The 288,358-nt window shown below is 44.9% G+C and overlaps 3 protein-coding genes and 1 pseudogene across 4 annotated transcripts; 3 read left to right on the top strand and 1 right to left on the bottom strand.

Annotated features, from left to right (window-relative positions):
• Nucleotides 1-87,216: 87,216 nt before the first annotated feature.
• On the top strand, nt 87,217-123,221 carry ALDH1A3 (aldehyde dehydrogenase 1 family member A3). Its single transcript, XM_082648270.1, has 13 exons — nt 87,217-87,376; nt 92,922-93,026; nt 95,166-95,306; nt 99,984-100,113; nt 100,437-100,498; nt 102,599-102,727; nt 104,343-104,456; nt 106,894-106,996; nt 108,580-108,764; nt 113,407-113,571; nt 114,965-115,122; nt 115,898-115,972; nt 121,282-123,221. Exons 1-13 carry the CDS (start codon nt 87,278-87,280, stop codon nt 121,352-121,354), a joined length of 1,539 nt encoding a protein of 512 aa, XP_082504396.1. The 5' UTR covers nt 87,217-87,277; the 3' UTR covers nt 121,355-123,221.
• Nucleotides 123,222-131,543: 8,322 nt separating this feature from the next.
• Nucleotides 131,544-249,705, top strand: LRRK1 (leucine rich repeat kinase 1). The gene is made up of 33 exons (XM_082649578.1): nt 131,544-131,712; nt 173,966-174,129; nt 176,649-176,820; nt 181,226-181,405; nt 181,825-181,973; nt 200,332-200,558; nt 201,632-201,759; nt 201,851-202,014; nt 202,850-202,987; nt 204,152-204,264; nt 205,301-205,377; nt 210,774-210,903; nt 211,545-211,657; nt 212,087-212,301; nt 214,295-214,459; nt 214,966-215,138; nt 216,241-216,361; nt 216,619-216,778; nt 217,166-217,442; nt 220,575-220,746; nt 223,098-223,261; nt 224,280-224,419; nt 226,244-226,493; nt 228,938-229,104; nt 231,789-231,986; nt 232,961-233,238; nt 234,838-235,032; nt 235,813-235,964; nt 240,448-240,565; nt 241,813-241,929; nt 245,031-245,881; nt 246,268-246,369; nt 248,244-249,705. The coding sequence occupies exons 1-33, from the start codon at nt 131,613-131,615 to the stop codon at nt 248,419-248,421; spliced, it is 6,048 nt and encodes a 2,015-aa protein (XP_082505704.1). The 5' UTR covers nt 131,544-131,612; the 3' UTR covers nt 248,422-249,705.
• On the bottom strand, nt 144,786-158,066 carry LOC309818506 (large ribosomal subunit protein eL39-like; annotated as a pseudogene). Its single transcript has 2 exons — nt 157,977-158,066; nt 144,786-144,996 (listed from the first exon to the last, which is right to left on the bottom strand). The product of its transcript is annotated as a large ribosomal subunit protein eL39-like (transcript).
• An 11,218-nt stretch (nt 249,706-260,923) lies between the features above and the next one.
• Nucleotides 260,924-264,565, top strand: LOC309819315 (polyadenylate-binding protein 2-like; the record flags this gene model as incomplete). Its single annotated transcript, XM_082649421.1, has 2 exons — nt 260,924-261,039; nt 262,801-264,565. 2 exons carry the CDS (start codon nt 260,924-260,926, stop codon nt 263,387-263,389), a joined length of 705 nt encoding a protein of 234 aa, XP_082505547.1. The 3' UTR covers nt 263,390-264,565.
• Between the last annotated feature and the right edge of the window lie 23,793 nt (nt 264,566-288,358).

Raw genomic sequence — 288,358 nt, 5'->3', positions numbered from 1 at the left:
TGTTTGAACAGTGTGTTGAGCATTTGGGAGAGTGGGTCAGTAGGGAGAGAGGCCCAGGGCAGGGTTCAGAGGCCCAGGGGCCAGGGAGGGTCCTGGTACCCTCAGGAAATCTTGCCTTTTCCTCACATATGTCCCCCCTTGTCCCCCCCCCGGGGCTTTCTTCTCCCTGTCCCCTCAGAAGGGAGGAGTCTTCCAAACCCTGGTGGGAGGAGGAATCCCCCAGCAGATCCTGCCTCCCAGAGGCCCCTCTCTGGAAGTGAAAGGCATGGGACCCGCACCCTCCCTCCTCCTCTGCAGCCACCCATGTCCTATGAGAGCTGCCTGCCAGTGGTGGCCTGCTCGCCACTGCAGCCCCTCCCAGGGGCTCAGGGCTCTGTTTTTGTCTTTGTTGAAACCCACAATGTACAAATCAATAACAAGTGTCTACAAAACAACTAAAGAAGTAAAAATGAGCAGCCCTGTGCCAGTGACAGAAGTTCAACTCTACTGAGCACTCTTTCTCCGCCCCCCTGCTCACCAGCCCCTCCAAAGGCCCGCAGGGCAGGCTGTGGACCAACGTGGGTGGTCGGCTTGCCCAGAGGCCCCTCCAGTCCGGTTCCTGTGGGCAGCCTGGGATCGCTGCTCTCCATCTCCCTAATGAACTCTGACGCTCCTGGAAAGCATTTGTTTGCATAAAACATAGCTAGGGGAGGAGTGGGTGAGTGGAGAAGGAGGGGCACAAGGCCTCTAGGGAAGGTGGGGACAGTGCCCTTCAGGCAGATTTGCCCCTTCTGTGATGGTGCCATTTGGGGAGACTGGGCTGGGCTGGGCTGCAAGGCAGGCTGGGATCTTCACTGTGGGTGGCCACAGGCCAGAGACAGCTGATCTTACTGCAGGACATGTCTTTAGGGGAGGGGGCATCGGTCCTGTGTCCAGAGAGGCTAGATGCCCTTGGCCTTGCTCTGGCCACTTCAATGGTACTCAAGGGTTTGGGGGGCTCCCAAAGGCGGAAGTGAGGGTGAGGAAGTATCAGCAGTCAGGCTGGGACAGCTCCTGGCTCCAAGTGGTCAGTATCCTAATCGTAGGGTGAGACTGTAGGAAATGGGGCAGTTCTTGGGGTCTTGGGGAGAAGAGGATGACCAGGGCCTGACAGAACATAGCCAAGAACATGTGCATTCAGCACAGGAGATCTGGGTCCAGATGCAGATACCTTGGTCCTACCCTTGCTCTCTGGCCATCTGTCCCATCCCTGCACCCTAGCCTCTCATCATCAAGCAGGCACATCACCCCCAGCCTGCCCTGTCCCCTTTCCCAGTACATCTGTTTCCCCACATCTGGACTCATTTCCTCCTCCTGGACTTGACTCTGAGAATCACCTCTTAGCTTTGCATATTCACTGCCCTCATAGCCCACAAGGCAGCCAGTCCCAGGGGCTACTCAGGTGTGGTGTCAAACACCCAGTAGCCCATATCAGCTCTGGACGCTGTCTGGTAGCAAGGATCATTCAGGTGATGCCCACAGCTCCGCTCAGGCCTACAGGTGAGACTAGATGAGAGCCCAGTGGTGTGGACTGGACTGGCACCGCAGCCCGGAGCTGGCAGCTCACTGGAGCTCAAGATCCGTCCCACCCCAGGCACCTCTCTACCAGACAGTGCTAGGGGACCCCAGGGGGCCTCTGTCCTGCTCTGGATTAAGTCCAGAATTGGCAGTGTTGGTTGAGCAGGGTGTTGGATAGAGCCTGTGGGAACTAGCCCCAGTGACCATTTGGTTACCTATTGCTTCATAGCAAAACACCTCCACTCATACATCAGGCAGCTGATGCTGGCTGTCAACTGGGCCTCAGCTGGGACATCTCCATGTAGCCCCTCAATATACATGGGCTTCCTCACAGTATGGCAGCCAGCTTCCAAGGACAAAGTGTCCCAAAAGGGAGCCTGGTGGAAGCTATCTTGCCTTTTATGACCATGCTTCCCAAGTCATGCTGCATCATTTCTGCCTACTTCTACTCATCAGAAGAGGGTAATTCAGCATGGTCCAGATTCAGGGAGAGGGGAAGCAGACTCTGCCTCTTGATAAGGAGGAGTGTCAAAGAACTTATGGACAGGTTTCAAAACCTCCTGGGTGACTCCTGCTGAGCTGGGCCTGGGAAAAAAAGGCATCGAAACTGAGGGTAATTTCTGGATTTTATCCCCCCTCATTGCCTAGAGGAAACCCTCCAGGATCTTCTAGGTCTCCTACTGATGATGCCCTTATAATAAGCTTGCAGCTCAAAGATGTCTGCTCATGGGCTCAGACACTAGGGACTCTTTAATGGGTGTGACTGGCCTTCTCAGTGAGTACCTGCTCATCTAGGCTGGGGAGTCACACCCTCAGTACACAGCACAGAGTTCACGTGTCGTGGAGAGGGCAGTCCTGCTGATCCCAGGGCCCATGCCCTCTGAGGGATGGTGTGCCAGTGAGAAGGGTCATGAGGCCCTCCTCTGGATTCTTGCCTTTGTGGGGGAGGGAAAAACTTTCCTCTACCCTCTTAGGTTCTTAACCTGGAGACCTGCAAATTAAACTTACAAAAGACATGTTAGCAAGAGAAAAGAACAGATGGAATTACATATGTATGCACAGGACTTCACGAAGAAATGTGACTCAAAGAGACTCAGAATTTGGAGCTTGTAATACCAATTTAACAAGAAGCTGATAAAAGAAAAGACAAAGGAAAAGAGCCTGGGGCTTCTACAGATGGTGAATTGTGGGAAGATAAATATATGGGAGAAAGTAACAGAAGATAAGGGGTATCTCAGTAAGATTTGTTTATGCAGATTTAAGTCAGAGCAGCCTCTAGTAATGAGTGGTCTCTTCCTGGTATGGGAGAAGGGAGGGGAACACCTTCACACAGGGAAATTTATACCCTGCCTTTAGACAGATAGGGGCAGCGGAGAGAGCTTTTTCTGTGTCTGCTGTTTCTCCATTGCCTTCAGCTCAAAATAATCCTTATGTCCAAGGGGCCCGTTTTGGGGTGGCATATTCTGATCCCTTCACCATCCTGCCACAGTGCCTTTGAATCTCCCCACCACACTGGCTTTGCTGCAGCAGGGGATGCATGATATGCATGATGGAGTAAGACAGTGTAGGTGAGATTCCCAGCTCTGCCCCTGACCAGTGGTATAATCTCTGGCAAGTCTGGCCAGCTTCCTGAGCCTGTTTCCTCCTCTGTAAAGCAGAGGGAGTCTCCAAGGAGGCAGTCTGAAGCCTTCCATGAGATAGGATGAGAACAGGGATTTCCGAGCCATGCAACACATCACCCTGAACACTCTAATGGATACAATCTCACTGAATCCTTAGAGTTCTTTCACTGTGTGGATGAGAACATGAAAGCTCGGTCCAGTGCTTGGCCCAGGTCACAGAGCCCATGGTGGTGGCTGGGGTTCCTGGTCCCACGCAGCCACTGTCACTGGCAGTGCTCACTAAGGCGATAAAGCCTGACATCCCTTTTTGGTGCCCAAAGGTCCTAGAAAGGTGTGGATGGACGGGAGGTTTGCAAAGGGCTCTTGGCCCTTGGGGAATGTGGGGCTGGGGTGGGGGGAATGTTGTTCTCAAGACCAACCATCTGGAGTGTTGGAGAGGAGTGGAGCGAAGGGGGCTCTGCTACTGCCCAAGAGAAAAGAAGCAGCAAGACCACTCAGTGTGCTCCTATGTAGAGTGGGACCAGCAGCGCCCAGCTCCAACGATAAATGAGACACGTGTGTGCCTAGGCAAGCAGCAGGAAGCCCTCACCAAACCTTGGTTGCTCCTGATTTTTCCTCTCTCACTTTGCGCCCTTTTGGCGTCCAATGATCCCCACCATCGTACTCACCAGAGGAGGTTCCCACATACCTAAGGAGGGTGTCCTCATGGGACTCTCCCCTGGCAGATCCCCACCTACTTCTGGAAACTCGCTCTCCTGCTTTTCCTTCTGAGAGCCTCCAGTCAGTCTCTGCCAATCCCACAGCAGGTCCCAGGGCTGGGGAACGGAGGGCAAGAGGGGGCCCTGAGGCAGGTGGGCAGGATGGGAGTGGGAAGTTGTGGCAGCCTTCTCTTGGCCGCCTGGAGCATCCCTGCAGCAGCTCTGAGACCCCAAGCTGGAGCTACACACTGCACATCTTGCATCTTTGCTCCCAGTAGTCAGGCAGTCCCGACAGACTGGGAGAGCATGCACGTCAATGTCGGTGAGCTAGCTGAACAGCGCCCTTGTGTGGATTACAGAAGGTGTCCCTCTGGGCAGTGGCAGCCCACAGGCATGGCTTGGCAAGTGGGCTGTGGGCTGAATTTCAAGTCAAATATGCCTCCCAGCTGGGCAACTTTGGCACAACACAACTGCACAGCTGAACAGAATGGCCCTGAAGTAATTGACACCTCTTTGTCACATGAGGAAACCATTCCCAGCAAGGGAAACTCCAGTTCATTCCAAGGCCTGATTTTCCATCTAGAGGAGGAACTCCTTGAGGGAGGCAATGGCCTTGCGATTCCCCTCCGGTCCCCTCTCTGCCTCACAGAGAGTGGATCTGTGGTCCCTGTACCTGTCTCTGCTCTGACACTGTGGACAGCCCTGAGTCAGGATCTCTCAGCAGATGCACAGGACCTGGGTGAACACGGGGACAGACACAGTCCTATGGAGGCAGTGTGGGCTCCTGGTTGCCACAGGGCAGTTCTATAGCAAGGAGTGAATGACCCCACACAGCTCAGTGCACCCCCACTCTCCACAGAGATGGGCAGTTCCAGGAGTGGGGGGGGGGATGAGCTCTCACTGCCAACAGGCTCCAACTGGAGGACACAGGGATATCATGGAGTCTGCTGTGTGGCCTTGAAATCACAGCACGTTTATCCCCTGCCCATCCTTGGTTAGAAGCTTTGCCACAGTGTGTGTGTTGTAGCCCCTCCACACCCCTCTGAGGGATGAGAGCTCATGCACGTTTCACAGAAGAGGAAACTGAGAGGCAAGAAAGTAGAAGAGAAATCCTTGCTCCAGATCTCCAAAAGGGTCACATCACACCGGGATCTTTGGCCTCCATGTCCCCTGTTCCTTTCTCCACCCCTCCTCCCTGCATCTAGCCACCATGGATGTGGAAGGAGCGTGGAATTCTGAGTGGCCACTGTGCCTTCCAACAGAGGCACCCATCCTTCCATGCATTCTTCAAGGGCAGCCTCTGTAGCCAGGCTGACTGGAGACCTGAGAGGGCCCCTTAATATCTCTGCATGTCCATTTCCTCATCTGCAAAGTGCAGGTGGCCATTATTGCACCCAAACACTTTGAGAACTAGAGAGGAGACCCTGGCCAGCACACACACAGGCTTCAGAAGCACCAGTTATGAGGGGCATGAGTTGCAGCATCCATCCTCAAGCAGGCAAATTCACAGCAAGGACTCCCTGTAATATTTCTTTTATGAGGCTCCCTTCTTCAACTGGCTCTCCCCCTTAATGTGGGGGAGACGTCCCAGGCATCCAGTGACTTCCTCTGCCTCATAGTCAAATATGTTTCCTCTCACAGAAACTACTAAGACCTTCATCGATCACCACCTTGTAAAATTAACCAGTGGATGAATGGATAAACAAAATGTGGTATACTCATACAATGAATGTTATTCAGCCTTCAAAAGGAAGGAAATTCTTACACGTGCTACAACATGTAGGAATCTTGAGGGCACGATGCTAAGTAAAATAAGCCAGTCACAAAAAGATAAGTCCTGTATGATTCCACTTATATGAGTACCTAGGGTAGTTAAATTCATAGAAATAGAAAGTAGAATGGTGGTTTCCAGGGGCTGAGGGGAGGAGGGAATGGGAAGTTACTGTTTAATGGATACAGAAGAGTTCAGTTTTGCAAGATGGAAAGAGTTCTGTGGATGGATGGTGGTGATAGTTACACAACGATGTAAATGTACTTACAACTACTGAACTATACACTTAAAAATGGTTAAGATGGTTACATAATAATTTTATGTTACATGTATTTAACCACAAAAAAATTTTAATGATTTCTATTAAAAAAAAGAAACAACTGTCCCCCAATCCTAAATTTGATAAGATATAAATTTGGAGATTCAAGAAGCTCAGCCAACTCCCAGAAAAACAAATACAAAGAAATCCAAGCCAGGGTACAACAGGGTCAAATTTTTGAAAACCGGTTTGTTAAATAAAGAATCTTAAAAGAGGCCAGAAAAAAAGAAAAGATGTTTTATATACAAGGGAACAAATATTTGAATTACCACTGACTTCCCATCAGAAACTATGGAAAACACAAGGTATTTATAAGTTTTTGAAAAGAAAAATGGTTAACTTAGAAGTTTATGTCCAGTTAAAATATCTTTCAAGAATAAAGACAGCATAAAGATGTCTTAAAAGATAAGACAAAAGAAAATTAAGAGAATGTATTGCCTGCAATAATGCAATATAAGAAGTGCTTAAGGAAGTTCTTCAGGCTGAAGGCAAGCAATACTGGAAAATACTGGAAAATTGAATATTTAGGAGGGAATAAACATCAGAAATGGTAAATATAAACACTTTTTTTCCTCTTAATTTCTTTAAAATGGAACTGTCTAAAGCAAAAATTATAACAACATCTTGTGGCATAATGTACGAAGAAGTAATACATATGACAACCACAGCATGAAAGCAAGGGAAGTGGTGAGTGGACCTATACAGCTTCAAGGTTTCTACATTTTATATAAATAGTACAATATTAATGGAAAGTAACTGTGAAGAGTTAAGCATGTATAGAGTAATCCCTAAGACAAGTATATAAAAATGCAGAGATGTAGCAGAAAGGCAATAGATAAATTTTTTTTTAAAGTATTTAAATACTTAACTCATAATTTTTTTAAAAAGAGAGGATGAACAGAGGGAAAAGAAAAAGAGAGAGAGAGAACAAACCCCAAACAATTAAGTGGTAGATCCAAATCCCACCTCAACAATAAATGTAAAGAAAATAAACACATGATGGATAAAAGAGCAAAACCCAACTATATGCTATTTATGAGACACAATTTATATAGAAAGACACAGATAAGTTGAGAGTAAATGGATGAAAACAGATGTACCAGGCAACCAGCAAGCACAGTAAGACTGGCATGGTTATGTTAATATTGGTTACAATAGAACACAAGACAAATAGTAATTATCAAAGATAAAGAAGGGCACATCACAACAATAAAAGGGTGAATACATTAGAAATAATAATCATAGATATATTTATGCCTAATAACAAAGCCTCAAAATACAGGAAGCAAAAATTGATAGAAATAAAGAGAAAATTAGATAATTCCACAAACAAAATAGAAAAGTTTATCTCCTAGGAGTAGTTAGAAAAACTAGACTAAAAAAATCAGTAAAGACATAAATGATATGAATAACCTATCAGCCACTTTGATCTAATTGGTATTTTTAGAACAAAATACCTAAAACTGCAATATACCTAAATTTCTTATTAAGTTCACATAGTTCACTCATTAAGATAGACCATAGGCTGGGTCATAAAACAAAGCTGAATAAATTTACAAGGATTTAAATCATGTAGAATATGTTCTCCGATTACTATGAAACTAAATTAAAAATCAATATGAATAAGATACCTAGGAAAACCCTAAATATTTGGCAACAAATAACACACTTCCAAATAACCCATGGGTCAAAGAGTAAATCGCAATGAAAATTTCAAAATACTTCAAACTGAAGGATTTTTTTTTAAACTACACATCAAAATTTGAGATTCAGCTAAAACATAATTTAGAGAAAAATTACAGCTTTAGAGGCTTATATTAGAAAAGAAAAAAAGATCTTAATGATCTGAGATTTCACCTTAAAAAGCTAGAAAAATAAGATCAAAGTAAGTAAAGGAAATACTAAAGAGCAAAATTGAATGAAATAGAAAATGACAGAGAAAAAATTTTAAAGCCAAAAAGTGCTTCATTGAGAACATCAACAAAATGATAAATGCTAGCAAAACTTATGGGAGAAAGAGAGAACACAAATTACCAATATATGAATACCAGGAGTGAAAGAGGAAACATCACTACAAATCCTGCAAATATTCAAAGAATAATAAGGAAATGTTATGAACAGCATTATACCAAAATATTCAACCACTTAGATGAAGTAGAGAAATTCTTTGAAAAATATGACTAACCAAAACTAACACAAATTCTGAATAGCCCTATGTTAAAGAAATTGAATTCTACTCATAAAGAAAACTCTAGGCCCAAATGGTTTCACTGATGAATTCTGTCAAACATTTAAGGATAAATAATACCAACGTTATGTAAACTTTTTGAGAAAATGGAGGATGAGGAAACACTTCCCAATCCACACTCACACGTAACCTTAATAAAAAGACATTACAAAAAGAGAAAGAAGAAAATTACAAGCCAATGTTCTTTATTAACATAGATGCCAAAATATTATCCACCAATATATAACAAGGATATTACATCGTGACCAAGTAGAGTTTATCGCAGTAATGCAGGGTTTGTTTAACATTAGAAAATCAATCAACTTAATTCAGCATATTAACAGACCCATGCTCCCCCCAAAAAGAAAAAATTCTGTCATATTAATAGATGCAGAATAAATACTTAACAAAATTTAAAACCTATTCACATTAAAACTCAGTTCTTAAGGAATCTTAAGTACTGTATCTTAAGTAAGTACCTTAAATATCTTAAAAAAGATACCTTATTTGCTACTTCCTTAATCTGATAAAGAGCATCTGTGAAAAACCTTCAGCTATCATCATAATAGTAAAAGACTGAATGCTTTTTCCCTAACCTCAGGAAAAGTCAGGGAGGCCCCCCTTCCATTTGATTCAACATTGTATTGGAGAGTCTAGATATTCCAGTAGGGCAAGAACAATAAATAAAAAATATCAATATCATACAAGTGACACACTGCTTACATAGAAAAATCCTAAAATGACCTAGAAATCAACTACTACAAATAATAAGTATATTAGCAAATTCACAGACAATAAGGTTAATATACAAAAATCAGTTGCAGCAAACAATTGGAAACTGATTTTTTAAATATGATTTTATTTATAATACCTTAGAAAACATAAAATACTTGGGGACAAATTTAAAAAAGACATGAAAGACCTCCATACTGAAAAATATAAAACATTGCCGAAAGGAATTAAAGAATATCGAACTAACAAAATGGAGATGTATTTCAGTGTCACAGATTAGAGGATTCAACATTGCTAAGACATCAGTTTTCTCCAAGTTGATCTACAGATTCAATGTAATCCCTATTAAAATTCCAGAAAGCTTTTTAAAAGAAATTGACAAGTCTCTTCTAAAATGTATATGGAAATATCATATAACTAAAATAGCCAAAGAAATCTTGAGGAAAGGAGAACAAAGTTGTAGGACATATCTTACCTAATTATGACACTTCTTTTAAAGCTATAGTAATCAAGACTATGTGGTACTTGCCCAACTACCCACAGATAGATTCAAGGAACAGAGTAGAGTTCAAAGTAGGCACACATTCATCTAATCATTTGATTTTGGACCAATGCACCAAACTAATGCAACAGGAAAAGAAAATCTTTTCAAAAATGGTGCTGGAATAACTGGATATCTATCTAGGGGAAAGAAAATGAACGTTGATCCTTGTCTTAATTTTAAATGGACCATAAATTTTTTACAGGCAAAATATGATAGAATATCTTCATGGCTTGTGGGTAGGAAAAGGTTTCTTAGACAAAACAGAAGGCAATAACAACAAAAGAAGAAACCGGTAAATTAGACTTATTTAAAATTACAATCTTCTTCTCGTGAAAAGATACCATGAGGAAAATGAACAGGCAGACCACAGAGTGAGAGAAAATATTTACAAAATATATACCTGACAAAAACTAGGACACTTAAGGTACTCGTACAACTTAAGAATGGAAAAGAAAAGTTAATTTAAAAATAGGCAAGTGTGAACAAAAGGAAAGCTAGATTAGAAATAACGTCATACAAAATAAAATTTAAAAAACAAAGTAAAAGTATTAAAAGACACACAGAGTTACATTTAATAGTAACAAATGAACAATATACCTACAGGGAAAAATAAACAAATCCATAATTATGGTAGATGTTGGCACATCTCTCAAAAACTGATATACCATCTAGACCAAAAATTACAAAAGAATATAGAATGAATAATATAATTACAAACTTGACATAACTTTGCATCCAATAAACAAACAAACAAAAAATACATAGAAGAGTTATAAAAATTGATTACACATTTGGTCACAAAGAAAGTCTCAACACATTCTAAATATTCAACATCATGCAGACTGCATTCCCTCTTCATGATGCAATAAAATTAGAAATCAACAACAAAACATTAGCTAAAAACATCCCATGTTTGAAAACTAAGACTCATAATTTTAAGTAATTCATGAATTAATAAGGAATCATAATAGAATTATAATTTTTCAACAAAATGAAAATAAAACTATTATGTATCAAAAAATATGGGATACAGCCAAGATGATACTTAGAGGAAATGTTCCAGTTTGAATATATTTAGTAGAAAACAAGAAAGACTGAAAAGATGAGTTTAGAATAAATAAAGGGGCAGAAATTAGTGAAATAAGTAAAAATCAGGGTGGGAGAATCATAGATAATAAATAAAACCAAAGGTGTTTGAGAAGACTAATAAGATTTTAAAAAATCCTTTAACTGGACTAACTGAAAAAGAAGGTAAAACCTAGATGGATGGGATAGGGAGGGTGGGAGGGAGATGGGAGATACAAGAGGGAGGGGATATGGGGATATATATATATACACGTATAGCTGATTCACTTTGCTATACAGCAGAAACTAACACACCATTGTAAAGCAATTACACTCCAACAAAGATGTTAAAAATAAATAAATAAATTTTTAAAAAGGCAAAATATCTTTCATTTAAAAGAGAAATAACTACAGATACAGAAATTTTTTTAATCAAGAAAGATGTTATGAACGTGTTAAATCTTTTGAAAAAATAAAGAAAATATAGACTATAAATTGCCAAACCTGACACAAGTAATGGCTTCCCTGGTGGCGCAGTGGTTGAGAGTCCGCCTGCTGATGCAGGGGACACGGGTTCGTGCCCCAGTCTGGGAGGATCCCACATGCCGCGGAGCGGCTAGGCCTGTGAGCCATGGCCGCTGAGCCTGTGCATCCAGAGCCTGTACTCCACAACGGGAGAGGCCAAAGCAGTGAGAGGCCCGTGTACTGCTAAAAAAAAAAAAAAAAGAAAATTTGAATAAATCAATAACAATTAAGAAAATCAAGTGGCAATCCAGAACTTCTTACTAATTTTTTAGGGTATGTTTAAATCAAGTTGTCAAAGAACAGATAATCTCTATTTTTACAAGTTATTTCACATAATAGGAAATAAGTAAATCTGTTTGTTTGTTTATTTATTTATTTATTTATTGTTCCTAACATTTATTTATTTATTTCCAACATCTTTATTGGAGTATAATTGCTTTACAATGTTGTGTTAGTTTCTGCTGTATAACAAAGTGAATCAGCTATATGCATATATATATATATCTCCATATCCCCTCCCTCTTGCATCTCCCACCCACCCTCCCTACCCCACTCCTCTAGGTGTTCACAAAGCATGGAGCTGATCTCCCTGTGCTATGCAGCTGCTTCCCACTAGCTATCTATTTTACACTTGGTAGTGTATATAAGTCAATGTTACTCTCTTGCTTCGTCCCAGCTTACCCTTCCCCCTCCGCGTGTCCTCAAGTCCATTCTCTATGTCTGCATCTTTGCTCCTGTCCTGCCCCTAGGTTCATGAGAATCTTTTTTTTTTTTTTTAAATTCCACACATATGTGTTAGCATACTGTATTTGTTTTTCTCTTTCTGACTTACTTCACTCTGTATGACAGACTCTAGGTCCATCCACATCACTACAAATAACTCAGTTTCATTTCTTTTCATGGCTGAGTAATATTCCTTTGTATATATGTGCCACATCTTTTTTTAATTATTTAATCTGTATTATATTTAATCCAATATATGGAAAATATTATAATTGCACCATAAATTTGTAAGATTTTTACATTTTTTTAAGACTTTTTTTTGATGTGGAACTTTTTTTTTTTAACATCTTTATTGGAGTATAATTGCTTTACAATGGTGTGCTAGTTTCTGCTTTATAACAAAGTGAGTCAGTTATACATATACACATGTTCTGATATCTCTTCCCTTCTGCATCTCCCTCCCTCCCACCCTCCATATCCCACCCCTCTAGGTGGTCACAAACCACCCAGCTGATCTCCCTGTGCTATGCGGCTGCTTCCCACTAGCTGTCCACTTTACGCTTGGTAGTGTATATATGTCCATGCTACTCTCTCACTTTGTCACAGCTTACCCTTCCCCCTCCCCATATTCTCAAGTCCATGCTCTAGTAGGTCTGTGTCATTATTCCCATCTTACCCCTAGGTTCTTCATGACCTTTTTTTTTTTCTTAGATTCCATATATATGTGTTAGCATACGGTATTTGTTTTTCTCTTTCTGACTTATTTTGCTCTGTATGACAGACTCTAGATCCATCCACCTCACCACAAATAACTCAATTTCGTTTCCTTTTATGGCTGAGTAATATTGCATTGTAGATATGTGCCACATCTTCTTTATCCATTCATCTGTCAATGGACACTTAGGTTGCTTCCAAGTCTTGGCTATTGTAAATAGTGCTGCAATGAACATTGTGGTACATGACTCTTTTTGAATTATGGTTTCATCAGGGTATATGTCCAGTAGTGGGATTGCTAAGTCATATGGTAGTTCTATTTTTAGGTTTTTAAGGAATTTCCATACTGTTCTCCATAGTGGCTGTATCAATTTGCATTCCCACCAACAGTGTAAGAGGGTTCCCTTTTCTCCACACCCTCTCCAGCATTTATTGTTTGTAGATTTTTTGATGATGGCCATCCTGACCAGTGTGAGGTGATACCTCATTGTAAGTTTGATTTGCATTTCTCTAATAATTAGTGAGGTTGAGCATCCTTCCATGTGTTTGTTGGCACTCTGTATATCTTCTTTGGAGAAATGTCTATTTAGGTCTTCTCTCCATTTTTGGATTGGGTTGTTTGTTTTTTTAATATTGAGCTGCATGAGCTGCTTGTATATTTTGGAGATTAATCCTTGTCAGTTGCTTCATTTGCAAATATTTCCTCCCTTTCTGAGGGTTGTCTTTTCATCTTGTTTATGGTTTCCTTTGTTGTGCAAAATCTTTTAAGTTTCATTAGGTCCCATTTGTTTATTTTATTTTTATTTCCATTTCTCTAGGAGATGGATCAAAAAGGATCTTGCTGTGATTTATGTCATAGAGTGTTTTGCCTATGTTTTCCTCTAAGAGGTTTTATACTGCCTGGCATTACATTTAGGTCTTTAATCCATTTTGAGTTTATTTTTGTTTATGGTGTTAGAAAGTGTTCTAATTTCATTCTTCTACATGTAGCTGTCCAGTTTTCCCAGAACCACTTATTGAAGAGGCTGTCTTTTCTCCATTGTATACTCTTTCTTCCTTTATCAAAGAGAAGGTGACCATATATGCGTGGGTTTATCTCTGGGTTTTCTATCCTGCCCCATTGATCTATATTTCTATTATTGTGCCAGTACCATATTGTCTTGATTACTGTAGCTTTGTAGTATAGTCTGAAGTCAGGGAGCCTGATTCCTCCCGCTCCATTTTTCTTTCTCTAGATTGCTTTTACTATTCAGGGCCTATTGTGTTTCCATACAAACTGTGAAAATTTTTGTTCTAGTTCTGTGGAAAATTGCCATTGGTAATTTGATAGGGATTGCATTGAATCAGTAGATTGCTTTGGGTAGTCTAGTCATTTTCATGTTGATTCTTCCAATCCAAGAACATGGTATGCCTCTCCATCTGTTTGTATCAAATTTAATTTCTTTCATCAGTGTCTTATAGTTTTCTGCATACAGGTCTTTTGTCTCTCCAGGCAGGTTTATTCCTAGGTATTTTATTCTTTTTGTTGCAATGGTAAATGGAAGCGTTTCCTTAATTCCTCTTTCAGATTTTTCATCATTAGTGTATAGTAATGCAAGAGATTTCTGTGCATTAATTTTGTATCCTTCTAATCTATCAAATTCATTGATTAACTCTAGTAGTTTTCTGGTAGCATTTTTAGAATTCTCTATGTATAGTATCATGACATCTGCAAACAGTGACAGTTTTACTTCTTCTTTTCTGATTTGGATTCCTTTTATTTCTTTTTCTTCTCTGACTGCTGTGGCTAAAACTTCCAAAACTATGTTGAATAATAGTGGTGAGAATGAGCAACCTTGTCTTGTTCTTGATCTTTGAGGAAATGGTTTCCGTTTTTCACCATTGAGAACGATGTTGGCTGTCAGTTTGTCATATATGGCCTTTATTATGTTGAGGTAGGTTCCCTCTATGCCTACTTTTGGAGAGTTTTTATCATAAATGGGTGTTGAATTTTTTCAAAAGCTTTTTCTGCATTTATTGAGATGATCGTATGGTTTTTCTCTTTCAATTTGTTAATATGGTGTATCACACTGATTGATTTGTGTATATTGAAGGATCCTTGCATTCCTCAGATAAACCCCACTTGATCATGGTGTATGATCCTTTTAATGTGCTGTTGGATTCTGTTTGCTAGTATTTTGTTGAGGAGTTTTGCATCTATGTTCATCAGTGATATTGGCCTGTAGTTTCTTTTTTTATGACACCTTTGTGTAGTTTTGGTATCAGGGTAATGCTGGCCTCATAGAATGTGTTTGGGAGTATTCCTCCCTCTGCTATATTTTGGAAGAGTTTGAGAAGGATAGGTGTTAGTCTTCTCTAAATGTTTCATAGAATTTTCCTGTGAAGCCATCTGGTCCTGGGCTTTTATTTGTTGGAAGATTTTTTAATCACAGTTTCAATTTCAGTGCTTGTGATTTGTCTGTTTATATTTTCTAATTCTTCCTGCTTCAGTCTTGGAAGTTTGAGCTTTTCTAAGAATTTGTCAATTTCTTCCACGTTGTCCATTTTATTGGCATGTAGTTGCTTGTAGTAATCTCTCATGATCCTTTGTACTTCTACAGGGTCAGTTGTTACTTCTCTTTTTTCATTTCTAATTCTGTTGATTTGAGTCTTCTCTTTTTTTTTCTTGTTGAGTCTGGCTAATGGTTTATCAATTTTGTTTATCTTCTCAAAGGACCAGCTTTTGGTTGTATTGGTCTTTGCTATTGTTTCCTTCATTTCTTTTTCATTTATTTCTGATCTGATCTTTATGATTTCTTTCCTCCTGCTAACTTGGGGAAGTTTTGTTCTTCTTTCTCTAATTGCTTTAGGTGTAAGGTTATGTTGTTTATTTGAAATGTTCTTGTTTCTTGAGGTAGGATTGTATTGTTTTAAACTTCCCTCTTAGAACTGCTTTTGCTACATCCCATAGGTTTTGGGTCATCGTGTTTTCATTGTCATTTGTTTCTAGTAATTTTTTGATTTCCTCTTTGATTTCTTCGGTGATCTCTTGGTTATTGAGTAGTGTATTGTTTAGCTTCCATGTGTTTGTATTTTTTACAGAGTTTTTTCCTGTAATTGATATCTAATCTCATAGCGTTGTGGTTGGAAAAGATACTTGATATGATTTCAGTTTTCTTAAATTTACCAAGGCTTGATTTGTGATCCAAGATATGGTCTATCTTGGAGAATGTTCCATGAGTACTTGAGAAGAAATTGTATTCTGTTGTTTTTGGATGGAATGTCCTTTAAATATCAGTTAAGTCCATTTTGTTTAGTGTATCATTTAAAGCTTGTGTTTCCTTATTTATTTTTATTTTGGATGATCTGTCCATTGGTGAAAGTTTGGTGTTAAAGTTCCTTACTATTATGTGTTACTGTCAATTTCTCCTTTTATGGCTGTTAGCATTTGCCTTATGTATTGAGGTGTTCCTATCTTGGGTGCATATCTATTTACCATTGTTCTATCTTCTTCTTGGATTGATTCTTGATCATTATGTAGTGTCCTTCATTGTCTCTTGTAATAGTCTATTTTAAGGTCTATTTTGTCTGATATGAGAATTGCTACTTCAAATTTCTTTGATTTCCATTTGCATGGAATATCTTTTTCCATCCCCTCACTATTAGTCTGTATGTGTTCCTAGGTCTGAAGTGGGTCTCTTGTAGACAGCATATATACACATCTTGTTTTTGTGTCCATTCAGCCAGTCTATGTCTTTTGGTTGGAGCATTTAATCCATTTACATTTAAGGAAATTATCAATATGCATGTTCCCATTACCATTTTCTTCATTGTTTTGGGTTTGTTTTTGTAGGTCTTTTCCTTCTCTTTGTGTTTCCTACCTAGAGAAGTTCCTTTAGCATTTGTTCTAAAGCTAGTTTGGTGGTGCTGAATTCTCTTAACTTTTGCTTGTCTGTAAAGGTTTTAATTTCTCCATCGAATCTGAATGAGATCCTTGCCTGGTAGAATATTCTTAGTTGTAGGTTTTTCCTTTCATCACTTTAATATGTCCTGTCACTCCCTTCTGGCTTGCAGAGTTTCTGCTGAAAGATCAGCTGTTAACTTTATGGGGATTCCCTTGTATATTATTTGTTGCTTTTCCCTTGCTGCTTTTAATATTTTTCCTTTGTATTTAATTTTTGATAGTTTGATTAATATGTGCCTCGGCATGTTTCTCTTTGGGTTTATCCTGTATGGGACTCTCTGCACTTCCTGGACTTGGTTGACAATTTCCTTTCCCATGTTAGGGAAGTTTTTGACTATAATCTCTTCAAATATTTTCTAGACCCTTTCTTTTTTTCTTCTTCTTCTGGGACCCCTATAATTTGAATGTTGGTGCATGTAATGTCCCAGAGGTCTCTGAGACTGTCCTCAATTATTTTCATTCTTTTTTCTTTATTCTGCTCCCTGACAATTATTTCTACCATTTTATCTTCCAGCTCACTATCCATTCTTCTGCCTCAGTTATTCTGCCATTGATTCCTTCTATAGTATTTTTAATTTCAGTGATTGTGTTGTTCATCATGTTTGTTTGCTCTTTAGTTCTTCTGGCACCTTGTTAAAAGTTTCTCGTATTTTGTCCATTCTGTTTCTGAGATTTTTGATCATCTTTACTCTGAATTTTTTTTCAGGTTGGTTGCCTATTTCGTCTTCAGTTATTTGGTCTTGTATATTTTTACCTTGCTCCTTCATCTGTAACATATGTTTTGTCATTTCCTTTTTTTATTTATTTTTTTAATCAGTGGGGCTGTATTCCTGTCTTATTGGTTGTTTGGCCTGTGATGTCCAGCACTGGAGTTTGCAGGCAGTTAGATAGAGCTGGGTCTTGGTGCTGAGATGAGGACCTCTGGGAGGCCTCACTTCAATTAATATTCCCTGGGGTCTGAGGTTCTCTGTTAGTCCAGCAGTTTGGACTTGGAACTCCCACCACAAGAGCTTGCCTGCAACCTCCAGCCTGGGAGCCAAGATCCCACAAGCTGTGTGGTGTGGAAAAAAAGAAAGAAGGAAAGTAGCAGTACAATATCAAAGAATAGAAAACAATAACATTTGAAAGATAAAACATATATTAGGAAAGATAAAAATATAATTGAAAAACTGCAACAAGGTAAAATAAAACCACAAAAAAAGGAGGAGGGGGAACAAGCCAAAAGGAGAAAACAATAACAAAGTATAAAGAATAAAATAAAATTAGAAAAATAAAAGATTTATTAGGAAAAATTAAAATATAAATGAATCAACAACAATGAAACAAAAAGGTAAAACAGAACCCCAATGTAAAAGAAGAAAAAAAGTCTTGGCCATGGGGGTGGAGTTTAGGCAGGGGCAGGGTTTAGGGTGGGGCTGGACCTAGGTGGGTGTGGGGGTGATGTTTGAGCATGGGGCAGGGCCTCTGCTTAGGACCTGTGGAAGGGGAGGGGCAGCACGTGGAAAGGAGGGCCTCTGAAGTGTGGAATTCTGGAGTTTGGAGGTAGGGCTCTGAGTGAGGGTGTGTGGGTGGGGTTTAGGCCCAGCACATTGGAGGGGGTCTCCGAGTGTAGAGATAGGGCCCTGGGTGGGGTGTAGGTGTGGGGCTTGGGCTGTGCACAGCAGGAGGGAGGCTCTGAGGGAAGAGGATTAGGTTCAGGAGCCCAAAAGCCCCCCCAGTGCCTAAGTTGACAGGGAAAGCCACATTCCCTTCCATTCCTCTGCACCCCACCCCCACCATCTCCCCCAGAATCTCTTCCATCACCGCTGGATCCCTAACTGTGGGTGGGTCCCTCTGGGTGTAGGAAATCCTCTCCTCCCCCAGCCACCCCTCAGGGGTACCGGTCCCATAGGTCCAGCCTTTACTTTTGCTCCCCTCTCCCTCCCTCCCACTCCCTGAGGACCCGCACGGCTGGAGGGGGCCTCGGTGGGCAGAGGATCAGGCCCAGGATCTCAGCAGGCTCCCTGCTACCCAAGGGGGCAGAGGAAACCTGGCCACACTCCCTTTTGATCATCTGTCCTCCCAGTGGTCCCCCATTTTCCCCCTTCGGGCATTGGATCCCTTCCCCTCCCCTAGCCGCCCCTCAGGAGTGCCAGTCCCATCCCACCTCCACTTCTCCTCTCCCTTCACTCCCCCCATGCCCCATGTCCTACCTGGTCACCGGGGGTCCCACCCATCCCCTTAGGTAGGTGTCCATGGTTCCACACCGGTGCCTGGTAGATGCCCTAGTTGTTCATTTATTTTTGAGGCAAATATAATCTGGAGTAAAATAAGAACTGGAGAGCCTCTAGAAGAAAAGAAAATTACAGGCTAATCTCACTGAGGAATATAATTGTGAAAATCCCACAGAAAATATTAACAATTCTAATCCAGAAGTGCATTAAAATAATAATTTGTCATGACCAAGTCAGGCTTTTATACCAGGAATGCAAAGATTGTTCTGCCATGAGAATAAAAGTAGATATAATTCATCTTATTAGTATGTTTAACATACTAATGAAAAATCATAAGGATCTCTCAAAAGATACAGAAAAAACATTCAATAAAATTTAAAATCATTCACAAAAAAGCCCATAGTGCCTAAACATTAAAAGAAATGTCTTGAAAATGACAACTGGTAGTTATCAAAACCTACTGCAGACATATATCCAATAGTGAAACAGCATATTTAATAGAAAAAAGTATATATTATCACCACTACTATTTAGTATAGTACTGGAGTTACTAAATGATGCAATAAGCTGAGAATAAGAACTAGAAAAGTAGACAAAATTATAGATAATATAATCATCTACATAAAGAAAGAAAAAATCAATGGATAAAATAATAAAATTAGTAAAGCAGTGAAGAGAGGTATAGGATACAAAGTAAAATTATAAAAATCAATAATATTGCTTTAAATGTGCAATAAGTAACTAGAAAGTAACATTTCAAATTTCACAATTGCAAGACATAGGCATATAACATCCAGAAATAAACCTAACAAAAATGTGTCAAATTTACGGAGATAGTTACAAAACTATGAAAGATATAAAAGAGAAAAACAGTCACTGTTCATACATAGAAAGGCTCAATATTGTAGAGAGTTAGTCAGTTTCCCTCCAAATAAACATATACATTAAGTGCAATTCCAATGACAACTTTTGGGTCTTTTGATTCATCTTGAAAACAGATTCTAAAATTTGTCAGCTCTCTTTGGTTGTTCTTTATATTTTCTAAAAACTTCTTGTAACTTCTCACTCTGTACATCCATTCTTTTCCCAAGTTCTTGGATCATCTTTAGATCATCACTCTGAACTCTTTCTTGGGTAGATTGCCTATCTCCATGTCATTTAGTTGTTCTGGGGTTTTATCTTGTTCCTTCATCTGGAATATATTCTTCTGCTGTCTCATTTTGTCTAAATTTCTATTTGTATTTTTATGTATGTGGAAGGTTAGTTATGTTTCTCGACCTTGGAGAAGTGGCCCTTTGTGGGGGATGTCCTATGTGTCCCAGCAGTACACTCTCCTCTCATCACCCAAGGGCCAGGAACCAGCTGGTCCCAGGGTAGGTTCTGATTTGTGTTTTCGGACTCTGTTCTGCAGGCTGCTGGATCATAGTTTTCTTGCTTCTGGTGTCTGCTCCCTGGTGGATGAGGCTGGTCTAGAGGCTTGTACATGCTTCCTGGTGAGAGGGGCCAGTGCCTGCCCACGGGTGAGTGAAGCTGGGTCTTGCCCCTTTGGTGGACAGGGCTGCATTTAAGGACATGTCTGGAAGTCGCTGTGGGCTCAGGAAGTCTTTAGGCAGCTTGTCTGTTGATAGGTGGGGCTCAGTTCCCCACTCCCATTGTTTTTTTGGTCTGAAGTGTCCTAGCAGTGGAACCTACTGGCTCTTGGATGGGACCAGGTCTTGGTACCAAAATGGCGACCTCCGGGAGAGCTCACGCCAACGAATATTTCTTTGTATGTCCACCACCAGTGTCCTTGTCTCCACAGTGAGCCACAGCCACCCCCTGCCTCCCCAGGAGACCCTCCAAGACCAGCAGGTATGTCTGGTCCATGCTCTTATGAAGTCACTGCTTTTGCCCTGGGTCCCAGTACACACAAGACCTTGTGTGTGCCCTCCAAGAGTGAAGTCTCTGTTTCCCCCAGTCCTGTGGAGCTCCTGTGATCAAGCCCCCCTGGCCTTCAAAGCCAAATGTTCTGGGGGCCACCCCTCCCAATGCCAGACCCCCAGGCTGGAGAGCCTGACATGGGGCTCAGAACTCTCACTCCTGTGGGATATAATTATCCTCCAGTGTGTGGGCCACCAACCCAGGACAGGGGGTATGGGATTGATTGATTATATCACAAGTGCACCCCTCCTACCATCTTGCTGGGCCTCTTCTTTATGTCTTTGGGTGTAGAATATCTTCTTTTGTAGGTCCCAATCTTTTTATCGACAGTTGTTCAGCAGTTAATTGTGACTTTGGTGTCCTTGTGGGAGAAGGTGAGCTCAAGGTCCTTCTGCTCTGCTACCTTGTCCCTCCTCCCAGATTCTATAAAATTCATATAAATTCATATAAAACAATAAAGGAATTTGAATAGCAAGATCAATTTTGAACACTGTCATCAAAGAAAACCTCACCCTACCAGACATTAAGCTATCTTACAAAGTCAGTGTGGTATTTGTGCAGACACTGGCAAGTAGAGCAATGGATTACAATGGAGCACACAGAAAGAGGTTGGGCATTTATCAGAAGGCAGTGCTTGGTAGTGGCAGCATCAATATGCTTGGGGAATAGGCACTCAGACACAGAAAGACAAATTCCAGATGAATGCTGTGAAGGAAAGGAAAGAGGGACAGTAACAGGAAGGAAATGTAGGAACAAGGCAGTTTTGTTTTGAGGGGTGTGTGTGTGTGTGTGTGTGTGTGTGTGTGTGTGTGTGTGTGTGGTGTGTTTTAATGACCTGAGTGCAAAAAAGCCAGTCAGAAGGACCCAGGTGACTGGCAGGGTGTAAGCTTAGCAGAGGGAAAGGGTGACATCTGGGCTAACTTTCTGGAGCACTTGGGAGGGGATGGGAGGAGGGCAAGTTTTCATCAGGTCCAGGAAGAGGAGGCAGTTTCTGTCTCTTTATTCACCACTGTTCCATGCACATTCCCTGGTGTACAGTACCTATCTACACTTTAGCATACAGATAGGTAGATTCCATGGGAGCCTTCATGTCTGTGAAGGTCAAACTCAGGGAACTTACCAGCTGCTGCCACTCAAGGACAAGGACCATGGATGAATCATCAGCTCCAAAATAAGGGAGGAAGGCTGCAAGCAGAAATCACCATTAAATGTCTACCCAGTTAACAACATGTCTGCATGTGCAAAGCAACTCCACTCTGACATGGTAAAGTATAAATGCATTCAGTGAGGGATGAGGTACATTACTGGGTTTGATTTAACGTTGGGTGGGACCCTTTAAAATATGATTCTGCTGAAGGAGAAAGGTCTCAAACTAGTCCCATCTGTCTCTCCACTGGTCATTCATTTTGTGAACTAGAATGAAACAAATACACAGATTAAAAGGGACTGAGAAGATACCTGGCCCTCATGCCTAAAGGGAGAATCAAGCTAGACCAAAGAGGTGGGGGACAGGTGAGGGCTTTGGGGAGACAAGGGGAGATATGTGACCCAGGGAAGCCAGGGAGAATAGAGCTAGGGAGTGAGTGAAAGCTAAACAAAAAGTCCTGGAATAAGCCCTGGGGTCAAAAGTCAGGCTGACCATTTCAGTTATTCTATCTGAAGGGTAAGCAGAGAGAAGGGAGATTGGCAAGCAGGACAGGAACATGGTAGGAGGCAGGGAGGAGGTTCTAGGCCTCAGGGTGGGCAGAGGGCATGGGCCCAGGACTTCTTTCCCAGGAAGGACTGGGTGGGTCCAGGAGAGAGGCACAGTCTAAGAGGGGCATGCAGTGCCAAGGGAATGGAGAATTGGAGACAAAAATTATTCTGCAGACAAAAATCTGGGGTATCTGGAGCAAAATAAAAAGGAACCAGTGGCTATTTGGGGTCCAGAAACAACAGTTATAAAACTCAAGCATCTGTAAGGACTCAGAGTTAATTTGGCAATGTCAACTGTGGCCCCGTGGAGGTGGGAGTGGGGGTGGGGTTTGAGTGTTGCTGGAATCCTCAGATGATGCCCCCAAACCAGTACTCCTAGGCCTGTGGAAGACATAATTACTGTCCATGAGGTTGAGTGTTTTATGCTCTGTTCATTCATTTTGGCTATTGTATCTGGGCTCTATGACAACTGAAAAGTTCCAGAATAGTCCCACCATACAAAAGATCCCCCTGGTCTTCGGAGCCGGATTGTTTCAGACCTATAGGAGAGGTGTTGGTGCCCCAGAATGAGGTTCACTTTCTTTGACAAGAAACCCAGCCACCATGGATTGTTTTTATCATTATCTCTGTAATTATCACCATTGGCAGATGTGAGAATTTCCTCCAAGCAAGTGGCTTTGTACCTGTGAGGAACAGGGCCCAGAGTGTGTGTGTGTCCCTCCATCCCCTTGCATGGTGTTGGGTGTCGGTTCTTGCATACGTGTCCACCGCCTGCCTGGGACAAGCAAGGCCCTGAAGCCTGGGGTCTAATGACACAGCATGAGCCTCCTCTGCTCTCATGTATCTAGGACTCTCAGGCACCCACCCCTGGGAGCACAGGCGATGTAAGCGCCGTCGGGCCATTCAGCCAAAACCTGGAAGCAGCGATTCTGACAGGGGTCCAGTTTCCCTTGTCACTGTGGGCAGAGATTAGCCACCCATCTCCTGCAGGACACACAATCCAGCAGGCTCATTCTCCGCTGAACAACAGACAACTGTCCCGACCTGGCGGGCTACTCGGCTGCCTGCCCAGGCCAATGCCAGACATGGAGCAGGAATCCCAGGAGCCCTTTCCAGCATCGCTGTCTCATGGGCCCAATTAGGGAGGTGGCCTGGGCCTCCAGGGATGTCCTTGCGTGACTGGCCCTGCTGCCCAGGCCTCTTTCCTACCACACATCAAAGGCGACCAGGTTAGAACCTACTTCCCCTTAGTCATAGGCACAAGTTAAACAGTCTCAGATGTCCTCTGATGTCCCCTCTGCCTGTGTTTATTTTTGTGTTTATCCCTACAAACAGGTCACAGCATTTCCTGTAATGCTGAAAAAGGCAGAGCAGGCAACAGCCTGGATTTAACAACAACCAAATAGAAAGCAAAACAAATGAAAAAACTCTCATCTTTGAAGCCAATACCCAGTATCTAGATAGTACCAGCAAACACTAAGACATTCCCTGGTCAGTTAGCTTTGAACTGAGGGGAAAGGTGTCCTTATAGCCAGCACAGCAGGGCCTGTGCAGTGAGCCATGCCTGCTTGCACCTTTGCAGCACTGTCATTTAATCATGGTGAAGGCTAGTGGCCACTTGTGTGAGGTTGGCAGCAATAGATCAGATGCATTTCAGCAGCCCAGAAGGTTCTCTGATCTTTGCTTGTCTCTGGAAACAGAGGACAGGCACAGAGGACAGGATGGGGAAATGGAATTTTGGCTCTGAGGTTAGAGTGTGCCATTCCCAGCAGGGCCAGGCTGTGCTCAGGCTGTAGTTGCCATGGAGGTGGGTGTGGCTCAGGCACCAGTGTGCAGCCCAGCAGCAAGTCCTGGGGATGGTCGGCTGGGGGTGCCTGTTGAGCATGGCCCTCCTTCCACAACAGGTTAGGAAGCTCCCTGCCACGCCCAGCAAGCCCTGAAGCAGGACAGCACTGAGCATCTCAGGGCCCCAACTGCTCTCTTTTCCTACCACGCAAAAGACCTATTGATTTCATTTTGCAGTTTCCATCCTTGGGTTTAATGAAGCTCTTTAGGGCCCATTCTCCCAAGCTATTTCTTGAGCAGAGCTTAAGAATATGTCCTGAGACCTTCACCAGCTAATTACATGTGCACAAGGATCTGTGAGCTTGAAGCTTCCAGTGGCCCTAATGGTGGGTCCAGAGAACTTGTTTGTCCACCCTGGGTCACCCGTGGCTGAAGGCACCCAGAGGTCATTAAGAGCCTCCAGGGCTGAGAGGCCTACTTCTGCTACATTGGGTGTTTATTAAGGATGTCAATTCAAGCTCCAGCTCTTTGGAGGCAGTGGGTGCTTTATGAATAAAGACATTATACTTACTTATAGGGACAGTAAACCAACCTGGGAAATATAGCTCAAGTTTCCACCCCCAGGCTCTGGATGAACTTGGGATATCAGGCCAGAAGACATTATTTCCTGTCAACAATTTAAACTCAAATCTATCCAACCAGAAACACTGTGAATAAACACACAGGGACCTGTAAAACACGGAACTGTGGGCGAAAGTGAGTTTATCCCTCCCAAGGCCAGGTATCAGATGTTCACTTCCCAGTCTGTGGGGGACCTGGTAAACAGCCACTAGGGAGCTTCCTGCCCTTTTAATTGGAGTGATTCTTGAAGCAGATGTCCAATGTGAGGGAGATGTGGATGGCAGCTCTGTGTCCTCTGGCCCTTGAGGGTGAAATAATGGAGAAAGCCCAATAGACCAGAACAGGAGAGAATCACTCCATGGCCAAACCACTGGGCCTCAAATCTCCTACACAGAGTAGCACCTTCCTTAGTTTACAACCCTTTGTTATAATATGAAGAACTTAAAAATGTTATTAAATGTGTTGTTTTCAAGCCAGAGTCCAACAATGCTTAGAAAGGCTCTTCTGAAGAAAGCCTTTCTCAATCTCTTTTCTAAACGTCACTTTTCAGAGCCTGAAACACAGGCCAAAAGCTCTTTTCTCTCCCCCACATTCCCACCTGTCCCCACCATGGCTAACATAGATTACACTTGATCACTTTGGGAAACTCTGGAAAATGCACATCCCAAAACTTGTATTAAAACTTGTTACCTGCAGCAAGGCTGCAGGTAAAAGAGCTTTTACAGTTTAGTTTGAGATTTGCTAGTGTTTAGTCTTTCCATGGAGCTGGAAAAGGGTAGAAACAATTAATATAACAGCAGGAATCAATGCAATATAAGAAAAAAAATAGAGAAAACCAATGAATGTAAATATCGTTCTTTGAAAAAGTCAGTAAAATTGATTAACCTTTAGCCTGATTGACCAAGAAAAAAGATGGAATAAACAAATTACCAATGTGTAGCCGGGAGGTGGGGGGTGGGGTGCTTTTGAAGATATCAGAAGGATAATAAAGGGGTGCTATGAACAACTATATGCACATATAATTTTTATAAATTTATTTATTTATTTACTTTTGGCTGTGTTGGGTCTTCATTTCTATGCAAGGGCTTTCTCTAGTTGTGGCAAGCGGGGGCCACTCTTCATCGCGGTACACGGGCCTCTCACTGTCGCAGCCTCTCTTGCTGTGGAGCACAGGCTCCAGATGCGCAGGCTCAGTAGTTGTGGCTCATGGGCCCAGTTGCTCTGTGGCATGTGAGATCTTCCCAGACCAGGGCTCAAACCCATATCCCCTGCATTGGCAGGCAGATTCTCAACCACTGTGCCACCAGGGAAGCCCATGCACATATAATTTAACAATTTAGATGAAATGGACCAATTTCTAAAAAGCCACAAACTACCAAAATTAAATCAAGAGGAAATAGATTACCTAAATAGTCCTATATACCTATACCAAAGAAATTAAATTTCTAGGTTAAAAATCTTCCAAAAAGGTAAACTCCAGGCACAGACGGTTTCACTGGTGAATTTGGCCAAACATTTAAAGGAGAAATAATGACAATTCCTCATAAACTCTTCCATAAAATAAAAAAAAGAAGGGCCCTTCATAATTCATTTTAGGAGGCCAATATAACTCTTATTGTAAAATCAGACCAAGATAAGTATAAAAAAAAGAAAACCACAAACAAATATCCCCATGAATATAGATCCAAAAATTTTCAATAAAATGTTAGCAGTTGAAGACAGGAATATTAAAAAGAATCATACATTGTGATCAAGTGGAGTTTATCCTGAGATAAAGGTGGCTCAACACTTAAAAAGTAGTTAATGTAATTCACCACAATAACAGACTATAAAAGTCAGGATTTTTCAGAAGAGCAGAACCAATGGGATACACACACATACACATTCATAACAAAATAAGGATGAAATATTCATGACAATTACAGTCCTCATTTCTGTAACTGATCATGTGGTTATAACTGGTATTCAAGCTACCTTCCTCTACCACCCAATCCATATTCCCTTTGCCTTCAGCCAGTCACAACCTCAGTTGGTCGTCATTTTTTATCTGGTGGTGTAACCCAACCCTTAATTCTAGAAGGGTTTGGACCATTAGTAGTGAATTGGTATATAATCACAGGTCTAGCCATGTCTAGTTCCAAGCAAAATGAGCAACCAGGTGCACTGTTTGAAGTTCTGCCGACTGGGAGGATTTCCAGAAGGAAGCTGGAGAGCTGTGGCTGTCCACTTCTGAGTGATGCCTTCATATCATGCAGAACTATGTGTAAACCAGGCCCAAGTTTTCTTTTCCGCTGTTAATTGATTGTAGGGAACCCCCCATGAGGCCATAGGCACAGACTGGGAGGGAGAAGGTAATATAGCAAGAGTAAGGAACACAGGCATTTGGGCCACTTCTTCATGTAATAAACTTGTGCCTTCAGGGCCTGCTCTGGCCCAATCACATATATACCACTTCCATTTGATGATGGACTGCTGCTGTGCATGCTCAACATTATGGCTTGGTGTGTCACATAAAACCCAGTTCATGGTGGACAGCTCAGGTAACATGGTAACTTTATGGCCCGTGGTTAAGCATTCAGTCTCCACTAAGGCCCAGTAACAGACCAAGAGCTGTTTCAGAGTAGTTATCTGCAGACGGTGGAAGGGCTTTGCTCCAAACTTGAGCCTCATTGTAGCAAAGACGGTGTGTGTGTGTTGGCAGGAGTGAAGGGTGTGTGGGTAGGAGGGTCCTGAGGAGAATCAGAATTGTCTTGCATGGCAACTGCCTGGGGTCGGGGGACTCTTACAGTTTCCTCTGCCAATGTAGGGTTAATCCCCTCAGATGGGGTGAAAAGGTAGCTTTTACTGGGAGTGGAGAGGTTGTTTCCTACTGGAAAAGAAGACTCATCAGAATTTAGGGGGTCAATGTCCCCAGGTTCATTTGGGTCTCCCCACACATCCCCATTCCAACTTTCAAGAAAACATTCCTTCCCAATGGGATTACTTTAACAGTAGATGCCTTGCAAATTTGGAAACTCAATTTGCATTGTAAGTCAGTCACTCACTGGATGAGATTTGGTTTTCAGCCATCTCAGCCCTGGGGCTACTGGAAATAAGGGTCTCTTTCAGGGCAGACATAGAAGCTTTTAGGTCATTTATTCAGTACTTGAGCTGGGAATTTGATTCCTGAGCTCACTCTTTTTTTTCACCACTTTACCCAGCAATGCTAGAAGCAACCAGCCAGCAATCTCATTATACTCATTAGTTTGACAAAAATGTTTGAAAGTATCATATATATGGCCACTCAGATTCTTGCTTCTTATAAGTGTTTGATTAGGAATATCCAATGGTGATATTTTACATATCTCTATTGGCCAGATCATGCCATAGACTATCAGTGCTCTTTTTACTACCAAAAATAAAGTGCTTAGTGTCCAGATTAAAAAGCCAAATCCAGAAAACTTGGAACCAATTCAGAAAATTTATTCTTAAGATTTTCTTCCTCTAGAATCACCCTCATTACCAAAATCTGTATTAGGCAGAGTTCTGTGGAGAAACAGAACCCATAGGAGATATAATATACACATTACACTTGACTCTAGAACAGCCCAAGTTTGAAGTGCATGGGTCCGCTTATATGCGAATTTTTTTAATAAGTACATACTGCAGTACTACACGATCCATGGTGATTGAATCCATGGATGTCGAACCGCGAATATGAAGGGTTGACTGTAAAATTACATGCAAATTTTTGACTGAGAGGGAGTTGGCATCCCTAACCCCGCATTGTTCAAGGGTCAGCTGTATATTATTATATATTATATAGAATATAATGTATATTCTATATAATATATATTATATAGAATGTATATAATTATGTAGTTACTAATAGAATTAATACATATTATATTCCTTAGAATCAATAGCCAATTCCTTAGAATAATTTTCTTTACATATCTGGCTAACTATAGTTATAAGTAATATGTAAAGAGATTCATTCAGAAAGACTGGCTTCCCTGGTCAATATATTTTGTGTGTATATATATTTGTATATATATGTGTATATATATACAAATGTATGATTATAAACATAATAACTATAGAGATTTTATATAATAGAAGTGAACTTCTATATATAAATATAAAATATAAATACGTATATAAAGAGATTTATTCTAAGGAATTGGCTCACATGGTTGTAGGGTCTGGGAAGTCCAAAATCTGCAATGTGGGCCTGCAAGTTTGTGGCCCAGGAGAGCTCGTGGTACAGATGAAGCCCAAAGGCAGCCTGATGCAGAATTCTCTCTTGCTCAGGGAGGCCAGTCTTTTTGTTCTACTCATTCCTTTAACTGATTGGAGAGGGCCACCCACATTATAGATGGCAATCTGCTTTACCCAAAGTTCACTGATTTAAATGTTAATCCCATCCCCAAACACCCTCAAGATGACAACATAAAATAGCCATCATAAAGAATTAACAAGGGGCTTCCCTGGTGGCGCAGTGGTTGAGAGTCCGTCTGCCAATGCAGGAGACGCGGGTTCGTGCCCCGGTCTGGGAAGATCCCACATGCCGCGGAGCGGCTGGGCCCGTGAGCCATGGCCGCTGAGCCTGCGCGTCCGGAGCCTGTGCTCTGCAACGGGAGAGGCCACAACAGTGAGAGGCCCGCGTACCGCAAAAAAAAAAAAAAAATAGAATTAACAAGAAAAATCACACGATTATATGTGATTATATCAATACCCATAGAAAAAAGATCAAAGCATAATTTTAAAAACTAATCTAGGGGGCTTCCCTGGTGGCATAGTGGTTAAGAATCTGCCTGCCAATGCAGGGGACACAGGTTCGAGCCCTGATCCGGGAAGATCCCACATGCTGCGGAGCAACTAAGCCCACGCACAACAACTACTGAGCCTGCTCTAGAGCCCACGAGCTACAACTACTAGCCCACGTGCTACTAAAGAAGGCTGTGGGCCTAGAGCCTGTGCTCCTCAACAAGAGAAGCCACCGCAAGGAGAAGTCGGTGCGCCGCAACGAAGAGTAGCCCCCCACTTGCCACAACTAGGCCACAACTAGAGAAAGCCTGCGCGCAACAACAAAGACCCAACGCAGCCAAAAATAAATAAATAAATTTATTTTAAAAATTTAGGTAAACTAAGATAGAAATGTACTTCTTCAATCTGATAAAGAGCATATGTAAAACAACTACAGCTAACATAATTCTTAATAGTAAAAGATTGAATGCTTTCCCTCTAAGACGGGAGCTAGACAAAGATGTCTACTTTTACTACTCCTATTCAATATCATACTGGAACTCTTGCAAATATAATAAGACAAGAAAAAAATAAAAGATATTCAGATTTGAAAGGAAAAAAGACTATCTTTATTCAGAGATGACATTATTATTTTATGTAGAAAATTCCAAACACCTAAGCTTTAAAAAAATCTCTTAGAACTGATAATTGAGTTTATCAAGGTTATAGCACACAAGAGTAATATACAAAATCAATTACATTTCTGTATAATAATAGTGGACAATTGGAAACTGATTTTTTAAAAATAGTAACATTTACAAGAGCATCAATGAAATTCTTACATGTAAATATAACAAATTGTGTGTAGGATCTGTATGCTGAAAAATACAAAAGATCTAAAGAAGACCTTAGAAAAAAAAAAAAAAGAAGACCTAAACAAATAGAATGACATACTCTGTTCACAGATGATAGGAAGACTTACTTAAAATGTCAATCTCCCTAAATTGATTTATAGATTTAGTCTTAACAAGATTCTTTGTACATATAGACAAGTTGAATCTAAAGTGTATATGCTAAAGTTAAGGAACTAGAATAGCCAAAACAATTTTGAAAAAAAAGAACAAAGTTCGAGGACTTATGTTACCTGAGTTTAAAATAGATGATAAAACTCCATTAATCAATACAATGTAATATTGGCGAAAGAATAGAGACACCCATCAATGAAACACAAAGAAAATCCAGAAAGAGGCCAAACAAATATGGTCAACTGAATTTTGACAAATTTGCAAAGGCAGCTCAGTCAAGAAATAACAGATTTTTCAAAAAATGATTCTGGAACAACTGAACACCATGTGCAAAAAAAAAAAGAACCTCAATCTACATACACCTCACACCATATTAAAAAGTTAACTCAAATAGGATCATAGACTTAAATGTAAAACATGAAACTATAAAACTCTTAGGAGAAAAATCTTTATGACCTTAGATTAGCCAAAAAGTTCTTAGACATGACACCAAAAATAAATGTTTTCCATTAAAAAAATTGATAAATTGAACCTAATCGAAATGAAAAACGCTTGCTCTGCAAAGGATATTGTTAAAAGAATAAAAGAGCAAGCCGTAGACTGGGAGAACATATTTGCAAATCACATATCAAAGGACTTGTACCCAGAATCTATAAAGAACTCTCAATGATAAGAATAATAATAAAATGAGCAAAGCACTTCACCAAAGGAGACAGATGGATAACAAATAAACACATGAACAGATGCTCAATATCATTAACTATTAGGGAAATGCCACAACACACTTATTAGAATGGCAAAAAAATAAACAAATGAAAGACCAAAAACATGAACAACACCCAGTGTTGACAAGGGTAGAAAACAGCTTTCAAACATATATTGTTGGTGGGAATGCAGGATGGTACAACTACTCTGGAAAATAGATCGGCAGCTTGTTATAACAAACTGTGTTTACACGTAACAACTTGGATGAATCTTGCAGCCATTATGGTTAGTGAAAGAAGTCACTCTCAAAAAGTACCTACCGTGTGATTCCATTTATGTGACATTCTGGAAAAAGCAAAACTGCAGTGATGGTGAACAGATCAGTGGTTGCCACCAGCTAAGGGCAGAATAAGGATTTGACTACAAAGGGGCAACACAAGGGATTTCTTTGGGGTGTTGAAATTGTTCTGTATTCTGTCTGTGATGGTGGTTATAAGAATCTCTGCATATGTAAAGACTCAGAAAACTGTTCACAAAGAAAAGTTAATTTTATTGTATATAAATTAAAGCATTAATATATATTGATATATATATGTTTTAATTTATATATATAACATATAAATGTATGTATATAATAGATATATCTGAAAGTCATTATGTAATATGAAACTGTTACTGATGAGCTAGAAATTTTTTAAATGAGGAAAAAAGAAAAAAAATCATTTTAGAATGCTTAATTATACATAATTTATTGATGAATAGTCTGTCCATTTTACAAAATTGTCGTGGGAATTGGATTCCTAAAATTACAGTTGTCACATTTCTTGGGTATAATTAGATATGGAATAGCATTCTACATTGTTTAAAAAGAGGGAGTGGGGGAGAAATGTCAAAACTTTTCTGTCTGGCTGAAATGATAGGTCAAACAGCACAGAAATTTCTTTGGTTTTGGAAACTGGCATTTGGGCCCAGATTGTCCAATTATCTGGGCCATCAGCCTCAAGTCTGAGCTGTCCACAGTGATGCTTTCTAGGCCCAAGGCCAAGGCCTCTAGGCCAGGAAAACCCTCACTGACGTCAGGAGCCCGAAACTGGAGAGGAAGAGAGGGAGGGATCCTCCCAGGATCCATGGCTGCCTTGAAGGAGATATTTGACTCTTACTGTACAGGATAAGAAGTTTACCTTCTCAAATTAGTTCACAATGATACAGCGTGTGGAAATTCAGTAAAAATTTCCAGTGCATACTTTAAAAGGAGCCCAGGATTGTGGAGCTGGAAGGCTTCTGTCTTGTCCTCTTTCCAACAGTGTATCCCCTCCCCAACAGAGCCCACAATGAAATCCCTCCCAAACTGTGGAACCCTGAGGTGAAAGGTCCCCTTGAAACCAGCACAGTAGAGGCAAATCAAGTTGTGATTAGAGACGGTGCTCAACTTGGGACTTCAGTTTTTTAAAGAGGCTCCCATCTCCTTTATGAGTAGATCAAATCTTATTTTCATAAAGCCTTCACCAACTAGTGGAGGATGACTTGCCAGTGTTTGGCTTTGTCACAACTTATTGGGTGATTTATACCTTCAACTCTGTGCCAGCTTCTTGCAGCAACCCACATGGACTGATATGAAGGGTTCTGGAAACCACCTACTCTCCCAAATATCTCCTCCATTGGCCTCCAAAGGTACCCCAAATGCCTACAATATTTACCCTTTGAACCAAGTTATTAAAATGCAAATGTTAACCAGGATGGAGTAATCCATTAAGTCATCACCACCCAAGTGGTTGGCTATTCCATCGAGGAGGAGAGCCCTGGGGAGATGGGACTGCTTTGGGGGAAGAAAGCATTTAGAATCTAGGACTTTGGGGGGGTCCTATATTTGAGGGGGCTATGTCAATGTACTGGAGGCCTGAGAGAAAGGGAGCACCAAGGGACACATCTACACCTCACCATGTTTATCATTCCTTTCACAAAGATCTCCCAAAGCACCTGTCAGGTGCCTGACTATGCCTTTCCTTGAGTTGCTCACACAGAGTGAGTTAAGAAAACTGGTATGTTTTCCACCTCCTGGCAGCTGACACATCAGCACAGACTATACTGTGCCAGATTGAAATATTAGAAACAGACATCAATTAATAAACTGGAGGTTTATGTTTTTACATTAATGAAAAGCAAATGGGTCAGTGTGTTTGGTGGAGGAATGTGTGAGGAAGGAATTGTGGTAGGAAATCAACACCCTTTATCTAAATACTGGGGGAATTTCTTAGTGGAAACATATCTCAGAAATGTTTTAAGAGCTGGGAAGCAGAGTGCTTTAGTGAGCTGGCAGGGAGCGGGTATTCTAACACAGACATGGCTTTGGGAAAAGGGTGAAACAGGAACAGAATGTGAAAAGATAAAGGGCTTGAATATTTAAGTGCCAGGTGGATACAGGCAGGATGAGGGGGTGGATGACAAAACCCGAAGAGGATGCAGGCTGTGTGGAACAGGCTTCTGTCTTATCCCATTTGATGTCCCCTTGATCTGGGGACATCTCAGATCTCCAGCTCCTCAAAACGGATGGCCTCTTGGCAGATACAGCTCTCCTTGGCCTGGGATTCTAGGCATCCTGGACTAAGAACTGGCAACTCTGCTGGTTCATGCCCAGAAACACTCAAAACTCATTTACACCTAGTCAACCCATCAACAGCATCTCTCCCCTGACCCCTGAACCAATCCTGTGGCAACGTGGCCTGGCCTCCCTTGTTCCCTCAGGAACCTAACTTCTCTGTCTTTTCTAGCTTATCTTTGGGGTTCATTTAAAAAAAAATTATTATGGAAATTTTCAAATACACTCAAAAGTAGAGAGACTAGATGAATGCACCCACATGTACCAATCAACAGCTTCAATAAGTATAAGTTACAGATAAGCTTGTTACTTCTACACGCTGACTCTCCTCCCCACTTCCCCGACATACTAGATTATTTCAAAGCAAATCCCAGGCATCATACAATTTTGTCTGTAAATAATGAAGTATGCGTATCCAAAAAGTTAAAGACTCATTTTGAAGAACTAATAATAAGTTCAATATCAGGACCACACCTATTTTTTAACAAAAAGCCTAAGTGCCATCAAATATATGGGATATCTCCTCAATGTGAGCATGGAGTAAGGGATGCAAGAGCTATGGGTTAGGGCTCAGGTTCTGAGTTCTAGGATAGGGTTTTCCTAGAAATCTGATAACCTTGCCAGAATCCATTGTTCTAACTTTCAAGTCCCCTTGCTTTGCCTTCCAGGTCTGCTTTACTTGGTCCTACTCTTGTTGTCCTCCATCTCTGCTTTAAGTCTAAAATAGAAAAAAGAAAAATCTACCTGTGCTTGATGAGTGCCCGTGGTCTCTATTTATTAGCTGTCTGGTCTTAGGTCAAGACTTAAAGCAACAGTTTCCTCATCAATGAAATGAGTTTAAAGCATGATATTGTAAGGCAGTGGCGATCATTGAGGACAATATTTGTCAAACACCTGCTTCACAGTGGGAGCTCAGAACTGTCCCTCTGAATTTGATTCTGAACTTGATGACATCCTGATTTGTTGACTTAGCATCAGACATCAGCTCATCCTGTGCCCACCCAGGCAATGCCCATTTCCTTACCTATGGTTTACTTTCAACCTACCTATATTATTATAACTGAAGTAAGTTTCTTATAGATAGCATATTGATCGGGTCATGATCATTAATCTATTCTGCCAATCTCTGGTGAATTTAGATCATTTACATTTAATATAATTATTGATGTATTAGGGCACTTAGGTCCATTTTATTGTCTTCTGTTTCTCATTCCACTGTTTCCCTTTTCTTTCTTTCTTTCTTGTGAGTTACTTAGACATTTTCTAGAATGCTATTTTTATTTATCTGAAGTATTTTAAGTACATTTCTTTGTGTAGTTTACTTTGTGGTAGCTTTAGGTATTAAAATATGCATACAAAGCTTACCACAGTCTACTGGTATCACTATTTTACCACTTTGAGTGAAATGTAGAAATCTTACCATTTGAGTCCCTTCAGCATCCTTCCCACACTTTATAATATAATTGCCTTAAATATGTCCTCTATGTACCAGTGAGCACCACACTGAATGATGTTATAATTTTTGTTTCATCCACCAAACTTAAATTTTAAAACTCAAGAGGAGAAGTAGAGTCTATTTTATTTAACTCCATTTTACCCATTTCATTATTTCTGGTGTTTGAAGTTTCCTTCTATTATCATCTTTTTTCTGTTTGAAGAAATTTATTTAGTCATTCTTCTAGGATAGGTCTGTTAGTGACAAATTCTCCTGATTTTCCTTTATCTTAGAATGTCTTTATTATCTCTTCATTCCTGAAGGATATTTTTGCTTGAAATAGAATTCTGGGTTGACAATTCTTTTCTTTCGGCACTTGAAAAATATGCCACTTCTTTCTAGACTTGGTGATATTTGATAAGAAATCAACAGTCATTCAAATAGTTGTTCCCCTGTATGTAATGTGTCATTTCTCTCTATGTTTTTCCTATGTCCTTAGTTTTCAAAAGTTTGATTATGATGTGTCTGAGCATGAATTTCTTGGAATAATCCTGTTTGGGATTTATTCAGCCTCGTGAATATAGGTTTATGCCTCTTTCCAAATTTGGAGAAATTTCAGGCATTATTTCTTCAAATATTTTTCCAGCCCCATTCTTTTTCTTGGGATTCTGATGACATGAATGTTAAATATTTTGTTATTGCCCCACAGGTCCTTGATGCTCTGTTTATTTTTTTTCAGCCTATTTTCTGTCTTTTGTTCAGACTGGGTAATTTCTACTCATCTGACTTCAAGTTTACAGATTCTTTCCTCTATTATCTCTTCTTTGTTATCAAGAGCATTTAGAATTTTTAAATTTTGGTTATTATATTTTTCAGTTCCACAGTTTCCACTTAGTTCTTTTTATATTTTCTATTTTTTAATTTGTTTCAAATGTGCTCCTAATTGCTTATTAGAACATTTTCATGATGGCTGCTCTAAAATTCTTGTCAGAAAATTCCAACAACTGAATCATCTCAGTTGATTATTTTTCATGTTGTGATGTTCCTGGTTCTTGGTATAATGAATGATTTTTAAAAAATTATATCCTGGACATTTGGGAATTATGTATGAGACTCTGAGTCTTATTAAAATCTTCCATTTTAGCAGGGAGTCATCTGTGTAGACTTAGCATGCAGGTCCAATCTGCTTCTTTTATGTGTTACCTCCAGGCTAATCTGAAACCCTGGGTGGTATTCTCTACTGTAGTTCTCAAACTTTTTGTCATGTTAATTCTGGTTAGTTTCATGTGTGGGTCACTTGGAGTCACTTCGTATACAGGTTAAAGAGTCCCTTTCTCTAGTCCTCTTCACTCTGTAATCCTCCCAAATCTCTAGTTGAGAAAGGAGGAGTCCAATCTGCCACTTCTGTGTGGTGAATGGAAGTCCAGCCTCCCCACTCAGCTTCCCAGACACCACTCTGGCATGGGAATCAGAGTGTTCCCTGCTACTGCTAGACAGGGGGTGGAAGTCCAGGCTCACTTTTCAGCCTACACTGGCAATTGGTGGCTGCAGGGAGCTGCATTTGTGAGGTATTGTCAAAATGATTTCTGCTAAGCAGCCCTTTTCTTGGTCCTTTGGCTAGAGACAGCAGACTTTTCTTGGATATTTAAAAAATCTGGACCTATTGGTGTTTCTGGGTTGTGAGCTTCTCCAGTGCCCAATCCAGGGTATATGAAAGACAGAAAGAAAATCCGGGATCTCACTGCTGTGTTATTCCTCAAGTGCTGAGATCCCTAGCCAGTCCTCTTCTTTCTACTATTCAGAGGCTTCTTATGTTTGTTTGTGTTTTATAGCAAAGATTTTCAGTTGTTCTTATGGGAGGGTTAGGGAGAAATAAGCCTCCCCCATCTTGCCTGGCTGGCTTACCACCTGCAGAGGATTCTCTGGGACCAGGTGAGGATAGCACCACTTGAGCAAGAGGGAGCTGCTTTCTGACTTGGGATGGCTCCTCTTGAAAGTTCAAGGTGCTTGGGAGTCTTGGAGCCATCATGGAACACATTCTGGATTCCACAGTCATGGCTGAAAATGACTCTGCGGCCAGAGGCATCCTGGCTTGTCTGCGTGCATGGTGCCCACCCCTCACTGTGCTGGGGAATCAACCGCAGTATCTTCACCACAGGACTTCTGTCCCCTGAACACAATAGCTGTGCCACAGAACAGTCCCAATATCCTGCCTTCAATACCGGGAGACTGCAAAAGCCAGCAATTAGGGAAAGGAAATCAGTCCCAGAGCTGCCATGTCAACCCTGTGAGCACTTGCTGACTTTATATATATATATATATATTTATTTTATTTATTTATTTTTGGCTTTGTTGGGTCTTCTTTGTTGCACGCAGGCTTTCTCTAGTTGTGGTGAGTGGGGGCTCCTCTTCATTGCAGTGCATGGGCTTCTTATTGCGGTGGCTTCTCTTGCTGTGGAGCACGGGCTCTAGGCATGCAGGCTTCAGTAGTTGTAGCACATAGGCTCAGTAGTTGCAGCTCATGGGCTCCAGAGCACAGGCTCAGCAGCTATGGCACACGGGCCCAGGGGCTCCGAGGCATGTGGGATCTTCCCGGACCAGGGCTCGAATCCACGTCCCCTACATTGGCAGGCAGACTCCCAACCATTATGCCACCAGGAAAGCCCCGCTTGCTGACTTGAACTTCCCAGATTGTTATAAATTGAGGTGCCTGCAGTATTTCTTTATCTCTACTTTTGTCCCAGAGCATAAAAATCACAACTACATAGAGAAGTATTTGTTTTAAAAAGAAAAGATCATATGAGACTCCAGTAATTATATTTTCTCACAGAGGAAACTATTGCTATATAGCAATACTATCATTATAGGTAATCTTTTATCACCTCACCTTTTTTTTTTTAGTTGCTGGATTTATTTATTTTTTAATTTTATTTTATTTATTTTTTTATACAGCAGGTTCTTATTAGTTATCCATTTTATACATATTAGTGTATGTATGTCCATCCCAATCTCCCAATTCATCCCACCACCACTATCCCCCCAGCTCCCAACTTTCCCCCCTTGGTGTCCATACATTTGTTCTCTACATCTGGGTCTCTATTTCTGCCTTGCAAACCAGTTCATCTATAACATTTTTCTAGATTCCACATATATGCATTAATATACGATATTTGTTTTTCTCTTTCTGACTTACTTCACTCTGTATGACAGTCTCTAGATCCATCCACGTCTCTACAAATGACCCAATTTCATTCCTTTTTATGGCTGAGTAATATTCCATTGTATATATGTACGACATCTTCTTTATCCATTCGTCTGTCGATGGGCATTTAGGTTGCTTCCATGTCCTGGCTATTGTAAATGGTGCTGCAATGAACATTGGGGTGCATGTGTCTTTTTGAATTATGGTTTTCTCTGGGTATATGCCCAGTAGTGGGATTCTGGGTCATATGATAATTTTATTTTTAGTTTTTTAAAGAACCTCCATACTGTTCTCCATAGTGGCTGTATCAATTTACATTCCCACCAACAGTGCAAGAGGGTTCCCTTTTCTCCACACCCTCTCCAGCATTTGTTGTTTGTAGATTTTCTTATGATGCCCATTCTACTAGTTGCTGGATTTAGAAGTTATATCCCCAAATGGCCCATGTCAAATATCAAAAAAGCTGCAGAATTTAAATCTTATAATTCATAGATCTTGATGTACTTATCTCCAGGCTGACCTATTGGGATACTGCAAGTTTCCACTGAGGAAATGTCTGCAGTGTCCCAGCAACACCCTGCCTCGATGATGTCACTCCAGGAGTGAGCTTTCTGGGTTCATTTCCTCAGCAGCACACCTCTTTTGTCTCTGGCCCTTATGGAAATTCCTTTGCTTTTACTCTGCCCATTCTCCAAGAATTCCCCAAAGTAACTATTCCCTGAGTATCAGGGGCTCTTCAAGGAGTCTCTGCTTGTGGCTTGGATTATATGGGAATGCATAGGATCTCATATCTTCTATACCCTCTTTTTAGAAAAAGTTAGGTCATTACAAGTAGATGGCAGTAGAAAATATGTCCTTTTTAGTGCAGAATAAAATCAAGATCGGAATTCTTTTTTAAATTACCATTAAAGTCCAGGACAATCTCTAACCATCTCCCCAGGCTCTACTTCATCCCTGGAACTTTCCTCTTGTATTTGAAAGTAAAGAGGAGGGGGCTTTCAAAGGAAAAGCTCCACATTTTGGTGGAAATATTCCTATTGCTTCTTGATTCTATTCGTTAACTTGTCCTCACACTTTATCCTATTTAGATAAAGATGAAATTCAAAAGAGGTGAAGAAAATGGATTAATAGCAAATCAAGTCAAATCACTGATGGTTGAGAATCCACCACCCTCATCCCTCATTTTGGGGGCATCCATAGTTCCCAAACATTTATTTGTGGGCGAAACCTCTCATAAGCAACCTTGATTTCTCTTTATAATTAATGTAAAACTACAGAGTCTCCATCAACAGAGAAGTGAATTCCAGCTCCAGATTGGTAATAGGGGTAATTTGCCTTTGTAATGACATAGAGCATGTAATCAGATGACCATGGGTAAACCTGGGCAGCCAGACCCTGGGAATTGTCCTGACTTCTGACTGTGGTCTTTTTGGGGATTGTCTCCTGGGGCCACTGAGACAAGACAAGGAGCCTCCAGACTGCCCATGAGCCAGGTCAGGGAGGGACCCCCTCTTGTGTCTTGTCCAGGACAATGGCAGAGGGAGTGAGTACAAGAGGTGGCTGGCAGGGCAATACCCTCACCAGGCAGGCACGTGTTAGGGGAATTCCTGGACACTCGTGTGTGGACACCAGAGCAGTAGGACCTTGGGACGAGCTGGGGACCAGTGCTCGATGATGCCGAGTGTGAGGAGCTGAGGGAGCTGTGACAGTCTGTTCAGCTAGCTATGGGCATCCATGTGCTGACTCTAAGGTGACCACTTGATAAGAGGCCCCTCGCAGAGCTGTGCGAGCTCATGATTCCAAAGAGTGAGTGAGGAGCTTTGACAGCCATGTGTCAACAGTGTAACAAAAATCAGAGATTCACATCATGTCTCAAAGCCACTCTAGACTCCTCAGAACAGTAAATTTGTTACCTGAGCTATGGAGAACATGACCTGCCCCTGGAGCCCAGGAGAGGAGGAGAAGGCTTTTCTCCCAGGGGAGGAAGCGTGGGCACACATGGAAGGAAACAGGTCCCAGTGGTTCTTGGGACCCTTCCTGGGAATGCACAGAGCACCTCCCCACCTGTGGAGCCCTTGCTGGGAAAGGTCAGCTCAGCCTTTGGGAACAAGGACCAGCAACGTCCTGCCCAATTCGGGAGAGGAGCAGGAGTCCCAACACCTCCCCCCGTACCCTGACCACAGGCACTCTTGAGGACAGGTGCCCAGCTGTCCACCCCAATGCTGGACGAGGTTACTTCCCAGGCATTTGAAAGAGGCCATGGTCACAGCAGCTGTCTCAGCATATGCATGACACCTGTGCCACTGTTCCCCTCACCTGTCCTGTTCCTGTGCTAGCCTGGCCTGTGCTCATCTGTCCTCACCTTCCAGCCCCATCTGGTGTTGACCACCCTGGGGATCCTCATCTCCCTCTGGCATGGCCATCTCTCTCTGGCATCCCCATCTCCCACCTGGGCAGCCCACACCCTCTGGGTCCCCTGATTGGTTTCAAGAGTGGCGGTAAAAACAGGTTATGGCCTTAAGTGTTTGGAATGCCACCAGAGGAGAATGGGAAGGGGAGTGGGAATTGTGGGACCTTCTCCTTGGAGAAGCAACCATCCTCAACAAGAGCCCAGAATCCTCAAGTCCCAGACTGATTCAGACACAGCTCCATCCACAAAGATCTTGGCTGAAGCCCAGGATGCCTTAGAAAAGGACATGGAGCAGTTATGATGAATGCAGAGCCATGAGAGTCCCAAAGGACTGGAAAAGTACAATCCAGGTGTTACCAACCTGGGGCAGATGAAGAAACCCGAAACACCCTTGGAAATGCAGATCAGGAGGGAGTTAGGCCACTAGTTGGGCTGCCCCAGTGGCACTCACAGGGAGTGCCAGATGGTCGGTTCAATGGGAGGAGAATAGTGAAGAGTAAGGGATAAGGGGACAGGGAACTGCCAATTTTCAGGACTCTATAGGCAGCTCCACTAGCCTCACCAGGCACAGAGGCAAATGCCCTCAAGAAATTCATCCTTCCCTACCTGGCTTCTTTCCCAGGGAGCACAGGAAATGGGTACAAATTTCCCAGGCAATTTTAACACTTCTGGGATATTCCCTACGAATGATGTTCAGTGATGCTGACATTTTAAATGCTCATTGATCCACGATCATTAGGATTTAACTCAATAATGAACAGATCATAGACCCAGACTGGATTTTCTGAAATGTAGAGGATTTTTTTTCCACAATTTTTGGAAATCCATAAGAATTCCTTTATCTTGTTTCAAAACATACTGGTTTGAGTGGATCTTTTCATTACAGATATCAAATCAAGCAGTTGGCTTCTGATGATCTTTTCTCCACCATCAACCTGCTCTTTCTTTCTTTTCTCCTGCTTCCCCCTACCCTCATTTTTGCAGATTTCCCTGGGTAAAGTCATCCAAAGATTATTCACAAAGCATCATTCTAGAACTTTATAGTAAGAAGTCTTTAAACTGTCATTAACTCACTTGCCTTCATTCTAAAGGAAGAAATTAGACCACAAATCAAGAATACAGGGCAAATAAATAATACCTTGTCTCAGCTAAACCACATTTTAGAAACCAGCACACAAGTCACGTGCAACGTCAGACATTAGCAATGTCTTTAAAGATGTTATCACACCAATGACAAATTATGGTGAGTGAAGCATGGTGTAGCATCTGAGACAGGGACAGGAAAGAACATGAACCAGCCGTGGATGACTGCTATTTGATGATGGAATTTGCAGGGTAAAAATATCAAAGCTCAAGACTTGAAAAGCATAATATTCCACGTGAAAGACTTTAAGTAGCAGAAGAATGTTCATGACTATAAAAAAAAAAGGGTAGAAATAGTACACTGCAGTAGATTGCCAATGTTTGTTAAAAATTGATCAGAAATACAAGAAAGAGTGAGTGATGATTTCTAACTAATTATGAAAATGAAGCATATCTCAACTAAATGGTTAACACCCGAGACAAGTGACATTTCATTCAATGTGTGCCCAGATGATCTAACAGAAAAATTCCACTTCCTTTTTATTCAGGAAGCTATGGGAGGACATGTTGCACAAAAATGAGAGGGTAAAGCAAAAAAGAGGACGATGTGGTTCCAGGAAATGAGATGCAATGAAGAGGAAGGTAAAGGAAATTGGTGGAATAACGATGAAGGGAACTCTGAGGCCAAGCACTGTGCAGCAGGCCTGGAGTACGGTCTGTGAATATTGGGGTGGGATGGGGACTCTGGGTGGTGGGCTTCATTGTGCAGTGGTCCTAGGGAGCTGGCTGGCATCAGCATATGGGAGCCCACTGTTAAATATTCAGGAAATTTGCAAGCCATTATTTAAAATTAATTTATATAAACTAATATTTAACTAAATTATATTTTTAAACAAAGGTAATAAATATTCAAAATCCATCTCTTTCTGATTATTTTACTACTTTTTCCTAATATTTATGTTCCTGAGGTTACTTACGGTTTTTGTATCTGGATGGTAGAAGTATACCATATGTGCCATTGCACATCTCTCCCCAACTCTTTGTTCAGTGGTGTCACACTGGTAGCTTGAAATTGGCCAGGGCGGGAGTATTTATACTATGGAAATTGGCAAAAGTTACAAATCAGGCCTTGATTTATTATTTTGATGGTCTGTACTTAAGAAAATAATGAAGAAATGGTTAAGAATGTAGATTAAACTTTAAAATATGTCCTGTTTGAAGCCATTATATTGTGAATAGCAGGAAAAAAACAAGGAAGTATTTATTCTTCTAGCATTTGAAAATGAGTATTTGATATAGCAAAGAGTTCGCTCAAATCATTTAGGAACAAGACAAATGAAGTTCCAAAAAAATTCTTTTTTGTTTCATTTTTGTCTTAGTGATACTTAGTAACATAAATGGAAATAGCAACTAACAGTTATTTAAGAACTACACTCATTCGTTATGGATACAAGAGTTTGGCAAAAAGCAGGGGAAAAGTTCTATGAAAATAGAACGGCTATGTGGAAGTTACAACAAAGAGTATTGCATACTTTATGGCTAACTGTATATTGTTCGCTACATGTTTTTATGTCAGCTTAGATGCACTTTGGCCCAGGACAAGCAAGCTACCTTACAGAGCCACCGTGAGAAGGAACCTAGGGCAGTACCAGGTCAGTCTGCTGGCCCACCTTCTTTGCATTAGTGTCACATGTTCACATGCACATAGCCTGCTAGTGTGTACATGGACCCTTAGCATGCACATAGCCTGTGCCTGTTTATAGAATTTTCACAGCAGGGCAGGCATCATTCTTATTACCCTCCCCTTCCATTTACAGACATGGGAACCAAGACTCCCAGAGGTTCATGGGCTATACAAAGTCACACAGTGCGAGATTGCCTCAGCTTGCAGCCCTGCTCTTGTTCCCTGCAAAGCTGCACACCTCCCTGCGTTGGGGGGCTGGAAGCTCCAGAGGTGGCTGGGAGTGCGGGTGAGCCCACCCCGTCCACCCAAAAGGCTCTCTGTTCACCTAATGACATCATCTTCTGCTTTGTATGATTGTGGTAATCCCATCTACCTCATTCTTTCCCTGAGAAAAGAAATTAAAGCAGGGCCCTCTTGGTCCCCAACCCACTTAGTTGTCCTGCCTTCACAGTCTTTGTTTGAGAAACATTCCCCATGTCTTAAGACCCTTCAAGCATGTATCTGTCTTTCGGTGGTTATTTCTGGAATTCGGGCTTTGAAATTCCACTCCATTTACAAAACCTGTTTTATATGTGTCATGTATCTCAGTCACTCAGTCTTCTTCCACCCAGAGAAGAAGCTTCCAGCCAGTCTGCAACATAGGTCCCACAACCTTCACGGCAGATCCAGGAGACTTGCAGAACACCCAGGAGAGCATGGGGTTACACCAGCAAGGTCAGTGAACAAACAGCAGGGGGTAAATGTAGGTGAACGGGCACACAGACAACTGCCACCCTCAGGATTGGATGGTCCAGGCAGCCCCCAGCAAGCCTCATCTGGTTGTACTCCACAGAGTTGGGGCAGAGCCACAAATCAACCCCAACCTTCCCTGAATCACATTAAGGCTCTGAAACCGACATCTGATGCTGGCCAGATAAAGCCCTCTTCCTGCACTGTGTGCAGGAAGAATTATAGATTTTGTGCAGAATGCTTTTAACTTTTATGTATGTCAGGGCAATGCTTGTCTTAACTAAGCCCTAAGTTGTGTGATGACTAGTGCCAGGGCACCCTGGGTGGTCCTGATCAGGAGCACCGTCCAGTGAACCAGGATGGTCTTTTTCCATACTACACAGCTATCAAGAATCAGATTTTAACACTTTCTATATATCCAGAGAGTTGACTACTGGGGATGGCCACGGTCTGCTCAGCCTCCTGGCACACACCTGAGTCCACCTCAGTGCTATTTGCAGACCCGTCTGAACAGGGAAAGCCAGGTCTTTTAGTAGGAGACAAAATCCCACGCAGCGATTTGTGAAACTGAAGAAGATACTAAAAAAGCAAGAGGAAAAGTCATTTTAAGAGCAATCACCAGTGATAACATAAAGTTGTTCTGGGGTTTGGTATTTATTCCAGTTTATCTGAAAAGGCAGGTAGGTGAGGTGTGGTGGAAAGCTGGAATCAGAGAGACCAAGTTTGAAATGAATGAGTTACATGACCTTGGACCAACCATACTTAGAATAGGGCTTGGCACATAGTTAGCGCTCAATGAATGTTAGCCAATTGTTCATTTTCTTTTATTGTTAATATTTGAATTTACATACAGTAAAGTTGACTTTTATTTGGTGTACAGTTCTATGAGTTTTCCCACATGTAGATTTGTATATCCACCACAACAGTTAGGGTCCAGAGAGCTCCCTCACCCCAAACAATTCCCTCATGCTGCCCCTTTATAGTCAAACTCTTCCCCCAACCCAACCCCCAGAAACCACTGATCTGTTTTCCATCTCAATAGCCTTGCCTTTTCCAGGATGCCATATAAAGCAGTGGTCCCCAACCTTTTTGGCACCAGGGAACGGTTTCGTGGAAGACAATTTTTCCACAGACCAGGGCGGGGCAGGGGGGATGGTTTTGGGATGATTCAAGCGCATTACATTTATTGTGCACTTTATTTCTATTATTATTACATTGTAATATACAATGAAATAATTATACAACTCACCATAATGCAGAATCAGTGGGAGCCCTGCGCTTGTTTTCATTTGCCACTCACTGATAGGGTTTTGATATGAGTCAGCAAGCAATTGATTTATTATGGTCTCTGTGCAGTCAAACCTCTCTGCTAATGATAATCTGTATTTGCAGCCACTCCCCAGCACTAGCATCACCGCCTCAGCTCCACTCAGATCATCAGGCGTTAGATTCTCATAAGGAGCGCACAACCTAGATCCCTCGCGTGCACAGTTCACAGCAGAGTTTGTGCTCCTATAAGAATCTAATGTCGTCGCTGATCTGACAGGGTGAGGAGCTCAGGTGGTAATGCAAGTGATGGGGAGTGGCTGTAAATACAGATGGAGCTTCGCTCACTCACTTGCTGCTCACCTCCTGTAACCATGTCGTCCCTCACCGCAAACAACTCCCTCATGCTGCCCCCTGATACAAAGGACTCATACAGTAGGTAACATTTTGAGACTGATTTCTTTCTCTCAGCATAATGCCATTGAAACTCATCCATGTCACTGTGTGTATCAATAGTTCACTCCTTCTTAAGGCTGAGTGTACCATTCTTACAGCTTATTCCATGGTGTACATTTCTGTAGTTTGCTTATCGATTCATCCATCCAGACAATGGGGTTATTTAACTTTGGGGCAATTATGAATATTGTGTCTATATGTGTTCATGAACAGGTTTCTGAACATTTTTTTGAACGTATTTCTATTTCTCTAGAACAAATATCTAGGACTGAGATTATTGGATCATATGGTAAGTATGTGATTGCATTTATAAGATACTGACACATTGTTTTCCAAAGTAGCCACAACGGCACCATTTTGCATTCTCATCAGCAACATATGAGAGTGACTGTTGCTCTGCACCCTCACCAGCAGTTGGTGCTGTCAGGTTTTTTTTAAATTTGAGCCATTCTCCTAGGTGTGGAGTGATATTTTATGATGGTTCTAATTTGCATTTCTCTAATGACGTTGAGCATCTTTTATGTGCCTAGTTTTTATCCTTACATCTTTGGTGAAATGTTCAGATATTTTGCCTATTTTAAAAATCATGTTGTTTATTTTTCTACAGTTGGTTTGGAGAATTTTTTTTATGTATTCTGGATCTTTTATATATTCTGGATCTAAACCCTTTATCTAATAAATGATTTGCAAATATTTTCTCCCAGTCTGTGGCTTGTCTTTTCATTTTAATAGAGCCTTTTGCAGAGCAAGAGATTTTAATTTTGATGAACTCCAGTTTATGAAGTTTTTCTTTTATTGATCAGTCATGCAGTTGATGTCATATATGAGAATTTTTGCCTGACCCAAGGTCATGAAGATGTTCTCCTGTTTCCCCCTATGAGTTTTATAGTTCTACATGGTCTATTTTGAGTTAATTTTTTATAAGGTAATAGGCTTAGTTCAAGAATTGTTCTTAGTTTTTTAGGTTTTTGTTTTGTTTTGTTTGTTGCTTGTGGATGTCCAATTGTTCTGTTGGCCAATATTAACATGAACTTTGTACCCCCTCTTTATATCAATTTTTCTATAAATCAAAGATCATTTTACTTACCTAAAATAAGAAGATATATGTGAAAGGACATGGCCCACTGCCTGGAATGTTGTTCATGGAAAAATAAATAAATATTAGTTTAAAACACACACAGAAAAAAAATGCAAAACAAATCCAAAGATTAATATCTGTCATCTGAAATTAAATTCTGGAATCACAAGGTAAAGTTTGCAGCACTAACTCAAAACCACCAAAAAGTAGTGATCACTGGCTCCAAGGTGGCCCTTTGGAGACCCTCCTGGAGAAGAGTGCCCCCACATTTCAATAGAAATGAGGTCATCCCCTCGTCCACTCCAGTTAGTGGTCAGATGGACCCGCTGTTAAAATGCATTGACCTCAACTGAGGTTGAAAACTGTCCTCATAAGGTGTGGAGTGTAGCTTGTGTGTGAGTGTGTGTGAGTGTGTATGAAACCCACTCCTTCTGTACAGATCCCCAGACTCTGCCTGTGCAGATCCCCTGTGGGAGTCGTATTCATGTGAATGATTTGCCCCAATGACTTTAAGACAATAGAACCCATGCAACAAAGGAGCACATTTCTTTTCTTTTTTTAATTTTTTTTAATTCATTTATCTATTTTTTGGCTGCATTGGGTCTTCATTGCTGCACACGGCTTTCTCTAATTGCGGCGAGCAGGGGTTATTCTTCGTTGTGGTGCACAGGCCTCTCATTGCGGTGTCTTCTCTTGTTGTGGAGCATGGGCTCTAGGAGTGTGGGTTTCAGTAGTTGTGGCTCGTGGGCTTAGTTGCTCCGTGGGATGTGGGATCTTCCTGGACCAGGGATTAAACCTGTGTCCCCTGCGTTGGCAGGTGGATTCTTAACCACTGCGCCACCAGCCAAGTCCACATTTATTTTCTGACATGGTTAATGTCTTGATTTAATGATCCTCTTATATCACACACAGCACCCTAAATTATAGGGCAGCCCAGGCAATTATACTTCAGGATTTCACCTGAGAGCAGCAGCACGGTTGTCACACAGCTGCCACTGGGGCTCATGTGAGAGTGGCTGATGGAAGCTTTCATCCCCTCCTGTGAGCAGCGAGCCTTGCCTCTCATTAAAGTAATCGTTTGCACTTCCTTGTTGCTCCAGGTCACTGTCTCCTGAGATTTTTCAACCACAGGAAATATTATGCTGAACATATAACTTCTTGTGTGAAAGTTTACAAATGTCTTTCTTGTTTTTATTACTAAAGAAGCAGAGCCCATGTTTCTTAATTACGTATTAAAGAAAAAAATCCCATCTCCTTGGCATGCTCTGAAATATTTCTGTTATAAAAGATCATTTTCCATAATGACACTTTAAGATCAAAGTAGTTATGGCAAGGATTTCACAAATGGGAGTCCCTGAACTTGCTCCTAAACACTGCCAGGCTCAGAGTGAGGCCGATTAGGTAGGTTTAGTGCCTAACGAAAATTTGATTGGATGAGTTTGAGATGTTTACCTCCCTGGCATTAATTGTAAAGTTAATATAAGGTAAAAAAGTTTACCATATTTACCGTTTTTCAAGGGCCTACATCCAAGAAAACTGGTGGCAACCTCTGGTTGAATCTTTCTAAGGAGCATTTTTTAGCTTTGATCTATTTATTCAGTAAATAAAAAATGACCTTCAAGTAAACTAAACAGTTGAAAACATAAATTGTCTGTGAAATGAGATTTTACTTTTAAAAATAGGGCTTCCCTGGTGGCGCAGTGGTTGAGAGTCCGCCTGCCGATGCAGGGGACACGGGTTCGTGCCCCGGTCCGGGAAGATCCCACATGCCGCGGAGCTGCTGGGCCCGTGAGCCATGGCCGCTGAGCCTGCGCGTCCGGAGCCTGTGCTCTGCAACGGGAGAGGCCACAACAGTGAGAGACCCACATACTGCAAAATAATAATAATAATAATAATAATGTCACACTCTAAAGCTTAGATTCCACTTCATAAATATGGGAAACAAAATAATGTAGTTTCAATGAGACAAAATAAAGAATAACAGGTCATAAAAATTAGCATTCATAACAAGAAAAAATAGCCTAAAATCCTCTAATTATATCAGTTTGATTTGCTAAAAGCAGATCAGGTTGGAAGGAGGGCCTTCATGAGAGAGAAGAATTGCAGGTAGATAATAAGAGGACTGTATTTTCTGCTCCAGACATTGTTTCACTCCATTCTGAATCCTCAGACTCTCTGCCTGACTCTGAGAAAGGATATATTGCCACTTTGGGGGGAAGAGACTCTTAAAAAGCTATAGGAAGGCCTTAGTAATCATGGCTATGTCTTCCTTATGGCACTCCCACAATCACTGGTTATATGATCTGGGCTTTTATCTCATTTCCAATTTAGGTGAATTAGTTGCTGAGAGCCCTCAGTTTCCTCATGTGTAAAATGGGAATAAAAATGCCTATATTATAGAGTTGTTGTGAGGACTAAAGCCTTTAGTCCTCATGTAAAGCCACATGTAAATCCTTTAGCAAAGAATGCCTTGACATAGGGTGAAGATTCAACAAAATTTAGCTAGTATCATTGTCATGGTTATTATTTGATGGATGATACCTTGAGATCATTCGAATTGGGAAATGCTGTATTGTTTCCTGAGCTGATGGTTGACCTAATCAGTGACAATACCAATACGTCCTCATTCTCTTTCTCTCTCTCTCATACACACACACACCACCCACACACCCCACATACAACTGATTTTAATTATAAGCTATTAAGCATTAGAATGCCTGGTTGCTTTCTGGCTCTAAATTATAAAATAATAATTACTATTACTACATGGCACTGAAGTCAAGTACTGGTGGAATTTATAAGGGACATGAGCAAGCTGCCCTGAAATCCATATACAGCTGTTTTTGTTCTAAATAAAAGAAGCTGTGGAAAGAGAAACAAAAAGACATAAAAGGCAAAGTACAAGGGAGAAATAGCAGGTAATGTACTCTATCCCCTACTTTGAGCTGACCAACGCAGGGGACCCAGGCCACTCCCACCAGCTGGCGGCAGAAGGAAGGCCTGGTTCACAGGGACAACTTAGAACCTTAATGGAAAACACCCCTCAGCCCCATTGGAACTGTAGCCTGCTGTAGCTGATAGCATGTAATACAAAACACATTTGTCATTTTTCTTTATACCTAAATAAATAAATACCCAGGAGGAAGGGGAAGCTCACTACATATTTGGATTTGGTGACGTGTCTTGAGCAAGAATGCACACCCAAGGGCTGGCACAGAAGATGTGGACAGTAATCAGCCAAATGAAACAACCAGAAAAGACCCACCACATTGGGACAGGGTGGAAAATGGTAAATGGTGCAGGCAATGGAACCAAATGAATCCCTTGAGAATTATATCATTTTCATCAGATTGAGTCATTGTGGGAAGATTTGGGGGAGCAAGTCAAAATTCATTACTTACGGAAGCACTCAGGGCTAAAGTCACAGATTTATAGGTTGTGTGCGAATACTAATAAAACCCACGTTGTGTTTTACATGCCACGATTCTGAATGATTTGAAGTAATGCCTTCTCTTGGAGACACACCTCAGATTGTGAAACTGTTGGAGATGCTCTTGACCTCTGCAGTGGCACGTGGGAAAGATAAGGGATGGAGTGTGACCACTCTGAAGGCCAAGGAGTAGAGTGGGGAGTATTGCCCATCTGGTCGAGATAAAGTTATCTGTTCTGAGGTTGTTGGCTAGATTTTCAATTTTCCTAGCTGAGAAATAGAGCTGAAAGTGATGTTAATGATATAAGTAATGTTGTGCTGCATTGTACCAAAGATATTATGTCTGCCAGGGACTCCAAGAACATCCTAGCTTAGCAGTGGAGACTGGAGTCACTTGGCTCCCTAAGATATGAAATACACAGACTTTGGAGCATATTTATGTCTTTTATATCTTATATGTCTCTAACATTGCAATTTTTTTTCTAACTCCTCATTGAACCTAAACTTCTAAACCTATACAACTTCTCGAAATGACATGATCCAATTGTGTATTTTCTTTCATTTAACTGAAATCTCAATCCTGGTAAATTGTGAAAGTAAAGTTAAATTAGTTAAAAAACAAAACGGGAATTGAAATCCTGAAAGTGTGGGGAGACATGGCAGAAATGAAGAGTTTTGTTCTATCTGCTTTTGATTTATCATGAACATTCAAGGCCAAACAATATTCATAGAGAAAAAGTTAACAGTGTTACTCATCTATAAGGACAGATAAATATTTTTCACAAATAAATGTAATCAGTCTTACAAGTGCTTTTTTTAAAAGCAACAAATTTCTGGTCCAAAATGAAATAGAAAACAGGACTGCAGAATATTAGAAAAAAAAATAATGAATATATGTTACAAAAACTATATGATATAGCTAAAGCAATACTCTGAGGAAATTTCATAGCCTTAAGTACTTAAATTAATAGTATTTGCACTCAGAAATTAGGGAGACAGTAATAAAATACATTTGAGGATATTACAGTGAGAGAAATAGTAAAAATAAAAGATGAAAAAGTATAACACAGTAGAACTTCCAGAAAAGTCCAAGAGCTCTTCCCTCCCCTGCCCCAGTAAAATAAACAATTAACCAAATGAAGGAAAAAAACACAAAAAGAAAGAAAAATATGGAAATGAGAAAATTCTTAGTGACAAAGGAAAAATTTTAAATAATGATTACCCTGCTCAGTTCTACAAAAATAAAGTGGAAATCTATATGATTTTCTTAAAAAATATAAATTGGTAAAACTAGAAATCAAAAGAGATAGAAATAGAAACAAAAAATGATTTGCATGGTAGAAATGTTTAAAGTTATCAAAAAGGTGCTTTCCCGAAAACACCCAGTCCAGTTGGTATCATAGATAAATTCTACCAAATATCCAAAGTACAAATACCTTCGGTGCTCTTTAAACTGTACTAGATTGTAAAAAAGAATGAAGGTTTCCAAATTACTTATTATTTCAGAATTTTTATTTTGATTTTAGATTAATTTTTAGATTTACGGAAGAGTTGCAAAGATAGTTCAGAGTTCCCACACATCCTTCTCCTAGCTTCACCTAATGTTAATGTCTTATATAACCTGAATACATTTGTCAAAACTAATAAATTAACACTGGCATAAAACTATTAACTAAACTACAGACTTTGTTTGGATTTCACCAGTTTTTTCACTAATGGCCTTTTTCTATTCCAGTATCCAAACCAAGATACTGTGTTGTAATTAGCAAATTATTTTTATGAGGCAAAAAAATTATATAGTGATCACAAAATTTGACAAGGCCTCCTAAAGGAAAGATATTAGATTTTGTTAGTGAGATTAATCTCACTAAGAAAAGCTCCAAAAGGTCTGAATAATCCAGCTGTGCTTTAGAAGAAAAATGCAACACAGCCAACTGGAGCTCATTACAAGATGTGAGACTGTTCCAACTTAGATAATCTATTAATATAGCACAGAATAGGTCAAAGAAGAAAAAGTAAATTAATTTATCCATAGTTTCAGAAAAGGCATTTATTAATTTCAACATAATTCATAATTTAACATTTTTATAAGATAGAAACAGGCACTCACCTTGATTTTACACACACACATGCACAACAACATTTTGCTTAATGAGAAAACATTAAAAGTTTTTCCATTGATGACAGGAAAGAGACAAGGGTGCTCACAATTCCTATGATTATGTAAAATTGTACTAGAATTACTAGCCAATGTAATTAGATAAGAGAAACAAAATGCATAAAAATTGGGAAGAAAGTAAATTTTTCATTATTTGCAGATGACAGAATAGTATGCCTCAAGCACACACACACACACACACACACACACACACACACACACAAGAATCAACTGAAAAACTATTAAGAGAATTTTATAAGATGGCTGGTGACAAAATTATACAAAAATCAGTAGCTTTTTTATGTGCAAGCAACAACTCATTAGAAAATATAACGTAAGTAAAGAGTTATAATAAACAGAGAGAGAGAATATCTGGGACAGATATTCCGTCCCAGATATTCTGTCCCAATAAGAATGTACAGGTCCTATATTAAGAATCTTTAAATGATACCAATGGACATAAGACTTTAAAATGGGATAAACTGCCTTATTATTGGGTAGAAAAAATGTTGTAAAGATGGTAATTTCCCTAAATTAATGTGATTGCAATAAAAATACTAAAAGGATCTCCTTTTTTAAAAATTACACAAGGTAGTGCTAAATTCACACAGAAAAAAAAATAGACATTTGATCAGTTCCAGAAAAACTGTTAAAACTCAAGAGCAATGAGAGGATCGGCCCACCACATGTTAAAATATTACAAAGCTGTAGTTTGGTTTTTGTGTACAAATAGATCAAAAGATCAAGGGGACTGTGTAATGAGTACAGAAACAGGCCAAATGCATATGGGAATTTGGTATATGATCAAAATTACATTTCAAATCAGAAGGTTAAAAAGGTCAATGATTCAAAAATGGAGTTTGGGCATCAGGGTAGCAATCTGCAAAGGATGATATGGAGATTTTTACCTCATTTTATTTAACCAAAATCTTCTTGATGGATGAAAAATTTAAACACATACAAAAGATAAAACTACCAAAATATTAGAATAAAACTCAGGAACATTTTAAAGAAATACCCTTGGATGAATAGATAAAGAAAATGTGGTATATACATATAATGGAATACTATGTTGCTAATGAACATGTTTAAAATTTCAGTTATGCAAGATGAATAAGTTCTAGAGACCCACTCTACAACATTGTGCCTGTAGAAAACAATATGATATTGTGCACCTAAAAATCTGTTAAGAGCGTAGATCTCATGTTAAGTGTTCTTACCACAATATAAAAAAAAAACTAAAAAAATATATAGTGTAACATAAAAATAAAAAATAAAGCAATTGTTATATATAATAAATAAACAAATATCCTTGAGTGTTTTTGAAAGCCCTTTCTACACAAGACATAATATCCTGACATAATAAGAGTTATGAATCTGACCACACAATTCTGTTTAGGAAAAATTATCATAAACAGAATCAAAAAAAATGACAACCTAGAGGGAAATATTTGTCACAGATAAGATAGAAAAAGGGCTGATTTCCATAATATGCCATGATCTGTTGAGATTCAATAAGAAATTGAACCTTTTTCCATGTAAAAAGGAATATCCAATAAATGACTGCCTAACCTTAATCATAATTAAATAAACTTCATTTGATCTAAAAGTATAAAACTTTTACCTTTCAAATTGGCAATTATAAAAGAGTTTAGTTGTGCACGCTGTGGTGAAGTAGGACTGTCCTTCACCAGCTGTGATAGGTGTAACTTCTTGGGAGGTAAACTTCACACTATCTGCACTTTGACTCAGTTGATGTAGGATTTTATCCATCATTACACTCATAGAGGTGTGCAAGCACAGGCACACACAGAAGAAGATTCTTGGCTACAATGTTTGATCCAAACAACCTAAATGGTCATCAACTAGGAGACTGGTTAAGTAAATTATGGTACATCCTGACAATGGAATATTACAGTTGTATAAATGAATGAGGAAATACAACTCTATCTTTATAAAGGAAAGAAAAAGTAAAACTAAATGAGATATTATTTAGAGATTATTACGTATGGAGTAAAATGATTTTTATAAATTAAGAAACTATGCAAGATTTAGATAGGATCTGGTTCTAAGCTGTGTTTGTGGGTTCAAGGGTCTAGGTTTTATTACTGTGCTTAATACCGCATATTCCTCATATATTCTATTGTATCTGTCAAGTATTATGTAATAATACCTGTTTTTAAGGAAAGAGGTGGCTCCAGGCAACAACATAGGCAGTAGTCACACACAGGTTCTGGGGTCAGAATGCTGGGTTGGCCCTTCAGACTGGTGGCCTTGGGCAAGTCATGCCTTCGTTTCCACATATGTAAAATCGGCTTAAGTAATTGTACCCACCTCATAAGATTGTTGAGAGGATTAAAAGTATATGTACAAGCACCGAGCTGGTATCCTGCCATTAGTGCAGTGGAGGAATAACCTGCAAAATACACGGAGAAGTGAAAAGAGCAGGAGGCAGATGTGAGTGAGTGGGCACTCCCTTTGGTATAGAAGGTTGGGGAGGACCACGCTTTGTGAATTCCTAGAATATTTACACTCACATCTGGAGAGAACTCAAATGGGAATTTAGGATGTAGGTAGACTTGCCTTTCATTGTATAGTTTGACATTTTTTCCCCCCATGTGTATGAACTCCCTTTTTAATTAAACAAATAAATCTAGTATTAAGCCAGTAATAAGCTGAAAGCTTTCCTGCCCTGGCGAGGAGGAATTCCACATGCCCACAGCCTTTCTCTCTGCCCACTGATGCTTAAGCTATCAATAATTGGAGAGCTTGATGTCATGCCAGTTCCTGGTGGTGTTGACAGGCTCCAGCTCAAAAGTCCCTTTATTAGATCTTGTCCCTCAATAAAGCTTGCAAATTACTCTGATCTTAGTAGACAAAGCCATTGCTCATTCTCTGAATCTCTGAGCATCCTACACAATAACGTAAGAATTGGCGAAAATTACCCAAGATAAAGTGTCCTTTAGAACATCAAAGTCCCTGATTTCCAGGCTATAGGCTGCAGGTATGCGACAGGCCTGACAGGCCAGATGGACGGCAGAGATAAAGCAAAAAGTGAAATTCTCCGGTCAGAGAGCCTGCGTTGGATTTGGTGCTAGGTTTTCTGTGTAGAGGATTAATGTTATCCTTAGAGGCGTGAGCACACATTGCTTTTACCTTCAAAACCAGGTAATGAGCAGCAGATAACAATCAGAGAAGGAAGCCTTTAAACCCTCTGTGAGCTGCAAAGCTTTTCTCCTGCTGGGTTTGTTTAATTCTGGACCAGGTCATCTCAAACTGTGTGCACATATTTCCCATGTTTTGGCTCAATTCCTTGTTTCTAACTTTATTTATGATTTGGGCATATTTCCCTCAGTACCATCCTCATTGTGCTTTCAGGAGCAATGGCAGCCTTGCCTGTGGCATGGAAGATGGTGTCTGGCAAACTTACCACTTTACTCAGTCAACATAAACACTGTACATAAATACAGCCAAGATGGAAGCTTGTATGCATTCCCCAAACTACGTACACACCCGATCTGAAACCAGCAACACGAGTTAGAAGTTTAGATATTCCCTCCGAGGAGAACATTGGTATCTTACAACTCACAGAGAAGTTGCTTAGCTCCAGTTGTCTTCCTGGAAAGGAAATATTTCACCATATAACAAAAAGAAATATGAAACTTTTTGTATTTAACAGCTGGACTATTGGCTTTACTCTGACTATTCCAGCATCAAGAGTTCTGTTCATAAAAATAAGCTCAAGTCACTGAATTGGAACGTGATCTCGTTTATGTAGATTATGAGAAACTAACAAGAAAGAGGTTGGTAATATGGAAATAGTAACAGAAGGTTCTGGTATAAAGTCAGAAGTAAAAAAAATTTTTTAGTTGAATTCAAAGTAATCTTGATGTAAGTATAATTTGTAAACATCATTGACCCACAATAGCCCTGGGACAATATTTTCAAGGAAAGCAGAAAATAACTCAAATAATTCCAGTGCTATGATCTCTGGCTGAGGAAATTTAGTAATTTATAGAATTTATTGTTTAGATAAATGCTTCTTGAACCTGGAAACAACATGCACGTGGCTTGATCTGTGGGGAAATGCTGTGAAATAGAGTGGACATCAAGCTGAGGTCTGTCTCTTGCAGAACACAGCTGTGTTGGAAAAGCATAAGGCATGGCGAATAAAATAGATCCCCAAAGAACGGAATCCAAACTTGCATGTTCAGTTGGGAGCTGCCTCTTTGAGAGGCTGGACACCCACTTCCATGATGGAGTTTTAGAACATTCTTGGAAATGCTATTTAATAAGCCTCCCTCAAAAAAGTGGTCTCATTACTTTTCTTAGGATAGCAAAATGATTTTAAAATAAAAAATGGCATTACCTACAGTGATTATTTTTTCACCAGATCTGAATGATTTTAGAACTGTTTTCACCCTTAAAAACAAAGATTTTTCATCCCAGAGGAAAATCAAAATCCTGCACCACCTGCCCTGAGCTCTTTGGTCATGCTGTAGACAGGGCTGGATCTCTGGAGCAGAGCGTTGTCCACGGAAGAGCCCACTTCTCCCAGGACGATGCTGGCTACTTGTGGAAGAGCAGTGTTTTTGAAGCATGGCCTTGTGGCCTCAGTTGATAACTGTGTAGTATGTGGTTCGCACTCTGAACGGCGTGCTCCTCTGGTGTCACGTCTGTGGAATTTGACTTACTGAAGGGCCAAACAGCCTTCGAATCGACAAGACCCAAACCACACTTAGCCATTGTCCCCAGATCATTTAGGACTACTTTCCCAAGGTCATAGGGAGTCACTTCAGAGGATTCCATCTACTGACCAAGACTTGCCCTTGAAGGAGCTCAGGTCACAGGTGCCAGACTCCAGCAGCTCAGAGGCCTTCTGGCATCATCAGAATAGGAGAGAGAGAGAGGTATGAAGGACCAAAAGACAGCTGATCATGACCTTGTGCATCACAACCCTCTCAAGGAGCAGAAGCCTGGACACACCAAAGCCCTCGATGATGTATTTCAGAAAGACAGCAGGACATCAGGAATTATAAGACTGCTCTGGCTTTTGGTTCATAGTTAGGTTCAGTTCAAGACCCTAATCAGAATAACTTCTTATTTACCTAAGGTATCTTAATCCAATGCATAAACAACAAAATGACATATTTTCAACTGAGAAGTCACTCACTTTCCTGAAGTAACCTTACCCAGAAATAGCTTCTTTCTTTCTATCCCCCCAAGAATTGACAGTTCGGAATGCTTTACAATGTCTTCTGATGTGGTTAAAGCATGTGTACATTTGGGATTTTAAACTTATTTTGAAAATATGAAGAGAATGGGTGTCCTTGTGCACGTGGGCAGTGTCGGGGGGAGGGCATTGGGCAGGGCAGGAACCCATCAAGCGACTGGTCCTGCTTTGTGAGTGGTTATCATTATGATACTTTATAACTAAACAATGTTTCATACCATCTGTTGTGCATATTAATATATTTTTCAAATGAGAATAAAGGGGAAAATAAACATCTTCAATTGCTCTAAAACAAAAACTGTGGTGTGTGTAAATACATAATATATACAGTGGAAAATTATTCAGCCATAAAAAAGAAAGAAATCCTGCTATTTGCAACAACATGGATAGACCTTGAGGGAATTATGCTAAATGAAGCAAGTCAGAGAGAGAAAGACAAAGACTTATGATCTCACTGATGTGTGGAATCTAAAAACAAACAAACAAAAAACCTGTACTCATAGATACAGAGAAAAGATTGGTGGTTGCCAGAGGCAGAGGGTGGGGTGGGCAAAATGGATGAAGGTGGTCAAAAGGTACAAACTTCCAGTAATAAAATAAATAAGACCTGGGGATATAATGTACAGCACAGTGACTATAGTTAAAAATACTGTATTGCATGTTTGAAAATGGATAAGAGAGTCAATCTTAAAAGCTCTCATCATAAGAAAAACAGTTTGTAACTGTGTGTGATAAATGTTACAAAAATACAATTTTTTAAAATTTTAAATAAAAGAAAAGCTGTTATTTATTGAGTCCACACTCACCAGGTACATGATTACCAACCCCATCCCTGCACTGCACAGGCAGGTGCTATTCTCCCATTGCACAGATGTGGAAACTGAGGCTTGGGCCAAACAGGCCATCCAGCTGAGAAAAGTCCAAGCTGGGACTGAGACTCAGTCCTGTCTGATCCAAAGCTGGCATGCTTGTTACCCCTTGTGCCCCCTTTGGGTGGACCAAGTATTGGAAAAACAGGCTCACTCATGAACAGTCAGTGACATGGCCCTGACTTTCTTTGTTTTTGTTTTTATGTTCCTTGTTGCTGGATATTTTAAAAAGTAAATAACTCCTAATGCATGCCTTAAACTAAACTGAATTATGAACCAAACCTGGGATATTAGTCAGACAGCATGTAATATTTTATAATTCTGATACATATCACTAAGTTACTTTCTCAAAATTACAGGATCAATTCCCAGTGCCACCAGTAGCAACCGCACAAGCAATACCAGTTTTATTACAACCTTGGGAACCTAAGTGAGCCCCTTCCAGATAACACTCACTGATTTTCATGATCATTAAAATATTTAAAATGTTATACTGGGACAAAGTGAGAGAGTAGCATTGACCTATATATACTACCAAATGTAAAATAGATAGCTAGTGGGAAACTGCTCCATAGCACAGGGAGATCAGCTCAGTGCTTTGTGATGACCTAGAGGGGTGGGATAGGGAGGGTGGGAGGGAGGCTCAAGAGGGAAGGGAAATGAAGATATATGTATACATATAGCTGAATCACTTTGTTGTACAGCAGAAAGTTCACAACATTGTAAAGCAATTATACTCCAATAAAGATGTAAGAAAAAATGTTATATATTTTCTGAAATGATTACAGTGGAAAACAATAAAACATCAAAAGAAATATAAAACAGAATTCAGATATTATTCTGTTTATAGAATTTTAGAGCTCAAAAAGACCTTAGGAGGAGAGGAAAGCAGGAGACACTTCACCCTCATCCTTTATTTAGTACGTGAAAAATCTGAGACTCATTTGCCTGAAGTTACAAATCAGGTCAGTAACAAAACAGATGGACAAACCAACTGAGGCCTGCTGGGCTTTTGATGAGAAGTCCAGAGCAAACAAGAGACTCCACCTCCTTCTCCTCAGGCAAAAGCCCCAGAACGAGTAGGCCACTGCCTTTGAAAGGGAAGTCCGAACATTTCCCAGTGATTTCTGATGACTTGGATCAGTGTTAAAGGGCATTTCAAAAGCTACCGCAGAGAGTCTCTCAGTCCCACGGGGCAATGTATTCCAGACCTCTACCCACTTGGATCTCACCGTTTCTCCTTCCTCCTCCACCCTCTTACTTTTTGTTTTTAATAGGACCTTGGAACTAGCTCATTAGGTCAGATCTAAGTCATTTAAAGAACGACTTTCAAGTTGTACCTTTTAAGGAAAATGACTCTTGGTCTCGAGCCTCTATCTGTCATTACACGCTCATGCATCTCAGGGAAATTAGCAACTTGATTCTTCCCCCGGCTGTCATTTAAAATAAAAACATTCTTATTTGCCATTCAAGAAAAAGTACAGTAAACCTAGCACAGGTGGATAGGGGTAATGAAACACAATTAATTGTATTCAGCAGGCTTTCAGTATCATATTTACCTGCATGTTTCTCGGTGGTGTAACTTGGGTATGATAAGTATTGGCAACTGGCAACAGTGCTGCCCATGCAACATGCATGTGGCTGTGCAGTCTGTATGTGATGAAGGGAGCAAGGTGTCCCACAAAATGACCTCAGCATCCCCAGAGCTACCCACACTGTCCCTTTGCTAGATATACAGAACCAGCATGTGGTATCCGTTCAACACAGAGCCTTCAATGAACCCCGCTGTGTATGTATTGAGGTCTCTTCACAGAGGTGGTTGGAAAGGCACCTATATCTTCTGATAATTGATCTCCTCTGGCTAATACATGTTTTTCCAAACCCCATATTCACCCATGCTTACTGTGTGCCAGGCACTGTCCTAAGCACTTTGCTGATATTAAAATGTAGTGAGTCCTCTCAACAAAGCTACAGGAAGATTCTGCCACTCTTCCCAGATGAGGAAGCCAAGGCACAAAGAGGGAGGATGGTTGTTGCAGATGAAAAGAGACTAGGAAGACACAGTGTGTCTTCTTAGATGATATTACAGTATCACAGGTGCTAGAATTATGATATCTCAGTATTGTTCATTCTCTCAGGGGTGACTGCTGTGTTGTGTCATGCAGGGGAAAGTCCTTAGTCTCTAGGAAACGCATGCTGAGGTCTTCAGGAGTAAAGGATCATGATGCCTGCAACTTAATTTCAAATGGTTTACAAGGGCATGCAGGATACAGAGATAAACCAGATATGGCAAATGCTCACAGTCACAGGATCTAGGTGGGGAGTGCACAGTTATTCATTGTATTGCTCTTTCACCTTTTCTGTGTGTTAAAATTTTTCATAATTTAAGTTGGAAAAAAAATGGATCTGATTATACTTATTTTGGAGTGTGCTGACTAAAAAGAGACCCATAACCAAAACTTAGAACATAACACTTTAGGGGCAGAAGGAAACTGAGACAGCCTATCATTTTAAAGATGAAGGAAGTAAACATATTTAATAGTTATTAAAATATAGTATTATAAATATTCCCATTAAGTGTTTATTTATACTTTTAATGGTTTTCACAATTTTAATAAAGTTGGAAAAAATTAAAATGTAAAGTATCTAAATATTTTACTAATTATTTTTAAATGTTTATTAATTTTAATAAGTTAATAATATTGATAGATAATTACACAGTACAAATATAAATGATTGGCGTATTCAGCCCACATTACAAATCAAAGTAGAGAAAGAAATGTCTGGGACTTTACCAAAAGTATAAGTGGGACAGACCAACTTGAGTTTAGTTTGAAACAACTCTAGGAGAGGAAAGGCAAAAGATATTAAAACCTAGGAAAAAGGGGTGGAGAGAGGGTGGCATGTGATGATTTTACTGAGTACTTCTACTTTATTTATACCATTCAGACAACACCTGCTACAATATGTATCTGGGAAGCCGGGTCCAACACGAATGGGCCAAAGCACATCTCAGCTGTCATCAGCCAGGTGTCCAGACGACAACTTTGTGACCTGACAAATGTGCTTTGGCTGGACCAGTGCTGTATGTATAGGCGTCCAGCATGGAGAGCGTTCACCTGGGGGACCAGGGTGGAGGTGGGAGACTGGGAACATGGAACTGAAAGTTGTCAATAACTCAAAGTGCCCACATTTGTGGTTTCCATCCTCTTCCCAAACCCTTATGTATGCCACCCTTAACCCCAATGTCCTCTCCCAGCCCCCAAATTGCTGACTGCGGGTCACCAGGAAGGCCCACTGCTCATCAGTCCTGGTCCCCCAACAAATGGACTCAAGAGAATGAGAAACAAAGACATAATCATTAGAACTGTGATTTTACCACAATACCCATCACCCAGATATTTTAAACGTCTCCAGATGTTGTCCCAGTTCTGCATCTGAGAAATTAGCCATGGGCACCTCTTGGAATTGGGAGCAAGAGTGAATCAGGGCTTGTAGAGCTGCTCCAGAAAGATTCTCAATCCTTCAGCATTTTGCTGCCTGGCCCTGGACTCTTTAAGAGGCTTAAGTAAATGCATCAGCAGATCTGAGCACCAATAAACACCTTAATAACTTTCACATTACATGTACGTGTTTCTTAATGCTCTTGATTTTAGATAAAATATGTTCCAGTAAATTCTAATATTTTAAGCCCTTCATATATGTAAGTCTACATTATGAATTAATGTAGTAGTACTTTAAATAAAAATTCCTGGAAAGGCATGAATTAATACAATATGTTTAGGAAAACCTGAGGTATTATTTCAACTCATCTTGGGTACTTTATAAAATTATGTTCCACAGGTACCAAATACTATAGCACCCTCGACAAATTTGTAGCAAGTGACTTTTGACACTCTTAAATGTTGACTTAGTTCTGTTACATAATGCTATTTGTTCGGGCTTTAGAGCTACACATTAGCAATTACTAGAAAGACTAAATCACAAGGAATAATATAACACACTTTGGGGTGTTATACTTAGAGAAATGCTAGCAAAACTTCCATGACGACCCTGACCTCAGAGGTGGCTGGGAAACTGGCAGCCTATCATGTGAGGTTCTGCTCAGAGGACTGAACACTGACCCCACTGAATGCTGCATTAATGAGCTGGGATCTTCCCCCCAGCTCCCTGCTTTGAGTTTTCCCAGTTACTACATGAATCAAATTACGGGCACCTCTGCTGGGTTTCCTGTGAAATAACAGATCTTACTGTAACCAAATATTACCATCTCGGAAAAACTTTATGCAACTAGCGAGGACACTTCATTCTCAGGCAACAGAGAAAAGCTTCTTTGTTTTGAGATTGAACACCTGGAACACGTTATCCAGGGGGGCCTCCCTGGGCCCACAGTGGAGAGGGGGCTCCCAGGACCCAGTCACACCCCTGCCTGTGGAGGGCCGGCCCGCCCAAAGCTCCGTGTGGCCCAGTTTCATCCGGCTTTGCGGTTAGCTGTAGCCACATGGCAGAGGGAACCCTGCATCTACATGGAAGGGCCACAATGGTGAGGACCACAGACCTGCGAGGCAGCATTCCATGGGACAGAGGAGAAAGGGCTAAGGGTTGAGGGATGGGAGGCTGGGAACCAAATCTCCTGCCCCCAGACCGCTCTCACCCTCCTGAAGCATTTAACAGATAAGAATGCTGGCTGTGTGTCTGAGAGAGCAGGCAGACACTTGGCATGGCATCAATCAGGGTGTGCAGCTGTGGAGGGCTTCCCCTGGTAACCAATGAAACCCAGTGTTTCCACATTTGCTTCAAAACATTGACTTTCTGTAAGAAAACCTGTGTTGCTTTTTTTATCTTCACACCATGGCAGATCCAGCCGTCACAGGAAGGAATCTAACTTGGGACATTTTGGAGGCGTAAGTTAAGGCTGGCATGTAGGGGTCAGGATGTGGCACCACGGCCTCACCCCTCCTTGTTGAGAGAACAGAAGGCTCCTCAGTGTGGAGAGCCAGGGGCCATCCTAAGGCAAATCCCGTCCAAACACCAGTGTAACTTTTTGAAGATAATATTCCATCTTTGTTCACATCTTTTAGCCTTATCGTAATGAAATATAAGGTCTTTGCTGGAGGGGACACTCATCTTTGGGCCCCTCACTTACAATGCCCAGATGGAGTATATAGTAGTCACCCCATGTTACTGGAACTAGTCTTCCCAAACCCTCCTGTGTACAGTAGTGCCCTGAGATGCAGATTCTGAGTCAGTAATGGAGTCAGGCCTGACGCAGCACTTTCCTAACAAGCTCCCAGGAGATGCTGCGGCTGCTGGTTCAGGCCACACTAAGTTAAAAAGGGATGTCCTAATGACAGTTACTTGCCTACAGAGCAGGCGATTTCCCACATTCAGTGAAATTCCTATCTTTGACTCTGAGTATCTAAGATAGTTGTATGAACATAGCTTTTTTTCACCCCAGCGAAAAACAACAATAATGTCTGTGTTCTTATTCTTGTGTCATTAGCTCAATTATTTACATGTGAATATGAAGAATAAATCTAAGCAACTCATCAGCACTTTAGATGAGGAACTGAGGAAACAAACTTGAGGAATGCACACTTTTTTACAGAAAGGTGGGAACTGCATGACCACTGAGCTACTGCAAATAGCAATGATCATTTTAAATAAATTTTTTTTTATTAAATAAATTTTAATAAAAACCATTAACTTTTGCTAAAGACTCAGAAATAGGGGTGCTTGTCTTTCTGCTGTGTTTTGAGAGGGACAGAAAACCAGGTAAAGCCACTCTTAAGACTCTATCCTTTGCACAAAAGTGATTGGGAGTCTACACCTCATTGACCCTTTAAAAGTGTGTTCCTTTACTTCTTAACTGTTGATAGAGGGTTCTATTGGTTTGCAGATTATTTCCTCAAAATGGTGGGAGTACTATTAATTATTTCCAGCCCAGTGTTCTGTTTCCAGAGACCTGGTGTGCTTCTACTCATCTAAGCTGAGCTCTCTAGCAAGATGCAAGTCAGCTGCTTCATCTCATTTTAAAGCAAGTTTAATTTACTTGATTAAAAGTATGCCTATGTTCAACGCGTCTCCAAAGGGTCAGGGAGAGACATTCATGAAGACTTTCCCTTTGAAATAAAATATACAGATTTTGTTTCCCAGCGTTTTCACGTCGATCTTCCTTGCTTTCTTAGTTTTCATGTAGTATCCAGTATCACAGAGGTTGGCAGCAGACCGACAGGGAAATACTTCTGATGGGGGCCCATTCTCTGGGCTTGTAGGCGTAACATATATTTTACAAGAACAATGAGAAATCAGTGGGATTCACTTTTCACTGTTCCCCATGGAAGAAATTCTCTCTGCAGCAGAAGTGGGGGTGGTGGGTCAATGGTTGTGATATAAAGCCCTCAGCAGAAAGACAAGCACCCCTATTTCTGGGAATTTTCTGTCACTACAATCTCTTTCACAATGTTCCTTTGCCTAGATTGTTCACACAAACCATAAAAATTCGTGAAGAAAAAGGAGCCCTACTGACCAGAATTCTTTACACAATTTTTTTTTAAATGGAGTGTTTTCTATTTATTTGTATGTTTATATCTTTTGGAGGAAAATATGTGACGTATATTATTTTTACCATGATGTGCAGAAATTCCTTAAGCAAATATGTGATTAGGCATTTTAAAATATAAGATGTATTTATATATAGCTTACACCCACACATTTATTTTTATTTAGCCAAAAGATTGAAACTGCACTTTCTTGCTCCTTTCTTTGGTTTCCTGTTAAAATATATAATTATGCAGATTTTTAATGTACCTAATAGCCCTGAGGAGACTAAGTAGTGATCTTTTTGAAACTAAAAATATTGGTAGGAAGTGGTTCTCTTCTTTTTTTCCCCAAATTCAATAGCTCAGCTATTCGTTTCCTGTTTCCAACAGCCAAGGTAATTAGACCATAATGAGAACTTTTTGCTTGGAGGATGACATCTGAAAGTTGAAACTATTTGCTGCACAAACCTTGACACAGAGGGAGGGGGCAGGGCTCATCTCGTCAGAGGGAGAAAGTTCTGCTACTAGAATGTCACTCCCCTCAGATTATTTCTTCCTGAAAAGACTCTAAAATCCAGGAGGTAAAGTGACACTATACTGTTTTTTATGGAATGATCAATTCTTCATTGTAGAGGAAACATTTCTAAAAGTTCCAGAAAGAGTCAGAACATGCAGGAAACCTGGTTACCACTTGAACTATCTTTCTTTCTAGGCAGAGCACACATACAATGACATGCACACGTCTGAAAGGTATACCTTGATGAATTTTTCACCTGGGTATATATCTGTGTAACCACCACTGAGATAAAAAATTACATTTCCCACGCCTGAAGGCTCTTAACCTCTTCCTGTCATCACCCCACCCAAGAGAGCCCCCATCCTGATTTCTATCCTCCAGAATGGTTTTGCCTGTCCCTGGATTTCACGTAAATGGAGCCATGCAGTATACATCTTTCTGTCTGACCTCTTTCTCTCAAGGTTATGTGTCTGATCTGTCCACATTGCCCTGGCTAGTTGGGCTCTGGTATCTTCACTACAGTGTAATTTTCCTTTGTGTGCATATACCACCCTTTGTCTGTTCTACCTTTTATGGATGTTTGTGTATGTCCCAGTTCTTAGGAAGAAAGCTGTTGTGAACATTCTCCTCTACATCTGTGGGTGATGTGAACACTTTGGTTCATGTCTTTGGGTGAACGTAAGCACTTGTTTTCCTTGGGTAAGAGTGGAATTCCGGGGGCATCCAGTATGTGCAGCTTTGGTAGATTCTGCCACACCACTTTCCAATGAGGTTATATCAACCAGCCCTGCCACCAGGAGCCCATTGAACACTTTTTGAACATCAATAATGGGTGCAATCTCACCATTGAACACAAAGTCTCAACTGCTCCCAAAAGGAGTCACTGTGTTTGGGCAACAGGAGAGGGAGGAAAAAATAATTCCAAAACTGAAAACTACTCCCAGGGAAGCAACTGTACCCAGGTTCACAGGCTCTGTCCAGGGTCTGACAGTGTACCATTTCCCACCCACTCTGGTCAGGGAGGGCAGGCCAGCAGCGCTGCCTGGGCAGCTCACATCCTTAGGGCTTTTGGCCGTGTGTGTGGCCGGGGCTCTCCCGGGACAAACAAGGCTTTCTGGGGTCAGGCTGCCTCTAGCACTGTCCAGCCCAGTTCATGGCCTTGAAGACTGACACTTGTGTGACTTGCCTACTTAATCCAGTGAGTCACCTGAGCCTTTCTCATTTAGGCCAAATTCCATATGCTCTCTTTTTCCAAAAATCTTTCTAATTATTGACCAAAAAGTAAATAGTGGGACTTCTTAAGGAAGTCTGCCACCCTCACAGCCAGCAGTCCCCCAACTCACAGTGGCCCTGCTGCCCTTTTTGGGTCCTGCCTGCCCTAGGGACAACATCACATCCTCTCCACTTTACTCAGACCCTCGTGGGGCCCAGAAAGAGGCCTTTGGGCTCTGGGCTGTAACTAAGCCAGAATCCCAAGGGAGATAGGAACCCAAAACGTCACTCCCAAGCAATTTTAGAAATAAAGGAGACAGAGATTGATACAAGACAATTGTCCTTACTGGCAACTTTTCTGAACAGCCACCATGATGTCTTTTTTAAAACTTAATATACCTGCTGCTCTCTCTCCAAATTGAGAATTCTCCACCAACATCTGTGTGGGTTGCCAAAGAGTGAATCTGGTAGCCCTCTGACTGTCAGTGGCCAGACCCTCTGGGTTAAGGCACCTTGGCCACCTCACGTCCCGCTTCCATCACTCCATTTGACTAATTCCTCCTAGGTTTCCCCTAGAGCTTCTGCTCCTTCCTCTAGACTCTAGTTTGGTTGGTTGAAATCTCTGCTGGGAGTTTCACATGGGCCAGGATGTTCATCAGGCCCTTGGCCTTGGAAGTTTCATTTGTAACTCAAAGGGTTGGGTGCATAGTGGTTCATAGTTTTGTGGTAGCATAAGGTTGGACCCCAGGCCCTGGAAACTTATGTGCTTAGTATATGCTTAGTTAGTGAGGGAGCCCAGCTGTCTGTTCACCTCTGCACAAAGGGGCATCTTTGGCTGCTTAGGCTGAGATCCCTGACTCCAACAGTCCACCCACCTGTGGCAGAGTTGAGCTGGGTTAAGCATGAGAAAAAGTTAGGGAGACTTCATGGGCTTAAGTATTTCCCTTCTTTTGTTCTTTTTCCCTTTCAGCAGGAGACTGTTTTGAAAGGTATGCCCTGCTCTCCTCTCACCCTCCTCCTGTTGACCAACAGGGACTGATGGAGAGTCCCAGCTACAAGTGAAGAGGGTTGCACTGAGGCCAAATGGACTCTCAGCCCTGCAGATTGGTCCCAGAATCTGACAGTTAGCTGGGGAGCTCATGCAGGTGAAGGGATATTAAGCCATGACCCCAGATTCTTGGATACTCCTCCCTTTAAGAGGCAATGCTTAATTCCCCTCCACTTAAGTGTGGGCCAGACTTAATGTCTCCATTTTCACAAATAGAAGAAAGCAGAAGTGATGGTGTGTGACCCCAAGACTACGTCCTAAAAGGCATTGTAGTTTCTTGCTTGTTTCTTTTTTTTTTCTTTCTCTCTCTCTCCTCTCTCTCCTTCTCTCTTCCTCTCTCTCTTTCTCTCTTGGATCACTAGCTTTGGGGAAAACCAGCTGCCATGTCATGAATATTCTTGGGAAGCCCAGTAGAAAGACCCACACGGTAAGGAACCAAGGCCTCCTGCCAACAGCTATGTGAGGTGCCAAGTTGGTAGCAAACTGTCCAGCCCAGTCAAGCTTTCAGATGATGCAGGCCCAGTCAACATTTTGACTGCATCCTCAAGAGAGACCCTGATCCAGCATCATCCAGTTAAGCTGTTCCCAGACTCCTGAATAAGAAAATAAATACTTATTGTTTTAAGCCACTAAGTTTGGGGGTGATTTGTTACACAGCAATAGATAACTAAAACAGAAGGGCTTTAGTACTAATAACCAAATATTTCTGGTTCTACCTTCTAATAGCAGGAGGACATATCTTTCCTCTGTGGAAGTTTTAGATATGGATATATAACTTTCTTTGGCTTGTGAAATGTGAGCAAGACTGATGGGGGTCACCTCACTGAGGGCACTTCAAGAGCCAACACACTGTCACCATCTTTCTCCCTCTACCAAACCAATCATCAGTGTTTCCAATAAGGGAACAATGCTTCATCAGCTTAGGGCCCAGAGTGGGGGTGATGTGTCACAGAGCTCCTAGCCAACTGACCATGGATATGTAACAGAAGAAGAAATAGGTCTTTGTGAGTTTTAAGTTATTTATTGGGTGTTTGTTACTGCATCATGACTAGAACTATACTAACTAAAATAAGCAAGGCTATACAGGAACAGGAATCCTCCATCCCCCCACCTCCATCTCTTACCTCTCTTTGGGCAGGAGAAAGCCAACATCTCCATCAAGGTCAGCAGAATTTCACCCTTAACATGGGATCCCACCATCCACACAGGGAACAGCACTTCCTCATGGTTCAGGAGTGGGTTGGGAGGTTGGGTACTGTTGCCGTGGCTCTTGTTGTTTAGAAGCCAGTGGATAGGAAAAGCTTGCATGTGAGTTAGAGGAGTTTAAGGTGTTAAGGGCCCATGTGATCCAGTTCTGAAAGTCACAAAGTCAACGCTGATTGATCCTTTGCTTTCTTTTCCAGAACCATAAAGAATTTGGGGAAAATTACTGTCTGGCCACCCAGAAAACAAAGGCCAGTTAGGGTTTGTTTTATTTTCTCTTCTTAGCAGACCAACCCCCAGTTCCCCAAGGAGCCAGTGTGGTTTGGAGCTTCCTCTGTGCCTGCCTGTTCAGCTCTTCTCCACAGACCCCCTGCCCGGCCCCTCCCAACCCCCTCAACTGCCCTTCTCTCCTTCCCCAAAGCCCCTGCTCCTTCCCCCAGTCCTCAGGCTCCAGCCTCCTCGTTAGGAAGTGTTAGAAAGTTGCTGGAGTGAGAAATGAGCCTGTGAAAGCTCGTCCTAATTAAACTTCGACAAGGAGAGTGACAAGAGGCGACGGGGAGGAAACGGGTGCCACCGGGGTCTCAGCCCAGGCCCAAACTGGGGAGGCCTTTGTCCTGCAGAACAAAAGCTGCTGTTTGCATGTGTTAAACCCCATCAAACCTCATCAGACCCAGGTGCAAAAACCCATATCCCGAATGCCATCCAGGCTTATGCCACCTTCTCCAGCACTGCCGGGGCCCCAGTCATCATTCCTAATCAGGACAGGGCCCCACATCAAAGCTGCACCCCCTCCACAGACAGCTTCTTCTCCAAGATTCATTGTTGTTACAACTTCCTACACTCAGCCCTGGCCTGACAAATTAGGGCACAGAGCCCCACCGTGGCATGGCTGGTCCCTGCTGGCGTTGTTAATGAGGTAGAAAGGGCGGGTTTGTCCTAGCCTGGGACTAACATAATCACATAAAGCTGTTGCTTTGGAACAGACTGAGCTGCCCCCGAGTCAATTTCCCTGAAAGCGAAGCAGAGCAGAGCTTCCTGGGAGAAAACACAATGCTGCCTATTGTCTCTGTCGCTTCCTCTCCACCCTCCCAGCACTGAAGCATCTCCTCTACTCGGAGCCACAGCCCTGTGCACAAGCTGTTTGTGGACGTCCCGCCGCGGTTTCCAAAACCCCGTGAGAAGCAGTTTCTGGCCACAGTCATTGTTTCCAGACTGGCCAAGCCAGCTGGGGAGGAGAAGCCAGGCCCAGGGAGACTGTCTTCCCGGCCCTGGGAAGAGGCCAGACTTGCAACACAGCACCCTAGCATCTTAGGGAGAACTAGATGCACCTCCATATCTGGGCAGCACCAGGGTGGGGCAAGGACCAGGAAGAGGCTCCCAAGAGGCCGGGTCCCTGGCTGAGGACAGAGTGTGGATCATCTAGCAAGTCCTCAGAACAATGCTGGGCCCCTGACGACGAGCTTCCTGCCAGGACCGGGCAGCCATCTGGCCTCTGCCAACCTAAGCACCTCCTCCTAACCATTGCCCAGTCCTAAGGGTGAGGGCCATTCCCCAGAAGTGGTTGAGGTTGGGAGGAAGTTCCCGTCACCCTCACCAGCTGTCCTCAAATTCATCTCTGCCACCAGTCATGTGGTCTGAAGAACCTAGTTGGGGAGAAGAGGGGAGTGGGCTGGGAAGCCCACTCGGAGGGACCAGTGAGACAGGGGAGGAACCTGGGCAGGAGGCTGGATGGCACGATGGAGCCACGTCTTCCCAGCTATGTATTCTTGCTGCATTCACTAGGTCACCAAAGAACCCTGGAAGGCCACAAATATTCTAGGTTGGTTAAGATGTGAGCCCTCTCTTACTAGTTGGGGAGAGCAACACGTGAATGACCAAATACACACAACCCAAGGCGGGGTTTACTGAGGGTTGTTTCAAAGGTTCAAGAGGTGTCCTGAATGAGGAGGAAATAGAAAGGTTTGGTCAGGAGAGAGGAAGCCTTCCTGAGAGGGGCTGTCCTCACTCAGCCTCGATGGGTGAGTGGAATCTTGCAGAGGGAATGAAGCAGAGGTGAGGTGACAGCTTTGCAAAAGCATTGCTTATGAAAGGGGAAAAAGCATGTGTTCTCTTCCCAGCCCTGGGTTAGCCTGTCTCTCCAACCTAGTCCTTGGCATCCATGGAAAACTGATACTTTTCTAATCTGCAGCTGGCCTACCATGTCTTCCCACCTCCCCCTTTGCAGTGTGGTATGTGTGGTGGGTACTCGAGGATACTCACTGATCCTGATGATGAAGCCATAGCACCGGGCCCCTGGAAACCCAAAGGGCCCACTTATGCAGATCACTCTTGGACGCTGGCAAGAGTGAAATCACTTGATAGGTATTTTGTCGTGTGTTTCTTTTTAACTATATAAAAAAAGGGTGGCTGTGCAAAACCCAACCCAAGAATATCTTGGCTCAGGCTCAACTAGATGAAACTTTAAAAAATGATTTAATGTTATGTTAGACTGTTGCATATTAAAGCAATGCAATGCCTTCTAAGAGATGAGAATCAGATCCTGGTAGTGATGACTCTGGTGAGTTTAAAGAGTTATATAGCTCACTTCTCAAAGGAGCAACAATAAACATTTCACCCAATGTGTACAGTGGCCTGGACCTCTCATGATAGTATGAAATACCCTTTTATTCCCAGATTATGATGCTACCACCTTCTATTTCCCTTTCTGAGCCTCACATTTCCAAACAGCAACAACCCGAGGGACAGGAAGCTCCTGGGAGAAGGGAGTATTCAGGCCCGCGTCAGCTGTAGAGCAGGGCTATGTGATCACAAAATCAAATCGCTTTCCAGTAAATGCCAGTTTCCAATGGCTCTCTGGCCAGGGTTGCCAGGGGTCTGTGTTGGGTATGGTGCATCTTGAGCTGTACAGCTGTGGAGACCTCTCTGTACAGAGGCATTCATGGAAAATGATTGGGCAGTCAGCCCACAGCAGATGTGATGGGAAATCAAGCCCAAGGAGCCAGGATGCAGCCTGGGAGGGGACACAAGGAACTGGGAAGCCTCACAAGGTAACCACAGGCGGAAACCCAAAAAATGAAGATATTTTCACCAGTTCCAGAAAATGGGGCTAACTTAAAATGCAGCTCCTTTCCTTGAAGTGGGCTTGGCAGGTCCAGTTGTTGAAAGGCAAAAAAAAAAAAAAAAAAAAAAAACCAACATGTTTTCCATTTGTCTGGCTTGCATATCTAGCTGAGTTCTCTCCAGACCCCCTCACATGCTGAATTGATGTGTAGGATCAGAACAAAAGGAATTTAGAGTAGGCCTTGCTATAGGGCCCAGAGCGCAGGAAGTTGTAATTGTAAAATATTGCTTCATGCATTTATGATACAAAATCAGCAAACAGATAGTGCGGTGCCAAGTCCTCTCGGAAGTTACCGAAAGTCTTACAGCTGTAGCTTCTCTGGCCACTGCTTTAGAGGGTCACATGTGCCCCTTGCCCTCAGAGGCCACCTGAGGGTGAAGAAGAGGGAGGCAAAGGTCCATCTCCCCTAACTTTGAGAGTTCCTCTTTGTCCATCACGTTCCAGGGCCTCAGCTCTTCACTGTCCCTCAGCCTGCCAGTGTGTTCTGTAGAGTGGAAACTCACTCATACCCAAGTGTGAAAGTGGACTCCAGCTTTTTTGGATGGAGGGGAAGGCTCATATTTTTACAGGTCTTAAGCTAAAGTAAGCTCCTGCTAGGCAGATGAGGGAACTATATTTAGGGACAAAAGGTCCATATTGGACTCCTGTGAGTTCCTGAAGGCTCCTTGAGATTTCTTACCTCTGAACTTTATGCAAAGGTTGCTTCTGCAAAGCTTTCTCCCTAATGAACTCATCCTTTCTTTCTGTTTAAAAATGTCACTTCCCCAGGATGGAACTTCTGTGATTAGGAAGTGGTCCCTGTGGCAGAAGCTGCTAGTTGCCAACCAGTACCTATAACTTTTTCTTCTTGACTAACAGACCCTTATATTGTTGGGGGCAACAATGGGCCCAGCAAAAAAATTACATTTCCCAGGTTTCAGACATCTGTGGCCAAGGAGATGTAAACATCTTTTGGAGAGGGGTGGTGCGTCAGATAAAGTTCTTCAAAAGAGGGATAGTTAAACCTGAAGATAGGCTTTCTGCTTTGCCTTTTCCCCTTGGAATGTAGTCATGATGGTTGGAGCTCCAGCAGGCCTCTTGGGACCAACTTGAGGATGGAATGTACAAGCTAAGATGGCTGAGCTGAAGGAAAGACAGAAGACGTCAGGCTTTCTGGTGATTGAGTGTGGAGCTACCTCACCAGCTCTTGACTTCCCATCTCTGCATTTCTTTTATGTGAAAATAAACCTTTATTTTCTTTAAGTCCCCATGGTTTCCAGTCTCTGTCACCAGCAGCTAAACTAAACTTAACTATGTCCTCCTCTTTCTGCACTTCCTCATACTGCTATTCACACTTGCAATGTCTCATTCTGAGTCTGACTTCTCCCTGGTCTGTAAGAGCTATGAGATCACCAGTGTATCTGTTTTTTTCACCTCTGGAGCCTCATCGCCTGGCTTGGAGTCTGGCACATAGTAGCAGCCCTATAAATATTTGTTAAATGAGAGGCCCCTGAAATATGGCTCTGCCTGTGGATAGGCACACTGGGAGCCCCTTTCTATAGAGTTAATCAAACTTCCAGAATATCAGGATTCAAGGCCCATGAGAGGTGAGTGTTTAGACTAATTAGGTCTCAGAAGAGGGAATACCACCTATTTATATTTATTTATAACAATAAAATGGCTATTTTTGAGCACCTGTTATATGCTAGGCACTATATTGGGACTTAACAAAAAATCTTTCCAATCCTCACAGTGGATACTGTGTAGATAGCTAGCATTTCTTACTTTAGTATATGCCCCGGGTCTTGTGATCTATTGCTACATAATAAACTGCCCCAAAACTCAGTGACTTAAAATAATAGGCATTTTATAATTTCTCATGATTCTAAGTACTGTCTGGACCTCAGCTAGAAGGTCCTTCTGCTGGTCTAGTTTGGTGTCTCTCATGTAGCTACAGTCAGAAGTTGGCTGGGTCTGGTCATCCAAGATGGCAGCTAGGGCTGATTGTTCAAGATGGTGACAGGTTTGGACATCCAAAATGGCTTCACCCACTTGTCTGGAGCTTTAGCAGGGATAGATGGAAGGCAGTCGGGACATTAGGATGACTGGTTTTGTCTCTTTCGTCTCAGGGCCTCTCTGTCTCTCTGTAGTCTCTCTACATGGTCTCTCTGAAGGATATCTGGACTTTTCACATGGCAGCTCAGGCCCCCAAAAGGGCAGAAGCAGAAGTTGCAAGATCTTACTTAAGACTGTAGTTAAACCAGAGGCAGGAAGAGCCCAGAGTTAGCATGGGAGGGACCACTCATGGACGTGAACCCCAGGAGGACCATTCATGGGAGCCATATTTGGGGATTAGCTGCCCCTGCCACACCCCATGAGTAGGTGTGACAATCTGTATGTTATAGGTGAGGTGGCTTAGGTTGAAAGGGGTGAGGGGGCTTGCCCAGGCCCCACACCATTGAGGGTGGGAATGGAACCCAAGGCAACCTGCCTCCACAGCCTGCCCTCTTCTTCACTTGGTCTCTCATACAAAGGGGGTGTTCCTGAAGGCACATGTGAGGCCAAAGCACACACTGTCAAGCGTTGCATGCATGGGGTTGAGGACAGCTCTCTCCTCCATGTTTTAGATCTGTCATTTACAGCAGTGAGGAGGCTCTGGGAAAAATTTGCCAAGATGAAAGGTGACTTGATGGAAGGCTCACACACAGAGGGACAGGGTCACCCACACCACCCCACACCCATAGCCATTGGCTCCCTCTGTCTACTCCATCCCATTCTATTAAGATTTCTGCCTGTGCGTCATTATCGCAGGTGAAAACATATTCTCACACGCACATTACCTGCCTCACCCGCCTCACCAGCCTCACCCTCTCCCTCCTCAGCCAGGAATTTCCCAGTGGGATCTCTGCAGGTGCAACAGGAACCAGGGGCAGCAACTCACATGCTCGAGGGGTGAGGTGCTCAGAAGGGGGGAGATGGAAGCACGACTCCAAGGCTGGAAGGAGCCCCAGAAGCAAGGTCCCCACAGAGCTTGAGGGTTTCCTGCATCGATTTTGCACAAATGTGTTTTTGGACACTCAGTTCCCAGGGAAGAGTAGGCCAGGCCCCCTGGCCTCAGAGCTCAGCCTTCAGGGTAGGGTAGGAGAAAGAATGTAATCAGAGTTATGGCTTAATGAAATGAACCGTGATGACCGTAAACAGACGTTTGGGATTCGGTTTGTTATTTTGTACAAGGCATTACCTTTTGACGGTGTCTGGTGTTAGGGTCAAGCTTCAAACATTTTCACGTCACCAACAAAAAGACAGTGATGCCATTGTTACACTGTACTTTTCCACCTTAAAATGGGATTGGCTTTGTGGGTTGGGAAAGTTACCAAAAATAAGTTCTTTCAATCACAGAGGTTAACACAAAGGAAGTTGCTCCATCATTTGAAAGATGAGAGACTGTAGGTAAGTAAGTGCTGTTACAGACAAAGGTATGCCAGGTCACCTTTACTCAAGCTTTTGTTATGTTTAATGCCCATAAGAGACAATAAACCCAGTACAACTGGAGGAGAAAAAGTAAGTTTGTCTATTAGTCCCTATATACTGGGTAGAGCTGAAATAGCAGTATGTGATTGCTCATAGCTACATGCTATGTTTTTTTGTTGGTTTTTTTGTTGGGTTTTTTTTGGTTGCGTTGGGTCTTCATTGCTGCTCACGGGCTTTCTCTAGTTGCGTCGAGTAGGGGCTACTCTTCATTGTGGTGCACAGGCTTCTCATTGCAGTGGCTTCTCTTGCTGCAGAGCATGGGCTCTAGGTGCGTGGGCTTCAGTAGTTGTGGTGCACGGGCTTAGTTGCTTCACAGCATGTGGGATCTTCCCGGACCAGGGCTCGAACCCGTGTCCCCTGCATTGGCAGGTGGATTCTTAACCACTGCACCACCAGGGAAGTCCTACATGCTATATTTTAAGAAAAGCAGTAACTAAAGAATGTTTTCCCTCTTGAGAACCAACACCCTAAACAGTATGCCCAACGTGGGTGTGCCAAGCATTCTGACAACGCAGCTTCCTAAGTGCCAGTTCAGGGTGGAGGAGACAGATTGGGGGTGAGGTGCCTCTCTCTCTCCTTTGGAAGGAGGTTCTGCTCTAAGTTGGTGACCTTTATTTTGTGTCCCAACACATAGGCCAGATACCACCAATAATGCCCAAATCAGGCCTTTTTTCAGCACTTCCAGACTCTGCAGCCATTCGAGGACTCCCTGAGGAGTTGCCTATCTTTAAAGCACACACTAGAATGCCTTACGAGGGAGATGCTGGGGGCCAGGCAGAAGTGGAGGGTCCAAAGGATGACAGTGCCAGGCAATACATTGGGCCACAGCTCACCAGCCCCTTGGCCCCAGTGTAATGCACACAAGCCTCACGCAGACTTGAAAGTTGGGACTCTCTGGTATCTTTGGTAGAATTGAGCTGATGCTGCCTGCTCTTATCTTACCTAAGTGGGGTGACAATAAAAAGGCCCAAGTATGTGATCTTTGATTTCTTTCTTTACAAAAGCTTTCCCTATACTCAGGAGTACCATCTCTTGCCTCTCCAGAATGGCATAATATCTTGAATTGATAAGTAATTATGCTGCCTGGACATATTTTCCCAACTAAATTACAAACTCCTTGAGAGCAAAAGCCATATCCTATTTTTCTGTAGTCATGAAGCCCAGCTCATATAATGCTTTAACAAAGTGTCAAACCTTTTGGCTTAGCAGAAGTCCATTTTGCTCAGGATTGCCTTACTACTTTTTTTTTCTTTCTGGTACGCGGGCCTCTCACTGTTGTGGCCTCTCCCGTTGCAGAGCACAGGCTCCGGACGCGCAGGCTCAGCGGCCATGGCTCACGGGCCCAGCCGCTCCGCGGCATGCGGGATCCTCCCAGACCGGGGCACAAATCCGTGTCCCCTGCATCGGCAGGCGGACTCTCAACCACTGAGCCACCAGGGAAGCCCTGCCTTACTACTTTTTAAAAGATACAAATCAAGAGGGTGCTTGGGCATTTATGCCTGGGGATCATGGATTTCCACATGGTGCAGAAGAAAACATCCTGGACTGGGAATCAGCTAGCTCTATGACTATGGACAAAGGCTACCCCTCCAAGTCCAGAGTTGATTTGCCTGTGAAATAAAGAAATAGGTTTTGGAGATCTGTATGGCCTCTCCCAGGTCTACTACATCAGCTAACCATTGATAATGTTATTTCATCAATTAATGTCCCAGGAATGGATGGGAAGACAAGCAGAATTTGTTTGTATTACTCCAACCCAAAGCCTCATTTTAATTTGTTCTAGAAAGAGAACTAGTCCTGATACATTCACTGCAGACCTACTAATAAACTACCCAACTCACAGTTGATGAATATGCCAAATATATAAATGGCCATTTGCATTTTGAATATTTTGGGGCCCCTTGCGACATCTGGTACCAAACTGTCCTGGGTCCACAACACTACTTGGTGGCTGGTGTGGGGATCTCTACAGTTGTGCACTTAGGTTCTGGAAGCAGGGTTCCAGACAATAAACCAACAATTTGAAAAGTATGAGAAGTGCTATAAAGACAGTAGAATTGGGTGCTGTGAGAGAAGGATGGGGACACTGTTTTAGACGGGTTATTTGGGGAGGCCTTTCTTATGAGCCAGCATTTGAAATAAGACTCTCATGACAGAAGAGGTCCAGAAAGACGCAAGTGCAATCACGAAGGCCCTGAGGTGGAGACATGATGACCATGTTTTCAGAACTGAAAGATACCCTGCACAGCCAGCGCCTGGCAAGTACACAGCATGGTGTGGACGTGGCGTAGAGCAGGAGGGCGGTCACAAGCAGCCTTGCAGGGTGGGAGGAGTTGCTTCATTGTGGGAGGGCTTAGAGTCAGAGAGGAGAGGGCATGGTCCTGCTATGCTGTGTTCCTTCTGTGTCTTGTGCAGTCAGTTCTACTTTAGACAGTGTTTCTTCCTAGTTCAGCCTTTGCTTGGGTATCTCCAAGCAAAGTCTGGACTAGGAAAAGTTCTCTTCCCTTAATCAACCTTCCTTTCCATCCCATTGGGAGCAAAAAGACCCTGACCTTCGTCAGTGAATGCCCTGTGGCATTGGAGAACCCCTCCTTGAGGAGATGAAGGGTGACCACATGCCTAGCCTGACCAGGCACCCTCACCTGGAGAGGCCCATTTCCAGAACAGCCCAGTATCACCAGGTCATCTACACAGCTGTGTGCTACTGAACTGTCCCATTTCACAGAGTAGGAAGCTGAATTTTAGAGGCCTGCCCCAGGTCACACAGCCAGCAACTGCTGGAGCCAGGATGCCCGAGAATATTTACTTCACCTAAGTCCATAATAAAATATGGAAGCAATGCATCGACTCAACATTCAGTGATTTTTTTTTGGCACCTCCCCTATGTTGGCCACTTGGCTTGGCAATAGTGGAGAGACTAGACAGTGTCCCTTTCTTCACAGAGCTCAGTTTAATAAAGAAGACCAATACTGAATCAGTGACTACACAAATAGATGCTTAATTATAATTCTCTATACACAAAATCATATGTTTATTATAATGTAGCTACCCCCTTAGTTGGAATATGTACAATGCCTAGAGCTGATGCTCTTACGAAGAAGCTGGAGGCCCACTGCCATCTCCATGCTCTGGCCTCCCACTACCTGCTTCGACCATCCACTGCCACACTTGCTCCTTGGATGTCACCACTTCAGCCATTCTGGGCAAACACCTTGTTGTAACCTGCTGTCCCCGGGAAGGGAGTCTCATGTCCCAGTGTGGGCCTCTGGGTGTAGTAATATCCATCCAAGCGCCTCCAATGGGCACAAGGCCTAACCACCAAAGTGCCCTAAAAGTCCCCCTACCTTCCCCAAGTCTGTATTTCTTCCTGTTAAAACCTGCCATCCTCAAGCCCCTGAATTCAAGATGGATATAAAGAGCAATTTGTATTCCATGTAATGAAAATATAATCTCTTCATAGTATTGTCCTGGTATTTCTGGGCTTTGATCTTGTAAAACTGTATTGATTTAAATTCTTCAAAGCCATTCCCTTGGGGGCAGCTGTAGGAGCCTCTGAAGAATTTTCTTGGAATTTCCTTGGGCTCATAGTGAAACGTAAAGTCATCTTCAATCTGAAAAGTAACAACTAGAAAGAGAAGAAGGACTTATTTCAGCCATCCTGACAAGGTGGGCTTCAGGTTGGGGATGCAGGGGGCACTTTTCACAAGATGGTGCCTGGTGTCCCTCTCCTGCCATGATGTGCATGTGAAACTCCTGGGGCTCCAGTTAACATGCAGATTCTTTCTCTGTAGGTCTAGGGCAGGGCCTGAGAGTCTGCATTTCTAAAAAGCTCCCAGAAGATGGTGATGCTGCCAACCTAGAAGGGTACTTTCTAAGATACTTGTCAGTAGCTTGTTAGTGGTGCAGAATCCTGAACCCCACCTCAGACTGATGAATGGAGTCTGAATTTTAACAACATCCCAGGGGATTCCTGTGCACCATACAATGTGACAAGGCTGGTTTCTAGGGCTTCCCTGCATGCTGTGCCCATAGCAGACATAGCTAATCTATCACCACTCTGATGATGAGTTGAGATGCTTCTTTGCACAGTGCCACAAGTGCCCTACTCATGCCTGACAGTCAGCCTGGGAAAGAAACCTTATGGCTGATCTGGACTAGTAAGATTAAGAAGAGTCAGCCCTCATAAGTGGCTAATGAAACAGGAGAGAGAAACAAGTCAGAGCAAAGTCTGGCTTGCAGAAGCCCCCAAACCAAAAAGATTTCTAAAAGGAGCCCAGGAAGTGTCTGCAAAGATGAGATGAAGCATAAATATATGTGAAGGGGAATGTTTCACGGGGAGTAGGTCTAGAGTCAGCCAGAGAAGGGTCTCTGAGGTCTGGACCTGCTGAAAGCCACTTGTGGCATTGATCAGGGAGAAAACCAGGAAGAAGGTTCTAGAAGGGTTGAAAAGCTGCCCACCCCCCTGGGAGTTGCTTGGCCAGGGTTGAAGGAAGGGGCTGGGGTCTGTCTCCCCAGCAGGAGAGTCTCAGGGGGCATAAATGGGGCATCCCCTACACAGCAGGCAGAGACCAGCCGTGTCACATCATGATCTCATTTAGGTCTCTCGACCTGTGATGGAGGTCCCACCATCCCCTTCTGACAGGTGAGGAAACAGTCCCAGAAGTTTTGAATAAAGAGGTTAGAAAATGCTTTAGTGGGAATCTGACCCAGTCTGTATGCTTACAAGGCCCATCTCCTAGGCTCATACATGTTTATCCTTTAGCATTAAAAAATCTATTTCCTGCAGTCTCTTGGCAAATTTCCATTAGAGAGTCCTTGGCTGTCTTGACTGTGTGAGGGACAGGGAGGGAGGAGGATTGGGTGGGTACCCAGATGGGAGTGATGGTTGGGAGCTGAGGGCAGGCAGGACAGGGCTCTGTCAGATGAATGATGAGTTGGGCAGCAGTGATGTCTTCGTGTCTGTTTCACTGCAAGTGTGCTTGGTGTGTCACACCTGCTCTCTCGTTTAACCCCACGACCCCCTATCTGGGAAGGAACCATGACTCCCATTTTCAGAAGAGGCAGTAGAGGCCTGAAAAGCTCAGATGCCGGGTCTGAGTACTCCCTGGGCAAAGGATCACACCCACATGTGTCTGGTCTCAAAAGGCAGGAACACTTATAGGCTCAATAAGAAGTGAGTGGGCTTTTGTGGGCTAGCCTGTACACTAATCTCCAGTTCTAGCATTGTGTCTATGATACAATTGAAGTTTGAGGCACTCTAATGTCAACACCATTTCTTTGTAAGTTGGGAAAGTCCTATTTCTCACAGTGGAAAAAACTTCACTGGCAACTTCCTACTTAGCTTGGTCCCATCTAGTGGCCAACTGGAAGAGTGCAATGGAATCATTGGACATTGCTAGCAGGTGCAAAGACTGGCACTTCCTGGGATAAAAGATGGGCTGAAATTCATAATAATTGAAGTGTCCATGGAATTTATAAGATGCACATTTAAAACATGTGAAATCTATAATTCAAGTTTTGTTCTTAATGTTTAAGCTTATTAACTATTGCTGGTAGAAAATACACCTTATCCAATCCATCGTCTTTTAACTGATAAACTGTATTTGATGATAATATGATATGACATATAATTAATATAAATAATAGAATTAATAGAATATAAATAAAATATATAATATAATACAAGCCCAGTGCTTGCAGATATGCTTAATAATGAAAAACATAAATTTGAAAATGCTACAGGTCACTAATTAATCTAATCCCCTGAGGGTGGGATGGATGTGTTTGGATCACCATACTGCCATATCAAAAAACAAAAAACCAGATAAAAGTATACATAAATAGCCTTCCCATCTGTCATACCTAAACATATGCTAAGACATGATGTACTTTCTAGAGACTTTCTAATCACAGGGGAACCTCAAGAGCTCTGCCTGAGCAACTCTTACACCACAAACACAAGTGCAGGAGAATCCCCAGGTCATCTCATGAGAACACAGATTTTAACAACCTCTCCCACCCTTTCTCTACTGCAGGATTCAAGTAATGGCAAAAATCCAAAGGAAGATTCTTTGGTAATTGATGCTTCTTTATAGGGATTCCTGGCTGAAAGGCAGGAGGAAAATCTTGTCACTGTGAGGTTAGGATGGATGAGACCAGGAGTGATTCGCCAAACTAACACACTCAAATTAGTTTTCAGACATTTTGGGTTTGGCAAACTGTATCTTGCTAAGCCCCCTTTCCCGACATTTTTATACCCCTGTGGATTTCAAGGAAAATTTAATATGTATGTTTCGGATTCAATTCGGCTTAACTCAGCACAATTGTTTAGTGAGAGCCACTTTGTGTCCAAGAATCTTCCAGAACCCTTTTATAAGCCCCTTAAACAACTTTCCTTCTAACCAGGAAGTGTGTTTTGTCAGAAGTAAATTGAACTCAAACGCCCAAATAATTCAAATTTGGTTCAGAACTCAGAATCCCTGAATTTTTAAGAGGGTTGGAAAGTTTACAAACAAATCTTCATGTCACTGAGGAAGTCCGGTGGCGGTACTAAGATGTGTAGAGTATTACAAGTGAGATGCAGTGATTACATGTGGTGACATTTTATGTGCTTTAAAGCCAAAAGTCTGACTTCTTGCTGCCTGGATCAAGTGCTGGCCTGGTCAAGCAGCTTCCAGGTCTGGGTGGTCCAGGACCCGTGCAGTCCCATCAGCTTTCTGAGTGCTGGTACCTTCCTCAGCAGGCTGGAGAGTGAAGCCACAACAGCTAACACCCACGGGCACCATAGAAAGGTGGGCTACCTGCCCAGCCCCATGAGGGCCTTTGCAACAAAAGGTCTCTCTTCCATAGATAGGACCTCACCATCCAATTTAGGCAGTTAAATCTGTAGATGAATCAATGAGCTAGCTTCATTTATTCTATCCCAGGGTTAGTTTTGTCTTTTCAAAAAATTTTACTGTAAACCTGAGCACAGAATGTTCAGAGCATTTGATTAAAGCCAAAAAAGTACAGATGGTGATAAGACTTTTTTTAAACGTGCTGCTCTTTCTATACAAACATGACATAATTATTCCAGTTGAGTTTAGAAGTTTGTTTTTCTAGTCATGGTGTTGGGGCATGGTTTAAATAGCCAGCTGTGTCACTTAGTAATGAGGTTCAGCCACATGTAGCAGAAAGCCCAAATAGCAAGCTTAAATAAGACAGGGATTTACACTTTGCTCACATGTAAGAAATCCAAGAAAGGAAATCCAGGGCATAAAGCCTAGTTCCAGGGTCATCAAGGACTTGGGCTCTTCCTGTGTGCCTGCTTCAACCTCCCTATCATACAACTTCCATTCTCAGCATTGCTTTATGGTCACAAGACGGCTGATGGAGGCCCAGCCCTTATGTCTATGTTCCAGGCAGCAGGAAGAAAGAAGAGCCTCTCAGCTGACTCAGTCCCATGTAACGAGCTTCTTTAGAAGCCCAAACCAAAGACTTTGGCTTATATCTAATTAACAACTACTGTCTACCAGAGAGGCTGGAAAATATGTTTTATCAAAGCACATTGCTGCCTTCAATAATATAAAGTTCTACCAGCAAGAAAAAAGTGAAGAACTGGGTGGTCAACCAGTTGTCTCTACCTTACCTGCCATGCTCTCTCCTGCCCTTTTCATAACTCTTAATCACAGCAGTTATTGGTAGAAGGTGGACCAGGAGAAAATCCTGGGAGCCATGAACTGTCAGGCTGAGTGTGTGAGACCTAATCAAGGCCTGATCCACAAAGATTCTGAGGTGTCTTCTTTGCTTTTAGGTACTTAGTTCTCTGCCTCTGCCTGGACTAAAACTGATTTACCCCAGATCAATATTGTGTGTGGAAGATCTTCCCTCAAGGCCAGAAAGGACTAGAGGGGCTGGAGGGGTTGGGTGTCAGCTGGCTCATCTTCCTCAGGCCTGGGCGTTCCTGCCTCTGGTGTCATCACTGATGAAATCTTGCAGGAAAGCAGATGTGTTTACATGTTCCCTGAGGAGAGAATAATGTAGTAGTATGGGGGTCTTAAGTTACAGGGAGACTGAAAGGCAAGTAGTCCCCTACTCAAGTCAAATTTGGGCAACATTGAACAATACACACGAAACGTGGCATCCACTCCATTGACACCAATTGGGAGGTGCTCGCAGTAAAGTCTTTCCTCACCCCGTCAGCCCAGTTTTTAGCCAAGCAAACTGAGGTGAGGTCACTTGCACTGAAGGGCCACACGTTTCCCTTCTTTAGAGAACCGCCTTCACCCAAGGAGCCTGGCTTTCCATGAAAGGCTCCCACACGCCCAGGTCCTGGAGGCTGACGTTGACTCCTGGGTGCTGGGTAAGGTGAGTGGCCTGTGGGAGGCAGCTCTGCAGCTGGCCACCTGCTCTGGAGCAGGCCTCTGGGAACCCCTAGTAAGGCTTAGGTACCAGACTGGAAATGAGGTAAAACAAAAAGGAGTTCCATTATTATCATTCTCCTTATCATTATGAATTACATTTGCTACAGACCTCAATATCTCCTACAAGGTTTATGCATTTAAAAATGAATTAGGTTGAGATTTTGGAGGGGGTGGAATATCTAACTTAAATTTTATCTCAGTCTTTTATCTCATCTTTATTCATGATTATTTTTATTAAATGTTCATCAAACTAGTAAGCCCTCAGCATGAGATGTCCTGGACTTACATAATTTGAGATGCCAAGAAGCCAAGCAGCAGACAGCAGTAGCACCACCACAGAGTTGAATACAAAATACAAATGCTATTTTTACAATGAAATTAGCTGAGTGACTACTGCTTGACCAGGGAAGTTGGTGGAAGCCAGAGAGAAGCCAGGGAGACTTGCTAACTTCCCAGAAGAAAGCCTACTAAGAGGAATCAATCTCAAGGAAGAATACGAAAATGTATACAGCACTTTACAGCTTATAAATCACCATTTTCTTACTTTAGCTTCCCTAAACACTATAAAGTGAGATTATTTTATGGAAAAAGAAACCAAAGCTCAGAGTGAAGTGTACAACCGAAGGGCACACAGCTGGAATCCAGGTCAGGGATGTGGTCAGAAGGGTTGGGCCTCTAAAGCCTTAGATGTTCAGACAATCCCCCTGCCGCCCAGACATCCAATGGCTGATAATGGGAGAAAACAGTCCTTCCTCCTTTCCTGGCACCTATAGTCACCACCTCTGAGGCTGGTACCTAAGGGTTTGATTTTTATACAAGGCACACCTGGAGGGATGCTGCTATCATTTTGCACCTATACGTTTGCTGTGCTCTCTACTGCCCCAGTGACATGGGGCCACAATAGACAGGTGCTGCCCTTGGTGAAAGAAGGGTGCAGAGGAAGGTAAGAGAAATCCCTCCTCCACACCCTGCACCATCCACCCACACAGTCTGGCCTTGGTTCCTCCACTGCAGGTGATGTCTGGTACAAGTATCTGCATGCCTCTGTTTACTTACCCGTAAAATGGGGAGAAGAGCATCTTGCTTTCATCCCTCCTACTGAGTGGCAAGACGGGAGCAGAGGTAGCCTGCTGGTCTGAACAAATCTCGAGCCAGGCCCATCCTCCTAACCTGCTCTCTGGGAGCCGCTTCCTATGGCTGAGTACCCCACTCTGATCCCAGGTTCCCAAGATCATGTGGGTGGATGTCAACAGGAGGAGCCACAGGTGAGGTTGTTGGCCCCCAAGGCCAACTGCTGCTGGTCAGGAGGGTCTGCCTCCAGACCCTGCAGGCCCTGCTGGGCCCATGCACCCAGACGCTGGGGCTCAACATCCAGGTAGAGGCCCTGGCATGAGACATCTGCCCACATGTTTCCAAGAGGCCTGAGTGGGGGCCACAGGGCCAGCCAGGCAAAACAGGGAGCCCAGGGACTTGCAGGAGCAGCTAAGGAAAGAGACAGCATTGTTCTGGGACTCATCAGTGTCAGTAAACCTGGCATCAAGAACAGACTCACTGATGTCGGTCAGCCCCGGGGGACCCATTATCCCCTTTCCCTGCTTCACCTGTGCATTCTAAGCCACAACAGCATAGGACCCTTACATTCCCAGAAGGCAGGTGGTCTGATGACAGGTTTGCAAAAGTTTAAAAGCTTATTCCACTATCCAGGACACTCAGCAGCATTGCAGTGAGGAAGGAGAGAGAGGGTAGAGATGGACACTGAGAGCCCCAAAACAAACAGAAGGAGCCTCAGGACAGTAAGGAGTGTCCGCATTGCTTGGCACTTGAGATTACTCACAGAAGGAAATGGACTGAGGGGTTGAGGGTTCTGGGGATTAAACCACTGCTTTTGTCCTCCAGTTGATGCCCCACATCATCGTTCCAGAAACCTGAGGGATAACATACATGAGAAGCCGCTTCCATGTCTCAGATAGGACCTGGAGCAAGTCCCTGGCTTTGGTGGAACGTTTGAGAGGAGCTGGACGTGCTTCCTTGGCAAGTTGAGCAACCTACGCGATAAGCGCTTCAACACTTAAAGCTGCAAAGATCTCACGTGCTTTCTCTTTTGTTTATTATTTTTTTAAAAAATAAGGTATAATGTATGCCTTAAAAAAAAAATCAGAACAATTGCATCCCAGGGCCTCGGGCTGGAGCCCCGCTGTGAGCCTGTGAAGGTCAGGGGCCTGGCCGCGCTGGGACGCCACAGCACGGGGAAGGAAGGGCCAAAGGCTTTTCCTTAGCCTTCTGCCCCTCGGCGTGTGACGCCCAGGGCCGGGGGAGATTCCGCGCCCGCTTGCCCGCAGTCCCGGCACGGGCCGAATGGGGCGCGGCGGACGTCGGTCCTGCAAGCCCGGCCCCGGCGTCTGGACTCTAGGCCGAGGCACGTGGGCAGCGACGCGGGGCCTCCCCGCGGGGTCCCCGACCCCAGACGCGGCGCAAGGCCCTCAGCGGGCGGGCGGGAGGGCGCGCCTTCCCGGAGCGCGGGGCGCGGACCGAAGTTGGGCGAGTGCACGGAGCGTCAGCGGGCCGGGGGCGGCAGGTGCCGCGGGCGGACTTGCCAGCCAGCGCAGCAGCCCCGCGCCCCCGATTCCTGCCCCGGCCCGCTGCCCGAGTCCTGGGACTTCCGGGGCCCGGCGGCGTTTCGGGAGCTCCTCCAAGGGCAGCCTCCCGGGCGGGGAGCGCGCGGCGCGGTGGCCGGGCGGGGGGTGGCCGGGCTCCCGCAGGGGCGGCGGGCGGGGTGGGGTGAGGCGGGCCGGCCCCCTCCCCTCCCGCCAGCCCTCCCTTCCTCTAGTCCTGCAGCCAATTAGACAGCCCCCTCGGGCGGGAGGCGTGGGGCGCTCCATAAAGCGGCGCGGAGCTGTCACCCCGCGAGTAGGCTGCGCACCGCCCAGGCCGGAGCAGGCGCCGAAGACTCGGGCGCTTCGGACCCGGGAGCGTGGAGGAGCCATGGCCACCACCAACGGGGCCGTGGAGAACGGGCAGCCGGACAGGAAGTCTCCCACCCTGCCGCGCCCCGTGCGCAACCTGGAGGTCAAGTTCACCAAGGTGAGACGGGCTCGCGTCCCACCCGACGGCCGCCTGGCTCCGCGCTGGGCTGCCCGGCCACGGTGGCGGGGACCAGGGGTCAGCAGGCCAGGAGCCCCGCTGCTCCGCTCCGAGAGTGCGGGGAGCTGGGGCGGCGCGCCCTCAGCTGAATTCGCCCGGCGCTCCTGTGACTCGAGCCTCTCCGCTCAGCCGAGCCCTCCCGAAGCAGCGTTCAGCACTGGGCATGCCGGGCGGGAGTCCACCGCGCACCCCCAAAAGGGACTCCAAGATTCGCACCCCCAGACGGGCTCTCGGGCGCGAAAACCGGGCGAGGGAGGCTCTGCAGCGGCCGCGCGGTGCCAGGCTGAAGCCCGGTGCGGCCCCGACGTGTCCCTGCAGGGCCCGCTTTGAAGGCGAGCGGTGGTGCGCCGTGACTTGGGCGCGGTGGTCTTCCCGCAGACCCTGCGGCGTAGTTTCCGGGGCTGAAGGGGTCGAGCTTCGAGAAGGTCAGAGGGTCCCTGCAAACACCAAGAGCCGACCTGAGAGGTCAGGCTGCCTCGGGAAGTGTCCGGAAACGTCAGCGGGAGCAAGCGGAGAGAAGTTGGGCACCTCCTGTGCTTAGCTCTTACCAGCAGAACGAGGGCTAGTAGGAAGGTGCTCACTGATGAGACTGTCCCGGAGCCCAGAGACCTTGGTCTTGGCAGATCATGGTCTCAGATCTGGGCCTGGGAAACCGCGGGTGGCAGGGCCCCATTGCGCCGCGGAGTCCCGAGGCTCGCTGTCCTTTTTGCACTGTGGGCTAGGAGGCTGGAGCACCGGCAAAGCGGTGAGAACACCTGCCTAGGGCAGAAAGGAAGATGGCGAGGCCTGGAGCCCGGGCTGAGCAGGGCTGGGAGCTCTGTTGCCAGCAGGGAGCGTGTCCCCTCCGGTGGGAAGACACCCCGAGGCTGTTTGGAGGCCGTTGGGCTGGCTCTGGGGGCACTTCAGGGGTGCAGGCCAAGAGCCACAGTTGGCTTCATTTTGCCCAAGTTTGTCTCCTTTTATTTTTGCATCTTATCCATTGCCCCCAACTCCAGCTGACATAGCACTTAGAAAATTCCTCCATCAATTTTACTTTCACAAGTAGCAATTATGTCTCTCAAATAGTTTTAATCAAGCAGAGAAAGTTGTGGGCCACTATGTGTGGCCTTCAGATTTTGATCTCTTGGCGCTTATTGTCGACTGGACCTCTGATCACATGACATTAAAATTAACTGTTTCCAGAGGGCTCTGTAACCAACAGAGACACTTCGATGGAGATTATTTTTAATGTAATTTCCTAAGTAGTATCAGCTTCAAAGTGCAAATTCCAACTCATATTCTGGGAACAGTGAAAATAGTACCTAAATTTTTTTAGCCCCTATCACTCGTGGTGGTCACCTGTTGGTGGTAGTAGCGTTTTGTTTTATTTTTGTTTTATTGGATTTTAAAAAACAGTATAGAAACCAGAAAATACATATATTATTTTCCTATTCCTTTTTACATTTTTTTAGTGCTATCAGAGCAATGGAGCCACATATGGAAAGTTACCTCTCTGTCTGCAGTTCTTTCTGCCCCTTCACAAGTGTAAATGCAGCCTTTAAGTAGAGAGGTGGATTTTAGCACATTCACAGAGTGACCGGTGTTTGTTGTCCTGCTGGCTGCCCCCTCTTCTTAGTGGAACAGAACGGGTTGTGACTAAGGCTGAGGGAAGGGCATGAGATGGAGGGGGCTGGAGAGCCAGGATCCTTAGTGGCTCCTAGGCAATGATGACTGCGGCAGCCTGACAGTAGGCTGCTGTACCTTCCTTTCATCTGGAGGGCAAGGCCTCTGTCTCTCTGTCCTTGCTCCAGGCCCATCTCCACAGAGGCCTCCTCCTAGCAGTTGTGGGGTTGGGGCAGCCTGTGTGGTTGTGACTGAGGGTGGGGAGCCCAGGCAAGCAATGCTTAGGGAGCCCCTGGCTGCAGAGGCAGCCCACAGGGCTGAGGAAAGAAGCGGGAGAAACAGAACTACAGTATCGAGACCCCCCGAGGCCCCCGAGGCCCCCTGGCTGTGGAGTGTGTGAGCAGTAACAGTCTGTTATTTTTCAAACCTGACTCATGGTGCTTCTTGTTAATGGAGGACAAGCTGGAAATGGTGGGTCTGAGCCCCAGCCTTGGGGGACCATTTCCCAGGGTAAGTCCAGACTCCAGAAGGACGAAATTCCTTTGTTCTCATGTTTTAACACTGGGCTCTGCTCTGTGATTTTGGTGAGGGGCCGTCCCCCCCAAAACCCCCACATAGGTCTCAGAGGGTAGCAGCCCCTTTCACTTCATAGGGCCCCTTCTTTTCCTTCCAGTAGCAGAAATTCTTTTTTAAGATTTTCTGGCTCATTAAAACACTGGTTTTTATGATCTCTTTAATGAAAAATAAAATTCACTCAGATTTCCTTTTCTGAAAATATGCTCCTTTTGAGTATAGCTGAGGTCCAATGGAAGCTTCTGTAAGTGGCGTCAGCAGAACTCACTTGTGTGACCACCACCTTCGCCTCTTCTGGGGCATCCGTATCTTGACAATAGCTGTGGTTTTCCAGCTCAGTCTGGATGGTATACCATTCCATTCCTTCAAAATGTGAGTCCCATCCACTCAATGTAACATAATTTTATTCCTCTATAAGTTTTGTTTCATACCAATTCACAAGTCAAGGGGAACAGTTTTTTTCTAGACCCATTTTCCTGTTTTGGGGTTCAAAACAATACAGCCAGCATAATTGGTAGGCCACACTTACCCCTTCCTCATTTGTGTTTTTGTTTTCTTTTATTGGAGAGAAAAAGCAACAGTAGAAACCACTTACAAAATTACTTACTAATGTAGTATAAAGAAAAAATTTTTGCTAAATTAGAAACATTGTGATGGGAAAATATGAGTAGAGTTGAGCCGTCTGAATTTTTTTTAAGTTGCTGGTTAGAAAGGACTATGGATCAATGTCATGAACGACCAAGTAATTTTTTTTTTTTTTTTGGAGGAGCATGCTTGGAGATGAAGTATAACAGACATCTGATCATTGCAATCTGTTTTTATCCCCTTATTTATATTCTCTTCTACCACCTTCTCATTTTCCCTCCTCCTTGGAATTGATACCAGGAAGGTCCTAGAATCAGCAGTTTTCACTGACAGTCTCTATTATCTAACCCACGAAATTTCATCTTCCGACAAATGGGCCTCTCTTCCTGGCTGCACTTTCCTCCCCACGCTAACTTAACTCCTCTTCTCTACTTATTAATTTCTCACTGTTACCGAGTGATTGCTTGCTGGATGGCAAAAGTGAACTCTTGGATTTGGTTTCAGCTGGAAGAATAAACCTGTAATTGTAGCCTGGCCTTTTCCGCGCGCTTCCCTGGGGGCCTGGCCTCACGTTGAAGGCGCTGAGCTTCCAGAAGTCAGATGGGCACATCCCACGGTCGAGGGTCACTCTCAGCTCTGGACCCCACACAGGGAGGCAGGGGCCCTCTGCCCACCTGCCCAGCCAGAGCTGGCCTTCTGTGCATTGTCCCCACTGCAGTCAAATTTCCCTGCTTTCCAGGGAGAGTTATCAAAACAGTGCACCAGTGGCTTCCCAGAGCAGGCTTCCTTCCCTGTGAGCTTAGGATTTTTTACAGGACAGCCCAGGACAGAGAACATAGTCAGGTTGCACACTGGATGAGTTGGCTCCCCTCTAATCCATCCTCACTGGGGAGTCAAGTATTCCGAATGAATGAAATTCACAGTCATTGAAATTAATCCTTGTAGTGATGCAATTCTCCCTTTAAATGACTCAAAGATATGCATATAGATATAGAGATAGAATAAATGCGTATAGAGATGTGCATATAAACATATGCATATAGATATAGAGATGGAATCTGATGAGCTAATTCTGTACTTAGAAATTATTGATGGCATTTTACTTGATGGAAATGCTTCTAAAGCATATCAGTCATGTTTGTGACTGGGGTCTCTCTGATGCCACGATGGGCTCTGATGACAAAGGTGTCCCAAGCTGGTACAGCAGGAGATTGCCTGTCCTCTCACTGGGTAGCCAGGACCTCCATTCTGTCAGAACATGTTTTATGTATTATCTGTTACCTCTGTTCCTAGTTCTTTCCCAAAAGCCGGCTCTTTTAATGCTTTTTTAAGGCAGTTAGAACTTAGGGTAAACTAAGAGTAAATAGTACACACATTTCAGTGCATGGACTTGTGAATTCTTTTTAGTTTGCTCATGATGTCTTTTTCTTTTTAATGTCTCTATTCTCGGCTGTGTTCTAGATAACTGAGTCTCTGAACTAAGTGATTTTTGTGAGTTAATTCTTTGGTTCTGGATATAAGCCGTTATTTGCTACATATGTTAATATAACCAGAACATTTCCTAACACAGATATTTATCTTTGTATTCCAATACTGGCTTTTATTAAGCCCAACATGAAAATAGACATTTTAAAGGGAATGGGGGAGGGGGGCTGATGTGCATTAATGAGGGCTAAAGGGTTATAGTAAGATCCTTGTATAATGCAGTTCCTTGGTGATCTGGCTGGGGCTTGCAGCAGGAAAGAGGGAGAAGGTAGTGCTCACTGCTGACATACTCTTCAGGGACAGGTGGATTTCTTGGCACCATATATATATACACATATATATATATGTGTGTGTGTGTGTGTATATATATATATATATATACACACACACACACACATATATATATATGCATGTTTAATCTTCCCCTGAACTTGCTGAGTGTGTAAAATTCAACTTATACCCTTTATGTAACTAACCCTGCTATTTCCCTGTGAATCCATCTTATTGTTTAAAAAAAGAGAGAGAGAGCTTCCCTGGTGGCACAGTGGTTGAGAGTCCGCCTAACGATGCAGGGGACACGGATTCGTGCCCCGGTTCGGGAAGATCCCACATGCCGCGGAGCAGCTGGGCCCCGTGAGCCATGGCCGCTCAGCCGGCACATCCGGAGCCTGTGCTCCGCAACGGGAGAGGCCACAACAGTGAGAGGCCCGCGTTCCGGAAAAAAAAAAGAGAGAGAGAATATTTTACATTTTTTTTTTTTTTTTTTTTTTTTTTGCGGTACGCGGGCCTCACCGTTTTGGCCTCTCCCGCTGCGGAGCACAGGCTCCGGACGCGCAGGCCCAGCGGCCATGGCTCACAGGCTCAGCCACTCCGCAGCACGTGGGATCTTCCCGGACCGGGGCACGAACCCGTGTCTCCCGCATCGGCAGGCGGACTCTCAACCACTGCGCCACCAGGGAAGCCGAGAGAATATTTTAGAAAAAAATTCTAAATTAGTTTTATTGTGACAAAATGTAGTTCTCTGAAAATGTATTAAAAGTCAGGAGACTTGGATTCTAATTCTGAGTGTGCTCCCGGTTGGGCATGTGGCTCCATCCCCCTTCCAGGTCCTACCTATAAAAAAGGCAGACAGGTAGGTTGGAGGGACAGAAGGAAAAGACGTTACCTAAGGTCCTCAGTATGTTGGAATTATATGATTTTGATTTAAGCCTAATGCATTACAACTTCCTTTCCTGGTTAGATATTCATCAACAATGAATGGAACGAATCCAAGAGTGGAAAAAAGTTTGCCACATATAACCCTTCAACTCTAGAGAAAATATGTGAAGTGGAAGAAGGAGATAAGGTGGGTGCCCCCCCTCCAGTAATTCAATTACAGATCACTAGAGGAAAAGGAAACGCTTCAGCTGAGTTATAAGGCAGAACTGGCCCACACTGAGATTGGACCTAAGCGAGCTGCTTCTCAGACACTTGGCCCAGAATGGGATCAATTAGGGACGATGTGCTGCAGAGTCACTCTCCTTTGATAGATGTTTCTCCATCTACGAGGATGACCTCAGCTATCCTTTTCACGTGGCTTAAGGAAAGGTTTTTATCAACTGTTTGATACTGGTGGCATTAAATAATCTTTCCAGAAAGCATTTCCGGCTGTTGTGTTTCACCAAATGCAGCATTCTGGCAGGAGACACTTTAAAAAAAAAAAAGACTTGAAGGAAGAACGACTTGCTAAGTCATGCAGAAGTAATAATGTCATGCAACTGCCAGATTTCTTTTCTACCAGAAACTTAAATTATCTTGTAAAGCTATAGTCTATAACCGTATTTGATAGTGCAGGGTATATTTTATAAGCTATATTATATGTATACATTATATATGATATATATTATTATATATAAAGCTAAGGGACTTCTGGAGGTGTCCTTGATACATTTCAAACCATAAAGTATCTTTTGAATATGTATCATTGGGGGAAAGGTTGAAGGTACTGCTTTTGTAAGGAGCGAAGGGAAACGTAACCCTCTCCTCAACCACTAGAGTACTCATCTGATGTTCTTAAGTGTGTAGGTAATGTTGAATGTGAACAGGATGAATGACACATGTGTAAAATAGGCTTGAATTTGATCCTACTAGTGATGGTTTTGTGATAGGTATGCAATGCAGAGTGTTTCCACCTATACATACCCTCCCATGTGCAGCGCCCCATGCTAAGCTCTGTTTACAAAGATACTAGCACTGAGGAGCTCGTGTGAAGATGTGAAGGTGTAGGGGTGGAGCATGATGCAGAGCAGGACTCCCAGGTGCAGTATACAGGTATCAGGGAGGAGAGTAAGATCCCTGCCCCTGGCTCTGGCTCGTCCCATGGTCCCAGTGACTGCTCCAAGCACCAGAAGACAGAGGCTGCCCTGTTCCTGCATCTGGAGAGGTCCTGGCCTCCACTCCAGAGCCTGGGACAAGGAATTCAAAGACCTAATATCTCCCTTGCCAAAGCTTCTGCTCACCTCCAAGCCCACTTTGGAGACACAGAATCTTGGTGGAGTATCCCTCTTGACTGGTGCCAGGTGTCCACTGCTGGCTGCACCTCCCTAAGGAAGAGAGGCTCAGAGGGACCTGGGGGGTGAGCCCCTGCCCATCAGCAACCAGAGCCTCAAACCCCATTTTCCTGAACATAAGAATGGGTGTCAGGGAATTCCCTGGCTGTCCAGTGGTTAGGACTAGGCGCTTCCACTGCAGGGAACCTGGGTCTGATTCCTGGTTGGGGAACTAAGATCCTGCATGCCTCGTGGCATGGCCAAAAAAATAATAATAAATAAAAATTTAAAAAGAATGGGTGTCATTACTCTAAACAGCTCTCATTCTTTCCCAGTAAAGAAGAAGTTTTGATTGTAATTCTTCTATCAGTGCATAGATGATCCAGTTCTTTTTCTATAAAATCATCACAGTTCTGCCCTCAGAGGGTAGGTGAAGTGAGGCTAAAGGGAGAAAAAGTCCCTGATCCTCCCCATCTAGGGACTTTTTCAGTGTGGTCAGTTCTGAGATCCAGAGGAGGACTCGTACCCCCGTTCTTGCTATTGGACTGCAGTCCTCAGCTGGAGTAAAATGCCAAGACAGACATTTCCCACCTAATTGGTGAGCTGTGGGAGTGTGTTTGTATCCACACTGAGATAGCAAGTAGATGATCTTTTCCTACTTTGGTCACCAAGAAAAATAATTAAGGTCAGTGGTTTTATGACTATTTTAAATGCTTTGCATAATCAGAAGGAAAGTTAATCTTTGGCCATTGTAGAAAACTTGAAAGACTTAAGATATAAAGAAGAAAAAAAACACTTGAAAGCCCCCAGCCATTAAAGTGATTGGAAACCTAGCTTTTGCTCTGAGCTGCCTGCCGCCCCTCCTTCCTCTGCAGCGGGCGGAGACTCTGCTGTTCTCTGACAGCTGAGCCCTCAGCAAAAGGTGACACACTCTCTCTATTGTTTCGGCCGTGCAGCTCGACGTAGACAAGGCCGTGGAGGCTGCACAAGCCGCCTTCCAGAGAGGCTCGCCGTGGCGCCGGCTGGATGCCCTAAGCCGCGGCCGGCTGCTGCACCAACTGGCGGATCTCATGGAGAGGGACCGCGCCGTCCTGGCCGTGAGTACATGCACACAGGGGAGGCGTGGGGCCAGCCAGCCTCCCCGAGGGCCCACCCCCCTCAGAGTGTGGGAGAAAGGACCTAGGGTGTTGTTTTGTGTGGCGGTGTTTTGGTCCTTTGAGGTGTGGCTTTCCGGCCATAGGCAGGCATCTATGCTATTGGACGCATACTTTTTGTTTTGAAGTCGGACTTTTGTCCCTTGCAGCTCATCTTCTTGGCCTGGAGGAAGTTCAGCTCCATTAGTGGTTCCCAGACTTGAGATGTTCACAGACAGCTAGGCTGGGCTGGGCTGTATCCTGGACCCACCTGCACAGTTATGAACTTAACTTGTTTTCTTACGTGAACTCCCTTTTAAAGTGAAATTTAACCTCATCCTAAGTGACAGTATCCATGAAATTACAGGTTTAATGTGGTGGTGTATTTTTTCTAATACTTATTAAAATAAATGCTACCACTTGACATAGAAAAAGTGTCCCCATATAGCTTAAAAATCACCCCTATTTCACCCCTGAAATGGGCAGTGGTGAGTGTGTGTGGAGTGATGGTGAGGGCAGGATAACCTAGCTATAGGAAACCTCAGAGTATGAAAGACCTAGGTTCAAACCCCAGCTCTGCCACTTACTAGCTGTGTGACTTTGGACAAGTTGCTTAACCTCCCTGAGCATATGTTTCTTCATGGACAATATCACAAATAATGATATCTGAGTCTTGTGAGAACGATCCATTTAAAATCCTTAGCAGTCCCTGTCATGCAGTAAGCACTAAATAGATGATAGCTATTATTAGTAATGCTATCTCAGGCTTCCCTGGTGGCGCAGTGGTTGAAAGTCCGCCTGCTGATGCAGGGGACACGGGTTCGTACACCGGTTGGGGAAGATCCCACATGCCGCGAAGCGGCTAGGCCCGTGAGCCATGGCCGCTGAGCCTGTGCATCCGGAGTGTGTGCTCTGCAACGGGAGAGGCCACAACAGTGAGAGGCCCACGTACCGCAAAAAAAAAAAAAAATATATATATATATATATATAATGCTATCTGAAGACCCAGGTTCTAACCTCAGCTACTTGTTCTCCTGGCCAGCAAATTTCTAGCACCTTAGTTCCCCAGCTGCAAAACGGGGATCTTTATTCATCCCACTGCATGAGGTTGGCCTGCTCTCATGAGATGGGCTATGAAGACATTTAGGAGTTGTAAGTACAGAATTGAACGAGATCCTCAGACCTTCTTTTGGTCTTGCGGTGGGTGCTTGATTAGAGGAAATCTTGGGGCCTCCTTGTGCCTTGAGGTCCTTTGCAGCCTGCACACACAGCCCTCATATGGCTCAGACTCCTGTGTAAAACTTGCCCCAGACCTGGAGGCCCAGCTGGTAGGAAAGGAAATCTCCTTTTTGGTCTCTGATTTGGAAAAATGGTTTTTTCCTTTCTTGATCTGATGCTGGGAATGAGTAGTCAAGTGGACACCTGCATGGAGGTCAGTCAGTGCCAGCTAGGACTCTGAAATTGCTCTTGACCCTGAGTGTGTGTCTTGGGGTGGAGGGTGGAGAAACTACATTTCGGGTGCTCCTCTGGGGTGCGTTGCCCTGAGGGTGCATCCACACAGAGAGAACTGCACCTTCCTTCCGCCCTCCCCAGCTGGCCAGCCTGAACCCGGATGAGAAGAGCTCCCTCCCAGGGTCAGCGTCTCTCTCCGTAGAGCCTCTGGTTTCTTCCTGCAATGAAAGCCAGTCTCAACTCTCAAGCTGCCAAACTGGCTTCTTCAAAAACATTTCTGTTTTCACCCAGCATGAGCTCATCGGTCTGCAATGTCCGTGAGGACTAATAGCAGGCGGGAGAGGATGTGCCTGGGCACCCTCCCCACCCTGTCCTCAAGTGTCAGTATCATCTTGGGGAGCAGTGGCTTCAAGGCCACCTTTACCTTCAGCCCTCCTGGCTGTCCTGGCAAGACTGGTGTTAAAGCACATAGAGCAAGTCCCCTCTGCCATCTGACCTCGCTGCCCACAAGAAATAAGACCCAGTTCTTCGCCACATTGTGAAAGGGACAAGAGAATGACTGGCAAATACAGTTTTTAAAACCCAGACCACATCACGGGAAAGCACGCCCTTGATGGGGTTTTCCTGCATTCTCCCGCACAAAGTGCCGCTTTCCATCATGTTCTCTTGCCAGTTTGGTGGCTTTGACAGAGCTGGGCATTTACTTTGTGTTCAGTGTTTGGAGACCATGTGGCAGATCCAGCAGCCTCAGCTCTCTCCCCTCACTAAAGCACCTGCACCCAGACTCTGGCACTTCGGGCGCTCATCTTGGGAGCCTCGAAATAGGGGCTGTCCCTGTTTGCTGTCTTCTCAAGCAGAGCCCCACTTCTGAGCCCCTCATTTAAGCCTTGGCACTGGGGCATCTGAGGCATGTCCCACAGCACTTTTCCTTCATTCTTTACTATCTGAGGGTTACCATGTGTTAATTTTTCAAAAGGCATATTTTTCTCCTAAAATGTTAAAAGAAATAAACTTAGAAGCAGCTGTGGTTCCCACATGGTCCAGACACAATAATTGTGTAGAAGTCCCAATGAGTAGCTAACACTTGATCTCTCAGATTCAGGCCTGTGTACTCACCTGCGAATCTTTTTTGATTTTTATTTTTTTAAAGAACTTCCTTTCTAAACCTGTTGTGACCCAGTTTTGCTTGGACAAATTCCATAACACCAACCTGGCAAATTCCTGTTGTCATTCCAGTAAACAAACGTGACTAAGTTAATAATAAAAAACAGTCAATGCTTGTTGAATGCTCATCAGGTACCAGGCTTATTGTGGGCACTTGACCTGTAGTATTTATTATCCTATTTGGAGAATGCTGAGGCCCAGAGAGTTTAGGTAATCTGTCCTAGTTTATCCAGCCAGAGAGGGTAAGCCAGGGCTGGATGTGGGCAGTAGCTCCAGGCCTCGCACGTCCCCACAAAGCTCTGTCCCAGTCTCCTGCCTTTCTCTCCCATCCCAGAAAAGGGCCAAGAGTAAACTCCCCGTTCCACTGACAGACATGTGGATGCTGTATGGAACAGCTGGGCCCTGGAGAATTTTGGCATTATTTGCAATTGTTGGGTTTCCCCTGGGAAAATGCAAGTTCCAGCTTAGCATGTAAATCACTAGGAGCCAAAGGTACAGTGTACTGGCTGTCACACTGTCCTGACTTGGTCCCTGAGCAGCATCTGCCAAGGGTGAGACACACCGGAGACCCAGACCAGCCCTGTCATCTCTAGCAACACACAGCCCTGTCTCCTTGCTGTCCCCAGCTGAGGATTGTGGAGCACCTGTCTGGCCCTAAAAGGGAAAATGACAACAATAGTCAGAGCTGTTAATTATCATCATTTGAGCAGTGGACAGTGCTGTTAGTGCTTTATGTATAGGACAGTGCTGTTAGTGCTTTATGAGGTAGGTGCCATTACTGTTATTGTTGTTGTTTTGCAGATGAGGAAACTGAGGTAGGGAGAGATTCAGGGACTTGCCAAGGCCACTCAGCTAGGAAAGTGGTTGCCTCCTGTTCAGAGAATTCTTGGTTCATTCCTGAAGCAAAGATAGAGTAGCCCCAGCCATTCATGCGGCCATCCTACATCCTTTCCAGATGCAAATGTACAGGGGCAGCAGCCTAAAAAGCAGTCACTGCCCTTACTGAAAGTCAGATGCCCCAGATTCAGTGCCAGCCATGCCGCCTACCCTCTGGATAACACAGATGAGTTTCTGGGCTCTGTTAGCCCCTGTGTCTGCACCTTGAAGTGGGAGCAGAGCCATCCATCTCGGAAATGAGGCATATGCGAGTGCACACGGAGAGGCCTCTCTTCCTTTGTAAATCATTCTCTCAGCCCAGTGACTCTAAAATGAGAATCCTGCCCTGGGCTATGTGTCAGGGTGGCCACTTCCTGCAGCCATGGATGACGGGAGGTTTCAGTGCTGGGCTCAACTGGGGCCGCTTGTCTGAGGGACAAAGGGGTTCTCTTCAGCCCAGCTGGAAACAGAAAAGAATCCCTGCCATTGAGTGGCTGTGCGCTCGCCTGAGGAGTCGCCCCTCACCACCAAAGGCCAGTCTGCTCCCTTCCCACCACGCAGCGCATCCGGCTGGCAGCCCAGTGCGGGAGGAGCTTGGAGTGCATCTTTGTGCTGGTGGCACGACCCCTCTGGGCTCCGTCACTCTTTCCACAGCTGTGCTGGTCAGCAGGGCCAAGAAGAAGGAACCTGCGTCCCCCTTTCTCTTTTGTTAGAGGAGCCGGCCCCTCCCCAGCCACCCCCCCAAGTCCTTGAACCTTCTGAGAGCTCCCCGGAGCGCACAAACCCATGTGTCCAGGTCCCACTGCTGGGGCAACAACACTCCAGACAGATGACAGAAGACCAACACTGAGGCGTATTCCTTCCCAGCGAGGCTCCAAACCAGCCTTGTACCCTCTGTCCTTCGTGGGGACCCGTGCCTGTGCTCTGGCCAACCCTCCAGGCTGAGGTGTTTTGAAAGAAAAGCAGTCCTTGACAGCCTGGGACAGGTCTTATCTTAAATGAGGTATCTTGCTTTCTGATGAGTCCCATGGCTGTGAGGTACTGAGAGCAATGTTCTAGGATTCTGCTCTCTCTCCCTGCCCTGTCTTTAACAACCTGACGGTTAAAAGGAAAACTGTGTCTTAAAAATATTTTGTCTTATTATTGCAGACCCTGGAAACGATGGACACAGGGAAGCCGTTCCTTCACGCCTTTTTCATCGACCTGGAGGGCTGTATCAAAACCCTTCGATACTTTGCAGGGTGGGCAGACAAAATACAGGGCAGGACCATCCCCACAGGTGAGCCAACTCAGGACTCTCAGCCTCGTCCGGGGTCTCTTAGGGGTTCTGTCTTCTCACTCCTCTAGCTAGCCTCTTCAGAGCACCCCCGGGTCTTTTCCCCAGAGCATCCTTCCCACACCCAAAAAGGAAATGGCACTGTGTCAATCCTTCCTCTAAGGAATTTTACTTTTGAAATTGAGTTAAAAATCGCTGCATTATGGAAGAGATAGGACTTAGAGCTGACACTTGGTGGGCTTCTGGGTTTCTTTCTTGTCTTTTTACTCCTTAAGATCCTTAACCTAGTTTCATGCGAGCACGTTCTCTGTTAATCTCTTTTCCAGATGACAATGTTGTGTGTTTCACCAGGCACGAGCCCATAGGTGTGTGTGGGGCCATCACTCCTGTAAGTATGGCAACTTCTCTAGATAGATCTGTATAGATCCCACCCCATTCCCCTGTGGCCTTTGGAACCAATTTCTAGTGGGTTTTGATTCGATTGCACTGGTATTAATTGAGCATTTGCTCTGTGGCATGGAGCTTGGTGCTTGAGGGTCATCAAGATGGATCAGACCCCATGCCTGCTCTCAAGGGGCTGATTCCAGGAGTGCAACAGGAGACACATGGATTCAAACCAAAGGGGTCAGGGATGGCCAGCTCCCCTCGGGCAGTGGTCTCTCAGCTGGGCCTTGAGGATAAGAAAGAGTTGTTCAACAGGAAAAAGGGGTTTCTGAGCAGTAGGAATGGCCTGAGTGAGGGTGTGGAAGTGTCTGGACTACTTGGAGGGCAGTAAAGATAGCTGGTGAGGTCAGAGCTTAGGTGGGGACAAAGTGAGGAAGAGGAAGAGCAGCCAGCAGGTGGTGCTGGCTCAGCATCCAGTATGCCTTGCTTCCCAGGGCCCAGGACTTTATTCACTGGGCCATGGAGAGTCTGGCAGGTGCTGGGGATGCTATGATGCTGCCATCTATTGGAGGAAACACCAGGCCACTGCACCAGCGGGGGAGGCGGGCGGCAGTGTGAAGAGGGTTGGAGAAGGGCTCTGCAGGGGCCAAGCAGACGTGTCCTTCAGCCACCAGTCTTGAGAGCCGGGAAATAGTCAGGCCAAATGTGCTCTTGCCCATCAAGTTGGGAGGGATCACCTAAAGATGGGTGTAGAGTGAGAAAAGAAGAGGGCCTGGGGCCAATCCCACAGACCACCAGGGAATCCCATGGAGAAGCCTGAGCAGCCAGAGTCAGGGGCCTCCCAGGGATGTAATACATTTCCAGAAAGAGACTGTAGTCAGTGGGGTCATCTCCTATGTAGGAATTCAAAAAGACAGAAACACAGCTGTTAGATGTGCTTCCCAAGAGAGGCATCGAGGGAGTTGGGGCTAATGGAAAGGGAGCTGGGCACGTGGGGATGGCCCTTCCAGAAGCTGCAGTGAGAGAGAAGGGAGCTGCTAGAAGAGGCAGAGGCCAGGAGAAGATGCAGATTTGCTTGTAGGTGAGGAGAACTGATGGCATTTATGTGCTAAGGAGTGGGGATCCAGAAGAAGAGGGAACCCCGATCACTATTGGGGGAACCCTAAGACAACACCTGCTGTCATTAGCCAACCACACAGGCCCCTGGGAAATGGGATGTTATATTTGTTGTCTAGTTGTAGGAATTCCAGACAGAGCTGGGGGGAGAAATCCAGCTAGCCATTGGTCAGCCCTGCAGGGGGGACGTCATTGGAGTATAAGGAGCCAAACGGACTGTTTGGGGGGTCGGAGGTGAGGCACGGCTAGAATCAAGCTAACTGCGCTCTTGGAGATGCTCGGTTTCATCTCGTCTCATCAAAGATGTTACTTAGGCAAGCTGTGTAGTGGAGGAAACAAGCCTGGGCATGAATCCTGGCCTTCGTCTGAGGCACAGTTCCTCCGTGCCTCAGTTCCCTCTTCTGTCAACAGGAGCGGTAATATGACTGCCCAACGCAGGTGTGTGGGGATCAAATGAGTTCAGATTTTGGAACCGCACCTGGCACACAGTGGACACTCAGTGGGCGAGAGTGCTTGTCAGGCCTGATGTCACAGCAATTTCGATATCCCTGCCTCTGGGGTGAAAGGATGACAAGAAAGCATTTCCCAAGGTGTATTTCACCAAACACCCATTCGGTGGGGGTTAGTATGTGTTCTGTAAAGAGAGAAAGAGATCCTGTGGCGTTTGCGTTTAGGAGAGGCGGGGCTAATTTCTGTGGGACTTTTCGGAGATGTTAACATGCTGATGGCATTGTAAACCTCCAAGAGGAGAAGGTAGTACACCTATAGCAGAATCCTCTTTGCAGTGACCACCTATTAGCATCTCCCAGAATGCAGTTTAGGAGGCGCCAGGCAGGAATGCAGTTCTGATCATCGCATACTCCTACGTTACCTCCTATATCCCAAATCTAAACCATGCAAAGCAAGTGCTCCATGGAGGCATCGCAGGGCCTCCAGGACAGTGTAGTAGTGGATCTGGGCCCCCCAACCACTCTGTGTTCTGCTGCAGTGGAACTTCCCTCTGCTGATGCTGGTGTGGAAGCTGGCACCTGCTCTCTGCTGTGGGAACACCGTGGTCGTGAAGCCAGCGGAGCAGACTCCCCTCACGGCCCTCTATCTCGGCTCTTTGATCAAAGAGGTAAGATATCCAAAGAGAAAATATTCTGTGTCCTCAATTACATTGCCACTCCCAGGAACCAGGCCACCGTCACAAGATGAGTCTGCCCCATGGAGCTGTGCTGTGCTTGCCAGCGCCGGCCAGCTCCTGGCCGAGTGGGAAGGGAATGCCTCCTGGGTTTCACTTGGCAGCCGCTCATTCCCTCTCCTGCTTGCGGTCACTGAGATAGAAGAGACTCCATTCCTCCCACTGATCCTAATGAGAATGATTTACTCTTATTATGAGCTCAAACCCATGGTTTATGACCAAATATTTTGTCTAGAGAATTTACAGGAGGGTTACTTGGGAGGCAGGTTCTTTGGGCCCTGCACATGTGGTGTACAAAATGGTCCATTCTTCTTGTGGGTGGGTGATCTCGCCAGCTCCCCCTGGAGGGGCTACTGCTGAGCCCTGAGCCTCCTCACCAATGCTCTGCTCTCGGGTGACCGTCCTCTTCGTGGCAGCCACCGCGTAGGGAAATGGACAGCCCAAAGGGACACCTCCTTCCAGACACACCTGGCAATGTGTTTCAGTCATTTTGTCCCCAACTCGTATGTTGCAAAGAGTTTTAAAAAGAAACTCGAAGAAAAGAGGGATAGGAAGTAAGATCCATTCATTCCACTTCTCAGCTGGGCTAATACGACAGGAAAGCAAGACCTTTATTACTTAGATGTAAGGCTGCAGAGCCAATAATTGACCAATTTCCCACTTTCCTTTGACCCGTGATGTAGGACCTTATGACATCGTAGTAATCAGACTTACAGATTCTAAAGTCACAACTGTTTCAAAAAGTGTTTAGGAAAACTAAAGACTCAAGCACGATGTTGTAAAATCTTGCCTTACTAAAATAATGTGTTTTAATGAAGACACTGGCATCCCCCAGGGGTTCAGCATGCCCCAGTGGTTCAGCATCCCCCACCTGTTCATTTGTGGTGCTCTTGGTTAATAAAGAGGACCCAGCATATGAGGAGCACCAAGCATGAATGTGAAAGAAAAGTCGCTCCCTACCTTCAGGATGTGCTGGCTCTCGGCGTGACCCAGGTTCAACAGCAGGGATTCTGAGGGAGTGAGACCATATTGCCATTTGGAACATTAATGGGGCAGATTTTAAAAATGAAAGCTGAAGCCCAGGAAGGGTATTTTGCAGGTACCTCCGAGTTGGGGACTGTGACCAAGGTGTCCCTTCTCCCCCCAACACACAGACAAACACACACACACACAGACATACAGAGACAGACCCATATAGACACAAACATAGACACACACAGAGACAGACCCATGCAGACACACACACAGAGACAGACCCATGCAGACACACACACACACACACACACACACACACACACACACACACACACAGAATGGTGCTCTGCTATGAAATGGCCACTGCCGTTTTGCTCAGAAGCCCTTTGGGGTAGGCAGGGCCGCCCAGAAGGAGGGTGTGTGCCTTGCCTTGGCCCTACCCGCACACTGGCTGACTGGGTCTGGTCTTGGGGTGGCGATAGGAACCGGGCCCAAGCTTCCAGGTGAGGGTGCTGCTCTGCTCAGGGACCTCACCCAACCTCCTCTTCTGAACACCATCTCAATTTCCTCCCAGGTGGGATTCCCTCCGGGCGTGGTGAACATCGTGCCAGGATTTGGGCCCACGGTGGGAGCAGCAATTTCTTCTCACCCTCAGATCAACAAGATAGCCTTCACTGGGTCCACAGAGGTAACCCTCCTCGCCGACTATGGGGGACAGTGGCTGTCGCTGAGAATTCTCTGTTTAGAGGCTAAACTATGATGACCCCATTTTAGTACATATTTGTACTAAAAAAAATAGTACTTTTTTTTAACAATCAGTTAAAAAAAAAGTTACTGGTCCAGTTTCCAAACTAAATAAATATCTAATTCATTTACTCAGAAGCCTCAGAAGAAAATATTCATAGATAAGATAAAATAAAAATTGAAATATCCATAGGATAAACAGCATAATCAAGGTTAAAAAATAAGCCTAAGGTGATTGGCAATATTGTAGTATTGATCGTACATTTGAAAGTGTAAACTTTTGTTTCAGAAATTCCATTTTGAAGCAACTACTATTCTCATGAGCATTCAAGGACATACTTTCAAGTATATTGTATCCATCCTATATGACATTTTACAGCCATTACAATAAGGAAAGCTGTCCATGATCTATTGCTGAAGCACAAAAAAAAAGTAAATTGTAGGGCTTCCCTGGTGGTGCAGTGGTTGAGAGTCCACCTGCCGATGCAGGGGACACAGGTTCGTGCCCTGGTCCGGGAAGATCCCACATGCCGCAGAGTGGCTGGGCCCGTGAGCCATGGCCGCTGAGCCTGCGTGTCCGGAGCCTGTGCTCCACAACGGGAGAGGCCACAACAGTGAGAGACCCGCGTACCAGAAAAAAAAAGTAAACTGTAAGAAAGTATATACTATATATATGTATATACCATTAGTAAAAGGGTGTGTGTAGAGAAATAGAAATTACCTGGAAGGACTCCCCCCAAAAATTCTTACTGTGGCCTCCTCTGGGGCAGGTCCTGGGGCATTAACAGAGTGAGGGAAGATAAAAACTTTCCCCTTTAATTTACACACATCTATATGTGGGAATTATTTCTAATGAGAAAGTACTTCTTCTGTACTTAAAAAAATAAATGGATAAAATTTCCCCAGCAGTAAGTGCTCCCATCTCCCTCCTAGTTTAGTCCAGCCAGAGGCCCAAGACCCAATCCTATGGCTGCTGGACAATAGCTGGAAGACAGGGGACTGAGGGGGACGGAGGGGCAGAGAGGGTCCTGCCCCTCAGCGGCTCCTATGTCTTCCCAGTCTTCTCACCCAACAGCAGAAGCATCACTGCCCCTGCCCCTGCCCCTGCCCAGCTTCTCTCTCTAGGCGACTGCAGGGCTACCCATGGGTCCAGCCGGGTGGGGCTGTCACCAGGCAGCCAGCACAAGAAGGTGGCTTCTGTGACCCCAGGGATTGCTCAACTGACAGGCATCTCCCTAAGAGGGGTGCTTCCCACCGAGGCCCCCAGCTGTGCCTCAGCCTCACAAGAGATCGCAGGCCTACAGCAGGCTGGTTTGCTTCAGGTACTCTCCCTGGAGACAGTCCTTATCACCTGGATCAGGCCATCCACACCTCCTTCAGGCCATCACCCAGGAGCTGGCCGAGTTTTAAAATGCACTCTCGGGGACTTCCCTGGCAGTCCAGTGGTTAAGACTTCACCTTCCACTGCAGGGGGGGCGGGTTTGATCCCTGGTCAGGGGGCTAAGATCCCACGTGCCTCGCAGCCAAAAAACCAAAACATAAAACAGAAGCAATATTGTAACAAATTCAATAAAGACTTTAAAAATGGTCCACATCAAAAAAAAAAAAAAAATTAAAAAAAAATGCACTCGCTCCTTAGTTTTGAGGAAATAGCCTCAGCCCTGAAAGAGCCTAGCTCTGCCTCCTGCTGGCTATCCAGCTCTAGGCCCCTGTGTGCACACTGGTCTCTAAGAGTCTCCCAACTCAGAAGTTGGTGGCACCCGGCCCAAGACAAGTCACTGCTGTGTGCTGGGCCAAGCCCACCTCTAGCAGTGCAGGGGATGGTAGGTACATGCGGGAGGTTGGACATCACAGTTTGTTGAGTGGTCCTCCCGTTACTTCATAGGAAAGCAATTCTCTCCCTACCCGCTGGGGGCCCTCAGTCTTAGGGTGTGTTTCCCATCCTAAAGGTTAACTCCCCTATTTCCCTAATTCTCAGAGGTGCCCTCAGATTATACCAAAGGACCACACAGACCAACCTTCCCTTGGTCCCTTGAGCTGGACCAGCCTGATGCCGGGAGGGACAGGCACCAGGACAGGTGACAGCCAGCTCCACCATTAGCCAGCTGTGTGGCCGTGGGCAAGTCACTGAGCCTTCGAAGGCTCTCCGTCCACCCCAGTACGTGGAGCAACTCAGATCCGGGATTCCAGCCATGTCTGATCCGAGAGGGAATGCTGGGAGAGGCCAGGGGAGTGAGGGGGCAGCATCAAGGCCCAGGGTGCCTGGGTAGGGAGGCCGCAGCCCAGGCCATGCCACACTCATGCCTCCAGGCTTGTCCAGAATGTGTGGGCCACATCCAGCTGTGTCCAAGGCTTAATGTGGTCTGGTTTTTATCCTGAAGGTTGGAAAGCTGGTTAAAGAAGCCGCCTCCCATAGCAACCTGAAGAGGGTGACACTGGAGCTTGGTGGGAAAAACCCCTGCATCGTGTGTGCTGATGCCGACCGTGAGTCTCTCCCCTTCCGGGCATTGCTGGGGCTTTATGGGACCCGTAAATCTCTCCCCACTTCCTTGCCCAAATCAGAACCAATTGAGAAAGACAAGCACACACACAATGGGGATGTTTCTCCACCTCGGGTTATCCCTCCATAAATAATAGGCAGATGGAGATCCAAACGCCAGCTTTACTGCTGGTAGAAAGCTGCGTTGGAGGAGGACATGTTTCCTGTGGTAGCCAGAGAGGCCGCCTGTTTCTGCCCTTCATGAGTTTGCCTTCCCTGTCCTTGCAGAGCTGGGGCCATGACAAGCGGGCTGGGGTTCTTCTCCAGAGCCCCCTGTGTCGGGGGAGAGGGGGAAGGCCAAGAGGAGGAGGAGAAGGGCATGTGCTCCCCCCACAAGCATTCATCATTCTACCCTCCAAGTCGGTACTTCCTATGATGCTTTCAGGCTCTCGAAGACTTGAGATATTTCTTCCTTCTTTGTCTCAGATCTGACAAAACAGAGGCCAGTGGCAGGTGACCCTTAAAGATATCCTGCTGGCCTAGGTGCTGTCTCTCCCTTCACTACCTCTTCCCTGGGAAAGCCACCCTGCCCAGCAGCTTGGGGGCAGTTTGTGTCTCATGACATAATATTAAAATAGACACTCTTCTTGGTTGTCATGTCCAGAAGAGGGAAGGAAGGGCCACATCAGACATTCATCGACCTGCTGACATGGTCCGCTGCCAGATTTTTGGTGTGACTTCCCAAGTACACTAAAACACCTTTGCCTTAAAGAACAGCCTCCCCCACCTGCCCACTGGTGCCAGGAATTCCTTTCATGGAGTACAAAGCCTTCCACTCCACACTCAGATAAGTTTGGAATTGCAAATATCCCTGAGAAAAATGATCCTAGCACAATTTCTCGCCAAGGTGTAAATAACTGGTTTCAGTTCTACTCCTTGAAGCTGGCTTTCAATGGGAGAGGACTGGGTGAGGAAACAAGCCCCAAGGAAAGAAAGGGAGGCTGGGTGTGAAGGTGGACTGCTCATTTTTGCCTGGTTTGGTGCTCCCTGATGGAAGCCTCATCAGTGTTGCTAGTGGTCTCTGGAGCCACACGGAACAGTACTGGGTATTGCCCCACTGTGACCCACATTTGGAGTTCCAAAGAGCCGGACTCCTGTTTTGCATTCTTGTGCCTCCATATCTGGGTGCCCCTTCTGCTCACCCCCTCAGCTCACCCTCTTTCCCTCCCAATGAGGAAAACTACAGCTGAAACACAGGACTCCTGTCTGAGGGTTGGTTTGATAAGGGTCATGTGAGCAAGTGAGGTCATGGGCAAGTGAGGTGAGGATGTGACAAGTCTCTGTGCTCATTAGTGCAGTAAAGACACTAAGTCCTGCAGTCAGGGGACCTATTTAACCCCAAACTCCATGGATCGAAAAATCCCCTTTCCCATGCTCTCTGTTTGGGAAGTGCTGAGCAAAATTAATTTCTGAAACGTAGCCATCCCGGGGCCTGTTTTCTCATGTGGGCAATTAGAGTTGCAGCTGTCGCCAGTCCGGCCTTAACAACTTAATCGCTTCCTCTTCCCTCGCCGCCCCCTCTCTCCAGTGGACTTGGCAGTGGAGTGCGCCCATCAGGGAGTGTTCTTCAACCAAGGCCAGTGCTGCACAGCCGCCTCCAGGGTATTTGTGGAGGAGCAGGTCTATGATGAGTTTGTCAGGCGGAGCGTGGAGTTCGCCAAGAAACGGCCCATTGGAGACCCCTTCGACATCAGGACCGAACAGGGGCCCCAGGTAACCTACTGACGTATCAGATCTTGAGGTGCACGTCTGGGGGCTGAACCAGGCAGGCCTCTGGCCCTGGCCCTGTACAGCTCTGGTCCTCTGTGACTCCAGGGGACTCCCTTACTCACTTGCCCAGCCACTTGAGGCTTTTGTTCAGACGCTGATCAACAGTTCACTCCCATCAGGTCTTGGTAGTGTTATGAAATGGGGGTGTACACACAGAGCTCTGCTCTTTGCAGCAGATAATGCTGAGCTCTAGGCCTTGGTGGAAGGGAGGCATTCCCGGTTCATAAGTCCATGTGACTGCACCCTCCAGCCAAAGGACCAACCCTTCTCTGAGCCACCAGGGTCCCCAGGAGAGAGCCTCAGGCAGAGGCTGTCTTGCCTGGCTGGGCTCCCTGCAGAAGCGAGTTGTAACCCTGGCTAAAATGCAGCAGAGTACAGGTGGAGGCAGCAGCTGGAGCCAGAGGCCTCAGCCTGGAGGCCCTTGAGCTCATGTGCATTATAGGACAAAGTGACCATCAGAAACCAAAGAATCCCACTGGAAAGGGCTCGGAGGATGGGGATACATCTCCAGGCAGTAGGAACACATCTCTGGAGACCTGGTTTTTGAAGCTAACGACAGGATGAAAATGATCATAACCACGAGGTTTAATAACCTCTTTAAGAGGGCAGGTCCTGTATCACTTTCTTACTAAGTATGCAGTGCGGCAGATGGATAAATATTTAAAAGAGGGCAGCCTGACCATCCCATGCATTATTAAAATGGAGTTCAACAGCAGCCTACTTTGCTTGTAGCCAAAGTCCTGCTCCAGCCAGGAAATTTCAAATCACATGTCAAGACTCACCCAATTTGTGTCTGTTCCGGGAGCTGGCTACTTACCCACTGCGTTGGCACCACGTGTTTCCACGGGAAGCCATGGATCTGAGGGCAAGTTTGGCTCTGTGATTTTGTGAAAGCCACAAGCTCCTTCCAAACCTCAGTTTCCTCATCTGGAAAATAGTGTAATTGATGAATATTATGAACATTTCAAGGCACTTAATACGTTTTTATTTTTTAAGGGGGGGCATTAAATGGCAGGCCCCCTGATCTAAGTGGCAGCAAATGTCTGTGCATGACTTCAAGCCACATCAGTTAGGTCTTGCTTAACCATCTTGGCTGGGGATAGGGGAGGGCCATGTGGAAAAGGTGTGTTTCTGGCTATAGTGCCCACCCCTGCCTTGCCCCATCCCACATGCTCTGTGGCTCTGGAGCCACGTGACCCTGGTGGAGAGAAACATCTCCACTTGTGGCCAGCACTCCGCATCCTGTCAGACCTCAACCCCAAACCCAGCAGCCAGTGACACAAAGTTGTCCATCGGCCTTGGTTGGATTTCAGGTATGAATACAGACATGGCCACAAGTCATTATCAAATCTGCTGTGATTGTAAAGCTAACCCAGAATCCGTGGGAAATATGTGAGCTGATCCCATTCTAAGGAATCCCTTTTACCCCATCATTATTCATAAGTCTCTTTCCAAGGCTTCAGGCTTGACTTTTGAAGCCAGATATAGAAATCTCTTCCAAAACAGCACAGTGGTGTTGATTTCATCAGTGCTTTTGATGCTGCTGCTGAAAGTCCTTTTGAAAACTCACTTAAGCCATCTAACCTCAGCATATTATTTTAGGATGTTGTTGGGGTTTTTTTTTCTGCCAAAGTGCTTTTTCATCTACGTTAATAAGGCTTTACTCCAAGAGGATTTACAGCTGTCTAAATAGTTCTGTCTGTCTCATGCCTGTAAAACAGCTAGCTGACCAGATAGGTGTCCACTGCAGGCAGCCAGAACACTCCAGAATTATTCAGGTTTGTTTGGCAACTGAGCAAAGATATGCACAGACTCACGCAGGCCACCTGGTGGGGGGCGGGGTCCTGCATCCTCTCTGTCCTCTCCTCTCCGGCAGAGCCACTCACAGCCTTGGCCGTCTGCAGGACCCTGTTTCTCCGTCTTTGGTGCTGTGCCCTGGTGCAGCCTTCACTTCCCAGCAGGTCCTTCTCTCGCACTGTGAGGCACTAGCTGACATTCATGGAGGATTATTAGATTTAAACAACACATTCACACGGACTTGCCAGGAAGAGTTGAGTCTGGACGGTAGAGTTTCCATGGGGCCCTCCGCTGGCTTCAGGACAGACAGTCTTGGAGGCAGAACATGGTCAGTGGCCGCTGAGGGTCTGTAGTTTGATGAAGCCCCACAAGCCTCTTGGTCTCCAAGGAGGAGGAGAGAGCAATCCTGGCACTTTTAACCCAAGACTTGGTTAAGACTTCCCAGAGAGAAGTTGAGGGAACCTTGAGATATTATGAGATATACTGCAGTTTGAGTTACTTTTTAGGTGGCAGTACTTAACACACGGTCAAAACCCAAAAGACATATAAAGGTCAGTAGTGAAAAAGTTTCCTTCATAGGCATGGTTTTTACCCTTCCGTCCATGGGTATCCTGTGTTCTTAGTTCTTAGAAGAAAATTCTCCAGAATTTCTGTATATACAAGCAAAACTGAGTATGTATACAAGAATGTAATATGAATTCTGGTTTCCCTTGTTTTTACTCAAAATATCTATACACAGTACTGTTTTGCACCTTGATTTTTGTCCCCTAACAAGAAACATGAAGAGCTTTCCATATCATACCAAACCATGGGAACCTGCCTTGTTCTTTTTTATATGTACATACACTTCCACTGTATGAATCCAACAGAATTCAAGTAACACGTACTGATGAGTATGTGGGTGTGTGCGGTCACGCATGGTGCCACAGAGTATGTCATTCCACACATACACAAGGAAATCCACAGGAGGGATTGCCCAAGTGGGACTGCTGAGTGAAAGCACATTTATGATTTCTACAAGCATTGCCAAATTACCTTCCAAAAACATGAACCAACTTACGTTCCTGCCAACCTTGTATGAGCTTGCCTGTTTCTCCAGCCTTACTAACAGAATATGTATGGAGTTTTGCCCATCTGATAGTTAAAAATGATATCTCATTTGTTTTTAATGTACATATATCTCTTATAATGAGTAAGGTAGAACATCTTATCATGTTTAAAGGCCATTTGTTATCATGTTTATCATGTTTAAAGGCCATTTATATTTACTTTTCTATCAACTGTGCAAGTGCTTTGCATATTTTTCTCTTGTACTGCTGATCATTTTTTTGTCACTTCTAAGAATTCTTTACATACTAGAGAGAATTCTTTACATACTAGTGCTATTTCTATGATATGTCAATTTTTTCCAGTTTGTTGTTTTGCCCTTTGACTTTGCTTATGCTGTTTTTGCCTTCTTTTTTTTTTTACGTTCTCAAATTTATTAATCTTTTCTTTTGGCTTCTGGATTTCAAGCCATAGAAAGGCCATCAGCACTCCAAACTTATGGAGGCATTCTCCCACATGAGAGAATTTGAAAACTTTTTATGACTTCATCTTTCATGATTAAGTCTTTGATCTACCTGGAATCTATCCTGGTACAGAGTGTGAGGTATGGATCCAACCTGGTGTTTTAACACTGGATCCACGTTTCATAAGATGACTGGTCAAGGGGCTTGCATGGTTTGTGCCCACCCCTTCCAAGAAAGCCAGCCTACTCCTCAGGGACAGACAGTCATCCAAATGCACCATTGGGTTTGCTTATTTTTTTATTCAAATTTGCTTAAATTAAACCACTTTTTTATCTGAAAGTCACAGCTATAGCAAACCTATCTAACAAAGCTCTGTCTCTCCCAGCCAGAGGGAGGGGATTTGCAACAGGGTCAGGGTCAAGAACAGGGTTCCCACGGATTTGGGAAGAGGGATCACTTTTGGTGGGAAGAGCACTTCCCCCCTTGAGTCTCCCAGAGAGGTGCCCTTTGCCAGCCGGTCGAATACAACATCCACAAGCTGGGTGTTAGGCTGGTGGTACAGGGTACACCCCAGCCCAGGAGACCCCTAAACAAGGTGACAGAAGATGGAGCCCTTCTGACGAGCTGGCTCCCCATCAACCAGGAGCAGCCCCTCTACCTCACCTTGAGCCTCTACTCTGTGTCCAGGGGTGATGAGTAAGGTGGTCAGATTTACTTCTCACTTCTCTGCACTCTGGATGGAGAATTCCAATAACTGTTGGTGCCCTAGGAGCAGGGTGCAGGGTGGCCAGTTAGAATACATGGCACCCAGTTCAAATAAACAGTGAATACATTTTTAGTGTAAGTGTTTCCCAAGTATTGTTTGGGATATGCTTATACTTTAAAAATCATTCATTGCTTTTTAGGAATTCAAATTTAATTGGGCATCCTGTGGTTTTATTTGCTAAATCTGGCAACCCTAGAAGGATGGAAGAGTTAGAACAAAGAATTTGACTACTTCAGATCTTGTTTCACCCACAGATTTGCTTAACAGCATGGAGGGTGTATGAATAAACCTACACCTGGAGAGGATGAGAAAAGCCCATCTCTCCCCTGCTCCAAAGAGCCCAGATTTGTGCATCAGAGGAATATTTGCATACAGGGAACATCTGGTACATCAATTTTTTCTTGGCCAAAACATGATGGGTAGGACAGTGATCACATAGGAGGCCGTTGGACACATAAGTTGGTAGTCACCTCCCAGAAGGAAGCCGGGCTTACCTCTCACTGTTTTACAGATTGACCAGAAGCAGTTCAACAAAATCCTCGATCTGATTGAGAGTGGAAAGAAGGAGGGAGCCAAGCTGGAATATGGGGGCTCGGCCATGGAAGACAGGGGGCTCTTCATCAAACCCACTGTCTTCTCAGAAGTTACCGACACCATGCGGATCGCCAAAGAGGAGGTACTGGGGCTGCAGGAAAAACCATGTCCTGTGGGGCCCTGTGCTGAGCTGGGGCCCAGGGGGGTGGGGAAGGGGGCTGGGCCTTTCAAACCTGAGTCTTCTCCAGGGCCCAGGGATCCCAGAAATCTTTGTGAAGGGACTGTTTTCCTTTTTCCTGTGGCCTTTTCCCTCTCCTTAGGGGTCCTTTGGGAAGCCGTCCTGCTCCTGGGACCCCTGAGCCCTGTGTAGAGTTTGTCCTAGCCCCCAGTTCCACCCATTGCTCATTGTCTCCGGGGAACAACAATCCCTCTTCTGTCTTCTAACATGTCCTCAGGTTAGCCTAGGGTGGAGGGCCATTGCAACCTGTGCATTTTGTCAGGAATTGAGCCATGGATTCAGGGCCCAAAGCTGCCTTCAGTTCCCCCAGACCGAACTTAAATGACAAGTGTTCATTCCAAAAATATGTCCTGGCTAGAAGTCTCTTTGAAGTTTTCCATCATGGGCATCCTTAGAAATGGTGGAAATTAAGATGACCCCCAATAAGAGCGTAATTCTAACCGTGTCTTTCAGTGCCACTGTTAAGCTAGTTACAACTGGTTCGCACCTGAGTCCCAGGTGCTTGGACCCCGGAATGTGGCCTTTTGGGGCACACGAAAGAGTGAATCATTGCCTAAGTCTTCCCGGTTCGAGCCTTTTATACACTTTCTCCTTGAGATTTTTATGCGTTACTAACTGTACCCTGATGGCATGAGACTCAGCTCTTTAAACCTCTCTATGACAAGCTCTGTGGGAACCAGGGCAGGTATTTCAGCAGGCTGACCCTGTCCTGCTGGGCTATGGTGCTGAGCATTGAATCAGTTACAAGCTCCTTTCAAAATCACCTTTAAATGTTCAGCCTGTAGCTCTTTCCTTTCCTTTGCTATGTTGTAGATGGTGAGGAACACTGCCTCATCCCCTCCCCTGGGAGTTATTAGGGAAACATTTTAGGTCATCTTCATTGATAGAAAATGCAGCACCAAAAGACCAGGGCCTGCAGTCTGTGCCTGCAAACACCCTTCACAATAACTTTCCAAGAATGACTTCCAAGGTTTTGTCTTCAGTGCATCCCAGCATGCAGGGGCTCCTCCAAAGCTTGAAGCTGGGGCTTCTAGAAGCCCTGACCACATTGAGAGAGCTTCGACCCAACGTATTATTTTGGTTGTTATTTTTTATTTTTGTTTAATTCAGTCTTTCCCTTGGGATTTCAACCATCACACAGCTAAAAAGATGTTTGGACTCTCTCCTTCAGTTATCCTCTTCGTGCGTGTGAGCACTGTGGGTGTTTGAAAAAAGCATAAACGAAGGAAGTGCCTGCTCAGGGCATACATGCTTCATTCCAGCAGGTTCTCACTGCCATTCTTCCAATTAATCATAGATTTTTGGACCGGTGCAGCCAATACTGAAGTTCAAAAATATCGAAGAAGTGATAAAAAGAGCAAATAGCCTTGAATACGGACTAACAGCAGCTGTGTTCACAAAAAACCTCGACAAAGCACTGAAGCTGGCTTCCGCATTAGAGTCTGGAACTGTCTGGTGAGTAGAGCATGAGTGCTCGGCCCCCCTGAGCTGCCGGCCAGCTGGCTTCCTTACCCTTCTGTTAACAAAGAGCTTTTAGTTGTACATTATGCGCCAAGCACTGTCTAAGCACTTTGCTCCATCCTCATGACCACCTTCTGAGAGGGGTACTGTTATCGCCCCCATTTCACAAATGAGGAAATCAAGAGACAGAGAGACTGTGTGACTTGCCCAGGGTCACACAGCTAGTATGTGGCAGAGCAGAGCTCAGGACCAACTGTCCAGCTCTGATGCCCATGCTCTTGACCACCGTGTTGGGCCACCCCTTATTTTTTATTCTAATTCTAAGAGCAGCACATGCTCTTGTGCAAAGTATGGATGAAAGTTCCTGTTTCGCCAATAATTCTGCTGATTACACCATCCCCATTTTAAAGATAATATTAGAAGATAAATATGAATTGGAGGCCAAGAATCAGGAGAACTTTGAGGTCAGGCCTGTCTCATTTCAGAGCTAATTCTTATTCCCTTCGCCATAATTTTCCTCTCCCTTTTTCTCCCTTTGTCATTCCCTTCCTATCCCAGTGAGAAGCTTTATACTTCAGAATATTCAAATTTTAGTTTCTGGTGGTAAGAGCAAGAAGGCAGAGATCAAAAACACTGTTTTCATGATTAAACCTTGACAAAAAGTCTCCTTTAGGTGACGCTCTACACCAAGTGCCTAGTAGCTGCAACACCTGAGGTCCAGCTGGGTCCTCTCCTGGTGACCCTGAACTTCTCTTTATTCTCTCTCCAGGATCAACTGCTACAATGCCATCTACGCACAGGCTCCATTTGGTGGCTTTAAAATGTCGGGGAATGGCAGAGAACTGTAAGTGTTTCTGTCACTCCATGCCTGTCAGCAGGGCCGATAAAAGATACACTAGGTCCGCAGTGTATGGTGAATGGTGGCCCACCCTCCAGTCCACTGAGCTCTCCCCTGTGCTGTGCTTTCCCCCTGGGCTGGGCCGTGTCCCCCATCTTCTCTCCCCTTCCTGCCCTTCCCTACCCTCATCCTCACGCCACCCCAGGACCGACCCCCAGCCTCAGCATATGTCTCCTCCCCAGCACCCATCCCATGTGGAGATGTTCAGTAGGTACTTGACCTAGGCTCACTGCAGGACAGGGCAGAGCTGGGAAGTGCACTTTCCACCAGACGCAGGATGTCATTACTCACTCAAACCCTGGCCCTCAGCAGGGAGGATGGGCTGTCTCCCAGGTCAGGCTGTGGCCCTTCTGCCCATAAGTAAGTTCCCAGGGACAGAGCGTGGGTGACTCTGGCTCCTCCTCAGTACCTTTTCAGAGGGATACTGCAACATGCTGGACCTCCGAGCCTCTGTCAAACCCACCGCACACTCCTTCATGGTGCCCTTCTGTCTTGCCCTTTGGGAGATTGTGCTCCATAGACCTAGACTAATGGATGGATCTTCTGTGTCTGGCCCAAGATAAAAGACCCAGGCCTAGAGCTGGATGGAGTGTTCTGGGGGTGGGCACGCTGTGGTTTCCAGCCAGATGCTGCCTTCTCTCCCACATCTTTCTTGGTGGTCGTTGGGGTTTTATTAGCCTTTGTGGACAAATAGCTTGTAGGATCAATCTTCCCAGGGAAACCATCTGTGACAACACACAGGGTCATTCCTGGAACATCTCAAAGGACTCTGAGCTCTTCCTCTTATTTAAACAGTTTGTATTATTTATATACAGATGCATCACTTCGTACTTATTTGTACATCTTCCAGTAGGAGCACTCAAATGCTTCCCCTTGGCTTGGGCCTTAGTGGGGCCTTTGGGCAGCTACCCTTCCAGATTCTTAATCAAGATGTATGAAGGAATGAACGGGGCTGGCTTCCATCCCTGAGCAAATGCTCTTGACCAGTCTCCAGGGAATTGGGGGCCCTTCCCCCTTCTCAGTCCTTCTTTCTCATTCATCCTGACTCGTGGCAATACAGCAGAGCCATCTGAACATCTGAGTAGAGTGTGTCCATTTGTGTCCCCCTAATTCCTAAAATTGGTTTGACCTTCCAGAACCTCAGTAAATTCTTGGCCATGAAGACCCTTTACAGAAACCTTGTTCCCTCTGTTGAATGGCTTGTTTGTGTTGTGTTCTGTGAGCCTCTGTTCATTACCTCTTCACACTCACCTGTCCACCAGGGACATGAGACCTGGGCTGGGATTACCTGCATCACCTCTAGGGCCCACCAATAGCACTGGCCACAGCTGACATTTGCTGAGCACAGACTCTGCCGACCTCTATCTGAGAGCCTTGCACATGTTAAGGCATGCCGTCCTTACAACAGTCCCTGGGATAATCTGAGTCCATTCAGGCTGCTGGGACAGAATACAGTAGACTGGGTGGCTTAAACAACAAACATTTATTTCTCCACTTCTGGAGGCTCAATATCCAGGTGTCTGTTGAGGACCCTCTTCCTGGTTCACAGGCAGCCATGTTCTCTCTGTGTCCCGAAGAAAGTGTTCTCTGGGGTCTTCTTTATAAGGACACTAATCTCATTCTTGAGGGCTCCACCCTCTTGACCTAATCACCTCCTAGAGGCCTCACCTCCTAATTTCTTCACATTAAGGATTAGGGCTTCAACATTTGAATTTCAGGGGGACACACATGTTCAGTCTACTGCAGGTAGGTACTACTGCTACCCCTGTTTTTGGATGAGGAAACTCAGGGATGCCCAGAGAGGTCCTGTGCCTTACCCAGGTCACACTACCAGTAAGTGACAGAGTTGGGATTGAACTCTTAAACCCACCACACCACAGGGCCTTGCTCAGCAGGGGTCACCTCTGTGAGCCACCTGGGAGGAAGCCAGCCAGGGTACACAGAGTCATTTGTCTCCTCGCTCTGCTGCTTCAACCAGTCAGGTTGTGACAGCTGGGGGACCCAGAACCCCACAAGGCCTTCCTCACAGAGGCCAGGCACAGCCTCCTCCCACAGCAAGAACTTCAGTCCCCAAAGCAGATGTCCTTGGATGCAGTAAGGGTGTGTGGGGCCCACCTGACTTCTAGGCAACTGACTCACACCCACTATTACTGCTTTTCTCACCTGCATCTCCCTCCGCATCCCCGGTGGCACCGCCTGCCCGCTGCAGAACAGGGCAGGGGAGTATCCGCTGCACTCAGTCCGTGTGTCATCCTGCCGGTTAGCCAAAATTGGGACTTTTGTCTGTTTTTTCGACCCTTGGCATATATTTTCCCAAAGCTTTTGATAAAGTACTTTAACATAATTCACAAGGAGACTGGAAGCTGGCTTGAAAACAAATTTCCGTTTTCAGTTGTCTCTAATTAATGTCTTCATGTTGCAGTGAGTTCCCCTTTTTTATGCTGGAGCACTATGCGGTGGATTCCATGGTTTTCCCCATCCCCGGCCGCCTGGGTGGGACTGGCTATCTGCCGCCCACCCACCAGCCCCTCTGGGATCTCTCCCTGTACAGGTCTTGGGATGAAGCCTGCAATTTCTCTTCCTCCTGGACACTTTTCTTAGTTCTTTGTTTTGCTTTGCAATATAGTAACAAAAAAAAATGCACACTGTAGAGACACGTGGGAAGTCAAGGTCTCCCTCCCCTGACCCTCAATCCCATTTGTTAGAGGTAACCACTGTCCCATCATCCATTTTATTCATTTTGTTCACTTGTTCATTTGTTCACTGGCATATATTTACTGAGCACCTTTGATGCCCCAGGCACATGCTAGGCTCTGAGCACACAGTAGTGAACTCTATAAACAGCAGTGCCAATGCCCCCAACATTCTGGTGAGGTCCAATGGGAGAAAGGCTGAGCTTATGGATGAGTGAGCGCCAAGGCGGTCACAACTGGGTGAGAAACCATTTAGGAAGGGCCACAGGGGGTTAAATAAGAATGACAAGAACTTGAACTAGGGCGGTGACTGCAGGAATAAAAAGAATGAGGTGATTCATGCACTTAATCTTACAGGAGTGATTTCATATTGGACTTACTAGTTATGTGCTAATTCAGCATGATTTTATCACTTGGTTTGCTTTTCTTTCTTTATGCAGTTGAGAAATCATTAACTGCGTTGAATTTTTACAGTACAATACGATGTGCTCATTTTTAAAGGTTATTGTACATTTTCTATACATACAATGGATGTAAACGTGTTTTTTTTCTGTTTTCAAATGACTTGGGAGGAAAATACTTTTTGCTCTTAAGAATGGGTTTTGGATATCCTAACCTTCTTTTTATTGGTGGTCTCCTATGATGGACTTTTGAGTTATTTCCAAGGGGTTTTGCTGCTACAGACCATGCTGATATTCTTCCTTGCGCATAAATCTTTATGCACTTGTGGGGAATTGTTCTCAGAATAAATTCCCAAAATTGGGTAATCCAGCAAATGAAAAATGGGCTCCCACTCTTTTGGTTTGCATTCCTTTAATTGTAAGGGGTTGAGCACCTTATTAACACTTATTGGTAATCTTTATTTTTCTTCTGCAAACTGACTATTCATGTCGTTTGTTGATTTTTCCATTTGTTTTTTTAAATTGGTTTGTAAGAGCTTTTTGTGTATTAAGGAAAACAGCACTACGTTTCTCACACAGTGTTGTAAATGTAATTTTTTTCTAGTTTATAATTCGCCTTTGGGTTTTTTAATGGAGTTTTCTGCTCTGCAAAAGTTGAATTTAGCATTCTGTATATGGCTTTTATATTTTGTTATGTTTAGAAAAAATTACAAAATAATTCACCCATTGTCATGTATCATTCTTGAACTTCGTTTTAGGACACTACCAAAGAACTCAATGACATATTAACAATAAAATAATAATATTACTTTCTACCATTTACTTTTTACCTAGCACATAGTAGGTAAATTTGCTCTATTTGAATCAACTCTAATCATTATAACTGTAGGGAGGTGATGGTATTCCAATTTTACAGATGATGATATTGAGGCTCAGGGAAGGCAAAAAAACTTGCCTTAACTGCATAGATCCAAGCCAGTAGTTATCCAGCTTGAGCTACCTCAGAATCCCATGGCTTGTGAATCCCCTGGCTGTTAAGGCACAGATTTCTGGGCCCCACCCCTAGGTTCAGTAGGAGTATTAATTTTCTATTGCTGCTACAATAAATAACCACAAAATTAGTGGCTTAAACAACATTAATGTATTATCTCACGGTTCTGAAGGATAAATATCTGACATGAGTCAGCTAATTAGCAATTTTAATTCCATCTGCAACCCTAATTCCCCTTTGTCATATAACCTAATATTTTCAAAGGTTCAGAGAATTAGGATGTGAACGCCTTGAGGGGGGGGCATTATTCTGCCTACCACAGTAGGTCTGGGGGACCTGAGTCTCTGCATTTCAAGCAAGTTCTGAGGTGAGGCTGGTGCTGCTGGTCTGGGGGCCACACTTTGAGAAGCTCTGGTCTAAGGGATGAGATGGGATTCTCTCTCGAGTGTTTCTAGCTACAGAGCCTCCATGGCCACCTCTTTTCCTAAACAGGTGCACATTCTTATTTACATAATGGCAGAGCAAGTCTTGTAGAGGCTTTTAAATCGATCCAAAGCCACCTCTCGGTTCTGGGAAGGGGATCTGCCCTAAGGATGACTCATGATGCCTGAGATGGGTCACTGGGCTCTGCAAGACTTAAGGAAAGGATGTATACCAGAAACATGGACTCAAAGGCTGCGGACTTCCTCATGTCCACTCTGCTAACGTCCGCGCCCCTTGCCGCTCCATACTGGCCTCACTCTTCTTACAGCTGGTCCCCAGCTCCAGGTCCTCTATGTCCCTGCCCAACATGGATGCTCTGGCCACATACCCGGTCAATAGCTTCGGGCCTCTGCCTCTTCTGTCTCTTCAAGCAGCTCCACCCAGGGATTTACCACTTTGTTTTAAATCCCCTTCATCCTTTGAAGGCAAACCCTTAGTCCTTCTGAATATTTCAGAAGCATCACACACACACAAAACTTGACATTTAACCTTCAGTTACATATCCAGGTACTTAAACTTACTAATGGTCTTACAGTCCTTAGACTCTATTAAGTCCTCACATTCTGGCCTTTGCACAGACTCCAGACTGCCCAACAGAGTACTAGCCTGTGAAGCATTAGAACTCGGTTCACACAGAATAGCTAAGTGCCTGCCCATGTTATATCTCCCTCTTTTCTGTGATCACAGAGGTGAATATGCGCTGGCTGAATACACAGAAGTGAAAACTGTCACCATCAAACTCGACGACAAGGACCCCTGAAGGAAAGGCAGGCTCCTTCCTCAAACATCTGACAGCTGAATGTGGCAGATCTAACTTGCTGAAGAGAAACCTACATTCTGACCTTCCTGGGATGCTTTCTTCTGGAGACTTTAAATCTACTGGATTTGAACGATTTTTATTTTCCTCTCACACTCCTGTTTTATTGACCAAAATGTTGTGTGTGAAATTGTAGTCCTGCTTGGGGATGGGACTAGTGGCCATTTCTGTTTTCCACTTTCCACAAGATCCCAGGGACAGTGAGGAGGCTCAGGGTGTTGTCAACAGGAAGTGGTATTTGAAGTATCGAGCAGTAGCTTAAAAATGCTTTGTTGACTCTGACTTCAGTAAGAATTTGGAAAAAAAAAATCCCTGCGTGTTCTGCAAACAGGGCTCTGTACCTGCGGGTTCCTCAGGGTTACCTGCCCACAGAACAAGCCCCTCCTACCATTCAGTGGGAAGGAATAGCAGTAAGTTTAAAAAAAAGTTAAAAACAAGGTTGGGAGTATCAGATGTGGGGAGCTTTGGGGAAGCACGTACCATGGAAGGGTCCTGAAGGCCTTGGATGTGAATGGTCTTCAAGGACTGTATGTTGACATTGACAATGGAACTCAGCTTAAAACCAATACTGCCTTTGGAATGTGACCAAATCAACAGCCCAAAGAGCTTATCTAATGCTATGTCATTGTCTACCTTAACCAAGGCACTTTCTTAGGCAGGAAATGTCACTAGTGTCACCATCGCTGCTAAAGACCCAGTGCTCTAACACTACAACAGTATAGCAAATCCTAGGATCATTAAGTCCCACATTTTACAAATTAGAGCCATAATTTGCTTTTCCCAATTATGCATTTCTACCACTTGCCTATGTAGTTTTCCTTTTCTCCAGTTGGGGTATCAACACTTTAGTAAGACGTACACAACTGAAAAGACTGCTGTTATAATACAACCCTGGTTTTTCAAAGTCCTACTTTGATATTAATTAGTGATTGATTAACAAATAACATCTGGACTTCATGGAGGAACTGGGTCTGCTACTACAGTGGCCTGAGCACAGCAATAACAGGTTGTGAATTTTTCTTTTCCTCTGTGTATCCAAAGGATGTGCAATTCCAAGTTTTAACTTGGAAAACTGAAAGTGTTCCCATATAGCTTTAAAAACACAAAACCAAACTGAAATTGTGTTATTCAGATACTTTTACTATTACTAACTAGTACTTTTCTAACGGTGCTTATGTTTGAGAATTAAGTTATGTTTGAGAATTAAATTGGGGCGGTAGTAATAAAATGGAGGTCAGTGTCAAAACCAGTGTATGTATAGAGAAAGTCTTAGGTGAAGTGAGGTTATCATTCTTGGTGGAAATATGCACTATGCAATTCACCTTCTCTCAATCAGTTAACACATCACTTAGATTATCAGTCACTTGTTAAATCAGGATTTGACTTCATACACTGAATTTTCAGGATTTTTCTCAAGTAACTATAAACACTAACCTTGATAATAATACATTAGAGGGTTCTTATTCTTTCATTGTACAATAATGGCTTTAATATGAAATGCTACATTATTTATAATTGGTATAATGTATCTTTTTATAGTTGTAAGTAAACAGAGGTGATGTATTTAACCTTCTGTAATATACTGTATTTATCTATATAGTATTAGATTTCACTTCTGTTAAGGTTTACTCCTGTGGTATGGTTTAAAAAATCTACTGGCCTGGGAATTCTGACCCTAACTGCAGATTGTGTTCAACAATGCAACAACTATAAAATAAAATCAGATATTTGAGAAAATTATGTTTTTTCATTTAAAGATCAGACCCCTTTTCATTCTGAGGCTGACCTTTTTCTTAGAACTTTGGTACAAAATGGCTTGTAATAAAGTGGTATCAATCACTTAAGGACAAAATTACATTTGCTCAATCCATCAAGTCCCACTCTTAGCTTGAGTGTGAAACTCACTTCTATGGTTTTGGGGGTGGACCAGGCAGCAAGCTTGGCCTCAGAGGCTCTGCATCTTAGTTGGTGAAGTTGAAGCTGTCATCTGAGCTGACTCAGTCCCTTTTTATCATAAAGTGATGAAGAGATGTGAGTGTGGGAAATGGTGGGGAAGATTGCACGGGGATTTAGGGAAGACACTGTATCCTGCAACTGTGTGCACAAGCATCCATTTTTGCCACTTCTCCACGAGGATCTCGGTGTCTGGGTTTAACTTACCTAAAGTTTCTAAGGCTTCAAACCAGTAAGCCTCAATCACCAAGTCATATGCTGACACTGAAGTTGGATCGAGAACATTCCTGTACTTGGTTAGGTCCACCAAGTTCAACCATGCCTCTCGTGTTGAGAGTCCATATCATTTTGGCCATGTAGAGGTAAAGCTCCACCCTTTCAGAGAAAATTTAAGGGAGGCTTGGATCAGATCCCTTTTAATATATGCACTTGTGTATGCTTTAATGCATTTAGAAACCTCCCATTTCCCAATCAAAATGTGAGCAGAAAATTCAAGGAAAATGGCATTACCTTCATTTGGTTTACCATGAAGTTTTACCATGAAGATAACCATTCTGAGGACATATACTGGCTGTGGTGTGTGTACATGTGTGTGTGTACACACCTGCCCTTGTGTGCCTGTCGGGGTGGGGCACAGTAGGTTGGCACATTCTCTAAAAGTGGACCCTTTGGAATGCCCTAGCTTCTCCTGATGGTGGACCAAGCCCTTTTAATGTTCTTGCTCCTAGCATGTGGCTGACTTGAGCTTGAAGGTGGATAATTAGGGACATTTTTTAAGTGTCCAAGGAGAAATGTCTGAGGAAACAGAATACCCAGCTGAAGGGAGATGACTAGAAGAACTGAGGGGTCAGTCAATCACTATACCTTCAGAAAGCAGAAAGGGCAGGTCAGGGAGGTAGCTTCCAACTGACCCCACCTTAGGAGGAGCCAATTCAACATGAGATGCTGGTCAGCGGGGGTCAAGAAGCAGAAAGAAATCTTAACTGACCTGTAGCAGTCACCTCATGCAAACCTGTAACACATGCCAATGGATAGAGTTAAATGCTGGGATACAACCAGCTCAAAACAGGCCACCCATGTGACAAGTGTCCTGGCTATTTTCTACAGTGGAGACACTTCCAAGCCGATTCCCAAGCTCATTTAAAAGGGAAATTGGGGCTTCCCTGGTGGCGCAGTGGTTGAGAGTCTGATGCAGGGGACACGGTTTCATGCCCCGGTCTGGGAAGATCCCACATGCCGCGGAGCTGCTGGGCCCGTGAGCCATGGCCGCTGAGCCTGCACATCCGGAGCCTGTGCTCCACAACGGGAGAGGCCACAGCAGTGAGAGGCCCGCATACAGGAAAAAAAAAAAAAAAAGGAAATTGCCCTGAGAAAACCATAATTCAAAAAGAGTCATGTACAACAATGTTCATTGCAGCACTATTTACAATAGCCAGGACATGGAAACAACCTAAGTGTCCATCAACAGATGAATGGATAAAGAAGATGTGGCACATATATACAATGGAATATTACTCAGCCATAAAAAGAAACAAAATTGAGTGATTTGTAGTGAGGTGGATGGACCTAGAGTCTGTCATACACTGTGAAGTAAGTCAGAAGGAGAAAAACAAACACCGTATGCTAACACATATATATGGAATCTAAGGGGGAAAAATTGGTTCTGAAGAACCTAGGGGCAGGACAGGAATAAAGACGTAGACGTAGGAATGGACTTGAGGACATGGGGAGGGGACGGGTAAGCTGGGATGAAATGAGAGAGTGGCATGGACTTATATATACTACCAAATGTAAAATAGATAGCTAGTGGAAAGCAGCCGCATAGCACAGGGGGATCAGCTCGGTGCTTTGTGACCACCTAGAGGGGTGGGATAGGGAGGGTGGGAGGGAGACGCAAGAGGGAGGAGATATGGGGATATATGTATATGTACAGCTGATTCACTGTTATAAAGCAGAAACTAACACATAAAGATGTTTAAATAAATAAATAAATAAATAAAATAAGAGGGAAATTGAATTGCCCCCATCCCCGTGGGCTATGTCAGCTCCCTGGTCGGCGCACTGGGCGTGCGCTTCCTCACGGTATCGCTAGATGGCAGAGCCGCGCGCCTTGCAGGAGGAGCCTCACCGCCATCGCCGGGCTCACCCAGAACCGTGGACGCCACGCCCTGCAATTTATTAGAGACTTTTCGGTAGCAATCATACTGCCTCCTTTTGCATACTGGAATTAGAACCGCAGTGGTGAGGGCAGGATTGCAAAACTGCACCCACCCTTTTGGAAGGGCGTCTGGTCTAGGAGAGCTGGAGGGGCAGCCTCTAGGGAGCAAAGCTAAGCTGCCCCGTGGCCACCTCGGCAAACAGGGGCCCAAGGAGCTTGTCCAAGTGGTCACTGCCTGGATTGTCTGCAAGGTCATAGGTGGAGGTGGGGGTGGGGGTGGGGCTGCAGCTGCCCGGCTTTTGTGAAATAGCAGTGGTGGCAATTTGTCTCTGTTCCTTGAGAATGTTCCAGTCATAACATTACATAGGAGGAGCCTGGGGTGCGGGTCCTGCCAGGGTGCAGAACCATCCGCTTTTTTCCAAGCATGTTTCTCTTTCCCCGGTGGGCACGTGGAGCCGAATCCGATGCCTGCCTGCAAGCATGGACGTGCATCTTTATGATCTGCGTTTGGATAATGGCCTCAATGGTGGTAACATACTTATATTAGGTTGAAACATAATAAATTGTCTACACTCCCTCATGTTTATCTACCACACCACCCACCAAAAAAACCCCAGACAATTTAAAATGATTCACCAGTGACATCTTTGTATATATCCATAATTAAAGTAGTAAATTCATGTGGTGGAAGGGGTTCCACCTTCCACCAAACTGGAATAGTTTGCAAACTATTAAAGCTTTAAAATTACATATTTCTAGTCTGCTCTATAAAGAGGTGTACACAAATGAAAATTCCCGTCTTTTTAATATTTACTGCCAGAATCTACGACCCACATATACTAGTCAGAAGTTCATCAGCGAATCTTGCTGCTGAGCGGAACAGAGGGGCAGGGAAAGCTGGGTTGAGCCGAAAACCAACCAATCTCACCGCTGCTCCTGCCCCGCGTGGAGAGCAGGGTACCCAAACTTGGAGGAGACCTCGCGCTAGAAGGTCTCCCGCGGGCCCTGTGGTCACCCGGGCGGGAGCAATGAGTGTGATCACCCGGGGTTTACGGTGAGGGAAACTGAGGCTGGCGGCCGCAGGGACTCCTCGTGCCCATTGTGGGGAGGCCTCTCAGAGGCTGACCCTCGCCCCGCTCGCTCTTCGCGCCGCCCGCCGCCCGCCCTCCTCAGGATTGAGGAAGTGCGTCTGGCCCGGCCCGGCCCCAGCGCGCGGCCCGAGGCGCAGGGGCGGAGGGCAGAGGGGCTGCCCGGCCCCGATCCGCCGCTGTCCTCCCGATCCGCGCGCAGCCCCGCGTCCCAGGCGCCCGCGGCCCTGCCCGCAGTCGCCGCAGGTAAGTGCTGACCCGGCCCGCGCCCCGTCGTGGACCCGCCGCCTCCTGCTGCGACCCCGCGTGGAGCCCTGGGCCCTGCAGTCCAGGCCCGGGGCGCGGGGCGATCCCGGGCTCACGGCGCCGCCGCATCCCGCCGCGCTCGCGGGGTGCCGGGTGTGTGGGCCGAGGCGAGGAACCCGAGGCCTCGCGGGACGGCACCGGGGCGGGGGGAGCAGACACCAAGCAACAAAAGGAAAATACACCAGGACGTCTACACATTTCCTCCGCCTTGGGAGAAAACCCCTTGCTTCAAGTTGGAGCGGGCCGTGCGAGCGCGCGTGTGTGCGGGAGTGTGAGTCTGAGTGTGTGGGTGTCGGAGAGGCACTGCCCGGGAGGCTGTCTGCCGGCACGGCCTGGCAATGCAAGACGGCCGAGCGCCTTCGCCCTCTTCGGAAAGTCCGGTGCACGCTTCTCGCCCGAGGGTCCGGATAAAACCCGCCATCTCCTTGGTGGTCTCTGCGGCCGACCTTCCAAGGCGGGGGCGCAGATGAGTGCGGTCGGGGGTGGCGGAAGGCTGGGGTCGGAGGGAGATGGTAACGGCGGAGTATAGGGATCTCTGCGGTCGGTCCACCCTGCTCCTTCACGTTCTGAGGCCATGAAGTTTTTCTCCCACAAGCACATCCCCCTGCAAGGATCAGAGAAGTAGAAAAACAGGAGCGTGCAGTTTTGTTTTTAGCGAGCCTCTCACCAAATGCACTGTTTTGAGAGTTTGCTACTCACGCCCATTGTATTCAAATTCCTTGGGCATTAAAGGGGCAACTAGAATATACAAGATTTTGAAAAATGTTTAACATTCAACTCCTTTTGTGGTCTGACATCTTTGTTTATGTCCTGGAAGAATAAAAAATTAAGTTAAAAACATACAAACCTCACACCTAATGTGTCCCTACAGGAGATTTGGGGATCTGCCAAACCTCTCCCTCCCCCAGGCTTCCACACCTCAGGGAGTGGCCCGTAGTAAACGCAGATGCTCAGATAAAAAACGTGGGAGTTGTCTTCCATCCCATTCCCTCGTCCCTTGAATTCAGTTGTTAGCAAGCCCTGTTGGGTCTACTTCTCACATATGTCCAGATCAATTCCCTTCTTTCTCACCACCCTGCCTAGTGCAAGGTACTAGCTTCTCTTTCCTGTGCAATTGCAGTACTTCCCGTGCCCCACCCCCCGATTCTCTGTTTGGCAGCCAGAGTAATTTATTTTTTGAAAAAAGGTAAATTAGAGAGTGTCTGTCCTCTGCTTGGAACACTTCAATAGCTTCTTCTTGTGCTTGGCATGAAATCCAGAAGAACTCCTTCCCTGCATATCCCCCAATTGATCTGGCCTCTGCCATCTCAGACCACCTGGCCATTGCCCCCCCCACACACCCACCCAGCCACCCTCGCCAAACCCAGCCTCACTCTCACATCCCTCTCTCTATGTCCTTTGGGTTGCCACTGTCTGTGTTCCTACTTTATCTGTTTAATTACTCCTTTAACTTACCTGGAAGTCTCTACTGGCACTCCAGGTGTCAGAGACTCTTCCTATGTGCCTACCTTGCTCACCGTTTCATCTTTACTCCCAGAGTTGTCCAGGAGGCACCAAATGCATGCAGGTATAGAGACTGAGTGGTGAATGGACAGCCTTAACTTATTTGTGGCTTTAGACTCATGAAGGGCTTCTGTTCTCATCTGGGATTGAGAACTACACATTTCTCCGGTTTGTAGCTCTGTAATATTTTGATGTCCACAAATGCATTAAACACGTTTTGTAGGCAAACCAATATTGGTCAAGGGATGCCAATAGTGCAAAGACCATGCGCCAACCAGCTCGACCAGCCTTTTCAAAAAAGAGCTGGATGATAAGAACATTTCTAACACATTTCATTTGCAAGTGTCTTCCAGCTCTTTGGCAGTGGCAGCCCTTTCCAAGCCTCCTGAAAAGACAACTGAGCAGGTTCAGGATGTTTCTTCCATGTCAGGAAGTTTACTTACTTAACTGTGTCCTCCCCACCAGCTGTAAGTTTCATGAACTCATGAAGCTCACTCCCCATGGAAAGGTTCCAATAAAAACATTTGTAGAAGGAATATCAGGTTCCTTTTTTTCCTTTCCATCAATGGTGAGGTTTTAAAAATTATTAAAATAATTACTATTGCAGGACACTTCCTGAAACCCTCTTTAGGATATATATACTATAATGTAAAGAAAACATGTAACTTGCAACCATTATTTGTTGCATTGATCGGAACCCAAAAGAAGCAGGAAGAAGCAAAGATCCTTTAGAGGGCAAAGACTGAGCAAAACTTGAGTTACTTCATCTTAAAACTTCTACCTTAGAATCTAAGCCAAAACACAAATTATAACTGAAAAACTGTTCCAGTGGCAAAATCCTCCATTGGTAAAATGATTTTCAAAAGGAAACTGAAAATGAAAAGGGGAACAAAATGGCTGGGTGAAGGTTGGCCTAAAATATTCTTAAGATTTTTTTTTTAACTTAAAAACATATATGGTAAGACACTTCTGTTTTCAGAAGGAACATCTACTAGCATTTGGATTTTTTAGGTGTTGTTGGGTATAATTTGTAGCTGATATCGAGAGGCGTTTGAAAGCAGATAACAACTGTGCGCCTTCGTTTCTGAATGTTGCTGTGTGATTTGGAGCCTTTATTTTAAAATGGAGATTCTGTTTTGCTACTTCTCCCTGTCCCCTCTCAAGTTGATTTTCCAGGTTTTGCAATTTACAAAGCTTTGATTGTCTCCTAAATAGTGTCCAGATTGATCATTCCTTCCCTCCTTCTTGGACTTTTCAGGCTCCCAAACTTCAAACATGGATTTTCCCAAGTGTGGTTTCTCTAAACCTTTTGCTCTTTAGTTCGGAAAGGTGCGGGCTCACAAAGGGCAAGACCTCTGGTTCAGGGCTTTCCCAGCCCCACCTCCCCTTGCCTATAAGAGTACAGACCACCTGGGCCAGGGGCCTGATTTCCAGGCTCTAAGATGAGAAAGTTCCGGTGCTCTCACAGCCTTGTTCCGGAGCTTACTCAGTGCCCACCCTGTTCAGGGTACCTTCTAGAACCTGCTCACTGGGGAGACAGTGGGTCTGCCCTCCAGCATTGATTTTCTGAGCTTGTGTTTTTTGGGGGTTTTTTTCTGTGTAGCATGTGGGGTCTTAGTTCCCCAACCAGGAATTGAACCCATGCCCCCTGCATTGGAAATGAGGAGTCTTAACCACTGGACCACCAAGGAAGTCCTCTTCTGAGCTTGTTAATCAGAGGGCAGGTGGGAGACCCTGCTGGCTTCCCAGTCCTCCCACTATTATTGCAAGTAAGAACCACCTCCAGTCCTATTGTAGAAAGTATCTGCAGAAACTTGACCTTGCTGGAAATCTCACAGCAACTGGGAAAAGTTGCCTGGGTGCATGTCTGTTTTTAATAGATGATGTTGTCTTAGGCATCATTTACATGACCTTAATTTTCTTTTTGGACTACACTATCACCCTCTAATTCAGAGTTGTCTATCTCAGAGAACAGCTGCTAATTACACCATACTTTTTATGTCTATACTATAGACTCCACATGAATGCTGGGAGAGACACATGCATTTCATATGGTCATCCCTTCCCATCGTGCGTTTCACCCCGGGCCCTGCCTAGTTGAGCCTGGATCTCACCCTCAAGGTGCTTCTGGTCATTTAATCAGCATAGCAGCCTGTGTCCTTGTGTCAGGGACCCAAGGTCAGTGGGAGCCCAGCATGTGAGAGCAGTGACTTGCCTCATCACAGTCTCCTTAGTCTTAGGAGATGTGTCTTAATCTAACTCAGTTTCTCTGGATAATTCTCGGCTGTGAGCGGCTGTCCTGTGTGCTGTAGGATGTTCAGCAGTCTTCCTGGCTGCTACCTGCTAAATGCCTTTAAGCACCCCCACCCCCAGAGGTGACGACCAAAAATGCCTCCAGACATTGCCAAAGATCCCCTGGGGTGGTGGGGGCAGGTAGAATGTAGGGAGCCCCTTTCTGTTATCTCCCAGGGCTCAAACTGACTTGGGTTCATAACCGGTACCAGTGCCTTCCAGACCCTTCTCTTTGAGATTGCTGTGTGATTACCTCTTTGTCATTACGTGCCCACCTCTGGGCTTCCAGGAGAGTCTGTCCTGGGCAAAGGGAAGCCTTGTTTTGTGTACGTGTGTGTCTGCCCCACCCCAACTGGAGCATGAGCCCTGCAAGGAAGGAGCCTCATTTGGTTGTCTTGGTGTCACCGTGCCGGTGACTATGAATATGTGTAGATGGAGCAGTGATTGCGCCCTTTACCAGTAGGTGTTCTACAGTTGTTTGGAGTATCCGGACTCTTCTCAGGCAGATTGGAGAAGCTGGGCAGATTGGAGCCCAGCTGTGAGGTGGGGTGGGGGAGCTCTGTCTTTTCATTGCCACCATCTGACCGGGTGTGACTGGATAGATGGAATGTTAAGAGAAGTGTTGCAAAAAGGGGGAAGGGGAGCACCAATGCGTATTTACGTGACCTTATAAATAAGTATGTGCTTGGGTGCAGGAAGTGACTTGACAGTTAAGAAAAGCTTTCTGACTTGATGTTTTTTCACCACTAGGACGAGACAGCTTTCCACTCAGCCATGACGCTGTGTCTGTGACTTGGTCCACCCTGGACTATAAGCCATGACTTAGTCCACCCCTCAGGGAGCTGCAGCTGCTGTGACCACTGCGGGAACTGACTGGGGAGAGCGGCCACCTCGAGGCTTGATGGTTGGAATGTCTCGGCGACCACCCAGCATGTACTGGTGTGTGGGGCCAGAAGGGTCAGCCGTGTGTCCAGGACACGCCATGGAGACCCATAACAGCGGTAAGGGCAGGGCTGGCCAAGCCTGCTTTGCATGTTCTACGTACGAACAATGGGTTCTCAACCAAAGGATATAAATTGCCAATTATTTGATGAATTGTATGGTTTTTCAATATAAAACATATCATGGGATTCTCACTTAAATTCTAAACATTGAAGGAGCCATGGGACAAAATTTATGTGGACTTAAGATTTATGTGGATCTTAAGAATCAGGGCATCATTTCATGTTTGTTAAAAAGATTTTTTTTAATGGGGATTTGGTTTTGTGTTCTCACTATACAAATAATACGTTTATTAAAGAAAAATTGAAAAAAGAAAAAAGAAGTAGAAAGAGTAATCACCCAGAGTCCCACTGCCCTAAACACAGTTAATATCTAGGTATGTTGTTTTCTAGTCAGCTTCTCTGGGCTGCAGGGACTTTGTTTTAACTTTATTTACTTATTATAGTGTATATACTTCAGTGTCCTACTTTTTTCCCCTAACTTTGTGTCAGTCACCTAGCTTGTGAGATCCAGGGAAATATCATCTTATTTGGGTGCACTGTGATTGACCTAATTCTTACTCTCCCACTGGATGTTTTGGGACATTTGTGTTGCTTCTAGTTTGTTTGTTTGTTTTTGCGGTACGCGAGCCTCTCACTGTTGTGGCCTCTCCCATTGCGGAGCACAGGCTCCGGACGCGCAGGCTCAACGGCCATGGCTCACAGGCCCAGCCACTCTGCAGCATGTGGGATCTTCCCGGACCGGGGCACGAACCCGTGTCCCCTGCATCGGCAGGCAGACTCTCAACCACTGCGCCACCAGGGAAGCCCTGTGTTGCTTCTAGTTGCTGACTCAGACCAAAATCATTCCATGTCCATCTTTTTATACATGGTTTTGAGATTATTTCCTTAAGATAGATTTACAGATTTGCAGGACTATTAGATTTGAATGTTTTTAAGCCTCTTTACACATATTGCTGGATTGTTCACCAGAGTTGCATCACTTTTATCCCAAATAGGATATCATTGATATTGTTAACAGTAAATATTTGTTAAGCCCTTAGTACATATGGGGCACTGGGTTCGGTGTCTTAGGAAATAACCTCATTTAATCCTCACGACAACCTATAAATGGTACTTCTATCCCCATTTTATAACTGAGGAACATGAGAATAAGAGAGATGTAGAAACTTGGTCAGGGTCAACAACCTGTAATGGGCAGAACTGCCCTTTGAACTGTGTCTTAGCCCTGGACTGTCGTCCTCAAAGTATAGGTCATCCTGTGGGATTTGAGAGGACCTGTGGGTTTGTACCTCTGTGGAGTTAGCGATTCAGTGTTGTACCTGGCTCAGTAGACATTTTGTTCAGTTACTTAGTGTTTTTTCTCCATCGAAAATGCCCAAAGTCTAACTAAGGTGATGTTTCTGAAAGATTTCTTTACACATAAGTCAGATTATGAAATGAGAAAAGAATTTGCTTCTTGACATTGTCCAGCACTAAATGTTCCCAGAGTGTTTGACTTGCATTTTTTGAAAGGTTTTCTTTTTGTTTTTTCAGATGTATGCCTTTTTTTGTTTGTTTTTGTTTTTTTGTTTATTTGCGGTACGCGGCCCTCTCACTGTTGTGGCCTCTTCCGTTGCGGAGCACAGGCTCTGGACGCGCAGGCTCCGGACGCGCAGGCTCAGCCGCCATGGCTCACGGGCCCAGCCGCTCCGCGGCATGTGGAATCTTCCCGGACCGGGGCACAAACCCGTGTCCCCTTCATCGGCAGGCGGACTCTCAACCGCTGCGCCGCCAGGGAAGCCCTGGATGTATGCCTTTTTTCAGTTGCTTGTTAGGAAGGCCGTGTCTTATTAGCATGAGATCAAGGTGACGTGCGTGGAATGCTATTCCTGATTTTGGGTAGAACCTCTTTCCAGGGCACTCTCAGCTGCAGTATCCCATCTGCCTCTCCTCAGCAATCCTGAGAAATGATGGTGGGGGCAGGGATGCTGGGTCCTTCTGGGGCTCACTGGATGGGTGGCTGTGTCATCTGAAAAAGTCCCAGAGGAGACTCTGCCCCGTCCTCGTCCTGGTAAAGAGCGGTGGATCTCCACCCTGGCCCCCAGAAACACTGGGAAGTGCCTAAAGCTATCAGTGCACAGGCACCCCCAGCTCCACTGGAGCAGCATCCTGGGGGTATTTTCTAAAAGTTCTTGCCTCCCCACCTCCACGATCCTACTGTGCAGCTGGGGTTGAGAATCAACTGGTCTAAATGATTTGGACCAGCAAATTAGAGCAGCATTTCTCAAATTGCAGTATATACTCCAGTCCCCTGGGGATCTTGGTGAAATGCAGATTCTCATCCTGTGAGTCTGGGGGCACCGAGAATTTGCGTTTCTAACAGGCTCCCAGGTCGTGCCAGTGTTCCACCAACAGAGAGGCAAGGCTGAGACCTCAAGGTGCCCAGGAATCCTCACTGACTCTTACAGTTCCTGGGGACGTGGGTCAAGGGACCCTGGACAGACCTGGAACCAGCCCTGCCTCCAGGCCTGAGGTAGGGCAATGACCAGGGAATGTTCATGTGCACGAGAGGCCAAAGTGTTGACTCCTAGCCCTCATTTTTCTCCTTTGAGGTCTGGATCTGAACTTTACACTACTCCTACAGCCAGTTGCCTCTCCCTGACAGCTGTGATCACCAGGTGGGAGGGAGCAGGCTCAGAATGGTCTTTTCTGCCTCAGGGGCCTCTTTCCCCAGTGGAATCTCAGGACTCCACACCTCCCTGTTCTGGCTGAGCCTCAGGACACACACAAAGCTTGAGGAGCCTATGGGAATCGTGCAGCCCCCACTGGTACTGTTCTACTGCTTAGGGCTGGAAGGTGCCGACAGGGGAGGTGGTGTCTTGTGAACCCTGATGCTCAGGGATATGTTTATGCACGGAAGAAAACACATAAACACAGAGTTGAAGAAGATGAGAAAAAAGTGACCTGAAATACATTGTAAAATTCTGTCCTATGGCTCAGCATTATGGAAATTATGAAGAAAGTACAAATTTATGCCCATTCTTCAAGAGTTGAAAGGTCCCATAGGTGGTAGCCAAGGAGCTGAGTGTGGAGGGCTTGCCCTAGGACCCCCAGGGATGAAACCCTACAACACTCCCCTCCTGCTGGCAACGGGCTGCTTACATGGCTTAGTAGCCCGACATCAGGCCCCTCCTGGCCTCTTGCAGCTACCGTTCAGCTCACCTGAGAGCAGTGAATGAGGGCAGCAGAGGACCCACCCTGCTTTCCTGCCAGGTCCAGGGGAAGACAGTGACACCACGGGGACCTTTGTGGGTACTGGGAATGCTGAATCCATTACCTGGGCTCTGGATTAAGGAGCCATTACTAACTACCTGTAACCTAGAGTGATGTGTACTTCTGTCACTGTCTTGTTTAGAACCCCACAGCCGGTTTATGACTGTTTCCTTTCACTGAGTGAGAAGGGGTGGGGAGACACTTCTGGGACTCACACAGTGTGATGAGGGCTCAAGAGCCTGTCTGTGGGGTTCATTAGGCCTGCATTCAATTCTTAGTTCTGGGTGACCTCAGCTGAGTGGCTCAGCCTCTCTGAACCCTGATCCAGACAGACACAGAATCTTAGTGGGATGTGCCAATCAGCATCTATTTCTGGCCTCCTGGCCAGCAGGGGTCTGGGGGGTCTCTGCTGTGTGCTGCAGTCTGCACTCTGCTTCATGTGGCTCCTAACCTCCTGAGACCAGCAGGCTGGCAGGGCGCCTTCTTCCCTGCCAGTTGCAGAGGTACAAGCGGGGAAAGCAAAAACATTCCATGTCTCTTAAGGCCTAGGCTCAGAGTGGCACGCTGTTGCCTCCATGCCTCTGCCCTTGGCCAAAGAAAGTCACATGGAGGAGCCCAAGTGAAGAGCTCCCTGCACGAGGAGGCCACAGCCAGGCTGTGGATTCAGGCAGAGGGGGAGGATTGTTGTCCATCATTCATCTACCATGATAGGAGTGGGTGGGCTTCAGTACTTTAAAATTGTATCTTATTTATGTATTTCTATTTATTTATTTAAGCAGCCCACAGAGCTTTTCTCTCATGAAGCTTTACCTGGAGCCCCAGCCCACATAACAGCTATAACAGTGGAGTTGCTTTGATGGACAGTCGTGGAGGGGTGGGGGTGGTGAATCCCACCACTGATCTTCACCTTGACCGCGGAGCTCTGTGGGCCCAATTTTAAAATATCGCATGTTGGATTTCATTTTCACAAAATAGAACTATATACACCAAGACCATAGCCTGGGAGCAGGTGACACTCAAAGAGTAGCACAGTCACTGGGGATTATAGCCACTGCTCTTTGCTTACCCATAGGGGTACAATGTGCACGCGTTCTTTTGTGGTTGTTTTGCAACCAGAGAATAACATTGCAACTTATTTTAAAAATTGTTTTCTCTTTAAGTACGGAAGTTTTGTGATTAGGATCCAACCTGCGTACCTCCTCCCTCGTTGGGTGCTCATTTCCAAGATCAAATTTGCTTTAACTGGCCTCTTTCCCACGAATTTCTTTCTGGATTAAATGGGGCAATATTTGACTCCAGGAACCTGCAGCTGTGCTTCCCATGGGGCCCACCCTCTGAGTTCTGTCCCCATTGGATGAGCTGGATTTTTTTCTGCCCCACCTTCTCCCCAGAGGAGTCATGCCTCCCCTCCCCTTCCCCCCAGTCCACCAGCCTCACCCCAGGGATGACCGTTGCAGACCTGATTCGCAGCACTGCCTGAGGGAAACTGATTGTCAGAAAGAGGACCAGTGGATACCCAAGTTATTCTCAATGTAGGAGCAGCTCTCTCACCTTTTAAAAATCCTTGGAAGATACCATGCTTTGGAAATAATGTTATCATTATACTTCCAAGTAGAGTTAGGAGAAGATCCAAACTTTAATAAAATTAGTAAAAAACTAACTTTTTACCTTTGGGCTTTTGGTAGTGGTCTTGTGTGTGTGTGTGTGTGTGTGTACTGGGTGTGTTTGTTGGTGCCTCTACCTGTTTTGACTTACACAATTCACCTTGTGCTTATTGAGAATGGTTAACCCTTTCAGCACCCATGAATATGTGAGTGCTTCTCCAACTAGTACTGTCAGCATTCAGCTGGGCTTCGGTGCAGAAGGAATGTTTAGAGCACATGGATGGGTTCAGAGTGTGTGAGCTGAGAGAACGAGGGTCAGTGAGATACTGGGCCAGGACTGCAGACCCAGCCAGTTTGACAAACATGTCATTAGACATTCTTCCACATCCGTCTCACACCAGTCAGAGTGGAAAAACCTGTCCTGTCAGCTGAGGTAAGGCTCCTGGGGAGCAGAGAAATGAGGAAACTTCTAGATAATTCAGGCTAAGAACGCTTGGTGAGACTCTTCAGGATCTCACCAAGAGTGAGAGGCGCTTGGACAGACATCACCTGAGGTGGTCCACATCCCCCACCTCTCTGTGAGTGGTCCTGACTTCCGCTGCCTGCCTCTCACAGCATGGACCAAAGAAGGAGAAGGAACATTCCAGAAGGCCTTCAAATCCTAAGTTTTTACATAGCTACTTCCAATGTCCTTTTCTTCTTCCTTTGGCTTTTTCAAATCTGTTTTGAAAATAACTTTTTAATACAAGAGCCAAGTAGATTTGCCTGAGTGGGGGCTCTGCCTGGTTTCCAGAAATAGAAAAGGAAGTGCCCCTCCAGTGGCAGCATGCTTTCTTAGTGAGCCACTGTAGGAACTCCTACAAGGGGCAGATCCATCGTTTTGTGTGCCTTTCAGAGTGTAACCACCAGCCCACATGTTAAGCTGTTCCTGGACTTGGTGTCCTGCTCATGCCTGCTGGGAGGACAGGGCTTTGCTAGGACTGTGGTCAGCAGGGTGCCCTCTCCAGCCTGGCTGCAGGAGCAGCACTGGGCCCCCCAGGGACCGTAGCCATTGTCCAGTAAGGAATCCCTTACTGAGAGAGGTGAAGAGGAGGGAAGCTGTGTGGTGGCCTAGGTCACAGGAGAAACGGCCATGGGCATCCATCCACGTGGGAGCAGTTAACACAGCTGTGCTTCATGCCTTCAAAGTCCTGCCCAATGACAGAAGCTCTGGGTTTGATGGGGCTTTTAACATTAACCTAAATCTGAGGCTTAGATCATCTGATTATTTGGTTGGAATACGCTTGCTTACTTCTAGCAACAGGGAGCTGACTCCTTCTCGAATATTCCAGCCTTTCTGTGGGCTGCTCTGTTGGGAAGTGTGTGCTGCTGCAGAGGCCAGTCCTGTCTCCACTGCCTCTAGCTCCACCTGCCTAGGCTGATTGGCATCCCTTAACCCCTTTCTTGAAATAACTAACTTTGATGCCTTGCCCTCCCTGTGGATTCCTTTTTAGGCTGAGCAAACCATCCCACTGCCTTCAAGAGCAGGCAGCCCGCAACGTTACACATTTCACTTGGATATCACCAAGCTTTTGCCTTTTAGTCTGTGGACTAACCGTTAGGCCATGACCACCTGGGCCAAGGGGAGAGCAACCTCTCACCCCTTCCCTCCACCCTGTGTGTGGGGGCTCTCTGGAGCACCCCATCCTCCCACCCCATTCTAGGCGGCCAGAGCCTGAAGTTCACCCAGGGCCTCAGCCCACCTTCCCCTTCCCATTCCCCACATTTGCCCCTGACTCCTTCAGCAGGGCAGCTACTCAGTGGCCAGGGGAGGAGATTCTCTTTCCAGCTCTGTGCCCTGGCCTCCACGAAGAGGTCAGTGGCCTGTGAGCAGGTGCCTGCGTGGACGTCCCCAGGCCCCAGTGCAGAGGGATAAGGATTTTCTCCCACTTCCCTGGTTTCCTGGTCCACATCAGCCAGACTCTGAAGAAGCCATAACTGGGATTTTTATGAAATTCTTTAACTCTGGGAATTGAGAGAACTAAATAACATATAAATTATCACACCCGATAACATTTAAGTCCAAACTCTAGTATATTGATTTCACACACATATTCAGGAACTCTGATGAACGAAAATAGGGGCTTCCAATATTCCTTAGAATTCCCGGTTCTGAGTCTGTTCACCATCCTAGCCGCCCCTGTGTTCAGTTCCTCCAGATTCTACTTAACCATCTTGCTATTTATTGACATTTGTTATAAAGAATAAAAGATAAAAAAGCAAAAAACAGAAGTGTGCATCTCAAGCAGTACAATCCTTCCTAAGCCCATAACCCTAATGTTATAGAAGGAATCACACATTAGTTAGAAATTATATTTTCAATTGTAAATAACTTTTTAGGACTGTACTTCATTTTGCTAATTCTTGCTATGTTTGTGCCTCGCAGCTTTTATGTCATCTACATTGTCCAGCATCCAGTGGCCAGGCATGTCACCAGGTGTTGGTTTAAAATCAATTGCTTACCTATTCATTTCAGGAGAACCAAAGCCAAAAATAACTTAGTTGGGGCACTTTGAATTTTTCAGCAAATAGAGATATTTAAAGGCATTGAAAAATTTAGTCCATTATTTTGAATGTAGAACCAAGTGATGATGCAAATTTGAGGTTAGAATTTGAATACATTTTGTATTCAAGAATGACATTCTTCAAGTTCCTTTTAGTAGCTCATTTTGGACTTCAGATGGCCCTGTGAGCTCTTAGACAGGTGGGTGGCCACAAGTGGCCTACACCTGGGAGTTAGAGGTAGAAGAGGCCAGGGCAGACCCTTCAGGCTGTTTGCACCCCTCCCTTCTGCTCTCAGAATCAAAAGCCTCCAATGGGTGGTCACCCGTGTCCCCATGCAAACATCACCAGCACTTCTGGGTTCAAAAGCAAAAAACAAGCAAAGAACCCCTGCCTGATAGCGGGCAGGGGCCTCCCCGAAGTTATGAAAAAGTTACTTGTGTGTAATCACACACATTCTCATATAAAATCAAATGCCATCCTGCCCAGGTGACCACTGTTAGCTGAGTGTGCTTCTTTTCCATCCTCTTCCTACACTCATGTCCACACACACACAATTCTTTTTTGTGTATATTTCTGGGTTTACATGCATGACATTGAATTGTACATGCGTTGTGCAACTTTTGTTTACTTGAGTGATGTACGTCTTGGAGTCTTTTTCATTTGCATCAAGTTCCATAGTGTAAATACAACAATATTTATTTAATCAATCTGCTATTAAGGTGCCTTTAGATTCTTTCCATATTTTGCTTCTTACCATAAGAGTTGAGTATACCCCAGCAGAATGGCAGGATCAAAGAGTAAGCACATTAAAAATTATCAAAGTAATACACAGCCCTGGTTAAGGAAGCAAGTGATACAGATGGACAATAAGGCAAAGCCCCAGTGGCAGCTCCCAAAAATGTCTCTATTTCCTGTTTCTGGTTCTAGTTCTTCAGGTCATCACCATTTCTCTACATAAAGAATATGCCTGGACATTTCTCTTGCTCCATCCGTTGAGACAGAGTCTGCTGCCTGCCTGCCAGCCTGCCACGATAGAGGACGATTTCTTTCCCCTTGCACCACACCTCCCAGATGCTCCCTCCCACTTAATTCTATCAGTGTGGACTCATCTCTGGGTTGCTTTTGCAACATTAAATGATATGTTCTCATTGCTATGACTTGGCCTGGGGACTCAGTGTCATCCATGTTCTGTGGGGCTCAGGAGACGCACACCTCTTCCCTACTTTTTACCTCCACCTGGTTCCCACCTCTTACTCAGAACTCTTATTTTTTTTTATTTTTTTATTTTTTTGCGGTACGCGGGCCTCTCACTGTTGTGGCCTCTCCTGTTGCAGAGCACAGGCTCCGGACACGCAGGCTCAGTGGCCATGGTTCACAGGCCCAGCCGCTCCGCGGCATGTGGGATCTTCCCGAACCGGGGCACGAACCCGTGTCCCCTGCATCGTCAGGCGGACTCTCAACCACTGTGCCACCAGGGAAGCCCAGAACTCTTATTTTGAGCCCTCATTTACCTGGAGCACATGAGTAAGAAAACTCAGAAAGGGCTGTGGTGGCACATGTGAGACTCGGTTTTCCTGAAAGCATCTTCCATTGGTCTTCCCCGTGATCCCAAGTGGAAATCATTTGCCTTTAGACCTTGGAAGAGCCTGCTCTGTTGTCCTCTGATGTGGTCTGATTCTCATCGCTTTGTGGGTGACTTGTTTTTTCCTCTCTAGAAGCCTTTAGAATCTTCCCTGTATGTCTGGTCTTCTGAAATTTCATAACAAAAGACCTGGGTGAGGGTCGTTATCCTTCATGCTGCTTGGTACAGGGTAGGCCAACAATTTATCCCTTTCAGGCCTGGAAAAGTCCTTGTATTTTCATTGATAGTATTATCTTCCTCTGCTTTTTCTCTTTATTGTTTTGGTTTGTTTGCTTTTCTGGAACTCCTGTTGCTTATCTTTTCCCTCAGGTTTTCCAACCCTTCTTAACTTCCAGAAGCTCTTTCCTATTCTTGATTGTTTCTTTTCATAGCATTCTGTTCCTGTCACATATATGCAGTGTCTTCTTGAATTCTCTTGAGGATCCTAATAGGCATTTATTTTATTTTGATATCAATCTTACTATCTTCTCAGTTAATTTCTTAATTTATTTCTTAATGCAAATTCATTGATTAAAATAAACATTTTTACAATGAATTCCAGATAAACCAATAATTATAGGATTCAAAGCATTATTAGGGAAATTTGCAATCAACTAGAAGGCTGTTACCAGAGCTCTGGAAAGAAGGCCCAGGGTAGCCCAGGACGGTGGGGCAGGAAAGGAAGAAGAGGATGGAGTGGGAATCTTTTCTGAGGACTTATGTAACAAACTACTGCATAACTCACTGGCTTAAAACCACAGCAGTTTATAGTTTCCTGGGATTCTGTGAGTCAGGAATCAGCAGGGCTCAGTGGGTGGTTCTTCTTGCCTCACTCACATGTCTGATAATTCGGTGCTCCTCACCGTGACTGCTCTTCCCACATGCTCATCCAGACATCCACCCCCAGCCTGTTTACAGCTTAGCAGTTGAATTCCCAGAGCTCAGAAGCAGAAACTCTGAGGCCTTACTAAGGCTTATGCCTGAACTGTCTCTTCATCGCTTCTTCCGCCCTCTGTTGGTCAAAACAAGTCAGAAGGTAAGTCCGGATTCCATGCAGGATTGGAAATATTAGATTCCAGCTCCCAAAGGAAGGAATGCCAAAAGTTTGTGGTCATCTTTGACACAGCACACCACAGAAATCGATAATGCATTAGATGTGAGGAGTAAAAGAAAAAGGAATCAAGGATGTACACACACTCAGATTTAACTGATATTAATATTAAGCCATTTTCACTTCAACAATTATTTTAAGAAGTAAAACATGACAAGAATAGTTAGAGCCCCCTTTGGAACTCTCCCTGGTAACTGCTCTTCATAAACCCCCAAAGGTGGCCATTATTCAAAGTTAGTATGGACGTTTTGCCATGTTTTATACCATTGTTAATTATGTCAGTGCCTATAAATACGTAGTATTGTTTCTGTCCCACCAGGCAGTCCCCTCTGGTCAACAAAAATTCTGTAACATCACCTGCCTGGGTTAAGGAAGAGGCTTCATTGAGGGAGAGGAAATCACAAAGCCTGGGTCTGCAGGATGGGTTGCCTGTGGTCCCCAGTCTCTCATCCTCTCACAGGGAGACTTGCCAGGGCATCTGCTGCATGGGAGTGGGTTCCAGTCCAGCAGAGGGTCCAGCATGGACCTCCACTCCCAGAGGCTAGCCTCTTCATGATGTGGCAGGGTGGGTGCTGGCTGCCTATAGGGGAATCACTTGGGGCTGTGGGATGTTATAGAACCTCCAGGCACTAGACCCATGGAAACTGAGCTTGGATGCCATCCCTTCATCCAAGGGAGAGGTGGGCATCCCTCAGCTGGCTCATTGTCCAGGTTTGAGGAGTGGCAACCAGAGTCACGTTTGGGCAGTCCTGCTCTTTTCAGAACAGTCTCCATATTTAAGATTTTAAAATAAATATTTTCATACTGTGCCAATTTTTTGTAATTTAATTTTTTAATCAACACTAAGTTTGTACTGTATAAGAGCTTTATTTTCGAAGAAGCTGGATAAAACCTTTTACCTATAAAACCGTCTAGGCCTGGTGCTTTTTTATGGGTAGACTTTTACATTATTGATTCCATTTCATTAAAGACTGTAGGTTTATTTAAATTTTCCATTTCTTCTTGAGTTAATTTTGTGAATACATTTTTCTAGATAGTCACCCATTTAATCTAGATTTTCAAATGTATTAGCATAAAGTTCCTAGTGGCTTCAGGATTTAAAATATGTTTTTAGATGACATCATTTAGTTTTCATAGATACATCATACACTCGATATAAAATTCAAAAGTACAAAAGGGAATACAGTGAAAAGTATTCCCTCCCACTCTGGTCCCTAGTTTTCCAGTTCTCCTTTCTTCCAAAGAATCAGAGAAAATAGTTTCCTCTCTTTTTCCCTCAGAAATCAGTTTCTTAGGCCTAGATTCAAAATGGCTTTTTTCTTTTCATAAATCTTTAGCCTAGGCAGAATTTTGAAATTGTTATGTTTTTATCTCAGGTTTTTTTACATCTTTTATATTATGGAAAATTTTGAACGCATCATAAAAGTGAGAGAATACTGTAATGGACCTCTCTGTATCCATTGCCCCAACTTTAGCAATTACCACACATAGCCAATCTTGATCTATTCATACTCCCTTCCATTTCTCTCTAGATTATTTAGAACCCAATTCCAAACGTCATATGTTAAGAAGTGTTTAAAAAAGTCCAACTCAGTACATTTTATATACATTTTTTAAAATAAAAAATATGGGCTTAATAACATCAGATATCTAGTCAGCATTCTAATGCCCTTGATTGTCTCATAATTTATTTTTATCAATGGTTGACTTGAATCAGGTTTGTTACTGAGTCTCTTAATTTCTACCTTTCTCCCTCACTTCCTTTTTCCTTGCAATTTAATTGTTGATAAAACCACATTGCTTATCCTTTGTAGTTTCCCACAGTCTGGATTTTGGTGATTGCATCCAGTGTGGTGCTCCTCTGTGCTTCCATAGATCCAGAGGCTTGATTACATTCAGTAAGACTTGGCAAGAACACTAAATAACTAGTGTTGTGTATTTCCTATTGTTTCACCACAGGAGTCAAATGATGTCTAATTGTCTGTCTTTGCTGTTCAAATTTTTCAGTAATTTTGGTGTTGTCAGCATGATACTTCATCATAAAGGTTGTAATGGTTTTTCAGCTTTTCACCTAATGATTTTATCAGTCATCAATCATTGCTTTATATCAGTTATTTCTTTGGGGTTGTGAAGTGGTGATATTTTAAGTCTACCATTCTTTCTTCATCTAGCTGAAATGTATCTCTAAAGAAGGACTTTCTCCCATCAACTCTGTGGTACCTTGAGATACGGTTTGTATGTGAAAGTCAGGATGAATGAATCTTTCCCTTATTTTAATTATTTCATTTTCTGAAAATGGATCAATTCCCTAGCATCTTTCAAAGGTGACCGATAAAGTGTGTCCTTTTAATATTATTGCTCATTCATGAATTTTTACTTTTTTATTTCTGATGCTAAAATTATTCATCTTTTGCCAGCTGAAGCCCCTTTGGGTTGGTTTCTCTATCTTTTGACATAACCCCAGGAGTCTTTGATAACATCCTTGCTTTCTGATGTGACAAGATATTCCAGGCTCCTGTGGTCCAGTTCCTGTCCCAGACCTGCCATCTCTCATGATTTAATTCTCTAGTGTATATTTTTGTCTCCTTTCTCATTCCAGATATTGTCCGTACTTTTGCTACCCCCACCCTCGTTTCTTATTTTTTTGATCAATCTGTCAATAAGATTGTTTCATGAGTCCTTTGAAAGAAGCAGCTTTGGGTTTTGTTGTTGCTTTTTTTAGTGTCTTTGCTTTCTATTTATTTTTTTCCAACGAAAGATCTCACATTTATTACTGAGCCAACCCACTAGTGCAGAAACATTGAAACAAAGAGGAAAATTATTTTCCCAATAAAACACATCCAGCTGTCCAAGTAGTAGTGGTTTTCAGAGTGATATGGTTAAGATGCACATGACCTTGATACAGCAAAAATACGCGTGCCATTTCATGTGTGATTCCTTATAGACCCAGATTGGGTCTTCTCCAATGTCTTCTCTTGGAGTTGTACCTGATTTTATTACATTTTCATCTGAATCCACTGGAGAATAAGACGATTCTGCTTCTGTTTCTTGGCCAGGAATCGCTTGATCCTGAAAGTCTTGGAAGAGGACAGGGTGAGGAACAGAGTTAACCACACACACCAAGATGGCGGACAAAAACTCTTTGGTTTCTATTTAGTTAATTTTTTTTTTTTTTGGCTGTGCCATGTCTTAGTTGCAGGATGTGGGATCTTCCTTGACACCTGGGGGATCTTTGTTGTGGCATACGGGCTCTTAGTTGCGGCATGCGGGATCTAGTTCCCTGACCAGGGATGGAACCCGGGCCCCCTACATTGGGAACGCAGTCTTTTTTTTTTTAAGTTTAACATTGGAGTGGTTTATTATATTAGAAAGCTTCTGTAAGTCTCAGAACGTTAATTCTTTTTTTTTTTTTTAGCATCTTTATTGGAGTATAATTGCTTTACAATGTTGTGTAGTTTCTGCTGTATAACAAAGTGAATCAACTATATGTATACATATATCTCCATACCCCCTCCCTCTTGTGTCTCCCTCCCACCCTCTCTATTCCACCCCTCTAGGTGGTCACAAAGCACGGAGCTGATCTCCCTGTGCTATGTGGCTGTTTCCCACTAGCTATATATTATACATTTGGTAGTGTATATATGTCAATGCCACTCTCTCACTTTGTCCCAGCTTACCCTTCCCCCTCTCCATGTCCTCAAGTCCATTCTCTACATCTTCATCTTTATTCCTGTCCTGACCCTAGGTTCTTCAGAACCTTTTTTTTTTTTTTAGATTCCATATATATGCGTTACCATACGGTATTTGTCTCTCTCTTTCTGACTTACTTCACTCTGTATGACAGACTCTAGGTCAATCCACCTCATTACAAATAGCTCAATTTTGTTTCTTTTTATGGCTGAGTAATATTCCATTGTATATATATGCCACATCTTCTTTATCCATTCATCTGTTAATGGACCCTTAGGTTGCTTCCATATCCTGGCTATTGTAAATAGTGCTGCAATGAACTTTGTGGTACATGATTCTTTTTGAATTATGGTTTTCTCGTATATGCCCAGTAGTGGGATTTCAGGGTCATATGGTAGTTCTATTTTTAGTTTTTTAAGGAACCTCCATACTGTTCTCCGTAGTTGCTGTATCAATTTACATTCCCACCAACAGTGCAAGAGGGTTCCCTTTTCTCCACACCCTCTCCAGGGAACACAGAGTCTTAACCACTGGACCACCAGGGAAGTCCCTCTATTTAATTAATTTTTGCTTTTATCTTTATTTTCTTCTTTTTCCTAAATTTACTCCTCCCCTCTTCAACTTCTTGAGTAGTATGCTCTAACTTCTGAGAACCCATCTTTTTTTCAACTTGAGAATGTTTCTTATTTATTTGAGTACATGGTTCTGGAATTCTTATTAGACGCGTTTTGAAAAACATCAAGGATCATCTTCCATGTCTCTTTAATTTTTTTGTCTGTACTTTAACTTCTTTGTGTCTTGCTGCTGCACCCTCTGCTTGGTTTTCCACGTTGCTGATTTGTCCTCTAGCTCTCTCCATTATACTCTGCCACCCACTTACTGTGTTTTACAGATCAACTCTTTTGTTTTAATCTCCTAGCTTTTCAGTCAATTCTTGTGTATGGATGCTGCGTCCTCTTGTATCTCTCCAAGACGTCAGTCATATTTATTCTAAGGTCTTGTTCTTGCTTTACTAACACTGGTACTAGATGGAGATGGGACCCCGAGATTCTGGAAAGCCAGAACCCGAGATCCTGCTTAGGGGGGCTCAGGCACTGACTCGGTCTTTTCCTCCCAGATGAGAGTAGTGGTTGCTGATAAGCAAGTTAATCATCAACCAAAGAGTCTAGAGTTTGTCCACACTCCCTTATCTCGGTGACTGGGTTATTTGTGTAGGTTTTCCCACTGAACAGTAATGTAAGGGTGCAGCAAGAGATACAGGCTCTCAGATCTGGAAAGACCCTACCTTGCCTAAGCATTGTCACTGTCAACTGCTGACTTCCCCTTGGGGACTCTGAGGCCCAAGGGGGAACTGCGGTGGGATATGCCTCATCCTCTCCTGCCCTGGGGGGGTCAACATGCTCCCAGTGGCACTGGGTCCTTGGCTAAATAAGCAGAGAACTCAATTTAGCTTCACTTTCTGTGTGTAGGGATGGGGGTGGGGAGGGGTCTCTTCCTGCCCTGCTTGCAGGCTCTGTTATCGGAATTGGGTGCTTCTCCTTTATGGCATTCATCTTCCTCAAATGTTTGTGGGTACATGGTTGGATGTTGATCTTTGTGTTTGGGATTCCCCATAGCTGTCTGTGAACACAGTTTTGGTCAACGCAGCCTGCAGATAGGGGGGCAGGGAGACTGCAGTGGACTGTCCTGGGGGTGCACCCAGAGTATGTCTTCTGGGTGGGGGGCTCCACGAGCTGCCTGAGTGTCACCCACCACCTAAAGTTCCACACTTCCTCTCTAGTGCACAGGGGGCAGAAACCTCTTCCCCCCACTGCCTGGCGCAGGCTGGAGAAAGGCTTACTGTGAGTTTCCCCTCCAAGCAGTCCCCCTGCTGGTGGCTCTAGGGGCCTTGCTTCCCCTATGCTCTCCAGGCAGCCTTGGAGCACTCCTGAACCTTGCCTACCTCATGCACGATGGTTTCTGGACCTATTAGGTCTCCTTCTTGTTTTCTGTGTTCACATGGCTTGTTGAGTTTGGTGTGCATATATATATATATATATATAAATAAATAACTTTTAAGGACTTGGGGCAGGAGGTTGTGGCTACAGCCAGGGCTCAGCCTCCTGTCTGGATCCTATCTCAGCCTGCTGTCTGGATCCTATCTCCCAGCATCTCCTTGGCATCTCTGAGGTGTGCAATTTGCAGGAGAAACTGAGTGATGGTGTCAAGGATGTGGACTTTGCAGTCGGAAGGAGCTGGGTTCAAATCCTGGTCCCTCTGCACCCCAGTCCTCATCTGTAACACAGAAATGGTTAGAATCTGTTTGCAGAATGCTTAGCACCATGCGAAGTGTGCATGCTTGGTAGTTACTCAGTAAATTATGTAGCCTCACCTGGACTCTAGTTCTGTTAACTGAAACTGATAATAATATTACACTGATAAAAATGGGGAGGTCCTTAAAAATGGGAGGCCTTTGATTTTATTGGGCTTGAAGCCATAGAAAGCATGGAATTTACAACGTGTCCAGTCCTCATTTTCGAATGTGTCTATCACTGAAATGTGATGACCCCTAATCTAATCATCAAAATTGTTTTAATTAAAACTGTTTAAATTTTAATTGAAAATGTTTTCATTAAAGTCAAAATCTTTCCTTGCCTTATCTTCAGAATGCTTTTTTGGACCAGATTAGCAAAATCTGTTTGTTTCCTACTAAAGCTTGAAGTTCTAATACTCATGAGTATCTTTTAAATGTTCAGCTGAAAACTGTCCATAAGGAGTGCCTTGAACTCATCGAGAAATAGTGATGGCTGAGTCAGGTTTCGGTGGGCAAAGGGCCACAGTAGCAGAACCCAGGCATTCTTGGGATGTTTGCGGTTTCTGAGGAATCATGGAGCTTCTTGCTTTAATGATCAGAATATCACTCATAAAAACAAAGGGCCATATTGTTGTCTGGCCAGGGTTTGTATTAACTGAAGAAGTTTGTACTATGTGAGTGGGCATTTCCATAGAGGAAAATAGCTGTGAATGTGGCAATCACAGAGCGGTCTGGTCCAACTCAGCCACAGGCTACAAACCCAGCCGCAGAGGAGTGCGGCACCCAGGAATGTAAACTCTTGCTCAGACTGAAGATCTTCTCTGCGTTTTTGTCTCAGGGCAAAGGGGTGAGGCTGCAGGCGTTTGCTTCTGTTAAGCATTATCCTTTATGCAGATACATTTGTGGTGTTTGCTTTTAACTTTTCAGCGGCCACGTTGTAATCACCCAAGGGCTTCCCTTCAAATCTACGAGTTAAATACATCAACTCATTAACTCTGCGAGCTACAGAGGACCCCTGATCCTGGCTTGTTGCTTTTTTTGGTTTGCCTGCTTTGGGATTTAGAAGGCAGATGGCAGTCCCTGTTTTGAGGCAAATCAGCTGGAGTCAATTTTTGTTGTTTGAACTCAAGGGTGTGTATCTCTGCCTGAAGACATGCAGAGGAAAAGGCAGAGCAAATGACTTCATGTATTTTTCCTTGCCAAGATCTTAAAACTTTAGTTGTTTGAATATAGTCACAGAGCTCAAAAACCATTCTTTGATTTTTACATCCCTACAGAATGTCTTTATGTGTATACAAGCAAAACAAATATAGATTCTTATTTTCCCTCTTTTATACAATGTATAGCTGATCACACACACCGTTCTGTACCTTGCCTGTTTCTTTCACACATTCGTGCTATCATCATCATCATTCTTTTGACAAATGCACAGAATTCTATTGTGTTGTACCTCAGTTTATGTAAGCAGTCTCCTTTACTGGACATTTGGGCTATTCTTAATATTTTGTTACAACAAAAAATGCTGTGATGTCTTTTCACATGTATACAAGCATATCTACGCAATAAATTCTCAAAGTGATGGGTCAAAGGACATATGCTTCTGAAAATCTGCCAGATAGTGCCAAATCACCCTCCATGGGAGTTTTTCCTGTTTACACCCAACCTCCACAATGTATGTGCTTGCCTGTTTCCCTATAGGCCTGACAACAGTGTTTGTTATCAAATTTTTGGTTTTTCCTAATCTGATGTGTGAAAAATGGTGTCTCAGTATAGTTTTAATATGCATTTCTCTTATGATAAGTGAGGCTTAGGCATGTTTTAGTGTGTGTAAGAGCTGGTTATATTTACTTTTTTTGAACTCTCTCTTCATATCTTTTGCTTATCAACCTCTAGGACTTCATTGATCTTTCCTTATCTTTCCTAGGAGCTCTTCGCATTGACATTGTATCTAGTGGGTAACTAGATGCCCTATCCAGATCAATTTACAAGCCCAGAAGAACTGAAATGAGAACTTTGAATGTCCAAGGGGCTATAAGTAGAAATGTTTTGCTTTTTTCTTAATTATTGAATTAATATAAATTAAATGTACACTGTCTAGGGGAATTCATGATAAATATACAGGATCGTATGAAGGAAACTTTAAGAATATTTAAGTAAATCTGATAAGGGGTAAATATCCAAAATATATAAAGAACTCATACAACTCACTATAAAAAAAAAAAAACCTGATTAAAAAATGGGCAGAGGACCTGAATAGGCATTTTTCCAAAGAAGACATACAGATAGCCAACAGGCACATGAAAAGATGCTCAACATCACTAATCATCAGGGAAATGCAAATCAAAACCACGATGAGATACTACCTTATACCTCTCAGAATGGCTATCATCAAATCATCAAAATGTCTACAAATAACAAATATTGGCAAGGATGTGGAGAAAAGGGAACACTTGTGCACTGTTGGTGAGAATGTAAATTGGTGCAAACACTATGGAAAACAGTATACAGGTTCCTCAAAAAATTAAAAATAGAACTACTATATGATCCAGCCATTCCACTCCTGGGTTCATATCCAAAGAAAATGAAAACATTAATTCAAAAAGATATATGCACCCCAATGTTCACAGTAGCATTATTTACAATAGCCAAGATATGAAAGCAGCTTAAGTGTCCATCAATAGATGAATGGATAAAGAAGATGTGGTATATATGTACAATGGAATATTACTCACCCATAAAAAAGAATGAAATTTTGCAATTTACAACAACATGGATGGACCCAGAGGGTATTATGCTAAGTGAAATAAGTCAGACAGAGAAAGACAAATACTGTATGTTTTCACTTATATGTGGAATCTAAAAAAATAAAACAAACAAGTGAATATAAGAAGATAGAAACAGACTCACAGCTACAGAGAACAAGCTAGTGGTTACCAGAGGGGAGGGTGTGGGGGGAGACAAGATCAAGGAAGGGGAGGAAGAAGTATGAACTACTAGGTATAAAATAAATAAGATACAAGAGTGTAATGTACAGCACAGGGAATATAACCAATATTTTATAATAACTTTAAATGGAGTATAATCTATAAAAATCTCGAATCACTATTATTGTACACCTGAAACTAATATAATATTGTAAGTCAGCTGTACTTCAATTTTAAAAATGACAAATAGTCCTCTTGTATAGGAAGACAACATTGTAAATATGTCAATTCTCTACATGTTGATTTTATAATTCAGTGCACTTGCAGTTAAAATACAAACAGGATTTCTTTTTAGAACATGAACAAAGAATAATAAATTCTACCTAGAAAAATAAGCATATAAGAATAGCCAAGAAGATTCAAATGAGGAGGAGGTCAGTTGAGAGGAGGGCAGAGTAGTTCCATCATATGTTAGAATTATTACAATGCCATAGTAATGAAATGTGTTGGAGAGTAGAAATGGAAAGGACAGGGAAAGCAATGGGACAGAGTAGCAACTCAAAAATAAGCCAAAATGGGACTTCCCTGGTGGTCCAGTTGTTAAGGCTTCACCTTCCAATGCAGGTTTGATCCCCGGTTGGGGAGCTAAGATCCCACATGCCTCGCGGCCAAAAAAAAAAATAGGTCCAAATGCACATTGCTTTTGCTTTACTATTTAGGATTTCAAATTAGTCCAGAAAAGAAAGTTTACTTGGCAATAGGACAAAAATAACATATTGCTTTCTCACTTCCACACCAAAATCAATTTCAGATGAATCAAATATTTAAACATAAAAATGAACACCATTAAAAGTCTATGAAAATGATAAATTAAAATAATTTTGGAGGGAGAGGGACTTTTTCCTAAGCACAGCACAAAACCCAGATATCATAAAGGAGAAGATTAATACAATGATTACATAACAGTTAGAACTATTCTGTAGAAAAGCCTCTCAAGTGACAACCAACAAATAGGTAAAAACTATCTTCAACATATACCACAAAGAGCACTGGCAAATCAATGATAGAAAGAATATTACAATTTTCAAATGAACCAAAAAATAGAGTTTAGTTCATTGAAAAAGATAGATGATGGGTAAACATGAAAATATGCCGAATGTCATTCATATGGAAAGAAATGGAAACCAGAACCAATTATGAGATATGTTATTTTGCTTTGCAGATTGGAAACAATCAGGAAGTTTGATATTATTTAAGGCAGCAAAGATATAACTTATGCTGTTTTTCATATTTTATTTTAAACTAATATTGAGTTGATAATTAAGTAAGGATATAATTGATGCAACTTTTGGAAAAGCAAATTGGCAATCTTTATAAAAATCAAGGCTGACTATATCCTCTGCTCCTTCCACTGCTAGGAATTTAACCTGGAGATACAGTTCAGGTGAGAAATGCACAGGTAGGGATGTTCAGCACAGCAGTGAAGGGGATTACACAGAACTAGACATGCCCTAAATGTCCATCAATGAGGACAAAGGGCTACCATGAAAACAAGTATGATGGATCTCCATGTGCCGACACAGAACTTTTAAGTGAGGGAAGCAAGTTGTAGAACATAATCATAGTATATTCCATTTGTTAAAAAGGAAGAAGAGGAGAAATGAATATATATGTGAGATTCAGGGAAATCACTCATAACCTCTGTATTCCAAGGAAACTCCAGCCTGGAATCTTAAAACAAAATCAAAAAGAAGTTTAAATCTTTACTGAAGTTTCTCAACAGGACATCCACAGGGAATTCCATTTAAAGCATACAGCTAAGCCTCTGAACTCGTTTGCCCAGATCTTTCCCAGAAGTTCACAGAATGCAGTCTCTATCCTCAATCTCTAATCTTGTATTCTCAAGAGACCTCCAGGTATTTCCCCCAAAGCCCACCTGTCTTGTCTTGGTGAGTGTATGTCTGTCTGTCTGCCCTGCTTCTGCTCTTTCCAGTGCAGATACCTCAGCAGCCTGCCCTGACCGCCCTGCACCAGAAAAGTGCACTCTGCCTAGGAGAATGAGGAGATAGAGGCAGGACACCTCCTTGCAGGTTTTCTCCTCACCGTCAGTACTTAAGGATGCATGGAGATTATGGACGGGCATGGGGAGAATCCTTGGCAGTTACCCATAAGTACAGGGCGTGGGCCTCTCCCTCTTTCAGGAACCACAAGTGCTGCACTTGTTCTTCTGCACTGTGCCAGAGCTGCCACTTTGGGGCATAATTCAGGCTCCTCATTTGCCCTCAGCTGAGCCTCTGCCTTCCCAGCTCTAGGATGGGGTGAGCAGACCCAGCACACAGGGTCATTGGGGGCTGGGATGTTGTGTGTCCCATCCAGGGGGGAGATAATGGGAGCTGCCCTGAGAATCACAAAACAGTAGGAGATGACGCCCCAGTATATAGAACTCTTTCTCTTTCCTTCTTACCTTTGCATAGGACTCTGATTACAGAAGTCCCATAGTTTCTGTAGCCAGTTCTCTATAGATGGACATCTAGATTGTTTCCCCTGCAATAATGATGCAATAAATAATCTTGTGTAGACATCATTTTGCATTTTTGCTGTTGTATCTTTGGCATAAATGTCTAAAATACAGAGTGTTGGGCTGAGGGAAAATGCAGATGTAATTTTGCTAGGTATTGGTAATTCCCCTCCATGGAGGCTGTGCAATTTTGTATTCCCTCCAGCAATGTAAGAGCATGCTTCTTTCATCATATTAACCCTTTGTCTGTAATATAGGGTTTTCTTTTCTAATTGGTCATTCTAATTTTCCTTTCTCATTTGTCATTTGTCCTTTTATCTAGTCTGTGTGTTTTAGGACACATAGAGTTTTGTGGAGATTTTTCTTTATGTGTTTAAATTGTGTTTGTCCATAAAACAAGCCTCAATAAATTTAAAAGGATTGAAATAAAACAAAATATGTTCTCTGACCACAGTGGTATAAAATTAGAAATCAATAACAGAAGGAAATTTGGGAAATTCACAAATATGTGGAAATGAAACAACATGCTCCTAAATAACCAGTGAGTTAAAGAAGAAATCACAAGGGAAATTAGAGCACACATTGATATGAATGAAAACAAAACACAACATGCTAAAACTTAGAGGATGCAGGTAAAGCAGTGCTTAGAAGGAAATTTATAGCTATACCCACCTATATTAAAAAAGAAGATCTCAAATCAATATCCTAACCTTCCATCTTAAGAAACTAGAAAAGAAGGAACAGATTAAACCCACAGCAAGCAGAGGGAAGAACAAAGATTAGAGCAGAAATAAATGAAATAGAGACTAGAAAAACAATAGAGAAAATCAGAGAAATCTACCAAAAGTTGGTTCTTTGAAAAAAATATTTACAAATTTTCACTTAGAATGACCAAGAAAAATAAGCGACAAGGCTCAGATTACTAAGATCAGGAATGAAAAGGGGACATCACTGTCAACTGTACATAAATAAAAAATAATTATAAGAGAATACTATGGACAGTTGTACACCAACAAATTCAGTACCTTAAATGAGGTGGATAAATCCTTAGAAAGACACAAACTACCTAAACTGACTCAAGAAAGAATAGGAAATCTGTACAGACTTATAACAAGTAGAGAGATTGAATTAATAATTTTAAAAATGCGCCACAAAGAAAAGCCAGGCCCAAATGACTTCACTGGTGAATTTTATCAAGCATTTAAAGAAGAATTGGTGGAAAGGAAAATCCAGAAGGGCCTGAAGGTGTCCTTCTCTTTTACCAGGAGAATTCTGTGCCCTGTGGCCATCCTGAATGATATTGCAGATGGGCAAGATTAGAGTGAACCCCTCCCTCACTGACACACAGAGAGCTCTGGAAGCCCAGTGAGTTGAATCCAAGAAGTTGTTAATGAGCACCTACTATGTGCATGGCACAGTGCTAGGGACACACGATGCTGACTGAGTATCTGCAGGCCCAGCTTGCCGGCACCACCAAGCAGAAGGGAGGCAGACAGATCCTCACAACAGGGGTGGTCCCAGTCAGGCCAGGTGCAGACAGAGGGAGGAGAAGGAAGCCCATGGGAAGGGCCCCAGGGCTCCCTGGGGGGTAGCATCCATACTGGGCCTGGAAGCAGGGAAGGGGTGGGGCTCCTTCCAGGAGGGAGAGACACAAGAGTGAAGGCTGAGGGAGCCTGAGGTCCACAGAGAAAGTGGGGGTGCAGTGTCAGTGCCTCACAGTTGCCTGGAGTTGGGGGGAAGGGGACAGGCATTATGGAAATAACCCCCATTTGTGTGCCAGTCCTTTTATTTTGGGGAGCATGCATTTTTCAGCATTGTTATATGTGTCATTTTTTGTTTGGGGATTTTGTTTTCGTTTCTGTTTTTCACAAGAAGATGACAAGATTCAGACATCTCAAATACTTGCCAAGACCATGCAGCTGTTGAGCAATAGACTGGGACTTGAACCCAAGTCTTCTCATTTTAGTACAGTTCTATTTCTGTTGCCACGTGTGTTAGCATGGTTCACAGTTCTCAGTAAAAGACACGACTGGAAAAATCTTGGTGCCTCATCCTAAATTTCCCTCTGGATTGAGATATTTTCTTCTTTCCTTGTGTCCATCTTTGCCCAGAGGAATTTGGATTTAGTTAGAAATTTCACGTTGTTAATCTGAAAGGTGTATTTTAAAAAACTATTTTTCCATTATAGCAGTAACAGAGAAATAACTGGAAAATAGAGGAAATGGGGAAAAGATAACCTCAAATTCCATCACATGAGAAAAACCAAAGTTATCATCTGGGGTCTTTCCTTCCGGTCAGTTTCCTGTGTTGTGGGGTCCCTCCATGTGCTCGATGTGATAAGCATTTTAATGCATTTAATAATTTACAAAACCACCATTCTTTGCTATACTAAGCCATGCAGAAATCAGCATCTTTATGCATGTTTCCTTTTGTTTTCCTGCATAGTGCTTTTTTAAAATAAATTTATTTATTTTTAGCTGTGTTGGGTCTTCGTTGCTGCGCATGAGCTTTTGCTAGTTGTGGCGAGCAGGGGCTTCTCTTGTTGCGGAGCACAGGCTCTAGGCGTGTGGACTTCAGTAGTTGCAGCACGCAGCCTCAGTAGTTGTGGCTCGCGGGCTTAGTTCCTCCGCGGCATGTGGGATCTTCCCAGACCAGGGCTCGAACCCGTCCGTGTCCCCTGCATTGGCAGGTGGATTCTTAACCACTGCACCACCAGGGAAGTCCCTGCATAGTGCTTTTTAAATGTATAGAATTATTCCCTTAGTCACTTCCCTGGAAGCAGGATTGCAGTGACAGAGGTTGGCCCAGCCCTCAGTGGGCCCAGCCCACAATCACCTCCCCAGAGATCAGAGTATGACTATTTCTTTTTATATCTTCAGATTGCACCTTTTTATATTATGTGAGTATTAAATAAAGGAACTGTCTTACTTCTGTGATTTTTGTTTCCTCAGAAGGATGGTTCATCTTTCTTGACCAGGTCAGTGTCTGTTGACCATCCCAAGTCTCTCGAGCGTGGCATTTGTTGTAGATGTTTAAAAGTAAAATCTGGACTTCCCTGGTGGTCCAGTGGTTAAGACTCCGCACTTCCACTGCAGGGGGCACAGGTTTGATCCCTGGTCGGGGAACTAAGATACCACATGCCGCACGTCACAGCCAAAATAAATAAATTAATAAAAATTTAAAACCCAGTCTTCTTTAAAAAAAAAAAAAGTAAGATCTGGGATAAACAACAAGGTCCTACTGTATAGCACAGGGAACTATATTCAATATCTTGTGATAAACCATAATGGAAAAGAATTTTAAAAAAGAATGTGTGTATATATATGTATAACTGAATCACTTTGCTATACAGCAGAAATTAACACAACATTGTAAATCAACCATACTTCAATTACAAAAAAAAAAGTAAAATCTGGGAAGAATACAGCTTCACACTCTAGCTCTTCCTGCCTGTCTCATCAAGGTGTGTCCTCAGGCTCTAGCTCAGCACATAGTAAGTATTGTTTATAAAATGAATGAGCAATAAATAAATGAATTTTTGGGAGAGGAACTAAGTGTTGGAAAGAATTCATCTTTGTAGCTCTGTATTTCTGTGTCTCTCTTCCACTGCTACTGAATTCATGGAGGATCTGTTTTTTCCATCTAATGAGACAGAATCATCTCACCTTTTAGTTCCTACATGTTTGCCAAGGACATTACATTCTGAATAATTGCCCCATGTTTGGTTGGGCACACCCAGCCTGGGAAGTAAGGGGTTGGACTTTGACGACAGGTGCCCAGGGTTCAAGTCCCAGCTCTGCTGTTAGGAGCTGGGTGGAGGCACTTTCACCAATCACCTGGAGCACTGGTCATCTGGTGGAAAGTGGTGATGAGAACCCTGCCTTGCATGGGTGTTGGGAGGAAGGCAGATGTATGCAGGGCGTTTCTTATAGCATCTGGCAGTACTCAATAAATGGTACCAATTACTGATATACTAAATGTTATCATAGACCATTTTATTTTCTCTTTTAAAGTCCATGACACCTTTGCCAGTTATTTTCTGGGAAATTTTCTTGTTCTCTTTATTTCCAGAGCAACTGAGTCAAGACTTGGTATACCCAAGAGTTGCTTTAGCTTGAATAATACCATCAAAGGACTAGTTCATTAAGTCAGACTGAAAGTAGTCAACTTTGTGCTGGATACACTTCATCATTTTCTTTTTCTTAATTTCAAAATCAATACAAACTGATGAGAAAAAGGGAAAGATATTGGCAAACACAGAAAAACACAAATAGAAAAAAATCTCTGATCATTTCACCTGCTGCTATCATGTACTTGTGTTCCTCAGCTTTTCTTTCTAAACAGAGAGAAACAGACAGACTAAATTTTTGTAAACAAAAATAATAGACTATACTCATTAGAACTCTTCTTTTTTCCCAAAATAAATTCTCTCACTTTGCGTATTTTCAAATGACATCAACCAATCTTCTGTATTATATATTTTTTCCATTTTTCACTGTCTGTGTTCCATATTCTATTCTTTTAGCTTAATATTGTATAAGTCTTTTCTGTACTTTTCCTTAGTCTCCATTATCATCAGTTTTAATGGCTGCATGGTAGCTCCTCATTTTGAAGTATCTTGAGGTTCTACTATTTTCGTCGGCTCAGGCTGCTATAAAATTGCCACACACTGGGTGCCTTAAACAACAGGCATTTACTTCTCACGTCGGAGGCTGGGAAGTCCAGGATGAGGTACTGGCTGATTCTGTTCTTGGTGAAGACCCACTTCCTGGTTGTGGATGGCCATCTTCTCATCGTGTCCTCATGTGGGACAGAGAAGTAAGGTCTCTGTCTCTTCTGGGAGGGCACTAATCCCATCATGGCAGCTCCACCTTCATAAGCCAGTCAGTTCCTGGAGACCCACCTCCTAATACCATCATACTGGGGATTATGGTTAACATGAAATTTAGGAGGACAAAACATGCAGTCTATCTCAAGTATTAAACTGGAAAGAAGAGAGACACAGATGTAGAAAATGGACGTATGGATACAAGGAGGGGGGAAGGGGGGGTTGATGAATTGGGAGATTGGGATTGACATATATACACTACTATATATAAAATAGATAGCTAATGAGTGCATACCGTATAGCACAGGGAACTCTACTCAATGCTCTGTGGTGACCTAAATGGGAAGGAAATCCAAAAAAGAGGGGATGTATACATTTAGCTGATTCACTTTGCTGTACAGCAGAAACTAACACAACATTGCAAAGCAACTATACTCCAATAAAAATTAAAAAAAAAAAAGAATGTATAGGGGAATTCCCTGGTGGTCCAGTGGTTAGGACTCAGTGCTTCCACTGAAGGGGGCACAGGTTCGATCCCTAATTAAGGAACTAAGATCCTGCACATTGCAAGGGGTGGCAAGCCCCCCCGCCCGCCCCAAAAAAAGATTGTATATATTGTATAACTGAATCACTTTGCTGTACAGCAGAAATTAACACAACATTGTAAATCAAGTATACTTCAATTTAAAAATGTTTCCTATGGGAAAAAATAATAAACTGGAAAGAAGAGTAGTAGGATTTCTATGGGCTCTAGGGTCACAAAGACTTGCTGCTGTCACTCTTGCCCCTGCTCCTTGCCAGCCTGTCACTGTGAAGTGTCTTCATCTTGGCCTCCATCATCTGTAAAATGACAGCCATGACACCTACTCATAGTGTTGCTGTTGATACCGACCAGGGTTCTTGGCCTTCCTTAATCAATAGAAATTGATCAGAGGCCAGACAAGAAATTCAGCAGGACTTTATTGGGACCTCTGATGCAGCAGTGGGGAGCAAGAACAAAGAAGAGTTTCCCTTTCTTGCTCTGCTCCCTGGGGGGGGGGGTGGCGAGCTGGTCCCTTATATGGGGTGAGGGTAGGGGTGTGTCCAGGAGTTCAACAGGAGGAGTGGCTTAGGTGTTTTGCCCACCTCTTTGGTAGTATTGTGTGCAAGGGGCATGCGCAGTACCCTGCTTTTGCTCCCTGCTCCTCAGAAGTGGCAGTTAGCTTTTTTGGTCTTTTTGTATCTTTTTGTCCATAATTTGCCCCAAGTACACATGCACACAGTTATTTTTAGTTCCTTATAGTTTCTTTGTATTTTGTAACTCCAGAAGACATATGTCCAGGTGCAAGCATTGCAGCACTACAGCAAAGGGTCCCAGTCCCAGCCTGTCTCAGTAAGCCTTCCCACATTGACAAGTGTACAGTTTTCACCACACTCTGGCCAGCAATGAATATTAGAACTCATTAAATTTTTCGCTGTGTCAGGTGGACATAACATGGAATCTTAATAATTAATTGTATGTTTTGTTTCTAAAGAAAACTGCACTTTCATGTGCGATTTCCCTCTTCACAGCCTGCTCATAGGTATAACCGCCCATGCCCCTTTTATTAACAAAAATTTATTTCCAGTGATTTGGTGAGAATATCCACAGAGAAGTTTTACATCTGTGCTGGGAGGCTTTGCTGGTATGAGAAACGCTCAGCCTGCGTGGCTGGAGCTCTGCTCTACGTGAGCCGTGAGCGAGGCCCCTGGTGAATGCCACTGCTATCTTTGCTTTCTTTTCTGATGCTGGGTCTGATGGCCCAGCTTGATGGGACTGAGCACCAGCCATCTGGAGTCAGTGAGGAATTACTGTCGAGAGTCACCCTGGGGTCATGTCGCCCTCTACACCCCCCCAACCTCTGCCTCTTCCCCGAAGAAATAAAGGGTTGGATTTCACCGTAATGTGACCCAGAGATGAAAACTGCTGCTGAGGCTAAACCCTAGAGTGACAGCTGGCAAAGAAAGAAGCATCCTTCTTGCTGGAGGCCGGTAAGCCCAGGGCAACAGTGGGTGAGCCACTGCAGTGCCAGGAGGGCGTCACCTCTGGGGAGGGACAGCCCCCAACACCCGGGTTTGGCCACACAGGGACTCGATGGAGGATGGCACAGGAAGGTCATTAAACAATTATGACCAGGTCAGTAGCATCCTAAAGTTTACTCTTGTTTATTCTGCAGTGAATTCTGGGTTGTTAGGTATATGTTTACCTTTTGCTACTCTATTGATGGAGGTAAATGTAATTTTTGAAAAAGTATATATTCAAGTAAAACGTTAGTGTCTTTTCCAGGATGTACAGAAGATGCCACAGATTTTGAATCAAGAGAGAGCATTTGCCTTCTGTCATGCATGCGTTCTTTGACGGGGACAAGAGAATTAAATGTATAATATATATACGTAAGAGACCAACATTTAGAACTGTTAGAATTAAAGTCACTTTCATATTACCTCTCCATTGTCCTAGACTCGTAGGAAAAAAGCAGTAGGGAGAGAATTTTATTCTGATTATTAGGTTGGGAGGGATGAGTTAACAAACACTGTTCTAGAAGAAAAGGGAAGAATGTCTCCTTAGGATTTAAGGACAGAACAGACTCAGAATCAGCAGACAAAGGAGGACTCTCTTTAAGATGGGGAAGGCCACAGTGAACTATTAGTGTAAGTGGCATGGCTTGTATAGCCAGACATCATTCTATAACATTCATGGAATTCTGTTTTATTACTTTCCCAAAATAAAGGAGAATAATAATTTCTGTTAGTTTTCCTGTAGTCAGAATAATTTGTTTTTCTACAACTTGAATTACAGAAATAACATTTAGAGATTGAGTTATTAGCAACTAAAAACATTTCTCCTAGAAATGGCTGAATATGTGAAATATACAGTGTTACTGAAAGTATTTTTTTATAAATAGAATATTAAATTGAAAGTGATTATCAAGGACTAAATGATGTTCTGGTTTCATAGGTTTTTAAATATTTTTTAACCAAATACTTTTTCACATAATGAACTTTTAATTTACTGTCCGTGTCCAGCATATTTAAATACCAGGCTGTGTAGATATTAACATTTATCACCCACCAGGAATATGTTCACTTATCACCTCACAGCTTACCCTAAATATTTCTTGTATTCTTGTAGAGTAAGTCTACATGTGCTGAATCCATAATGGTACTCATTCACTACATTTATAGCTTCGCCTCACTCGTTCTTGCTTCTAATTACTTCTAATTGACACTTTCCTAAAAACAAACAAGCAACACTGACCAAACCTTAAAAATAAAAATGAACTGTGCTAATGGTTTCCCTTTCTCCTAGTTTTTTGTTACCTTTTTGTTATGCATATTAACTTTACATTAATGCAAGATATAGAACCATCACCCAAACAATTAAGATGCCTGGTTTTAGTATATATATGTATATGGAATTTTCATTGCTATTTAGGAAAATAATTACACCTATTGTAATAAAGAACAAAAAGGATTTTTTTAAAAATTTGACACTGAATCATTCTAATGTTCTACTATTATTTTCCTACTAGTCCTAGTTACTTGTTTGCTACATTAATATTGTATTGAAATAGAGTAAGTTTGGGGGGTTATATTTTTAGTATGAATTTTAAGTCTGTATGAGCAAAATATTTAGAACTGTGATGTTTTACTGTGTAAAAGAGTATAATTACAGATAATGGTTGATTAATAGGCACAAATAACTAAATAATCTCAAATAGTATACATACATACAATTACCCCGATTTAAGTTTAAATCAAAGGACACCAATTCTCAAATATAAAACTGTAGTATTTTTGTAAAAAAAAATTACTATTAAAGTAAATATTTACCTCCAAGAAAAGGTGTTTCATGGTGGGGAGGAGGGGTTCTGCCTTACATGATGTATCTCTGTACTATTTAATTTTTTTCAATGAGAATGTATTCTTTTATTACTTATCTAACTTCTTTAAAGTTTTAAATAAAGCAGTCATATAATTCCATTACAGGGAATTTAGGAAATAAAGAAAAATCTTTTCTAATCCTATCACTAATTCCCCCCAGCCCATCATTAATACTTATCATTAGCATTTTGGTCTTTTTTTTTTTATTTAAATATATGTTAACCATTCTCTTTATGATTTCAGGAAATTAAATGAAGTTAGCAGAGTAAATTAAATGCACATGCATTACCTGATGTTTTCCCATAATGTCTTTCCAACAATTTGATTAGACCAGACCCCCCAGCTCTTGGGTCAGTGAGAGTGTACATGTGTTGTCCATGCAACTTAAGAAAATCAGATTCAAACTGAAAACACCACAGCATTAAATATATATATATATATATATGTAAATAGAACTGAGCAGAGTCTTGTTTCTTAGTATGTCATTTATTCCACATATGTTGCATTATTTATAAATCAAGTTAAAGTAAAACCACCCTTGTAATTTCACATGCATCCTATGTCCTTGGTTCTACCTTCTCAGTGTTGCTTAACTTGGGCATAAAGGTGAACTTTTTAAATTTATGTTCCTAACGTGAACAGAAGAGGTTACTTTATACCTCCTCACACACATGCACCTGTCTTTTACAGAGATAAGGAGGATATTTGTTTAATTCTGAAAGATGAGCAATGACATAATTAAGTGCCTCTTCTGATGGATGACGCAGCCGTGGATTCTGCCTTCTTCTTACCCTGCCAATGGCTTCTCCCTGCAGCTGACTCTCAAATGTCTTAGTCTCTGACTGTTAATAATTAATGGGGACTGTTAGTGTGTGATGGGATGTGAAGCTGCCTTATTCACATGTATAACCACTTACACACTAAGCCCTTTTTTGATACGCCTTTCCAAAAATGCATAGCCAAAAAAAAAAACCAGTAATCTCCATTCAGACACAACAGTCTTGTATTGGTGTTTCAGGAAGGATGCAGATTGTGTGTGACACTTATGAAATCCACTTAACATGGCTTTTCAGAATGGTTGCCTTTGAAATAGTCATGGCTTAGAGTGAGCTGTAAAGACCCTGGATGGTATCAAGGGGCTTCACTGTAAGCAACTTGTCTTTCCCTTTTTCCAGAGCAGGATTTTTCTGGGTTGGTGGTGGAGCTCGTTCAGTATGCCATATGGCAGGCCTTCCATTTAGGGTATGTTATTCTGATTCACTTCTCCCAATATTTTGTTATGAAAAATTCCAAACATACAGTGAAACTGAAAGAACTGAACCATGTACATCCATATACCCACCACCTAGATTTTACCATTAACATTTTCTAAAATTGCTCTCATTTCTATCTGTTCTTCTATCCATCCATCAATCCATTATTTTTAATGCATTTCAAAGTAAATTGGAAATATCTGTACTTTTCACCCTCAAGTGCTTCAGTATTCATATTATTGACTATAGTTCAATATTATTTATAATTTTTTAGGTAAAGTTTATATAAAGTAAAATGCACATACCTTCATTAGACTATTTGATAAGTTTTGACAAATACCAACACCTGTGCACTAAAAACATCATCAAGATAAAGAACCATCACCCAAACAATTTCCTCATGCCCCTCCGCTGGTAAACTTCATGACTGTTCCCACCCTCAGGACCCACTGTTCTGATTTTTTTCCCACCACTGATTAGAATATAAATGGGATCATTTTGTGCAGTCATTCTTTCACTCGGCATTGTGTTTTGAGATTCCCATCAATCATTTCATGGATCAGTAATTTATTCCTTTTGATTGCTGAGTAGTTACTATACCACAGTAGTTATTTATTCATTCTCCTGTTGTTGGACACCTTTGCTATTTACAGTTTGGAAACACCATGAATAAAGTTGACATTCTTGGATATATTTTTTACACGTATTTTTCTTGGGTAAATACCTAAGAATAGAATAAGTGAGTCATAGGGTAGGTATATACTTAGCTTTGTAAGAAACCACCAGACTTGTTTCCAAAGTGGTTGTACCATTTTAGACACAAACAATAAGGTATGAATGTTCTTGTTGCTCCATATCCTCACCAAGTATTGTCAGTATTTTTAAATTTTAGTGATTTTGGTGGGAGTGTAGTGGTGTTTAACTTGCATTTTCCTAATGACTAATGATACTGAGCTTTTAGAATATCTTCTGCTGTTCAAATCTTTGTTCATTTTGTTTGTCCTTTATTATTGACTTATAGGAGTTCTTTCTTTTCTTTTTTTTTTTTTTTACATCTTTATTGGAGTATAATTGCTCCACAATGGTGTGCTAGTTTCTGCATTACAACAAAATGAATCAGCTATACATATACATATGCCCCCACATCTCTTCCCTCTTGCGTCTCCTTCCCTCCCACCCCCACAGGCGGTCACAAAGCACCGAGCCGATCTCCCTGTGCTATACGGCTGCTTCCCACTAGCTATCTATTTTACGTTTGGTAGTGGATATATGTCCATGCCACTCTCCACTCTCTCGCTTTGTCACAGATTACCCCTCACCTTCCCCATATCCCCAAGTCCACTCTCTAGTAGGTCTGTGTCTTTATTCCTGTCTTACCCCTAGGTTCTTCATGACATTTTTTTTTCTTAAATTCCATATATATGTGTTAGCATATGGTATTTGTCTTTCTCTTTCTGACTTATTTCACTCTGTATGACAGACTCTAGGTCCATCAACCTCACTACAAATAGCTCAATTTCGTTTCTTTTTATGGCTGAGTAATATTCCATTGTATATATGTGCCACATCTTCTTTATTCATTCATCCAATGATGGACACTTAGGTTGCTTCCATCTCCGGGCTATTGTAAATACAGCTGCAATGCACATTTTGGTGCATGACTCTTTTTGAATTATGGTTTTCTCAGGGGTATGCCCAGTAGTGGGATTGCTGGGTCGTATGGCAGTTCTATTTGTAGTTTTTTAAGGAACCTCCATACTGTTCTCCATAGTGGCTGTACCAATTCACATTCCCACCAGCAGTGCAAGAGTGTTCCCATTTCTCCACACCCTCTCCAGCATTTATTGTTTCTAGATTTTTTGATGATGGACATTCTGACTGGTTTGAGATGATATCTCATTGTAGTTTTTTTTTTTTTTTTTTTTTTTTTTTTTGCGGTATGCGGGCCTCTCACTGTTGTGGCCTCCCCCGTTGCAGAGCACAGGTTCCGGAGGCGCAGGCTCAGCGACCATGGCTCACTGGCCCAGCTGCTCCGCGGCATGTGGGATCCTCCCGGACCGGGGCACGAACCCGCGTCCCCTGCATCGGCAGGCGGACTCTCAACCACTGCGCCACCAGGGAAGCCCCCTCATTGTAGTTTTGATTTGCATTTCTCTAATGATTAATGATGCTGAGCACTCCTTCATGTGTTTGTTGGCAGTCTGTATATCTTCTTTGGAGAAATATCTATTTAGGTCTTCTGCCCATTTTTGGATTGGGTTGTTTGTTTTTTTGTTATTGAGCTGCTTATAAATTTTGGAGATTAATCCTTTGTCAGTTGCTTTATTTGCAAATATTTTCTCCGGTTCTGAGGGTTGTCTTTTTGTCTTGTTTATGGTTTCCTTTGCTGTGCAAAAGCTTTGAAGTTTCATTAGGTCCCATTTGTTTATTTTTGTTTTTATTTCCATTTCTCTAGGAGGTGGGTCAAAAAGGATCTTGCTGTGATTTATGTCATAGAGTGTTCTGCCTATGTTTTCCTCTAAGAGTTTGATAGTTTCTGGCCTTACATTTAGGTCTTTAATCCATTTTGAGCTTATTTTTATGTATGGTGTTAGGGAGCGATCTAATCTCATACTTTTACATGTACCTGTCCAGTTTTCCCAGCACCACTTATTGAAGAGGCTGTCCTTTCTCCACTGTACATTCCTGCCTTCTTTATCAAAGATAAGGTGACCATATGTGCGTGGGTTTATCTCTGGGCTTTCTATCCTGTTCCATTGATCTATCTTTCTGTTTTTGTGCCAGTACCATACTGTCTTGATTATTGTAGCTTTGTAGTATAGTCTGAAGTCAGGGAGCCTGATTCCTCCAGCTCCATTTTTCGTTCTCAAGATTGCTTTGGCTATTTGGGGTCTTTTGTGTTTCCATACAAATTGTGAAATGTTTTGTTCTAGTTCTGTGAAAAATGCCAGTGGTAGTTTGACAGGGATTGCACTGAATCTGTAGATTGCTTTGGGTAGTAGAGTCATTTGCACAATGTTGATTCTTCCAATCCAAGAACATGGTATATCTCTCCATCTATTTGTATCATCTTTAATTTCTTTCATCAGTGTCTTATAATTTTCTGCATACAGGTCTTTTGTCTCCTTAGGTAGGTTTATTCCTAGATATTTTATTCTTTTTGTTGCAATGTTAAATGGGAGTGTTTTCTTGATTTCACTTTCAGATTTTTCATCATTAGTGTATAGGAATGCCAGAGATTTCTGTGCATTAATTTTGTATCCTGCTACTTTACCAAATTCATTGATTAGCTCTAGTAGTTTTCTGGTAGCATCTTTAGGATTCTCTATGTATAGTATCATGTCATCTGCACACAGTGACAGCTTTACTTCTTCTTTTCCCATTCGGATTCCTTTTATTTCCTTTTCTTCTCTGTTGCGATGGCTAAACCTTCCAAAATTATGTTGAATAAGAGTGGTGAGAGTGGGCAACCTTGTCTTGTTCCTGATCTTAGTGGAAATGCTTTCAGTTTTTCACCATTGAGGACGATGTTGGCTGTGGGTTTGTCATATATGGCCTTTATTCTGTTGAGGAAAGTTCCCTCTATGCTTACTTTCTGCAGGGTTTTTATCATAAATGGGAGTTGAATTTTGTCGAAAGCTTTCTCTGCATCTATTGAGATGACCATATGGTTTTTCTCCTTCAATTTGTTAATATGGTGTCACGTTGATTGATTTGTGTATATTAAAGAATCCTTGCATACCTGAAATAAACCCCACTTGATCATGGTGTATGATCCTCTTAATGTGCTGTTGGATTCTGTTTCCTAGTATTTTGTTGAGGATTTTTGCATCTATGTTCATCAGTGATATTGGCCTATAGTTTTCTTTCTTTGTGACAACCTTGTCTGGTTTTGGTATCAGGGTGATGGTGGCCTCGTAGAATGAGTTTGGGAGTGTTCCTCCCTCTGCTATATTTTGAAAGAGTTTGAGAAGGATAGGTGTTAGCTCTTCTCTAAATGTTTGATAGAATTCATCTGTGAAGCCATCTGGTCCTGGGCTTTTCTTTGTTGGAAGATTTTTAATCACAGTTTCAATTTCAGTCCTTGTGATTGGTCTGCTCATATATTCTATTTCTTCCTGGTTCACTCTCAGCAGATTGTGCATTTGTAATAATTTGTCCATTTCTTCCAGGTTGTCCATTTTATTGGCATAGAGTTGCTTGCAGTAATCTCTCATTATCTTTTGTATTTCTGCAGTGTCAGTTGTTACTTCTCCTTTTTCGTTTCTAATTCTATTGAATTGAGTCTTCTCCCTTTTTTTCTTGATGAGTCTGGCTAATGGTTTATCAATTTTGTTTATCTTCTCAAAGAACCAGCTTTTAGTTTTTTTGATCTTTGCTATCGTTTCCTTCATTTCTTTTTCATTTATTTCTGATCTGATTTTTATGATTTCTTTCCTTCTGCTAACTTTGGGGTTTTTTGTTCTTCTTTCTCTAATTGCTTTAGGTGCCGGGTTAGGTTGTTTATTCAAGATGTTTCCTGTTTCTTAAGGTAGGATTGTATTGCTATAAACTTCCCTCTTAGGACTGCTTTTGCTGCAACCCATAGGTTTTGGGTCGTCGTGTCTCCATTGTCATTTGTTTGTAGGTATTTTTTTATTTCCTCTTTGATTTCTTCAGTGATCACTTCATTATTAAGTAGTGTATTGTTTAGCCTCCATGTGTTTGTACTTTTTACAGGTCTTTTCCTGTAATTAATATCTAGTCTCATAGCGTTGTGGTCGGAAAAGATAGTTGATACAATTTCAACTTTCTTAAATTTACCAAGGCTTGGTTTGTGACCCAAGTTATGATCTATCCTGGAGAATGTTCCATGAGCACTTGAGAAAAATGTGTATTCTGTTGTTTTTTGGATGGAATGTCCTATAAATATCAATTAAGTCCATCTCGTTTATTGTATCATTTAAAGCTTGTGTTTCCTTATTTATTTTCATTTTGGATGATGTGTCCATTGGTGAAAGTGGGGTGTTAAAGTCCTCTACTATGAATGTGTTACTGTCGATTTCCCCTTTTATGGCTGTTAGTATTTGCCTTATGTATTGAGGTGCTCCTATGTTGGGTGCATAAATATTTATAATTGTTATATCTTCTTCTTGGATCGATCCCTTGATCATTATGTAGTGTCCTTGTCTCTTGTAATAGTCTTTATTTTAAAGTCTATTTTTTCTGATATGAGAAATGCTACTCCAGCTTTCTTTTGGTTTCCATTTGCATGGTATATCTTTTTCCATCCCCTTACTTTCAGTCTGTATGTGTCTCTACGTCTGAAGTGGGTCTCTTGCAGACAGCATATATATGGGTCTTGTTTTTGTATCCATTCAGCCAAATCTGTGTCTTTTGGTGGGAGCATTTAGTCCATTTACATTTAAGGTAATTATCGATATGTATGTTCCTCTTCCCATTTTCTTAATTGTTTTGGGTTTGTTATTGTAGGTCTTTTCCTTCTCTTGTGTTTCTTGCCTAGAGAAGTTCCTTTAGCATTTGTTGTAAAGCTGGCTTGGTGGTGCTGGACTCTCTCAGCTTTTGCTTGTCTGTAAAGGTTTTAATTTCTCCATCAAATCTGAATGAGATCCTTGCTGGGTAGAGTAATCTTGATTGCAGGTTTTTCTCCTTCATCACTCTACATATGTCCGGCCAGTCCCTTCTGGCTTGCAGAGTTTCTGCTGAAAGATCAGCTGTTAACCTTATGGGGATTCCCTTGTGTGTTATTTGTTGTTTTTCCCTTGCTGCTTTTAATATGTTTTCTTTGTATTTAATTTTTGACAGTTTGATTAATATGTATCTTGGCATATTTCTCCTTGGATTTATCCTGTATGGGACTCTCTGTGCTTCCTGGACTTGATTAACTATTTCCTTTCCCATATTAGGGAAGTTTTCAACTATAATCTCTTCAAATATTTTCTCAGTCCCTTTCTTTTTCTCTTCTTCTTCTGGAACCCCTATAATTCGAATGTTGGTGCGTTTAATGTTGTCCCGGAGGTCTCTGAGACTGTCCTCAGTTCTTTTCATTCTTTTTTCTTTATTCTGCTCTGCAGTAGTTATTTCCACTATTTTATCTTCCAGGTCACTTATCCGTTCTTCTGCCTCAGTTATTCTGCTATTGATCCCATCTTGAGTATTTTTAATTTCATTTATTGTGTTGTTCATCATTGCTTGTTTCATCTTTAGTTCTTCTAGGTCCTTGTTAAATGTTTCTTGCATTTTGTCTCTTCTATTTCCAAGATTTTGGATCATCTTTACTATCATTATTCTGAATTCTTTTTCAGGTAGACTGCCTATTTCCTCTTCATTTGTTAGGTCTGCTGGGTTTTTATCTTGCTCCTTCATCTGCTGAGTGTTTTTCTGTCTTCTCATTTTGCTTATCTTACTGTGTTTGGGGTCTCCTTTTTGTAGGCTGAAGGTTCGTAGTTCCTGTTGTTTTTGGTGTCTGTCCGCAGTGGCTAAAGTTGGTTCAGTGGGTTGTGTAGGCTTCCTGGTGAGGGGACTAGTGCCTGTGTTCTGGTGGATGAGGCTGGATCTTGTCTTTCTGGTGGGCAGGTCCACGTCTGGTGGTGTGTTTTGGGGTGTCTGTGGACTTATTATGATTTTAGGCAGCCTCTCTGCTAATGGGTGGGGTTGTGTTCCTGTCTTGCTAGTTGTTTGGCATAGGGTGTCCCGCACTGTAGCTTGCTGGTCGTTGAGTGAAGCTGGGTGCTGGTGTTGAGATAGAGATCGCTGGGAGATTTTCGCCGTTTGATATTATGTGGAGCTGGGAGTTCTCTTGTGGACCAGTGTCCTGAAGTTGGCTCTCCCACCTCAGAGGCACAGCACTGACTCCTGGCTGCAGCATCAAGAGCCTTTCATCCACATGGCTGAGAATAAAAGGGAAAAAAAAGTAGAAAGAATGAAAGAAATAAAGAAAGAAAGAAAGAAGGAAGGAAGGAAGGAAGGAAGGAAGCAGTGAGGGAGGGAGGGAGGAAGGAAGGAAGGAAGGAAGGAGGAAAGGAAGGAAAGGAAGAATATAAAATAAAGTTATTAAAATAAAAAATAATTATTAAGAAAAAAAAATTTTTTAAAGAAATAAAAAAAAAATAAACAGACGGATAGAACCCTAGGACAAATGGTGGAAGCAAAGCTATACAGACAAAATCTCACACAGAAGCATACACATACACACTCACAAAAAGAGGAAAAGGGGAAAAAATAATAAATCTTGCTCTCAAAGTCCACCTCCTCAATTTGGGATGATTCGTTGTCTATTCAGGTATTCCACAGATGCAGGGTACATCAAGTTGATTGTGGATCTTTAATCCGCTGCTTCTGAGGCTGCTGGGCGAGATTTCCCTTTCTCTTCTTTGTTCTCACAGCTCCCGGGTCTCAGCTTTGGATTCGGCCCACCTCTGCAAGTAGGTCGCCGGAGGGCATCTGTTGTTCTTCGCTCAGATAGGACGGGGTTAAAGGAGCAGCTGCTTCGGGGACTCTGGCTCACTCAAGCCGGGGGGAGGGAGGGGCGCGGAGTGCGGGGCGAACCTGCGGCGGCAGAGGCCGGCGTGACGTTGCACCAGCCTGAGGCGCGCCGTGCATTCTCCCGGGGTAGTTGTCCCTGGATCCCAGGACCCTGGCCGTGGCAAGCTGCACAGGCTCCCTGGAAGGGGGTTGTGGATAGTGACCTGTGCTTGCACACAGGCTTCTTGGTGGCGGCAGCAGCAGCCTTAGTGTCTCATGCCCGTCTCTGGGGTCCGCGCTTTTAGCCGCGGCTTGCGCCCGTCTCTGGAGCTCCTTTAAAGCAGCGCTCTTAATCCCCTCTCCTCGCGCACCAGGAAACAAAGAGGGAAGAAAAAGTCTCTTGCCTCTTCTGCAGGTCCAGACTTTTCCCCAGACTCCCTCCCAGCTAGCCGTGGTGCACTAACCCCCTGCAGGCTGTGTTCACGCCGCCAACCCCAGTCCTCTCCCGGCACTCCGACCGAAGCCCGAGCCTCAGCTCCCAGCCCCAACCGCCCTGGCGGGTGAGCAGACAAGCCTCTCGGGCTGGTGAGTGCCGGTCAACACCGATCCTCTGTGCGGGAATCTCCCCACTTTGCCCTCCGCACCCCTGTTGCTGTGCTCTCCTTCGCGGCTCCGAAGCTTTCCCGCTCTGCCACCCGCAGTCTCCGCCCGCGAAGGGTCTTCCTAGTGTGAGGAAACCTTTCCTCCTTCACAGCTCCCTCACACTGGTGCAGGTCCCGTCCCTATCCTTTTGTCTCTGTTTACTCTTTTTTCTTTTGCCCTACCCAGGTACGTGGGGACTTTCTTGCCTTTTGGGAGGTCTGAGGTCTTCTGCCAGCGTTCAGTAGGTGTTCTGTAGGAGTTGTTCCACATGTAGACGTATTTCTGGTGTATCTGTGGGGAGGAAAGTGATCTCCGCGTCTTACTCTTCCGCCATCTTCCCCTAGGTATGATGATTTCACGTGGCTGTAGGTAAGAGGCCTCAGTTCCTTGCCACATGTATCTCTCCTTAGGGCTGCTTGAGTGTCCTCATGACATGGCAGCAGGCTTACCCCAGGATGAGTGATCCGGCCCGCCGTCCCCACGACTGTCGCGGCTTCGGGCACTGGGGCCCCTCCAGAGCTGGCAGCCTCAGTGAGGCCGCCCTCCCCTCGGGCTCTGGGGCAGTTCCGTGACAGCGGAGGGAAGAGACCCTGAGCCGGGAGTTCCAGCTCTGCCAGGAGTTCTTTCTATTTTCTGAATACCATTCCTTTTTTGGATATATGTTTTAGAAATATTTTCTTCCAGTATGTAACTTGCCTACTCATTTTCAAATAGTAAATAATTTTTAAATGGTAGATCAACCTTCTGATGAGCAGGAGTTTTAAGTTTTGTTAAAGTCTAATTTAAGAATTTTTTTCTTTTCATGGTTATTTCTGTGTCCCATCTAAGGAAGCTTTGCCTACTCTCAAGTCATAAAAATATTCTGTGATTTTTTTTTTTCCTAGAAGCGCTACAGTTTTAACTTTTATGTTTAAATCCATGATCCATCTCGAAGTAATTTTTGTGTGTGGTGAGAAGTAGGGGTCCGAGTCTCTTTTTATTCAATGGATGTGCAGTTGTTCCAGCACCACTTATTGAAAAGATTTTTGCATTTCTCATTGTGTTGGCCCCCTTTATCAAAAATTAATTGGGGGTACAAGTATGGGTCTATTTCTCAACTTTCTATTCTGTTCCACGGATCTATTACCACACTGCCTTGATTATTATAGTTTTATATAAGACTTGAAATCAGGTAGTATATGTCCTCCAACTCTTCTTTTTCAAGATTGCTTGGGATATTATAAGTCCTTTGAATTTTCATACAAATTTGAGGATCAGATTGTCAATTTTTACCCCCCAAAAAGCCTATTGGAATTATGGTAGGGATTACATTGAATCTATAGATAAAATTGGGGTGAATTGACATCTTAACAATATTGATTCTTCTAATCCATGAACATGAGATTTCTTTCCATTTATATAGGTCTTGTTTAATTTCTCTCAGCAGTGTTTTATAGCTTTCAGGGTATATAGATCTTGTCCATCTTTTTAAAAATTTATTTCTAAGCATGTAATTTTTATGCTATTGAAAATAAATATAAAAAAAATTTTTTCCAAATGTTAGCTGCTATAATGTGATTTGCTTTTGTGATGTCAGTGTTTGGAAGCCAACCTTCCTCAGCATTTACATTATTACATTTAAAAAACCCTGGTTTTTTATCCCTTCAAAGAGGTAGCAAAGAGATGGAGTGGGTTTAGCCCCAGCCTGAGAGCTCGTGAACCAAACTTCAGTCCCAGTTTACCTCTTACAAGCTGTGTGAACTTGGTCAAGAATGATAGAATTCTGTCCCTGTTTCTGCTGCCACTCAACACAATCAAAATTTAACTCCTCATTCATTGTAGTCGTTTCTGTAATATCTGTAGAGATAAAACTTTTAACTCTGGTTCACTAACACATTTGAAAATCTGGTAGAAGCCTTGAATTTTCTCCCCAGAGAAATGTATATACACACACACACACACACAGAATTCTGTGTGCAACTTTAGGATGTGCAGGAAGTCTCTGAAGCCTTTTGGGATCCACAGACCTCCTAATTATGAAGCGTTCTAGAGTGGGAGCTCTAAGGGCTGATTGCTTTCACTTCTGTGTCTTCAGACCCAGCACAGTATGGAATGAGGGCTACCATTCTAAGTCCCATGCCTTTGTGGAGTTTTCTAGGCAGAGAGGGTCTAGATTTCCACACCCACAGGATTTGACCTGCCTTTCTTCCTCCACTAGATACCATATTCCTCTGAGGGATATAGCAGTGGGACAGTTTGGCGGGCTACTAGCTCTCTCACCAAAGCCTTTGCTTCTCTGTTGCTATTGGTAAGGTCAGCCTGGCAGCCGCAGTTTCCTGCCAGGCAGCTCGCTCCAGGCCATCGTCTAGCTGCAGAATCTTCCCCGAGCTGTGTTCAGCTTCCCCATGCCTTCACAGATGGCCCCATGCAGGAAGGGCCTCCAGCAGGGTGCAGGTGCCAAAGTCTGCTGTACTTGGTGACACTGGCAGCATTTCAGGGCAACCCCTTTCTCTTGCTAAAGCCTCCAGATTTATGTCTTGGAGAGCATATCCCACTCTCTGATGATTCCCAAGAGCAGCGCTGGCAGTGGAGGTCATGCTATGTATGTGCTTTTGTCCACCCAGGTGCCGGGGACATGGGCAGCAAACTATCCATGCCAGGTGGCGACCCCACAGCACAGAGCCCCAGGACGGAAGGCATTCATGCCGCATACAAGCGAGGAGACGCCAGCAGAGCCCAGCACCTGCTCAGAGAAGCTTGTGATGAGAGCACGTCCCAGCTGGAAAAGGTAAGGTCAATGCCAGCCCCTCTGGCCAGAGCTGGGGACCCAGGTTGGGCGAGGGTTACCACTAAAGTTGTTTTCTTGTTATCATTATAATCATAATGAGGATTTCTATTGTGTTATGAATACCTTGTTTCTCATATAAACTTACGAGTGCCAGTCCTTTCGAGTGGACTTCTCAGCCTGTCATCACCTAAGCACACTGCTCCTGCCTTCCCAGGGGACAGGGAGGGGGTCACAGAAATATAAAGGACAAAATGGCAATCTGAAAGTTTAACTTTATTCTTTTACACTTTTTTCCACTATAAAAATAGTACATGCTCAAAAAAGAAAAATTTTTAAATATATAAAAGTAAAGAAAAAAAGAACAAAAAAGTAATCATATTCCTAATCCATCCAAACAATCCCACTTAGCATTTTTGGTATACTCTCTTCCAGGCTGCTGATCTGAACATTCATTTTGTCGTTGTTATTGTTTCTAATATAGATACAAGCCTATTTATGTATAGTTTTGCATACTGCTTTTTCTCACATAATATTATACGAACAATTTTCTGTATAAGTTCCTTATGAGCGTCACCTTCAATGGCTACATGACATTCCATCTAGTAGAGACAGTGTCACTTACCTGGCTGTTCCTTTTGGTTAGATATTTGTATTGTTTCTAATTTTTTACTACTGTAAATCATGCTGTATTGAATGTTTGTTGCCTAATCCTTTTCTTATTGTCAATATATTTTCTCAGCCTAGGTTAACAGGAATTGAGAATGTGGGTATGAGCAATTTTTAAATTTTGAAACACATGCCAAACTTTTCCAAAAAGCTTGTAGAGATCAACCATCTTGCCCACCTACAGCTTGAGAAGACCATTGCCACATTCTGGTCCTTGTGGGAAATTCTTATTGGCTGTTAACCATGGAAGCACTTTACTGATGCAATACTTTGATTAGCACAAGTTTAATGTCTCCATATAATTAATAGTTGGAAATAACTCAATTACTAAACCTGTTCTCAAAATTGTAAGAGAATTTTTTTGGGGGAATTGGCAAGTACATGTGCTTGAGAATTATTGAGGGGAGGGCATTTTTGATTCCTCCTATTATGAATTCACAGCATATATGGCCAAAGGCCTCTCTTCTTATGGGGAGAACTGGGATGCACACATGAGCAGGTCAGACTTTTTGGCCCCTTGGGTTGACACTGGGTGGCTTCCCACAAGGAAGGCTGTTCAGCAGACAGCCTGGAGTCTGTGCCTCCCTCCGCCCATGTCAGTAGTCTGCCCTGGTTGTGATATCACGCCCATGCATTCATGGGTTGGCCCACTCACAAATTCGTTAGCATGGCTGCCCTCTGTGAGCTGGGTTCCTTATACCCACTTCCCTCAATGCCTTCCATGAAGGAGATTAAGGGGAGTTGTAATGATCCCCATTTTATTATGAAGGAACTGGAGTACAGTGCTGTCAAGGCACTTGTCCAAAGACACATAGGTGGTAAGTGGCAGAGCCAGGATTCAACGTGGCATGTCCATTTGGCACCTACGTCAGTGTCCTGTGCCTGACTCTTCAGTGGAGAACCAGCATGACACTGGACCGAGGAACCCACAGTCTAGCAGAGGAGCCAGAGACATGGGGGTGGGTACACACAAATACAAGATGGCTTTTGGGGGACAATGGAATAGTCTAGCTCTTGCTGGTGGTGATTGTGATTGAGTTATATCTAGTCAAAATTCATCAAAGTGCAGTAAAAAGGGTGAATTTACTATGCATAAATTATATCTTAAGAAACCTGACTTTAAAGCAATACAGGAGAGCATGTGTTCAGGCTCAAATGACCTGTGTGGCAAGATGAATAAGTGTCCATTCAAGGTACCGCAGCCTCGGTGAGAGAGCCGAAAAAGCTTTAGCTATGCACAGATGGTGACAGAGGCCTCCCAGTGCAAGGGACGCTGTGAGCAAGGAGATGGGGCATGTGCTGACCTTTGACTGAGAAAAAGACCAGGCTTCCTGTGAGAAGAGGGCTCTCAGAGGCACAAACCTAAGGCAAAGGACAGCAGCCCTGGCTTGCACATTCAAATAACATGAAGAATTTTGATACCTGCCTGAGATATCTTTCATGATGCTGTTCCAAAGAAATAGAATACGAGACATTTATAAGATCAAACTTTCTAATAGTCACATTAAAAAAGTAAACAGAAACAGGTAGAATTTTAATAATCTATTTTATTTAACCAGCATATATTAAAGATCATCATTTCAACATGTAATCAGTATAAAAATTGACAAGATAGTTTACCCTTTTCGTACTAGGTCTTTGAAATCCCATGTGATTTTACACGTTCAGCACATGTCACTTTGTATGAGCCACATTTCAAGCCTCATCAGCCACATGTGGCTGGTGCTGCTGTCCTGGGCAGCACAGCTCCAATCTTGCCCATGGACTTCGTGAAGCATTTAGAGTCAATTTTCTTGGCAGTTCCCAACAGCACTCGTCTTGCTGACATCTTGGCCCTGTTCTGTTTTGACCAGGGCCAGCTCCTGAGCATCTCTGCGGCCTATGGGGATCTGGAGACCGTCCGGTATCTTCTCACTGAGAGACTGGTGGAGCTGCCGACGGAGCCCACCGACGACAACCCAGCCGTGGTGGCAGCACAGTTTGGGCACACTGATGTCGTGCAGGAATTACTCGAGTCTTTGCCAGGTAAATCCCAGAGCATGAGCTCTTCACCACCTCTCAGGGACCCTCTTTTCTTAGGAACCAGGCAGGTATTTGGGGGGGCTGCACTTCAAAATGTTTATGTCTTCACACTGTTTACCAGTCATGAGATCCAGAAATCTGGGAGTATTCTTTAAAACAGTTTTAGGTTCACAGAAGAACTGATAAACAAGTACCGAGTATTCTCATATACCATCTCCCACAGTTTCCCTATTATTTGCGTTTTGTGTGAGTTGTTAAAATTGATGAACCAATATTGACACGTTATTACTAATTGAAGCCCATAATTGACATTAGGGTTGTATATCTCTGGCTTTTGACAAATGTGTAATGACATATTTCCACCATTACTGCATCATACAGAATTGTTTCACTGCCCTAATAATCGTCTGTGTTCCACCTATTTATCCCTCTCTCTCCCAACCCCTGGCAGCCACTGATCTCTTTACTGTCTCCATAGTTTTGCCTTTTCCAGAATGACATATAGTTGGATTCATACAGTACATAGCCTTTTCAGATTGACTACTTCCACTTAGCAATTTGCATTCAAGTTTCCTCCATGTCTTTTCATGGCTTGAGAGCTCATATATATATATTTTTATTACTGAATAACATTACATTGTCTGGATGTACCATGCTATGTTGCTTTTTTAAATAACAAGTTAATTTTTTCTCTGGTGGACTCAAGGTGTCCTGATCTCCTTTGATTTCATATGATGGCCTTGGATCTGTGACACTGTTTAAGTCCAGGCATCACTACAGCTATAGGCTGAGGCATTGCCTTAGAGTGGTCTTGGGAGTTAGGATTTTGTGAGGGAGTGGGGCCAGCTCCATGGGTATGTGACAGTGCAGTCACACAGAGCCCTGCACTTAGAAGGGCCCCACACTTAGTTTAACACTCTGCAGTTGCACCCTTGAAATTTTTTTTTAAAGATTTTTTTTTGATGTGGACCATTTTTAAAGTCTTTATTGAATTTGTTACAATGTTGCTTCTGTTTTATATTTTGGTTTTTTGGCTACGAGACATGTGGCATCTTAGCTCCCCAACCAGGGATCAAACCCACACCCTCTGCATTGGAAGGCAAAGTCTTAACCACTGGACTGCCAGGGAAGTCCCAGCCCTCTTGAAATTTTTAATAATTTTTAAACAAGGGACCCCATTTTTTTGTTTTTTCTGGCTGCGTTGGGTCTTTGTTGCTGCTCACAGGCTTTCTCTAGTTGTGGCGAGCGGGGGCTATTCTTCATTGTGGTGCACGGGCTTTTCATTGCAGTGGCTTCTCTTGTTGCAGTGCATGGCTCTAGGCACGTGGGTTTCTGTAGTTGCAGCACGCGGGCTCAGTAGTTGCGGCACGCGGGCCCTAGAGCCCATGGGCTTCAGTAGTTGCGGCATGTGGGCTCTGTAGTTGCGGCGCGTGGGCTCTAGGGCGTGTGGGCTTCAGTAATTGTGGCATTCAGGCTCAGTAGTTGTGGCTCGCAGGCTCTAGAGCACAGGCTCAGTAGTTGTGGCACATGGGCTTAGTTGCTCCACGGCATGTGGGATCTTCCAGGACCAAGGATCGGACCCATGTCCCCTGCATTGGCAGGTGGATTCTTAACCACTGCACCACCAGGGAAGTCCAAGGGATCCCATTTTTAAATTTTTCGTGGGACCGCACAATTATGCAGTACTACTGTTAGAGGGTGTCCAGCTATGTGCTTTGAGGTAGATTTGTGCTCAGATTTGGTTCCAAGCTGGCATGCCTCTCCTGTGGCTGGAAGGAGAATGAGTTTATGAACAGAAATCAGGGCACTGTTTGTTAGGGCCCATAGATGCTGTTTGAGTCGAGCAAGGTATAGGAGGGCAGGAAGGAGCCCCCAAGGAGCCAAAGCTGATTCCCTCTCCTCGGAGATCTCCAAGAGTAGCTCTGTTCTAGTCCCAAAGAGTCTATGCCAGCTGACTCACTCATCTCATTGGACAGCTTACGTTTATTGAGCATTTTCCAAGTACTGGCCACACTGAAGAACTTGATAGACACAGAGCCTTTCTAAAAAGGTGATCCCAGCCCTTTAGTAGGTCCTGGTCAAGCAGAGGAAATTGAGGCAGAAAGGTGTAACCATGCGAAGGTTGAAATATTTACACAGTGGTCTGCAAGCACACATCAGGGAATGGTCTTGTCTGGGTGCAGGCTGGAGTCTTCAGAGGGAACTGACATCTGAGCCAGGCTTTGCAGGCTAAGTAGGAGTTTACTTGGCAGACAAGCAAGGGAAGAGCCTGGTTTGCCTGCTTTTGCAGAGCAGGGAGCTTGGGTGGACCTGAGCATGGTTCTCAGCTGCTCGCAGGGGTGTCCTGTCTTTAACTCAACTCAGGACAGAGCTGCTGAGGACTGAAGGAGTCCAGTGCGTTGTGCTGGGCCCTGTGGGGCGTGCAGAGGTGGGCAAAACAGTTTGTGTTCTCTGGGAATTCCCAGCCTGTAGGGAAGGTAGCCACTGTCGAGAGTAAGGTAAGACAAGAGACAGCTAGAGAATGAAGGCAGGGTTCAAGAAGAGGATGGATGAGAGGTCCATGGGGTGTGGGTACATCGTTATGTAATTATGAACATCATTTGAAGGACATCATTAATGTAATTCCTGGTCTTGTAGCTGAGCACGGCTGAAGAGAAGGAGGAGGTGGAAAGATGGGCTCTATGAGTGTTGCTGGATTTGGACCTTATAGAATACATGTAGGGGTTTGTACGGTTAAGAGAGCACCCTTTGGTTTTAGATAAAGCAGAACTTAAGGCTTGACTTTACCATTTACCAACTCTGGGACCCTCAGCAAGTTCCCAAGTCTCCCTGAGCTCCGGTTTCCTCATATTAAAATTATGACTGTGAAATACAGGGCTTGCCTCCTAAAAATGACACATTTACATCCTCAACAGAAGTTAGCAGCATGATGACTGCACTTCTCATAGCCAGATATCTGGTAGTAATGGAGAGGGGTAATTTGTTTTCTGTTCATATACCTCCTCCTTTGAATTGTTCATTTTAGTTATCAGTTGAGGGCAAAGAAGGGACATTTATTTAACACCTGCTACAGCCCAGGCATAATGCCAGGTACCTTATGTGGTGGGTTTTAATTCTTGCCTTCTCTGCCTCACCCCTATTTCCTGGTCAGTTTCCTATCACAGAGGGAGGTTCACTCTCCCCAGGCTTCAGAGCACTTTGATTCCTGAGGACTTTTCCGCCTCTGGAAGTGAGACAGTGTTATGATGCAATTGGGAAGTGTCCGTGTGGAGGATGAGATCGTTTTTCCATGGCAGCTAGATCCAAAAGTCATTGCACTACTTTGAACTTGAAGATATTGTAACATTTCAGCCCACGCTCTCTCTGTTCATTCAGTGTGTTAAGTGTTATTTTATCCCGGAATTAAGTAGGCAGTTCTTTCAGGGAGTAATTCTCTAAGTTTTAGGCTGATCTATTTTTTTCATCAAAGTATTTTTTTAACTTATGAAAGTAATATATGTATATTACAGTAATTTGGAAATGCAGAAAAGTATTACTTTAAGAACATAATGACATATCATAATGAATTATGTCAGGCACTTGACAGAGGTTATGACAATTTATTGAGGCAGGCACTTGACACACACTATGTCATGTAATCCTCACATTAAACTTGGGAGGTGGGGTGTTATTATTCCCATTTTACTGATGGGTAGACTGAGTCACAAAGAGGGTAAGAAATTTCCCCAAGATGACACAGCTGAAATATTTTTTTTAATCTTTATTTTTGAGGTCAGATAAATTCACTATGTTTTTTTAAAAATATTTATTTGGTGGCACCAGGTCTTAGTTGTGGCAAGCGGGCTCCTTAGTTGTGGCATGCAAACTCTTAGCTGCAGCACACATGTGGCATCTAGTTCCCTGACCAGAGCTCGAACCCAGGCCCTCTGCATTGGGAGTGCAGAATCTTATCCACTGTGCCACCGGGGTCCCACACAGCTGAAATATTTCAATCCTGAACTGCCTATCTCCAAAACCCATATCCCTGTGTGTAATGCTGCTCTAGGGATGAGGTCAGGGCTGGGGGTGAGGAAGAGAGTAAGGGGATGCTCACAATCCCACTACCCAGAGATAACTCTGCAGCACTGAAGGTAGTTCTTTCTAGTCTTATTTCCATTGTTAAGATCACACTGTTTTGAATGCTGCTTTTGAATGCTGCTTTTCCTCAGTTGGTGTTATTCGATGAGCAGGTGGGTTTATAATGATGTGGGGAAATGTCATATGCAATTCAGAGGGACTTCCATAGACACTGTCAACTGGACGGAAGCAAATTTCAGCTGGAAATAGGGCCGTGATCAAAGGGGATTTCAGAGCAGGAACAACCAGTCCCTTCAGCCACCCTCTCCCTTTGTCCTGTCATCCCTGCCAGGTCCCTGCAGCCCCCAGCGATTACTGAACTGGATGCTGGCCTTGGCCTGCCAGCGGGGGCACCTGGCAGTGGTGAAGCTCCTGGTCCTGACGCATGGGGCCGACCCAGAGAGCTATGCAGTCAGGAAGAATGAGTTCCCTGTCATCGTGCGCCTGCCACTCTACGCGGCCATCAAGTCAGGTGGGTCCCCAGTCAGTACGCCCATGAAAGCCATCACCCTGTCAAGATGTGGGCCCATCCTTCACACTCAACTTCTGCTCTCCAATGGCCTTTGTGGAGGTTTTTGCAACTCTATTCTTTGCTTCTTCAAAAGGTCTGCCTCTTTCCTCCTTCCCCCTACTCAACTCCTGCAAGGGGATTTCAGTGACAGGGGCCAACCGTGGCAAATGGGACCATATTAGGAGGCACTTCAAAGGGCAAAGCCCCACAAAAGTTCTGTCACTAACAGGAACCTTCCGGCGTCAAGGGAGGTAATAGAGAAGTTCAACAGCACCAGTGCCCTTTTCATTTTTATTTCACATGTGAGTGTCTGCCCTTTTAGACAACTGTGACACACCTTGCATCCAAATGCCCTTAGCTCTCCACTTTCTGTCCTTTAGGGAATGAAGACATTGCCATATTCCTGCTTCGGCATGGGGCCTTTTTCTGTTCCTACATCTTACTGGACAGTCCTGACCCCAGCAAATATCTCCTCAGGAAGTATTTCGTCGAAGCAAGTGCCTTGCCTAGCAGTTGTCCGGGAAAAATGGTGAGTAGTCACTGTGGATGAAAAGAAGAGGTGGTGTATATATACAGTGGAATATTTTTCAGCCATGAGAAAGAAGTACATCCTTCGATTTGCAACAACATGGATGGACTTTGAGGACATTATGCTGAGAGAAAGAAGTCAGACAGAGAAAGACAAATACTGTATGTTTTCACTTACATGTGGAATCTAAAAAAGGCAAACCATAGAAACAGAGTAGATGGTTTGCCAGCGCCTGGGGGGTGGGGCAAATGGGGAGATGTTGGTCATATAGCCGAAGTGTTGGTCACTTCAGCTAGAAGTTCCAGAGATCTAATGTGCAGCACTGATTACAGCTAATAGCACTGTATTATATACGTGAAAGTTTCCAAGAGAATAAAGCTTAAATGTTCTCACCACAAAAATGAAATAGTAATTAGGTGACATAGTACAGGTGTTAGCTAAGGCTACAGGCGGTAATCATTCTGCAGTATATAAATGTATCAAATCAACAGGTCATACATCTTAGCTTATACAATGTCGTATGTCAATTATTGCTCAATAAAACTGGGAAAAAAACACATACAGGAATTAGTTCTAGTTAGTTTACCATTTTAATAACAAAAATAATATTGCATTGTTTACATTATCTTCAACTTGACTTTTTAAATTTAGCACTCTATTACCGACTCCCGCTTTTGATCAGTCAATGTGGCTACATCTCATTCTTTTAAATACATGCCTTAAATCTAGAGTGAATGTAGCTTAGTTGACTCAGCCCTTTTCCTGTTGGTGGACATCTGGATTATTTCTGGTTTCACACTTTCACCAGCTTTACATGGGGATATCTATCCCCATACTTTGTCCAGCACTAGATGTCCAGGAGCCTTTTAATTTTCATCACTCTGATGGGTAAAAATGGAATCTCCATGTTTTAATGCCCACATTTCTATTCTTAATAATATTGAGCATCTTTTCATATCATCATCAATTATTTGCATTTCCCTTTATGTGAGTTGCCTGTTACAGTTTGTTGATTATTTTTCTCAAGGATTACTCACCTTTTCCTTCTCATTTTGGAGAGTCTTTTTGTATGTTAGAGATTTTAAGCCTTTGTTTATCATACATGTTGCCAATATTTTTCCCAATCCATTATTTGTCTTCTGTCTGTTATCTTTTGAGATAACAAAGATATAAGAATATATAATCAAATATGTTTGTTTTTTCCTTTATGGCATTTGGGTTATATAAGAAAGTCATTTCACCCTCGATTTTATATAAATATTCTCCTAGAGTCTTTTATACTATTTTTACTCTTTTATTTTTTATATTTTAAGCTTTAATTTTTCTTGTATTTATTTGTATATGTGGTTTGAGGGAGGGAATCTAGGATTCCTCTCTTCTAGGTGGATGATCAGTTATTCCAGCACAATTTTTAAAATAAGCTTTAATTTTCCCTCTGAATTGAAATGTCACTAATGCCATTTCCCCCAGTATATGCCTGTATACATTTTGGGATTCTCTGCACTGGTCCACTGGCCTATTAATCTGTTTCTGTTCAAATGCTATACTGTGTTGATTATAGGCATTTCATTTAAACCTTACAACCTGCTAATGCAAGTTTTCTACTCCTTATTTGCTTTTTTCAAAAATATCTTGACTGTTATCAGACATTCGTTTTTCCATTTTGTGCATTTCCCATGGTGACTCCCATGGCAATTTGTGCTGCGTTTATGTTCTTTGATGGGATTTTATAGTTTTCCTCATAAAGATTTCCTGAACCTATTTTGTTCATTTATTATTGTTTTTGCCACTGTTTGAATGGAATATATATAATTCTTATCCATTTCCAGCCTAATGTTGCTGGTATGAAGGAAAGCTCCTCTGTTTATTTATTTGTTTTACCCAGTCCCCTTACCAACTTGTCTTACTAATTCTAGTTTTTAGAGGAGTTCCTTGAAACTTTTAGGTATATTATCAAGTCATCTGCAAATTTAAAGCAGGTTTGTCTTGTCTTTTCTAATATTTATTTAACTTACTTTATTTCATGGCTTACTGATTATCAGCAGAAATGTCAAAAGTTGAATCATCTGAAAAGAGCAGATGTATCTCTCTTCCTGTTTTTAAATGTCTTGGCATCAGCAGTTTATGGTCATTTACTGTAGATTTTTGGTAAATAGACTTGTTATATTTAGGTAGTTTCCATGTATTCCTTTTTGCTTAGGATTTTTATTAGGAAATGTTGCTGAATTTTGTTGGATCTCTTTTTAGCAGCTATGGATATATTCACAGAGCTTTTCTACTTTAATTTGTTTATGTAATGAATGATGATGATAGATATTGACCCAATATTGAAATCTTGTAATAATGCTAATTGGTGTTTTTATGGCTGGATTTGACCTATTGATATTTTATTTACAGTTTTTGCATCTGTATTTATAGGTGAATTGATCTATAATTTTCTATTTTTATTATCTTTATGAGATTTTGGTATAAGACTATGTTAGCTTTACAGAATGACTTAGGGAACTTCCCATTTTATTACAATCTGGGGAAGTTTCATAGGAATTATTTATTGTTAAAGATTGATTAGATAAAGCAGGTCTTTGTTTTGGGACTTCTTTTGAAGTCATTGATCAGTTCAGGTTGTCTGCTTTTGCTTATGTGCAGTTCAGGAGGTTATATTTTGGTAGAAAATCATCCATTTCCTTTAGATTTTTTAATTTGCCATCATAGTGTGTTACATTTACCTTTTTTGGTAATTCTTTTCTTCTATATTAGTAGTTATTATATTCCCATTTATGCTGTTGATTTATGATGTTGAACAGTTTTACTTTTTCTCTTTTGAATTTAATCAGACCAGCCAGGGATTTATATATTCTAGTGGTCCTACCAAGGACCTAGATTTTCTTTATTTTTTTACGATTTATTTTGTTTGTTCCTTCATTCATTTTGGCTTTTATCTGTACTGAAACCTTCTTGATATCTTCTCTGAGTGTTTGGTTGATGGTGTTGTGGTCAAGGTGAGGCTCTGGCAGGAGACTTCCTGGCTCTAATCTGGGCTCCAGGCTTCACTGCTCTAGGACCTCCATCTGGTTACTTACATCTCTGGGGCTTGGTTTCCTCATCTACTGATTTTTATCTAGTTCTTCATATAATTCTAGAAGTTTTTGCTTCATACACCTGGTTTATGGCTTTATGACCCATTTTAACATATTTCATTATATCAAATATCTGCCTTAATCCTGTCGATGCTTCTATCCTTAAAATTGGGTTTGTCTGCTCTTCACATGGCCACACTGCTCTTTTTTCTTTGCATCAACCTTGTTTAAGTTTCCCCAGCCTTTACTTTCAGTTTTTATTTTGTCTTAGGTGTATTTTTTGTAAACAGTATTGAGTTTTTAATCCCATCCGAGACTGTGTCTTTTGAAAGAGGAACCCACCCAACTCACATTTGTGTGGGACCTGTCATATTGGTTTATTCCTCCCATTTTTTTGATTATATGTATTGCTATTTCCTTTTTTCTTATCATTGCTGGTTTCCTAGTTTCTAGAGAACACTGATATTCTATTTTCCATAACTTGTTAGCTGTCTGTGCCTTGGCTGGTCTCAGTTATAAACAGAGTTAATCATTGTATCTACCTTGGAGGCCAGGTGTGCACTTAGCACAAGGCCTGGAACATAATAAGAGCTCAATAAACATCAAACATCAGCTTCATGTTGCAAAAGGAAATAAATAGTGATCATCTAACCCTTACATGTGTGTAGTGTTCAGTGTTTTTCCCAGCACTTTCTTTTCATATTTGATCCATACAACACTTTAGTAAGAATTGCAAGAAATATAATCTGTTTACCAGATGAAAGTATTGAGGTTTACAGATATTCTGTTACTTGTCCAAGAACAGAAAATATTAAACAGTGATACTCAGACCAGAATCTGAGCCTTCTTAACTTGGGGATTTTCTCATTTCATGATTCCTGAACTGTACCTCCCAGGTCTTTCATGTAGATCAGTGGTTCTCACACTTTTCTGTAATTGGAATTCCTGGGGGCTTTTTAAAAATCCTGATGCACAGGCCATACCGTACGCTAACTAAATCTGAATCTCTGGGATGGGACCCAAATCAGTAGTTTTAAAAACTCCTCAGATGATTCTAATGTGTACCCAGTGACTTGCATTTTCTTGGCTTAAGGTTAAAAGCAGAAATGGTTGACATCTGTGTCTGTGATCTTTTCTACGGGTAACTCCTGCTAATTTGCCAAGATAGGGATAGAGCATGGAAGTGATTATTGCATTCTGCAAAGGAGAAGACAAAGAAAAGACAATGTTGCTTTTCTTCTCCTTTGCCCTTTTGGGTAGAATTGGAAGAGAAAATGAAATTACAGTGCAGTCTGAGTCATAAAGACTCCTTGGGCTTCCCGAAAGCAGGTGGTATTTTTTTTTTTTTATTCAAGTGAATTTCAGACTCAAGGGCCTTGCAGTGTGTGCAGCCAGTGTGTGCAGTGTGTGCAGTGTGTGCAGCCAGTGTGTCTGGCTGCCATGATCTCTAACCTGTGACAACACTTTCCTTCTGTGCTGCCAGCAGAAGAGAGGGGGTTAGCGCGGAGGGGTCCAGTGTCAGGAACGATGACTCAGAAACCAGAGGTAAGTGCTTCGACCTTCCCAGGTGTGCAGTGGAATTGAACTGGCATTTTTTGTTCAGAATATTAGACAAGGGCAGGCACTGAAAGGGTGCTTTGCTGCCATGTGTACACAGCCTGAAAACTCCCTTGCCTGCTGGCATTCATGGCAGTGACCTTGCTGAAGCAGTCATCTTGTTTTTTTCTGTATTTGTGTTCTGCCTCCCCGACTAGCTAGTTGATATTTTTTAATGTAATTGCTGCCTCTGTGGAAGCCACGGCCAGTCGAGGTTCACCACACCTCTGTGTCAGGCACAGCCTAGTTCTCAGGCTGCCAGAACCTGCCTCTGCTGGCAAACGGGGAATGGCCGAGAAGCCCACGTTGATTTTCCACTGGCAGCGGGCGGGCTGCTCAGTTAGGTTTTGATGGTGTTTGGAAAGGAAAGTCTGAGAGCCCACACCACATGGTCTGGACACTTTTAAAAGAGCAAAACCAAAGCCAAGTCAGACCTGGCTAAAGCTGTTCCTGGCTCTGGCTCATGGGTGCCCTTCTGGAAAACCGCCAGACCTTTGCCTGAATGTTTAATGAGTTGGCCTGTGTTCCTGGTGACTGTCCTGTCAATGTTTGCTTTGTTGCCATGAGAAACAACGCTTTGATGCTGGCACACCCGGGAAGGAGCAGGAAAACAGAAATGCCAGGAGAGGCCTAAGCAGGGCCTGAACTAACCACGGTGTTTGTCCCATTCAGCAGTTAGAGGGCTGGGCCGGAGGGCACGCTGGGCTGTTCTGAGTATAGGAGTTAAGTCCACAAGAGCTGAAATTGATTCTGAAACTACACAGTTGGGGAATTATTAATTTTCTTTACAAGTCCCTAATGATTTCAAATCTGGCAGCAAACCTAGAGAGGATCACTTATTACTACTACTACTACTACTCTTGTCATTTTTGGATCAGCTCTGGCTTATGATGTACGTTAAACATTCCTAGTGACTGGCCATTCAGATGCCTGTATCTGTGCCCAAGCACAAACATCCTGGCTGCACATTCTGGGAGCTGAAGCAGCCCTTCTCCATCAGAGTGATCTGGTGGGTCTGAGGATTTGCATACATGGGATACTCAGAAAGGGCAGGCTGCAGCAAGTGTGGTTTCTCAGCCTTTGCTGGGGCCTTCATGAGCAGCTGACCAAGGGCTACTGACATTGTGAGCACTAAGGTTTCTGGGGAACATCCTTGCCCAAGTTTAGGCCTAGTGTTTGGTACAAGAGTCTTATTCAAGAATTTTATACTTTCCAGAGCATTTCTACATCTGCACCTTGCACCTTCTCAGCTCCTCACGTCCTCCTCACAGCAGGTGGTACTGTCTCACAGAGCAGATGTAAGTCTCTGGGGCAGTAGGGCCCCGGCAGGTGAGAGGCAGACTGGGAGCAGCCTGATTGCCTGTGGTTCGGCCTTTTCACTGCTGGCTTGTGTGAAGGGAAGAGCCTTCACCTGCCGTCTGAGAGTTATGAGATCAAACTCAGAATTATTATTATGGGCCTCTTCCATCAGCTCCACTTTTCCTGTGCCCTGAAATTTAGCCAATTATCCTACTGTTTTCTCTAGTTTCCAAATACCAAATCTTTCCCCACTCTCATGCCCCATTCATACGCTTTCTCTGTGGAATAGACTCAACACTGTGATGTTGTCCACATGGTGAGTGCTTCCTAGAACTTGAGAGCAGATAGTGAGGGTCACAGGGTAGAACAGCTGAGCAGGTGCACTGTGTAACCGTTCAGGTAGGTGTTCCTGGTGACCTGTCCCACTAGATCATCAAACATAATACAAAACAGCAGTTATACAAACCACTTACATTTAGTTTACAATGAGAAAATGATTCATAGAGATGCAGAAATACTAAAACTATTATTTGAACTTATGTGACAAACTAGAAAACACAATAAGGACAGAATAAGAAAACATTATCAAATGTCATTGGAACTATTGGATATCAGCATAGACAAGTACATTCATAATGATATGAATAAATTCCAGACAGGTAAAAGTTAAGCACTGGAAATTCATCAGAATATACTTTGAAAAAGCACATTTATTCCAGTTATAGAAGAAAATGATTCCATTTCAAAATTTTAAAGATATATGAAGATGTATAAAGACATATAGTCACAAATAAGATAAACGATATATATATATTAAACTTATTTATAGTAAAATATAATTTTACTATAGTATACTAATATAGTAAAATTATATTTTTAAAGAAATTTAAAAGAGAAAAACATTAGCAGATACTTGAGAAAAAAGAATTGACAGAAACTGAAATCCAAAAAACACCATTGACTCAATTATATGTCAGTTGATAATTGAGTTTAATTCAGTCAGTGTTTATATATCACCTACTAGTTGCTTGGGACTCAGCAGTGCCCAAGCCAGAGCCACGGCCCTTGCTGTCACATTGCTCACAAATGCCCTTGGGTAAGAAGTTAGGAGAAACGAACAGTTAATTTACACATGAGAAAACACAGATAGTAATTCATGGCATGGAAACATATACAATCTTATTGGCAATTACAGAAATTCAAATTAAAATGACTTGAAAGTACCATCACATACCTATTAAACTCGCAAAAATAAATATAAATGCTGAGTTAGGCACTTGGCAGCGTCAAAGAGAAAGGGACACCAAAGCCTTGCTGCTGGCACTATAAATTGGTTCCGTATGTGTGGAAAGTAATTGGCGTCATGTGACAAAAGCTATAAAACTCTTTTCTCCCAGAGAACAGCTCTGAATTTGGTATTTCCTTTCTGAAAGATACCTCTAGGATGTAACTCAAAAGAAAAAAAAACGTAATTGCCACAACTGTACTGCTCAAAGCACTGCTATCTATAAGAGAAACTAGGAGGACAAAACCCAAATGTCCAGCAGCAGGGGGAACTCTACTGGCCATGATTACCCGCAGGGTGGACACCACACAACAGGGACAAGCGTGCCTGTCTCCTCATGCTCAGCACAGCGCTGCTCCTGGACACCAGCTCTACCTCCACACCTCAGCCGTACGCCACGTCCGCAGGAAAGCCTGCCCCAGCCCACAGGCCAGGTCACATCCCCCCTTCCATCTCTTAGAGCTTCCTGCCATTTTATTCAGAGCACTTAACAAAGTTTGGGCTTGTCTGTTCTGGTGACATTCTTGTTTAATGTCAATTCCCCCATTTGACTGGAAGCTTCGCGAAAGCAGGGATTTGTCCAGCTTTGCTCACCCTGTGTTTGCCCCTCATTGTAGGGCCTGGAACAGGATGAGGAGTTGGTTGCTTGGATGGATGGATGGATGGATGGATGGATGGAAAATGGGTGGGTGGGTGGACAGATGGATGGATACCTGGATGGATGCATGGATGAATAGGTGAATAGATGGATGGATAAAATTTTATATATGTAGTAAACTTCCATTTACATAGGACTTCATGGCTAACAAAGTACTTTGCCAAATATTCTACTTTAATCTTCTATACAAGTCTGTGAGGTAGAAATTTTTGTCTTTATTTAAAAGTTGAGGAAACAGGGTTCTCTCAACAGTAAGTTGAATAGCTTAGTAACTGCAGAGATAGTATTTTTATTTCTTGTTTTTTTCTCTTTCTTGCATATTGCTATTGGCAAAATTCTTGAGTTGGAAGGGAGATTTTTTTGGTAAGTTTCCTATTTTTCAAAGGAATGACTGAAATACTACATGGAAAAAAGCACAATGTTGATTTAAAACAAACCTTGTTTATCTATTTTTAAGAATTTTAGCGAAGAAAAAGTGATAAATTTTATTAACTATGTTTTGGCATTCAGATGATTAAAAGAGGGCCACTTTTCTTTAACAAAATGTGCTGATGGTTTTCCATAAGTTACTACCAACAGTGCTATTTTCTTGGTATAGATCCTCCTTGGTTGCAGAACTGAAACCTTTGAGTTCATTTGTTGATTTCCATTAGAGAAGATTTTGTTACAGTTTTTGCATCCATGTGTTTGCATGCAGTTGGCTAGAATTTTAATGGCTCTTGCAAAGTAATTGGTTTTACTCATAAAATAAAGTGAGTCTTCTGTTAAGTAACCATGTATGTAACACAGAGACTATTTGTTCTTTGAAGATTGGATTGAAAAAGAATTATATTGAATTAGGAGCCTTTGGAGAGTGATTCTTTAGTTTCCTTATTTGTTTGTCTCATATACATTATTTTGTTTTTTCTCTTATTGTGTCACTTTGAGAATTTTTTATTTTGGAATTAAATTTTGCATTTCAACATCATTATTTGGTTTGTTAGCTCTGGCTGAGGACATCTCCCACAACTTAAACATTATTTTTCAGCTGTTGTTAGATTGTCATTTTCATTCTTAGATTATTAAGGTACTTTTATTTTTAGTCAATTGATTATCAATTTTATTATTTTCCAACAACTCTAGAATTGGTTTTATTTACCAACTTCCTTGTTTTTACTTCATTTTGGTTTTTCTATTTTTAGTCTAATTTTGTTTTCATTTCCCTGCTTTCTTTTAGCTTTCCATTCTAAGCAGGGCAGAGCTAGTTTATCATGCTTCACTTTGTCCTTTTTGTAACTGTGATCAGAGTTGGGTTTTTTTTCCCCATTACTTGTGACGTTTCTGTTGTTCTAAAAATGTATTCTACTGTTGTGAATTGGTTTTCTCTCCTACCCAAGCATTATTTGAAAGGGCATTTTTAATGGCCAAATAATTGGACACCTTTTAATTCTGCTTTCGTCATTGGTCTCTACCTTTACTTTGCCTTTGTCCAGGCATAAGATATGTAGGAGGCTTGCCCTTTTTCCCCCTTTTTCTCCTTTTACTTTTGCTTCTTACACAGAATGTAATCAATTTATGTGCAAGTTCATACTGATTTGAAAACAGAATTCGTTCTCCTGTCCCCTAGTATTTGGTCATCTCTCATTCTTATTGTAGTGTCCTCCATTCATTTTTTTGCATATTTGACCTATCATATCCTGCTAATATTTTTCTTGAATTTTCTTGAATTTGACCTGTGTTGGAACACAAAGATTTAGCATAGTTGTATTTTAGGGGTTGTGGTTAAGTGTCTTTATCATTACTGAGTCACCTTGGTTATCTCTCCTAATGCCTTTGAAATCATGTCAGCTATTCCATGGCCATGTGAATGAACATGGTGCCTGGTAGGAAGGGACCAGACAGAACATTAGGCACCTGAATCGTGATCCTGGTTCTGTTACCTTCAAACAGGTCACCTCACTGAGGCTCTTTATGTGCAAATTGTGCTTACAGGGTTACTGTGAGGGTCATTTGAAAAAGTTCTGTGCATGCATTGCAAAGAGTCACCAGGAAGGTATTATCATGTGATCACAGCTCAACTTCCAGAAGATTCCCCTACAGGGTTCAGGTTTGAGTGTGCCCTTGGAGGCAACAGACTGTTCCGTGTTGACTATTTAAAATGCCATTGTAGGTTTGCTTGTAAGTTATTTTTGTAGTTACATTTCTCATTGATCTGGCTTCCTTGGTTATGTTTCCCTTTTTGTTTGTTTGTTTGAAATTATATTGGTAGCTAACCACTACTAATTCTGACATTTATAATATTTTTAGCAGGCAGGCTTTTGTCAGAACTGATTTCATTTTTTTCCTTTCACTAAGTCGTTTAATTTAATTTAAGTTGTTTAAGTGAGTCATTTAATTTATCTTCCTTCTGAGTTTAGAAGGAAGGCTGTCCTCCCCTTTCTCTTTTCCTCTCCCTTCTCTTACTCCCTTTAGTATTCTCAGGTCATTTTCGAAATTCTCCTTTTGTACCCTAGAGTCCTCCCAGGCTTTTCCCTAAATTAATGACTGGTTTTACTGTCCTTTTCCCACCTTTTTATTATGTTTCTAATCTGCTTATCTTAAGAGACATCCTTCTGGCTTTCAAGAATCTCTGCTTCTTTCATTTCCTTTCTTAATCTGTGGGCTTCTGTTGATGGAATGTTCCGGATTCTCAGGTCTTGACTTCTCCAATTGTCATTTGACTTGTTACCATTTGTATCAGTGCCACCATAACAAAGTACCAAACACTGCTTGGCTTAAAATAACCGGAATGTATTGCCTCGAGTTCTGGAGGCTGGAATCTGACATCAGGGTGTTGGCAGGGCCGTGCTCCCTGTCACAGTTCCAGTGGATGACCCCTCCCTGCCGCTTCCTAGTGTCTGGTGGCTGCTGGCAGTCCTCAGTGTTCCTTGGTTTGTAGACCCATCACTCCAGCCACATGCCATCCTCCCCATGTCTTCTCATCATCTTCCCTCTGCACATGTCTGCCTCTGTGTCTAATCTCCCTTTTCCATAAGGACACCAGTCATACTGGATGAGGGCCCACCCTAATGACCTCATTTTAACTTGATTACCTCTATAAAGACCCTGTTTCCAAATAAGCTCAAATAAGCTTTTTCTCAGGTACTAGGGATTCAACATATCTTTTTCAGGGACACAGTTCAGCCCATGACACCATCCTTATGGCTGTTGCTCCATTGCCCTTGGCCTGGTTGCCCGCCGTGGCCACCTCACGTGCACAGGCAGATGGCCAGTCAAGGTCCAGGCTCCTTCTCATCCGTTCACTTTCAATGCCCCCTCCCTCCTGAGAGCCTATCCCTGCCAGGGTGCAGGGACTTGAGCAGTAGGCGTTTGGAAGCCTTGCATGGAGGGTTCTCCAGGGCCGAGGATGTGGGGCATAGTCCCCGTTTGCCATGGCCCTCACCAGCACAGGGAGACTGGACCAGAGTTGCTGTCTCCAGCGTGCTGATCCCCTGTCCAGCTGACTCCACCTCACTTAGAGCCTCCTCTGACAGTCTGGGCTCCCGAAAGACACTTGTAGGCTTGAAATTTACCCCAACTTGTTGGCATTCGTGCACAGATCCCCTTCTGCACAAGCACTGACATCACTCAGGTGGCCTGGGATGTGTCTTCAGATTCTGTGACTGGCTCTGCTGCTCTGAGCACCTTCATTTTTAGAGTTTCTTTTGGCTTGTTCTTCAGACCTTTTAGTGAGTCTGCTCCTTTCAGATTAGACCTGTTGGTTTTGCACTCCTCCGGATGTCTGGTGCCCTGAATGTTCCTTCACATGTCAGAAGGTGGCTCTTGTCTTCCTGGCTGGTTCAACAAGGAACCACCACCCAGGAATCTGCTTACCCACAAAAAGGAAGTTTTGGGTTTTATGTAGGCCAAGGGTTCATTAATACATTTTAGAACATTCTATGTATTTCTCCCCCGTTTTAACACGTGTGTCTTGACTGGAAAGACTAATTCTACTGACTGCCTTTTTTGTGTCATGCTGTGCTGTCATTGAGCTCTCGTCTGTCCCCTCAAGGGACAGTGAGATGGGAACACAGGGAGAAGAGATGCAGATTCTGCTTTGTGGGCTCAGTAGAGACCTAGTAAGGAGGCAGTGTTGGAACTTGCTCTTGTGGGTTCTCAAAATTGCAGAGGCACACCCCTCCCCCAGCATTGGGGCAGAGAACCCTTCTCTGTGTCTGCTCAGGGCCCAGTTGCCAGCCCCACATCTCTCAAGGTTAAAGCCAGCCTAAAAACATTGTCAATTTCAGCCCTTCATGAACAATTATATTCTTCAACCATAAGGGTTGCACTGACATAAAAGCATGAGAGATGTCATTGTAGTCCACTGGCTCATTCACTGTGTTATTTTTGTATGGAAGCTTCAGGCAGCATTATATAAAGGCAGGTAATTGCCCTCCTGGACCACAGCTTCCATCACAGAACAAGGAGACCTTCTTGTGCAGAGATAACCCCAAACATCACTTTCTGTAATGAGCCAAGTGCCCTAGTCCTTCTTGAACTGGTCCTGGTCACCACCACTGCCTTGGAAAGCAAGTTTCTTAAGTCATCATACAGTGTCTCTTTGGCCCAAAATTGAAAGGGCTCATGCTTAAGGACCAGCATGAGCATATTCTCTGTTTCCTCCAGAGAGGTGTGCCTTAACCATGGCATTGTTGAACTTTGGGGATCTCCACAGTGAGCTGTCTTTGATTTTGCAGTTCAGTGTGCATGGATTTAATTATACAGTTGCTGGCTTCACCACCTCAGAACCTGGTTTATTGTGATCCTGCCCAGACTAAACATAAATAAGTAATGAGGGCTACATTTCCCAGCTACATTTCCATGTCAGGTGTACTGTGCACCCTTCCTCCTTCCTTCGTCCTCTCTGCCACTTTGGAAACACTTGTGCACCCTATAATGTTTGTGCACCAAAAGGAAAGTAACTTGTATATGTGAAAGTTTTCAGACTAACCCAAGACCCGGTAGAAATCCTACATGTTTTTCTAACCACCATCCAGCCCAGAAGTCTTTTCACAAACATGTCTGAATTCTGAGTGTGTCATCATGTTTTCTGACTTCTTGCTTTTTGCTACCTCTCCCTGGGCTTGAGTTTCACAAATTTCAACACTGCAGAAACTCTGGTGGATGTAAGACCTAGAAAGAGCTCAGTTTTAGGAACTGGCAGCATCTGCTTCCTCCTCTTCCTCATGTCTAGAGAATTCAGTGCCACACACAGCCACTCTCCTGTTATTGACGATTTACTTCTGATAAATAGTACCTCCCAAAGAAGCACAGGAGGCTTCCCTGCAGGTGTTCTTTCCTGGCTTTCTGGTCAACATCACATACTCTTAGTCCTTGAAAGGTGACTAGATGCACGTTCAATACACACACAGCTCTTCCCTTCGAGACATAAACTCCCTGAGCCGGTTCCGTCTGCAGCATCCATATCCTCAACCCCAGTGCCTGACAGGCGGGCCTGCACTTGGCAGTGCTCAAGTAAATGCTGCTGACTGTGAAGCAAGATGGCATCCTTGTTACCTAACTGGGGGCTGTAATGCAGACACTTACTGGGTGTGAAGAAGGTGGTCCTTGCCCCAGGGCTTTCAGGATTAGTAGGATTTAGATAGGAGGGAAGAGGTCTGTGAACTCCAGGGAAGAGAAGGCAGAGCAGGGAGCACCCTTTTGCCTTTGTCGTGGTAGCAGGACAGAGTGCAAAGGCGGAGGCCAGCCCGCCTGCAGAATCTGGGATCCCTGAGTGACCTCATGACACCCACGATCAAAAGGAGACCAGCTCTCTGGTGAAAACTTGCAAAACTCTCTTAGCTCCAGTCCCACCAACCTTGTGTCTCCTGCAGCCCCAGAGCACCCTGGCAGCCCTGTGGCACATTGGCCAGTCAGGTACTGACAGTAAGCTCACTGTCAGGCCCCCACAGCCTTCCTATGAATTCCAGTCCACTTTCTGAACCCTATGGGTCATTTATGACAGGCAGTTTCTGTACTTTAGTTGGCAATTTCCCTTTGGTCTTGAATCCTCTGCTCTAGAAGTAGGCCCATTCCCCAGTTTCTTCTACCTAAAACAAATTATTAACCCCACCAGCCATCTGCCAACAGGAGCACAGAGGGTGGGCAGAGGTCGTGGAGGAGACAGTGAGACAGAAATTTGGGAAGTGATTGGGGCAGATTGTGGAGGTGTGGGGCTTTCTGGGGAGGGAGTTCAGGTGTTCTGCTGCAGGCGGGCTGGGGTGCAGGAAGGCTGAGGGGTTTGAGTAGACCTTGGTATTTTAGGGTGATCGTTCTGGTTAGAGGTGTTAATAGATGGATTGCTGGTCCCAGTGGCTTGATTCTTTTCAGCACACAAACATTTACTGAGTGCCTGCTGCATGCTAGGCACGGTGCTGAGCTTCACACGCAGTCAGACAAGGTGCAGCACTGGACATGCATGCAGTCGGGTTCTGGATGGCCACACTGCCTGCTGGGGCAGTGGAGACAGAGATGACCCTTGGGCTGACTTAGTGCAGCACAGAATCCGCAGGCAGGTTCCTATAAGGGGAGTTGAGCCTGATAGCGCCTGTGAAAGTACCCACCTCCACCTCGACTGGCCCAAGGCCCCACATGGGGTTAGTTAAGCAAACACAGGGCTCCAGTCTCCCAAGGCTGAGCCTCTGCTCCTTATGTAGTTCTAGGCTGCAGCTCCAGGGTCAGAGGACAAGAAGGAAATGCAGGAGGAAGATTGCCATTGTCAGGACAGAACATCTCAGCTGATCCTCCAAAGATGTGCTGCAACTAGTTTACGTCACAATAACAACCTGAATCTTTCCTGTTGTTTTATTTATTTTTGATGGCCCTTAGAGAGTTTTATTTATAGACACCTAAGGTTTGTTATTTAAAACCAAAACCAGCCTCCTTTTCATCTTGCATTTGACTGCCATTTCAGTTCAGGTCCAAACTATTTGATATTGAATGACCAGAATGGCCACACAGGGTGAGTAGAGAAAGTTAGACTGCAATCCGGACACCTTGGATTTATGTCCAGCTGTCTGGCCCTGGACCTGGGGCCTGGATGTGTCTTTGAGAACCCAGGAAAGGGAGGCAGCCAGACCCTTAGAGAGCCTTCTTTGACTTGGCATCGCAAAGACTGGCATGGCTCCTAGATTGGCTGTCATGATTACTTCAAGGCTCTCTGTGGGAAGCCATTGTCCTTCTCAAGAGTATAAGCCAGAAAGAATCCTGGGTCCAGAAGCGACCTAGATACCATCTGGTCCAAGCTGATCATTTAGCAGATTAAAACCAACAATAATAAGGTGAAGGGTGACACAACTATGAATTTTTATGGAAAGATTAGGAAGAAGCCGATGTGACTGGATTCAAGTTGGAGGCATCAGAATGCACTCATGTTAAATATAGGGTTGTGTTGGATCAATGGGCCAAGAATCAGTGACAACCCAATAGCAATGAGCATACCCAACACCTAGATCTTGGTTTCTAAATACCATTTTCTGTTAAAGGGAATCAGGGATGGTACTTGGAAAGGACCAGAGGAAACTTGAACATCTTATTTTATCAGGAAGTAAGGGAGTGCCCAAAACTGATAGGGATATGTCAGAGGAACACAGGAGTCCCCTTGATGGGACTCCCAGTGGTCAAACTGGGGACTACCTGAGCATTGGAAGAAATGATGATAATAATGAATTATAATACTTTGAATTTAAAAAGGATCTGTGAGTCTATAGTAATATTTAAACAGGTGGGGAGGGACATACTTCTGTACAGAAGAATGACACGTAACAAATGTAGACAGAATGGAAGTTTTAGAAAAATTACCACCTTGTAACCACCAATGTACTAAGTGAGTAAGGCCCTGATCAACAATGGATGCTGAAATCATTGGGTAAACTGATGTAGGAACATAAAATATTCACAGATAGTCTCAGAATATCACCCCACAGATTGCTGATTAATCACAAAGAGTAAAATAGAACTTAACCCAAGGGATCAGACCATTAGTGAAATAACCTGACATCAGGTGCCCTCTGGTGGAGTTCAATTGGTAGGACTAAACATTGTCTGAGATTTTTGCCAAAAATGCTTAACTTGAATCTAAACATTAGGAAACAACTCAGTAAATTCAGATTATGGAATATTCTAGAAGACAACTAGAATGACTTGAAAACTTACAATGCCAAAGTTGGAAAAGACATTAAAAGGCATGAGGATTCTTCTAGATTAAAGAAAATAGAGACATGTCAACTAAATGCAATGTGTGATTCTTGATGGGATCCTGGATCAAGATACAAAATAGTTATAAAAGACATTTCTGGGGTATTTGGGAATATTTGAACATGGATTGTGGATTTGATAATGTATTGATTTCATTTCTTGAAAATGATAAATATATGGTTGTCACGTAGGAAAATATTCTTGTGGTACGCGGGCCTCTCACTGTTGTGGCCTCTCCTGCTGCGGAGCACAGGCTCTGGACGGGCAGGCTCAGCGGCCATGTCTCACAGGCCCAGCCACTCCACAGCATGTGGGATCTTCCCACACCGGGGCAGGAACCCGTGTCGCCTGCATCAGCAGGCAGACTCCCAACCACTGCGCCACCAGGGAAGCCCGGAAAATATTCTTGTTCTTCAGAGATACATGTTGGTGTAAAGTGCCATGATAGCTATAATTTACTTTCAAATGACTCAGCAGATAAATGAAAAGTATGTGTGCTTGTATGTGTGTGTAGAGAAAAAGAAGAGAAAGCAGATGTGGCAACATATTAACAATTGGTGAGTCTACAGTGCAGGGTGTATGAATGGGTAATCGTGTGTCCTAGTTCAACTTCTCTGCAGTTCTGAAATTTTTCAAAATAGAAAATTATGGGGGAAAACAATAATGACAACAAAAACAGGCCTAAATGTCAAGTCTAAAAAAAACCCAAAAAACAGAACAAAAAACTGAGACTAAAGCTCCATTCTCTTGACCCAAAATCCAGTATACCATCGACTGTCTCTCTTCATCCAGGTGAATGGAGAGAGAGACAGGCAGACAGAGACAGAGCCTCATCTGCTTGGTTCGAAGACCAGAGCTTTTAGAGGGTGTTAGTAGACCCAGCCTTTCCAATCCTGGCAAGTTAGCTAAGGGGGCGACAAAGATAAGGCACATATCGCCACCTTGTGGCCAGATAAGGAAGTCTGTCTGCTGCTGCCAATTTTGAAAGCAAACTTACCCCATGTTTCTGGTGTCTTTTCCAGTTGTTACCTTTTCCCATTAGTGAAGAACTAATCTTTGTTTCTCTAATTTTCTGATACGGATTTCCAGCTGCTTTAGAGAAAAAAGCCAAAAAGCCAATTTCCTTTCCCCAGAAACCTCACTGAGCCCTAAATTCTTTGATGATCAAGAAGAAAGAGAAAGCCCTGCTCATACACATTTAACCAGATCTCTTTTACCACCATATGCCAGAAAACTGCTGGCCTTTCTGACCCAATCAAATGAGAAAAGCAAAGGATATTTATTCAGAGCTTTTGGTGGCAAGTGTGTCAGCCACTGTCACTTGCATTTTGTCAGAGGAGTGGGGAAGCTTTATGGTGGATAAAGGGAAGGCTTCAGGTGTGCCCTGACTAGAGGCTGTTGACGGGGAAGCTGGAGGCAGCTAACTAGAAGGGGGGCGTCCTACATGATGGGTTAGGGGGCATATTTGCCTTTCCCTGGTTAGTCTAAGTTGGAAGCAGGGACAAAATTAGGGAAGTTGTCACTTATCAGTCAAGTCCTGGACATTTGGGGCCAGTTGTTACAGAAGTTATTGTTTAGCTTCCTGGATTGTTACTAGACATTGCAGTATGGCTTCTGGCAAGTTTGGCTTCCTGGACTCTTTATTATAGATAAGGGGGTTAGTTTCCTGGTAGGTTGCTGCAGGTTGTGGGTCAAAGTTCTCTTTTTTATAGATGGTCTGGCCATTGTCTGTATATTCAGTCTCTCACTCTGGAAGCAGCTCATCCACAAAGCACCCAGCGTGGTGTAAGCAGCTGCAGGCGGCAACTCCTCTAATCACAGGGGAGAGTGCCGTGAAGGGAAGTGAGAAGACCCAGGTTTGGGTCTAAGCCTTCTTCTGCAGTCTAGGGAGGCTGCTCCAAGCTTGGGTGGGCTCCTCTGTACAGAGCAGGGGCCATTCCTGTTGTGTTTCCCCCCGAGGGTGATAGCTCTCTAAGAGGTGATGCTAAGCCCACATGCTCCCTCTAGAGGCTGGAGAGTGAGTAGCTGTAGCTGTGCAGAGATTACCTTCAGGTTGTAGGTGCAGGAGGGCTTAAGTACCTTCTCAGGGGCAACGTGGTCCCAACCTCTCGGGACTCTGCTGAGATGAACAGACAGATTCACACTTGAATAAATCATTGCTTTATTTCAAGTCTGCACGAGCCCTGGGCTCATCGCTGGTGTGTGCTTTCCCCTTGCTCCAATATCCAGGCTCTTCGTGTGAAATGGTCCCACCTCAAGCTGCCCTGGGTGGATCTGGACTGGCTCATTGACATCTCCTGCCAGATCACAGAGCTGGACCTTTCTGCCAACTGCCTGGCATCCCTCCCCTCCATCATCCCCTGGGGACTCATCAACCTCCGGAAGCTGAATCTCTCAGACAACCACCTGGGGGAGCTGCCCAGCGTGAAGTCATCAGACGAAATCATCTGTTCCAGGTGGGCTCCTGCCCTGCAGCCCCTGGGGTGAGCCCTGGCCATCTGAGCCCCGGCTGCCACCACCACCCTCCTCCTGCACTGTCCTCTTCCTGCAGTCATGCTCCCTGATCGTAGTTGTTGCTTTTGAAAACAGATTTTCAGCTAAAATAAGAGAAGGAAGTTCTGCCTGCCATTATGCAAGCTCTTGGGCACAAGGTCCCACCTCCTTTCCACATGAATGCAGAAAGATCTGTCTAGTAGGGTGGCTTGTCTGGCCCACGTTTCCACCACTCGCTGGCAGCCACGCAGGCCTGCTTGTCCAAGGTGCCCAGTCTTGTTCCTGCACACAGGAGTCAGAGGAAAGGGGCTGGTGGAAACAGTGGCACCCAGACAACCCAGCTTTTGGTCCACCTCCCAAGGAAAGTGGGCAGGGCCTCAGAGAAACAGTTAACTTCCCAGGACTGTGGCAGCAGCCTGATGGTGTAGGCAGCTCCTGTCTCCTTTTCTGGGAGGCCTTGGGAAGAGGCCCAAGCCTCCTGCTGAGGCTGCATGGGGAGAGGAAAGACCTTACCTTCACTGATGTATTGATAATCATACCTGCAAGGCCTCATTCCATATGGGATTTGAGCTGATTTCAAAAGCTAAGGCTCTAAGTTAAGTAAAAAAGAATGTTGGAAAGAGCTTAGGGTCAGCAGTAACTCATGGGAAAGAAACCTGCACAAAAAATTAAACAAGTGCCATGGAGTGGGGGTCTTTAACCTGGACAGACTTGAGGGTCCAAAAGGTTAAAAGCAGTGCTCTCTGGACTTCCAGTAACTTCCAGGGCACCAGCTTGTTCTGTTATCACATATGTGAGAAAGGTTACATCCCTTGGTCAATGAGACCAGGATCCACCAAAGAGAGATTTGGTTTTCTTTGTCTACACATGACATAGTGACAGTAATGCAATGAATAAAAATCATATTGCTGTATTTCAATGCACATTCTTTATCCTTGGGCAAGGAGAAAAAGAAACATGTTTACAGAGAAATATGTACCCGTGATGCTTTACCTCTTTCTTCTGATGCCTTGACTTCCTTCTCCCCCAACTACAGGCTACTCGAAATTGATATTTCCAGCAACAAGTTGTCCCACCTCCCACCGGGATTCCTGCATCTCTCAAAACTTCAAAAACTGACAGCTTCAAAAAATTATTTGGAAAAATTGTTTGAAGAAGAAAATGGTATGTTTTAGCATCAATAACCTGACTTACTTTGTCATTTTCTTCTTGATTGGGCTGTTTTTACAATTCATCCTCTTTTATTTTCCCCTAGCCACGAACTGGATTGGTTTGCGGAAGCTACAGGAACTCGATATTTCTGACAATAAATTGACAGAACTCCCTGCACTTTTCCTTCATTCTTTCAAGTCACTCAATTGTCTGAATGTCTCCAGAAATAACGTGAAGGTGTTTCCAAATGCCTGGGCCTGCCCTTTGGTTAGTAACTTGCCGAAGATCATGAAAGGAGCTGTCAGTCCACATCCATGCCAGCCTCACAGAGCTGTGGGTGCGGTGCATACCGCGTCCCCTTGGCGGCCACGCAGTGGTGTCCTGTGTTATAGACAAACATGTTACTCAGCATCCAGCAGCTGAGGGTCTCAGGCAGGTAACTCACCCGAGAGCCAGCGCACCTGGCTCTGGGTTTGAGATTCGCACCGTAACACCCACAGGACTTTCCACAGCTACAGCCTGAACTTCTGGCCCAGGATGAGTTCTGTCCAAAAGGTGGGGTCGTTCCTTTAGGACAACTGTAAAATAAGAATAAAGAAGAGAAGAATAGTCTGCATCCATAGTGCTGCCCATTAAATCATGGTATTTTCTCTTGGGAAGTTTGCTTGTTAAAACAGATGGAACAGCATAAAGAATATTTGTGTTTTATTGCTGTTTTCAGTAGCAAATATGGAACTTCTCCGTCTCTAACATTAACATTTCTAGTTTAAGCATATTTGTGTGGGACATGGGCTCCTCTTCAGAGCACTGTCGTGAATTGTCCCATTATTTCCAAGGACAATGGGCCAGATGTTCTTGAGGGAAGGGAAAGGACCATGAGCCACCTTGGTCTCCCCAGGAAACCATTCCCATCCCTTCCTTGGAGCAAGGACAGGAAAATGGGGCAAGGATAGTCTGTAGCCTCTTAATTAGCTGAATTGTATTTATTACAGAGCCTTACTGTAATGGTCTTGTTTTTAACATTAAATTTGGAAACAGTCTTTATCATAGACACCACGGCATTTAGAAAGCTAATTAATTCTCTTTCTCATCAAATTCCTAGAAATGCTGCAAAGCATCCAAAAATGCCTTGGAGTCTCTACCAGACAAAATGGCTGTGTTTTGGAAGAACCACCTTAAGGATGTGGACTTCTCAGAAAACACACTCAGAGAAGTTCCCCTGGGACTTTTCCAGCTTGATGTAAGTCTAATAGCACCTTATTTCTCCTTTTCAGCTTTTGTAAGAAAATCACTCCACATTGCAGTGAAACCTGTATGCTTCTTCCGAGCTTTCAAGACAAAAAAAGTTGAAAGAAAAGTTTAACTGTCAAAGTCACGCATGGTTGTGTGCAAAGAGACTGAGAGGAAATGTGCAAAATGAAACAGCTCTGGGAGGGTGGCGGGATGATGAACTTTTATCCTCCAGAATTTTCTTCAGTGTTGACAGTTGAAGGCACAGCCCAGCAGCCCCTCGGACTGACCTCTGGCTCTGTTCCTTCCCGGCTCCAGGGTGAGCCCACCAGGCATTCTGGTGTGTGAAGCCCTGGCAGCACCACAGGGCAGGGCCTTCTTGTCCCTGCCTCCCTCTCTGGAAGTGGCAGAACTGGAATTCCCGGATGTGAATTCAGGAAGTGCCTTTTACCAGAGCCGTGTGTGTGTGTGTGTGTGTGTGTGTGTGTGTGTGTGTGTGTGTGTGTGTGTGTGTGTGTGTGTGTCCCAGCATGGGGCTGCCTTCTACCTTTAGCTTGTTCACACATCCGTCTGTTTTTCCCACTCCACTGAGAACCTTTGAAAGCAGAGCATGGATCCTATTCACCACTTGGTGCCCAGGGCCAGCCCCAGGTGGGAAATTCTGCATTACTCTGAAAGCATCAGTGTCAAGCCAGCAGAGGGTGCACGACTGGGGTGGGTCACCTTCGGTGTCACTGATGCCACCTGACCCCTGTCCAAGGCATCACCTGGGCCAGCCCAAGGAGGCATCATGCTGTGCCCACTCCCCTCCTGTGGTAACACAGTGGCCTCCAGGACCTTCAGACTCATCCACTATTCCCAGGACAGGTCCACAAATAATTGTCACTCTTAAGAAACCTCAATTCTGAGAAGTACTTAGATTCAGTTCTTTCTTGAATAATTGCATCCCATTGATCTGAAGGAAAGGATCTTCTATTAATTATCCCATCTGCTTTGTTCGCTATAATTTTATGAGTTTTAAGACACTGTGAAACCCCACACTGTTGGAATCTTTGTGACAGTGAATCGGTTATAATCATTTGGCTTCTCTTTGCCAGGGAACTGACTTTCCCTTCAGGTCTTCTGCCCCTTTGGTATTTGACATCGTCTTTGCTTCTCTCTCCCTCTGTCCCAGGCCCTCATGTTCTTGAAGTTACAGGGAAATCAGCTGGTGGCACTGCCACCTCAAGAGAAGTGGACCTGCAGACAACTCAAAACCCTAGATCTCTCCAGAAATCAATTTGGCAGGTAAGCAGGGGTCTCTGTCCCCAGCAAGTTCTCAAATGTGTGTGTAGCCCCAGCCAACAGACGCATGGGATGGTGTCTCTACCAGCTTGCTGAACAGCCATGAAAAAGTGCCATAGGCTGGGCGGCTTAAACAACAGGCATTTATTTCTCACAGTTCTGGAGGCTGGAAGTCTGAGATGGAGGTGGCGGTGGGGTTGGTGTCTCCTGCGGCCTCTCTCCTTGGTATGGGGACAGCTGCCTTCTCCCTGTGTCCTCACACAGTCTCCCTCTGTGCCTGTCTGTGTCCTGATCTCCTCTTCTTATAAGGACACCTGTCAGATTGGATCAGGGCCCATTCTCATGACCTCATTTTAACTTGATCACCTCTTTAAAGGCCTATCTCCAGATACAGTCACATTCTGAGGTGCTGGGGGTTAGGACTTCAACATATGAATGGGGGTAACACAATTCAGCCCAAAACAGTGTCCTCCCATTTCTAATTTTTAAAGGATCCTGGAGAATCTCCTCATTTTAGCCTCACCTATCATTCTGTTCAAAAGTTTTTGCCAGTCACTAACCAATGTGTATAGAGATTGAATAAAAAGTACCCTCAAAGGTCTTCTAATAAAAGGGGAAAATCTGGGGATGAGCTGTGCTGGTCCTTGGGGCCCTGAAGACCAGCCTTCCTGGTTCACTTGCTGAAGGCCACTTCTGCGACATCTCAGTGGAACTTATGCTCCTAAGAGAACTCCCTCAGTGAACAGCGTGAAGTAACAGCCTCTGATATGGGCATTCCTGCCAGGTACAGAAATGCTAGCACCTGCCTGAGATGGAAAAGCTCAGGAGTGGAAACCACCAGTCCTGCCAGCTTGTTCTTTTCCGGAAAGACTTCTGAGCACAACTGGTGCTGTCCATGCTTACACGTCAGCTGCAGGAGCCCAAACACCCTGCCGATGGAATTTTCTCCCTTCTCTATGTGTGGCATTGTACAGTCACAGCCAAAATAGAAATGTCTTTGCCATGCTTTCCTCAAATTTTGACTTTTTTCACCCTACAGAAATGAAGATGTACTTAAAACAAAGCGAATTTCCTTTTTCACCACCAGAGGCCGCCAGCGTTCCGGGACAGAGGCAGGTGTGTGTGTTGCTGCTGGGAGATGAGACAGCTGGGCGGGGACCTGCCCCTGCTCCCCTACAGGGGGATGGCCCTCCTGTTGGGCCTTCCCCTGCAGTGCCCTGTGGGAATGCCAGAGATGCCCATGCTTGACTCAGAACCCTGGGAGTGCCTGTGCCCATGGCTCATGTCACACGGATGGCCTGCAGGTGTCCTGAAACCCCCTTTCCTGTTTGCAGCCAGCAAGACTAGTAGCTACTGTGTGTGGATGGCCTGCTGGGTGTGAGAACTGCCCTAGATACCTTACATGTGTCAGTCTTTCTTTAACCATCACATGACGTATGGGTTGTGGTTTTCCATCTTGTAGATGAGAAAACTAAGCCTCCAGAGTGTCTTCAATTCAGGCTTCCCTAGCAAAGTACCACTGACTGGGTAGCTTAAACAACAGAAATATATTTTCTCACTTTTCTGGAGGCTGGAAGTCCACGATCAGCGTGTGTCAGTTTCTGGTGAGGGCCCTCTTTCTGGCTTGCAGACAGCTGCCTTCTTGCTGTGTTCTCATGTGGCAGAGAGAGAGAGAGATAGAGAGCCCTCTAGTATCTCTTCTTATAAGGACACTAACCCCATCATGGAGGCCCCACCCTCATGACCTTGTCTAAACCTGACCACCTCCCAAAGACTCCATCTCCTAATACTATCACATTGGGTGTCAGGGCTTCCACATATGGACTTGAGGGGACACAATTCAGTCTGTAGCACAACGGTTGACTGATGTGGTCACATGGCTACTGAGTGCAAAAGCCAGGTCTCAGCCAGCACTGTGGAATCCAGCACTGGGGCCCGGGGGCAGTACTATGAAGTCCTTAACTGCCACACTATGGCATCTTGTGAGGTCCACATGGGGACACAGCCACCCTTGGCCCTGCAGGCTGTCCTGGCTGGGCTGAGATTCTGGAGGTCTTCCTCCAAACTCATTAGAAACACAACTTTTCCTAGGGTGTTTGTATGGTCACACAACAAGGCCAGTTCAGCAGAGAATGTTTCTAGGAAAACAGTTCTTTTTGTTCGTTATCTTCTGTAAGGTGCAGGGGGAGGTGTGGACCTGTCCCTCAAGTTCAGTCACCAGCCCTCTTTTTCAACCTGAAAACCAGGAGTTCTAAAGCCAACAACACTCACAGATATATCCCTCTGGATACTGTCCCATAGAACTGGAAAAAATATTTAGGTTGTTTTAAGTGTAATATAACTTTTTTCTTCAGCTTTATCAATCTATATTGACAAGTGCTCTTTGAGTATAGATGGTGTGAGATGGGGATAAGAAGTGCCACAGAGGCCAAGACACATTTGCAGGAGGTGAACTAAGTAGTCTGCTTACCTGATGCCCTTTTTTGATGAACTACTGTATACATATGATATGCATATATCAGTCATGTAAGAGTGTTTTTACATAGGATTGAAAAAGTAACACATCATCAGTGGAACAGAGTCCAAAAATAGACCTAATATAGGAATTTAATATATGATAAATGTGGCATTTCAATTTAGTGGGGAAGAGAATGTTTTATTGTTTCAATAAATAGTGCTGGTATAACTGCTTGTCCAGCTGAAAGGGGGGAAAGCACAGCACTAGATGCCCTACCTTACATCAGTTACAAACATCCCCATGTGGATGTTAGCTTGAAGCATAAAAGAAAAATAACATTTAAGAGAATAAATGTATAATATGGGAAAACCTTTAAAAGCTAGGTGGGAAATCCAGAAGTCATTAAAAAAAGAGCAAAATCTTGGGTGTTGTAAAAATGGAAAAACTTTGTTCAGTAAAAGGCATCATAAACAAAGTCATAACACAAACAGACTGAGAGGAAATATTTGCAACAAAAATTGTTGCAACATAAATTGACTTCAGCCCCTAATACACAAAGATGGCTTACAAGTTGATTTTTTTTTTTAAAGTCAAACCCAATAGGCAGAAACTGGGCAATGGATATCAACAGTTCACAGAAAAGGAAGTCCAGATGGCCCAGAAAGAAAGGAAAGGCCCTTAACCTTGCTACTAGGGAAATGCAATCTGGAATTTCATAACTGATCCTTTTCAAAACAAAGGGCCTTAAGACTTTGTAAATTGAGTCCAGACACAGGGATTTCACTTGGAAGGAAGGAGAAGCAAACACTTTTTTCTCATGGATGCCCAAACAGGAGGGTAGGCACGAAAAGAGCTGCTAGTGTGGATCTCGGCCACACTTCCATCGCTGTGGGTCAAGCCTCAGGGGTTGCCGTTGACTAGAAAGGTGTCTCCAGTCTAGAAATGCAGAGCATAGAGATGTGCACAAGGAGGTGCACCCAGCACCCTGCAGGAACAACCACTTTCTCTTGAAACTGCCAGAGTGCAAGGCCAGAGGCACACAGTGAAAAGTGGGACAGAAACATGTACCTGTGTTCTGGAGACCCTGCTGGTGGCCCGCAGGAATGTGTCTGGAGCTAGGGGAGGGGCCACACCTCTGGGAGTTTCCCTGGCAGAGATGGATGGTGCTGTGCTGTTGGCACATGACAAAAGCCTCTTGATTTTTTCAATTTCGAGTAGAAAGTTGAGACCCACACCTGGTGAAAAGGAGAGACCCGCTGCAAACCCTTTTCCTCAGCAGGGTTATTCTCTCAGGCTGTTGACCTCGGGTAAGGGATTATCTATACTTGTTTGCAGATGGAAAGTAAAACTCCAGGTAGATTTATGTACATTCAAGTAGTCATGTTGGCACAGTGGCCTTGTCCAAAAATAATTTGGACAGCCATTTTTACAGTAAAATTCAGACCAGCTGAGTCATAAATAGCTTATGAATAAATAATTACGGCTCATAAATACCTTGAGCTGTGCTCTGCCCAGCCCAGTTTCCAGAGTTTCCATTCTGGGCCAGGAGGTCTGTGTCAGGTGTTGCCTCTGTTTGCAGTATAAATCCTTTATTCCATCCATCCGTTACTTAAAGAGGCTTCATAAACGCCAAGGTGAAACTTTAAAATTGGAAAGCACAGAAGCCATGTGTTCAGAACGTGTGTTCTGGGAAGAAAGTGAGCCTTTCTTATTCTTGATGTTCTTTCCATGGGAATTAGGGCTGAAGTTGATCATTCTTTTTCATTGGAAAAAAAAAAACTCTTTTTGAACATTTTTCTTGTAGAACAAGGACTAGTACAAAGCTGTCTTTAAAAGTCTGTTACACATTTATTTCCATAGGGGCCATTCACGTGGCACTAGCTGGGCAAATTTTCCAGGCGCCAATATCTGTATTCCGTTATCGTCTCTCCCAGAACATTCTCTGATACCAGGTTACCCCATTACCATTGAGACTGCAGCTACATGTGTGGAGAAAAGCCAGAGTTAAGGGAGGAGCTGTGATCAAGGGCAGAGGAACGTCGTTTCAGCCCTGCAAAAGAATTCTAGCTTCTCTATCTCATGTGTCTGGCAGAGAACCGGCTGAGAGGGCTTTGAGGCAGTTGTTTTACCTTGAATTTGAGCTGAAAGGGACCCTCAGGGGTGTGCTCTCCCTGCCTTAGGAGAAAGGAAAAGGAACTTCAGAGATTCTGCTGCAATCCAACCCTCTGATTCCCATCGGTTTCCAAGCCCTCCCCACATTCTTTCTCAACTCACACACTCTGGTGCTGTGGAAACAGCAAATTTGGTGTGATTTTAATAGTAATCTCATAATTAGCCTAATTAATGAAATCACTTAAATATACTAGAGTTGACTTGTTTTTCAGAGAATGCCATCCTAGGAAGCATAAAAACCAAGCTCACATTATTATTTTTCAGTTAACTAGCTTTTTTAATTGACCAAGTAATACATGTATATGGTAAACAAAATTTCTGAACTGCACCAAAGGCATGGAGTGAATATTCAGTCTCCTAGTGTTACCAAAACAAACTCAGGTCCACTCGCCCACATGCAGTAAAGCCAATCTACTGACACCGGGTTTTAGTGAAGGAAAAGTGCAGTGTTTATTGCAGGCACCAAGCAAGGAGTCCAGGCAGCTAGTGCTCAAAAGGCCTGAACTCCCCAAAGGCTTTCAGGGAAAGGTTTCTAAAGACAGGCTGAGGGAGGGGGATTATGGGGTGTGTGATCAGCTCGTGGACATTCTCTTGATTGGTTGGTGGTGAGGTAATCGGGAGTCAATCTCATCAACCTTCTGGTTCCAACCGGTCTGGGGACTGTGTGCTTGTGGGCAGCATACAGTTAACTTCTTCCACCTGGTGCGGGATTCAGTATCTGCAAAACAGCTCAAAGGACATGGCTCAGAATATTATCTATAGCTCTTGAGGAGGAACTAAAGATCCTTGACTTTGTCTAATAGCTAAACTATTATTTTGTCTTGCTTGACTCTTTTCCTTTCTTTCTGCATTTTCTCAACTTCTCTGATGAAATGTACTCTTTAGAACTTGGGGAAGCCTAAGAGGCTACAATTTTTCTACCGACAAGGGGCAGGAGGAGGACATGGGGTTGGGAGGGTCTGTTCTGGGAAGGCCCCATAGGGTCCTGCTCCATTACACTAGTAATTCCCTTCTCCAGAGCAAACTATGGAAGTTCATGTGTCCGTGGTAGCAACTGTGTTTGTGTCTGACATACATTATAATATATACACCACATATGTGTATTTGTGGTATGTATACACATGGCTATAACAGCATGCAATGTATACATATGGTTGTGCATGTGTACACATGCCTATAACACCTTATAACATATGTGCATACACATAACTTCATATGCATGCATGTGTGCATTGTGGTGTGTGCACGTAACATCATATAGCATACATATGTGCACATATGTGTATGTGCACGTAACTTCGTGTAACACATGCATGCGTGTGTGCATGTGTGGTGTGTGCACATGCACACAACATCATATAGCATGCATATGTGCATTGTAAGGTGTGTGCACACATGCATATAACATACCTAAATTCATGGGAGGGTGTTTGATCTCATGTTTGCATATGTTTTGTGGTACACAAGTTAAGCCTTCTAGATACCTAATTCCACACCTTGCTTTTTTGATTTACCAATAGCTCTTGAGTATCTCTTCATACCCATACATGTAGACCTGCCCTGTGCTTTGTAATAGTTGTATATAATCCCATTACTCATTTAACCAACTCCCTGTGGGTGGACATATAAGCTGTCTTCTACCTTTACTGTTACAAAGTGTGCCACTGAGTGTGCTTGTTCTCACATCTTTGCCATACGTGCCAGGATGTCTGTAGGACTGTTTCCTGGAATTAGAATCCCTGGGTCCATGAGATGAGCACCTTATTCTGATAGACTTGTCAAAAGTGCCCTCCAGAGGTTGTACCAGTTTATACACCTCCAACACTGTGATGGTCCAGAATTATTTTTCAAATGTACAGTCTGCTTTGCCATTTCTTTGCAGCATGTGTACTGGAATTTCCTGCCTTCCTAAGTGAGTCTTTGGAAGTCCTTTGTCTGAATGACAACCACCTGGATGCAGTCCCACCCTCGGTTTGCCTACTGAAGAGCTTATCAGAACTCTACTTGGGAAAGTAAGTACACAGCCAGAGCAGTTGCACTGGCTCTTCTGGCCCAGGGAAGCAGAATGTCCTTGTGTAAACCACCTGAGGACACGGAAGCCAGGGAGAAATAATCCACCTATGTACCAAGAAGCAGCAGTTGGATTTTCAGAGCCAGGCTTAGTCAAAGAGGCGAGGGAAGGGAAGGCAGAGGTAGTGATACAATGATGCCTTCTTTGCTATTTCACTCATTTATAATGAGAAGGACTCCTCAATCATCCATCCTTTCATTTACTAAGTTCCTACTGCCAAGCACTGCTGGGGGATTCAGACAGTGTGCAAAACTTGATGAAAATATAAAATAATTCAGGTTACATTGCCTTGTCAAGAAGAGGCAGTGATCATCCTTAGGATAGTGTAAATGATAGAAAAGATGGGAAAGTTGGGGGAGGGGACCCCGTTCTAAGCCATGGGGATTTGCAGAAGACAAAGCTGCCATTTGTACCACTGGCTTCCCAGGGAGAAAGGCTTTGGAATTAGTATTTAAATGGAACACTTGAAATCAGGGCCCAAGGTGTTGGGCTTGGGGTATAGACTGTCAGTGGCCCCCACAGGCCCCAGAGGCTGATGGGCTGCTGTGTGTGTGTTCTTCCATGGTGTGTGTGTGCCCTCAGCAATCCTGGCCTCCGAGAGCTCCCTCCTGAGCTGGGGCAACTGGGCAACCTCTGGCAGTTGGACATTGAAGACCTGAACGTCAGCAATGTGCCTGCAGAGATTAGAAAAGAAGGTAGGGCTTCCTCAGCGTCACCCCCTCGAAAAGGCACTCAAGTCCAGTTGTTAAGGACCTGGGGTGGAAACAGCTGGGGAACCTGTGGAGCCCACCTCTGGCTCCCGTGTTTGGGAAGATGCTGTAAAGTTATCCAGAACTCAATGGTTGCTCTGGACCGTTGTATTGCAATTGACCATGTGATCAAACCAGCTATGACCTGTAGCAGCAAGGATGCTGTCTTTAGATCCTTGACTTTTAGACTTCACTTCTGGGGTGATTCATATCACGCCTTCCCTCCATAGACCCAATAGTCTTCTCAACTCACCCAGTTAGAACACACAGAAAGTGTTCTCTCCAGATAGGACTTTGTTTCTCAAGAGATGTGAGCATGTTCCCACCTATATGGCAGCAGCAGCATCCACCCTCCCCAACTGTGATTTTGCACAGGCCCCAAAGCAGTGCTGTCTTATCTGCGTGCTCAGCTGCGGAAAGCGGAGAAGTGTAAGCAGATGAAGATGATCATCGTGGGTCCTCCGCGTCAGGGCAAGTCCACCCTCCTGGAGATCTTACAGACGGGGAGGGCCCCCCAGGTGCTGCACAGCGAGGCCACCATCAGGACCACCAAGTGGGAGCTCCAGAGGCCGGCTGGCTCGAGAGCCAAGGTCAAGGATGGTTGGCGTGCAGAGTCCCTGTGGGAGGGAGGGAGCTTCCAGGGCCCCTTATCTCTCCTCTCCAGAGAGCCCAGGATTTTCTCAGCCTGGTATCTGAGGCCCAGGATATTTGCAGGGGTCACTGTGTGTGTTTCAAACCAGCTCCTGCCAAGGGCAGTGAATAATTTCTTAACGTGTCCTTGTAGTTTTTCTGTTATAGCTAAGCTGAGGTTCCAGGCCAACCCTGGCTGACAGTTAGACTGCTTTGATGAGCTTTTAAAGACAGCAGTGCCCAGGCCCCAAAGACTGTGATTCAGATGGCCTGGGACGGGGCCCCTCCCCAGAGCTGAGAATGAACTACTGCTGTAGGAGTGAGATATACTAATACCTGCCCCTAACAGGAAGGCTGAGAAGGCAGCCCCGGCATGAATGCACTGTCCTCCTCAAAACCTGCTTTCACCCCAAGTTCTGAAAGGTCTAGTTTCTAAGCCCTAATTAAAATGAGTCCTTCAATTAACCTATTAATCACCCTGTTTTTCATTCAGTATTAGACAAATGAAAATTGTCTTGCACTTGAATCAGAGAAAAGAGCCTGTGGAATATTGGTGGGATGGACTATAGCACAGGTCTGAGCTATTTCTCCCGGCACAGGGGGTGAATACATGCCAATGATGCCTCCCTTACCTGTTGCCGTATTTGTGGGTATACGTAGCCACACAGCGATACAGGTGCAAGGAGGCTATTTGTGGAAAACTCAGCGAACTTGAGGCCAGAGGCTGCACGATTTTCCCCACAGCCCCCAGCACAGGGCGAGCTAGAGATCAGTTTTATTGCAGTCTTTCACACAAAATCACTTGAAGTCAGGGAAATCCAATTTGAGTCATGAAACATTTAAGCTGAATGTATATTTTAATATGGACTCAGAAACTAGTTCTCTAGAGAATGGAGATCTGCCCATTAGGGCCAGATAATTAACACCAGCCCTACCCCCTTCCCCAGAACACCCCAGGAGTGAACCTAGCTAACGCATGTCCAAAGTTCTCGAAAGTAACCAGAATCTGGATTCTCTCCTGCTTTTTTAAGCAATTATTCCACGTCACTTTCTTCCAGCAGTTCTTAAGCAAATAGCTGTCCGAGGTCTGAGGGGTGAATTAGTATTTCCACTTTTCCTGACCTTCGGCTGCCCCCACTTCCTTTCTGCCATCATTCAAGTTTCTCCCCACCCCTTTCATTGAAGGACAACCACCTGATCTTGTGAACACTGAATTCCGTAATTCTCTGTGTGGCTGGGCCTTCAGCCAGTTTAGAACAGCTGTCCATTTTCATCTTTACACCAAAAAAGCAGGTCAGCACGCTGTGTCTTGGAGTCCAAACTGCAGCATGGTGTGAACGATTCTTTGCCACAGAAAAGTGCAGCCTTAGCTACTTGGGCCAGACCCTGACCTCATAAAACGATAGAGAAACCACCATTTACACAGCCTTTCCCCAGAGCCCAACAACTAATCTTTTGTTAGATTCCCACATCAGGGCCATTTCCCATCATCCTTGGTGGGCACTGCCCTCTGACCTGCACAGTTCAGAGGCCTGTCTGCTTGGCCTTGCCCTCACTCGGATGGAGGTTAAGCCTTGGTGTGAGCACTGCCGTCAGCCCCTGGCTTCTTCTGGCAGGATGTCTCCTAACAGTCTGCAGCTGAGATGGAGGCAGACAGTGCCCTCCGACGTTCTGCAGACGCCTCTGCCCACGGGACCCAGGCTTCCAGGACCCCCTGCTCCCATAGCAGTAGATGGAAGCCCCTAGAAGCCCACCTCCAAACCGCTGGGCCCCCTTCCCTCCCTCAGATGGCTGGTTCCTGAGAAAAACAGCAGGACAGGCTGTGCTTTTCCACGGCTGTGCCTTTACCAGGCCCCCATGTACAACGTTCAGAGTGATCAGTTATCTCAATTTGATTGACTAAAACCCTGGTTGCTAAAATGTCTCCCTGTTGCTGCCTTGTTGCTCAAGTAGGTTGAGTCTGTGGAGTTCAACGTCTGGGACATCGGTGGCCCCGCCAGCATGGCCACGGTCAACCAGTGCTTCTTCACAGACAAGGCCCTGTATGTGGTGGTTTGGAACCTGGCACTGGGGGAGGAGGCTGTGGCCAACCTTCAGTTCTGGCTTCTCAACATCGAGGTGAGGGGGTGCCAGCCCTTCAGCTCTCAGTCCTCAGGACATTGCAGGGGCCCCGCCGCTTCTCAGGGGGAAAAAGGAAAAAAGGAAATGGTTAGGGAGAAATGCTTTGCACTTTGCTGGGCTGTCACGAGGCCCCAGAATCACAGGTCACTGTGAAGTACTTAAAACCCTCCTGGGCCACATGGTTGATGGTGCTCTTGTACTTTTCTGCTTCCTTAAATTTAAGAGCCCCACATCGTGGACCCAGGAGGGGAACGGGGCTCCCCTCTTCCAGTGGAAAGGTGACGTGGGCCAGAAGCTGGGGCGCTGTCTGAAGGGATCAGAGATGGAGGCCCCAGGGAGTGTCACAGGCCCTCACACACCCCCTAATGCGTGGCAGGCCCTCGAGGTTCTCAGAGAGGAGTGCGGGGTGCAGCGGGGTGATGGCTGAGGGCCAGGCCGTACAGGGTTGGCACATCCACCACCTAGGGAATTGTTCCCGTCCCCAGCCAGACTCTCTCTCACAGGCCAAGGCCCCAAATGCCGTGGTGCTGGTGGTGGGAACACACCTGGACTTAATCGAAACCAAATTCCGCGTGGAGAGAATCGCCACGCTGCGCGCCTATGTGCTGGCGCTCTGCCGCTCACCCTCCGGGTCCAGGGCCACCGGCTTCCCGGACATCACCTTCAAACACCTACAGTGAGTGTCCCATGGCATCCTGCTCGTCCCCACCTGTCGCGGGGCTGTGGCTGCTGGCCCCTCACTTGTCCATCTCCCTGGGGACGCCTGCTCTGCCTGCAGAGGGCTCCTGAGGCAGGGGCTGTGCTCCTCTGTTGCCCTGTCCAGGGTGAAGGGTGGCAGCTGGGCCCCCAGAGCAGATGCAGCCCTAGGGAGGGTGAGGAGCTGCCAGAGGATCTGCAGGGCAGGGCCTGGAGACACTCTCTGTGTTTCCTGTCCAAGCCTCCCCACCCCCAGGGCCAATGCTGAGCGTGCACGGCCCCAGTGGGACCACGAGATAGAAACTCAAATACCACCCATCACATTTGTTGATCACTGATCAAGAACAGACCCCAGGTGTGGTCCTGGTCCTCCCAGTGTGTCTGAGTGGTCCAGAGGGGCTGAGATGGGGGAGGGCCACAGGGTGGGATTCAGGATGGGCCAGTGCTGGTGGGACCAGTGTCCTGGGCATGTTGATTCTCCCACTCCTGTCCTTGGATTCTCACGACAGCTCTGCAGGTTATGGAGACTGTTGTGCCCACTTTGAAGATTATGAAACTGAGGCTCAGCTAGTAAGTGTTCTCTGACTGCTACCCTGGTGGCTCTTGGGTTTCCTCGCTCTGGGTGAAGTGCCATGGGCATTGCTGCATGGGTCAGCCTGGAGACATGCCATGTGGCTCAGAGTACAGGATGGGGCTTTCAGGAATTCCTCGAGTGCCCTTGAGAATGCCCCCTGGGGCCTGCGATGATAGGAGTGCTGGCTCTGGGTCAGAAACCTGAGTTCCACCCAAGCCTGCTCCTTTCCAGCTTGTGTCCTTGGGAGTCACCTTGTGCCTGCATGCCTCACTTTCCTCCTCTGTAAAGTGGGCACGTTGGGAAGACAGACTAAAGCAGCACATTGTGGTGCCCCCAGCACCATGCTTTGCATCAAGTAAGGCCTCATTAAATTTCTGTGTCTATCTCTCATGAGTTTTCTCAACTTGCCAGTGTTTGGGACGAAACACTTAGGAAAACAGAGGCACTGCAGTACTTGTCAGAGAGGGGAGGTACGATGAATAAGCACGGTTCTTTTTTGCACTCACAGCGAACTTTCCTGTAAGAGCCTGGAAGGTCAGGAAGGGCTGCGGCAGCTCATTTTCCACGTCACGTGCAGCATGAAAGACGTGGGCAGCACCATTGGTTGCCAGCGACTCGCGGGGAGGCTGGTGGGTACCTCTCATCCCCTTGAAGCCAGAGGGGCCTGCTTCCCATGTGTCAGGGGAACTGTACCTCCCTCTCTCTTTCTACTGTAAAACACATGTGCTGTATATAGTGTGTGGTCCCCATGTGAGCAGTTTCTTGGGGGAAGAGAGGGGTGGGACAGTGACAGGAAGCATTCCACCTACTCAGTCCTCTGGAGGGTGGCAGGCGAACCAGGCTGGCTGGGCACACCTGAGGGCCCAGCCTTTCCCACCTGTCCCAGATACCCAGGAGCTACCTGAGCCTCCAGGAGGCCGTGCTGGCAGAGCAGCAGCGCCGCGGCCTGAGCGATGATGTGCAGTACCTGACGGACAGGCAGCTGGAGCAGCTGGTAGAGCAGATACCTGGCAATGACATCAAGGACTACGAGGACCTACAGTCCGGTGGGTGGGCTGGGAGGGTGGGCAGGGAGAGGGGATCAGGTGGGTACCAGCAGGCACAGGCACAGGGCCCTGGGGAGGGGCACTCAAATTTTTCACCGCTCTGCGCATGTCTGCAAATGACTGCAAAGACACTTCAGGTATCAATTTCGGGTTACAAATCAATTTTAACGAGTAAGTGAATTTGCAAAGATGGAATCCATGAATAATGGAGATCACATTGGCAATAGTTACAAGATGCCTCTTGAGAACATGTGAAGGGCCCCATGTGTTGGGAGTGTTGGTTGCTTCCTAAGAAGAATCTGTAAGCTGGCCCCCTTAGGAGGAGGTCATCCAGAGTCCCTTTTGCCCTTTGTTTGACACTGTTCCCTCATCCCCTCCCCTGAGCAGCCATCAGCTTCCTCATTGAAACCGGCACCCTGCTCCACTTCCCGGACACCAGCCACGGCCTGAGGAACCTCTACTTCCTCGACCCCATTTGGTTGTCTGAATGTCTGCAGAGGATCTTCAACATCAAGGGCTCCAGGTCGGTGGCCAAGAATGGGGTGATCAGGGCGGAGGACCTCAGGATGCTGCTGGTTGGGACCGGCTTCACGAAGCAGACAGAAGAGCAATATTTCCAGTTCCTGGCGAAATTTGAGATAGCCCTGCCCGTCGCCAACGACAGGTGAGGCCACGGACTGGGCTGTGCCGGTTGCTCCCTAGAGGAAGGAATTAGGGCTGGGACCACTGGTGGCTCGAGCAAGATTTCCAGGGATGGGCCATGATAATGACCTGCCTGCCTGGGCTGGGGCAGCAGGGTGTGGGCTTGGCCGGTCCCGCGGCTTGCTGCTCCTTCCTGTGCCTTGGATGTCCCTTTTCAGGGGGTTCAAAGAAATCCATTTATTGAAAAGGTGTAGGAAAACATGCAAGAATAGCAATGGCATTAAAGGTAACTTTGGGAAGTTCACGCTTTGGGAGGTTGATTGCTTGGTTATTTGATGAATAAAAATGGAGTAAGTAACAAAGATGTGTGTGCTAATTATACAGACCAGCTTCAAAATGCAGGGAGGGCAGGGGCTGGAGGGGCATGTGGGTTAAATCTGATGATGCTCTGACCTAAACCAGCTTGGTTCTCAGGGCCTCCTTGCCCTATTTTCAGTTTCAGCCATTTCCCGGGTCTGATGCTGATGTTGGCCCTGAGGCAGTAGCCAGGATGCCAAATCCACAGACCTTTTCCATTCATCTGTCATAAAACTTGTCACCACCCTGCCCCTCAACCCCAGAGCTCTGGGGGGATGCCCACAGGAGACTCCCGGGGAGCTGCCCTGGACCCTGTGTGGCCAGCCCAGCAATTCCATCAGCACAGACTGGGTCCATCTCTCTCTGAGATTTCCACTTGGTCTTATGACTATGGGAGGGGGCCTCAGTTCTTCCTGTTCCAGCTTCATGACGGCCAAGATTGAGTCCTAAAAAGAGAAACCCCAAAGAGGAATTCAAAACCCACATGATCCCTCACACCATGGCCCAGGTGTATCCTTGACTTTGGCCCATGAAAAGGCACACAGTGAAGCAGCCTGTGAGTTTACAACACTGCCAGAAGCTGACAATTTTCTGGTTATTTTATCAACAGATTAGAGGAATGAGGAGATATTAGCACTATGTAAAAGCAAGTCCCAACCTCCTTTCTCTTCTCATCTGTAAAATGGGAATAATACTCTTATCTACTAGTATTATAGTCATTGTGAGGATTAAATTTGATAATACATGTAAACTATGAGAAGTGTCTCCTGCACCTGTGAGCTTCAAGGACATCAAGGATTATCAGTACTGTTATTGTTTCCATCTTTGTGTTAAGTGCTCATAGCCAATGGTGTCTGGTTCCATCTAAAGTCAGGAGTGTCCAAGCATTTTCCATCTTAGCACAGGTATAATCGTTCCCTTGTGCCCCAGGGACAAGGAGTTCCAGCTCCTCGCACCATAAGGTTTTATATGGTCGAAGACACTATCAACAAAAACAAAGGCATTTGCTGCTCCTTTTAGAGCATAGTTTTCAACTGCAGCCCTGAAAGCTTCCAGTCCCTGGGAAAACCTTCAGGGTATTTCTGAACCTCCCTACACTTCTGAGTGTTTGTGTACCTTCCAGGGGGGACTCGCTGGCTCTCAGCACTCAGGGAAGGCTCCTGCCCGACTGCTGAGGCAACCTCAGGGACATACTGTGAGCCGGCTCCGCAGTGCCCAGATCTTCACAGACTTAATGTTCAACAGGCACATGAAGAACTCACCTCTTAATTCCCCAGGCTCTTCCCCTGGGACAGCCTTGCCCTACCAGTGATCACTTTTAAGGAGGTGCCAGTGGTCTCCCAGGGCTCCGCTCACCTTGAGCAGGGCTTCCATTGCCAGTCAGTTTAAATCTCTTCACTTGCCATGCTGGCTTCTAAGTCTCCTCTGCCTTCAAAAATATTGAGCACCTGCTCTGTGTGCTGCGTACTGGGGCGCCTGGGTGCAGAGCGTGCTCCCTCCCCTTGCCCAGGGGACACCTGCCAGGTAGAAAGAAGCAGGAAGCTGCAGCACACAGGCAGTGTAGGGGCTCCTGTGAGATCCAAGCTGAGCATGATGCAGGCAGAAGAAGCAGGATAAATCACACTGGGCACTGACGAGAACTGCCTATTTGGGGAGGTCAGAGAGATAAAGAAGGACTTCTCAGAACTTAAAGGACTAAATCAGGGCATCTGTTGGACATCACCTGGCTGTGGAGAGAGGCACTCTAGCTGGGGTAGTTGAGAAGGTCCTTTCACCCAAGACCTGTAATGGCTGAAAAGGACCAAAAACTTCACCATCTGCCCCCTGTCCATCCTTCTCTAACCCTTTGAGGTCAGTATCCATTCTCTTCCCATGTCAGGGAAGCAGAATCGCAATGAGCTTAAGCTGTGTGCTGAAGACAGAGCCAGGATCGATCCCTGGGTGCTCTGCCCACCAGGCTGTCACTGAATTTTCCTTCTACAATACTTTCAGCGCTTCCTTTCAGCAAGTTCTAAAGACGTTTTATAGGACCTAAACTGATGTATTTTTAAAGGATTAGGAGAGCTGAAGGCAAACCTTTAAGAAAAGGGCACATCCAAGGCTCTGCCCAAGGCCGCCTTAGCTCCAGGGCACACAGAAGATGCTGGTTGTCAGGGAAATCTTAGAGGGACCTCCCCCGTTTCAGCTGTTTCCAAATGATCAGTCATGAATGGCTCACTGACACTGTGATTCAGCGCTTTTATGAGTAAGAGTGCTCTCATAAAACATCGCTCTTTTGCACAAACAGCCTCATTCGAACTTTTAAGGCAACTGTGTTGTTTCAACTGGTCAAGAACAATAAATAGCTTCTAAGGCCAAAAACATTTCTCTGACCCCAATATCTACATTGTCCTTAGAACTGTGCAGCTGTATTTGTTTTTCCTTCACCATCCAAAGTTAATTTTAAGTGACTCCCCAGTCGCAACCCAGTTTACAGAGAATTAACTATTATTTGCTCTGTCTGTTTATGACCACAGATGTTTCCACATCTTCCCTTAGCCGTATTCTAGTCTCTATCTTAGAAACGTCAATAAACAGATTCACTGTGCCTATCTTCACTTTCTCTTGGAGCATTTATTCGAAGCATATAAACTACCCCCTCTATCTAAAAATAAGATTCCAAGGCCCTGGAAGGAAGGCACCCAGCAGCCTGAGCTGTTTCAGCAGAGCCTGCCCCAGACCAATCCATCTGCTGGGGTCAGGGCCCTGCAGCAGAGCTCAGGCCCCTGGTTCACCAGCCCCCTTTGGTGTGTTTCAGCTATCTCCTGCCACATCTTCTTCCATCCAAACCTGGCCTGGACACCCACGGCATGCGGCATCCCACAGCCAACACCATTCAGAGGGTGTTTAAGATGAGCTTCGTTCCAGTTGGCTTCTGGCAAAGGTTTATAGCACGGATGCTGATCAGCTTGGCCGAGATGGACCTTCAGGTAGTTGCATTTTCTGCATGGGGCAGTTTTTGCTTGCATGTGAGGCACTTGCAACTGTGCCCTGGTGGGAGGGAGGGAGGGAGGAAGGGAGGGAGGGAGATGCCGTTTGCTGGAGGAGCCTGGCTGAAGACCCTTCTCCTGCAGCAAATCTGCTGACTTAGGGCCCGGAGGCCAGTACAGCATGGCTGCCTTCTCTCCTCTAAGCCACAGACCCATTTGAATCATTCTGTGAATACCAAATCAGTGCCTAGCTGGCTTGGACAGAATATCCCATCAGGGTTCTAATCTAACCAACATCAACATCCCCTGGAGGGCTTGTTAGAACACAGACAGTTAGGCCCCACTTGGGTTCTGGCTCCGTGGCTATGGACTGGGACTCAAGAGTCTGCTTATCCAACCACTGCCCCAGGTGATGCTGCTGGTCAGGGACCACACCTCGAGAACCATGGCCTCAGAATCATGGCTTTACCATTCAGGCTGTGACTAGACTCCCCTAGGGAGCTCTAACAGACACAGACCAGACACAGACACAGACCACTAAGTCAGAATCTGTGGGTGTGGTAGCCAGGGATCAGTATTTTTTAAAGCTCTCCAGGTGACTCCACTGTCCAGTCAAGCTTGAGAACCACTGGCATAGAACGTTAACTTGGTCTGGGAGCAGTGAAGACCTAACCCAAGGAGTTCTTTTCTGTGGGTTCACCTGGTGTTGTGTTGAAGGAAGTCCCAGCTGTCAGTCAACATTCATTTCATGCAAGACAATAACATGGAAATAGTGGTTGGCTAGAGTGGTGGTTCTCAAAGTGGGGTTCCTGGGCCAGCAGAATCAGCCTCACCTGGGAACTTGTTAGAAGTGCAGATTCTCGGGCCTGCCCCAGAACTGCTGCATCAGAAACTCCAGGATGGAGCCCAGGGCTCTGTTTTTCACAAACCTTCCAGCGAATTGTAACTTACTTTACAGTGTGAGAACCCCTGACATAAGCCAGGACTGTTGAATAATTGACATTAAACTCAGTATGAGTTTGCTTTTGCCATGTTCTATTTATAAGGCCCTTATGGAATTAAACTTCTTGTATTAAGTAAAGATATTCTTTGATCTTCCCATTTTACTGAAATGTTCAAAAGTAAATGGTAGCGCCTGAAAATGCTTTGGCATCTTCTCTCACAGCTCATGTTAACAGGAGGGAGACTTGTTAGCAACACAGTTGGGTGCACTGACAGATGGAAAGAGTGGGCGCATGGGTCACTCTTCCCTCCCTTTGAACTCTTCCTCCTGCCACGTTCTAAGTGGAAGGTCACCAACCACCAGCATCGTGTGAGGCCTGAGCTTCCAAGTGGGCTCCGTGGCTGGCGGGGTGTGGGCCCAGCCGGGTGTGGAGGCAGGCGCCCTTCCTGGCAGCATCCCTCACTCAGAATTAGGAAAGAAGTCCTGTTGAAGTTCAGATGAGGAAAAGGAGTTCAGTCTCAGAAGTATCAAAGGCATGCAAATTCAAGCATTGATAAGATACCACTTGGCACCTATCAAATTAGCAGAGAGCTAACAGCCAGCCCCAGAATAAGGAAAGTTCACACACCATGGTCAGTGAATATACAGCCTATTCACCTTGAAAGCGATTCCTCACTAGGCATCCGGAGCCTGAAAATGTTCAAACCCTTTGACCCAATAATACTACTGCTATAAATCTGAACTACAGAAATCATTTGAAATCAGAGAAAGCTCTGTGGTTTTTCATGTTCATCTGGGCTATCTGAAAGAGCAAAAGATTGGAACCAACCTAAAAGTCCAAAGAAGAGAATGATTCAGCAAATTACTATACTTAATAAAATATTGAGCTTTAGAAAAATGAATTTTATGAGTTTTTAACAACATAGGAAAAGCAAAGTTTTTTAAAGTATACACAATTAGACATTTAGAAATAAAAAATTACAAAATATGACCTCAGCTGTTTTATAAACATACAGGTAGATAGGAAAAAAACCTGGAATAAAATATACCAAAATTTTCATGATCTATGTATTAAATTGGTATTTTATTTTCTCTCTTATATTTTTCTGTATTTTCCATATTTTCTAAGGTAACTTTTTGCTTGTAAAATCAGGGAGGGAAAAGATTTGAAAAAGAAAATCCTGTTTTCAATCTTTTAGGGAACATGTGTTCCCAGAGTATCCTGGAGACCCCCTCAGATAATGCAGCATTTCATTTGGCAGCAGGATGAGCGGTGCAGGAGGGAGGGGGTGGGAAGATGGATGGTGGTCCCTTATCACGATGGGGCCAGGACAGCCTCTTCACAGCTCTGCCCAGGGCCAGCGAGGAGCCCGGTCTACTTAAGTAGGGTCTTTTCTCTGTCTTTCAGCTTTTTGAAAACAAGAAGAATACTAAAAGCAGGCACAGGAAAGTCACCATTTACAGTTTTACAGGAAACCAGAGAAATCGCTGCAGCACGTTCAGAGTGAAAAGAAATCAGACCATCTATTGGCAGGAAGGGCTCCTGGTCACTTTTGATGGGGGCTACCTCAGGTAGGAACATTTGGGAGCTCACCTGACTGGGTCACCACGGTGCTACAGAAATGGGCCCCAGGGCAGCCTCCGCCGGGAGACTGTCCACTTGATGTCCAGAGTTCTGTTCCCAAGGGCAGGTCATCATGGAAGCTTGCTAGAAGTAGGAAACTCCCAGCAAATGTCCCAGAGCTTCCCCACCTTCTCACCCCTTCCTCTCTCCCCTTACAGAACAGGAAAGGCAAGGGAGGGTGTGGTGACCACAGCCCAGCACTGGAGGGAAGTGGGTGGCCACTGAGCTCAGGGGTGAGATTATCTAGCACCCCCTAGTCACTTAGGTGGGACCTACAGGGGCCTTGCAGCCATCCAGCATAACCCCCTTGTCCTAAGAGATGATGCCCCAGGTGATGACACTGGTTCCCCAGCCTGTACCCCACAGTACCTACCTTAGCTCCTTTTTCCTGTTCTCTCTCTTTTTTTTTTTTTTTTTTGAGAGAGAGAGATAAAGTCAGCTCAACAAGTTAGTAACTGATTTTTAATCAGGTTTAGTTTAGTACATACAAGATTATTTCATACTTACAATTAATTTTTCAAAATATTTTTTTCAGCTCTGTGAGAAGGAGGGGGGAAAGGGGAAAATAACTTTTTTGAGGGCCTGCTTTGGGCCACTCTTGGTGCCTGGTGCTTTCATATAGATGTTCCCACTTAAAGCTCACAGTTGCCACTTGGCAGATGAGAAGCCTGTGGTTCAGATGGAAAAACCTTCCCCAGGGTCACACCTAAGGGTCGGATCCCAGCCTGAGCATCCCTTCCTGCAGTCCTCATTGTGTCCGCTTCACCATTTTGGGGACAGCGGGGGGACAAGGCAGGGCCATGCATGGAAGTACACAAACGCAGGAGCCTCCTCTGACAGTCCTGCCTGGGCCCCTGCAGAGGGGGTGGTCCCTGGGGGTTGCACCCTCACCCTGAAGGCAAGGAGATTAAACCAGGGCCCTTCACAGCCGATAATAATGGACCCCTTTTTGTTTCTGGGTTGCAGTGTGGAATCCTCGGATGTGAACTGGAAAAAGAAAAAAAGTGGAGGAATAAAAATCATTTGCCAATCGGAAATAAGGGACTTCTCGGCAATGGCTTTTATCACAGACCATGTCAACTCCTTGATCGATCAGTGGTTTCCTGGTAAGAAAATGTTTTTGAACCAGGTCTTGGCTCATGTTAATATTTCTTTATAAATCGGGGTGGGGCTCCTTATTTGGAGAACAGAAATCCCACTGTGGTTCAGCCCAAGGGGACCAGAGGGGTCCTAACAGACCTTTGGCAGAGTCTTAAGCCCCGGGGGAGTCCAGCTGTGGGCATGGGTGGAGGTGCTATGAGGAAGAAGTGGGCCCAGACCCACAGGTCCTGGGAGGGATTTGGCCTCTGGCTGCCCACAGCGTGGGGGAAGAAGAATGCCCCGGGTACCGCACATGGTCTAGGAAGACCCTCGATGTGAACCTCACGTGTTTTTGTTTACATGGTGAGGACAGGGCTGCTGAAATCCAGGGGGGAGCCTGCAGCTGGAGATTCATCCCTTGTGCAGGGGTGGGAGGGAAGGCACCACACCTGCCAAGGGCCCCCATTTTCCTTCCCTGCCTACCCCAAACCCCTGAATCCCAGCGGTGATCAGCCACCCACGTAGCCCTTTCCAGCCCCTTTGATCAGTTTCTTCATTGACAGTCCACCCAAAGAAAATACTTTTTGAAGTGAAGCTCTTGAGGTCCTCTGTTTGTTTTGCTACTGAAGTGGAGACAAACCCACTGCGGGGCATCCTGCAGGGAGGAGGCTATCCAGTCAAAACCAGGCAGCCTCTTCCCTGTGAGCCCTCAACTCCGGAAGCCTGGAGACCAAGAGAGCAGAGAGCGAGTTTGGGATCCTAGTGCCGCCTCTGGCCTGCTAGTCCAGTCCTCTGGCCTCCTGAGCTGGCTTTCTCACCCGTACACCATCCCTGCATCCTGGGAGAGCATCAAAAGAAATGCTTAAGAAACAGTGGCTGGGCGTGCTCCAGATCATACTCTGGACACCCGGGTCTGGGGTCCTTTGGGTGTTGATGGGAAAGGTGACATACAAGGAAAAAAAACTTAAAGGAGCCTAAGGGAAGGTAGTTTAGTGTGTGGGTTGGGCAATTGGGCGGTGCTTGGCCGTACAATGGGGGCCTCTAGACCATTTGAACCCTACGAGCCCTTTGTGATCTCCCCACAACGGGTGCTGCTGGGGATTTGACTAGGGCCTATAAGACAGGAAGGACTGAGCTGAGGGCCTGAGACAGAGCTGCCTAGACACAGCACCACCAGCCAGCTGGCAGGATGTGTTACACACATGTGCCCAGAAAATTCCACGCGTCCACCCTGCACAAAGCAGGACATCAGCTCACCCTTCTGGCATCTCCACGGGACAATTTAGAGGGTGTTTCTTTGTACCTCCTTTCAGGGGTGTGCAGAAAAGCTGTGTCTCCTGCCCAGGGGAACACAAGTAAAATGACTAGATTTTTTCTATTATAATTTGTACTCATTTCTCCTCCTGCATTGCTCTTCTAGAAAAGATCATAGTAATTGCAAGCCTTATGTTTCTAATTTTAAGAACGGCTCCTTACTGGTTGTGGTTTGGTCATTGGAGTGTGGCATAGCTCACACAGCCTCCAATGTCCTTCCAGTGCCCAGCTGTGCAGGAGGGATCCCCAAACTCTCAGCACCTCCTAGGCCAGCTACCCCTGGGTCTAGACGCCCTGGCGACTGTCCAGTGCATCCCTGGCTCCTCCCTGCAAGTGTCTTTTAGGATCGAGGATGGTGCTCCCCAAAAAGGAACCCAAGTGCGGCAGTCATGTTTCAGCCACTCCCAGGGGTCCAGGCCAGGGCAGACAGACACCCTCCTGTGAAAGGCTCACCCAGCCTGGGGGTACAGATGCTGTTCAGGGACCCGCCTGCAGCCGCCTTTTTGTAAGCTGACTCCTGCTGTGTCCCCATTTAGCCCTGACGGCCACGGAAAGTGATGGGACCCCACTGATGGAGCAGTATGTGCCCTGCCCAGTGTGCGAGACCTCCTGGGCTCAGCACGCCGACCCAAGTGAGAGATTGGAGGACGTGCAGTACTTTGACATGGAAGACTGCGTGTTGACAGCCATCGAGCAGGACTTCATCTCCTGCCCCAGACACCCCGACCTCCCCGTGCCTCTTCAGGAGCTGGTCCCTGAGCTGTTCATGACCGACTTCCCGGCCAGGTATGCCACAGCGCCGATGCACAGGACCCAACCCCAGGTGACTTTTAGGTTCCCGGCCTAGGCTGCCTGAAGGGAAACAGGCTGTCAGCTTTCTTTTTGAAGCCACACAGGCCCAGCCAATAGGCAGAGCACTTAGAAGTTGAAGTCATCCTGGGACCCCACACCATTTCTCCCTCACGTTAGCTGGTGCTCTTTTCCACTGAGCTGGCCCTCGTCTCTGATTCCTACTTTGCTGCTGGATCAAGGAATAGAAGACAAATATCCATTGGTGTCCAAAAAGGGGGCACTCCCAGATGTACCGCCTCATTTTCCTTTCTTGGCAAATGCTGACTCCTCACTGCTACCCTGCAGCTGAGCATTTAGATCCCCTAAATCTGTTCCTGGAGATGAGTCTTCCTATATTAATCTAAGATAATAACTGGGGAGAGAATGCTGGAGAAAAGAGAAAACGTTTTGTGGTCCCACCCTATAGGAAACAGTCACAGAATCCAAGTGCTTGGTAAAAGATGGAATCTTCTGTAGTCATGGAAACCAGAAGCCATGATTTGGTCTCCCTGGAGATAATTTGACATTGGTGGTTAGCAGTGTTTTAGGAGTTGTGAAATCCTGTTGTTTTCTTATTCAAAGGATTGCTATTTGGTTTCTTTAAAGAAACCCTTGGGGGCGGCGAAAATATTTGTGTTGTCATTTTTCCAAATTGCTCCCCCACCCCAAGAAAATGGATATGGAGTACTCTGAGATATTGCAGGATTGTGGTTCCAAAACGTGCTTCTGGATGGGTCTATTAAATTAAGAAATCACTTCCTACATTGGAAAAATTTCCCCCATAGATCTTTTTAATATTCCCATTACCTCATTGGTAGAAATGACAATTAAATACCACTCTTCTGAAAAGTGACTTACCTTTATCTCTAGATCTTTAACATGAGGGTTGTCACCTCTTGGAGACCATATGCAGAGATTTATATATGTGCGAATCAGATTTCATGGTGGGGTGCCCAATTAGGCAGCTCCAACTTTTAGAATTTTCATTTATTTGCTGAACCTTGTTATGTTTTATGCCCCCACTGAATCTGGGCTATTGAGTCTACTGTATGGAATCTGGAAAGCAAAGCCAGATTGGTTGTCCCTGTTGGTTTGGATCTAATTGTAGGCTATAGCATGGTTCTTAAACCAAGGTACTCGGCTGGGAGTTGAAATGCCCAAGAATCTGAACAGAATTCACAATCCAGCAGAGACTCTCTGGAAACTTTAGCTATGGCCCAACCATGCCCCAAAGCATCACACTCCCTGACTGGGAGTTTAGGCAGGTGGGGGCAGGGGCAATCTGGCATCCACGGAGCCTTGTCCTGTGTCCCCAAATTACAGGAGTCCTAACAGAAAGCCCCAAGGGATCTTCAGCATAGCCACTGTTCCCTGTCTCATGAGGCTTCCAAGTGCCCACACTTCCCGAGCGGTGGTTTTGGGGTGGGCACTTGGAGAACAGCCCAGTTCATCTTCAACTACATCACCAAGGTCTACAATGGGTACAGTTGCATCTGCCAGGAGTGTGATGTGGTTGAGCTGTGCAGAGTCTGAGCAGCTGCAAAATCTGTTCCTGGAAGACATGGGCAACAACTGCATGGTTGCGGGGTGGGAGAGGGGCATTGGTCTGTTGGGCCAGGAGAGCTCCAGGGGAGGCACCCGGCAGAGGTAGCTGAAGAGGAACACTGGGGGACCTCAGCGAAGCAGGGGGAAGCCCGGAAATGGGAGGGCATGCGGCTGCCTTGCCCACCCTCCCTCCCTCTTTCTCTCCCTTCCTGCATCTCTCCCTCTTTCCCTTCCTTCCAGGAGTGACTTGCAATATTTCCAAAAGCCCAACAGAAGTCCCCCTTTTACCTAGGATTAGAACACACAGACAGGTGAGAAGATCTAAACTCCCTGCCTTTGGGTAAAATCCTAGCCATCAATTGTGGGGACACTGGCCATGCCAATCAGAAGCTCTGCATGGCCATTTATATAATTATTGGCTTAATAAAAAGAAATGAGGAAACAACTAACCTAGCAGTAAATAAATGCAGTTTGTCTGATGGATACTAGCTCTCAAAGCATAGAACCTTTTGAAGGAAAATGTCCAAAGGAATTCTTTTTCTGTGTCTGCCACCTTCAGAGGCTTCACTCACCATCCACACCTCTGAGGCCATTCCTGTTATGAGCCCATTTTATAGAGGATACCAAGGCTTGTCAGGGCTGAGTGACCTGCCCAGGGCTGGGGTTTATCCCAGATCTGTGTGACCTCCCGGTGGCTTTGAACCCTGACTCTCCTCAGTGGGAACTAATGGCCAAGCACATTCTTGTACCCGCCCAGCCCAGGACCCGCCTCCCACCTCAGCAGGCCTCTCCAGGTTATAGGGGGCGGGTAAGGAGGTCTGTTCTAAACCCCCCACATACTGTGTTTCCGGCAGGCTCTTCCTGGAGAACAACAAGCTGGAGCACAGCGAGGATGAGAGCACTGTCCTGGGCCAAGGTGGGAGTGGCACCATCGTTTACCGGGCCCGGTACCAAGGCCAGCCCGTGGCTGTGAAGCGATTCCAGATCAAAAAATTCAAGAACTTTGCTAATGCCCCTGAAGGTAAACAGGGCCCTGTATCGTTTCTTTTCATATGTGTTTTCCCTTGGTCCAAACTTGCACCACCTTAGAGACCCCTGAGGCCACACAGGCAGGGGAGGAGGGTGAGAAAAGCCGATGTGGGCCCCAGGGGTAGCCCCGCTTTATGCCTGGCAAGAGGTGGGCCAGGCCTGAGAATCAGGCTGAGCAAGGCCTAGAAATTGCTTTTGGAGATTACTTTCTTGTCTGGACCTGAGCCCCCAAGAGCACGGGCCATCCTTACAATTTCCATCCGCTCCGTGTCCAGCACAGGCCTGACACGTGGTGGGCACACAGTCAGACCTCAGGTGGACCTCTCACCCTGGGCCACCCCACCCAGCCACTAAAGGGAGGACGGTGGGCACTCCAGATGGATGAATTGGAAAGCCAGCATGGGTGGCTTCTCCCTTACCCCCTCCACCTGAAGGAGGGCACACCCTCTTGCCTTGGCATGCTCAGGTCCACACATCATGTGCAGCTCAGAGATGTTCTAGAGCAACACGTCACCACTTAATGCCCAGCTAGGGCAAGTGCTAGGAGGCTTCCTCCCTTCCAGCCGGCTGGATAGCACATTTCTCACTGTCCCTGGCTTAGCATGGTTATCTTCATGATCACAAGAGGAATTTACACTCTTGGTAGAAAAATTAGAATCATAGAGCAATATAAAGAAACAGATCAGAAAGAAAGAGACATGGGGCTTCCCTGGTGGTGCAGTGGTTGGGAATCCCCCTGCCAATTCAGGGGACATGGGTTCGAACCCTGGTCCAGGAAGATCCCACAAGCTGCAGAGCAACTAAGCCACAACTACTGAGCCCACTCGCCTAGAGCCCATGCTCTGCAACAAGAGAAGCCACCACAATGAGAAGCCCGCACACCACACCAAAGAGTAGCCCCCGCTCGCCACAACTAGAGAAAGCCCGCACCTAGCAACGAAGACCCAATGCAGCCAAAAATAAAATTAATAAAATAAATTTTTTAAAAAAAGAAAGGAAGAAACAAAACCATAGTTACATGCAGAGAATGTAAATCTAAGAGACTTTATTGACAAACACCATAGCCAATAAGAGTTTGATAAAATTGTTAGACGTGAGTTCAGCATCAAATTTGGCAACAATGACCCATTAGAAAATGCCTTCCATGGCAGCAATTAAACCATAAAATATTGAGGAATAATTAATATTTATCATTCAATTTAGTTCTCATCTAAATTCCAGCAGGGTGTGTGTGTGTGTTAAATCTGACTGATTCTAAAATGCATGTGGGGACTTCCCTGGTGGTCCAGTGGTTAAGACTCCATGCTTCCACTGCAGGGTGCACGGGTTCGATCCCTGTTTGGGAAACTAAGATCCCTCATGCCGTGCAGTGTAGCCAAATAAATACATAAAAATGTTTAAAATAATGAAAATAAAATGCATATGAAGTGACAAAAACCCAAGAACAGCCAAGAAAATCCCACAACAGAAGACAAAGGAGAGAGGCTTGCCCAGCAAACGACTGACTTATAAGTCTCCAGGCATTAAGGCAGTGTTTTCCTGGGGCACGGCTGGGCCTGTCAAGGGAACGGAGAGAGCCTGCATGTGTGTGGGAGGCGAGGCTGGCACATGGCAGAGGTAACATCAGGAGTCAATGGGAAAGGCTGACTATTCGCTAAACTGGGGCAGACTTGGGTCAGCCTTCGACCATAGTCAGAAACATTCTTAATGGTCTAAAGACCCAATGTGAAAACTAAGACTTTTACACTTAAAAAACAAGTTTGTCTGGCACACACATAGATCTGGCACAGTTGATACATTTTAACTGCCAAGATTTTCTTCAGGCTGTTTAAACTTCCATGTCCAATGATCCCTGATTTTAAAATCTGAACATAAGGGAGGGACAGATCAGGACACAAGAAGACAAGCAGGACCTGGTGGACACTGCTCAGTGACCTCAGGGCTGGCAACAGCCTGGTGGGTGACCAGTTGGTGGGAAAGGCCCCTCAGGGGGACTCAGGCAAATGCCTTACATGTGGGATGCATTTCAAGGACATTGGGAGAAGGTCCCAGCACAGCCCACCACTGCCCATAGACCTTTCTCCTCTGGGCTGAGATGACGTGTCACAGGCTCATGGCTGCCCCATGGTTTTCTCTCTGGCTGACAAGAGGGCAGTAGTTCTTTCTGCCCTTCATTGTCCTGGCTCCTGGCAGGGAGTAAGGTGAGCAGCAGCGACCAAGCCCCCAGCATCCCTGCAGATGAGCAGCGGAACTTGGTTACATGCCAGACATGTTGCCTGAACTCTGGGTTATACTCGGGTATGCAGGATTGGAATAAGATCCAGTTGAGACCCTCAGGCAGCCAGCAGCGGGGTGGGGTGAGGGCTAAGAGAGTGGGTGACAAGGGTGGGAGCGTGTGCACCAAGGGGATAGGAATGCCGAGTGAGACAGGACAAGTGTAGACCTGGGGAGGGGGCTTGATACCAGCCCGGATGCCTCAGGAATGCCTACATTTGGTGCCAAAATTGGGTGACGATATTGCAACCCCAGTTATGTTGAGTGACTTAAAATGTAAATCCTGGCCCTGCCCAGCCCCTCGAGTCCCTGTGAGGCAGCTCTGAGTGTGACAGGGCCCCCACGCAGAGTCGCCCTACACAGGCTCCCCAGGCAGTGGTGACAGCTGTTCTCTCCCTGCAGACACCATGCTGAGGCACCTTCGGTCCACAGACGCCATGAGGAACTTCTCGGAGTTCCGGCAGGAGGCCAGCATGCTGCACGCCCTGCAGCACCCCTGCATCGTGTCCCTCATCGGCATCAGTGTCCACCCGCTCTGCTTCGCCCTGGAGCTCGCCCCGCTTGGCAGCCTCAACACCGTGCTGTCCGAGAATGCCAAAGGTACCCACCATGCCCAGAGTCTTCCACAGAGTGCTGGGAAGTGCCCGCCCCGGCCCAGTCCAGCCTGTGGGAGGCCAGAGAGCCCATGGTGGGCAGCTCAGGTCCTGGGGAGCCATCTGTGGCCGGGCACACCCACCTGTGACTCATGTGCCACTCCCAGTGGGTGATAAAAGGGCTTCTCCAGGCCTAAGTGCTGGGCAGTGGTGTTGGCGAGGCTGCAGGAGCTCACAGTTAGGAGTCAGACAGAGCCATGTTCCAAGTCCAGGCTGTCTGCCATAATCCAGGAAGTTGCTTAATTTACTCATCCATAAAAGGAGGATGAGATGATAATAGCCCCACTTGGAGGGCAGTGAGAGCATCAAAAGAGGCAGCCCAGGGAGGCCCGATCAGCAGCAGGCTGGTGAGCCCAGTAGCCACATAAATCTCTCCTTTGCCCATAGCTCACCACATCTGTCCACGATTGTTAAAAATCTGAGACCCTGGGGTCAGTTTTATCCTATATTATTTTTTAACAGAAGTTTTAAATATTTGCCCTGAGAAATGGATAACTAAATTCCAAACAGCTGACAGAGGGAAAGAGATAGATGTCTTTTAACTCAGCAAGAGGAAATGCAGTTAAAATCAATTATTCCTCCCCCAGTGGAAGAGATTTTTTTTAATGGAGTTCTTATACCTGCAACTCACCCCTTGACATTATAGCAATCTTGGCCTGAGATGAACTCTAGGAATTTTGAATCCTTGCTCTTTTTAGTAAAAACACCAACAATTGCAGAGATGCAATTCATGAGATGCCATGAAGCGGTAACAACAAGGATTTCTAACCTAAATAATCTTTAGAAGGTTGTTCTCTGTCTCTTCTGGCATCCAGCCTGGAGAGCAATGAGAACGTGTCAGTAGAATATAAAGTATTTGGGGAGACAGAGGTAAGAAAAGAGTTGTTATGATGATAGTTTGATAATTTTTTCTTTGCAAAGATTCTTCCTTTATGCCCCTGGGACACATGCTCACCCAAAAAATAGCCTACCAGATAGCCTCCGGCCTGGCCTACCTGCACAAGAAAAACATCATCTTCTGTGACCTGAAATCAGACAACATCCTGGTCTGGTCTCTGGACGTCAAGGAGCACATCAACATCAAGCTGTCAGACTACGGCATATCCCGGCAGTCATTTCATGAGGGCGCCCTTGGCGTGGAGGGCACTCCTGGCTACCAGGCCCCAGAGATCAGGCCTCGCATCGTGTACGATGAGAAGGTACAGACCCTAGCCCACTGCTGTCCCCTGGCCCAGGACTGCATAGTCCTGGAGGCACCTGCAGCTTCTGGGCTCCACATGCCCCCAAGCACACATTTCTCCCTCTCCCGTGCTCAACCACAGGCACTGGCTTGAACCACAAGGGCACAGAGGCCTGTATCTACCTAGTAATGTCACGGGTGACTTCTCCTTAGCTTCAGAGCAGTGACCTAGGCTCAGAATACTCAAACCTCAGTTCAGGAACATAGTGAAGGCTGTGCACAGTGGACAAAAAGTCCAAGACAGAGATGGGTCCGGATTTGTGTCCCAACTCTGCCATTTAAATGTGCAAAATGGAGACAGAGGACCAGCCTCACAGTGGCTTGTGAGGAACAGACAGATAAGGAGGCTCCTGGTCAAATCAAAAGGCAGCATCACCAAAGCCAAGAGAAGAGAGTGAATTCTGGCAGGTTAAGCATGGCCTCCCAGGTGGCCGCATGGCCAACCTTGGCTGAGACAAAGGCTAAATGCTTGCCTTCTTCCCTGAGGGCTGTTTGGTAGATGCAGGCACACAGACAACTTAAAAGCATCTTACAGTGCTCGCCTTGCATCTCGTGCCAGCCCTGGTTAATTAATCAGCCAGCAGTGAAACTCCCCTGGTCTGTAATTTCTCATTATTTGGTGATTTGCAGATGGGTCATTGACTAATTGCTTCAAGAATGACCCAAGCATATGTGGGTTAAATTGGCATCTGTAGCTATTAACCAAGATAGAAAAGACAAACCAGAGTGACAAAAATAAGCTTCTTAGTAACAGGTGACAAGGCACCTCGTAACTAAATTTATAACAGAACCTTCACATTGAAAACTCTCAGGTCTACCTTAGCCATTCTCCTGCTAAAAGGTTATTTCTTGACCCTCATGGAGACCTGTGTAACTCTCTCCTTTAGGCACATTTTCATGACATTTAGAGGAATCAAGATGTTGTGATCTGGGAGACTTTCCCCTCTTTATGATTTGCATGTACTCCTACTACCAAGCATGTTAAACCAAGAGTTTGCATTTTCCTGCCTTGTTTTTATACTTAAGGGAAAGGACCATGGCATCCTTCGAGCCCTTATCCAGTGCCTGACAGCAAGTTCTCATTATGTGTTTAGTGGATGGATGGATGGATGGATGGATGGATGGATGAGTGGATGGAAGGAAGGAAGGATGGGGGGATGGATGGGTAAATGGACAGAAGGACAGTCAGATGGATGCATATATGGGTACAAAGGAAGATGCATAGATAAATGTCCAGAAGGACAGGTGATCAGGTGGGTGGCTGGCTGGATAGATGGATGGATAGAAAGAAGGGAGGGAGGGAGGAAGGAAAAAAAGGAAGAACTGGAAGATAGATGGATAAAGGGACAGAATGATGGTTGGTCAGATGGTTGGTGGGATGCTTGGACAGGTAGAGAGAGGTGGATGGATTGGTGAAATTGATGATTGTCTTCCTTTGGACAGGGCCCACGTTTTCCTTATCTAACGTGTCTCCCCACTCCCTCTCTCTCTCAGGGCCAGCTTGCAAGATCTGCTGGGCCCAGGAAGGGGGTCTGACTTGGCTTGCCTCTCTGCCTAGGTAGACATGTTTTCCTATGGGATGGTGCTCTACGAGTTGCTGTCAGGACAGCGGCCTGCGCTGGGCCAGCACCAGCTTCAGATTGCCAAGAAGCTGTCCAAGGGCATCCGCCCGGTTCTGGGGCAGCTGGAAGAAGTGCAGTTCCATCGACTCCAGGCGCTTATGATGGAGTGCTGGGACACAAAGCCTGAGAAGGTACCTGGGGGCACAGAGCCTGGGGGCCTGGCAGCTCCTGCCAGCTGGTGGAAGCTATGGGTCTCCAGAGTGCACATGTATGGCTGCCTGCCCACCCTTCACTGAGGGTCTAGAACAAATTGGGCAACGCTTTTCTGCTCATCTCTTCTACAAAGAGATATGTATTACTTCTAATACATCCAGTTCATTTTCTTTGAGTGGGTGTCACTCTCAGGCAAAATGAAGTTTCTTTTCCTCCCCAACTTTTGTGTTACATCATCATGCGAATAAAGCAAACCTTTATAGTGATACAGCCCCCATCCAAGAGCAGAGAGAATGTACGTATCTCTTTTTAAAGTATGGGAAGAAAGTTTGCTCATGAGAAGCAGGAGCCATATTATCATTTTGAAGCTAGTTGTTTTGGGAAGAGACCAATGGTTTCAAGGTTAAAACTCATTTATCAAATTAGATGATGCTAGTTTAATGTATGGAGAGTAAATGAGGTCTGAGAAAAAATATTTTCCAGATTTTGTGTCCCTGGGCATGGGGGTTGGAATATCAGAGTTTAGGCTAACCTGACCACCTGACTTTGAGTTGCCATGGATAATGGTGACCCAGACCCTGGGAGGGTTTGTTTCTGGTATCTGAAGTTGTTTGGGCCTCTTGTTTTGATTGGGTGCTGAATAAGCAGATTCCACTTCTTCCTTCCTGGTTCAAGACTCTTAGTTTCAAGGAAAGAACGGGCATCCATCTGGTTGTAAGTGACCCTTGCTTATGACCCTGCTGGCCTCTCTCCCTCAGCGACCACTGGCCCTGGCAGTGGTGAGCCAGATGAAGGACCCAACCTTTGCAACCTTCATGTACCAGCTGCCCTGCGGGAAGCAGACGGCCTTCTTCTCGTCCCAGGGCCAGGAGTACATGGTGGTGTTCTGGGATGGGAAAGAGGAGTCCAGGTAACGTCTGAGGCCTACCGTGCCCTGCTGGTATCAGAATGCGGGGGGGTGACCGTGGACTTGGGGAGCAGTCATGGATGACCATGGTGAGAGATGTTTAGTGGACAGTGTGTTGAAAGCCTGATGAAGTCTGCTTGAGAGAGAAAACAGTCCATAGACATGCACATGTGGGTTTGTGGATAAGAGAAGCAGAGAACATGTGATGTCTGCCAGGGACATGGGGGGTGGGGGTCAAAGGAGGGTTTTGTTTTAAGATGGGAGTTATTTGCAGCTTGATGGTAGAGGAAGTAAATGATGCTGGGGGTCAGGAAGAGAGGAAGGTACTGGAGCGGAGTTGCTGAGTAGAGTGAAGGGAAGGGGTCCCAGGAACAAGCAAGAGGGATGCCCTTAAATAAGAATTCATGCCCCCCCCACCTTCCAGGTGCATCTCTTTTTCTTAGTGATGTGGCAGGAAGGACAGGGACATTGGGGAGAGGCTTTGCATATTCGAGGAGAATGACAGAGAGGCCAGGGACTTGGAAAGATAGCATCAGAGACTTAGCAGAAAAGCACCATCCTGTGTGAGACCCTTCAGTCCTGGCCAGGGGTGTGGCCTCTCCCACCTACCTAGAGTGACATCTTCAGAAGCAAGAGAGCATTTCATGGCACAAATAGTCTTCTAGGAAGCCTAGTGCAACATTTGCAGGTGCTCAAATCTGATAAGGCTTAGGTAAAGCAAAGCTTAAGATGCAATGAGATAAATGGAAGGGACTTTGCCATTTCCCTAGGTCACTATTGGTAAGGTTTTCATCAGGTTTTATGTCACTGGGACTGAGTGTTCTGACATAAGACGTGCTCTAAGAAAAACAAAAATGTCCTAAAAAATAAAAATAAAAAAATATGTAAAAAGTGTATACATATATGTCCACATATATGTAAAAAATACATATATATGTAGGTGTGTATATACATATACACACAGTAATTATAATGTCGGTGGTAGTGTTGCTATTTTAAGGCATTGCTTATAATTGTAGGGTAAAGTTAATGAGTAATTATGTTGGTGCCATGCATTGCAAATTGTGATACTCAGCATGCAAAATATAAAAGATAGGTTAAATGAAAATACTGTAGTTCTGAATTTAAATTGGATGGATATGTGAGTATTTTAGCTTTAAGAAAAATGAACTTATATTTCATAGCTCTGCCCATTGAAAGGGCCTAGAAACAATGACCAACCAAATACTAGTGAGCACCCCTAGGATGCAGATGGTAGTCTCTTAGTGCCAAGGGGAACCAAGGCTTATTGGAGAAGTGGCTGACTCCAGATTTGGGGCAGGAAGTGGACCTGAAACATCTGACACACTGGAAACAAGGATGCCATCAGAGACTTGTGAGGGTGGATCAAAGGGACTCAGGAGCCAATGTGAATAGGTTCCCACTGGCCAAAGATAGGGCAACCAAGGATCAGTAAGAATAAATATCTGCAATGAATTGAGACACATCAAACTGTTTAAATTCATTAGTTTCTAACGCCACTTAATAAAAAATAATAATTTAAAATTTTTTTAACTTATAAAACTCCTCATTGATCATCATTGGAGGCTCCTAGGGAACAAACCTATTATTTTGAAAACTAGTCTATACAGAAAGAATCAAGGTTTTATTCTGCCTTTCCTATGTGAACTGTGCCCCATGGTAGCTAGCAAAAGAGATGATAGGAGGAAGTTTTTCTTTTTAGAGTAAATGAAGCTAATAAATGAAGAAGAAATGCTAGAATTAGAATGTCAGCATTTTGTAATCTCTATTGAAATAATGGATGTAGGCAGTTATCATTAATGATCACAAAAGGAGCGAGAACCAGACATTGTGTGCCTCTCAATAGAAATACACAACCCCAATGAGGAAGTATTCTTGCCTAAAAATTCAGATGTAATCTAATCAAGACTCCAGATCGGGGACAGGGGAATGAGGTAGATGAAACCCTGGGATGCAGGAACTCCACAGGACACCTCCCAGTGTCTTCATCACATGACCTGCTAGGGGAGAAAGAGAAAGAGGGAAGGAAAACCTATCAAAAGACTGAGACATAAAAATCAGTGGAAATGTGGGCTTTCTTTCACTGCTGATTCAAGCAAACTGAAAACAATAATGAGAGAGTTGGGGAGTTTGAATACTGGATATTCATATTAAGGAATTATTTTCTCTTAAGGTGGGGTCATGCATTGTGGTTAGGTTTCTAATCATCTTTTTTTTCTAATCATCCTTTAGAGATAAATGCAGAAACATTATAGATAAAAGATGATTTGGGGGATTTGCTTCATAAGAATCTGGGGAGAGAAAAAAAATGGATGGGGGCAGAGATGAACTGACATGGCCATACGGTGATAATTACTGAAGCTGGGTGATGGGCACATGCTCTGTGATATGCACACTGTGAAAAAGAAGAAATGAGGGAGAGATTGATAGGTGGGGCCTGGGCCCTCTGGTTTGAATGACAGCACATGGTTTTCAAACTCCTTTATGGGCACAGCATCCCGATATCACAATGCTTTTTTGGTGAAATGTCACAATCTCAGAAGACCAGGAAATATAGGCATATTGCCTATCATGAAAATAAAGCCCTCTTACTATTAAAGAGTATAAATGTACACATAAAATAAATTGAAATGCTCACCAGTGTATATAAAAATAAACCCAATTTTCCCGTCAATATTTATTTCCTCAACAGACTCTGTAAAATCTTTTAAACAAATAGAGAAATTTTTAAATTATTAATCTTTTTATTTCAGGGATTTTTACAAATCAGTGGGAAAAAATAGTAAAATCCAATAGTAAATAGGCAAGGAACATAAGTATCCTTTGAAAAAGGTACACAGAGAACAATGAACTTATTTTTTAACAATTGAACTTACTGGTAATCAAAGAAATATAAATTCAATCTGCAAGATAACTTTTTTTTTCTTGCTCATCATGTTGGCTAACTTTTTTTTCAAAGATAATAATGGATGCTACTGAGGGTGGGTCATACCTTACTGGTGAGCATCTAAATTTGCACATCTGTCTGAAAACCAATTTGTCAGTATGTCTTAAATGGCTTCGAGATACTTATACCCTTTGACCTAGTAATTGCCAGTCTAGGAACCTTTCCCAAGGTTGCAGGGATGTTGGGGTGCTCAGTGCTGCTTCTGGCATGGACCCTGCTCCACCCCACCGCCCAGCAATACTTTCTTCACCTTCTCAGTCTTACAGACTCACCCAGGATATTGGAGACAATACTGCTCAGAGCTGTAAAAGCTTATCTCCAGAGGGAAGGGGAAGCCTCTCTCTGTGACTTGGGAGGGTTTTAAAAGCTCACCCCCAGCCTGAAGAAGGGGCAAGCTCACTGGAGGGTGAGGGGAAGAAATTATGGCCAGAAGCACAAAGGGCTGTGAGCCTGGGAAGTGAGAGTGGAGAGGGAAATGAGACCGAGACCATTCTGAATTAAGGAAGGGAAGTGGGTGAGAAGAAAGCGGGGACATGCAGAAAACAGGATACACATAACAAAATTCTTGTTGGATGGAATAGGGGTGTGTTATCCTTTAAGTTTCTCTATATTTTTAATTTTTTCCAAGTTAAATGTAAAGTTATTTATAATATCCTAGTTTTATTTTTTCAATGCATAGAAAAAAGACTGGAGAAAAAGGGGGGAATATAACTTTGAAGAAAGTTTTCATTTGCGGATTTTTCACTCATCTCTCATCATCTGCGAATACACGTTATCAGTCAACAATGGCAAGGGTTTCCAAACTTTGATGGCAGAAAAATGTTACATTAAGAACTGCTATCCACTCACTTGACTTATTCCCTTGGACTGGGGAAAAGATCTGTGTGGCCTGGGTGAATAATCGACCCCTGCCCCAGCTGCAGTCTTCCCTCCAGGCAGTGAGCATGCTGGATGCCTATCAAGGATGGTGGGGAGATGGCGATGCTGGGGAACATGGTGGGGCGGGTGAGTGAAGGGCCACTCTCATAAACAACAGCTTGTTAGTTCTCAGAGCACTTATGTTGGGGGCCCGTTTTGAGACCCCCAGTCTACTCTGAAGTTCCCCCATCTGTCTCTGGTTGACCTGAGGTACTCTGCTGTGTGTGTGTGGTGGGGGCGGGGGGGGGAGACATGGCCAGTGGGAGGGCAGGGAGCGGCCTTAGTGCAGGTACAGCCCCCTGGTGTCCCTTCATGCTGTGGGCAACTTTTTGAGCCCTCAAAGGTCACAGAAAGAGGAGGGTCTTTCTTCTGCTTGGGAATGGCCTTTCTCTGCCCAAATGTTCAAGCATTACCAGGCAGGCAGAACCAGGCTCTTCCCCAGACATGAACAGTCCTTGAGTCTCTTAAAACATGCGAAATTGGACCCTGGGCTGGAAGGGGTGGACAAGGCCCACAGCTGATGTCCTCCTCCAAGGCTGCTACAGGCCAGGCCAGGGAGAGGGAGGCCTGAGCTGACTGCACAGTTGTTGCTGATTGTAGGAACTACACGGTGGTGAACGCGGAGAAGGGCCTCCTGGAAGTGCAGCGCGTGAGCTGTGCGGGCATGAAGCTGAGCTGCCAGCTCAAGGTCCAGAACTCTCTGTGGACGGCCACTGAGGTAACCACCCCCCTGCAGGGCTCTCATCGAGGTGGGCGACACCAGCCCCTGGGGGGTCCCATTTAGCAACTAAATATGCAGGACACCCAGGTACATTTGAATTTCAGATTTAACCCCAGCCCACAACTGTGAGACCCCAGAGCAATGCCAGCAGCCCTGTGAACAAGCAGCATATCTGGGATTCAGCTAAGTGTCAAGTGCAGAATCCCGGCAAGAGGAGAACCCCAGCAGGTTGGCGAAGTGACTGGGTTTCTTATAACATTACCTGTCTACACAGCAAATCCACTCAGCTCTGAGGCCTCGTGCCTTCATGTAAAAAGGTCAGCAGAAGGCGCAAGGAACTGTCTTCTGAGAACTCCAGAGAGGAGTGCCCCAAAACAAATGCTCTGAAGCTACTGGGTGGGGGTGTATGAACTGGTGCAGGCTTTCCAGATGGCAAGTATGGTTCAAATATGCATCAGAAATCTCAAAAATATTTGTACCATGTAAGCCTCTGCAATTTTAGCTTTAAGAGTTTGTTCTAAGGAAAAAACCAAGACACGCACACACACTCAGACTAGATAGGTGTATAAGAATGCTCATTCCAGTATAATTCATAGTAGTAAAGACTTGAACAGAATAAACATCTGACAACAGATGAGCCAAATTCTGAGCGATAGACATGCATCATACCCTCACAGACCAGGTGGACAGGGCCTCTGCCTGCACTGATCATCCTGGGAGAAGAAAAGTGTGGAAACAGCATAGTAGTGTGGTCCCACTGTTGGGAACATGCACACACACCAATACCCACGGAAAACTGAAAGTCTGGGCCCCAAATCCCAAAAGTGGCTTTCTCTGGGTATTGGAGTATGGGCGATTTTGTTTTTCTTCAGTATATTCTGTAGTTTTCCAAGTTTTTACAAAGAACAGAAATATGAAAACAACCAACCAGAAAGCCTCAATAAGTTACTTTCCAAGGCGTAAAGGGCCTTCTGAGACGGAGTGCACCCTAGGAACCGGCAGGCCTGTTGCAGCCCAGCTCTCATGTTTTTTTTGTTTGGTTTTCTTTGGTTTATTAAGTCTTTATTGAATTTGTTACAATATTGCTTCTGTTTTATGTTTTGGTTTTTTGGCCGTGAGGCATGTGGGATCTTAGCTCCCTGACCAGGGATCGAATCCACACCCCCTGCGTTGGAAGGCAAAGTCTTAACCACTGGACCGCCAGGGAAGTCCCCCGGCTCTCATGTTGACTGTCTCCTCCGCAGGACCAGAAGATCTACATCTACAGCCTCAAGGGCATGTGTCCCTTGAACACGCCCCAACGGGCTTTGGACACCCCAGCCATTGTCACCTGCTTCTTGGCGGTGCCTGTTATAAAAAAGGTGAGGTAAGGGGGAGGTGGTGCCTAGGTCTCTGATTCTCCCTTCCCCATTCCATTGGGCGGGTGGGGAGGGAGCAGAGCCATGCTCTTCTGGATCACCAAGCCTAGGTCACAGTCAGCCTTAGAGAGACAGGAGATCGGGGCCATCATTAGTGGGCTAAGTGGAAGGCTTGCATTCTGCATGCATATGCCACAGCCCCAGTTCAGGTGAGATGCTTTTCTGGTGCAACTGGTGTCAAGGAGCAGTTGCATGTGTGCCCTTCCCCTTCTGAGAGCAGGGACCTCAGGAGCCTGGCCCAGCACCTCCCACAGCCACTTGGTCACCGGGCCCTGGCAGGCTGCCACCCCTGTCAGACAGCCAGCTCCCCTCCCCCTTCAGCTCTGCCTCCTCTGGAGTGCTCAGCCTCAGTCCCAGAACTCAGTCCCTCTTTGTCCAGCATGGCCCTGAAGACTCAACACCTCAACTTCTAGCCCCTGCCTTTCTCAAATGAGTCTGCGAGTGGTGCCCTCCCCAGCCCTGGGCCCCGGCAGGGCTGCTGATCCTCAGGATCAGACCCAGCCCACAGGGCCGGCCAGGGCTCACCCCCCGCTGCCCCCTCACACCCCTCCCCACCCAGCACCGCACTCTGAGCAGGCCCTTCCCTCCAGAATTGACCCTGCCGCTCAACACCTCTTCCTCTTCATTTCTGAAGATCAAGCGCCATGATCACCCCCCCAAGAAGCTGCCCCTACCCTCGCCCCAGCTCCTCAGTGGCATCCCCAAGGCTTCTCTGGCCTCCAGAACCCCTTTGTGGGCCCTGAGGCCCCTGTTTGTGCAGCTCCCTGCTCGAAGGGTCATTATTGGTGAGGCTTCGTTAAAACATGTCGGCTATTATCATCTGATTCCAGTTCTCCCACCTGCAAAATGGGTGTAAAAGAGATTGAGAGGAGGATCTCTGGGCATAACGTACCCAAATCTCTGGGCCAGCGCACTGAGTAAATTTGAGCATTATTACTACTTCCTGACAATCGTGAAATATATGCACTCTCCTCTCCACCCCTCTACAGTTTCATTTCTTAAGAAACTGAGATCAGGGACTTCCCTGGTGGCTCAGTGGTTTAGAATCCGCCTGCCAATGCAGGGGACAGAGGTTCGATCCCTGGGCCAGGAAGATCCCACATGCCGCACACAGAGCAACTAAGCCCGTATGCCACAACTACTGAGCCTGTGTGCCACAACTACTGAGCCTGTGTGCCACAACTACTGAAGCCCCCGCACCTAGAGCCCATGCTCCGCAACAAGAGAAGCCACTGCAATGAGAAGCCCGCACACCACAACAAAGAGTAGCCCCCGCTCGCCACAACTAGAGAAAGCCGCACGCAGCAACGAAGACCCAACACAGCCAAAAATAAATAAATAAATTTATTTATTTAAAAAAATAGAAACTGAAATCAACCTTAGAGTCATTTTTGACTGTGGCCCCACGGGCAACTGGGGAGCTCGGGACCTGGTTGCACTGAAGCACAGAACTCAACACAAAGTGTTATTTAAAGCCATGGCTGGCCAGAGCCCCAAGCCAGGGCACCACCACCCACTCGACCGGCTGGAATAAAGCTGGCTCTGTGCAGAGCCTCCCTGCCAGTCTGCCCCTCAGAGGCCATGCTGCCCTGTGGCCATGGATGACAGACCCCTGCATTCTTGCACGCACACATCCACACCCATCTGGGATGTGGGACTCACCGCCTGGCTGGGGCCCAGAGCCGGGACTGATAGAGACCTTGCTCCTATTTGCTTTGGCTGTTTTCTTTCCTTGAATCCTGAAGGTGGATTTCAGTAAGCTAGAGGCTGGTTCACTCATCACCTTGGATAGCCCAACTTACCAGCTCCCAACAAGGGGGCTTTCTGCTGCTCACCCTCCCTGGCACAAGGCCCACGTCTCTGCTGTCTCCCAGCTCTGGCTTTGTTCTCCTGAACTCTTCCTGGCCACCCCCCAACCCCACCCAGGCATCTAGGCTGCTAAGCTGCTCTCCATTCCCAGCTCCGCACGGATGCTCCGAGGAGGCCTGGGCTGGGCCCAGCATTCAGCACAGTCTCTGCAACTTTGGCCTCTGCCTGATGACCTCTGGTGGTTGTAGAAGAGCACATGCTTCATTGTGGGGGCAGGAGACACCCCAAGACCCCATCATTGCCTAAACCACAGGCATTTCAGAGTAGATGTGGTAAGCGGGGAATGTGGCATAGTGGCCAAAAAGTGCCTCCACAAGAGGGTTGAATTTGGAAGTGATTTCTTCAAGAATTAGTTCAGCAGCATGTGTTGTGACTTGAGCATAAAACTGGGGGGAGTCACAGAGGTGACTGGGACTCAGCCCTTCCCTGTGCAGGCCAGTGCCGGGGGCAGTGGTGGGCACGCAGACCCAGGCCTGCTCTTACGGAGCACCCGGCTTGTGGGGCAGCAGGCAGGAGGCCAAGAGCAGACCCATAGGGTGTCCACAACTGCTGTCACCTTAAGGAGCAGATTTCAGGGGAAGGAGGGCGCCACACCCTGCCTCAGAAGGAGGCCCTGGTGACCTGAAGGAGAAGGCAGCTCCCTCCTGCTGGCATTGCAAGAAGCCCAGGTTGGGCTTCCCTGGTGGCGCAGTGGTTGAGAGTCCACCTGCCGATGCAGGGGACGCGGGTTCACGCCCCGGTCCGGGAAGATCCCACATGCCGCAGAGTAGCTGGGCCCGTGAGCCATAGCCGCTGAGCCTGCGCATCCGGAGCCTGTGTTCCGCAACGGGAGAGGCCCGCGTACCGCAAAAAAAAAAAAAGAAACCCAGGAAAAAAAGCTGTGTGGTCCAGGCAACATGTGCCCCTTGCTTGGGTGCCATGGACCTTTTTCCTTCTGCTCACAGGAGGGGGGATGGGTGTGGCTTTTCTGGGCCTGAGCTGCACCTCCTTTGGGAGCGTACCCAGAAGCTCCCGCTGGCAGCCGCTGCCTTTTTAGGAGCTGGCTTCTCCAGGAAGTGCTGGTAGAAAGCGCATGCCCACCTAGAGTACGTGCAGAGATGAGTCTTGCACCGACTGTTTCTGTCCCGGGTGCGCGAGACGCAAGGGCATCAAGCATCCCTGTCTTCTCCCCGCAGAATTCCTACCTGGTGCTGGCAGGCCTGGCTGATGGGCTTGTGGCGGTGTTTCCCATGGTGCACGGCACCCCAGACCACAGCTGCTCCTACCTGTGCTCACACACAGCCAACAGGTCCAAGTTCAGCATCCCAGATGAAGACGCGAGGCAGAACCCCTACCCCGTGAAGGCCATGGAGGTGGTCAACAGTGGATCCGAGGTCTGGTATAGCAACGGGCCGGGCCTGCTGGTCATCGACTGCGTGGCCCTGGAGATCAGCAGGCGGCTGGAGCCCTACTCAGCCCCTTCGGTGGTCACGTCAGTCGTGTGCGGCTCTGAGTGCCATGGGGAGGAGGTCGTCTGGTGCCTGGACGACAGGGCCAACTGCTTGGTGATGTACCACTCCGCCACCTACAAGCTGTGCGCCCGATACTTCTGCGGGGACCCCAGCCCCCTCAGGGACGTGTTTCCTGTGCACCCAATGGGCCTGGAGCCCCTGGACTGCTCCACAGCCAGCCCAAAGGAGCCCAAGAAGGACTGCATTGCAGACATGAGCATCATGTACAGTGAGGAGCTGGGCACGCAGATCCTGACCCACCAGGACTCGCTGACCGACTACTGCTCTATGTCCTCCTACTCCTCGTCTCCACCCCTCCAGGTGCCCACATCCCTTGCAAGCCTACCCTGCTCCCCCGCAAGCTCTTCCAGCTTGCCTTTCTCCACTGACTGCGAGGACACCAGCAGGCTGCTCGAGCCCACCACGGGCTCTGACAGGTCTGAGCATGACCTGAGCCCCGTGGATGGCGAGGCGTTCAGCCAGCACCTGCAGGCTGTGAAGATCCTTGCCGTGAAAGATGTCATCTGGGTCCCCAGGTAGGTTTCCCAACAGGGAGTACCATCCTGCACCACCCACTGCTCTTGCTTTGGGGGCACAGTGAGGGGAACCTTAAGGTACTGTCAAGATCCATCAGGAGCTATTCCCTCTCTTCTGGAACTGGAGGGAATCTCTTTAGCAAATCTAAGAAGGGCTGCACGAAAGCCCATCAGCCCTCCAGAGAACTCAGGGCACCACAAAGGAGAGCCACGGTCAGGTTTCCTACTGGGAAAGGCCTCCTCGCCCTGCTCCGGGGCCCTCTCGGTAACTCAATCCATTTGCAGAAGCTGTGTTTGTTCCCGTGCCTTTCTGCACACCAGCTCTGTTTCCCTTGGAGAGTACAGCCCTAGACAAACGGTTCCCCTTCTGGGTTTTGGTTTCTTAGGCGTGGTGGAGATGTTATCGTCATTGGCTTGGAGAAGGATGCAGGAACCCAGCGGGGCCGAGTCATCGCTGTCTTGAAAGCCCGAGAGCTGACTCCGCACGGGTAAGACTGAGGGCAGCTCCTAGAGAACCCAGGGTGTGGCATAGGGAATCGAGGTCTCACTGCCACCTCCCTGCATGATGGCCACCACCCTTCTGTCCTCCACCAATAAACATGGTGTCCACCACTGTGGCCATAGACGGAGGACAAACAGGCAGCTCCTAGGCGATCAGCAAATACCAGCTGAACCGGCCATCACCCACTGGTCATGGATGCCTGTTTTTGGGGTGCCCAGAGCACCTGTGGACCAACTGCCCTGCCTGAGGTATGCCTCCAAGCTCAGCTGCAGTTGAAATGGGGATCCAGTTGATTCCCCGTCCCTCCTGCCAAACAAGAGAGCCCTTCCTGAGGTGCCTCTCCTCCCATACAGCACCAGGTGAAGCCACACAGCCAGACCACACCAACCTTTGCCATGCCTACCCTCGCCATGCCCATTCCCAGGCTCAGCTGTACCCATCTGCTGGGGGTCCCACCAGGAGGCAGGCCAGACTCCATTGTGAGGGTCATGCTGGGCAGGACAGCCTGTCCAGACACAGTCTGCCTGAATATAGAGATGGGAGGCTGGTGCCAGCCAGTGTTGGAGTCGTCAGGCAGCTGGCAATGTCCACACCCCCTACTTTGCTGAGTCCCACGTGGTTAATCTCCCTTATGGAGAAATCGCATTCAGCCTGTTTTCCCCAGAGTAGGATGATGACAGAGGAAATGTCTATGGCACCCGGGCCAGTGACCTTTGCCCTGCAAGTGATACTGGAGACAAGACCTGGGTTTGCTGCTGAGCACCAGCTGAGTTTGTGGGCGGCAGTAGTTCCCAGATCGCAGGTCAGGCTTCCAGGGAAGCAGGCAGGTCTGTAGAGCCCGGGTCTGTTGACCTCAGAGTGCCCACCATTAGTTCCCCTGAATTTTCTCCTGGTGTTGTTTTTCCTATTTGCCCCCCAAAGACAGGTTTACCAAGAGCCAGGCACACTCACTGTAGGGAGTAAGCAGCCCAGGCAGCCAGCAAAAGGGAGGCCAGCTTTTTGAGATGCACCTGAGACGTTTATTCCCTTGGCAAATAGCTACCAAGTGCCCGAGACATGCAAGGCCTGAGGAAGTGGAGGCCCCTGCACGTTCCAGTTTACATGCTGGCCTCAGTGCCAGGCAGGGCACACGGCAGTGTGTGCTCGGAGGTGGGACACACAGCCCCGCGGAGGCCCAGAAGGAAACTTGCAGTGTATGCCCGGATCATGCAAAACAATCCACAGGCTCAAAAAAAATGTACATAGTTAGGACTTGTTGGTACAGGTTTTTTGCCTAATATATTGCCCTGTATTTCTTAAGTATGTGGAAACTTAGAAAGGGAGAAGAATCATGCCTGGGCTGGGTGGCAAGGAAATTGAGTTAAAGCTTAAAATCTGTCATGGACCATTGATGAGCAAGAATTATTAGGTAGAATTGATAATTCTGTCCTCCCTCAGCATCTGCAGGGGATTGTTTCCAGGACCTCTGCAGATACAAAAATCCGAGGATGCTCAAGTCCTTATATGTAAAATGACACAGTACAGTCAGCCCTCCGTATCTGAGGATGCCAAACCTGTGGACACAGAGGACTGACCATTTTTTCTGGGCTCTTTGGGGTCTGAGGTGCATTAGGGAGGATACCTGCTCTGAGGTGAACCTGAAATGGTGCCCTAGGCCCCTTTTTAGGCTTTAGAAAGACTGCCCACAGGCTGGACCACAGAGAGAGAAGCAGTGTGTCCCAGCACATTGGTGGTGCCAGGCTGGGGTGCACAGATGCCCCCTTAACCAGGCTGTGTCCTCCGAAAAGGTGCAGGGTGAGGGTCACAGCCCCGACCAAGTGGGTACCCCTGTGGGTTTTCTCAGACCCCCTCTCTCTGCAGGGTGCTTGTGGATGCTGCCGTAGTGGCAAAGGACACAGTTGTGTGCGGCTTTGAGAACGAAAAGCTGGAGTGGTGCCTGGCTGTCTGGAGGGGCTGGGGCACCCGGGAGTTTGACATTTTCTACCAGTCCTATGAGGAGCTGGGCCGGCTGGAGAATTGCATGCGGAAGAGAAGGTAATTCCTGTGAAATGAGCATTTCTCGGACCTGGACAGCATGGGCCAGCAGCCTGACCTCTCCACCTGCAGCCTGCAGCCCTCTAAAGACCCAGGAGGCAGACTGGGTTCTCCTCTGAACCACTTGCTGCTAAGAAGTGCTGAGAAGTTCCCACCCCGCCCGGGTTGGGGGGGTTGAGGGTTCTCCTATCCTAGGGCTGAGTTCCCTGGATACCCCCATCCCCCCAATGCTGGTTTTACAGCCCAAGGGAAGATGGTGGGGTCTGATTGGGCCAAAGTCCACCTGCCTCTTCCATCCACTCTCAGGGCTGGGCTGGGTCACACGAAGTGGGGCTGGGCCTTGCTGGCATAATGGGCCTCCCCACTTTCACCCCCAGGTCTGGGGTGGAATTACACTAGGGGCTCTCAGTTGGGGAGCAGTTCGGGGCAGGGAGGGAGGAGGGCTGTGACCCCTGCCCCTTCCCCCGGTGGCTCACAGGCTCTCAGCACATTTCTCAAGCTCCTGAGTCCCCGGGGCCCGGGGCCCCGCTCAGGCAGGCTGAGATCAGATGTCCCCGCTTGGGAAAGTCTCTGTGTGAAAAGCCTTAGAAGGACCCCAGCGAGGAGCACTGCCCAATCTGGGGAATGAATGAGTTTCTTTAAGTGACAGGGCTGGAAAGCCAAGAGCCAACACAGGGCCGAGAGCACCAACTCAGCCTTTACATTCCTCTCCTGTCGACAGAAGGCAGAGAGACTCAATCATCAGGACTCGAGAAAGGGCCTGTGTTTACAGCTTTGTGAAATAAATTTGGATGCAGCTGGAGCATAAACCCTGTTTGCACATAATAATCTTGTTTATCACTTTAACAAGTTAAGTCATATCTCAATGGTTAGGACTCTGTGAAATCACATCGTATGAGGCTTATATCAAATTATGTATTTACTACGCAACACATACAGCAGAGTAAAAAAGTGAAATTGTTAACAGGGTGATGTATGGGTATGATGGCAAGAACTTTCATAAATTGCGCACACACTTGCATGTACGTACCTATGCACAAATGTTCACATCGTTATCAAGAGTAACCATTTGAGGCTGCTAAACCCAGAACAGGAGTGTGAATGTGAGATCATCCTCCAGTACAAGCTGTTGACCTTTTTCTAAAATTAAATTATAAAAATCAAACAAGATTTTGCTTGTGTATGTGGGCAAATGTGATTCCTTTCATCTCAAGAGTGAAGGCATGGCTTTCTGTCTGTAGAGTACATGTAATAACAGCGCAGACTCTTCCCACCCAGGCCCACTCACTGCCCCAGTGGAAGGGGCAGCCCCTCCTTGGCCCATGGCAAGGCTGCCCCTAAGCAGTTTCTGTGGGCAGAGATGGGCTGTGGTCTCCCCACTTCCTTTTAGTGGCCTCAGGGGGGCTAAGGGTCTGAGCCTCCCCATGTCACAGCCATTGGCCCCTCAGCAGTTTCTTGGAGGTCACCACTCCCCCTTTCTTCTCATCTTCGCACCCGATAGCTGCCTAGTTAACTTCTCAAATGCAAACTGGGTCCTACGCCTCCTCTGCCCCAAACCTGTGGTTCACATCCCCCGCAGCCAGACTGCTCTGAGACACTCAGGGCCCCACGATCGGGCCCCAGCCTGCCTTTCCACACTCGCCCAGCCCCAGGACTAGCACAAGCTGCAGTGAGTGGAGGCAGGAGCTCAGCTCGTGGCCTCTCAGAGCCAGCTGAGGGGGCTTCTTCACGAACTTAGAAACCATACGGAAATGGTCCATGAACTTGAATACCTAAAACTTAGACACTTAAGTGGAAAAATTACCACAAACTCAAAAGATGGACAATCAGGAAAAATATATTTGTAACAAAAATGAGAGACAAATAGTTGGTTTATCTTTTAAACGAAGAGTTTGTACCTATCGATGAAAAAGAGAAAACGTGAGAGGAAAACAGGTAGAGGATATAACACTCAACCTCACCCAACACTAAGATGATAGTCATGGAGACAAAAATAAAATGCTATTTATGGCCCTCATGTTGGCATCCACATGGAGCTCTGAGGGCACCAGGCAGAAGGACCAGCACCCGCAGAGGCCCTGTGGTGGGATGAGCTGCTCTGCTGGAGGGCAGGTGAGAAGTGGGTGTGGCTGGAGCATTTGGTGGGAAGGGAGATTGCGGGGAGGGCGGACAAGGCATAGCATCAGAGGCGTGGGTACCCATCGAAGCAACTGGGGTATTAGCAGGGGTATTCGATGATCTATTTTTTTATTTTTATTTTTTAATTAATTAATTAATATATATATATATTTTTTTGGCTGCACTGGGTCTTTTTTGCTGCAGGCGAGCTTTCTCTAGTTGCAGCAAGCGGGGATTACTTACTCTTTGTTGCGGTCCGCGGGCTTCTCATTGCCGTGGCTTCTCTTGTCATAGAGCACAGGCTCTAGGGCATGCAGTCTTCAGTAGTTGTGGTGCGCGGGCTTCAGTAGTTGTGGCTCACAGGCCCTAGAGCGCAAGCTCAGTAGTTGTGGCACACAGGCTTAGTTGCTCCACGGTATATGGGATTTTCCCCGACCATGGATTGAACCCGTGTCCCCTTCACTGGCAGGCAGATTCTCAGCCACTGCGCCACCAGGGAAGTCCCTGATCTAACTGTCTTTAAAAATCACTTTGGCTGCTGAGTGGAGGATGGACTAAAGGGGAGGCACTCTACAATGGGGCCGCTCCTTCAAGGGCATTTGGGCTGTATCTACCTAAATTTCAAACACACATACCCCAAGACCTTACCTTAGCAGTCCCACTAAATATTTGATCCTTAACTTCTGTGAAAATGTTCCAAGATATAGAACAAGGATGTCACTGCAACATTGCTTATAATGGTCCCAAACAAGTGACAGCCTAAACCTCTATCAGGAGGGAAGTTGTATAATACCTGTATCTCCAATAGTGCCATACTCTGCAGCTTTCAGAGACGGGGCAGTGCTAATGGTGCTGGTCTGACGTGTCCTCTGAGGTATAATAAATGCGTTGTTTTTATAAAAAGCAACTTGAAGTACAGTGTGTATAGAGTTACTACTTGCATTAAAAAAAAAAAAAAGTTGTACAGCTATATGTGCATGCACAGGGAAAATATCCTTGAGGATGCCCAGGAATCAGGTAGACATTTGTTGCCCCTGGGGAGGAGAACTGAGGAGTAAGCCCTTTATTTTTACTTTATACCTTCCTCGGCACTGTTTGAATTGTAAAATAGCCTTCTTAGGAAGGCTAAGCCAGGCTGGACCCAGGAAGGGCACACCTTGGCTTTGGTGTCAAGAGGTAATGGGAAGCCCCCTTATGTCCCCTCTCCTCCGTGGAGGCACCTGATCCCATCGAGGGGGTCAGGTTCCAGGGGCAGGGCCAACAGTCTGTCATGTCCTTCTGACCCCGGGGCCATGGCTGAACCAGAACTCACCCTGGCTGTCTTGCGGATGCAGGCAGAGTTCTGGGCTGAGGGCCGGGCAGAGGGACAGGCATGATGGGCTGGGGACAGTTGACCAAGATCAGTGGGCTCTGACCCCATTCCACTCTTGCCAAGAGCACATCCAGCCCAGTTGCAGGTCAGACTCCTCCCCTAGCGGAGGGCAGCCCAGCCTCTTCCTGCCCTGCACCTGGGAAGCAGCAGCCTTTCTGATGACTGGTTACCAGCTGCACCACCACCACCTTCCAGCACCACCGATTGCTCAGACCTGCAGAGTCTCTGCAAGGACCCTGCCTCGTGGCAGGGGGGCGGGGGGAGCACACCAGACCCCACCTCCCTACACAGCGCCTTCAAGGCTGGGAGTACATCCTCGAATCCTGCAAAAAGCATTCAGTGAGCCCCAAAGGGGATGCGAGGTGACACGCAAACTCCCCCAAGGCTCAGGAAAACCAGGAAACATGGAAATCCTGCCCTGGAAGGATCCACATCTTCCAGCATGTCAGGGCCTGGGGCCTCAAGTTCTCTGCATCCCTTAGTACCTGACACTGTTTCCCACCCTTTGCAGAATGGAGCAGTCAAAGGGAAATGGAGGGGGTATATTAGTTATAACAGCACTTGGAGAATCACAGAAACTGCTCACTGCACCCACTTCTGCTCAGTAACAGACCCTGCTTTTGTTGGTGCATCAGCTCCCAGCCTCCCTTACAGGGAGCGGTGGCCCTGGGACTGAGCTCAGCCAGGGACAGTGTGGAGATGCCTGAGTAGGGCTTGGGGAAGGTCCATCAAAGGGCTGACTCATCAGGAGCCTCTTTGACCCTGCCCCTGCCTCCTTGGTCCTTGCTGGAGCAAGAGGGCAGGGCTCCCCTGGGGGTGCAGGGAGGGCCTGGGAGAGTGATAGAGAGGCAGCCCTCCACGCCAGCCCTGGCTGCCTCCCTTCAGGCTCCTTGTCACCTCCTAGACAAGGAAAGTACTTTCTTGTTTAAGAAAATATTTTCCAGCTCTCTGTTACTAGGAGCCAAATGCAATTCATAAACTTTCAGGTACATTTTCCACTAGCCGAAACACAGCCCTGAGACCTAACAGGTAATGACCTGGAGCTGGTCCTAACAAGCATCTGTTCAACTTTGGGCAGAGGGACCTGAGCAACAAGGGACTGGAACATTCTGTGGCCAGACAAGCCTGAGAGCTTACTTCTGCATCGTGAGCGTTGGGTATGGCCTGTAGATCTTGTCCCTGGAGCAACCACAGTTACAGAGGTGGGTCTGGGGCTTCATCCTAGTTGTCCAAACGCCAAAACTAAGGCTGTGGCATCCTGCAAGTTTAAACCTTCTACCCCAGGCAAGCTACCCCTCCCCTGTGGCTCTGTTTCCTACTCCGTGACATGGCCATGACAGGTCTTACCCTCCGTCAGGTTTGGTTTGGGACCAAGAGAGATAAGTATGTGACAGTCCAGCCCCACTCCTGACCTAGGGCCAAGCCTCCCTCCCTGCCCCCCAGTCATGATTACCATGTCCCCTACCTGGGATGGGTACCCAGGACCCTCACCCAGGGGGACACAAAAGTCCTCTCTGCGAACTGCTTAAGGGAAACACAAGTGGTTCTGTTCCTGTGAAACAGCCCAACTTTAAGAATAAATCTGTTTTTTTCTGAAGTATCAAGAAGACTTCTCCTAACACCTTTATTTGAGAATTGAGTTAAGGTGTAACACACATCACAATAGATGAAAGCTGGTGTATGGATGTTAAGAAGGCAATAGGAGGGCTTCCCTGGTGGCACAGTCGTTGAGAGTCCGCCTGCCGATGCAGGGGACATGGGTTCATGCCCCACTCCGGGAAGATCCCACATGCCGCGGAGCGGCTGGGCCCGTGAGCCATGGCTGCTGAGCCTGCGCGTCCGGAGCCTGTGCTCCGCAACGGGAGAGGCCACAACACTGAGAGGCCCACGTACCGCAAAAAAAAAAAAAAAGAAGGCAATAGGAATGTTTAGGAGTCCTGTTGGGAGCACATACTTTAAAAAATGAAATAGGAGTAATGAATAGGCACACAAATAAAATAAAATAAATTTCCACTTTGCCATCCATGGTCTGTGTCATCCTCAAGGCAATCACCAATGCTCCCCAATCTTCTGGGCCTGTGATCTGGCTGCATCTTCCACCCCCAGCCTTCAGGAGAGACCATGTGACTAGTTCTGGCAAACAGGGCATGGGGTGAGTGGAAGGAGTGCCCATCACCTGGTGTGAGAGCACTGCATTATCTGTGTGAGACCCTCCAGGGTGCTCCCCACTCTGTCTCCAGGACCTGCAACTATAGTTGGTCGTTGTTCAATCAGCCTGAGTCCTGGAGAGGTGACTCAGAGTGCCCCAACACCCCGCCATGGACACAGAGCAAGAGCAAGAAGTGAACCTTGTGGTTTGTTACCCAAGTTCACCTGGCCATCCTGCTTGATACAGGATGCCGACGTCCCATGCCCACCCCCCTCAGCAAACTCATACGTGGGTATCACGCCCTTGGCACCAGGCTCCACGGTGCTGTCCACTCTGCCTTGCTGTCTTCCCCAGACTGAGAGCTTCTCGAGAAAAGGGACAGGCAGGAGAGGTCTAAATGGGCAAAAAAGGCTCATCCTAAAAGAAAGGTAAGGCATGGGGGAACAGCACAATAATTTGTAAAACTGGGAACATCCATGTGATATCACAGCCTTCAGCTGTGAGACCAAGAGTTGGGACACTTGGTTGCCTTGAGAGGTGAGTCAGATAGCTAGGATGGGCTTTTTAAATCATGAGTGTTACTTATTTAAAAAGTAAATCAAAACTAGTATATAAAATCGTCAAAAACATTTTGGAGCTCTGTCATTAAAAGTGACTTATATAGTAGCCCTTTCATACATCACCATTCTCACATACGCCTCTAGCTCTTAGATCTGGACCTACTGCACTTCTCCACCAAAATGAAGCAGGGCTCTTTGGAAGGCAGCTGATTCCATGTCTGCACACACTCACACACATACGCACAGACACACAAACACATGAACATACAAACACACACACAAAAGCATACACACACTATTTAAATAGAATGGACTTGAGGCAAGCTGGATATCCAAGGATTTCAGGGGTAGTATTCAAAGGACAAAGGGGTCCACCTTAAAGGGAGGGGCTCACTCAGGCTGAGTTGTGGTGATATGTTAACTAGTTAACTGAATAGTACGTGTTAGGGAAGCATTGACCAAAACCACCCACCTTGACCAGGCACAGTGATAACCACTTGCGTCAGCTGTCTTGCAACAGGAGGTCCTGATAAGGAACATGGTGCTGCCACCAAAAACCAGGAGAATATGGGAGGGGCTGAAAGGAGGAAGGAGATACCAGTCCATATGTCCTACCAATCTCCCAGAATCCTTCTTTCTGGAATCCATCTTGGCTGAAATGTGAGCGCCACCAGGAAGAACCCTGAGTCAGACTGTGGGCCAAGCAAAGTGGCAAGAGACAACCCAGAAACTAACCCCATTACCATAAAACCTGAGACTGTGAGCCACATGGCAGATTAGTTCTCCTGGGTTTCCTTACCCTGCTGCTCTCTGCCCAGGCACCCCTTCCCAATAAAGTCTTTTGCTTTGTCAGCACATGTCTCCTCGGACAATTCATTTCCGATTGTTAGACAAGAGCCCACTCTTGGGCCCCGGAAGGGGTCCCACTTCCTGCAACACAAGTTGTAAAAAGTTGGAATGATACTGTTACTAAGTCCAAGCTTGCTCTGCTCACCACACGACAAGCCAACAAGTCGGAGATGAGCTGTTGAGGCAAGGAAGACAACTTTATTTGGAAAGCTGGCAGACTAAGAAGATGGTGGGCTAGGGTCCCCAAAAACCATCTTATCAGGGTCTGGATGCCAGTTTCTTTTATAGAATCAGAGAGGGAGAGGCAGTGGGGAAGTAAAGTAAAAAGGGCCATCAGCCTTGCGAAGCATCTCCTGGGGGGACCAGCCTCAGTGAAGGGATGTGTTAATTTCTTCTTTCTTGCAGCCATTCACAGGTGGGCAGGATCAGATTGTCTCCCTGTGAGCTGAACAGAGGCACTTTAACATTCTGGCAGAGGGGCAGGCTTCCCTGAGGCAGGGTATGATTATAATAACAAAAGCAACGAAAAGCAAAGTTAAAGTCAAAGAAACAGATCCAACGTGGAGTCCGATTTAGCTCTTCCCAGTTACAATTCCCCACTGTCAATGTCCATTCCACAATCTTGTAGGATAAGGGGCAATGACCACTCTTAGCTACTTCCTGCTGTGTAGGGGCAGTGATGGGTGATCGTGGAATGGAATTCATCAGCACTGGGCAGGGGATAATTCTTAGAATTTTTAGTAAATAGTACAATTCTCAATTATTTGGACCTGATGCTGTGCTATTCAGTAGAACAGGATTAAACAAGTAGATGGACCCATCCTTCTCCATCTATAAGGAAATTGCAATCTCAACACATCCTTTTTGAAGAGCAACCTTTAGTCTTCTAAGGGTTCACAAACCCACTGCTCTCCAAGCCTCTCAGGAGTTGGGTCGTCTTCTGATGATGGTGGTGCAGCTTTAATCCAAATATGATGAATCCAAGGTTTTATCCCAGCCAATTTGACAGATTAATGCATGGTGAGTAATACCACATGTGGTCCTGTCCACCTTGCAGTCAGCTGGTGCTCAGGCCCTTGTTCTCTCCAGGTTTTAAGGAGGACTCGATCTCTGGGTCAGAAAGGATGCAAAGCTACCTCAGTTGGATAGGCAGATCTGCTGGAAGCAAACTCATGAACAGAGGTTAGTATAGTGCCCAAAGCTTTAACATAATTAGCAACAGCTATGTCTTTCAGAGCATTTACAGATTCCCCTGCCCGGGCAGACACCTAGAATGGCCTACCATACAATATTTCATAGGGGCTTAATTTAACCCTGCTTCTGGAAGCCACTCTGATCCATAACAGGGTAACTGGCAATGCCTTATCCTAAGTTATATTAGCCTCTTGACATATGTCAGCAATGCTCCTTTTCAACGTATGATTCATTTTCTCAGATTTTCCTGTTGATTGTGGTCTCCAGGATGAATGTAACTTCCTATTTAATTTGCAGTGCTTTAGCCACTTATTGGGTTATGCTAGAGACAAAAGCAGGTCCATTATCACTCTGGAGGGTGTTAGGTAGTCCAAACTGGGGAATAATTTCCTTAAGGAGGACTTTAACCACTTGGGAGGCTTTTTCTGTCTGGGTGGGATATGCTTCCACCCATCCTGAAAAAGTGTCCACACACACCAACAGGTATCTGAAGTTTCCCTCAATTTAAGGTATTTGAGTAAAGTCTATTTGCCAGTCCTCTGTGTGGCAGGTCGCTCTGTGCTGGGGCCCCATCTGGGGAGGTCTGACAACAGTTTTAGGGTTATTTTTAGCACAAATCATACAATTCCGAGTGACTCGCTGGATGGTCTTTTGTAGGTGAGTTCCCATTATATAATTTTAAATCCATTGCAGGTGGCATCTCTCCCATAATGGGTACTGTCATGAATGTGCTTCAGCACAGTGTCCAAGAGGGCCTCAGGAATCAAAACAGTTCCTAGTGCATTACATTTCCAGCCAGGTGAGTTACGGTCAAGAGTGAAACCCCACTCCTTGGCCCTTTCCTGTTCTTTTCTGAATACACTGGCTGATATTTTGACAAGTCAATCTGCGGAAGAAGTGACCCTATCATGGCTTGATAATTACCTTTCTTTGCTGCTTTCTTTGCAGCTTGGTCAGCTAACCAGGTGCCCTTTATTGTGTGAGTCTCACCCTTCTGGTGGCCTGGGCAGTGCATTACGGCCACTTGTGAGGGATTATGGACTGCTTCTAATAGTGACAGGATTTCAGAAGCATGTTTTGTGCCTTTATTGTTTGAAGTGAGAAGCCTCCTTCCTTTCCAGATGGCCCCCTGAGCATGCACCACAGAAAATGCATAGCGGGAGTCTGTATATATTTACTCGCTTCCCTTTAGCGAGGAGCAGGGCTCTTGTCAGAGCAATGATTTCTGCCTTCTGAGCTGAGCTCCCCGGGGGCAGGGCTTTTGCTTCAACAATGCTTTTAAGTGTTACCACCTGGCTTGTGGTTATATACCCGTCATGTCGCCTACCTTTGTCCATGAAGCTGCTTCCATCGGTGAACAATTCCATATCTGGCTCAGCCAAGGGTAGGTCCATTAAGTCTGGTCTGCTAGAGTACACTAGCTCAATGACGTGTAGGCAGTCATGCTCTGGGGATTGTGCAGCATCAATCAGGAGCAATGTGGCTGGATTTAGGGCTGAAGTGACTTGAAGTCTTACGTTGGGATTGTCCAGGAGAACGGCTTGGTACTTTCCCATTCTCCCAAAAGTCAGCCAATAGGCCCCTTTCTGTTCCAGCAAAGAAAGGACATGGTGAGGAACATACACAGTGGTGGGTTGCCCTAGGGTAAACTTCTCAGCTTCCTGAAATCTGTCACAAGTAGCTGCTACAGCTTGAAGGCCAGGAGGCCACCCCTTAATAGTCTGTTCTAGTTGTTTTGAGAAGTAAGCAACAGGTCGGGGGATATTCCTCAGAGTTTGAATTAACACCCCAAAGCTTATGCCTTGTCTCTCATGTACATACAGTTTGAAAGGTTTCTTTAAGTCTGGTAGTCCCAAAGCCAGGGCTGAGACTAACTTCGTTTTTATCGTTTCAAAGGCTGTTTGGCACTCTTTAGTCCAAGTAAGGGGCTCAAGATCATGTCCCTTCAGCGCCTCATAGAGGGGCTTTACGATGAGCCCATTGCTTGGGATCCAAATCCGACAGAACCCTGCCATTCCCAGAAAGCCTCTCAGTTGTCTGTGGGTCTTGGATGCTCCTAAGCCTGCAATTGCCTGCTTCCTGTCAGGCAAAAGATCCTGCTGTCCTTGAGAGAGGACAAAGCCCAGATACGTGACTTGCTGTTTGCATATCCGGGCCTTTTTCTGGGAGACCTTATATCCACAATTAGCCAAATAGTTCAGGGTTCTGATAGTATTTTGTAGACATTTATCGTATGTAGGGCTCACTATGTGCAAGTCGTCCACATATTGGAGCAAGAGTCTTTCGTCCAATATTAAGTCTCTAAGGTCTCTAGACAACGTCTCCCCAAACAAGGTAGGGGAATTCTTAACTCCTTGAGTCAGGACTGTCCAACAATACTGTTGGACTACCTGCGTTTCTGGGTCTTGCCATTCAACAGCAAATAGCTGCTGTGATTCTTCTACAATAAGAATGCAGAAAAAAGCATCTTTCAAGTCCAAGACTGAGAACCAGCCGTATTCTCCCAGAATAGTTGTGAGCAGAGTGTATGGATTAGGCAGCACAGGGTGTAAGTCTTGGACTACTTCATTAATAGCCCTCAAGTCTTGGACAAAGCGATACTCTGCTGAGTTTGGCTTTTTGACCGGAAAGATAAGGGTGTTATATGGGGACCTGCAAGGTCTAATCAGTCCTGTTTTCAAAAACTTCTCCAGGATTGGCTGAATTCCCTTTTTTTTTTTTTTTTGCGGTACGCGGGCCTCTCACTGTTGTGGCCTCTCCGGTTGCAGAGCACGGGCTCCGGACGCGCAGGCTCAGCGGCCATGGCTCACAGGCCTAGCCGCTCCGCAGCATGTGGGATCTTCCCGGACTGGGGCACGAACCCGTGTCCCCTGCATTGGCAGGCAGACTCCCAACCACTGCGCCACCAGGGAAGCCCTGAATTCCCTTTTGAGCCTTTTGTTTCAAAGGATATTGTTTTAGATTAGGTGTTTTTGGCCTTCCCCGGAGTGCCATCAGCCCACACTTCCAGCGTTACCTTTTCGTAGACCTCTGTGGGAAAAAGCCCTGTCTCCTTCTCTGGGGTTTCCATGAGTACCATTTGTAGGCTTAAAGTGTGCTCCGGTGGGACCCTGATGTCAAGCTGTTCTGGCAAAAAGGTTACTTGAGTGTTTAATTTACAAAGGAGATCTTGTCGCAGAAGGGGAATTGGACACTCTGGCATATATAAGAAGCTATGTCCCCCAGTTGGCATTCTAGAGCTTATAGAAACAAATGGTTCTCTACTTCTCCAGAAACTCCCATGACCAAGATAGACTGAGATGTTTTCTGTGCCACCTTGGTGTTTACCACAGAATATGTGACACCCATATCTATTAGAAGGTCAATCAACTTGTTCCCCACTGTCAATGTTACCCAGGGGTCTTGTGGGGAAATTAGAATCAGACGCCTCAGGTCCAAGGACCTCTTCATTCATTATCAGATTGCTCCTCTCTTTCTACCATATGAGAGGCTCCTGTCTTCTATTATTCTTTCATCAAGGGCATTTTCTTTTCCAATGCCCTTCCTCCTTGCAGTAAGCACATTGCTCCTTCCCCAGTGGTGTCTTACCTTCCTTTAGGTTACTCACCTTCTGGGAATTCAATGCTGCTGCCAGAAAAGGTACATTCCGTTTTGCATCTTCTTGCTTTTGTCATTGTTCCCTGTTGTTGAATACTTTAAAAGCAACATCTACTAATTGAGAAGGGTTCATTCCAAATACACCATCTAACTTCTGTAATTTTTTCCTAATATCTGGGGTGCTTTGCCCAATGAAAGTCATACATTCTCAGGGGTCTCGGGGTCTGCATCCATGTAGCACTTATAAGCTTGATAAATCCTTTCCAGGAACTCTGATAGATCCTCATTTGGCTTTTGTTTTATCTCCTGAATCTTGTTTAAGCTCTTTTGTCTAGATACCCCCTTTTGAAGACCCACTAAAACACATCCCCTGTAGTGTTCTAGAAGTGGCATGCCCCCATTATTAGGATCCCAGTGAGGCTCAGCAATAGGGACTGCCAAATTTGCTTCTGGCGTTCCATTTGGATCCACTAAATGGAGCTGGTGCACTTCCTCTCTACCATCCTCCTTTCATCCTCAGTAGTCATTATATTCATAAGAGTGTGAATGTCTGCCCAAGTGGGATGGTAAGTGGCAAATATTGAGGTGAAAAGTTCAGCCATATGGAGTGGGTCCTCTCAGTAAGCAGGGTTATGGTTTTTCCAGTTAAGCAAATCCTAAGTCGGGAATGGATTCTGCATCCATAGGAGCCCAGCTGGCTGGCCATTTGCATTACAGACTCCTACAGGGTATCAGCGCAAGGGAAATTGCCTTGCTGCGGAAGTTGCTCTCAGTCCAAATTGGGTGCCCTGTCGGGTCTTAGATGGTGATACTAAACCAGGTCCCTCTGCCACCGGGGTTACCATAGAAACTGCTATTCAATCCCCATGAGTGGGGGAAGCAAGAGGTAGTGAAAGGGGTGAATATGTTGGCGCCATAGGGTGGGGCAGTTGGAACAACTGCCAGTGCATGCAGCCTGCTCGGCCAGTGGGGTAGCTGGATGGGCCACAGCGGGTGTTTAAGCACTGGAATAATATGTCCCCACTCTCGTTTCCCCCCCCCCCTTCCCCTTGTAGAACAGGTTCTCCCTTGGGTTTCCTTTCAGACCGTTGTACCATAAGGTGGCAGTCCTCTGACTCCTTCTTCCTGATGCAATAGCATAAATGCTTCTACATATGGAATCTGACCTCTTTTCCCTGCTCTTTTGCAAAACACTTCTAACTGCCAGATTGTATGATAATTGAGTGAGCCATTCAGGGGCCCGTCGTTCTTCTGATCCTAACATATATTGGGTCCATACCCTATTACAATAGTATATCATGTCTTTCTTAGTCATAGGCTCATAGCTATGTTTTGCCCATTTATCTAATATATGCCCCAAAGGGCTATCCTTCAGGATAGATGGAGTATTTCCCTTTTTGATAAGTTTGATAACACCAAAACATGAAAGACGCAGACAAATTCCAACACAAAAAGCACAAACAAATTCTAGCATCAATGCGCACAAAACCAAAAGAAAACCAAGACCAAAACCGACGAACTAGTTCCCAGTGAACCAGTTCCCAAAATCAGGTAGAGTCCAACAACAATTCCCCTCTCCAACAGGGTACCCCGACCAAACTGGCTTGTCCCGTAAAGGAAAAGCCCAAATTGAGGGGGGAATATGTTCCCAGTGTGCACGCCAGAGCGACTTACCGTCCAAAATCAAACTGAGTCCGACGACTCCTAGAAGTTTGTTGGTTCCTTGCTTCAACTGCCAAGCGCTGGGGTAGCTGGTGTCGCTTCAGGGTACTTTGAAGTGAAGATCCTCAGGACAAATGGACCTGGCAGCTGCTAGGGTCTTGCCCCAATATTCCTTGACTGGGGCCAGCTAGCCATGAGCCACAAGGCTCCTGACTGGCTAAGCCAAATTTGTTACCGAGTCCAAGCTTGCTCTGCTTGCCGCACGACAGGCCAGTAAATCAGAGACAAGGTGTTGAGGCAAAGAAGACGACTTTATTCAGAAAGCCAGCAGTCTGAGAGATGGAGGGCTAGGGCCCCCAAAAACCATCTTATCAGGGTCTGGATGCCAGTTTCTTTTACAGAATCAGAGAGGGAGAGGCAGTGGGGAAGTAAAGTAAAAAGGGCCATCAGTCTAGCAAAACATCTCTCCGAAGGACCAGCCTCAGTGAGGGGATGTGTTAATTTCTTCTTTCTGGCAGCCATTCACAGGTGGGCAGGGTCAGATTGTCTCCCTGTGAGCTGAAGAGAGGCACTTTAGTTTAACATTCTGCCAGAAGCAGCAGGGTTCCCTGAGGCACGCCATTACGTATGATTATAATAACAAAAGCAACGAAAAGCAAAGGTTAAAGTCAAAGAAACAGATCCAACATGGAGTCCAATTTAGCTCTTCCCTGTTACAATACCAAAAAAAAGAAGTTATTTACAGCATGTAAATTGTAGCTGTAATTTAAAAGATAAGTATAATTTATGAGCACTTTTAAAGACAAGTATTATATAAACCGGTATTGGCTCCTTCTAGTAAGTGTAGAATATTAGCTTGTAAAACATTTTTTTGAGCGGCAGCGGCGGCCGCAGCAGCGGGGTCTGCGGGCGGTCGGGGCTCCGGCCGGGGCGGCGGCACCATCTTGTGCCCGGGGCCGGTGGGGAGGCCGGGGAGGGGGCCCCGGGGGTCGGTCGCAGGAACGGCTTGGAGTCTGAGGAACTGGAGCCTGAGGAGCTGCTGCTAGAGCCCGAGCCTGAAGAGGAGCTGCCGGGCCCCGTGGCCCCCGCCCCGGGAGCTCCGGGCCCTGGGCCTGGCTCGGGAGCCCCCGGCAGCCAGGAGGAGGAGGAGGAGCCGGGACTGGTCGAGGGTGACCCGGGGGACGGCACCACTGAGGACCTGGAGCTGGAAGCGATCAAAGCTGGAGTCAGGGAGAGGGAGGAAGAAGCGGAGAAGCTAAAGGAGCTACAGAACGAGGTAGAGAAGAAGATGAATATGAGTCCACCTCCAGGCAATGCTGGCCCAGTGATCATGTCCATTGAGGAGAAGATGGAGGCTGATGCCCGTTCCATCTATGTTGGCAATGTGGACTATGGTGCAACAGCAGAAGAGCTGGAAGCACACTTTAATGGCTGTGGTTCAGTCAACCGTGTTACTATACTATGTGACTAATTTAGTGGCCATCCCAAAGGGTTTGCATATATAGAGTTCTCAGACAAAGAGTCAGTGAGGACTTCCTTGGCCTTAGATGAGTCCTTATTTAGAGGAAGACAAATCAAGGTGATCCCAAAACGAACCAACAGACCAGGCATCAGCACAACAGACTGGAGGTTTCCCGCGAGCCCGATACTGTGCCCAGACCACCAACTACAACAGTTCCCGCTCTCGATTCTACATTGGTTTTAACAGCAGGCCCCAGGGTCGTGTCTACAGGGGCCGGGCTAGAGCAACATCATGGTATTCCCCCCACTAAAAAAAGTGTGTATTAGGAGGAGAGAGAGGAAAAAAAGAGGAAAGAAGGAGAAAAAAAAAAAAAGAATTAAAAGAAAAGAAAAAACAGAAGATGACCTTGATGGAAAAAAATATTAAAAAAAAAAAAAAGATATACTGTGGAAGGGGGGAGAATCCCATAACTAACTGCTGAGGAGGGACCTGCTTTGGGGAGTAAGGGAAGGCCCAGGGAGTGGGGCAGGGGGCTGCTCATTCACTCTGGGGATTCGCCATGGACACGTCTCAACCGCGCAAGCTGCTCCCCCTGTTTCCCTGTCCCCCTTTGCTCCCTTGCGGGCTGCTCAAGGGTAGGTGGGCATGGGTGGTAGGAGGGGTTTTTTTACCCAGGGCTCTGCAAGGACACCAAACTGTTCTGCTTGTTACCTTCCCTCCATCTTCTCCCTAGCTTTCACAGTCCCCTCCTGCCTGTTCCTGTCCTGCCAGGTCTACCACCCACCCCACCCCTCTTTTCTGGCTCCCTGCCCCTCCAGATTGCCTGGTGATCTATTTTGTTTCCTTTTGTGTTTCTTTTTCTGTTTTGAGTGTCTTTCTTTGCAGGTTTCTGTAGCCGGAAGATCTCTGATCTGCTCCCAGCAGCTCCAGTGTAAATTCCCCTTTCCCCTGGGGAAATGCACTACCTTGTTTTGGGGGATTTGGGGGTGTTTTTTGTTTTGTTTTCCTTTACCTTTTTTTCCCTTTTATTTGGAGGGAATGGGAGGAAGTGGGGACAGGGAGGTGGGAGGTGGATTTTGTTTATTTTTTTAGCTCATTTCCAGGGGGTGGGAGTTTTTTATTTAATATGTGTCATGAATAAAGTTGTTTTTGAAAATAAAAAATAATAATAATAAAAAACATTTTTTAAATCTGTGTAAGAGGAAAACACAAACTCAGGAAAAGTCATCTTGAAAGGAGATGACTATTGCCCTTGATGACCAGCTAGAAACAGGGTCTGCCGTGAGTGGTGGGCAGATCCAAGAGGAGAGGGGCCTGCACTCTCACCCTTCTGCCTGGAAAGGAACCTCAAGTTGTCCTTTCTGGAAGATGTGAACAAGATGTGTTTCTCATGATGCTAGCAGAGCAGATCATCATAGCCTGTGGGTGGGACAAATGGCAGTTAAAGAATGCCTCACTTTGGGAGGTGGACTACAAAAAACACAAAGCTTCATGAAAAGCTTGAGCTTGAAATGTCCTACAGATTCAGTGAGCAAACGCTTCATGAAGCTTGTGCAGTCACCTTGGGAGGAGCTGCCAGAAGCCCTGCCCAAGGGAATTATCCACAGCCCAGGTCCTCCATTATCAGCATCTGAGATCTTTTCTCACTGGGGTCTGGAAATAGCATCCTGTGATGTGATTTATAATAAGAAATGTGTATTTAATCTTTGTCTCAGTTTCTGGCACAGAGTTCCTAAAACCCTTGGAATTTCCTATGTGATAAGAGGGATAAAGGTGTCTTTTTTTATGTTAATGAGCGACCTTTGGATGCACCTAAGGGTAGGGACTGGTTGCCAGGAGAACCAACCATGTGATCGATGTGATTAGAGAGTTGGAATTTTCAGTCCCACCTCCTGACCTACAGGGAGGGGAGAAGGGCTACAGTTTGAATTAATCAGGAATGACCCATGATTTAATCAATCATACCTTTGTAATGAAGTCTCCATAAAAACCCAGAAGGACAGAGTTGAAGAGCTTCTGGGTTGGTGAACATATGGAAGTTTGGGGAGGGTGGGTGCACCCAGAGAGGGCATGGAAGCTCCACACTCTTTCCCTGTGCCTTGCCCTATACATTTCTTCCACCTGGCTGTTCTTGAGTTACATACTTGTATAATAAACTGATAATCTAGTAAGTAATATGCTTCTCTGAGTTTTGTGAGCCACTCTACCAAATCAGTCAAACCCAAGGTGGGGCTCATTGGAACCTCCAATCTACAGCCAGTCGGTTAAAAGCGCAGGTGATCACCTGGACTTGCAATTGGCATCTGAAATGTGTGTCAGGGGCAAGGGGATGGCAGTCTTTTAGGAATCTGATGCTATCTCTTGGTAGATAGTGTCAGATTTGAATTGAATTGTAAGACCTCCAGCTGGTGTCAGAGAATTACTTGGTGGTGTAAGGAAACCCCCTTCTCCCATATTAGAGTGCAGAAATCATACGTTGCAACCCTAGAAAGGCTCAGAAACCATAGGAAGAACGATGAATATGAATAAGAAGAAGGTTAGTGCAGAACAAGGAAGAAAAAGGTGAATCTAAGGCAGTAGGTAGCATTTGGATCACAGTTTTATAGTGAGTACAGCACTCGACTGTTAGCATGTTCAAAGCACTGAAGGTGGTCTGTATTTTAGACTTCGATTTTAATTGTTTATAAGTAGGATTCAATAAAATTTAAATAATGTTTAATTGGGGAAAATTGCCAATACTCAGGTGTTATGTGTTAGATATATAAGAAGTGTATTAATATTTAGAGATGGGTTATTTTTGCATGTTTAATAGATTCATGAGCCAGATAAATTGGGCATCAACAATGTACAGACAGTAACATGTGAGCCCAACAGCATGCACATAGCTGGCTCCCAGACTCACACCCAGGAAATGCTCACAATCCCAGAGTTAAATGAAGGCAGAGGGATGGCCATGGAGATGCTTTGGTTTTGCTGTCTTAAAATGCTGGAAATCCCCCATTTCTCTGACCTAGGGGCCAGAAAGATCCAGAGTATGACAACATCATTTCCAAGCCACCCCACTCCAGGATAGACACCCCCACCTTCCCTGCACCCACAAAGGACCCAGAAGAAGTGAGTAGTGGGAAGAAAGATCAGCACAGGTGCCTTTCTGGGCACACCTGTGTGATTCTGCAAAGGCAAACCTTCAAGGGGTGACACAGAGCTGCAATTTGGGAGGTCAGGGATGGCCTGACACCATCCCATGGGCCATGCACCTCTAGGACTTCCCTTCCCCACCCTGGGGACTGCAAAAAGGAGACCCATATGGGAGCCCATGGTCTGCATCATGGCCCACTGTAGGTAGAGTTTTTATATGTGTTCTTATCACCTTAAGATAGGTTGTTATAAGATGTTTTCTGTAAGCCTCCTGGTAACTACAAAGAATAAACCTGTAGTAGATAACACAAAGGTTAAAGAGAAAGAAATCCAAGCATAACACTGCAAAAAAAAAAAAAAATCACCAAATCACAAAGAAAGACAGTAAGAGAGGAAGAAAAGAATGAAAGAATGAGGGCTTCCCTGGTGGTGCAGTGGTTGAGAGTCCACCTGCCAATGCAGGGGACACAGGTTCATGCCCCGGTCCAGGAGGATCCCACATGCTGCGGAGCAGCTGGGCCCGTGAGCCATGGCCACTGGGCCTGCACGTCCAGAGCCTGTGCTCTGCAACAGGAGAGGCCACAACAGTGAGAGGCCTGTGTATCACACACAAAAAAAAAAAGAATGAAAGAACGACAAAAAAGCTAGAAAATAATGGAAAAGATGGCAATAGTCCTTACCTATCAATAATTACTTTAAATAGAAATATAATATTTTATAAGAACTATAAATGGAGTATAACCTTTAAAATTGTGAATCACTATATTGTACACCTGTAACTTATATAATATTGTACATCAACTATACTTTAAATATATGATTATAGATATAGTATATATATATATATATATAATTCCCCAATCAAAAAAACAATGAGTGGCTGAATAAATAAAAAATAAGACCCAACTATATGCTCTTACAAGAGACTCACTTCAGCTTTAAAGCACACATATGCTGAAAGTGAAGGGATGGAAAAAGTATTCTAGGCAATAGAAACCAAAAAAGAACAGGGGTAGCTATACTTACTTATAGCAGACAAAACAGACTTTAAGACAAAGACTGTAACAAAAGACAAATAATGTCATTATACAGTGACAAAGGGGTGAATTCATTAAGAGGATATAACAATTGGAAATATACATGAACCCAACATCAGAGCACCAAAATATATAAAGCAAATATTAACAGATCTGAAAGGAGTAGACAGAAATACAATAATAGTAGGGGACTCCAATACCCCATTGCAACAATGGGTAAAACACCCAGACAGAAAATCATTAAAGAAACATTGGACTTGAACTACACTTTAGATCAAATCTGCCTAACAGACAAATACAAAACATTCCATCCAGCAGCAAAGTACACATTCTTAAGTGCACATGAAATATTCTCCAGGGTAGATCATATGTTAGGTCACAAAACAAGTCATAACAAATTTAAAAGATCGAAATTATAGTATTTTTTATAACCACAATAGTAAGAAACTAGACATCAGTAAGATAAGGAAACCTGGAAAATTCACAGATATGTGAAAATTCAACAACACATACCTGAGCAACCACTGGTCAAAGAAGAAATCAAAAGAGAAATTAAAAAAATATCTTGAAACAAACAAAAAATGGAAACACAACATATCAAAACTTATGGGATGCAATGCAGCTCTAAGGGGGAAGTTTATATTGATAAACACCTACATTAAGAAAAAGAAATATCTCAAATAATCTAACTTTACACCTCAAGGAACTAGAATAAAAAGAATATAATAAGACCAAATTTAGCATAAAGAACAAAATAACAAAGTTCAGAGCAGAAGTAAACAATGGACTAGAAAAACCATAGAAAAATCAAAAGTGAGCTTGCTTTTTGAAAAAATAAACAATATTGACAAACACTTAGCTATACTAAGGAAAAAAACAGAAGACTCAAATAAATAAATCAGAAATGAATGAGGAGACATTACAACTGATACCACTGAAATACAAAGGATCATGAGAGACTAGTATGAACAATTATACCCCCAACAAATTGGATAACCTAGAAGAAATAGATAAATTCCTAGAGACATGCAATCTACCAAGACTGAATCATGAAGAAATAGAAAATCTGAACAGACAATAAAAAGTAAGAAGATTGAATCAGTATTCAAAAATCTCCCAACAAAGAAAAGTCCAGGACCAGGTGGCTTCACTGGTGAATTCTCCCAAAGATTTAATGAATTAATACCAATCCTTCTCAAACTTTTCCCAAAAATTGAAAAGAAAAGAACACTTCCAGACTCATTTTACAAGGTCAGCATTACCCTGATACTGAAGGCAGATAAGGACACTGCAAGAAAAGAAAATTATAGGCCAATATCTCTGAACATAGATGTAAAAATCCTCAACAAAATACTGGCAAATCAAATTCAACTGAATTCAAAAGATCATATACCATGATCAAATGGGATTTATCCCTGGGTTGCAAGGATGGTCCAACATATGCAAATCAATGTGATATACCACATTAACAGAATGAAGGATAAATATCATATAGTAATCTCAATAGATGCAGGAAAATCACGTGACAAAATTCAACAACATTTCATGATGAAAAAAAAAAGCTGTCAACATAATAAAAGTTATATATGACAAGCCCACAGCTAACATCATACTCAACAAGACAAGGATGTTACTATCACCACTACTATTCAACATAGTACTGGAAGTCCTATCCAGAGCAATTAGGCAAGAAAAAGAAATTAGAGGCATCCAAATAGGAAAGGAAGAAGTAAGATGGCCTCTGTTTGCAACTAACATGATTATATATATATAGAAAACACTAAAGATTACACACACACACACACAAACACACACACACACACACACACAAAACTGCTAAAACTAATAAACAAGTTCATTTAAGTTTCAGGATACAAAATCAACATACAAAAGTTAGTTGTGTTTCTATACACCAAAAACAAACTATCTAAAAATGAAATTAAGAAAATATTTCCATATTCAATAGCATTTAAAAGAGTAAAATACTTAAAAATAAATTTAACCAAAGAGATGAAAGATCTGTACACTGAAAACTATAGAACATTGATTAAAGAAACTGAAAAAGACAGGAATAAATAGAAGGATATCCAATGTTCCTGGATTGGAATAATTAATATTGTTAAAATATTCATAGCAATCTACAGATTCAATGCAACCCCTATCAAAATTCCAGTGGTGTATTCCACAGAAAGAGAAAAAAAAGTCCTAATTTTATATGGAACCACAAGATCCCAAATAGCTAAAGAAATCTCAAGCAAGAAGAACAAAGCTGGAGGCATTACACTTCCTGATATCAAACTATATTTTAAAAATATAGAAATCAAAACAGTATGATTCCAGAAAAAAAAAAAAAAAAAAACCAGACAGACTTGTGGGACAGAATTCAGAGCCCAGAAATAAACCCACTCATATATGATGATCAACTAATCTTTGACAGAATCACCAAGAATATACAATGGGCAAGGATTGTCTCTTCAATAAATGATCTTGGGAAAATTGAATATCCATATGCAAAAGAATAAAATTGGCCCCTTGTTTTACACTGGACACAAAAATCAACTCAAAGTGGATTTAGGACTTAAATGTTAGCCCTGAAATTGTAAAACTCCTAGAAGAAAACTCATTGACATTGGTCTTGGCGATGAATTTTTGGATTTGATACCAAAAGCATAGGCAACAAAAGCAAAAATAAACAACAACTACTACCACTACAGACAATAGCCATCAGGTATATGAAAAGATGCTCAACATCACTAATCACAAGGAAATGTGAATCAAAACCACAATGAGATATCACCTCACACCTCTTAGAATGGTTTTATTATAAAAAGTCAAGAGATAACAAGTGTTGGTGTGACTGTGGATAACAGAAACATATACTGTTGGTGGGAATGTAAATTGGTACAGCTGTTATGGAAAACAGTATGGAGTTTCCTCAAAAAAGAATTTAAAAGAGAACTACCATATAATCCAGCAATCCCACTTCTGGGTATATATCCAAAGAAAATAAAATCGATATCTTGAAGAGATATCTGCACCACCATGTTCACTGCAGCATCATTTCTAGTAGCCTAGATATGAAAATAACCTAAGTGTCTATCAACAGATGAATGGATAAAAAACAAATGGTATATATATACAAAGGGATATTATTCAGCTTTTAGAAAAAGAAGGAAATCCTTCATTTGCAACATTAGAGGTTGCAACACCGGAGGACATTATGCTAAATGAAATAAGCCAGAGGCAAGGGTGGACGCAAGATGGTGGAGTAGGAGGACATGGAGTTCACATCTCCTCACAACTAGGGTACCTAACAGGCACTGGTGGGGGACCCCAAACCCCTAAGGGGACAGGAGGAACCCCCAAGCTACCAGACCAGGGGTCGGGCCTGAACTCCTGTGGTGGGAGCACTGAGTCCAAACCACTGGACTAACAGAGAACCTCAGACCCCAAGGAATATTCATCAGAGTGAGGTCTCCCAGAGGTCCTAATCTCAGCACCAAGACCCAGCTCTACCCAACTGCCTGCAAACTCCAGTGCTGTAAGCCTCAGGCCAAACAACCAGTCAGACAGGAACACAGCCCCACCCATCAAAAAATGAGACAACAAAAAAATATGTCACAGATGAAGGAGCAAGGTAAAAACTAACCAAGACCAAATAAATGAACAGGAAATAGGCAACCTACCTGAAAAAGAATTCAGAGTAATGATAGTAAAGATGATCCAAAATCTCGGAAATAGAATGGAGGCATGGATCAAGAAAATACAAGAAATGTTTAATAAAGACCTAGAAGAACTAAAGAACAAACAGTGATGAACAACACAATAACTGAAATGAAACATACACTAGAAGGAATCAATAATAGAATAACTGAGGTAGAAGAATGAATAAGTGAGCTGGAAGATAGAAGGGTGGAAATAACTGCCGAGGAACAGAATAAAGAAAAAAAGAATGAAAAGAATTGAGGACAGTCTCAGAGACTTCTCGGACAACATTAAATGCACAACATTCGAATTATAGGGGTCCCAGAAGAAGAAAAGAAAGAAAAAGGGTATGAGAAAATATTTGAAGAGATTGTAGTCAAAAACTTCCCTAACATGAGAAAGGAAATAGCCACCCAAGTCCAGGAAGCACAGAGAGTCCCATACAGGATAAACCCTAGGAGAAACACACCAAGACACATATTATTAAAACTAACAAAAATTAATTTCAAATAAAAAATATTAAAAGCAGCAAGGGAGACTTCTTTGGTGGTGCAGTGGTTAAGAGTCCACCTGCCAATGCAGGGGACACAGGCTCAATCCAGGCAAGTCCCACATGCCGCAGAGCAACTAAGCCCCTGCACCACAACAACTGAGCCTGTACTCTAGAGCCTGTGAGCCACAATTACGGAGCCCACATGCCACAACTACTGAAGCCCACATGCCTAGAGCCCACACTCCACAACAAGAGAAGCCACCCCAATGAGAAGCCTGCACACTGCAACGAAGAACAACCCCTGCTCACCACAACTAGAGAAAGCCCACGCACAGCACTGAAGACCCAACACAACCAAAAAAAATAAAAATCATTAACCTCTAAAAAGTAAAAATAAAAGCAGCAAGAGGAAAAAATATTCAAGGTAATCCCCCTAAGGTTATCAGCAGATTTTTCAGCAGAAACTTTGCAGACCAGAAGAGAGTGGCAGGATATATTTAAAGTATTGAGAAGGAAAACCTACAACCAAGATTACTCTACCCAGCAAGGATCTCATTCAGATTTGGCAGAGAAATCAAAAGTTTCACAGACAAGCAAAAGCTAAGAGAATTCAGCACCACCAAACCAGCTTTACAACAACTGCTAAACACAAGAGAAGAAAAAGACCCACAGAAACAAACCCAAAACAATTAACAAAATGGTAATAGGAACATACATATTGGTAATTACCTTGAATGTAAATGGATTAAATGCTCCAATTGACTGGTGGAATGGATACAAAAACAAAACCCATATATATGCTGTCTACAAGAGACCCACTTCAGATTTAGGGACACATAAAGACTGAAAGTGAGGGGATGGAAAAAGATATTCCATGCAAATGGAAATCAAAAGAGAGCTGGAGTAGCAACACTCCTATCAGATAAAATAGACGTTAAAATAAAGACTGTTACAAGAGGTAAGGAAGGGCACTACATAATGATCAAGAGATCAATCCAAAAAGAAGATATAACAATTATAAATATTTATGCACCCAACATAGGAGCACCTTAATATATAAGGCAAATGCTAACAGCCATAAAAGGGGAATTCAACAGTAACACAATATTAGTGGGGGGTGTTAACCCACTTACACCAATGGACAGATCATCTAGACAGAAAATAAATAAGAAAACACAAGTTTTAAATGACACAATAGACCAGATAGATTTAATTGATATTTATAGGACATTTCACCCAAAGTGGCAGGATACACTTTCTTCTCAAGTGCACATGGAACATTCTTCAGGATAGATCACATCTAGCATCATGAATCAAGCCTCAGAAAAATTAAGAAAATTGAAATCATATCAAGCATCTTTTCTGACCACAACTCTGAGATTAGAAATCAATTACAAAAACAAAAAAACTGTAAAAAACACAAACGCATGGAGGTTAAACAGTGTGTTTTTAAATAACCAAGAGATCACTGAGCAAATAAAAGAGGAAATTTAAAAATCCATAGAAACAAATGACAATGAAAACACGATGACCCAAAACCTATGGGATGCAGCAAAAGCAGTTCTAAGAGGGAAGTTTAAAGCAATTCAATCTCACCTCAAGAAACAAAAAAATCTCAGGTAAACATCTAACCTTATACCTAAACCAACTAGAGAAAGAAGAACAAAGAAAACCCAAAGTTAGCAGAAGGAAAGAAATCATAAATATCAGAGCAGAAATAAATGAAATAGAAATGAAAACAAGAGCAAAGATCAATAAAACTAAAAGTTGGTTCTTTGAGAAGATAAACAAAATTGATAAACATTTAGCCAGACTCATCAAGAAAAAAAGGGAGAGGACTCAAATCAATAAAACTAGAAATGAAAAAGGAGAAATTATAACTGACACTGCAGAAATACAAAGGATCATAAGAGACTACTACAAGCAACTACATGCCAGTAGAATGGACAACCTGGAAGAAATGGACAAATTCTTGGAAAGGTACAACCTTCCAAGTCTGAACAAGTAAGAATTAGAAAATATAAACAGACGAACCACAAGTAATGAATTTCAAACTGTAATTAAAAACCTTCCAACAACAAAAGTCCAGGACCAGATGGCTTCACAGGTGAATTCTATCAAACATTTAGAGAAGAGCTAACACCTATCCTTCTCAAGCTCTTCCAAAAAATTGCAGAGGGAGGTCATCATCACCCTGATACCAAAACCACACACAAATAACACAAAAAAGAAAATTACAGACCAATATCACTGATGAACATAGAGGCAAATATCCTCAACAAAATATTAGCAAACAGAATCCAACAACACATTAAAAGGATCATACACCATGATCAAGTGAGATTTATCCCAGGAATGCAAAGATTCTTCAATATACGCAAATCAATCAATGTGATACACCATATTAATAGATTAAAGAATAAAAACCATATGATCAGATCGATTGAAGCAGAAAAAGCTTTTGACAAAATTCAACACCATTTACAATAAAAACTCTCCAGAAAGTGGGCATAGAGGGACCCTACCTCAACGTAATAAAGGCCATATATGGCAAACCCACAGTCAACATCATTCTCAATGGTGAAAAACTGAAAGCATTTCCTCTAAGATCAGGAACAAGACAAGGATGTCCACTCTCGCCACTCTTGTTCAACATAGTTTTGGAAGTCCTAGACACAGCAATCAGAGAAGAAAAAGAAATGAAAGGAATCCAAATCAGAAAAGAAGTAAAACTGTCACTGTTTGCAGATGACATGATACTATACATAGAAAAGAAGATACCACCAGAAAACTACTAGAGCTAATCAATGAATTTGGTAAAGTTGCAGGATACAAAATTAATGCACAGAAAACTCTCACATTCTTATACACTAACAACGAAAGATCAGAAATAGGAATTAATGAAACAATCCCATTTACTATTGCAACAAAAAAATAAAATATCTAGGAATAAACCTACCTAAAGAAGCAAAAGACCTGTACTCACAAAACTTTAAAACACTGTTGAAAAAAATCAAAGATGACACAAACAGATGGAGAAATATACCATGTTCTTGGATTGGAAGAATCAACATTGTGAAAATGACTCTACTACCCAAAGCAATCTACAGATTCAGTGCAATCACTATCAAATTACCAATGGCATTCTTCACAGAATTAGAACAAAAATTTTACAATTTGTATGGAAACAGAAAAGACCCTGACTAGCCAAAGCAATCTTGAGAAAGAAAAATGGAACTGGAGGAATCAGGCTCCCTGACTTCAGACTATACTAAAAAGCTCAGTAATCAAGATAGTATGATACTGGCACAAAGACAGAAATATAGATCAGTGGAACAGGATAGAAATCCCACAGATAAACCTACACACCTATGGTCACCTAATCTATGACAAAAGAAGCAAAAATATACTTGGAGAAAAGACAGCCTCTTCAATAAGCGGTGCTGGAAAAACTGGACAGCTACATGTAAAAGAATGAAATTAGAACACTCCCAAACACCATACACAAAAATAAACTCGAAATGGATTAAAGATCTAAATGTAAGTCTGGACACTATAAAACTCTTAGAGGAAACAGAGGCAGAACACTCTTTGACATAAACCACAGCAAGATCTTTTTTGACCCACCTCCTAGAGTAATGAAAATAAAACCAAAAATAAACAAATGGGACCTAATTAAACTTAAAAGCTTTTTGCACAGCAAAGGAAACCATAAACAAGACAAAAAGACAATGCTCAGAATGGGAGAAAATATTTGCAAATGAAGCAACAGACAAATGATTAATCTGCAAAATATACAAACAGCTCATGGAACTGAATATCAAAAAAACAAACAACCCAATCAAAAAATGGATGGAAGACCTAAATAGACATTTCTCCAAAGAAGACATACAGGTGGCCAAGAGGCACATTAAAAGATGTTCAACATCAGTAATTATCAGAGAAATGCAAATCAGAACTACACTGAGGTATCATCTCACACCAGTCTGAATGGCCATCATCAAAAAATCTACAAACAATAAATGCGGGAGAAGATGTGAAGAAAAGGGAACACTCTTGCACTGTTGGTGGGAATGTAAGTTGATACAGCCACTGTGGAGAACAGTATGGAGGTTCCTTAAAAAACTAAAAATAGAACTACTATATGACCCAGCAATCCCACTACTGGGCATATACCCAGAGAAAACCATAATTCAAAAAGACACATGCGGGCTTCCCTGGTGGTGCAGTGGTTGAGAGTCCGCCTGCCGATGAAGGGGACACGGGTTCGTGCCCCAGTCCGGGAAGATTCCACATGCCGCGGAGCGGCTGGGCCCGTGAGCCATGGCCGCTGAGCCTGCGTGTCCAGAGCCTGTGCTCAACGGGAGAGGCCACAGCAGTGAGAGGCCTGCGTACCACAAAAAATAAATAAATAAAAAATAATGTATTGTGTGCTTGAAATTTGCTAAGAGATCTTAAGTGTTCTCACCACACCAAAAAAAGTGGTAACTATATGAGGTAATGGCTATGTTAATTAGCTTGTGTTAATCATTTCATAATATACACATGTATCCAAACATCATGTTGTACACCTAAATATGTACAATTTTTATTTGTCAATCCCACTTCAGTAAAGCTGGGAAGAAAAATAACGTGGGTGTGGCAGGGCAGGGCATGTTTCAAATCTAGGAGGTGCTTCTCCTAGTGCCCTGGAGAGCCTTGTCTTGCCTCTGACCTTCAAGCACACACGGGTCCCTTATGAGAATCCTAAACAACTCTGCACGGTGGCCTGGTTTCCACTGCACAGGGACACAGGGACCAGGAGCTAGCTTCTCACTTCCTCTGTGCTACACAGAACAAGGTGACATCTTTCCCACCCACCTAGAACAGATCCTCATCTTCAAGTCCAGGGCTGGTGTGAGACTAGGGAAGGAGGGAGCAGGGAGAAGGGGGCAAGAGGAGAGTGGAAGCTTCTACAGGCGATGTAGATGTAGCAGAAGGACCTAGAAAAGACCTCCACCTCTGAAATAGCTGGGTCAGGTCACTGAAGCTTCAAACCAACTGCAGCTGGAAAAGTGAAAATAAATTAGCCTTTAATCTGAATTGTATTTATAACAATGGCTTAAATTTGATCCAACGTACGCTACGTGTTTACTGCCTTCAGTGGAGCCTGGAGAGCAGAGAATGGGCTCAAACTCAACCTACTCCTCAGTGAGGGTGACGTTCCTCCCCAGGAGGCTGTTGGGTGGGAACCCAGGGCCTTTGCCATCTCACAAGCCAGGGGCTACACCCCTTCCAGCAGCCAGTCTGCCCATCCCCTAACCTCCTGCCCTTTAAGCTTAGAACTAGCAATTTCCTTTTCATTCACTTTCATTTTCAGGGATTGGAACTGAGAGAACATTGAACTAGTGCGATGTGGTGAGCAGCAGCTGGGGCGAGAGTCAGAAAACCAACCGGGCCTTCTTTCCTTCTACCACCTTATGGCAGGGTGGCCCCCACAGCCCCTCTCCTGTGACCTCCAACCACTCCATCCTGCCCACCTCCCCGGTACTAACAAAGAACCCATGGCATGTGCTCAGTAAAACACTGAGCCCAGCATGAGGAGGCTAGAGGGGTCCTTAGGACAGAAAGACCACCCCCTGAGCACAGGGCAGGGGTCGCCAAGAACAGGGTCTCTGCCTGGCCCTAAGGTCGGCCTCTCTAAACCCCAAAAGCCAATGCCCAGGGCTTTCATCCCAAACCTCCTTTCAGGGTTGCTGAGGACTAAGGGAGTCTCTGTTCCCCAGTGTGGTGGCTATGGTGGGTCTGGAGATGCAGGGAGACCCAGATTCAAATCCCTCTTCTGCTGACTGCCCTGAAGGCCCAGGGTGGGCTTCTCAGGCTCTTAGGTCCTGCGTCCTCCTTCACAGAGGGCAGTGACTTAGTTCTAGGCTCACAACAGGGGTAGGTTAAAGGGAAGGTCTCTGTGTCCCAGCAGTGTGTGTGTGTGTGTGTGTGTGTGTGTGTGTGTGTTTGTGTGTGTGTGAGTGTGTCTGGGCAGTGTTCACACAGGCCTGGAACAGCAGATTGTAAGGATGTGTTCATAGGCTGACCTTCTGCTGTGGAGAGAACAGCATGGGTGTGAAAACCCTCAGGAGACAACACCCCTCGAGGATGGGGTTAGGGGAGGTGCCGCAGGCCCCACCCTGGTCACAGTGCGCAGGCCAGGTGCCAGCTGGAGGCTTCTGAGCCTTTCCTATTGATACTTCTTGGATGACATCCACAGAACATAGCTGAAAACCCCTATCTCTCTCTCTCTCTCTCTCTCTCTCTCTCTCTCTCTCTCTCTCTCTCTCACACACACACACACACACACACACACACTCGCGCATGAGCTTGTACACCTTTCCTCATGTTGGCACCATTGGGGCCGATGGTGGTGTCAGTCCCTGGTGGGAGAGGCTGTCTGTCTTTCTGTCCACTTCTGCTCATGCCAGGGAGGAGACCGGGCCCAGAGGCATGGCTGTAGGCATGCACCTCTTCACCTCCTGCCCATGGCTGTCCATGATAAGGGATGAGAGCTGAGGGGCCCAGTTCTCCAGGCAACAAGGCCCTAAAGAGGAATTCCAATCGCTTGAAGCAGGGCAGGCTGTATACAAAATCATGACAGGACATTCCCTTCTTCATCCCCTCCTGGTCCTCAGGAATGGGTTACATCAAGGTCAGCAGCTGGGCTTGGAGGACCTATGTTATGGGGAGACAGCTGGGTGAACCCTGAGCCAGGGGAACATGGAGGTTGGGGTACAGATATCCCTCTCGGAAAGTCACTCCTCTCCAGCCATCTTTAGTCCCCGGATGGAGATGGTGGCACCCTTGGGTAAGGCCCAGGGCTGGGCCCTGCCTCTCCCACACTGGAGGAAGAACTTGGCCAACCATGGTAGCCAGCAGCCTGGGGCTTGGCCAAAAAGACATGCGGTTTCCCAAAAATACAAGAACTCCTCTCCCTGCCTGAGCCCAGGAAAGGAGGGGAGTTGCAGAGGGTCTCTCCAGTGTCCTGCAATTTCACTAGGCTGGCAGGAGAAGTTCCCTGACCTGTGGCCAGAGGGCGCCCTGCTCCAACAGACCCAGCCCCTGCCCTCCTGCACGTCTGCCTGCCTGGCCCAGCCTCCATGGCCTGCAGAGAAATGGATGGCCCTCTGAGAAGAGTTTGTGGGCTTGATGAGTTTACTTTACCAAGTATTCCCAAGTATGATCCCATCTGGGGAAGAAGGAATCCTTGTGGCTGTGTGTGGACGTATGTAAATACAGACACTGAAGCTGCTGGGGCAGACAGAGGCCCAAAGGAGCCCTGGTGTGCCTGGGGGGCCAGCTGAAGGGGAGTCAGGGCAAACTTTCTTCTCTGAACTTCTCGGAACTTTCTAATCGAAATTTTGCATTCTTTGTGTTCTAGAAAAATTTTTAAATGTAATTTTGCTTTTCTGCGTATGCCACAGGCTTGTGAAGAGTATTTCCTGTGTGTGTGTATGTGTGGGTGTGGGTGGGATGTGTGTGGTGTGGGTGTGTATGGTGTCAGTGTGCATGTGCATGTGGGGATGTGTGTGTGTGCATGTGGGTGGGTAGGTGTGGGGGTGTATGTGGTGTGTGGTATGGCTATGTGTGTGGGTGCCTGTGTATGCATGGGGTGGGGTGGTGTGCACGTCTGTGTGTGGTGTGGGGGTGTGGTATGTGTCATGTGGGTTTGTATGTGTGAGTGCGCTCACATGCTTTGCTTTCATTTCTAGCATGTGGCCCAGGTGCAGGCCCAAGTAGAACCCTGTGTCCACTCTGGGGATTTGCACGGGGTGAGGGTCAGCAGCACATCAGGAGCAGGCCAAAGAGTGGAGGGGAAGTCTGGAAACCCAAAAACTTTTCCTGTGAGAGTGTCTCGATACAAGCAGCTTCTGGAACTGTGAAGTCTCCACAGCCCTCACAGCTGGGACCTACTAATCCTTGTACTATTCTCAGCTAAATATCTCAGAGCTTCTCAGCCAAACATCTCAGAGCTTCTCAGCCACCAAAGGCTGCAGGGAGCACATCTGCAGTTCACCCCCACAAACACGGTTCCATAAAGAACAGCCTGCCCCCTTACATGACAGCCACCGAGGAATCTCAGGGCCACTGGGGGCTCTTGGAACCCCAGGCTCTGCTTGGCTTCCCTCATTCCAGAGCTGTAGGTTGAGAGCCAAGAAACACAAGACCCAAAGCCACATGAATTGCTGTGGATTCTGAGAGGTAGGTGGGTGCAGGCAGCCAGGGATCCTCCACAGAACCAAGTGGCCCTCTGAACTCCACTTAACCCTGAACGCGCCTCTTTAGCCCAGCCACAGTGGGAAGGGCAGGGGCTTCCCCATGCCATGTGGTCGGGCTCACTGGTGGGCCTGTGAGGACCTGCCCCACAGAAGTGAGGAAAGGAAGAAGGCACTGGAGAGGCCTGGCCATAGCTGTCTGCACAGTTAGGCTGGGACAGAGTGGGAAGGAAAGCCAATGAGTGGTCTGTCCCACTGTGTTTTCCAAAGATCGACAGTATCTCCCATCTCTGTGCTTTACTGCAATTGGCCTTCACATTCTTCTTATCAAGGTGGGGGGCGGGTATGCCCGACTCCCTTGAATCTGGGGAGCCTGTGACTTGCTTGTAACCAATGGAATGATGTTGTGTGACCTCCAAATCTCACAGTGTGAAGCTGCTCATTCACCTCTGGAGCCCTAAGCCGCCAGGTAAGCGTCTATGACGAGGCCACCTTGTTGTAAGGAAGCCCAAGCCCCACGGAGATGCCATGTGTATGCTCTCTGACCAACAGCCCCAGCTGAGGTCCCAGTCAACAATCAGCATCATGTGAGGGAAACAAGAGGGAGGTTGTCTTCAGATGATTCCAGCTGTCTGGTCACCCTCAGTCGTCACCTGAGGCCTCAGACATTACAGGGTGGAGGCAAGCCAGCCTGCTGTGCCCTGTCCAAATTCTGGACCATAGAACTATGAGTATAGGAAGCTGGCTGTATGCTACTAAGTGTGGGGTGACTTGGTATGCAACAATAGAAACAATACAGTTGGCCAAGGAAAGTGTCCTGAAAGCTGTGTCAACCACCCCTCCTCCCCTTTCCCTTTCACAGATGCTGCCAGGACCTGAGAGGCCACCAGTCCTTTGGAGAGCTGGCCCCTCTTTAGCAGATAATGACCCAGGCTCAGGGCCATGGGAACTGTCTCCTACAGGGCAGCTTTACCGTGAGCGCCCATGGCCCAGGGAACCAAAGTGAGCAGGCCCTGCCAGGCAGAGCTGGCCTGCATCTTCCCAAGCCCAAGGAAGGCACTGGTGGCTGAGAGCTGGCTGTTCACACTGGCTGAGTTCCAGGACTGGATTTGCTGGCCTGTGCTCAGTGTTTCTGAGCCTGATGCGTGAATGGAGCTCAAGTCATGAGTTACTGCAGCAACCAAGTCCTCAGGATGGGTGGGAGCAAATCACTGCTGCTGTGGAAAGGTGAAGTGGGATGGGGAGCAGGCCTTCTTTTTTTTTTTTTTTTTTTTTTTTGCGGTACGCGGGCCTCTCACTGGTGTGGCCTCTCCCGTTGCGGAGCACAGGCTCCGGACGCACAGGCTCAGCAGCCATGGCTCACGGGCCCAACCGCTCCACGGCATGTAGGATCTTCCCAGACCGGGACATGAACCCATGTCTCCTGCATCAGCAGGCGGACTCTCAACCACTGCGCCACCAGGGAAGCCCCAGGCCTTCTCTTTGCCCCTTGTTCCTGGCCTAGGCTCGGCTCTCCTCTCCAGACTGCTTGAGAGTGGATGGATGGGCAGAGGTTTCCAGGAAATTGTAGGACAGCAGGTCCCTGTGGTTGTAGACGTGGGACTGGGCAGTGGGATGGACAGCCTGGGCAAGCACTCCTAGGTCCAGGGGCCAAGGGGTCAGCAGCAAACAGGGCCCTGGGCGGTCAGCAGCCACCATCGTTTGCCATCAGATGATCTGCTCCCGGGCAAGAGACCCTGGGAATCCTGCAACACAGATTGCTCTATTCTCCCTGCTGCAATGCCCACCAAGGGGCTAAGGGCAGGAGAGAGGCCCTGAGGTATGGGTTTGGCCTCCCAGAAAGTGCAGCCGGAAGCAAGTTTGACCTTCTCCAACCCCATTGTGCACCTGGGAAACAAAGACCCAGAGGAGCGGCCAACCCAGAATGTGTTGTCACCAGGGGCAACCTGGACACAGTTCTCCCAAGCCTGAGAAAAGTTGTTGTTCATCACAGTGGGAGTCGGTGTTTGTTTTGTTTTGATTTTTTAAAAGCCTGAACCAAATCAGCTTTTTAAAATGCTGCTCCAGGATTCAGTACTTAGAGACGGCCTGAAGGGGCAGCTCTAGGCAGAGTCGACAGCATTCTGGCAGAAACCCTGGCAGCTGTCCAGACACCCTGCCTGAGACCAAGGCGTCCTGTGGGTATTTGTCTATTTTGTTCAATCAGCAACTCTCATGGAGGAATGAAGCTAAAAGATCAGGTTTTTTGCCCATGATGCAACGTAGTTCTCCTCTGAAAAGTTAGAAATCTTAACATGGAGGGGGTCATTTGTCATGATTCCATGTTGTCGCACACATTCAATTAATTGTTACATTAGACCAAAAAGCAGCACTAATCCAGCTATGTGGGACATGACTCCAGACTTCTTTGTAAGGAATGGAGATAATTATGGCAGAATTCCAGCCTCCCTTATTTCAAAATAATCAAGTCAGCAGAGGCCTGGCCGGAGGTTCCTTCCACTCATTAGTCCTGAGCATCTAGATGGGGCAAACCAACCAGGGATTACCACCTTCTTTTAACTCCCAAGTGCCCACTGTGGCACTGGGCATAGGCAGCTATCTCCCCAGGCCCTCACCCACCCTCAGGGGGCTGCACTGCCTTCCTCAGACCCCACATTTCTTCCTGTTGCATATTGTGCAAACAAGAAAACTGAAGCCCACAGAACACTCTGTCACATAAATCGCAGCAATATTTTTCTGAATCTGTCTCCTAGAGTAATGGAAATATAAACAAATGGGACCTAATTACACTTAAAAGCTTTTGCACAGCAAAGGAAACCATGAACAAAACGAAAACACAATCTATGGACTGGGAGAAAATATTTGCAAATGATGCTACTAACAAGAAATTAATTTCCAAAACATAAAAACAGCTCATTCAGCTTAATATTAAAAAATAAGCAACCCAGTCAAAAAATGGGCAGAAGACCTAAGTATACATTTCTCCAAAGAATACATACAGATGGCCAACAGGTGCATGAAAGGATGCTCAATATCGCTAATTATTAGATAAATACAAATCAAAACTACAATGAGGTATCACCCCACACCAGTCAGAATGGCAATTACTAAAAAGTCTACAAATAATAAATGCTGGAAAGGGTGTGGAAAAAAGGGAACCCTCATGCACTGTTGCTGAGAATGTAAACTGGTGCAGCCACTATGGAGAAGAGTATCTCCATACTCGTTAAAAAACTAAAAATAGAGTTACCATGTGATGCTACAATCCCACTCCTGGGCGTGTATCCAGAGGAAACTCTAATGCAAAAAGATACATGCACCCCAATGTTCATAGCATCACTATTTACAATAGCCAAGACATGGAAGCAACCTAAATGTCCATCAACAGATGAATGGATAAAGAAGCTGTGGTGTGTGTGTGTGTGTGTGTGTGTGTGTGTGTGTATATATATATATATATATATATATATATATATATATATATATATATATACACACACACACACACACTGGAATACTACCCAGCCCTAAAAAAGAGTGAAATAATGCCATTTGCAGCAATGTGGATGGATGTAGGGATTATCATATTAAGTGAAATAAGTCAGACAGAAAAAGACAAATATTATATGATATCTATTTGTCCAATCTAAAAAAATTATACAAATGAACTTATTTACAAAACAAATATACTCACAGACATAGAAAACAAACTTATGGTTACCAAAGGTGTGGGGTAAACAACAAGGATGTACTGTATAGCACAGGGAACTATACTCAATATCTTGAGTATATATCTTGATATACTCAATATCTTGAGCCTATAGTGTAAAAGAATCTGAAAAAGAATATGTGTGTATGTATATGTATAACTGAATCACTTTGCTGTACATTTGAAACTAACGCAACACTGTAAATTAACTATACTTCAATTAAAAAAGAAAGTAAAAAAAAAGAAAGAAAGAAAGAATGCCAAAGCCCAGAGAGGTTAGGTGGCTTGCCTGTGATCACACAAGGAGTGGTAGGCTCCAAGTCCAGGCCTCTCTCCAAATTCCGCTGGAAGAGAATCCACATGAGAACAGGAATCCTACATTCAGGGCTGAAGGCAAAGGGTCTTTCTCTTGGGATTCAGTAAAGTGATTCAATAAACCTGATTTGGCTGGAACTTCCAAGAAGAAAACTAGCCTCTTTCTCCCAATCATGCGGGTCCCTGGCTGTATGAAGACCCTTTCTAAGAGGATGTCATCAGAAACTGCACACTCTCCCTCAGCTGGGACTTGGCATGGCTTCCCCTGCTGGGCAGAGAGAGCAGCTGGGCAGCTGGAAAACTTAGCCACTCTTAGTCTGTCCCCTCAGACTAAATGGTCACACTTCTCAAGAGGACAGCCGGGGTCCACTCGACTTGCACTGGGGCTGACACAGGCTCCGAGGGTGTGGGTGGCTGTCGCAGCCTCTCCTCACCAGGGGAAGCTGTCTGGCATGGACCAAGGCTCCTGACTCGGCTGGGTCACACCACCAAGGCTGGCTCTGGAGCTCAGCTCCACCCTAATGGCCACGGGCCTCAGTGCCAAGGGAAGTGGGACAGATGCAAACTCTCTGGTCCTCAGGAGTGGGGCCAGAATTGGCAGCTGCCCTGAGATGAGTATTTATGGGATGCGAGCTCATTCATTCCAGGGCAGGGTACTGCTGAGGCACAAGGGCAGAAAGTGGGATCAGGAAGTGTTCTGGGGGCCCCTTCTCCTGCTCCCAGACTGCCCAGAACTGGCCTGCTCCAGCTGGAACAGCTCTTGGTTGAAGTGCTGAGAGCCCAGTCCAACTGAATATTGCACACATTTCCTCTGAAGCACATAGATTCTACATTTCAGCTGAAGCTCTGAAGGCACCTAAACTCACCCACACTGCGGTTGTAAAGTATCAGGGGTAGCTGGGATGCAGAGCAGAATTTTGGAAAGAGCCACTGATGTCCTCTGAGTCTTCTCTCTACTCTCCAGAGGGGAAGAAGAGCAGAGGGTGCGTCACCCTTCACCTCAAATCTCACGAGCAGAGCCCTGAGAGGACCCATTAGAATCCTCTTATTGTCCCCCTGCAATGTAGAGCATACAGTGAGTCAGTGTCCATGTGATTGGACCAGCACGCTCCTCTGATGGCAGAGTCAGGGCGAGCACAGACTACACTCCAAAGCCACTCCAAAGGTTAAGTACCGTGGGCCAAAATGCTAGAGAAAAGCTGGAGGTTCCAGCCCTCTGGAAATGTGCTCACCCAGGTCAAGAGCCCTCAGCAGAGCCTTCCCTGGTGAATGTGGGGTGGGGTCCCTGAAGAACTCAATGCCCAGAAAAAAGACTCCTTTAAAAAATGCTGCCCATGTGAGATCACAATGGTGGTACGTCCAAGCAATATCTTTGTGGCGGCCCAGCTCTCTTCTCCCTCTCTGCTCTTGGACCAGGAACTTAGGGCCTGAGCAAGTTCGGGGGGAGGGGAGAGAAAACACCAATGACACCCCTTCCTCTGCTCTGGGTTTCCTGTGAACACCACCAGGAACAGGTGATGCATCACCCAACACAGAGAGAGAGGCAGACACCTGGGACGACTGAGGACATCTGGGCAGAGGATGTGGAAAGGGCTGAGGGCTTGGCTCGTGTCAGGGCTTTGGGTGTCCAAGAAGTGGGACTCTGCTCTAGATGGGGGTTTCCAGGAAGCGGGAAACATTCTGCAACTAGGTGTCTGAGAAATGATAAATGCTGTGTGCAGGGGTGCAGCCTAGATGGAGGTGAGGAAGCAAGTCGCTGATTTGAACCCAGAGAGAAGGACGTGTGCTGTTCTGTGGTTTGCAGCTTGACTTTGTGTCTATGCTTAGACAAGATTTTCAAGTGTCCTCAGTCTGTTACACTTCATCATAGCCTCGGGGACATCTCACCTGGTGTTGGTGCCCATGAGGTTTTTTGTGTCTGTGGGATACCTGGACCAAGCTGGGAGCAACAGGCCAGCTCCCACCAACACGCCAGGGGCCGGGCCATCTCCTGGACTCCTGGGGCTGCGTTTCTCTTTCTTGGTGAAGACATCAGTTCTCAGCACTTCCTGCACTGATAGCTCATCTCTGCTCCAGCCACACCAACCTTCCTGTGTCTTGGACACACCTCCCCCCTCCCCACCTACCTATCTTCCAGAACTCAGTTGTCACTCCTCCAAGTCTCCAGGATAAGCTGTCCAACACCATGCCTGTCTCCTACCACTGGTGCCACTGTGCATTTATTCCTGTGGGCCTCTCACTATATCTGTCCCCTCTTAGACTATAAACTCCACCAGAGATGGAACTTTTTCTCTTTTGCTTCACCATTGTATTCCCAGAACTTATGTCAGTGCCTGGCACTTAATAACTCCTGGAGCCATCATCTTCAAACCATAAAGCCCAGAACATTCTCCCCAGTAGGACACAGAGAAGTTGGACTCCAGAGTGATATTCCCCAACCCCACAAATTATGTTTGAACATTTGAAAGATCCTCTGATAAATTTAAAGCATGCACTACGATTATTTTACAAAAGAGGTTTGAAATTGAAAATCCAGGCCAATTATGCCAGAACAGGAGGTTTTGCTTGGAAATAGCTGTCTGCTTTGAACACTAATTAGGATATTGATTTCTTGGCCAGCATTAAGGAATTAAGCTCTTTTCAAAGCCCCACATGCTAATAGGAACTGAGGAGACATGCTCAATCAATTCCAAATTAAAGGCAGCTTCACTTTGAATCCCTTTTGGGGTTGCCAACAAATATCAAAACCCAGTGAGCAAGTGGCAACATGGCAACACTCCACCCCTTAGCACATGTACTTGCAAGGGTGGCTCCCTTTCAAGGTTTCAGGAAACCAACATTGTAGTTATCATAAAAGTAGAAGAGGATGTGCAGATATCCCAACCTTTTGAAAACATGTAGTTTTTTCCTATTATAATCCAGAAGGCCTGGGTTATCCATCTGTATTCTGGCTTTATTTCCAGAATCTGTGCCTGCAGAGTAACCTTGTGTACAAGCTCAGGACTCACTCCCTCAATACCCAGAATCAAATAGCAGTCCCTGATGGAGTGGCACACATCTCCCTACCAGAGCCTGTTTGAGATAAGACCAGCAGGCATCCAAGCTTCAAAGGGAAAAACCCTCCTCTGAGGTGGCCTCTGCCACCCCGTTCTCAGACGCCTAGATGAGGAAACTCTTTTAAAGCTCCAGATACACCAGAAAGTAACCCTTAAGACCCACTCCAAAGATCAGACAGATACCCCAGGGGGCAACCAAGCATCCTGAGAGAAGAGCTGTGACATTCGGGCTTGGGTGATAAGGTACATTTCCTCATGGGCAGAGTATCTCCTGGAGAGCACCCCTTACCACACAAACCCCTAAAGAGTCAACTACCACCACCTTTGACCCTTACTAGGTGGGACCCCTCCCCTGAGGGTAGCTGACAGACCCTCCTGCCAGAGGCTGCCTGGTTGGTGGTTTGCCTGAAGCCAGGTGGCTTGTGCCAAAGTATCCCACTCTTGACCAACAAATGTTTGTTGTCTATCATCTGATTCCACTTTGATGAAAGTCAGCAAGGGGCAGGGACACTTTCTGTTTCACCAGGAAGCCCTAGAGTAGCATTCCACAGAAATGTCCCATGTTCTTGGCTGGCCCAGCATTGTGATCATATGTCACAGCTGGACGACTCGGGGAAGCCAACTCATATGATTAAATTCAGAACTGCCAAATGATTCCTTCACACTGAGGGGTGCTCTTTTCAAGGGGTTGAAATTAATTGATTCCCCAGAAGGATTTCTGGCTGTAATTCCCAGAAAACCAAGTCATAGGAATGGCGCCTGGTGTGCATGTGTGCTGTGAGCACAGGGGTGGGGAGTCGTGAGGGGTCCTGCCTCCAGACAAAGGTAGGGCCCTGAGAAGGTTGGGTCCCAATCAAGCATCACCCCCTTGGACCTGATGGATAAATCCAGACAAGTACTCGCTCCCTCCACTTCCTCCTTCCAAGTTTGTGTTTGGTACTGACCCTCCCCCTTAAATAAAATATGACATGTAACAGTAATATATACAACAGACAAAAGCAGTGGTTTCTAGGTATAAATATATTTTATGTATTTAGATGTATAACTGTGATGAGACAGGATGAAAATTATTAACCCCCCCGGGGGTTGCACAACCTTCATGCTCCCCAACTCTCACACAAGGGCCAAATCCAAGAAGGTAGATTTTCAAAATAGAAGAAAAAGAAAGCAATGAGGGTGGGAGGATGTGCTCCACAGTTGATGCCACTTGTCAGGGGACATTGATGTGGCCGGAGTTCACAGTGAGGGGAGAGGTGGGGAAGGGACCGAGGTGGGGGCATGA

Source organism: Grampus griseus (assembly GCF_964374135.1).
Source record: "Grampus griseus genome assembly, chromosome: 2".
NCBI classification, from domain to species: domain Eukaryota; kingdom Metazoa; phylum Chordata; class Mammalia; order Artiodactyla; family Delphinidae; genus Grampus; species Grampus griseus.
This window is presented reverse-complemented; position numbering and strand designations above follow the sequence as displayed.

Coding starts and splice junctions, on each gene's coding strand:
- ALDH1A3 (XM_082648270.1), top strand. CDS start 87,278: ATGGCCACCACCAACGGGGCCGTGGAGAACGGGCAGCCGGACAGGAAG. Junction 113,572..114,964: donor TGCGGATCGCCAAAGAGGAG/GTACTGGGGCTG, acceptor AATTAATCATAG/ATTTTTGGACCGGTGCAGCC. Junction 115,973..121,281: donor TCGGGGAATGGCAGAGAACT/GTAAGTGTTTCT, acceptor CTGTGATCACAG/AGGTGAATATGCGCTGGCTG.
- LRRK1 (XM_082649578.1), top strand. CDS start 131,613: ATGGTTGGAATGTCTCGGCGACCACCCAGCATGTACTGGTGTGTGGGG. Junction 181,406..181,824: donor CTACGCGGCCATCAAGTCAG/GTGGGTCCCCAG, acceptor TCTGTCCTTTAG/GGAATGAAGACATTGCCATA. Junction 235,965..240,447: donor GATGGGAAAGAGGAGTCCAG/GTAACGTCTGAG, acceptor TGCTGATTGTAG/GAACTACACGGTGGTGAACG.